The sequence below is a fragment of the Mya arenaria genome, chromosome 12 (genome assembly GCF_026914265.1).
Source record: "Mya arenaria isolate MELC-2E11 chromosome 12, ASM2691426v1".
NCBI lineage: Eukaryota > Metazoa > Mollusca > Bivalvia > Myida > Myidae > Mya > Mya arenaria.
The window spans coordinates 47,916,061-48,195,567 of NC_069133.1; the positions used below are offsets into that span (position 1 = coordinate 47,916,061).

The following is a 279,507-nucleotide window of genomic DNA, read 5'->3' on the forward strand; positions in this document are numbered from 1 at the left end:
ATAATGAAACGAATAATTTACCAACTGCAGTCATTGGAATTAGACTTTATAATGAACACACCCAAATTAATATATATTTATAATATAAATATACGTGCGTGGCACCAAAATCTTTACAAGCCCTACTATATATAATATAAATTATGAACAAGCTAGTTAGCATTTCAGAAGTACTACGTTTGCAGTCTTGTGCTGCAACAACAGCTTTTACCGCGCTTCTTCGTGACAAAATAGTACGTAAAAATACGAGTAAAAAGGACGAAAAAAAGAGGTTTTAATACGTCAATTCGTTATGTTTAATCTCGAAATTCAACTTTCAATGTTTTAGTTAACCTCCGATGAAACTAAGCTCTCTGTATGATAGTTTAAAATGGTTGAAAATTGTAAGGTTTTCGGGCCACTCAACAGCTCAGTAGTGTCTGAATAAACTGAGCCTCAAGATATGATCAGTGAAAACGATCACCTAAAACTCAGCTACATTGTACTTTGAACTAAAAGTAGAAGTGATAGGAGGTTTTAACAAAAAAAGGAGAAAAAAAAGAAGGACAATTAAAATCCAATGAAAACTGTCAGAGTATGAACGCAGGAAAGCCTGCAACTATTGCAGACGACAAACTTATAACAGTGAAAACAACTGTATTATTACAAGAATGTTTGTATAATTTATAAAGATATTAATTGAGAGATTCGTAGATTTCTTAATTCGCCAATGATAATACTTTAAAACCAAGACTGCCTAATTGGTGTATAGTAATATATATAACGTCTATAGCTTAATTGAAAACTCAGAGTATTTAGCAGTTAAACTGAATTACCTAAAATGATCTTCAATTGACAGTATCTCACTTTCAACCTTATGGTTACTTATCAACACCAAAGCTTTTAGCACACAGGAAATGGAGTAATTTAAATAAGTTGACGCTACCTATAGCAAACAACCAGCGTGAGATAAAGTGTCCATTCATAAAGATTTTGCCGCGTCTTTAAGACGCAGATATTTGTGATATCACAATTTAAATACAGGATGAGCTACTCTCTATAGAAAGAAAGTAAATAATGTTAGGTAATAATTGGGGCATATCCGTGAATACGGACAATGTATCAGTGTCCTCTGTGTTTCTGATAATCATTCATAACATTTTAAAACTTCACTGGTATATGACCCTCTCAAGATAATTTATTTTGTCTATTTATGGTAAATAGCATTGGTACAGTTTAAGTTGGTTATATATCATTATGGCAACGCGTTTGCAGGAGCATGTTTTCTTAATTCTAAGTACTGTTGACATTAAAAATCAAAACAATGATACGAACTATTTCTGAGCGCACTGATGTTCTTTGGCTTGTAGTTGGATGGGCTGATGTGCCTACTTAGGACGGGCCCTGGGGGGCATCGTCCAAATTTGAGTATAGCACACAAGGCAGAAATGTTATGCATCTAGGTTACCAGAAAGTAACATAGGTAGGTTCCAGATTTACAAATGCTATGACAACCACATACATATTGTAAATGCAATTAAACATGTCAACATTGATTAGTGTACACTTTCTGAGTTGATACTTTTTTATAAGACGACTGTTCTTGACGAATATACATTTCTGTTAGTACAATATTATCAATTCGGTTTACAGTTTCGGGTCAATATACGCCAAATATTTGAATTTATTCCAGTTTTGTGTTCATATTATTGTAATAAAATATAGCTTCAAAGGTTCATTACAATTTAAATTAATGATCTCGAATTGTCACAGGTTTCAGACCAATTAAAACACTTTATTTCCGTATTGGCACAGGTATTAAACGAATCCAGATGCTCATTTCCCGTATTGGTCTCGTTTCGTGTATTGGTTCAGTTTCCCGTAATGGCTCACTTTCCCGTATTGGTCTTGTTTCCCGTATTGGCTAAGTTTCCCGTAATGGCTCACTTTCCCGTATTGGTCTCGTTACCCGTATTGGCTCAGTTTCTCGTTTCAGTTTGACGTATTGGTTCAGTTTCCCGTAATGGCTCACTTTCCCGTATTGGTCTTGTTTCCCGTATTGGCTAAGTTTCCCGTAATGGCTCACTTTCCCGTATTGGTCTCGTTTCCCGTATTGGCTCAGTTTCTCGTTTCAGTTTGACGTATTGGTTCAGTTTCCCGTAATGGCTCACTTTCCCGTATTGGTCTTGTTTCCCGTATTGGCTAAGTTTCCCGTAATGGCTCACTTTCCCGTATTGGCTCAGTTTCTCGTTTCAGTTTGACGTATTGGTTCAGTTTCCCGGAATGACTCACATTCCCGTATTGGCTCAGTTTCCCGTATAGGCTCAGTTTTCCATATTGGTCTCGTTTACCCAAATATTTGCTTTACAGCTCTGATACAGGCTCGACAGATTTGCAAATTGGTATTCCAATTTAAAAAATGATACAAGTAATTAATAATAATAGTAATAGGTGTATACGATAATATCTTGGCTGTCTCCTGACTTATGACACGTCTAAGATTTTTAGAACATTAAATACTCATTATATATAAGAGCAATAGCTTCCAGATCCAGCTAAAACTCCAGCGCGGCAAAGCGGCACACGCCAAGGTCTTGTTAGTATCTTGTGTCAGACCGCATGTGCTTGTGATTAAAGTTTTAAACTAAAATGTAAGATTAAAATCAACTTTATTATGATGCCCGAGTCTGTTGGACAGGAATCAAACACTAATTCAATTGAACCATAACCAATGCTGTTGTGAACTAAAACCAGAGCTAGCTTTTTATTTGATTTTGACCTGCTTACAACGAAGATTCAGCACACATACTGGAAAGTGTCAAGTATTTTTACAGCCAGGCGTGTGCGTAAAGACTGGTGCGAAACAATCTTGATGAATTCTGGCAAAGCTTAAATAAAATCTTAACAACTGTCTGGTACATTATTAAAAACAAGCCACTGAAAAGTACCAAGTACCCACTGGCACCGGATTTTCAAACTCAATCATTTTTTAAAAAAATCAAAAAAAAATCTTATAATTCCTTACTAAAAATTATAATACCGAATATGTGAAAAAATATTGATTTTTTTTTAAATATGCACTTTGTACTGTATAATATACTAACATGTTGAATTTTTTTAAAAATGATTGAGTTTGAAAATCCAGTGCCAGTGCAAGTACCCATTTTTGTACACATGGTGGTAAGTTTTCGTTACGGAATGAGTGCTGTAAATTTCTGAAATGTATATGATAGTTCTTCTTGGTATGCAAGTGCAACATTAGAAAAGCGTTCATATAATATAAAGCTTTATTAAAAAAATGCCACAGTGAAAAATCTCATAAATCTGACGTTTCCAAATGTAATATACAATCAGGTGACTTGTAAGTGGTTCCATCAATAAATTATTGAAATACTAGAGTTGTCACATGTACGTAGCTCAGGTGTTTACGTGTACGTTCTTAAAGGGACTTGTTCATGTTTTATAGGGCCAGAAGTCGAAAAATAAAATATGCGAAATCTTAACAAACCGCCTTTAACAACAAACAAAACATCAACAGTTAAAATAACTATATTATTGTTCACAATAATTTAAAACATGACAGTAAATGCTTAGCAACGGTATTAAAAGAAGATTGACTTTCGGCATGGATTGACACAATTCGGTGAACAGAGTATCTACCAGCTGCTGCTTGGTGATTGCTCGTAAAAATAAGTTAAATAACAGAATTTCAGCAAAATCCAATTCCAATTCCGAAACTGTTGCCAACATAAACTCTGTGAATGAGTCTCTTTAACCGATAGAAATTAAACTCATAGAACCATTGAGGAACCACATTGAATAATAAGTTATATAGGTGTGGCACGGGGATGACATTTTAACAGCAAGTGTTTCCTTGAACGAACGTTTAAATTATATAGGTGTGGCATGAAGGCGTTTTTTCATAGTAAGTGTTTCCTTTTACGAACGTTTCATTTTAAATGTCAGAAAAACAACAACAACTTAGATTATTCAATAGTGCGAGTGTTTCCTACAAACGAAAAATCATTACCAGGTTTCTGAACAAATGTCACAGTAGTATGTCATTAATGATGTTCCGGTGCACAATTGTCAGTATTTTGTATTATAAAATCTTAAATGTCAACGCCACTTTTTTATATATTTCTAGCTACTTGCGCTCAGAACTGCAAATTTCAACATCACATGAGCCATGAAATATTAAATATCAAATTTCAATTTAAACAATTTGTGTAATACTGAGTCATTCAGTGCAGAACATATTCAGTGCAGGTCTGTAATCCATCTTTGTCATATCCCATAATTCAACTTCCTGTTTGGACAGAGTCTGTTCCAGCTCAGATTATGAAGGTTAAACATGTAAAAAATGGTAAGCATCGATGTTGTTTAATATTTTTTTTGCTATCTTGAAAGTTCAAAACAATGGCAAATTGACTTTTAATATTAATGGGACTTTTATTCAAATATAAACGTATTTATCGATCTGCAGCCATTTGTATACAAATTCAAGTTGTCCAACGGTTATCTATTGGCCATTTTTCACATGTAAATGTTTTGATTGATTAATAAGCATTATTGGATAAAACACATTTTGGCTCACTTTGACCAAATTTAAGAATTAATCTGTTATATAAAATTGGCTGCAGATGCGATTATTTTAGAAGTATAACAAAAATTATACATGCGATTTTATTAAAAAAACACCCTCATTTATCAGACAACAAGTGCATCTATAACACCAACTGGAACTTGTCTTCTCCGAATCATTCTGCACATGATTTTGTACCATCAATGTCTGGAGGGCTGCCAGAGCTCTAAACATGGCAGCTATTACCCTCTGACATCTAAATATTAGGATAATAACTCATAATGGGAAGGGTCTGTGAGATTTAACACATTTTTCGCCAAGTGGTTAAATGTGGCCATTGTTTGTGAATCTGCCTTCAAAAGTAATCCTAAATCTGTGTGATATAAATAAAAGAATATACACGTATATATGATATTTTACAATTCCTTCGTAATACTCCAAAGGAAGAAAGTAATTAAACAATAGTTATTGAAACACATTTTATAAACAGTTCAGGCAAACCCCTTCAGCAAGATAAAAAAAAACACATTAGTTTTCTACATGATGAACGTGTAGACCGAAATGTTTAGTAGAAGTGTTAAAATGATTATTATATAGTTATTATGTAAGGGCAGGTTTCCACAAACGGGCATGTTTTGGTCTTTGTAAAGACATTTTTCCACAAACGCACAGGTTTTAAAAAGAGATTCCCACAAACTGGCAAATTCGTATCCAAAATGACGTCAAAGTACTGAAACCGCCAAAACGTTCCTATCACTTGGCATTCCAGAAATTATTGTACGCCGGCGTCACGGAGTAGTTCCATTATAAGCGTTAGTTGGTTTGTTTTCTATGTTATTACACTGTTGTTTAATTACGAATTTATATGTTAAACAACAATAATTAATGTCTTTAGTTTAAAATTAAGAAGGCGGTCAGCAACGACTTATTATGCAACATTAGACGCATAAATACGAATACCAAACAAAATGTACGTTACATTCTAAGTTAGATGGCAGGTTTTACGGAAATCCTTGTAAGTTAAGAATGACTGAAAAAAACTGTACAGTCTTATACGTACTATGCCTTTTTCTATAATATTCAGGGGCGGATCCATGATTTGACATTAGAGGGGGCGTGACTTAGGGGCGAACCATTTTTGCTTGCGCCCCACCCTTAGAAACGAATTTTATTTGGCGCCAAGTGTTGGCAGGGCAGTTTGGGGTCCTCCCCAAGATAATTTTACAATATCTAGTAAGAAATGGTGCTTTTGGGGCGTATTTTATTACCTTTCTTCTCCTATATTGAAATAAAAAGTAAACTTGGACGATTTATTTTTATTTTATTTATTTTTTTAGGGGGGGGGGGGGGCAATATCAGCAAATGCATTCCTTTGGCCAAACACAAACAATATCAGGCATATATACACCAATGGCCATACAAAAGAACAATTAAACATATTTACGAGAGCGAGAGTATCAGTACGTTTCTTCAAAGCCTTGAATACAATGTTTTAAAGATTTTTAATATTCCGACCTTTATTACTTGACATGATATAAACAAAACAAAATATAGTGTTAAATTTAACAAATACATGTATTTTCATAAAAATAATTGAAACGGAAGTAATTACACCTCATGTTGACTTCAGAGTCATAGGCATTATTACCACGAAACTCTAGTTTCCAGGGGGTTTTAAGTTCAGATCATAAGTTTTCAAACAATTATAAGGTACAAACCTTTATTTTTAGACAATTAAAGTTGAAACCCATCCTTCAAGATGATTTTTAATTGTGCGAACGAACTTGTTTTGAAATATTCGCAACAATGTGGAATTTCAGGTACACGTAACATTTCATTCAACAATTACTGCATAGCAGTAACGCGAGCAACTTTTTCAAATGGTCACTCCCTGCACTGTGAAGTACGCAGATTTTCGACAATCGAAGCTTTTCAAAAGATGATGCCAAGCATTTTAAGCCTGCCATAAATTTATTAAATTTGAAATCCCTGTCAGGTATATGAATCATGTATTCAGTGAGGCAGGATGATTGACGCTCCCCGGATGTAGGCAGGGTGGTGTTTATGTTTGTTGCTTTTTCAGTTCATAAACAAGAAAATCTGGAAACTATATTACTTCCACATGAGCGTCTTTAACTGAAGTTCAATGTGGTGAACCTGTGTTAAGTATTAAATGTAATCAAATTGGTAAGAGCAGTTGATTTAGTCATTCGTTCTACATGAACTTTGGTTTCTTAGGTAACAAGACTATTGTATTTAATTTAATAATGAATTAAAAGAAATCGAAATTAATTACGCCTAAAAAAAATATGTCTGTTTCGGGTAACCCGACCCTACCTATAAAAATGCGCCGACCCTAACTATTTTTTTCCGTTTCTGAGCAAAAAAAAATATTCGTTAGCGAATAGAGAGTTACGAAGGGCGGAAAAAAGCAGATTTTAATCAGAATTATTGTTTATATGATAAAACAAAGTCAGGCAATGACAGTTATGTATGAAAGACTGCCATGTGCAAGAAAACACTCTGAACTTACGACAGATTTAAAATAATAATAATAATAATAAAAAAATCCCTACCCACCCTACCTAGAAATTTTGGGAAGGTTACCCTAAACAAACATTTTTTTGGCCTTATAGCAACAAAATGGCAGCTCATCAATATCACTCATAGAAAACCAAAGAGCATTGGTTATTTTCATGTTCTTTTAATCATACATTCTACATGAACTTAGGTTAGTAGATTATTGTATTTAATTTTAAAAGAAATCGAAATGAATTTATAGTAACAAAATGGCAGCTCATCAATTACCACTCATTGAAAACCTTACAAGAAGATATGGAAAAGTTCAGTTAAACAGAATCCAGGAAACGATGATGTGAAAATTTGTTCAATTGCTATAATATATTTTATGAAATACTTCTGTTGGAAAGGGAACATTTATTATAATAATTGCAACCACTTCATTCCAAGCACCTAAGCGTCAGAAGTTCCGCTACATTTGATTTGAAAATATAGACACAGCTGTTTAGTTTTTTGGCAACTGTTTCGTAGAAATCAACTCGAAGCATTACTTCATCTTGATATACAGAAGTTGTAACCATAGATGGTTTTTCATATAAAACTTGAAACTGTGCCTTTTTATGTTGTGTAACTCAATTATACATGGAGCTCATAATCTTTCGTTCCAGCATTTCTTGGAACGAACCATAACTAAAGCGATCACAGGAGTGACGGATACCCCCACACGTAACCTGGACACAGGAATGGTTCCTTTGTTTTCTTTTTCTTTGAAAATTGACCATAACAGCATAAAACATATGTTGCTTGTAATCGAAGTCGAACTTGATCTTTATTTTAGATTAAAACGTTTGTACCAAAACTATTTGAATGTATCTGTCATGCGTTATCGTGCGGACGCCTTCTTTGCAAATTCTTAGGTGAAAAGCGCACATTATTCCGTAAATTAATAAATCCTACAAGCCTTTCATGAGTTATTGTACCGACACATACTTCGGAGGGAAAATCCGAGTGTAAAATGAGACATAACTCAGTCAGAAATCTGTAATTTGTAAACGAAGACGAACTTTTATTTATGGCTTTAAACATGTGTACGAAACGTTATTAAGTCCGTCGACTCTTTCATGAGCGATCTTCAGGACAGAACAAACTGATCGACCGACCGACCGACATGCGAATGACAAGCGCACTTCTATATAACCCCAAATTTGTTTTGTTATGGTATTATTAGCATAGGTAGAAACTACCTCTATAATGTCGTGATTTGGTTATATAAGAACAAGAGTGTCGCGAAGCGAAAGCGAGCGTTCGTCTGCTTTTCAGTCGGCAATGCTTTAGCCAGTGATATGGGCCCTGCTGAACGTAAACATATTGTCTCTAACACGTGTACCAAGTTTCTTTCGAGCTTATTTTGAAACTTCAGGATTTTATTCGACGACGAGTAACATTCACGTGAAGGCTGTGACAATACCAATAGTTTGTTCTTCTCCGAAAAAAGCATGACAATATCGTAACATTTTTCCCTTTGAGAAAATCAACAAACATGCTAAAACTGGTATCGGATCCGCCCCTCCTGTTTTTTTTTGTTTTACAAATAGAAAAGTACTTTGTTTCACCCACTCACTCCAACTAGGTTTGGCCTTACCGTACCGACCAAGGATAAACTATATATCATTTCCAATAGCCATCATTAAAACCAAATCAACAATTAACTTGAAATATTTTGATAGACATTACGCGAAGAAATGAGCGAACAGTACTCAAACAACTATAATTTTATTTCTATATAAACATATGTAACACCTTAATTTGTCTTAATTTTTTGCTTTAAACAATTTTAAAGTACTTACTTTGATAACAACAAGGAACATGCATGCAAAATGGGGAATATCAAATCACAAGCAAAGTAGTTATTTGACTCTTTTGTAAAAATGTAAGCTCTAATTTGACATAATTATGAGAATGTATATATTACGTACAAAACTCTCAGGAAACCGTAATTATTTAGTTTTTTTTATATATATTTTGTGACAGCACAATTAGCTTCCCTCTTTGCACTATTTTTTCTCCAATTTTTTTTTGCAGAAGTTGACACTTGTTACATATGAATCTGACCACTCCCTGAGCTTCATGACATTTCCTCTGAACTTGATCCGTCGCATGAGGCTGCCCTGTGGGTCAAAAATAATAAATACCTTTTTGTGTAAAACCATCCAATAAATCTAGTGTCGTTAGCAAAGAAAACGTATCTGACATCATTTACCATCATAGAGCCAATAAAACTGACCATAGGTCTTTAATCAAACAGATGCTGCAGATACATTAAAAATTCATAAGAATTCAGTGACCATGACTTATGGCTGGAAAGAATTTGCAAACTAGATGACAAAGACGAATTTACTGTCATAATATTATATCTTGTCTTATTTTTAGTGGGCAGCCATCAAGACCTAGGGTCAAGGAAGGGACAGTGAGGGCCTGTGACGGTGTTTCAACCATTAAATTGAAGAAGTTTAAATCAGCTCTTCACAAGGAGGTACAAAAGGTCTTTAAGTCTAATGACAGCTCTTCAGTGCAGAAGGTCGAAACTGTTGTCCAACATGCTAGTAAAACATGGTTAACTATCTGCTGACCAAGTATATAGTGTTACCCAGCTGAAATGGGAGACCCTTGAAAGGCTATTGGGCTGTGGTCAGTTTCTGGTCAGTATCATGAACACCCCTTGACCTACAAAAGATCCGATACTGGTCCTATGATAACCATCTATAGGTTTGTATTTGTAAATTTGGAAAATATGATTGACCCATGATGGATCATTGAACTCAATAATCTACTGCCACTCTATTATTTTCCTTAATTTTAAATTTAGTAAGGACATTTTTTTCAAAATATCAGCATACAAATAGTTCTCTCAAACCGAAATACACTCGAACACTCTGGTCAGCGGACATTTTAACATTCAGGTCTGCTTAAATATTTCTGAAATGCGATATGTTTAGCCTAAGTTCAAGGGGCTGTTTCCTGTTTGAGGAACCGATTAATGAATACAGCTACATCTCAATTTTATAACTGACAAATTACCATAGAAATATATTGAACAATCAAACTTTCCAAAACCTGATATTTTAATAAAATGTGTCATTTCATTTTTAATAATGACTAAATTAATACCTGTCTTTTAATATAACCTCCCTATTCTATGCAAAAGGACCAGGGTGTTGTCGGTTTTTTATTTTCCAGCCTGACAGGCATCAAATGGCAACGTCTGCAGTGAACACATGACCTCTCACCTGTCTTCATCTCCATGGCAACGCAACGACATTCCTTCTGATCTTCATGATATTTTTTGGAAATTGATTCAAGGGTCCCTGTAAGAAATTTGAACATCTTATTAAATATTTTAGTTGGAACTGAGTGTCGACATCTGTATGCCATGCCAGATTGAGTGTTGAAAAATCAGGAAAGTTCTTTCCTTACATTAAATTATATATTAGAACATGCAGAAACTGCAGGATCTGGTGAATACATATATATTTTAATGACTTGCCTTCACCAGCAAAAAAGTAATTCAAAAGTAAACCATAAAAGAATAGTTGAATGGAATACTGTAGCGATGTTCTAGCTTAATAAAATTGTAGAAATCGATAGAAAGATAAAATGTAGGTAAATTAAACGAATGTTTATTATTTTTTGGTCGTTGTTTTTTGGGTCGGCAGGGGTATTTTTTAATTTAAATGTAGGTATTACCCCCTTGAAACGGTCAGCGAATCGAGGAGAGTTCACCGTCAGTATTTGTTCCAATGCCGAAATAATTTGACATGTATTTTAACAAATTATTAACGCACAGCATTTTTTTGGTATCTTTATGCACGTGTGTGCAACGATGTTAACCAACGTATTTCTTGTAAATTGCATTCAGCTTCGTTCCAGATTGCAGACATTGATTGCAGCAATTTCTCCATTTAATTACATGTTAGATCCAATTGACAAAATTGAATCTCAATAATTTGATCGATGCAAATGACTTCCTGTGACGTGACAATTTCATCACCACGTGATCAACCCTCCACCTTGTGCAGCTCCTAATGACATTGTCATTTTTTGACAGGCCGGTCATTATAATGAAACAGTCATCAAATTTGAGACGGAAAAAATGATCAAATTTCGACTCAACATCCCCTTGATAACAATGGGTTGGTATAATGTCAGTTTCTATGTTTGTAGATTTGATACTATTTCGTTACAATACTTTCACTAATGGTGGGGCTATATGGTACAAATCAATCTATTACATGAAAACTAGGTATAGAATTTTTTGGTATTTAAGTATAACTAAATTCAATTTGTTTATGAAAACAACATCTAATAACTTTAAATCCTTTAAATATAAAACAACTGCAAAAAATATATAATTTAAATATTGTTATATGAATCGCATATAAAGTAAAATATTTTTTATCATGCATGAATTGAAAACTACATCCAACACCAGGTTTTAATGGAGAAAAATAGCCCAAGTTCTGAATGATTTTATTTCCGTTTCCATGGTACCTTTTCAGAATTACACAGAAAGTAGGATAGATAAAAGAAAAAAGAAGAACAATTATTCTAACGAATACAATACCCCTACTATATGGTACACTGATTAAAGTAAAAAACTTAAAAAAACAGAAAGATAAAGATAAGACCAATATCCTGATGGCAAACTAGATTTAAAGTCTCTGATGTTTGTGGAAGAATCGCTTGACAAAGCATACATGTAAACATAACGTAAGATCCCTCCAGACAAATTGTCTATTAGCGGAAAGCATACTTCCTCATTTTGGGGTTGTTTTGTAAACAAACGTCTTTTAAAATCCAATCCCTTTAGACGATCACACAAGTGATGCCTACTGTTCCAGCAAATGTTACATGGTTCCTCTGATACTTGTAAAAAGTTCTTAGAAAATTGCCAGGAATGTAAAACCGCGGAATGTGAAACTTAGTTCAGTTAGTTCAACGTTCAATTATTTCATTAAGGAGCCAAACACATACTACAGCCAAACACATACTAAAGTACTTAATTAAACCCATTGTCCTTTTTGAAAGCTTCATGTTTTTTTTGTTTCTTGTTTAAATTTCTATTTCAACATAGACTGCTTCCCAAATATCTTACAATATTGAACTCACTGTGCGCATCAAAGATCTTCTTGATGCCCTCGAATGGCTCTAACTTATGCATCGCAATGTCTTCTTTAATTTCAGACAGCAATTATTGAATTTCATGGGAGATCTGTGTCCAAATGATAGAAAAACATATTCGTAATTTTAGGATTTTTTTTTAATTTTCAAAACAATTAAAGGAGCACCGTATAGGCTTATGCCAGAATATAGTTTGTTTTAATTTAAATGCATTCATTATCGTATTGAACTCACTTGTCCAAAATGATCAAAATAAAAATGCATATGATTTAGGTATGGTTAAAGATATGGGTGATGGCGCTTTTTTACTATAAACATTGTGGACACCTAGCTTTAATTAATTAAGAACAACAACATTTATAAAAGGGAAATAATATTTTTATCTGTACATAAATCAAATGCATTTTTTGTTTGTTTTGATCATATAAGTTCAATGAGTCAAAACGTGACAATGCATTAAAATTAGAAGAAAAAAACAACTTGTTGCATCAACCTATAATGCGCACACACTAAACCAGAAATCCTTTTTTTATTTCGCATACCTTCATGTGTATGTCTAATTATATATGATGAGTATATTACCCTATAATGGGGCTTTCATATGATAGGACATTTAATCATACATATGGGTCCAAAACTGCATGGCAAAATCTCGACGGTAATCCATCCATGAAATTACAATGTCTCGAAACTGAGACACCACGTGATCAGCGTTATTTCGCTCTTTGTGAAGTCAATATCATAATAATGTATCAAAAACACAGTCAAAAACATGAATAAGAAAAAAAAAAGTCCTTCATTTTGGGTATTTTGGGGTAATTACAGCTCTTTCAGGTATGTGAGACTAATGACAGTATAATCGAGACCGTTATTTCCCTGGTCTCCTATTTGACGCCGTGTATTTTTTTGTTCTTTCACAAGGTAATAGTTTGATGACATAGTTAATAGAAAATTAAGCGACTTGGATAATCGGAGCAATTTATTACCTTTGAAGGAAATTTGAAGTGTTAAAAGAAAAATGGTTTCAGTATTCGTCGATATTTCAAGTTGTCAAAGTCACAAAGTAATAATACATTTCTTATTGTGATGGAAAAACTTGACTTTAAATCTTAACATGATGTTGTATCGTGTAAAATGAAAAACAACAACAACAACAACAACAGCAGCAGCAACATCAACATATTTATGTTTTTAGGTTTGCTTTTAAGAGTTTTACGGGTCAATATGCTCAAAGAAAAAAACGCTCAAGTTACAGGTTTACAAAACAAACTCATGGCAATGTGTATTAATAAACTAAATAAAGAACCTTTTCGAAAAAATGTGAAAATAGCTTAGTGGCACAAAAATAATCAAAACGTCATATTTTTGCTCCACATAATTTGATGTTCGGGTTTGGAAGTTCAGTGCAAGATTTTCATTGATTGACTATTGCAAGTCATTTTCAAACTTCAATCTCAGATCAGCAATACGCGTTTATCCTAAGTCAGAATCAGTAAATCTTATCTTGAAAAGCCCAAATGAGGATAGTGATATGACACTTGGTGGCCGATTTTAAACACCCATGACATCTATTGTGTGTCGGTGGAAAATTTGATCTACTTAGGATATGTTTTCATCGGCTTACCAAGATAGCTATCAACTGCTTTTGGTTTTTCAAAAATATTGCTTTGCCTTTTCTTTATTTACAAAATAGTCACCAAACACAAAGAAAATCATCCTTCAAAGGCTTCATGGGATCTTTTCAGCAATTTTCATTGTTTACCCAAGTTGAATAACGCTATTTTTACAAAACAAAATACCGTCTGCGCGCACCGTCTTATATCAGTGATAGCGCTAGATTTTAAGTACACCTGAGATTATATGGGTCTAAACATTCTGAATAGTTTCAATATCCCTAGTAACACTTTAAAGGGATTTTTAAATTTCAAAAGCCTTTATTACCAAGAGTCGTTAACATCATTTTGAACGCGAATAAAGAAGTGAGACGAAGGATCAGGTTACCCTTAAATTGAATGTAATATGTAAATGCATAATTTGCGCTCGTCCTTCCTTTTGTGGGTAATCATGAAGATTATAGCGTACACTTACCCATGTTGAAAGTTACTATTAGTGAACTGGATTTCGTTTCATTTACTCTATTTCCATGATAATTTATTTTCAAACAGAATTTTCGTCAAGTCTGTTATTGCGAACCTTTCTGCATACAAGTGAGAAACAAACACCAGGCACCACTGTCACAAATTCTTCAAGAAGTCAAATTCCAATCTCAACTCATTTTGCAACATTGCATCAAAAGTTATTCAAACACTTGTGTTTTTACCCTTTTTAAAGCGATTTTTTATTAGAATGAGTTGTTTCATTTTTAAAGTTGAAGTAATTCTAGAGTTAAAATCTTACTTCAGTTTTTAATAAAAAAAACAATGAGTTTTTCTTAATTACATTGTATGTGGTATAATGTTGAGAGAATGCGCTTTAACAAAGATTTTCAAAAACTGTTGGTGTCATGTGATGAAACAAATTGAGATTCAGATTGCGATTTGTTATATCGGGGGCCCGTTCGTCTGTTTTGACTTACCTTTAATTGCTGGCTTGCGCTTTATTTCAAACGCATATTCTCTTTTTTTTGTCATACAAAATATATAGTGCACATTATCCCATATAAAACAAGTAAGCTATCTCAAGGGTCATTATTTCGACGACTAGCGGACTCCTTTACGCCAAAAATTTATAATGCTTCACGCAAGACCAATTATATTTGAGTGAAAGCTCCTTCTTTGTAACTAGAGGCCCCATCCTTACATAAACTCTTTTTTGCTACCTGACCAACATCAGGGCTTATTTTCTAGTCCGTTGCCCAAACACCAACACCTACTAAAAGCTTTTCCATAATGGTTCATGAGATTATGTAGAAAAAAGGCTTATTTTGTGAATCACCATTTAAAACTATTGAAAACACAAAAATTGGCGGCAACTAGGCAAACTCTTAAGAGCTTTACCCATTCACCCCATTCTTCCTACATCAAACTGCAATTATTGTTATTCTCTTCCATGTTATTCAATTTAGCATATTATCTCATATTATTTCAGCTTGTTTGAATTTCAGATTATGTTCAGTCCGGCTCAAATCCCAAACTTTTTAAGGTATTGTGAACTTAAAGGAACTAGAAACTGCAAGAAAAAATAAGGAAATTGTTAAGCATTTGCATAAAATTGATATGGTTGTGTACAATGCATTTAATCTTTTTCCCAGGTGTATCACATCGCATGTACGACACATGCACCTTCGCAGTTTTTTTTTTCGAACTAACTGGGGTTGTATACCAAGTAAAATCCCTCTAAGTTTAAAAAGCTGAAAATGACAGCGAGTTGATAAAAAACGCTTATTGACAGTTAAGTGTAGGAATGATCACATGACTTGCGAGGTGTTCGGACAAAAAACATTCCACTTTTTTAACTGATAAACTATTATGCGCTATTTTTAAACAGTGAACCTTATAGCTGAGATTGGGACCTGATTGTTGCGTTTATTCTTTTAGTTATGTAAAATGATGAATTGTTGACCTCATGCAAACTCCCATTGACAATTCTATGCTTGTTTTTAGGACATACTGTATTTGCCTATTTTTGTATCAGGTGTCTTGTCCCTAACGTTTTTTTCTTAAAAAGCCTGTTTTACTCGGAAGATTTTCTCGCAATTCTTTATCACGTCATTGCATTTGTTCTTCTATACATGTAAACATCATTTGAAGAACTTGAAGGTCTATGTGTTTTGATTAATGTCTTAAATCATTGTGACACAATTCATAAAATTTCTTATCATAACCATCACCGTCTTAATTTCTATCCGTAACCAGGTTACAGTGAATAGTCAACCAAATTATAATCCAAAGTAACAAGGGAAGCAGCTGGAGGGTACGAGCTCTCTACTTAAAAGGTTATCTAAACATTTCATGTGACCATAAATCTGAATAAAAACAAACTCTTGTACTATAAAAACAAAAATATTTCAAAAGATTTACAACATTATACATTATTGCCATGACAAACATTCACTGAACACTTGCGTTAAAGCAATGTAGCGTGAAGTGGTGTAGTGGTAAAGGTGTCCGCCTCCTCAGAACAGGTTGTGGGTTCGATCAACATGAGGGCAACTTTATCTTGGCCTCTCAAAATTGACACCAGTACTGGTTTTAATCCAGGAAACTTACTAGAAAGCAATTATATATATATATATATATATATATATATATATATATATATATATATATATATATATATATATATATATATATATATATATATATATATATATATATGTTATCAACATTTGCAACAATCTGGCAATATAGAGCAAATATAAGTGTGAAGTAAGGCAATGTAGGAGTGAAAGCACGATACAAAATACATAATGCTTCTTTATTTGTCAGAAAAAAAAAACTTTATTTCAATTTAATACTTCAAATGTCATCTCTGTCATTTGTGCAGGCTGTCCCATAGTCAGCGTCTAGTTATGTCAATTTCAAATTACATTTACAATAAGGAAAATGTTCCCATCCGAAGATAGACATATAAATCACCACCTATCTATCTGTAAACCAGGAAATACAACGGTTCGTGAGGACAATCATGTAACGACCCATTTATGGCGTTAATGTTTATACGATTTCAATCTTCAGTCAAATTCACCGTCAAGAAAATGTGTACTTAGAAACATTGCCTACCTATGCAAAAGCACAGCGTTCAAGGGAATAAAACATAGATGGTTAGTAACAAAGTCCCATGATATATCAAGGAAAGAAAACATAGATGGTTAGTAACGGAGTCTCATGAGATATCAAGAGAGGAAAACATAGATGGTTAGTAACGGAGTCTCATGATATATCAAGGAAGGAAAAAATAGATGGTTAGTAACGGAGTCTCGTGATATATCAAGGAAGGAAAACATAGATGGTTAGTAACAGAATCTCATGAGATATCAAGGGAGGAAAACATAGATGGTTAGTAACAGAGTCTCATTAGATATAAAAGAAGGAAAACATAGATGCTTTGTAATGGAGTCTCATGAGATATCAAGGGAGATAAACATAGATGGTTAGTAACAGAATCTCATGAGATATCAAGGGAGGAAAACATAGATGGTTAGTAACAGAATCTCATGAGTTATCAAGAGAGGAAAACATAGATGGTTAGTAACGGAGTCTCATGATATATCAAGGAAGGAAAAAATAGATGGTTAGTAACAGAGTCTCATGAGATATCAAGGGAGGAAAAAATAGATGGTTAGTAACGGAGTCTCATGATATATCAAGGAAGGAAAACATAGATGGTTAGTAACGGAGTCTCATGATATATCAAGGAAGGAAAAAATAGATGGTTAGTAACGGAGTCTCATGAGATATCAAGGAAGGAAAACATAGATGGTTAGTAACAGAGTCTCATTAGATATCAAGGAAGCAAAACATAGATATTTAGTAACAGAGTCTCATGAGATATCAAGGGAGATAAACATAGATGCTTAGTAACGGAGTCTCATGAGATATCAAGGAAGGAAAAAATAGATGGTTAGTAACAGAATCTCATGAGATATCAAGGGAGGAAAACATAGATGGTTAGTAACAGAGTCTCATTAGATATCAAAGAAGGAAAACATAGATGCTTAGTAATGGAGTCTCATGAGATATCAAGGGAGATAAACATAGATGCTTAGTAACAGAGTCTCATGAGATATCAAGGGAGGAAAACATAGATGCTTAGTAACGGAGTCTCATGAGATATCAAGGAAGGAAAAAATAGATGGTTAGTAACAGAATCTCATGAGATATCAAGGGAGGAAAACATAGATGGTTAGTAACAGAGTCTCATTAGATATTAAAGAAGGAAAACATAGATGCTTAGTAATGGAGTCTCATGAGATATCAAGGGAGATAAACATAGATGGTTAGTAACAGAATCTCATGAGATATCAAGAGAGGAAAACATAGATGGTTAGTAACGGAGTCTCATGATATATCAAGGAAGGAAAAAAATAGATGGTTAGTAACAGAGTCTCATGAGATATCAAGGGAGGAAAAAATAGATGGTTAGTAACAGAATCTCATGAGATATCAAGGAAGCAAAACATAGATATTTAGTAACGGAGTCTCATGAGATATCAAGGGAGATAAACATAGATGCTTAGTAACGGAGTCTCATGAGATATCAAGGAAGGAAAAAATAGATGGTTAGTAACAGAATCTCATGAGATATCAAGGGAGGAAAACATAGATGGTTAGTAACAGAGTCTCATTAGATATAAAAGAAGGAAAACATAGATGCTTTGTAATGGAGTCTCATGAGATATCAAGGGAGATAAACATAGATGGTTAGTAACAGAATCTCATGAGATATCAAGGGAGGAAAACATAGATGGTTAGTAACGGAATCTCATGAGTTATCAAGAGAGGAAAACATAGATGGTTAGTAACGAAGTCTCATGATATATCAAGGAAGGAAAAAATAGATGGTTAGTAACAGAGTCTCATGAGATATCAAGGGAGGAAAAAATAGATGGTTAGTAACGGAGTCTCATGATATATCAAGGAAGGAAAACATAGATGGTTAGTAACGGAGTCTCATGATATATCAAGGAAGGAAAAAATAGGTGGTTTGTAACGGAGTCTCATGAGATATCAAGGAAGGAAAACATAGATGGTTAGTAACAGAGTCTCATTAGATATCAAGGAAGCAAAACATAGATATTTAGTAACAGAGTCTCATGAGATATCAAGGGAGATAAACATAGATGCTTAGTAACGGAGTCTCATGAGATATCAAGGAAGGAAAAAATAGATGGTTAGTAACAGAATCTCATGAGATATCAAGGGAGGAAAACATAGATGGTTAGTAACAGAGTCTCATTAGATATCAAAGAAGGAAAACATAGATGCTTAGTAATGGAGTCTCATGAGATATCAAGGGAGATAAACATAGATGCTTAGTAACAGAGTCTCATGAGATATCAAGGGAGGAAACCATAGATGCTTAGTAACGGAGTCTCATGAGATATCAAGGGAGATAAACATAGATGGTTAGTAACAGAATCTCATGAGATATCAAGGGAGATAAACATAGATGCTTAGTAACAGAATCTCATGAGATATCAAGGGAGATAAACATAGATGCTTAGTAACAGAGTCTCATGAGATATCAAAGAAGGAAAACATAGATGCTTAGTAAAAGAGTCTCATGAGTTAGTAACAATTTAAAGAGTCTCAAGAGAGATCAAGGAAAGAAAACAGATGGTAAGTAAGAGAGTAGTTAAATGAAAGAAAACAGATGGTAAGTTAGAGAGTAGTTCAATGAAAGAAAACAGATGGTAAGTTAGAGAGTAGTTCAATGAAAGAAAACAGATGGTAAGCAAGAGAGTTGTTCAATGAAAGAAAACAGATGGTAAGTTAGAGAGTAGTTCAATGAACGAAAACAGATGGTAAGTTAGAGAGTAGTTCAATGAAAGAAAACAATGGGTAAGTTAGTGAGTAGTTCAATGAAAGAAAACAAATGGTATGTTAGAGAGTAGTTAAATGAAAGAAAAACAGATGGTACGTTGGAGAGTAGTTCAATGACAGAAAACAGATGGTAATATAGAGAGTAGTTCAATGAAAGAAAACAGATGGTAAGCAAGAGAGTTGTTCAATGAAAGAATAACAGATGGTTAGTTAGAGAGTAGTTCAATGAAAGAAAACAGATGATAGGTGAGAGAGTAGTTCAATGAAAGAAAATAAATGGTAAGTTAGAGAGTAGTTCAATGAAAGAAAATAAATGGTAAGTTAGAGAGTAGTTCATTGAAAGAAAACATAGAGTGTAAGTTAGAGAGTAGTTTAATGAAAGAAAACAGATGGTAAGTTAGAGAGTAGTTCAAAGAAAGAAAACATAGATGATAAGTTAGAGAGTTAAAGGAAAGAAAATAAAGATGGTCAGTAACTGAGCTCGCAAATGGTTAACAACGGAGGGTTCAAGGTAAGAAACTATAGATGGTCAGTAACTGAGCTCACAAATGGTTAACAACGGAGAGTTCAAGGTAAGAAACTATAGATGGTCAGTAACCGAGCTCACAAATGGCTAGCGACGGAGATTTCAAGGTAAGAAACTATAGATGGTCAGTAACTGAGCTCACAACTGGCTAGCAACGGAGAGTTCAAGGTAAGGAACTATAGATGGTCAGTAACTGACCTCACAAATGGCTAGCAACGGAGAGTTCAAGGTAAGAAACTATAGATGGTCAGTAACTGAGCTCACAAATGGCTAGCAACGGAGAGTTGAAGGTAAGAAACTATAGATGGTCAGTATCTGAGCTCACACATGGCTAGCAACGGACAGTCATAGTAAAAGAAAGAAAAAATCATCTTCTCACTGAAAAAAATGTCTGCTTCAACAAGAATGAAATTTACAATGTCATTTAGAAACCTGTATAAAACCACTTGTTTCTGATATAAGCAACACAAAGCAATTCACGATTCATCGTATGACTAAATAAGCCACTTAAAAAAAGATGAACGATAGTAATGAATTCATTCATAAAACGTTAACAAGTCATGCATAAACAATTTTAGAAGAATAAAATGTCCTGCGGTTAGAACTACTGAACTAAGAAAAATCATGGCGTTTACTATTTTCAAATACTTGTGGTTTTATATTTCTTTCAGTAGATGACATGAAAAATAGGGACACATACTGTTGGACATGCGGATAGATGCCCATTCCGTTTTGTCCACTATGCTACAAATCACCCATTTTAAATTCTTGTGGTCAGTTAAAGGTCAGTTTGACGGTGTTGCCAATGTCCAGATAATACAGGGGGCAGGCATTAACGCGATACTAAGTCATGATTGGATAATTTAAATGTTACCCACCGAGCAGTAAATGAAAACAGCATGTACGTGGGTGGAAATGGACGACGGTTACTGGCCACATGAATGGGGCATACAACTGATAGAAACTTGAGTCTGAAACCCTCGTTTTTAGTTGCGGATTTCAGGGCGGCATTGCATCGAACGCAGACTAGCAACATAGTGAAACATTCTTAATGTTTTCGCGTAGGGTTCGGGAAGAAAAAGGAGTGTTCAGTATTTGAGGGTGAGAGGGTTTACTCTCAAACATTGCTAAAATGATATTTTAAAGTTTTAGCATATCACTGAGTATATGGTATCAGATTATATGTGTGAGTCTTGCTTTTAAGTACGCGGTATTTAACGGGGGTTTAAAGGAATACATGAGAATGTCACATCGTAAGCAGAAACTAAAACAATGGCACTATTCGGTACACAAACTCGGTATGCAGGGTGGTTTTGGGTTACACCCTCGGTACGCAAGGTGTTTTGGGCTACACCCTCGGTACGCAGGGTGGTATTGGTTTACACCCTTGGTACGTATGGCGGTTTTGGGTTACACCCTCGGTACGCAGGGTGCTTTGGGGTTACATCCTCGGTACGCATGGTGGTATTGGGTTACACCCCCGGTGCGCAGGATGATATTGGGCTACACCCTCGGTGCGCAGGATGGAATTGGGTTACACCCTCGGTACGCAGAGTGGTATTTGGTTACACCCTCGGTGCGCAGGATGGAATTGGGTTACACCCTCGGTACGCAGCAGGATGGAATTGGGCTACGCCCTCGGTGTGCAGGATGGAATTGGGTTACACCCTCGGTATGCAGAATGGAATTGGGTTACACTCTCGGTACGCAGGGTGGTTTTCAATGGTAGCAATATAAAAAAAAAACCATCATTTGAGAGATCCTCGAATACTTACTACGTAGCAATGAAAAACAGAATTATTTCTTTTTTGGTACTGACAGTGCAAGTACATATAGAGTAATTGCTGAATACAATAGGAGTCAAGACGATTGATAGCCATCATATTTATGCCTTCATTTGGACAATACATAACCACAGTTAAAATTTTATTTATTTGGTCAAACTGGACATATTAGATATAAAATATAATAACATTTTGTCTCCAACAAGAGGGGACAAAACATCAGGGTAATATATTTCCACCATATATCAGCCGTTTACTGTAGGTACCCGGGTCTGTCATGCATAAATCAGTACAATCTTGGCAGACAGCACATTAAGAATTGGGGGTATTTAATGATACCATCTAGGGGAACATGGTTGGTGTCAGATAGGGCAGCACATTAAATCAAACATTGAAAACATGTCCAGCATAAAAGCAAAAGGAGACTTTATAATAACATACAGCCCCTCACATGGATCCCAGCGATTATCTGGGTTTTGTGTTTGGAACTGATCAAATGTCGGGTTCTATAAACTTAATTAGATTTCTTCCACGTTTCGCGACGTTACAAGTTTTACAGTCATACTATACGTATTAAAATATATTTTGCAAGACGACAACATGTTACTGATAGTTTTCTTGTGGTAACAGTAACACACAAGGCCGAATAAGTGGGTTGGTAGGAATATTACAACAATGGTAAAATGATAAGAGCCGTACCAAGTTAGCGTATCATTTAGACAAATATTTTTTGAGTGAGAATATTTCTATGGGACTGGCAGCGAATATTGCAACTAGAGTCCATGATAATGACAAAACAATTGCCACTTTTTTTATAGCAAGACTGTCATGAAGAAACGAAGCATTCACCTTGAATATATCCGTTAAAGTTGGTACAGGTGTATTGTCAACGGAGAAGCCAGATGGTTTTATAACATAATACTATGAAATAAAAATTCAATTTATTTGCATTTAAAAATCTCGAGTAACCACATAATATTTGCATAATAACATACCACTTAAAACTTCAAGCGACGCACATGATTTTTTATGCATTAACTGTACAAAGAAAGGAGCTCCTTTTTCTGTTAAGTTTCGATTTTATACCTTACAAATGTCTAGGCCTAAGTAAAAAATACATTTGGTTCGGGTAATCCCGACCCGGCTACTTACGAAATAGGCGCCAACGCCACAGTTTTTATGGTCAGTTGGTAAAAAGAACTAAATTTATAACAAAAACAATTGTTATAAGTGTGTTTTAATATGTAGTCTAACGCCGTTAAAATATTAAACAGAAGATTGCCATAACACCATTCTCCAATGATGACAATAACATTCTCAAATAAAGCTCAACAAAAACAAACAAACAAAAAAGCCTTCATTCCCTACCTGTTTTTGAAAAGTATGTAACCCTAACCAAAACATTTTTTGGTCCTATCTAAAAATAACCGGGTATCTGTGACAGCAATGATTTGGTAATAAATGCGAGCAGTGATCCCTCTGACGTGAAGGTTATCAGTTGCATTGCCCTCCAAAGATTATGAAGGGTTACATGGTAGCCCTTTAAAATTTAAATCCAGGACATACTGATAAGGGGCCCGTGATGTGAATGCAATAAATCTTGTATTGTTTGCAGCATTTTTGGGTGACACCTTATCACATGGGTTTGTTTCAATCAATAAAACCATCTTGCGTTCCTTCTACATTGTTCTACATGTCAATCTGGCAAGCGTTTGGTCTAGATAACTTAGTTTTCGTACATGATTAACTTTTATTATGGCATGTTCAAAAATGTAAACATAATCATCAATTTTAATATAACTGAATTTTAAATATAAATAGCTGATTAACATTTATGGCATTTTCAGAAATGTAGACATAATCATCAATTTTGATATAACTGAATTTTAAATATAAATAGCTGATTAACTTTTGTGGCAGTTTAAAAAAATGTAGACATAATCATCAATTTTGATATAACTGAATTTTGAATATAAATAGCTAAAACTGAGATTCACATTTACCTTGTTTGTTGAGCTCTTTGCAGCATAGTGTTTGTTTGAAATTTAATATACGAAAACCATACATCCTTTCTGTTAATTAATGATGAAGTGAAAGGATGTCAACCATTGTGTTATTTTACTTATCATTTAGCTCGTTTATCAGATGGGAACAGAATATGGAAATCTGTCAGTTTTTTTATAGAAATAGGTTGATATTTTAATATCTAAAGATGCAACACTATACCCCAGTATTCAAAATGTAAGATTGAATAACATTAAAAGTGATAAATATAACTTCTGTCAAAGATTTTTACAAAAAGATTATTTCTATAGCAACGACATTGCTTATTCCAAATTTAAATTAACTGACAACCAGATAGACTTAGTTCAGTCAAGGACAACATCGGAATTAAGAAGTTCATGTAATAACATTGCCTTATTTTATGGCGGTGCACAAATCATCTTAATTTTGTTGAATAAAATACAGACAAGCTGCTGTACAAAAAAACCCTGAATCAAAGATGTTATTAAAGCATAATACACGAACATCGATGTCTTTAGAAACTCCATAGTAAAAAAAAAACCTTTTCCATTACAAAAATGCTCGAATTACATCAATTAATATATTCTATAAACACTACACAATACATAAAGACTGTCCAAAAAAAAGAATCAAGCAAAAAAAGAAGGAAATACATTTATGATCGTGGGAACTCACTTACGTTTTTAAAAATATAAAACAAATATAATTATATAATGATTACTTTTTTCGAAGTGCATCATTTATTCTTATTTCAAACTGAGTAAAAAGTACGACCACAGAAGCGGAAACTTTGCCTGATAAATCGATTATCCAACTTAATTACCGAAGTTGAAAGTAATAAGTTCCAAGTGAAAAGAACCGTAACGTATTTTGTTGACTGTTTTCGCAATTTTCTGGAAAGTTTACCCAACTAAGCAAACATCTGACGTCTATATTATTGAAGTCATAGCAGCATATATAACTTAATTAAGAAGAGTATTAATAGACAGCTGACGGATAATCTGTTTAGCAGTCTAAGGAATATAGTAAATTTTCCATATAAAAATGTGTTTTACAGATCACACAAGGTGGCCATGGTTCTATAAAATGAAATTAAGTTATGTAGTTGTTTTATATACCTTTTCCAGAACTGTGAGAACTGTCAAGATTTAGTCTACATAGTGATAGAAGTGTTTTCCATCGACAAAAGTTTGCGTTTGATCTCCTTCGGAGCTCTGTTCAAAATAAGGTCAACAAAACTTTCCATTATATCCGAGTAATTTGACCTCGTTTAGAACCCCATCATTAATACTTTAATATTTTATGTCGATATGGTAGATAAATCATGCATACTCAAAAGATGCACCGTTAAAGACTTAAGTTATTCTTTGGGTGGGGGGGGGGGGAAGCACCCAAACTCTAGTTCACATGTTTAGAGCCTACTTTTATGATTCATATGGTGGGACACGATGTGTACCCCTTAAGTGCACCCCTCAAATTCACCCCTCTTACATCAACTCCTGGAACCGCCCCTTATACATGTTATACGTTTACAGCCAAATAGGCGTCTGTATTAAACACAACTAACATTGTTACATTCAAAAAACAATATGTGCAAAGATTGAAAACAAACCATTTTTTACAGTCTTATAAATACCAAGTACTAGTATAATTATAGTACTATGGACCTATAAACCATGGCTTTTAGGTTCTCGGTGGTATGTACATATCAAAATCCAACATGCACAATCTCAAAAGGATACATTTCATAACTTTTCATGAAAAAACAGCCTGTCGAAAAGGACCGTCCCCAAGGGTGCGTATCGCACACGATCAATGGATAAAACCCAAACACTTGAGAATCGTTCTTGCTGTCTCCTGTGAAGTGGGGGATTTGTCACAAAATAAAACACTCTCTGTGACAAACAGCTCCTCAAATAGCCTCAATTTCGCCGGAATTCACTTTCTTTAAAATTACAGCGTGTTGAAATTATAAATCTTGACGTCTGCATGACAACGTAGGCAGGCCATAGTGGTTGGAGTTTGTTTCAGAACAGATAACAGAAACGTATAAACAATTAATACTTCATAACTTCGTGCAGAAAGTACTACCGTTTGTCGTGAGCCTGCCAAATAGATCCATCTTGTGCTGTTGGACCATGCTTCTGATGTTGTTTGTTTTATCCCTTTCTGTGGTCATACTCACTTCTAGAATCATGGTCATAGTGCCATAACAAAATCTCTAGAGGTATAATAAAGAACAGTATGTACCACTCCACTATTAGATGGTGCTATTGTTCCGTAGAAGAGTTGATGTGTTTGTGTTCCTTCTTTGTGGTCACATGGTCTTAGTCATTGTATGGGATGGGCAAGGTAAAAAAACAACAACACTACACGAGTTTGTCTCTGTACCGACTTTATTTGATTTACAAATTGTTTCAATGCACTTGCAAATATCGTTCTATATATATATCGTTCAATGTCTGGCAGGTGGTCGAGAACGAAACCTTACCAACTGGTAGCACCTCTTGCCAAAAATGTTTATCTCTGATGCAAGTGTCTGACGTAATGATATAAAGGTGCAATATATCTTATTTGTGACATCTTTTTCCTGGATTCCTCGTAAATATCGCCCCCTGACATTGATTCACACCTTTCCACCCCTCGATAACCCTCATTACCATCAGAAAGGTACGTATCACTTATAGGTAACACTATTTCTGATAGTTTTGATTTGACAGCACAATTGTTTAGCACATCAAGCCGCAATCCTCTGACAATACGAATCAAGCACACCCTTCTAGTCTTATTGCGCAATACATGTTTAGACCCACTACTTGATTCACCACCCTGGGACAGTGCCAGATATCGAAAGGTTTGAACTTGATCAGTGGGGGAATGCCAGATGCCTGCAAAAACGGATGTTTAGGCTGTTGTTGCTGGACATTTTACAAGTAGATTTTTTTTATTAACATTGGTCGGAAACACATTGCCAGTGACGAAAAGCGTACAACGAAAAACAAACCTCCATCGGCAACCCAGACCAAAGTAATTTCAAACTAATATTTTACACCCCAACTAATGTGTACCTGGACAACCTTAGAGCGGAAATCATCAAAACATTGTCTGATCAATTAACTTGGATTAACACCAATTACCTCAACACGTTTATAATTAATCATCTAATTCCGTTTTCCTGGATATTTCCTTGGATACAGGAAATTATTGAATATGTGAAGTACTTCCTGAAGAGTCTTTGAGCTTGTCGAGTTTAATTAGTGTGGTCATTTGATTTCAATTGGATAACAAGTGAAACTTTACAGATCTCTAACCAATCTTACTTTTTGTAATTTTATGCATGAACATATAAAGAAACTGCTTTTGTCAATATTTTTTTCCAAATATTGTACCTATTTAAAACTATATGCATTTATTTCCAGGTCACCAGCTCCTTGTCATGTTTTGATGTGTATTTTTGTTATTCATGTCTGAAAATAGCTCATTCAGCTTATGTTTCTTGTTAGAATACCCGACTTCAGTATAAAGATTCTATTATCTTATATCTTGAAACTCAATACCCGTATTTTCATTCTGTTATCATGAATCTTTAGCATATGCAACATAAAAGGCAAAACAGGCAATTAACTGTTCATTAACACATCTTGACTGGTAAAAGCTGGTGCATGTCTCAAGTCCATTTTAGTTGACATTACGTAGTATATATATACTGTGCTGTTTATGGAGTTTTGTGCTGTTGTTCCATGTTTCTTGTTTGTGATTTTTTTTGTTTGTGTTCTATGTCTTTGGCGTTTTTCCTGTGCCATTAAACGGGGTTTATGCTTACATTTTTGGCTACTGATCTTAACTGTTTCTATAGTTTTTATCACACAAGTATTACTGCAAAGAACTTTCAGTGAGAAATATAGGTTTATCAAATGAGGCTCCATGGAAAACACAGACTTGAGATAGCTGATGCGGGTTCAGGTCTGGTCTATTTTAGTTGACAAAAGTGTGAAGAATTCAAAAAAAATAAATCATGGCTAAATCAAACGATGCATCATGAAAAATGCAGACTTTAGAGACTGACATGTCTCACCCTTTGATGGTTTCTTAATACTGTTTACAATCTATCTGTTAGCATTCGCAAATTATATTTACGGTTGGTAAAGTAAAATTAATTTCCAGGCCTTGTGTTTAATTTCCAGACAAACATATTCTATAACATTAGTCACCCAGTCTTAATCCTCGTTTGAATTGAGAATTAAGGATGAACCTGGTAGACAAGAAGCCTCTCTCATTCATGGCGCGAATGATGGATTATCGTGTTCAAAACTGGAGATCGCAAAATTCTAAATAATACATGAGCGCGTCAAATTGTCACTTTTAGTTGAACGTGTGCCGTCAGAAAACATGGTACAATCTTTCTATTGTTTGCTAGTAGCATACATAGCATACTACAGACCGAGGATGTGGGCTGTCTACAGGTACGCCGGTGTAAGGAAGTAATTTGGCCGCCATAGAATTTACGAACCCTGGTCATTATTCTTTACAACAAGAGCTGACGTAATTAATATGCGCTTTGTCTTAGAAAGGAATGAAATAGTGCTGTACTATGTCCCTGGAATACAATAATTCTGTTCTATGTCCCTGTCAAAAGCAATAAAAAAACCCAGAATAAACAAAGTAAACAAGGAACGCCGCAATGCAACGAAACCAGGTTTTCAATGATTGACAGAAGAACTTTCATTGTGAGATTCAGTTTCAACTGTTTATTTTCTCTATTTTTAGTTACAGTGACCTCGACCGTAGGAACCCCGGACGCAATCCAAAGAAGTCTCAATAAACTCTTCCTATATACCAAGTATGGTTCCAATATGTCAACCCCAATTAAACTATTTCAGTACTAACCATTTTAGTAAGTGACCTTGACCATGACTCTCGGGGTTCCAACTCGGGGCCATAAACTCTTTGTACAAATAAAGTTCGATCATTATATGTAGAACCTTACTAAAATTATTCGACACAACAGATGAGTGCGACGCCGCCCGCCCACTCGCTCGCCGGAACAACGACGTACGTCAGTCATTCTAATAATCATTCTAATAACCAGGTTTCTCTTTCTTTGTGAAAACTTGGTTAAACATATAAAAGAAATAAAAAAGGTCAATCAAGGGCCATAATTGGATTTAAGGGTAATATGGATTAATTTATCCTTAGTTTGTGATAAATACTGTGTAAAGTATGAAAGCCATTGAATGTACAGTATTTGAGATCTAAGTTGAAACACAAAGTTACCCAAACATTTAACGAAACTGTTAAAGTCGATCAAGGGCCATATTTTGTGTTTAGGATAATATGGAGTTACGTAACCCAACTCAATGATGGCCGTTATATTAATCATGTGAAGTATGAAGTCAATTGAATGAAGGGTAAAGAAGTAATTCGTAAAAATCAGATCAAAGAGAAAGCAGTGTTTGAAATAAGTATTTATTCAGCAATGTTTTTCTTTTTTTTCCATTAAAGGAAAGTGGTAAAGTCTGAAAAGAAAGAATTTCTTGAATAACACTTCAATATGATCGATCAATACAGTAACAGCATAACATTTTAATAGATGACATCACATTTAAATATACACACAACAACAGTCAATTGGGCGTCTTTGGGCGCTTGTTTTCAGGATAGAATCGAGTCGATTCGGAACGTGTAACTCGCGTATAACGCCCTAACACCGGGAACCGGTAGTAGAGTTGTTCGCTGTAAATCCTACACGTATCGTTGTTTTTGAAAAAATGGCCGAGGAGCTCCGAATGGTATCGTTCTTAACTTTACTTTCCGCCATTTTGTTCTCGTGTAGTTCTCGGTCCTCCCGGTTTGTAGGTAGCGTGGAATTTTGACCCGAGAACAATGTTCTTGGACCTTGTTCGTGTCGTTAGGGCGATTGTATCTAGGATCGGACACAGAAGAACAAGAAGAACGAAGCGCCCAAAGACGGCCAATATTGTGTTAGACCATCTCGTGTTAAAGTCATATATCATGCCAAGAAATACCAGCCAATTTTTCCACTTTTCATTTCTACACGAGAGTCAATTTCAGCTACACATTAACCCCTAATTGACCGAGAATCTGATCATGTGTTTAATCATGTTATCATATCTAGGGAGTTGCTGTAGTTCGGGTCAAGATTTGGAAGAATGTATTTAATTTTGCCCAGAAAAACGTGAAGAAGTATCAAGTGTTAGACATAATTACTGAGTACTTAATTTAGTAAAACTTATTATTTACTTACTCTTAAACAAAAATATGTTTTTTTTAATGAGTAACAATATTTGTTTAGACATATGACAGATGTTAATGAAAATGGTATGCTTAACCAACCGTTTTATTTGGAATGAAAATGTAACCTATATTACAGCATATATATATGAATCTGGCCGTCTCATAGGTCAAATTATATTTAAGGGTATGCTTTACTAAGCGTATGGATATTGATTTTAAAATGTCAGATTTATTGGGTTCGCATTTTTTAACAAAAACACACACTCTTATTATTCATTTTTAAAGCTTTTTTCTTTTTTCACTGTAAAAATTATTGAGTTCGTAAGAATACGTATACACCATGGAAAATACAAACGAAACTTGAAAAAAACCCATCACATTGGCGAAACTGAATCTCCTAATGCTAAATTTACTTCAATTTTGTTCATATCATCATGAACACATTCTGAGGCGTTTAAAATGCATTTTCGTATAACTGATTGCGATTTGTTTTTGCAATGTTTCAATCTAGAAAATTGCTTAGTTTTGTGTTCATCTGGCATTGTCTTCATACCGTGACCGGTGAAAGAACATATTTTGACCCACATAAAATCACGACAATGGTCGCTGTCCTTGCGTGACTCCTTTTCTGTAAAATATTGACACAGCCCCACACCCCAAAAAATAACATGACTCTCAACGGTCGTTACTGTAAATAGGTATTTAACCCCACCGAACAGAACCGACTATGTTGGTCATTTAATTCGTGTGCTCTTAAGTCTTCGTAATACAGGTGGTAATGCTGCAGCTATTGCTGTTGATACTACCACTACTGCTTCTGCTATTGCCACTGTCAACACCACCGCAACAACACCACCGTCACCACCACAACAACCACCCCCACCAACGATGATGATGATAATATCCCTAAAACTACTGCCGCTCCTGCTGAATTGTTGTTGTTGCCACTTCTACATCAACAGCTACTACTATTCCTTCTACTAACTATCATATTACTACTACTGAGGCTACACATCTCGCGTTAATCAACTATATGTTGCTGTGAATGAAGGAACTAAGCTTTTTGTATCAATGCGAAGACCCTTTATTTATCTATTTATAATGAGCGCAAAGTGCAATGAATCCTTGAAGGGACTGTACACCGGATTCGCACAAAAAAAAGTTTTTTCTGTAACGAATCTCAGGACAATTATCTAATGGAATGTGTTACACTTTGATATCATAATTGTAAAAAAAGTACCAAAATGTAAAAAAAAAATTGTGTCGGAGACCGGGTTCGAACCCGTGTCACCAAAATTGCAGTCCAGCGTCGTATCCAATGAGCTACGACGGCTTACTCTATTAATTACATAATTAAGCTATACACGTACTTCGGTAATATCACGTGATAACAGCGACTAGCCAATCACGCATAAGGAATTAATTCTACCTGGTAGACATACCCAGTAATCTTTTTAATGGAAAAATACGAAATAACTGCTAAACTTAAATAAATTGTAAACTATGTGGTACTTCAGTTAGTAAGTAATAATAATAATAATAACAATAATAATAATAATAATAATAATAATAATAATAATAATAATAACTTTATTTAACGAAGTTTCAATGCATTGTACACATCGATGCCAAGTTTATGTAAGTTTTCGACAATTTTCTTTTTCCCCCGCTATTTTATCATACGGAGTACAGCCCCTTTAAGCAGATTTTCGACATCCACAGATAAACGACTCCCCGGTATCATTTTATTAAATATACATGAGTCACAACATTTTGAGCCGGTAGTCGATAAGTTTGACTGGGGTTCATGATTCTATTTGGGTCAAAATACATCCTCACGCTGGCCAAATCCTTTATAGAACAATACCGTAATCAAGTTGTTAAATTAAACGACTTGATTACGGTATTGATCTATAAGAGGCTATTAGGATTTGGCCTGCGTGAGGAAAATATTTAGCTGTTGGAGAACTAAGAAATATAGTTATAGTACATTTGATTTGTTTTCAATCTTTAAACATAATTCAAGAGTGTGGTTTAGATAGTTAAATATTGTTATCAAGGAGATTGTTCATAAACAATATCAAAGATGTAATGCTTAGCTTAGTTAATTAATAATTATACTTTCTATGGTTAAGAAAATCATGTCAATACTTAATAATAAACTATGATTGAAATTTTTGTTTTATTTTTGACAAGTGTCGTAATAAACAAAATGAGATGAAGCGTTAAACCTAAGAAACATGAACAATAGAAATATTTTTCCGAAAAATGACCAAAATCATTGCTCCCCTGAATTTCAAGCTGGTCGTAATGGCCATTAAATGAAATGAAATAGCTGTACAGCAGATAACTGATAAAAATTACATGGAGAACCGAGTCAGCCCTTTAACCCTTTGCACAAAACCACTGAATGGAACATAATGCATATGCTACTAAACTCCAGGTATATGCTGGCATACAGGGGTTTCCTTCTTAATCGAAAATTGGATAGGATTTCTTGGCATGTCAACATTTGGAAAATTCATAAAAGATAAAAGGAATGAGTAAAACAGTTTAGAAGCTGGTAGCCGTACTATTGGTTATTCAGACGGACGAAGTATAACTTCGTTCTTCCAGACGCAAGTCAATGTTCTCTTGCAATACATGTATGCAGATTGTACATGATTTACCTTGTTTATTTCCCGCAAAGAGGCCTGAACACCAAAGACATATAGAAAACATTGTTTCAAAGCAGAGAAGTGTGAACAATGCCCTCACATCTGGGTTGTGTCTTGTTCTAGTATTTCTTACAGAAAAAGTGCTTATATCCTGTGCTCCATCAACAGCATGACAAGAGTAACATATAAACTGTCATCTCCAGAATCCTGAAAATAAATAGAAGCTCTTCAGGTGTAGATGGTTATGTCACATGTCAGAGTTAGGTAGGATCTACCATTTTTATAGGGCAAATTTGACAGGTGTGCATGTCAACAAATGGAGAAACAACAGCACCAGGTTCACTGAAAATGTATCAAATACCATTTATTTGCACCATTTTTTTCCAAACTGATAAAATGCATTTACTTTTAAACATACCTTAATTAACAAACACCAGATATTCAATTAAAAACAGTTTTTTTTTTATTCTATTCAAAGATCATGTTTTTTGTTTTGTTTTTTAAAAAGCGCTGGTCTCCCCCATTGTGTGGTCGTAGGTCATGACTAACCTGCAGAGCAAGTATGAAGTTCTTGGGTCCAAGTGTTCTTTAGTTCTTCAGTTGAAAGAAGTGTGAGGTACTGCATGACTTGTGACCAACAAATTGTTTTTCACCAGAAGGTCACTGTGACCCTGACCTACTGACCTCAAAGGGGTCATCTACTAATCAAGACCAACTAAAAAAGCAGGTATGCAGTTTCTGAGCCCAAACATTCTATAATAATTCAGCAGAAGCCGTTATTTTACCTCAATGTTACATTGATCTTTGACCTTCTGGTCTTTGAATCAGTAGAGGTCACCAACTGGCATACGAAGTATGAAGTTACCGGGCGCAAGCGTTCTTTATTTTTTATGCTGAAACCTTTTTTTAACCTAAAGGTCACTGCGACCTATACCTTGAACTTTGACCTAGTAGGCATCATCAACTTGTCATGACCAATAAATTATTGGCATATCAAGTATGAAGTTCATATATGTGCAAGCATTCTTATTAAGTTATTTAGCAGAAAATGTTTTTGACCTCAAGGTCACCGTGATTTTTACCTGCTGATGTCAATAGGGGTCATACTAGTAATGACCAATAGACATATCACGTATGAAGTTCCTGGGTGCAAGCGTTCTTTAGTTCTTCAGCGAGAAACCATTTTTTTCACCTCAAAGTCACCTTGACCTTTTGACCTCCTTATCTCACAAGCATTAGGGGTCATCAACTACTCATGACTGACTGGCATGCCAAATATGAATTAATATCTTTGGTTTAAGTGTTCTAAAGTTATGGAGCAGAAACTGGGTTTTTTCACCTAAAGGTCACTGCGACTTTGACCAATGACCTACTGACCTCAAAATCAATGTGGTCATCTACTAGACATGATCAACTGGCACACCAAGTATGAAGTTCCTGGATGGAAGCGTTCTTTACCATTTAGCGGAAACCATTTTCAGGGCTTTAGGTCACCGCCAACATATCTTTTCCACCTGAAGGTCACTCCAACCTTGACCTTCATCTACTGATCTCAAAATCATTCGGGGTTATCTACTGGTCATAACCAACTTGTATACTAAGTTTGAAGTTTCTGGGTCTTAATTAGCGTTCTCTAGTTCTTGAGCAGAAACAATGTGTGACGTACAAACTAAATGACTGACAGACAGGGCAAAAACAATATGTCTGCTAAAAAGGGAAGAGACATTTTTAAAATACACCGACATACAGAATGATTGACTTTATAATTATATATACAAAGAAAGGGATATATTTATGTAAGGTATAATATACAACAATATTACCCTGAAAACTATACAAAAATATTACCCTGATATGAATATTACCCCGGGAATTGTACAGCAAAATTATCCCGATAAAAATATGATCTTAAATAAGAATAATATATTCTTGTTCGAATTAAAAAACATAAGGATGGCTTTGAGTTGACTTTGGCTGAAATACAAATAAATGAAAAGATACATCAACTAAATCGTGATAATAACTGAACACTTTCATCTTTATTAATAAAGTTGTAGCCTACTCAAATAGTCATATCAGACACGACTATTTACAACAATTGACAATGAAATTAAATACACACCCAGAAATGGAATTTCCCCGAGGACAAATAATTGAAGCTTCATTGAATATTCTAAGATTTCCTGTACTAATTAAAAGTTTTACCAGTAACTTAATAAATAACCATTAAAATGAGCACAAAGTAGTGTTCAGAGAAAATTAAAAAAAAGTTCCAAGTCAGCAAACACTTAATAAAAACAAGATGAAGGGATGAGCCAGATTAATTAAAGTTTTAATCAAAGTTGATTCTAAACAAATTTAAACCAAACTGTCCAACACGAAATGTAAATTGAAAAAAAAATCAGTCTTCAACATACTGCAGCTGAAATTACAGGGACAATCTCAATCTTTCCAATTAAAAACTGCAGTGGAAATTACAGCGACAAACCCAGTCTTTATCATTAAATTATCCAGTAGAAATTACAGGGACAACCCCAGTCTTTATCATTAAATTATCAGGTGGAAAGTACAGGGACAACCCCAGTCTTTATCATTAAATTATCCAGTGGAAATTACAGGGACAACCCCAGTCTTTATCATTAAATTATCCAGTGGAAATTACAGGGACAACCCCAGTCTTTATCATTAAATTATCCAGTGGAAAGTACAGGGACAACCCCAGTCTTTATCATTAAATTATCCAGTGGAAATTACAGGGACAACCCCAGTCTTTATCATTAAATTATCCAGTGGAAATTACAGGAACAACCTCAGTCTTTATCATTAAATTATCCAGTGGAAAGTACAGGGACAACCCCAGTCTTTATCATTAAATTATCCAGTGGAAATTACAGGGACAACCCCAGTCTTTATCATTAAATTATCCAGTAGAAATTACAGGGACAATCCCAGTCTTTATCATTAAATTATCCAGTGGAAAGTACAGGGACAACCCCAGTCTTTCCAATTCAATAATGCAGTGGGAATTTCAGGGACAATCCCAGTCTTTACCATTCAATACTGCAGTGGAAACTACAAGGATAGTTCCAGTCTTTCCCATTCAATAATGTAGTGGAAACTTCAGGGACAATCCCATGAGCCCAAAAGTTCCTGTGGTCCTGTCAAAAGCTCAAGGATCAAAGACCAAAATTACTTTTAAGAACACAGTTTCAGCGTCCAGGTATCAGGACATTCATTATTCTGCATAAACAAACAAGAGGCCCAAGAGGGCCTATGCTCTACTAGCATGGCCCTTGTGGTCATTTTCAATCCAGAGCATGTACGTTTGAGTAATAGGAACCAAGCTCTTATGGATATCTAAATACTGTACAAGTTTCATCGAGATACAATCAAAACTGAAGACTGTATCGTGTTCACAAGCTAGTGTTTACACAATAGCATTTTTTTATACTATCAAGGGCCATAATCTAGGCATGCATGGGGGGATCTGGCTGGTTTTCAAAAGGAACCGAGCTCTAATGGATATCTAGATACTGTACAAGTTTCATCGTGATACAATCAAAACTGAAGACTGTATCGTGTTCACAAGCAATTGTTTACAGACACACGGACGCACATACTACGTACACATTACCATCGCATAAGCTCTTCTGGCCTTTGGTCAGTAGAGCTAAAAATGTTAAAATGCCCTTGCACACAGACCATTTGTGCAGGATGCTGCCCTTGCACACAGACCATTTGTGCAGGATGCTGCCCTTGCACACAGACCATTTGTGCAGGATGCTGCCCTTGCACACAGTCCATTTGTGCAGGATGCTGCCCTTGCACACAGACCATTTGTGCAGGATGCTGCCCTTGCATACAGACCATTTGTGCAGGATGCTGCCCTTGCACACAGACCATTTGTGCAGGATGCTGCCCTTGCACACAATCCATTTGTGCAGGATGCTGCCCTTGCACACAATCCATTTGTGCAGGATGCTGCCCTTGCACACAGTCCATGTGTGCAGGATGCTGCCCTTGCACACAGACCAGCTGCCCTTGCACACAGTCCATTTGTGCAGGATGCTGCCCTTACACACAGTCCATTTGTGCAGGATGCTGCCCTTGCACACAGACCATTTGTGCAGGATGCTGCCCTTACACACAGTCCATTTGTGCAGGATGCTGCCCTTGCATACAGGATGCTGCCCTTGCACACAGACCATTTGTGCAGGATGCTGCCCTTGCACACAGACCTTTTGTGCAGGATGCTGCCCTTGCATACAGACCATTTGTGCAGGATGCTGCCCTTGCACACAGACCATTTGTGCAGGATGCTGCCCTTGCACACAGACCATTTGTGCAGGATGCTGCCCTTGCATACAGACCATTTGTGCAGGATGCTGCCCTTACACACAGTCCATTTGTGCAGGATGCTGCCCTTGCACACAGACCATTTGTGCAGGATGCTGCCCTTACACACAGTCCATTCGTGCAGGATGCTGCCCTTGCATACAGACCATTTGTGCAGGATGCTGTCCTTGCACACAGTCCATTTGTGCAGGATGCTGCCCTTGCATACAGACCATTTGTGCAGGATGCTGCCCTTGCACACAGACCATTTGTGCAGGATGCTGCCCTTACACACAGACCATTTGTGCAGGATGCTGCCCTTACACACAGTCCATTTGTGCAGGATGCTGCCCTTGCATACAGACCATTTGTGCAGGATGCTGCCATTGAATACAGACCATTTGTGCAGGATGCTGCCCTTACACACAATCCATTTGTGCAGGATGCTGCCCTTACACACAATCCATTTGAGCAGGATGCTGCCCTTACACACAGACCATTTGTGCAAAAAGATGCCCTTAAACATTTGTGCAATATTTTTGATGGCGTTGTTTTTCTCACCTTTTTGTGATTGTGGACAGGGGCCTTGGAATTGTGAATATGAATAACTGGTATGGCGACACTGAAATGTGAAAGAAAGCCATCATTTTAAAATATACATTTATGAATGAAATATTGCTATAAATTGGGATTATATAACACTGCTTACTACCACTTCAATGCTAAAATAATTTATTTTCATTAACATTATACTGAAAAACAGAATAATTTTGAGAAATTGAGACTTTTTCTACCACTCCGGTAAAAAAGAAGATCTAATTGTTTTAAAATGTTGTATGTAGGCCCAACATATGCCCATTTTAAAGCAGAGAAAATCCTTGTTTTTTGCATTGAATACTATTAACCAGTTTTAAGAGCCCCTCCTGAACATGAGAATTGCTTTTCCCATTAATATAATTATACCAAAAAAGATAACTGCATAGACTTAGTATTTTCCAGCCCCTATAGTAGTTTCAACTATGCCAATAGGTTTACAACCTTCAATAACAATAATAATTTACAACATAAAGTAAAGGGTCAAGGGTTCTGATTTGATCTTAAAGCCATATTTGCATTTCATGCCAGTACAAATTGAAAACGGACACTCCAGCCTTTTAGACAATTTTCAAATTTGATTTTATGACAGGGCTGAGGGGTCTCTGTTAGCTTTTGTAACTTTCAGAAAAGTTTAAATATTGACTGACCAATTGCCAGCTATATGTTAAGAAGGGGTCAGGTATAAATCACCCATAAAGGATTAGGGGTTGTTTAATCAAGGGTAGCTGTAAATGCAAATTCAGACAAATAGGATGATATAGTGAAAATGAAGGGGTATTATCAAAGGGTACAAATCTTAACCATCATTTGACATTGGCAGTGATTCCTTTTTGCTGCGCATCCGGAGTGGTGGATAGGTCATACAGGATTTTTTTTTAATACTTAAATGATGGAAGGGATTCAAAACTAACCTTAAACCTAAACCTCACCCTTTACGTTTTTAATCCAAAATCCCTTTAATACTTTATTTTGTTTTCCATATATATTACACTTTTTCGAGGGGACCAATCATTCCTAATCCTAAATATATGCGCTTTTTTGGACAAGGGACATGTACTATTGTTTTAGTACAAAATGCATGCACAACACTAGCTCGGGACTCTCAGATGATTGCTCTGGACCTATGAAAGTGAAATATTTGGAGTTCCAAGGAATGCACTCAATCAGCATTTTAAATTAATCACTGCATAGGCACTGTCCAATATTATTCTGAAACGTCTTGGGCGATATCCCTTCTACAGTTTACTTCAGTCAATATTATCATAAATTAAATATTGATGACATTTTATACTTATTCATTCACATATAATCTTCTTAAGTGTACATTGTACCGCTTGTTAGTGTAAGTAAAACCATTCAGAGGGAAACATTATACGCTCTTTTGTTTTAATCTGTTTCAGGACATCATGTATACTAGCATGACATACAATGTTGCAATCTGCAGCCAATTGCATAAAACCTTAAAAAGGTGATGGTGTGTAAGCTTATTTATACTCACATCTGAATTCAAGGCCCATTCGGCGAGTGCTCTGATAAGATTGTCAGTCACAATTCGGCGAGTGCTCCGATAAGACTGTCAGTCATTTTATGTTTTTGGAGCATTGAGTGCAAAGACAAAATGCAACCCTGGTTAGAGCTACCCTGGTTCTTTAACATACATCAGTGTATAGCTGTGTCACACGGGACCCCTATTTAATGTCTCTCCTGGAAAAGGATTAGTATTTCTTTAATGGTGCGGCGGGAATCAAACCTTTGACCCCTGTATTATCAGTTAAGTGTGTTACCACTATACCACGGATCCGCCTTAAAAAGTTAACCCATAAAAGGTTATTTGTTGGGCAGTTCACAAAGTAAAACACTTTGATTGGTTGACTGAAAAAAATGGGATAAATAATGACCAATCAATAAATAATTTGGGTAACTGTATCCTAACCAAAGAATTAACAATTTTATACAATTGGCTGCTGATGTTGGATACCTAATAAATATTATATGTTGAATGAAAAATGTTTAAACTTGAATTATCATACTTGTTCAACATCAAAATAATGCATCCAATTCGGAACACCTTGGCCATTTTCCATTAAAAAACAACTTTGGATGTATATGGATGGTTTACAATGTCAGAAATCTTAACATTTAACTAAGTTGCAAGAAGATAGTGTAGTTATTTCAATTTAGCAGTTAAACTTAATGACAATACTCTTGGGAGCCTTAATTATTTATACAATTATAGACTTCACTGGCAATCAATTTAAACTTAGTTATACAAAATACACTTTAAAACACTGCAATTAATTAACTATTACTTTATATCTTACCAATTACTTAAACTGATGTACCAGCATCCAAGGTTGGTTTTCAACAAAAAAATGGCCGAGGTGTTGTGAACGATTGCATGCAAATCTTTACCGTAATGCAAAAGTTCAGTGATGTTGAAGATATGCATGGTGGTTTTTTTCTACAATGTATATATTTATTAACTAAAGAAATATGTATAAAAATATGTTTTTCACCATCTCTGGTCGAAACAGTCACCCATGTTTCCACAATGCTAGATTTATCTATGGGTCTTTAGAAACAAATCATATCTTTAAGACCTTTCTATTTACTGCAGTAAATAATGTAATTGGTATCATGTTTTATTCAGTTATGAACGTGAGCCAACATGCTCAATTAATTTAAGTTCTGAGTTCTGCACTTTGTATATGAGATTCTGCAAGTCATCTCGATGAGGTGAACATTTGAAACGAGTTACATGAAAATCCTTGAAAGGGTTTAGAAGATACAGAGTAAACACAAAATCTTTTGTTCTAACACTGAACTTGACCTTGAGCCATCGTGCATGGAATGGGATCTTTCATTGTCTTGTAGTAGTGACCTAGACATGGAGCCATCGTGCATGTAATGTGGGTTCTTTATGTTGTCACGATGTGGTGAACATTTTACCAAAGTTTCATGAAAATCCTTGAAAGGGTTTAGAAGATACAGAGTGGACACAAAAATCTATGGCTCGAACATTTGACCTAGACATGGAGCCATCGTGCATGTGATGTTGGTTCTTTATGTTGTCTCGATGTGGTAAACATTTGACCCAAGTTTCATGAAAATCCTAGGTAGGGTTTAGGAGATACAGAGCGGGCAAGGAAGTGTAATAGACAGATGGACCATTTCTAGTCTAGCAGATCATTTCAAGCCAAATTAAAACTTGCCAATTTAAAATGTTTTAACATGAATTACCTGAAATAAAATAATATAGCTTTCAGGCTCTTCCATCTGATGAAAGAATGAAGTCTAAACATTTAACACCATTACCTCGAAAAGAAACAGAAAATACAAACAAACTAGAATAAAAACAGAAGTAAACTAAACAATTTAACATTGAAAAATATTGAATTAATGCTGGAAGTCTTCACAGTGAACTAAAGCTATGTCTGCAAATCGCCAACAATGTTAAGCCCGCCAATGTTGAAAGCAAAATCATGAAATAGACTCCCTTAAAATACAAATTTGTGAAACAGTTCCAAGAAAGTTTTGTTGAATTAAATATCAAAAAGTTTTCATTAATATAATAATCATATGAAAATATCGGCATTGTTTAATGACTGGGATACTGTCTTCTCATGTAGAACATTAGCGCAAAGTTATTTAACATTATCCCCCAATGCATGGCCATGTTAACGCCAAGACAAGCCATATAAAATATAAATACAAGGAATTTTGACAAATGACAGTCGACCTACAGACTAAGTCAAACGTCTTCCACACATGCTAGAACTTACGTTCTTCTTCTATTAAATAGTTAACATTTGTGAAAAATTATTTCCTAATCCGCAAAAGCACGGCCACATTAAAGCCCAGACACTGAAGCTAAATTACAAGAAATTTTTCATAAATGACCATTGACTTAAGCCTAAGTTATTGGTTTTGCACACATGCCAGAACTCTTTTTATGGATAACATTTGTGCCAGGTTATTTTAAATTTCCCAAAATGCTTGGACAAGTTACAGCCCCAACAACATTGGCCTGCTGAAACAGCAAGCATATAAAACCACCATTGTGACAACTATGTAGAGCGCCCTGCAAGCAAGCTAAACAATACCCTTTTGAAAGACAACACTAGAACATAGAACAATGGATCTTTATATAAATTAAAATACAATTGAGACAACTTTAACCAAGAGCTATAGTAGGTTTAGTTATGAAGTCTATTATACATGTTAAACCTATCCTAGGTCGGATCCTAAGTTTCATGTACACTGATTTGTCCAAGCATAAAGCATCTTAATTAGCATACTGGTATATTAATACTTTCAATTCATTAAAAACTTAAATTTTACAAAACAATTTCTACCAAGTTAAATAACAATAATTTTTAGAGTTGTCAGTCAAGTTGGAAATCTAAACAATGGCAATGATTACCATCTATTATGAAAGATTGAAGACCAAACAATTAGCAATCAATACAAAATTATTTCCATTCATGTTTAGACCCTTTCTATTCTGCATCTTTAATAGTTTCATTATTTTATTGCTATATATATATATTTCTTTATTGTTTAGACAAATATGTATGAGGGAGGCAGGAGTACAAATGTAATTATGCTGAGAAGTTGGCAATAAGATTTTGTTTAAAAAGAGGAAAATGGCGCCAAAAAACGTCTAAAATCATGAAAAGAAAGCTAAAGAAATTCAAAACACATTGAAAATCATTATAAAAAAAATCACTCTCAAAATTGCCATTCAATGTTGAACTATTCAATCATCATAACATCACTAGCTGTCAGGCATGCTGATGTCAATAAAAGAAAGACAACTGTATACATCTACTCACAGATTCTCCACACAATACATCTTGGATCAGCAGTCTGCAGAAATATTTCCATATCAGGAGATGGGAGAGAAATTGGTTTTATGTCAGCCAGCTTCAACGCCATAGCTGCGCCTCTTTTCATTGGATTCTTAGAACAAGCCTGAAATGAAAATGTTTTTTGGGGCAGGATAAGTTCCAATTTCTTTCAACATCAGATCTGATGATATTTTAAGGGACTCGCTCATGTTTTGGGACCAAAAATGAATAAACCGGTAAATGCGTCTGAAAACTTATTTTATAATTATTTTACTCTTTGAAATCGTAATTGCAGAAAAAAAATTCATTTATAGTATAAACAATTTTGTTTTGATTTTTTTGTGGGGTGCAAACCCACACCAGTATAGTAAAAAATATATTAGAAAACCAACGCCTTAACTACTAGGCCCCCCAGAATTGTATCAGATTGATATTTTGACCTTTTGACAATACAAATTGATAACATCATGTGAAAGTGTCAATCGACCAATCATGCATCAAAAAACCTGTTGTTTACGTTAATGAAAATATTGGTCCTTAAAAACAATAATTAAGTAAATATCAATATTTGCTGAAAGGTTCCAGCTTTTGATATTTTAGTTTTAATACTCCTGATGACTAGCCACTCTTTTATTTCGTAATTAAAATAAAGAAAGTACATTTAAAAAAACATGAGGGAGTCCCTTAAACATAATACTGAACACCAAAACAAGGGTTTTGGACTTCAAAAAAAAACTTTAGTGACACACAGTTTTTTTATGTGTAACGTGCGAGACCAAACAAACACCAACAGATCCCTTCGGAGAAAAGCATGCTCAACCCTAAAGGGTTTCACTGGTCTTTATATACACTAAATTGTACATACATTTCATACATACTATGAACGTACTTCTGTCCATAACGAAATGTTATACATTGACCGCACATATGCCACCTACAGAGGACCATTACACTATGAAAGCACATCCGCCAAAAACAGCGGATCGTTACATTACTTTCCCCTCAAAGAAAGCTTGTCCCAAGTCTTGGACTGGGAAACACATGGGTAAGGCAACTCCGGTCCGGCAGTTGTCATTATCCCCCCGCTGCCACCATTTGTAACTTGCGAGACCAAACAAACACAACAGATCCCTTCAGAGAAAAGCATGCTCGACTCTGAAAGGGTCCACTGATCCACATATACACTAAATTCTCTATTCACACAGAGCCCGGGCTTTGCTAATTTGCATATTACCAACCAAGTTAACATACATACTATGAACGTTCTTCCGTCTATAACGGAATGCTACACTATGAACGCACATCTGCCGCCTACAGCAGAGCATTACATATGCACGGAACCTGAGAGTAGGATTTTGTTATTGGTCCCAGATGGAACATTCTCTACCACAGGGATTTTGACCACTCACTCAAATGTATCTAAATCTTGAGGACTGAATGCTCCTGCTATTTTGATAGCAAATGAGCAAGACAATTAATTTCAGTTACCAGTACTGGTTTTCGACTTAATAATCCAAATACATGTGCATAAGAAGTTAAAAGCATTTTGAAGTGTTCACTACTTCAGTTATGTAATATCTTAAATATTAAAGTTTAAACAAATGTAATATTGATTGTCACCATGATGACTTACCAAGTATTCTAGACTGTAAGTATGTGCACTTGCAGAGCCTCATATTATACTATTGAAATGTTTCCTGGCCCCAATAAAGCAAAGTTGTGATCATTTACAGATAATTCATACAAGTGTAAGACATCTACTGTGCCTTGCATGTTGCAAACTTAGATCTACTTGGACGTCACTCAGAAAAATCACTTTCTTATGAAACATGTGGTGCAACCTTGATAACAGCTTCTAGGTTTGTGTACGCTTTCCTATCATCTGTCTGCATCCAGCATTGTTTACACCTTAACATGTAATAAATAACTTTACATGTATCAATATAGCTCTCTTTTTGACAAAACATCAATTATAAGACTGTAGTTAGCCAGGCGCGTGGCTGACTGTACCCAAAAAGTTAATATGCAGTTGCGTTATGAAATTTTGACAGGTCCAAGTATTTGTCATTCCAAAACCTCTAAATTTTAAATAAAAACTGAAGGGGGTTAGAGTGAGATGAGGTTAATATACACCCAAGCAGGCACTAAGCTGCATAATGCGAGTACATGACTGAATCCACATCATTCTGACTAAAATATCAGCCTAAGTTGCAGTACGCATACTTGACTACATGCATTTTAGTACTTTAGTACCTCAGAACGGACTGTTTTCCAGTACTAAAGTAGCTCAGAACGCCCAGAATGGAAAAGATTGCACCATTTTTTTCAAACTTTTCCGAGGGGGCATGCCCCCGTACCCCCCTACATAATTATGAATCCACATGAATAGGGCTTGCTACGCCCCTGCCCCGAAGGCATCGATCTGCGTAATCCCAAATTGACCCTAGCTACGCACCTGTTAACCCTAAAAATATTCTACTGTTATCATGTTCAAGTATAGTTTTAGTTCAATCATTTACAATATTAAAATAGTTAACATTTTTTATTAACTGGCCTTACTTTTGAGTCAAATCACGTACACGTGCAAACATCACATGTGGGACGTAAACTTCCTTGGCTGATCTCAATGAAAGCAATTTATTAATTGATCGGCAACAAAAAATGCATACAAGTGTTAGGCATGTGGTCTGAATTTCCAACTTAATCAGTCCCCAAACAATAAATTCACAAACGTGTGAGATATGCGATGCTGCTTTCCCGCCATCTGTCACTGTGCAGAATCTTCTGCGCATGCGCGTTGAAAGCAATAACAGCTCTTCAGTGGATATTGATCTTTGAAGATCGTTTTGAAAGGACATATCGTAAAGAGTCCAAAGAGAACGATATAAACATGCCAAGTTTATAATATTACAGTATTATTTACAAACAGAGGCCAGGGTTTGAACAATTTAAATTTAAAAACCTATGAAGTATTCTCAATTTTAAACCGGAAGAAGAATTGGAAACAAGGAAAGTCATACTGAAAGTTGTAGAAAAACCATCTTTGTTTGTCAGTATTACGTTTGTGATATTTAAAGGTAGATTCTCTGCAGTTAAGGTTTGTTCATTGGCATTAATGTATGTCCCTTTCTACAGAAATTAATTTATAGTGCAGAATTACGAAAAAACTTCTGTATATTTGTAAAATGTTTACAGGTTTAGAAATTTGAGGTGGGTGGAGAATGTAAACAAAGCCCAAATTCGGTGTTATTTTGGCCCTTTACTCCCGAAAAAAAAATGCAGCTAATCATGAAATGTTTATGATTGAAGTATTATAAATTATTAAAGTGAAAAATATTAATGATAATCTGTATAAACAGGCTAAGAAAATAGGAATGTGGTAAACATACACCAGACCAAATAAACAAATCCAGTTCAAACCAGTTCATAAATTAACTGTGTTTGAATAGTTATTTCTACTGTATTTTTATGCCTCCGAAGGTGGGCATATTAAAATCGCACCGTCCGTCTGTCCATCCGTCCGGCTCTGTAACTTAACCTTGTATGGACAGATTTTAAAATAACTTGCCACATGTGTTCCACATACCAAGACGACGTGTCGCGTGCAAGACTCGTGTCCCTACCTCAAAGGTCAAGGTCACACTTAGTGTTTATTCACAATGGAGTGCTGCATATAAGGACATAGAGTATAGGTTGTCGTGTCCGGGCTGTAACTTTCTCTTGTAGCCACATGTGTACCACATACCAAGACGATGTGTCGCGTGCAAGACTCGTGTCCCTACCTCAAAGGTCAGGGTCACACTTAGTGGTTATTCACAATGGAGTGCTGCATATAAGGACATAGAGTATAGGTTGTCGTGTCCGGGCTGTAACTTTCTCATGTATGGACAGATTTTAAAATAACTTGCCACATGTGTTCCACATACCAAGACGACGTGTCGTGTGCAAGACCCTGGTCCCTGCCTCAAAGGTCAAGGTCACACATAGTGTTTATTCACAATGGAGTGCTGCATATAATGACATAGAGTATAGGTTGTCGTGTCCGGGCTGTAACTTTCCCTTGTATGGACAGATTTTAAAATAACTTGCCACATGTGTTCCACATACCAAGACAACGTTTCGCGTGCAAGACTCGTGTCCCTACCTCAAAAGTCAAGGTCACACTTAGTGTTTATTCACAATGGAGTGCTGCATATAAGGACATAGAGTATAGGTTGTCGTGTCCGGGCTGTAACTTTCTCTTGTAGCCACATGTGTACCACATACCAAGACGATGTGTCGCGTGCAAGACTCGTGTCCCTACCTCAAAGGTCAGGGTCACACTTAGTGGTTATTCACAATGGAGTGCTGCATATAAGGACATAGAGTATAGGTTGTCGTGTCCGGGCTGTAACTTTCTCATGTATGGACAGATTTTAAAATAACTTGCCACATGTGTTCCACATACCAAGACGACGTGTCGTGTGCAAGACCCTGGTCCCTGCCTCAAAGGTCAAGGTCACACATAGTGTTTATTCACAATGGAGTGCTGCATATAATGACATAGAGTATAGGTTGTCGTGTCCGGGCTGTAACTTTCCCTTGTATGGACAGATTTTAAAATAACTTGCCACATGTGTTCCACATACCAAGACAACGTTTCGCGTGCAAGACTCGTGTCCCTACCTCAAAAGTCAAGGTCACACTTAGTGTTTATTCACAATGGAGTGCTGCATATAAGGACATAGAGTATAGGTTGTCGTGTCCGGGCTGTTACTTTCCCTTGTATGGACAGATTTTAAAATCACTTTCTACATGTGTTCCACATACGAAGACGATGTATCGTGCGCAAGACCCATGTCCCTACCTCTAAGGTGAAAGATACACTAAGTGTTTATTCACAAGGGAATTCTGAATATAAGGACATAACAGTGTAGGTTGTCAAGTATGGGTGGTATTTTTTATGTTCAGAGGCAATTTAAAATAACTTGCCATATGTATTTGACACGTAAAGGCAGGATCAACTTTTCATGTACTGACCTTGTTCGTAGGTCAATGTCACATTCGGGGGCATTCGTCACATACTGTGACAGCTCTTGTTTTATTAAGATATTCATTTTGAAATGTTAAACTTATCAAATATACAAAATTAATTGTGTATCTGTTGATAGTTACTATAATTAAATCCCGGACTGCACTACAATGTAATTGCTATGTGCATCTGTCTGGGATTGAACCCTCGACCCATTGCTCTGCTGGTGGACACTCTACCATGTCACTATAAAAGCTAGCTCTCACCATCCTCGTTAGTATAGTGGTTAGTATCTCTGTCTGTAAAGTGGGAGACTGGGGTTTGGATTTCCCTTTGCCAGCCAAATATATATTAACAGGTGGTTCCTTTTTCTTTTAATAGTTTTATTAGTCTTTACAAAGATGCCTGCAAATACATTATATTCAAGAATTTGTATTTTTGTGAGAATATACATCATTATTAAATTAGTACAATAATGCTCAGGAATGTATTTTTACTCCCTTTATCTGTGATATATATAATATATCACAAATAAACAGGATAAATCAATACATGTCATGTCCAAATAATTGTACGATGATGGATTTATTTTACAATTTTTGATATGGCAAATCCTTCACGTACAAATTGTTTTGTACCAAAAGTGGGAAGTTATTCTGATTGGGATTCCGGGTTAAAGCATATAGCGTCTATTCAATATCACAAAAACAAGAAATATTACCAGATATGTTATTTTATATTTGTTTTGTATACAAAAAAAACCTATCCCACAAATTATAATGAGTTTGATGTGTTTGTCTTCATTCCATACTGTCAAAACATAACAATATGATATATATGAAGGGCACCTGCAAGGCTGCGGTTCACTGTTTTACACCAATCAGAACACTTCGGCCATGGCCGAGATGTTATGATTGTATTTACGAGGTCTATCTCGAAGCTTGCCGGAGATGGCCCAGTTATTATGCTTAGCATAATTGTTGTCTGTGTCAGTCAAGTTTTGTTTGATTGGAAAGGTAAATCCTGTGCTGTAATGCATGTAATGCTTATTTTGTGAAAAATATCTTTGCACTTACATGGTATAATATGAATATAAACCTTTATTATCTATTTTAAACATAAAATACTTCTCCAAATACAATTTCAATTTTTAACAAAACCCCCCTGTTTTTGCACAAACCCGTTTAGAGGTTAGGGATTAGAAGAATCCCGTATAACATGTCTATTATTTTAGACTGATGTCATGATGTGCTAACATAATTATAACATAAGATTATCTGCTGCAGTAAATAATAAAAATCTTCAAGATTGACTGAATAAGTAAGCAATCAGGTCTTCTAAAACAGTTATGTGTTTTGTACATTTAGCAGGAACATGTATGTATACACAAAATTGCATCTCTTCGAAGCTTTGTGGGTAATCAGTGATACCAAATTTCCTCGATTCAGCTTTTTTCCCCTTTTCTGCCACAAAACTTTAAAAATTAAACTTAAAAATTTAAATTGTGGCCTTTTGTCTGATCTAGACAAAAACAAATTGTATATATATAGTGTGATGGGGGGTACTCCTAGTTCATACTAGTTTTTTCTTTCTTTACAAATTTCTGTTGGTATAGTATGTGATGAACTGTCTTAAGATGTCAAAAGCTTAAAGTTATTTATTTTTTTCAGGAAGCATTCTCAGTCCTAGAAGAGCAAGAGAAAATTGATCAGCAATGGATGTCAAAATGAGACCAAAGCTAGATTTTGCTGATTTAAGACTAAGTAGGGGTATGTCGACCAGCTACAGAATGTTCAAGAGGGAACCGGATAAGAGGTAACTTACCTTTATTATTGAATGAACCAATCCGATAAGATGAAGAATCAAATCATGAACGAAAATTTAGTGATGGTTCATTATTAGTTTTCCGCAAGCCTGTACACGTACCAGTATCCAAATATATATGGGTAACTATAGTCATGCAAAGTATTTTGGGTCCATTTATCAATGTTTGAATTCATGTAAGAAGTTTGTTAAACTTATTTAATTGACAACAATTATTTAATAAGTAGGGCTAAAAAAAATGAGTCTGTTAACGGTTTTAGTGCCACAAAAATAAAAGGGTAGTTCGGGCAGTATTTTGAGAGAAAAAAAATGGTCTGAATATGATAAAACCTAGATGGCTTTATTAAAACAAAACCTTCAGGCATTATTACCAATTCAGTTCAAACATTATATATTTTATAACGATTGTGAAGAAAGTTCTGATAACTTATACAAAGTCACTCTCATTGGTATGATGTTGTGTGAGAGTGTGGTCTTGTGTTGTGGGGGAAATCAGAGTACCCAGAGAAAACCCACTCATCTGACTTGATGACCACTTACTGAACTCACATGCAACCAGGCTGGGAATCGGACTGCTAAACAGACAACAAATATGAATCTAGAAACTTTCGCTGTACACAATCCAAAAGGAGGAAAAATATGGAAATGAAACAGACATTTTTTTGTTTTGTCACATTACAAACCCAATCATGCTCCCTGGTGGAATATTGTGGAGGAAACCATATAAACCTAGAGAAACTCATTATCTGTCTGGATGATCTCCAGTCATCTTGCATACGCTGAAGCTGAGGCTGAGGATCAAACTATAAAAGGCTTAAAGGAAAAGCAAGTTTGCTGATGACTGCTCAACTGGGCCTGACAACATTTTGTTAGAAATTATCACAATGAGTGTTGAGAATATTGCACAGAGCCCTCATATTCTTGTTAATGACCAGCAGTTGCGAATGTTTTTGGTTCTAACAATAGAAGTAATAACTTCAAAAGAATCAGTCTTTAAGCTAAAAGTTATAAATATATTTTAGTAACAACCCTGATTGAAAAGAAACATGAAATATCATTCAATATAAATTTTACAATCATGTAACCTTGAGTTTTTGACCAATTTCATTTTCAAGGTCAGTTCTCAAGGTCATATCAAGGTAGTCCAAGAATTTGACCAAAGTTTTAAGTAGAACATTGATATACCAAGACCAGGAATTCCAAATTGTAGGAATTTAAGAAAGATCGTGTGATATTATATTCCCCATATTAGTGTCATTGTAAATAATTAAAGAACTAATTTTCACCCATGTTTCCAAGTGCAATGTTGTAAATCAGGTTCTCTCTAGTGGAAACAGTATTGATTGGGAAAGCAGGAAAGTACATGATGTTTAAATGAAATTACATGCCATTCTGTTTTGAAAGGAGTGGACTTTTTTGTTCAGTTAAAATTTCCTTGAAAATAGAGGCATTATTAATTGCTTTGTTAAACCGTAACTGAGTTATATATGCCACACTTTTATACTGATTGTATTTAAATAAACACATTTCCTAGAAACTCTAAATACATTATCATAAGTTTCAAATCTTAAAAGATCATGTTATTGCATTTCATTTTCCATTGGTTGCTGCTTTCCTGAAGGTATAAGCCCTATTAGCGCTTTTATTATTATAACTGCTTTTCCCAACCAGCTGTTCCCACCTAAAAAGACAAAAATAGTTTCCTATCAAGTTTAATTTCAACATGACTTTTTATGGCCTAAATTCATATATGAGAATGTGGGCTTCTCTTAATTTTGTAATAATGGTTTATTGATTGGACGTCACTGCCTGGTGACTTCATGGTCCTTCAGGAGCAATCAGCCCTTTAATATCCATATAGGCAATAATAAATAATGAGCAGAGATTTTTCTCTGTTTTCGATTTGAGATATAACCCATGTGTTGCTGCTGTAGTCAATGAAGTTGACAATGACTCTCAATAAGTACATTGGTACTTGACCTTAATCATGAAGAATTTCACTTATTTGACATGGTGTCTTAATATTTAACTTGGCTTTCTGAAAACATGTTATATTCTACATCAGTCCTACGCTTATTGACTCTGCCCTTCTTAATCATGAAGGTTTTACATCATTGTATGTTAAAGTAATAGTTAGATGACATGAATTAAAATCTTACCTTATTCTTATTTCACCATTTCAATATTTTTCACTGTTTTGAAATTTCAGCCTGCTCTCACTTCCAAATAAAAAGTCAGCATACACAGGCCTGGGTCTCAATTTTAACAACATCATTTCTGAAATGATGTTATATCTACATACAGCCCTCTTTTCTGAAAATCTGCAATTTAATGTCGTTGAATATCCTTTTTAGGCATAATATTATAATTAAAAGAAGAATTGTTGGTTTCAGTGTAAGATTGCAATATATTTCAACTCATGAACACTAAATGTAAATACTTCACTTTTGGCCTACAGTAATGCCACTAGTGATATATAATTATATTTTAATATATATTGACCAAGGTTAGGTAGAACGAAACCAGTCTAAGGCAAACTTGTATGGACAAAGGGAAAACCAAGATTTGTATTTTACAATTTTCTGAGATGGGCGCCGCCATCTTGCATCTCTTTAAATCACAAAGGAATCGCGAGAGCGCTGCTGTGTGAGAGAATGTGTTATACAATGTCCACTTTGCACCCGAAATAACACCTGTCTAAAGGTCGCCGCCCTGTTATCGTTAGTCCATATAACAAATAAAAAACAGGGGTAATAAAGTCACAAAGGAATAACCTTGAATTCCTGAAATCACTGTACAAATAATCAAAAATCTATTTAAGTTTGGCGAGACAATCGCCTACGCCGAAAAATATCTGAGAATGGCCAAGAACAATGTCATCAAATGATTGGTTAAAAATAATAAATAATGCTAAGAAAATACCCTTATGGTTAAAAAGGTTAAAAATGTTTTTCCATAAAATTTCATATATATATATATATATATATACTGTCGAAACTGGTTGGCTCGAATTCGCTTGGCTCGAATTTCTTGTTGGCTCAAATTGGATGTAAAGGTCCCATATGTTTAACCTCAATGTAAGCATATCCGCTTAGCTGGAATTTTTCAAGACTCGAGGTATTCTGGCTGGTCCCTGGGAGTTCGAGTCAACGAGGTTCAACTGTATATAGGTTTTGGTGCTTACTCAGTGAAATATATAACAATCTTACACAAACAAAACGAACAAATATTGTCTATGCTTTAATGATAAATTTAACTTATGTTTTGGTGAAAAAAAATCAAATGTTATCTTAGTGGAAGTTGGAAATACGTCTTGGTGAAAGTTGGAATTCTCCAAGGGCTTAGAGACATGTCAACTGATGCTGAAATTTTGTTGCACTGTAATTCTTTTTTCAAGAAAATCACAAGGGTAGTATCAATCTTCTGGTAAAAATGTCATAGAGGCATTTTAATTGTTACTTTATTCTGTTATTTCCTCCGAATTATGTGAAAGATGGTGGCAAATTTGTTTTCTATTGTGGTATTATATAGGTCAGTGTTACAATTAAGGTTTTAATAAAGTCAAGACAAGATTAATAATATACTTCTAAAAATCTCATTGCACCCACAAAACAATTGAAAATAAATTGAAATGCACATGCTTGTAAACTAATACAGACAAACTGATGGTATATTTTCCAGACATGGTAATCATGTACCGTTAGAGCCGGATATTGATCTTCGTTATATAAGGCTCTGACTGTAATCTTGGCTGAGAAGGGATCACCAGACTCACTCAATAAACCTATTTTGGAAGATTTCTTTAAACTTTGGACTTTTTTTTTTAAAAATCCAGAAGGAAAGAAGGGAGGGTGCAATCCCCCTCAGCAGCCCCCCCCCCCCACACGCCCCCTTTGGTATGCAGTATTCAAGGGTGTTTAAAGGTACTGGAGTAATTGAAACTCTAGGGGCTGTATGCAGAAAATAAAACTCAAGCATTATTTGTTACACAGACTCTCAAACGTGATTAATGTTTTGTGTATGCAGGTTTTGGGTGGCAAATGAAGCAATGTTTAGTCTTAAGGGGTGGGGTGGGGGGTGCACACTCAAAAACATGTCCCTCAGCTGATGCAAATACAATTTTTGGCTATGTTTGCCATAACATATTGCTAAATTATTAAAAGGAATAAATTAAGAATATTGTCTGAATCACCAAGTGTTGGACTCAAGCCTGGTACCCCTAAGACGTCTGGGACAGCAGATGTTTCTATATCTTGATGACTGTCAGCTAAATACATTTTTGTTTCATTGCAAAACAATTGTATTAAGCCAAAAGCTCTTATTAATTAATATGAAACACTTTAAGACAAATATGTAACACTTTTTAATTAATCAAAACTCTGGTATTTAATGTACAACTGTTTTCATTATATGATGTGTCCTTTTACCCATGTAGTACAGATATAAAATTGTCGCCAATTTGAAGAGGCGAAAAGTATTGATCGGAATTACACCGTCAGAATTTTACAGTAGAAAAGGAAGGAAGGAAATCTTATATGATGTTCAAGTGCCTTTAGTTTTCTCTGAATGAAAAGCTCAAATGTTAATACATTAAGCTGATAGATATATTTTTATAACTTGACTTAAATCTGTGTGGTATGCCGACCATATTTGATTATGCCGACCATATTTGAAATGTGTATGATGCACAATGTTGAAGAACATTATTTGATTCCAAACCATTCTATATTCATTGTTGCGAAAAAGCACTCTAACGGTAATATTGGACCATTGGCAGTTATGGCTCTATACGTTTAGTCTGTGATATTGTGAACTGTCGTGCATCAGCTTGGGAAGAAATATATAGGATTTATTTGTTATTGGCGTGAGATGTAATAAAAGAAAATATTGCCATATTTGTGCAAGGGAATTCAATTAACGCACGTCTCAGATTCCATTATTGTCTTTCAAAGGGAAGGTGTCTTATTATGGAAGTATTTATTAGCCATGACAGTAACATCTTACCATCATTTTATGTGACCTTGACATTGGACACCTTAAAGATTATCTTCTAGCATAATTATATACAATTGTAATGTTTAACATTATTTATCCTTGTCTGGAAAAATATTGGATTTCAAGTGACATTTTGGGACAATGAGAATTGCAGACTGACTTAAACAATACTCCGGGAATATGGACTGGCAATGTTGAAGGAGAAATTGGTGGTTATTCCAGTGTGGTATTTGTATAAAAAAAATGACAATCTAAATATTCATGTGTAGGTGTCATCATAAAGTGTGTTATATAACCGAGAAAATTAACAGAACTATTTTAAGAATTACAAGCCACAGACAGTAAATGAGGAGAACCAAAACACGTTGGCGAAGTTTGAGTTGAGGCCCATAAAAAACGGTGGAAATACGTGTGACCTAATTTCATGATTTCGGAAGCTACAAAGACATATTTTTTGAAAAACAAAACATGTCATTTGGGCGTAGGTTTAGTTGCAGTTCCACTAAAAATGAAATTTCTCCAATTTCCAGAGTGTTCGTCAACCGCAGCCTCATGCTGGAGAAGGTCAAGTTCTTTGGATTCGACATGGACTACACCCTAGCAGGTCAGTTTGATTTTTTTCTTATAGTTTATTTTTTCCTTGTTCATTCGGCATGGCCTTGGTGTTGTTTTCAACTGATTAGCAAAAACCATCACACTGACACATGTTACAAATCAAAAAGCAAAAAAATGTTTAGCCTCTTGCTTAACTTTAAAAAAATAATAGCAGTTGGCATGTGAGCAGTTGTTGAGAATGTTTGAGTTAGTCACGAGGCCTGCATGTGACAGTTCAGGTCACATACCACTATTAAATTGAGAAAGACTAAATTCAACCTAAGGAGAGTTGCCATCTATAGCTCATATTAAAAATCAAGTAGCTTCAATTAGCACAACTATATTACAACCCTAATGTTCACTATATCATACTAATTACTTTCTCTTATGTAATGAACATCACTTGTAATCGGTATTTCCTTCAGGACCATCATTGGTGTTGATGCTGACATCCCTTCAAAAAACGAGCTAGCATTCTAACATGCTATATTGCTTAATCCCAGCACATATCATGTTCTAAAACCTGTCACCTGCGGCCTGTGTGCCTGTGTTCCAGCGGATTTATGACATGATGCGTGCAGGTATTAGCCTAATTAGGAATGTTGCAGCAGTTATTAATGGTATTGAGATACATATAAGTAATCGCAAGCCAATTAGTGAGAAGTTGATCAGAGAAGTTGTCATTTTACCTATATTAAGATGATCGATTTGTGCGATTAACTTCAATATTAAAATCATAACTATATGTGTTTGTTTCAAGCATTTTGATTTAAAATTTGGATAAATTAATTCTACTGTTCTTAAAGACGAGTTCATAAAATCTTTGTGCAAATCTTTGCAGCTTCATATTTTGCATTAATTTACCTATAAAAACTTAATGAGTTTTTGATGGACTTGGCTGAAGCATATTCAATTATCTAGCAAGTTTTTTTCCCTCGTTTTATTCCTTGTAAATGCAAATTAAAATTCCAAACAATTCAATAAAAATAAACAGCCCATCAGAATCCTCAATAAAAGTAATTGAAACATGATAAATTGCTCAGGGTCATGGTTAAGTTAATACATCTTCATTCGCATATTTCTATTCATCAACAATACCAGTTCCCCACCCCTTCGATTTAAACTACATCCTAAATTAAAACACCCGCGAACGGACACAAATAAGGGAATGGACGGAAGCCAACGAGGGGTGATGGATTAGGGGGTCAGCGATCCGAGATCTAAGGGAAGCCCCTAGGGTTTTGTACATGTATAGAGACGTATGGGACACCTCCGGCTTGTGAAATGACCAATGTCACCTTGATGTCTGTCCATAGGCCATTACCGTGTTACGCTCAATTTCATACGATGTTTTTCTTGCTCATTTCTAATTATTTTGATACATTTGTGTGAGTGAATTAAAGCCTTTTTCCTGCTCATACCATGATATGTGGGAATCGCCCCTTACAGGCAGACGTCATTATAAATGGTGGGAAATTCTTGTGTCCATGTCCTGAAGCTGAGTTATTGTGCTAAGGTGGACGGTTTACTGTAAATTATGATTGCTTGATGAGTTTATTGCTCCTCTTTCAGCTGTATCCTCACTTCACATCCTTTGTCGTCATTCTTTAGTTCATTTAAAGGTTTCTTTGCTTACACTCAACTTAGATTTAGTGCCTGTCTTTTTTTGAAGAAACAGTTAAGGTTTTTTTGTAGCCTTGATGTGATATCATCATGCAAAAACTTTTGTTGGCCAGGATTGAAAATTGTTAAGATATTAACTTTGAACTGGTATACAAAACTGTAAAGATGTAAACTTTGAACTTGGTATTTAAAACTGCAGTGCTCCAGCTACTGGTCTTAATAGTAGGGGGGAGTGCTCTGCTGCCTAATATGTAATATGCACCCTGTGTACTTTTGTTTCCCAGAGCTGCCTTTGATGATTATGAGTTTTTTTATATTTATTTTGGACATATTGTCAAGTCAATTTTCGGAAATATTTAAGTATGAGAACAATAAATATACATAATAAGTAAAGATAACAGCTTTGGTATTTATAACAAACTTTTATAATTGAAAGTAGTTACAACACATACACAATAAGAATCAAACATTGACCCATGCAAGTGCCCCATTAAGGCTCATTCAGTGCGCATCAAAAGTGACTTTTGGCCTAGCACCCTGAAATTTTCAAACCCTGGCTGCAGCACTGAAAACTGTTGAGGTTTTAGCTTTGAACTTGGTATATATGTTCATGATAGCGCTGCACATTCTATTAGCATGTAACCTTAGCTTAATACTTGGTGAGTTATGTCCCTTGATAAAGTGAGAAAATGGAAAGGCATGGTGGTTCTCTCGTTATTCATCATACTTGAGTCAATGACAAGAGATGCAGAATTGATGTTTGTGTGCAGATTGGATTTGTCTGGAAACCTGATCGATTTCCAATTGCATACCCTATATAACCTAGCTGCCCAAAATCAATATTGTTTTAAAATGTTCATTTATATCCAGTGATCTCTGTCGGCCGACAGTTACCATATTGGCATCACTGTTCTCAAGCATTTTATTCGAGGACACATACATCTACCAATTTAGAACTGTACTATAGATGTCTAGCTTCTCTTTTTGCAAATTAGAAATCAATGTGGAACTGACACAGAGACTTGAAAATTTGATGCAGATCCCAACAGCTGCCCCTGGCTTACTTTAAATAGTTGCCTGTGGCCTCAGCTGGGTAAAATCAGTCTTGACCATTAAAATATAAACAATACAACTTTTTATGTGCTGCTTTTCATGTCATGGGACATAAAACAACTATTAATCACAAATTATCCACGATATCTCCACATCTCAACACGTCATCAAAGCTAAAAATCCACAAGGGTTACAATTTTAATTGAGGAATAATGCTGTTTGGATCTGCATCATGCGATGGAACAACGTACATTGTACTAGCACTGTACAAATTTTCAATTCTGTTAGGATTTTAACTTGATTTAAGTAATATACCAAAAACCTACTGACTACTTATTTTTTTGTTAAATGGAAAGGATTAATAAAGTCATTATTGTCGGCGATGCTGCATCTTGCTCGTATGAGAATTGTAATGTGTCTAGCACCGCAGATCTTTAAATTGAAATACCACTCACTGAAACATACCAACAGCATTGTTTGGTACAAAACATTTTATTTATCATCTTTATGAAAATTATCAGACACAAATCAATAAAAGTGATATGTATGGAAATCCATCTCCTCCCGGCCCCAGTTCAAAACATCTTAAGTCCCAAGATCAGGATTATAACAGGATCAGGCTCAGTAATCTATTTTGGGGTTGGTATAAATTGTATAATATTCTCTTGTTAAAGAGTTTTTGTGGCTTTTAAAGGAAATAATATTTGAGATATTAAAATAAGATAAACTACTTGTTTTTTCATAAAATCATACTTTTTAATATGTAACAGTAAGTAATATTGCTAAACTTAAAGTGAGATACGCTTGAGGAATTGTGACCTGGTCTTTGTCAGAGGTGGTCAAAGTAATCCATTGAGTTATACAACCAGTTATGTGCTATTAGGGTATTTATTGGTGAAATATAATGCCTTTATTGGTCAATTGAATGGTGAAGTGACAACCAGCTTCATGTTTGGACTGGGATTTTCTATCCACCTGGTCACTCCAAGTAGTTTGTCAGAGGTGGTCAAAGTAGTCCATTGAGTTATATAACCATCAGGGATGTGCTTTTATTGACTGATGAAATATAATCTCTTTATTGGACAATTGAACTGTTAAATGACACTTTGAAGGAGCGTTACACTTCCTATAGGCCATATAGGCCAATTGGCCTTCACTTTTTTTCTGAAAAGTCATAAAAGCAAAAATCACTTATACTGGTATATTTAAGATTGTTATTTAAAATGTAAGGAAATTGGTGTATTTGAACCTATATTTCAGGTAGGAAATATACACAAAGATGCACCTCCAAAAATCCACCTAATAATACTTCAAAACCCTCAATCAGCCTACTCATCATTGTAAGCTGGTCTACGCCCCTGCCTCATTTCTAAAGTGTTTTATTCCAACTCTATATATGTCAGCATGATTTAAGGACATTATATGCACCGACATGACACCAGATTGAGTAACGCTACCCTTTCTTGCTATCAATGGATTAACATTGCTTAACAGATGACATCACAGCGTTTAATGAAATTGTCACTACGTGATAAAAAACCTGTGCTATTTCCTATTAACATTACCATAAAGACCCGAAGGGCAGATTATATCATATCTATTCATTATTTTTTAGATAATTTTAAAACCGTTTCAGTGTCTACATGAATATGTTAAGACTGTTAGACTGATTTCACACACATATTAAGGCTATTTACATTGCTTTAAGTTACGCGCTAATGAACGATGACAGCCATTTAAACTATTTACTTAAGTTCAATTTAAAAGCTTCCCAAGCCATAAAGTCTGATTAAAAAAAATTCACATTTTTTTTTCATCTGATAATCTAATAAAAATCTTAAAAAAACAGGATGTGAGGAAAGGCTTATTCAAATTTGCCCTGTTATTTTATTTGTTGACAGTTATGGCTTACGAACAAGATTTTTCTAGCTTTTGCGGGTATTGGGTAATATTGAAATTTGCATCTTTACACAAAAGATTTAAACGCCATGATACATTATTTGAAAGATGAAATAAATTGTGGCTATCGCTATAGAAGATTTTAGTCTTAAATCCTACATAATTTCAATGCCAAGGAAAGATTATGGGATTTGAAAGGATTCTTTTTTTTTGTACTCGACAACCATACGCAAACTGCCACCAAACTTCATATCTATGACATAACTAAGGATTTTCCATGACAGACCATGGTAACAATATCTGTTTGGAATTTGTGCAAAACATTTTTGCGTTCCATTGCATTAAAAATTGAATTGATAAAGAAAGACTTAAAAAAAAGAGTGTTTTTATTCATGGCCGCCTCAAAACAGACAATATGACTGTGTTTCCGTAATAGATTCATGTCCCAAAATTGGAGAAAAAATATGTCAAAAATTAAAACAGACAATGACTGAGTATAATGCTAAAAAAACACAACGCAACAATAATACTTTGTCTGGCAATGTTTATACTGTCAAATATGCTTTTAATTCTGATATTGATTAAAGAAGAAATAAAAACAAATGTCAAAAAATAAGTCAAGGCGATTTATTTTTAGTTTTAAGCGTTTTGGCCTTGTAAAGAATGACTCCCCCCCCCCCATTATAATAAAGAAACCATTACAAATATGCAGAATTGTAAGCTGTATTACAAAATATTGGAAAAAAAAAAATACTAGCAATATTTTGACACTATTTTTAACTGGGAATTTGTTGCCACATTGTCATTAAAGCTGCACTCTCACAGATTGATCCTTTTGACCCCTTTTTGTCTTGGAATGATCCAATTTTTGAGTAAATGTCTGTAAACCTGAGTGACATAAGACTGGTGACAGAAGAGTAGATCACCGTTTTCCTATTTACTTTTGAAAAATTATGTTTTATGGCTAAAATCAATACTTTCTCTTTAAAAAAAATGACATTTTCGGCAGTTTTCCATACAATTGAGATCTGTTCTTCAGTGAGGCCTTCAGATGCCAAAATCAGCTGATTCTGTGACAAAAACATTGAAAATGGCGAAACTGTGACAGTGCAGTTTTAATTGAAAACCCCCATTTATAAAGGCTATTTTTTTTATCTGTACACAAATAATATATGCTATTTTTGTTTTGCTCATAAGGTAAGTCGGCCAAACTCGTATACATGCGCTAAACGGTAAAGTCGGCCAAACTCGTATACTTGCGCTAAACGGTAAAGTCAAATAAGTTAAACATAATAATTCATTAAAATTAAAACCTTTCTTTTTAGACTTGGTACGTTCAGGATTTCCATTTTTCTCTGAGCTTGATTTCAGAAGTGTTAAATGACTTAGATAATAATGTCCTTTACTCCCTGCTTGAATTCCATCCTGATGGATTCCTCTCAGGCCTCAGGGGGCTCGACATTCTCATGTTGAACTATTTTTTTCTCCTTTATAATGAGGATAGAATAGTCTGAATGTTGGATGGGCTAGAATATTGCATTGTTAGCAAATTCTATTACGGGAAGGCTACATTAAAATACAAAACATTTTATTGCTGACATTTTAAAGTAACTAGTTTGAGCTATTAGTGATCAAAGCCTAAGAATTTATTTGTTATTTTTATGAAAAATATCTATTTATAAGTCATAGATGACACAAATTCATCACAAGATACTTGTTCATAGCGAGTAGGTCAAAGGAAAAATATGGAAAGTTTAAGATATTGATGGCACCGAATGAAAAACCATTAGATGCCAAAATGCATTTTGCATAATGTTGAGGGTTCGTACAAAACTGATATTGCTCAAGCAATTTTACACAGAATTGAAACTGTCTTGCACTAAGTCTGAAAATACAGGGATTTCATTCATCCAATGCTTTTACAGCCTTGTATCATTTTGATTTTTTTGCTTTCTGATAGGCTACAGAGAAGTGGTTGTTTTCTCAAAAGAAGCACGGAAATGAGCATATTCAAGACAATTAAAAAAGATTTTGTGACAAAATGTATATTCTGGTTTTTCATTTAGTGCCTCGATATTATGTCAAAAGCATGCTATGTAGACGTATTCGCTATTTATATTAAGATTACATATCAGATTTAGGAGGCAGTATTTTAATGTACTTCTTCAGTAGATTTTAAAGAACAGCGCCAGTCTTGAATTCCTGCTACAACTCTCTCCTCAAAGAAATAACATCTTGTTCTGTATATATTAGTACCTGAGGAAGATTTGAAGAGCCCACAATTAAAAAAATGTTATTAGTGATTGATGTTAACAAATTTAGAACAAAAAACATACATCAGTTTGAGGAAGCTATAACAGACAGGAAATGTAGGAAATGTTTTCAAAACAAAAAAGGTCTTTGAAGTCCTTTTGGCTGCAGGAAATGGAATTGGCAGTGGTTGATCTCTTAAATCCCAGTGCTGTGTCCACTCATTTTCACCAAAACTCACATCAAAGTGAATTATGATAAATTGGTCAGTTTTATCATTTAAACTTGTTCACACCCCATAAAGCTTTTGAAAATAGTATTTGCACATCAATTCAAATGAGTTGTAACAGCCTGGGTCTAAGTAGGGGCACTTCCTCCCTTGTTTTCCGGTGGTCAAGCAAAATGGACCTGTGGCCATAACTTTCATGATAATTTTAATACCTCGTAGGGGTCAGTTTTGAAAAAGGAGTGGCCCTTGACCTTAGATTGTAGTTTGAAAGTGGTCGAGGCAATTTTCACTCCAGTTGAGCCTGTAAATTGTTTCCTGTTTTGACAGTAATGTTCAAGGTTTGTTTTAAGTTGACCAAGGTTTGTTATAGTTGGCTCTCATGCAGAAACATGGGAACCTCTAAAGTGGATGGACCCATGATGGCCTTTTGGGTGTAAGAAAATATTGAAATGCTGGGAGAGCATTTGAAGAATAAAGAGAAAACCATTTAGTTCAACCAGAACTTGAGCCATCTGTACTGTTGAGGTAGTCAAAAAATCATGAGATAATTGTGGTATTTTTCAGTTTCTCAGTTAATACATGTAACAACAGATAATTCTAATGATTTCCTCTCAAAATCCCCAATTTGCATGCATGCAGATCCGATTGTACAATACTGGAAACACTGAAAAAAAATCTATTCCCTAGAAAATTGACAGAAGAAAGATTGATTGCTGTGGTGTCTTATTTTCTTCACAGCCATTATTTCACACATTTTCCTGATTTTCCCTTCATTATGTGTCACATTGTCAGAGAAAATAAGATCTATGGCAGTTTCATATTTGTTTTTATGATATTCTGTTGCTCATTAGCAGGTTATGGTAACCTAACCATTATAAATTGTATATTCTTTATACACATCAATCCGTTTTTCTAATAAATTCACATAATTATATATAGAATATTTCTGTTTTTATTCAATAGCTTGGAGATGGGGCTAATTCGTTTTGATGATGTTTCACTTGTCACATGTCTGTGCCAACTTTCATAAAGAAACACTGAGGAGCTGTAAGTGATCTAATCCTGAGAATCAACTTGTCATTTTTATGAAGGATTGAGGCCTATTAAGCCACAGATGACACAATTTCATTACCAAATTTAAGGCAATTACCAGCCTAACACAGCTACTAAAAGAGCAATTCACCAACCATTATCACCAACCAACACAGCAAGGTAATAGGCCAACTGGGATGGCAAAAAGGGCTAATACAGAGCTAATGGTTGACCATAAATTACAATCATTTTTCACACAGACAAATTGCTGTATAAAATACATCCTGCCAAGCCTGGGAGTATTGTTTATATCCTTAGCCTTTCTCTTGTGGGAGACCGGAAATGGACATCAGTTTTATACACATTTCATTTCTCATGACATTGAGGGGACATTGGATGTCCACAACTGTCACCTGGTCATTAGCTGGTGGCACATTTCAACCCAGCCTGCATTAGGTAATAGAGATATTTTGTGAGGTTTGTTGCAATAATGACCCACCATGCAATGAGAGTTGAAGGCACATGAGTTAGTTTTGCCTTTCTTCTCAGTATTAAGGCTTGCTTCAATATTGTTTTATCTTAAAGTATAAATTCAGAAGGTTAAAACAGTCTTTCATGGAGAAACAGTCTTTCATGGAGTAAACACCATTATGTTTTGTGTTTTATTGTGGTCAATGTTTAGTGGCCCAATTTCCTTAAAAACAGACAAGGGGCTGAATCTGACCCCTGCCAGACTCCATGCTTCCTGTGGCTGAAGGAAAAGGGGTCAAAAGGGGATTGAGAGAGGATACTGTTACTTGGGTTACTTGGATTTTTTTACTTTCAGCTGTCTAAAAAATTAGCTTGTCAGATTTATGTATCATATTAAATGGCTGAAAAAAAACAGTCAAAATTATGAAGTGTTTCAGAAAAATGTCAACACCTGTCAATGTTTCTTTAACTACATGCATGGCATATTTTAGACATGTTCAAACATGTATATTGATGAACTTAGCGTTCGACTTAGGCTTTATTTGCAGTACAAACTTCGTTACTGATTTGATTAATTTCCTATGTTACTTATGTATTGTGATTTACAAGTGATTTATTATTTCAATTTCATCCCAAGATTGAATATAAACTTTATCTTTATATCTTCTATCTTTATATCTTATCTTTTATATAGATACTGATATTATGTTTTCTTTGTATAACAGACATGATGCATGGTAGTGTGAATTCAATATATACCACACCAGCTAGGCTTCTGTACATGCAATTTTCTATGGAGAAACTTTTGTCAATTATCTGGTTGATAGTCTTTTTGGTGTATATTCAAACACTCACATAAGGCTGCTATTCAATAAACTGCCTTCCAGACAGTTTTTCTAAGATAATCATTTTTCTGCAAACATATATGTTCAGTGGAAAAGCAGACTGTCTATTCGAAAAAAATCTATCCTTTAAGGAGTAAGCAAAAGTTATTTTAAGTTGATTTCCCTTGATTCAATATTATTCTCATTTCAGTGTACAAATCTCCCGACTATGAGGCCCTGGGTTTTAAACTTATCAAGGAACAGTTGGTGCAGATTGGCTACCCTGAGGCCCTTCTGGAGTTTGAATATGATCCAACATTTCCAATCAGGTGAGACCCTGCAAGGTTTATCCTTCTTCCATGTATGCTTTATGGTGAGGCCCTGCAATGGTTGTCCTTCACCCCAAGGTGAGACCATGAAAGGCTTGTCCTTCATCCAATGTGAGGCCCTGTAAGGGTTATCCTTCATCCATGTCTGCTTTATGGTGAAGCCCTGCAATGGTTGTACTTCACCCCAAGGTGAGGCCATGAAAGGCTTGTCCTTCATTCAATGTGAGGCCCTGTAAGGGTTATCCTTCATCCATGTCTGCTATTAGGTGAGGCTGTGCAGGTTTTCGCTATTAGGTGAGGCCCTGCAGGGTTTGCTCTTCACCATGTGTCCGCTATTAGGTGAGGCCCCGCAAGGATTGTTCATCACCCATGTCTGCTATTAGGTGAGGCCCCGCAGGGATTGTTCATCACCCATGTCCGCTATTAGGTGAGGCCCCGCAGGGATTATTCATCACCCATGTCCTCTATTAGGTGAGGCCCCGCAGGGATTGTTCATCACCCATGTCCGCTATTAGGTGAGGCCCCGCAGGGATTGTTCAGCACCCATGTCCGCTAATAGGTAAGGCCCCGCAGGGATTGTTCATCACCCATGTCCGCTATTAGGTGAGGCCCCGCAGGGATTGTTCATCACCCATGTCCGCTATTAGGTGAGGCCCTGCTGGGTTTGTTCACCACCCATGTCCGCTATTAGGTGAGGCCCTGCTGGGTTTATTCATCACCCATGTCCGCTATTAGGTGAGGCCCCACAGGGATTGTTCATCACCCATGTCCGCTATTAGGTGAGGCCCCGCAGGGATTGTTCATCACCCATGTCCGCTATTAGGCGAGGCCCCGCAGGGATTGTTCATCACCCATGTCCGCTAATAGGTAAGGCCCCGCAGGGATTGTTCATCACCCATGTCCGCTATTAGGTGAGGCCCCGCAGGGATTGTTCATCACCCATGTCCGCTATTAGGTGAGGCCCCGCAGGGATTGTTCATCACCCATGTCCGCTATTAGGTGAGGCCCTGCTGGGTTTGTTCACCACCCATGTCCGCTATTAGGTGAGGCCCTGCTGGGTTTATTCATCACCCATGTCCGCTATTAGGTGAGGCCCCACAGGGATTGTTCATCACCCATGTCCGCTATTAGGTGAGGCCCCGCAGGGATTGTTCATCACCCATGTCCGCTATTAGGTGAGGCCCTGCTTAGTTTGTTCATCACCCATGTCCGCTATTAGGTGAGGCCCTGCTGGGTTTATTCATCACCCATGTCCGCTATAAGGTGAGGCCCTGCAGGATTTGTTCTTCACCCATGTCCTCTATAAGGTGAGGCTCTGCAGGGCTTGTTCATCACCCATGTCTGCTATTAGGTGAGGCCCTGCAGGGTTTGCTCTTCACCATGTGTCCACTATTAGGTGAGGCCCTGCTGGGTTTGTTCTTCACCCATGTCCTTTATTAGGTGAGGCCCTGCAGGGCTTGTTCATCACCCATGTCCGCTATTAGGTGAGGCCCTGCTGGGTTTATTCATCACCCATGTCCGCTATTAGGTGAGGCCCTGCAGGATTTGTTCTTCACCCATGTCCTCTATAAGCTGAGGCTCTGCAGGGCTTGTTCATCATCCATGTCCGCTATTAGGTGAGGCCCTGCAGGGTTTTCTCTTCACCATGTCCGCTATTAGGTGAGGCCCTGCAGGATTTGTTCTTCACCCATGTCCTCTATAAGGTGAGGCTCTGCAGGGCTTGTTCATCACCCATGTCCGCTATTAGGTGAGGCCCTGCAGGGTTTGCTCTTCACCATGTGTCCACTATTAGGTGAGGCCCTGCTGGGTTTGTTCTTCACCCATGTCCTTTATTAGGTGAGGCCCTGCAGAGCTTGTTCTTCACCCATGTCCTTTATTAGGTGAGGCCCTGCAGGGCTTGTTCATCACCCATGACCACTATTAGGTCGGGCCCTGCTGGGTTTGTTCTTCACCAATGTCTGTAGGTGAGGCTCTGCATTGTTTGTTCTTCACCCAAGTCCTCTTTAAGGTGAGGCCCTGCAGGGTTTGTTCTTCACCCATGTCAGCTATTAGGTGAGGCCCTGCAATGTTTACCCTTCATCACTGTTCGCTATTAGCTGAGACCCTGCAGGGTTTGCCTATCCTCCAAGGTGACGCATTTGAAGGCTTGCCCTTCATCCAAATGTGGGGCCCTGCAAAGCTTGTCCGTCATCCAATGTGAGGCCCTGCTAGGCTTGTCCTTCATCCAATGTGTGCTGTTAGGTGAGGCCTTGGAAGGCTTGTCCTCCATCCAATGTGAGACCCTGGAAGGCTTGTCCTCCATCCAATGTCAGGCCCTGCAAGGCCTGTCTTCTACCTGAAGGTGAGGCCCTGGAAGGCTTGTCCTTCATCCAATGTGACGCCCTGGAACGCTTGTCCTTTATTTATGTCTTTTGTTAGGTGAGGCTCTGCAAGTCTTTCCTTTCACCCTGAGGTGAGGCCCTTCATATCATCATTGAGGGGGAAGAGTTTTATCATTGAAAAGTATACAAAACTTGATGCCTTGCAATAACTTCTGATGAGGACAGGAGAGAAACCCTTCATTTTGGCATCACGTAAATTATATCTAAAAAAACTCAAGTTTTACACATTATACCACCAACCTGAAAACCAAACTTGCAGTAACCAGCAATTAAGAAACTTCCTTTTGCATCTTCAAACTTTGATAAAACATCTAGCCTTCTCACATTCATTTGTTGGCTATTTTTAGCTCTACTGGCCAAAGGCCAGAAGAGCTTATGCGATGGTAATGTGTACGTAGTATGTTCCTCGGTGCGTTCGTGCGTCTGTAAACCAGCCAGATCCGCCCATGCATGCCTAGATTATGGCCCTTGATAGTATAAAAAAAAGCTATTGTGTAAACAATTGGTTGTGAACATGATACAGTCTTCAGTTTTGATTGTATCTCGATGAAACTTGTACAGTATCTAGATATCCATTAGAGCTCGGTCCCTTTCGAAAACCAGCCAGATCCGCCCATGCATGGCTAGATTATGGCCCTTGATAGTATATAAAAATGCTATTGTGTAAACACTAGCTTGTGAACACGATACAGTCTTCAGTTTTGATTGTATCTCGATGAAACTTGTACAGTATCTAGATATCCATTAAAGCTCGGTTTGTTTCGAAAACCAGCCAGATCCGACCATGGATGCCTAGATTATGGCCCTTGATAGTATATAAAAATGCTATTGTGTAAACACTAGCTTGTGAACACGATACAGTCTTCAGTTTTGATGGTATCTCGATGAAACTTGTACAGTATCTAGATATCCATTAGAGCTCGGTTCCTTTCGAAAACCAGCCAGATCCGCCCATGCATGCCTAGATTATGGCCCTTGATAGTATAAAAAATGCTGTTGTGTAAACACTAGCTTGTGAACACGATACAGTCTTTAGTTTTGATTGTATCTCGATGAAACCTTTGTACAGTATCTAGATATCCATTAAAGCTCTGTTCCTTTTGAAAACCAGCCAGATCCGACCATGCATGCCTAGATTATGGCCCTTGATAGTATAAAAAATGCTATTGTGTAAACACTAGCTCGTGAACACGATACAGTCTTTAGTTTTGATTGTATCTCGATGAAACTTGTACAGTATTTAGATGTCCATTAGAACTTGGTTCCTTTTGAAAACCAGCCAGATTTGCCCATGCATGCCTGGATTATGGGTCTTGAAAGTATAAAAAATGCTATTTTAAGCTAAGTCTATTTTAAGCCAAGACTACATGAGCCAAGTGTACATGTAAATTTGCAATTGCTTGTGAAGGTTTGGTCAAATTATGCCCCTGGGATCATGACTGCCCCCCCCCCCGGATATTGTCCCACAAGTGGTTGTTCAAATTATGCCCCTTGGGTCAAAACTGGCACTGCCTTGGGTGTCACAATTTTCCTAGAGTCTTACTTAAGAAACATTTCCAAAATCTTCTTCTTTCAACCCACAAGGCCCATACCTTTGATATTTGTTTTGGAGCATCATATGATGCAATTGAAAACATTTGAAATAATGCCCCTTGGGCAAAAGCTGGCCCCACCCCTTTTGACTTACTTATTAATTTTAAAAGCTACAGTAATGAAATTTTGACCATGTGAACGGTTTTGCAAACAAGCATTAATGTTGTTCTCGGATGTCCTTGACTTTGACCTTTGACCGACTTTTTATTTTTAAGGCTACAGAAATGAAATTCGATGAGTACAGTTTTAAAAGCAAATATTTCTTACCCTCAGAATACCTTTACTTGGCAAATATTAAAATAGTTCATGCAACTAATCTGCTTACAACACTTCCTGTCCTCAGATGTTGAACGCGCAGCATTTTCAGCTAACCCAAACACTAAAAGTGAACTATATATTTGTTGCCTATTACTCAAACGTACATGCTCTGGATTGAAAATGACCACAAGAGCCATGCCAGTAGAGCATAGGCCCTTTTGGGCCTCTTGTTTAATGATTATTGCGCTAACCACAGAATGCATATTTTTGTGTTATGTATTCACGTTTTCTTTTACCTATAAACCATCTTGACCCTTTTACCGTACAAGAATATAAATGAACATTCTTTTTGCAAACCTTCTGTTTATTTGATTTGAGTTATTTTGTATGACCTTCAAAAATTATAAATTTTATTTTAAAGTCAACATACTTGTTAAAGTTATCATCTGATGGGGTGCAAATATTTGCTTGAACGTCACCAGACGCGGCTATGATGAAGCATCTTTGCTGTACTGTTTGACAGACCTGCTGTATTTAGTACCTGCTTGTTAGTGAAACAGTTTGATATTTGCACATGGGACACAACCATAAATTAACTGGGCCTATATTGACTGTGTCCTTAAATTAAGATGCTCCATTTTCATTGTTGAGCAAACAAGACAGATAAAAAATGTAATTTGTATCGCTGAAAACAAGCGGTTCATATGGTAACAGAAATTATTTAAGTCACAAAGGATGATATGAAACTATTGTCAGAAAACTTCAATAAGGCGATTTTCAAAGAAGTTTTTGAGATTTTAATTCTTTTTATCAGAGGGATTGCCATGAAATTTAACAGGATGTGTCAACATTTACATGTTTGAAAAAGTAATGAAATGTTCGCTCTTCTCACTTTAATGGTTTTCAATGTTTGTTTACAGTTTTTCTGATTTAAAACAGGTTTTTTGAAGGATTTTCATTTTGGGGTGGAATTGCTAATATTTGCTCATGAAATTTACGGCTCGGCTCGTTGTTGAGTCCTGCGTCTGCTTAGGAGAGATTTTTTTACAAAGTCACCTTCAAATTAAGAGAAAGAATGTGGATTTCCTGTCATATTTATTTGACAAGTGAATACTAATTGTATAAAAAAATATCATATAAATGTAAGCTATTACTCATAATTTATTTTGACAGATGTCTGCCTACTCCCCCAAGTGACACCAACATAAAATTGTGCCATCAGTTCTAATCAGGCTAGATATTTTACATATAAATTTAAGGCCTGCCAAATAACATCTGGGGTTGGGAGAGGTTTGTTTTCAAATTTATATATCTGAATCAAACAATTGTTGAAAAACATATTTAGTGAAAACTTAGATATTTTTTTGTTGAATTCAGTTTTAAAGCTGCTCTCTAACAGATAGAACGTTTTGACAACTTTTTTTATTTTCTGTCTTGGAACGAGCCAATTTATGCCAAATGCATGGAAACCAGTCACATAAGACTGCTGACAAAAAATTAGATTGCAGATTTTTATATTTAAGTTAACAAAATGATGTTTTATGCATTTTTCTTAAACTGTTAGTAATGCTTTTAGCCATAAAGCATTAATTTTTGAACAGAAATAAGAAAATCTGCATCTGATCTTTTGTCAGCAGTCTTTTATCATTGGTTTGCAGTTATTTACACAAAAATTTGCTCGTTCCTAGACAAAAAGTTGTAAAAACGGTAAATCTGTGAGAGTGCAGCTTTAAGAAAATTAGAAAAACAAGCCATTCAAAGAAGTCCATATAAACAGCTGCTTCAGAGTCTTTGACAATTTTTGTTTTGGCGACCAGAGATTATGTTAAGGGAACATAATGAATGTCTGAATATTAAAAAAGTTCCATTAATGTGCATTATTGTGGCTACCATATTCAAAGTTGATCTGTATGATAGGAGAGGAATATAATTGAGCCATAACTTTTTAAGATATGATCATTTAGCTTCGCAGCTATTACTTACAAGTGGTTTATGCTTCCCAGGCGTAATGCGGCTTTCACTTCCTAACTATCATACTTTTCATCTTTGCCCACCGAGCAGCCGAGCAGAAGCTTCGCCCAGGAAATCATGACAATTCTTATGACAGTTCCATAAAAAAGAATGATCATTAAAAAGAATGGTTGAGGTATTTGGTTTTCAACAAGATATTTATCATAGGATCAGCATGCTAGTATTTTGTTGTGTCATTAATGGCATCATTTTGTTGCTAAAGTAGGCTATGAACCAGTTCTGTTTTTCACAGCAGGCGGGAGTGTTATCCTGAAAGATCTTGTTTTTAAAGGTCACATGCCACTGTTTGGCAGAATAAGGGTCAAATGCCACCATGAGGTTTGCAGAGAATAATTATATAAAATGTTTTGCTTTTAGTGAGCAAGACATAAGTAAAAAAAAATGGAGAAAATGAGTGTGCCTGGTTTGGGGCTTTAACACCTTTTAAGTGGACACTAGCGTGGCGATCTTTAGACTTAATTATACTGGTGGATAGTTATTGATACACTTAAACAACAGTCACTCAGACCATTTTGGCAGATCAAGGCACTCTTACACAATTTAGTTAATAAATCTGGGAGGGTAAATGTGCCCGGTACAGGGCTTGAACCATGACCCCCAAAAGCACTAGTACAGAGCTTATAGTACCAACAGGGCGTCTTAGTTCTTACCTTCACACACTACCCTCCTTCCTTTCCCCCAATTAGCCATCAGGAATTCTTGTGAGTAAAATGCTGCTTACACATGAAAAGTAAACCTGAAAGGCTAAAACCCACAACCTCTGGAACGAGCATGGAGCTCTATTGACTAATAGTGAGCTAACAGCGCATCTGATTCTTACTAGAGCACATTACAAAAAAGAGCACCATAGCATCTTTACTTAAAAGGTTGCTTTCAATAATGCTCTACATTCTGTAAATAAAAGAAAATGTGTATATAGCTAGCTTGTGAGATATAGACCTTCCCCCCTCCGGGAATCCAATAAAACTGCAGAGAAAATTAATTTAAGGAATAAATCGGTAATAATTCTCACAAAGACTATAAAATAACCACGGGAGTTATTGCATAACAGCTGCTTATGTTTCCAGAAAACTTCAGGGAAGATACTTAAATGTTCAATAAATCCTGAGGTATTCACAAAAGTTTCTTCAATTTGTCAGACACACAGCAGCCAATATCTGATTTTGTGCAGCCATTTTACAACTTCACATGGTGCTATTACATGAGTGTTGCTGCTTGCCTGTGTGTGTTCAAACTTAAGGAAACAATGAGTATCCTTCATTGTCTGTTTGCTAATCATGGAGTTTATAACTAATGTTGCAGTTTCGATTAGCAGTAAATTGAGCAATTAATAACACTTATAACAACTATTCATATCACTCGCAACAGTTGCTTGACGGGAAGTAACAATCATGATTTGCTTTAATGAATATAATAATTCTTAATCAGGATGTTAATCCCCGTTGCATTATAGGCATAAACCAGCACATGCTACCAGTTGTTACCTTACGTTAATGGATGTATATTTATATGTATGAATGCATCCTGTGGACTCCAATATTTCAGATCCATGGGTCCTGAGCATAATATTGAGTGTCCTGATGCACATGTTCAATAATAATGGGTCCAATGGTCAAAATTAACACACAAGCCCGCAAGCCCTGCAATCTTAAAGTGTCTTCCTGGTTTGCTCAAATTCTGAAATTCATATAGCAGGGCTTGTTATAACAAGAGGCCCAAAAGGGCCTATGCTCTACTGGCATGGCTTTTGTGGTCATATCAATCCAGAGCATGTATGTATGGGTAAAAGGCAACAGACATATGGTTTATGTTTTGTGTTTGGCTTACCTGAAAACGTAGCACGTTCAACATCTGAGCCCAGAAAGTATTGTAAGCAGATTAGTTCCATGAACTATTTTAATATGTGCCAAGTAAAAGTCATCTGACAAAAAAAAAAATGCTTTCAAAACTGTACTCATAGTAAAAATTTCTGTAGTTTTAAAAGTTAAAAAAAGTTGGTCAAAAGGTCAAAGTCAAGGGCATCCTAGGACAACATTGATCAATTTGAACAAACATTCACAAGCAATTGTGCTGAGATGGATCCAACGAACACACAAAAAGATTTTTAAACCTTTCCAGATTTATGTTTACCAAACCTGTGAACCCTGGGTGTGGCCAGTAATGACACCAGGTGCATAACTTAAACATTCACAACCAATTTTGTTTAGATAAATGCGCAAACTACAGAACTTAAAGCTAAAAAATGGCCTTTGGGCTTTCAACAAGAACAAGGCAGAGTAATTCACAAAATCAGCTGCAGAAGCAAAAAGCAAATTGTCTCTCAAAATCCTAGACTTGCAAATTGTCTCCCTTAACTCTAAGACTTGAATTTACATGTACATGTAAACTTGGCTAAAAATAGAATTCGCTCATGCAGACCTGGCTAAAAATAGAGAGCATTTCTTTAAAACTTTCATGGCCCATAATCTAGGCATTCATGGGCGGATCGGGCTGGTTTTCGAAAGGAACCGAGCTCTAATGGATATCTAGATACTGTACAAGTTTCATTGAGATACAATAAAAACTGAAGACTGTATCGTGTTCACAACCAATTGTTTACACAATAGCATTTTTTTATACTATCAAGGGCCATAATCTAGGCATGCATGGGCGGATCTGGCTGGTTTTCGAAAGGAACCCAGCTCTAATGGATATCTAAATACTATACAAGTTTCATTGAGATACAATCAAAACTGAAGACTGTATCGTGTTCACAAGCAATTGTTTACAGACGCACGAACGCACGACCGCACGGACGCACGGATGCACATACTACGTACACATTACCATTGCATAAGCTCTTCTGGCCTTTGGCCAGTAGAGCTAAAAATTGATGTCAAGCAATAGTATAAGAATTCGGACTTGTTCATCCAAAAGTCTAATTTCGATGATTGCTGGGTCCTCAATCTTTTTAATGAGTATAGGACTTATCAAAATATGCAAAATATATCTGCTGCTTCTTGTCAAAAGATAATGTTGTCTCTATCCTTTGAACTGGAAAGTACTTGTTCTAGCAATTTCACAGCTTATACTTGGAAGTTAAATGTAGATTTTGACTTCAATCCCCAGACTAGCTGCAAATTGAAGCACTGATCCATGAATATGAAAAATCAGCATTGTTATACAAAAAACACCGAGAAAAGCCTTTTATTTCCTCCTCTGAAGAAAAGTAAAAAAACAGGTTTGGGTTTATAGTGTAGTCGAACCGCATTGGCTTGAGCTCTCAGGAACTGGTAATAATACCTCGAACCTCAAAGAATTGGAGCCATTTAGCTGCAATGCTAATACCTTCAATATAAAAGTAATCGGTCCTTTACATCCAGTTCAAGCCGATAAGGAATTCATACCAAGCAAGTTGGGGCAAACAGGGTTCGGATGAAGTTTATTTTAGCTGGATTATGATACATGAGCTTTTCTGGAAATGAGTCTGTTTTAGGGTAGAAAGTAGAACTGCAGTTGTCCATTTTAAGAAGTACCCTTGGTGGCCCTGATCCAATCAACAATCTCTTGGTTGAGAGATGGATTACCATTTCACTGATTTCACTACACCACCACATTCAAACAGTATAGCTTTGATAATATCACTGATGACATTATCCATGCCATAAATCATTTAAAAATTATGTGATGTTTCAGTGCAGTCTCAGTGCTAGTTTTTTTTGCTCCATTCAAAACATTAACATTAATAATGATGCTTTATATGTTTGCAGAGGGCTGTGGTTTGACCAGCTGTACGGAAATCTGCTCAAGGTCGATCCATTTGGCAACATCCTGGTGTGCGTCCATGGCTTCGAGTTCCTCAAAGGGTACGTGACATTGATGTTTTATAATTACTGATTTACATAAAAGTTTGTAATAAGTTATGTCGGGTTACAGTCATAGGTATGCTGTTATTTAAGCAACATCTGTGGCTTTTGATTGTTGGCAATACAGAGTAAGACATAAAACAAAATGCACAATGTTAACTTTCAAAAGAAAACCATGCTGGCATGCTTTGATGAGGCGACTTGAATCCTGGTGGTATTGGTGAAGTTTGTCTTATCCTGTTATTGGAAAATGGAATTTGTTCTACATTTTTGTTCAAAATTCGCAAAGGTCCAAGAAAATAAAACTGATTAAAATGCTTAGTTTCTATCCAGAAACAACTGTTTTGTTCAACTTTTTCTTGAGTGAACTTAAAATTGTTCAGTGCAGGTGAAATAATATATCATGGTCTGAAAAGAAGACAAACGTGATTAATTCTCATTCAAATAATGCATTCTTTGCAGTAAATAGAAAGGGTGCGCAGCCGTTTATCATGTTTTAATATTCATGTCTATTCTGATGTTTTTTTGGCTGATTTCTATCGATGCCTTTCTGATAATGCCAGAAAGACAACAAGAATTTGGAATAATTTTCAAATTGTTCTTGTGAAAATGCCAGTTTTAAAACAATGACATGGAATTTGAAATTCTTGAAATATCAAATTATCCAGATATGCAGATCATTCTAAAACCATGCCTATCATAATACGAAAATGTATTACCGTATGCGCCTGATGCGAAATGATACTTTTTACCTACATACCTTGAGGAAAGATCATTCAGTTAAGCGCTAAGTCTATCATTAATCATCAAAGAATATATTAAGCCAAGTGCTTGCAGTGCATAAGAAAACAGGAATACAATTAAGATGCCAGGCAGTTAGGACCTGCAGCTATTGTTAAAGAGACAGAGACATTTGTCAGATGTTGCCTTAGATTTTCATCCAGACTTTTAACCAGGTTTTCAACGAAAATCAGGTTATTAGAATGGGGATGTTGTTGGGCGGACGGGCGTCAAACATTGGTTTCCACCCAATATCTTAGGCAAGCGTTCATGGATAGTAATGACATTTGGTGTGTAGGTAGGTTATGTGAAGAGCTAGCTTTGGATTGGTTTTGAGGGATTTTGAGGTCAAGGTCAAGGTCACTGTTACTTAAAATTGAAAAATGGTTTCTGCCCAACAATTTTAGTTATAATGGATGGATAGTGATGAAAGTTGGTGTGTACTTTGCTTATATAAAGAGCTACCTTGGGATTGCTTTTGAGGGGGGGGGGTCAAGGTCAAGGTCACGGTAACCAAAAATAGAAAATGTTTTTTACCCAATTACTTTAGGCTGCTGCTTTTTCTTATACTAGAAATCAATTGGCTAAATTTTCTGATTGCCCATATTAAAAACCTGGTTTCTTCGTCGCAGTTCGGTGTTTCTAGTTTATATGTTGTGATGTTGGTGAAATTCACTTTTTGTTGTATTGATCTAAAACCTTATGGTGGTGGTGGAGGGGAGGTAAATGGAGCCTTTTCCCCAATTATAATCCATGTTTTTGCTAAAGCCAAACTTTTATCAAAATGAAACCATTTGGCAAGGGTTATAAGGCACTGGGACAGGGGATGAGAATCAGAAGTGCTATATTTCCATGGGCTAAGGTCTGCATATCATCTCTGCCAGAAGTTGGCACAATGTATAAAGAGCAGAGATTTATTGTTGGAGGATACTTCCAAGTCCGCCCTGACATCTGGCAGAGAGGGTAGTGTGGTTTTCTTTATAATGTTTTGATATTAATTAGTATCATAAAGGATTGATATGCATATAAGTTTTTATGTGTATGTCTGTTTTTCAAAGAAAAAGTGCTGATATTAACTCTTGTCGTGTCAGTGTCATTTTTGTCTGTGTTGCATGTTGTCTGTGCAGCAGCGTTAAAAATCTGTAACATCTTGCAATAAATAAAACTATGTTCAATAACTGAATGAAAGCAAATGTTAACATTTTTTATTATGGCAATGTGTATATTGTATATTGTATAGTAAGGCCAATAGCTCTTGCTTAAAGAATTGTTAGTAAGCTTTGCACCTTGACCGTATGATAAAGATGGGCAAACATTGGAATCTTCTTTCTGTTCATGGTTGCATGGTCAGAAATGCTCTGGTCAAGGTTGTATGGTCAGAACTAATTTCTATCAACACAAAGATGCATGATCTCATTTTAAACATAAAATTAAACTTATGTGTTTAACATCAAAGGCTTTATTCCATTTTAGGAAAACACCAGATGTTCTGAGTATGGTAACCAGATGATAATGGGATTCTTATAATAGAACACTTTATAATAATTGATGTGGATTTAATAATAATTGGGTGGGAATGCTTCAAATTATATTCGATATTTTTATATTTTTTTGTTGATTTTTTTTTTTATGGTTTGAATGGAAGTGTTAATTAGAAATTTTTATACGTTATGTGTTCATTTTGGAATGAAATGTAAAAAAATTACAATTTATGTGTGTTTTTTTTATATGAGATTAATTTCTTTTTGCCAGAAATAAATGCAATACGTTTTGTTCCAAAAATATTTTTTTCAATTTTAACTTTATGACATATTGATCATAATTTTACCATACCCTTGAACCTGAAAAAAAAAGAAAAAAAAGAATTTAAGTTTATATCATATGGAACTTCTTTAAATACTCATCAGTCAGTCATAAAACCCCCATATTTTTTTACATTTTTCTTGAGTTCCACACCTAACAAAAATTCATAAACAATTGCTCACAAATATCTCAACTTCCTGGATAGGCAAAAAATGAGTCAAACAAATCTTCAACATTGCAAAAACTAGAACAAGTTTGTGCTTTTTCCCATCAATCTGTCAAGTTGGGTAGCAGGGAAACACTTATTCCATGCAATAACCATAATGACGACTGTATTAATAATGATGGTGGGTAGTGATACAGTGTTTGTTTCTGCTGGGTTTAGCAATTACCTTGTGCAACCACTTGAGAACTGGTACTACCACTTTTGTCACATGCCTCTTTAGATTATACCTATTTATTTAAGCTTTATTGGAAAGACAGAAACAGTAGCAGTAGGGCTGTAGATCTGGATTAAAATAATATTACTCAGCACAACATTTGGCTTCTTCACAACGATGTCCTAAGGCCAAAATAAATTAATTGCTAAATTTTCATCCAATTTTCTTTTAAATTGGGGTGAGGGGTAATTTTTTATTTTTTTTTCTCATCACGACCGTTGCCCTGTTGAATCGTTACATTTCTCTTTTATACATGTAAATATAACCGTTGGTATTAAAACCTCTTTCCCGGACAGTACCAGACCATAATGCAAATACAGATACTAGTTAAACATTTTTATTGGAGTGAATTAAATTTAAGGGGCTGCAGAAAATAGAGAGAGGCAGGCAGGGATGAAAATCTAGCAAATAATCTATACAGTATTATATCATGTATAGGATGCTAGCATAGATAGGACGCAGGCAAAAAAATAGTTGAAAAAACGGGTAAAAATATAAGATAGGACGCAGCGGAAAAATGTCAAAATCGGAGCCGAAAAATCGAGGTTGGTAAAGTATTTATAACATATATTGAAGTAAAAAAAAACAACAACATGTATATAAGGCATATTTTGATAACTGTCGTGTGTATTTCGATAATTATCGTCGTATTTCGGTAATTTAGTGTACACAACAATGATATAAGTCTTGACATTTTGAGAACATTCACGCATATTATAAGACTTATACAAATGCTGTAATAGTCCCGACATGCCTTCTGACTGACAGTCAACCGTTGCAATAGTTCTGACATGCCTTCTGGATGATAGTCAACTGTTGCAATAGTTCTGACATGCCTTCTGACTGACAGTCAACCGTTGCAATAGTTCTGACATGCCTTCTGACTGACAGTCAACTGTTGCAATAGTTCTGACATGCCTTCTGGATGATAGTCAACCATTGCAACGTTACAAAACTGTGTATTGTCAAAACTGATGATTGTTTTGATAAGGCTTGTCGCTGCGCGGAATAAAGCATGGCAGGCATAATTAATGCGTGTCGGTAATTAGCCTTGCCAGTGGAAGGCAACAGGTAAAGTGCGAACAAAAAACCATACGGTATTTAATACCATCGCAATAGTTCGTTCTATTGATGTTTTTCTAATGACAGACAGCGGGTGTTTTTCACACCTTCACACATTTGAAAAGATTTGATGGTGACAATAATGCGTTATGCACATTCCTTTATTATTTTTTTAAAACAGTAACATACAACAAAATGTTTTGTAAAATATCGAAACATTAAAATCATGAACAACGATTAATTGATATTTACCTCCTTTCCCGCTTTTCTGTTGCCGTTATAACTCAATCCAGTTAAATGCTGACTCACATCGAGTTTTTGTGAGTAGCGTCCCTTTTGTAAAAATGTAAACACTCATGTTTGTTTTCAATTTATTTCTCAATAAATCATTTTAAAGTAAACATTCAATATATTTCTGTGTGTGTTAACTTGCGTGATTTTACCTATGTCAGTTGTTCTCTTCGGTGACGTAGTACAGATACTTACTATTACTGCGTTCTTCCCCGGTCCGATATTTTCGACCTGAAATGGACTTGGAAAAAAACAGATGAAATTCTAATAGCATAGAAAGGACGCAGGCAATTTTGTAAGACAAGAATTGGGGGTAAAAAAGTGCGTCCTATGCATGATATAATACGGTAGTCGCCTAAGATGTCTTTTGCAGTATCACATATCTTGTTTTTTGCATGTAGTCAGCAATCATAGAAAATTAGATGAAATTGTTACTGAACAAAATAATGATGCATCAAAAATACTTCATTGATTTCGTATGGGCATTTGATATTTTTCTTTCAACACAAAAGAAACACATCGTGACTGTATGAGGAATACTTAAACTATTCGAGAACTACTTAACTATCTGAGAACTACTCGTCTACGGGTATATGTTCATATGAGTCATGCTTGTATTTGTTTTCTTGGTAAAAGGACAAGGAGAATAAATATGTGATCCTAATGTTGGGGCTTGAACCCATGACCTCTTGGGTGAGAGGTGGACACATTTCAGTACACCGTATCATGAATGCCTCTTTGAATTCTGCGTCTGGTATTGCTGGTGTCTTTAAAAATTGATGCTTTTGAATATCTTGTACCTGTTGCGATGATAAAAGCTTGTTTTTTTCTGCAATTTGGTCATTTGGAGTATGAAAATAATTAAACATTTCACAAATTACTTGGATTGATTAAATGAACCAGGTCATAATGCCACATACATATTCAAGATAAAAAATACTCTTAGAGTCTAGAAGAAGCATCTAAATGCCATAGCCGGGCTTATCAGTAAAAAATCATGAATGTCATTATTATTTAATGATATTTGCTTATCATTATGTGGTAGTAAAGTATGGAGAAAAAGTGGCATACTGCGTGTGTCACTGCCTGTTTCAAGTGTTGCTCAAAATTGAAAGTTTGACCTAAATAAAATAATGTATGTTGATGTAAAATTATATTAATAAAAAATATTTTTTGCATTCATATAATTGTAGCATGTTTTCATTTACTGTTTGTTATTTCTTTCTAAGATTTTGATGTTTTCATTCAAAACTTTGTAGATTGTTAATTATAGCTTTATGTGTACAAAAGTATTTGTTTATCGTGGGGTTAGGCCGTTCACCCTTAAGTTGGAATATATCTGTAAAAATGGTCAAACTACATTCCTGATCTATTTTATTATTTAATTATTGTAAAGGAATAAAACAGCACTGTTCAAAGTATTGGTCCAATTTTTCAGAACATTGTTAACAACGTTCATAACTGGATCGTTAACTTTCAAATCTTTTATATCAAAGTTTCATAGACACATATGTGATCTGTGATACTTTTCACCAGTATGGCAAGTGATTCAGCTATGCTTGTTTATACTGAAATATATCAGCACATCTCAAAATATATTCACCTTTGAAAGTGAACAACGATTCCATTAACAACATGTTAACTTTAACAAATTTCTGAAAATTGGCCCATTGTATATTGGTAACTGATTTTTACCAGGTTTTGATTAACGAATGAAAGTTGGTGTGTAGGTAGCTTATGTGAAAAGCTAGCTTGGGATTGCTTTTGGTGGGGGAGGGGGTAAGGTCAAGGTCACTGACACTAAAGATGGTTTCTGCCCAACAACTTTAATTAGAATTGATGGAAACTAAACACTTAAGATTCTTAACTAGAGTAATTTTCCGTTACGTCTCTTTTTGATATAAGTAAAGTTAAAGGTTGCTACTTTTACCTAACTCATACAAGATATTCATTGGCTATAATTTCTGATTACCCATATTAAAAATCTATTTTTGTCGCATTGCAGTTGACTCCCAGTTCTCAGTTATTTTCTATATACTTGAAATTATCTATATACTTGTAATTCTGTCCTCATCATACAGCCTCCAGGAAGCCTAGGATCATTAGGTGATATTTTCCCATGAGCTTGTGAAAAATATTCTTTTCTCATCAAGAATGCTGGTGAAACTAATTTTAATAATACTGTGTGACATGAAAAATAGGAAATTGAAAGTTGGACCATGTTAATCCAGGATGAAGTGACCGTGTAATGTTGACTCCTGTCTAAAATGATCTGACCAGTCCATGATTGAAACTGACCACAACAGCATGTGAGAAAACATCTAGCTGACAAGTCTCAAAACTGACCGGCCATTAAATACAGGATACAGACTTTATTTTGTCACACTAAATACCATGTCTAGAAATAAAAAAATAATCAATTTAGACATTTTCTCATGATTTGATTTCCTGTTTGATATTTCTGATGAGATTTTGACATTTTTCATTGAAAACATCATAGGTTGTTAGTTATCTCTTTGTTAGAATATTCATGGTACATTTAATAACTTTCTGGCTAAAATTAAGGAAGTAGTAATTTTAGAAAAGAGGAAATACTTATTTCGCTTGAACACTTTAAATACAAACATCAAAACTGATTTGTAAGTTTCTTTGATTCTATTTAAAATAATATGGGGAATTTTGTATAGTATGGGGTACAGTTTGAATGGGCCCAAGACAGACGCAAGTCTACGAAGTTTCGATGTTCCTGTCACCTCTGATTTCTTTCGAGAATAAAACTGAAGATTTTGCACTCATAAACATATATTTCATACCATTATTGTTTCAAGATGTTCATGTAACGGCTTAGCCAGAATATGAAGTTATGTTTGAGAAAATGCACCTGCTGGAAAACGAAAAAAAAAATGAATTCTTAGAAAATTCAAGAAGCTAATGCATTATGCCGTGTGTTCGAGAGAGAAACTTTTAAAATTTGTTTTATAAAGATAATTATTGCTTCTACATCAAATTGTATTCTGCAGATCTAAATTGCATGATGTTGAAAATAGTTCCACAGTTAATTGCAATTTTGTGTTGTTATTGAAATAAAGTTGAGTCTTATTTAAGCGAGTTATAACACAATATATAATTTATTCAAGCTGATTATGCAGATACATGCCCACATTTTTGCAGGAATGTTATGTGTTTATTTAGCTTTTAAATGATATAATCAACTTAAATGAAAATTGATATAAAATAATGTCTCTTGTTTTATTTCTGGGATAAATGTTGATATTTAAATAATGCCTTGATTTATTGTGGTAGGACTTCTGTTAAATATCATATAAATCACCTGTTGAACATGACTTAAATGTTATTTTAATTCCTAAGGCACCAATAAGTCCAACCACATGAACATTTTATAATTCCGCATCAAAAGCACTAATATTTGTTAAAAGTTCACAGTGTTTTAAGGGTCAGAAGATGTGGGTGGGGCAATTCATACATCGCCTCCCAAGTGACTTTTTGATTGCAATGCTTTAAAGAGATAATGACCATTATCGGTTATTTAGGGCTGTGAAGCATTTTAAATTAAAACAAATAAAATGTTGAGAAGGTCTTTGATGCATCTGATTAAATACATGCTGGCTTCAATTTTGTAGATTGTTGGGTTAAAATGATCCAGTAATTGGACTATTTTGATAACATTATTTTTTTGTCCATAATTTTATTACATCCATGCAAGATTAATTGAAAGAAAGATTTTCAGTGAATTCATTTGTTTCTTTGATGCTTGCTGATAGAGCCAATTAAAATGTTTATGTAATGATTGAAAAGTTTATAGTATTTTTATGAAAGTTAATAGCTTATAGAACCCTGGGGACTGGGGCGGTATTCATGAAATTTATTCAGTCCATTTCCAAGAATTTTCTTTGTCAAATTGAAAGAAAAGAATTTAAGTGTTTTTGAAATCAAAGTATGCATTTATGATAAAATCATTGAAAATGAAGTATTTAAGATATTATAAAGTTATTATATCATAATATTGCTAAGTGAGATACTTAAGTTAAAAAAATGACTTATATTAGGAAACGACTTAAGATGTTTTATTAAAAATACTGCCCCTAGGCTGGTATTCAATATGAGTCTTAAATGGATCTATTAACGTGTAGCTAATTGGATTACTTGTTATATCTAATAACTGACCAATAGAGAATGAAGTAAATGATATATATGATGATAAGATTTACTTAAGTTGAATATTGAATACCACCTGGTGTCCTGTGGCGGATCTGTGGTCTAGTGGGAATACACTTGACTATCAATCCAGGTTCGATTCCCCGTCGCATCACTAAAAATAATAATCGTCTTCCGGGAGGGATGTTAAATGGGGGTCCCGTGCGACAGTGCTATACACTGGTGCATGTTAAAGAACCAGGGAAGCTCTAACCAGGGTTACATTCTTCCTGCGCACTATGCTCCAAAAACCTAAAATGACAAACAATCTAAACGGAGCACTCCAGCCCAAGTGCGAGTATAAATAAGCTTACACACCACCACCACCTGGACTGTCCATTAGAAGAGACCATGAGAAAGTTCCGCATGTGGTGTAAAAATCAACAACCGCTTGGGTGGAAGGGGGACACCTATACCATTAGACCACTCTTATCCTCAAACTGTAAATTTTATTGACTGGTTTAAAGAACTGACTGTTATTACAATAAATATACACTGCCTTAGAATTTCATAAAATCATTTTTGTTGTAACACTTTCATCAGGTATTTGAACCACATGCTGGTCATTAAAATTGAGATATTCAAATCTTCCATAGGTTTAAGGCATTTTAAGTTTATTCTCAAGTATTTCAATATGCCTTTGTGTGGTTGTTGGGGTCAAAAAACATTTGATATGCTGTGTGCTTTTATATTCCATGGAAGAAAAAATTATTGTGGAAGCTTGGAAGGTTGGAACCACTTAATGTCAATATTTGAAACATATGCCATCCCTTGGTGTAAATTGTTATTTTTGTTTTTACTTAATTTACTATCATGGCACACTTTAATTGAAAGTTTTATGTCCTGGATTAAAAATATTTACAGATATATGGGGTAGAGTTTTGAAAAGTTTCAGAGCACTTTGGTGAACATTTGGTTTCAAAACACTTAAAAAATCAGGAAGAATCTGTCAAAAAAAGAGTTTAGCTCAAGTTTAATGGGACATTTTGTGACATTAAATAGTATTTTGTTAGCATTTTCACATATCAAAAAGCAACAATTTTTGCCCAAGTTCCTAAGCAGCTCAGAGGCATATGGTGAATCTGTGTAATAAAACTTATATTTCCTAGGCCAACCCATTTGCCATTAAATAAATCTAGGTAATGGTGTTTTGATTCGCTTATGAACAGGCAGATTAATACTGGCATTAAATTATGGAGAGGTAATCAGCTAAAATTAATATGATGTGTCTGTCATATTATGGTTCATTAGTGCAAGAGCTTTGTGTAAAGACAATGTCTTTTGAGTGATATTAACAAGAACAGAAAGGCAATGCTTATAAATGGCTTCTTTTGAGTGTACAGTCTGCCATTGAGTGTACAGTCTTCCATTTAGTGTACAGTCTTCCATTGAGTGTAGTCTTCCATTGAGTGTACAGTCTTCCATTGAGTATACAGTCTTCTATTGAGTGTAGTCTTCTATTGGGTGTACAGTCTTCCAATGAGTGTACAGTCTTTCCATTGAGTGTACAGTCTTCAACTGAGTGTAGTCTTCCATTGAGTGTACAGTCATCCATTGAGTATACAGTCTTCTATTGAGTGTACAGTCTTCCATTGAGTGTACAGTCTTTCCATTGAGTGTACAGTCTTCAACTGAGTGTAGTCTTCCATTGAGTGTACAGTCATCCATTGAGTTTACAGTCTTCCATTGAGTGTACAGTCTTCCATTGAGTGTACAGTCTTCCATTGAGTGTAGTCTTTCATTGAGTGTACAGTCTTCCATTTAGTGTACAGTCTTCCATTGAGTGTATAGTCTTCTATTGAGTGTAGTCTTCCATTGAGTATACAGTCTTCTATTGAGTGTAGTCTTCTATTGGGTGTACAGTCTTCCAATGAGTGTACAGTCTTTCCATTGAGTGTACAGTCTTCCATTGAGTGTACAGTCTTCCATTGAGTGTACAGTCTTCCATTGAGTGTATAGTCTTCTATTGAGTGTAGTCTTCCATTGGGTGTACAGTCTTCCAATAAGTGTAGTCTTCCATTGAGTGTACAGTCATCCATTGAGTGTACAGTCCTCCATTGAGTGTACAGTCTTCCATTGAGTGTACAGTCTTCCATTGAGTGTACAGTCTTCGATTGGGTGTACAGTCCTCCATTGAGTGTACAGTCTTCCATTGAGTGTATAGTCTTCTATTGAGTGTAGTCTTCCATTGGGTGTACAGTCTTCCAATAAGTGTAGTCTTCCATTGAGTGTACAGTCATCCATTGAGTGTACAGTCTTCCATTGAGTGTACAGTCTTCCATTGAGTGTACAGTCTTCCATTGAGTGTACAGTCTTCCATTGAGTGTACAGTCCTCCATTGAGTGTACAGTCTTCCATTGAGTGTACAGTCTTCCATTGAGTGTACAGTCCTCCATTGAGTGTACAGTCTTCCATTGAGTGTACAGTCTTCCATTGAGTGTACAGTCCTCCATTGAGTGTACAGTCCTCCATTGAGTGTACAGTCTTCCATTGAGTGTACAGTCATCCATTGAGTGTACAGTCTTCCATTGAGTGTACAGTCTTCCATTGAGTGTACAGTCTTCCATTGAGTGTACAGTCTTCGATTGGGTGTTCCCTCTTTGATTGAGTTACAGTCTTTTGAGTGTTTATTTTTCCACAGTCTTCTTGTAAGCTTGTCTGTTTTTTTTTGGAACAAAATTGTCCATGTATAAGCATATCATTAATGTCATTGTTTGCATCAAAGGTATCCATAATCTTAATCAACCAATCAGGATACCATGTTAAAACATTGGTGTCGTTGTTGGCAGCAAAGGTATCCATAATCTTAATCAACCATTCAGGATACCATGTTAAAACATTGGTGTCGTTGTTGGCAGCAAAGTCATTCAAAATCTTAAACTTTGGGTAAAATTAAAAAGCCAATCAAGCTTCCCACATATAAGTTAGTTCATAATTACGTTTCCAATGACAACTTGCTTGTGTGTAGATTTATACCCTTTTTACTCTGTTTTTTTTTATGCCCTTTGGCAAACTCACAATGCAATCCACAGCCTTTAACTTTTTTATTTGAATAAAATTCAAAGGGGTAAATGTGAATTATATTTCTTTAGCTTGTCTACTAGAATTTAAGTTTGTGTAAAGTTTTAGTTCAATAATTGAAACCAAATGCTATTTTGTCCTACTTTCTGCTTGGACAGAAATCGTTAGCAATTATTTCACTTATGGAAAGACCACCCTCATAATTCATACTTTATCGTTTACATTATATATGGCTGACAGACGAACTATACATTTATATAATTGGCAGAAGATTCCCAGACTTGTTTAATTGATTAATTAATTCTGTCTATTTAATCAGGTGAAAAAAGTTTATTTCTTTAACCTGGGGTCTGATTGCAAAAAGGTTGGAAGGTTGATCGGACAAAAACAAACTCCATAAAACCAGATGCTAGTCTGGGACGAATTATTGGAATGATGGTTACCATATTTCGGGATGTGTTTTTTGATTGCAGTCAACAGTTGTCAAACAGTGTACATATTTCAAACGTCTTTCCACCGCCAATTAGCGCAGAAAAAAATATAAATGGGGGTAAGTTACGATCCGGATAACATTGCATTTTTTTCAGCGGGGTATCTATGATAAGCAGGGATTTTCATGTTGTTCAGTTTTTTCGGAGATATTTTCTTGTTCATTATGTGTATTTTGTGGTTAAGATCGTTGTTATGAGCTAACAAATATGATGGTTTTGCTGATAAAAGCAACAGTTATGCTTTATCATAGATTTTAACGGCTCCCGTAATGGCAAATGCCAAAAATATTTAAATTTTTTTTAATAAAACCAAAAGAATATTGGATCATTAAACCATTTTTCATCGGTTTAGTTATTTTATCTTTATGGCTGTTAAAATTATGAAATAGAGTGCATTTACTTAATTTTATTTAAAAAATAGTAAGGGAAATAACTCTGATTAACATTTTTCTGCCACCCAAGACATTCAAGTTTTGTGTCCAAATCTTTTTTTTCTCTGCTGTGGAATAAAATGTTTTAAAGAAGAGTTGTCAAATATTTTGCTAAACTTTGGTAAGCCTGAAGTTTAGTTTGTGGAACGTTACTGAAAAAAAAGTAATGATTCTGGAATAATTGTGAAATTGTAGTACTACCGTTCTGGAGTGCCAATAACATTAACACTTCCCTTGTCACTTTAATTTCTAATTATTCTTGAAATGATAGCTTTCAGAGCTCTCAGATTCCTGGGTAATGCCCTTAAACCCTGGAGGCTTTCCAAGCCATTAATGTTTCCGATTTTTTTCCCTGAGACTTGCCAAATCGGATGTTGGCAGTTTATAAACAAATGTGTGAAATAGTTATAGAGTGCATATGTATTTTACAATGGTCCATCCTGCTTCAGGAGGTCAGAAGAGATTGATTGTTGCTGTTTTTATTGGGAAAAAGATTTCATGAGTTCTTTTAATCTCAAAGAATCACAAAAATTGCCAGAAGGGAAATCAATAAACCTTTTGTAAGCTTTTGTAAGTTCTTAAAAAGGGAATGCTCTTTTTTTACTGTTTTCTTAAGTTGCTTCATGTCAAAAGTCTTGTGTTTCTATCAATCTTTAAAACTCTTTAGAATGTGATTTTTGGTCAAAATGAATGTTTCCCAACTGATAAGAGATATCAACCTTTTTACCAGTTTTCTGAAATGGGCAATGGTTATAAGCCATTTTTAACACCAAATTGTGTTGAAATTTGCATAAGCTTTTGGCTGGTCTTTTGACACCTCTTAGCTGTGCTCTCTTTGTTCTCATCATAATTTGCAGTGCTCTATGTTGATATCTCACTGCAGTTCTCTCAATGTAAAAATCCCCTAGCTGTGTTCTGGCTTTGTTGGTACCCCATTGCATTGCTCTCCATATTTGTAAACCATTACAGTGGTCACCTTGTTGGTATCCCATTGCAGCAGTCTCATTGTTGGCATCCCATTGCAGTGGTCACTTTGTTGGCATCCCATTGCAATGGCCACTTTGTTAGCATCCCATTGCAGTGGCCACTTTGTTGGCATCCCATTGAAGTGGTCACTTTGTTGCCATCCCATTGCAGTGGCCACTTTGTTGGCATCCCATTGAAGTGGTCTCTATATTGGCATCCCATTGGAGTGGTCAATTTGTTGGCATCACATTGCAGTGGCCACTTTGTTGGCATCCCATTACATCCCATTACAGTGGTCCCTTTGTTGGCACCCCATTGCAGTGGTCTATATGTTGGCATCCCATTGCAGAAGTCTCTATGTTGGGATCCCATTGCTGTGGTCTCTATATTGGCATCTCATTGCAGTGGTCACTTTGTTGGCATCCCATTGCAGTGGTCACTTTGTTGGCACCCCATTGCAGTGGTCACTTTGTTGGCATCCCATTGCAGTGGTCACTTTGTTGGCACCCCATTGCAGTGGTCACTTTGTTGGCATCCCATTGCAGTGGCCACTTTGTTGACATCCCATTGCAGTGGTCACTTTGTTGGCATCCCATTGCAGTGGCCACTTGGTTGGCATCCCATTGCAGTTCTCTCTACGTTGGCATTCCATTGCAGTGCTCTCTACATTGGCATCCCATTGCAGTGCTCTTTATGTTGGCATTCCATGGCAGTGCTCTCTATGTTGGCATTCCACTACAGTGCTCTCTATATTGGCATTTCATGGCAGTGCTCTCTATGTTGGCATTCCATTGCAGTGCTCTCTATATTGGCATTCCATTGCAGTGCTCACTATATTGGCACTCCATGGCAGTGTTCTCTAGGTTGACATTCCATTGCAGTACTCTCTACATTTGCATTCCATTGTAGTGCTCTCTATATTGGCATTCCATTGCAGTGCCCTCTACGTTGGCATTACACTGCAGTGCTCTCTATATTGGCATTTCATGGCAGTGCTCTCTATGTTGGCATTCCATTGCAGCGCTCTCTATATTGGCATTCCATTGCAGCGCCCTCTACGTTGGCATTACACTGCAGTGCTCTCTATATTGGCATTCCATTGCATTGCTCTCTATGTTGGGATTCCATTGCAGTGCTCTCTATATTGGCATTCCATTGCAGTACTCTCTACATTTGCATTCCATTGTAGTGCTCTCTATATTGGCATTCCATTGCAGTGCCCTCTACGTTGGCATTACACTGCAGTGCTCTCTATATTGGCATTTCATGGCAGTGCTCTCTATATTGGCATTCCATTGCAGCGCTCTCTATATTGGCATTCCATTGCAGCGCCCTCTACGTTGGCATTACACTGCAGTGCTCTCTATATTGGCATTCCATTGCAGTGCCCTCTACGTTGGCATTACACTGCAGTGCTCTCTATATTGGCATTTCATGGCAGTGCTCTCTATATTGGCATTCCATTGCAGCGCTCTCTATATTGGCATTCCATTGCAGCGCCCTCTACGTTGGCATTACACTGCAGTGCTCTCTATATTGGCATTCCATTGCAGCGCCCTCTACGTTGGCATTACACTGCAGTGCTCTCTATATTGGCATTCCATTGCAGCGCCCTCTACGTTGGCATTACACTGCAGTGCTCTCTATATTGGCATTCCATTGCAGCGCCCTCTACGTTGGCATTACACTGCAGTGCTTTCTATATTGGCATTCCATTGCAGTGCTCTCTATATTGGCATTCCACTGCAGTGCTCTCTATATTAGCATTCCATTGGAGTGCTCTCTACATTGGCATTCCATGGCAGTGCTCTCTACATTGGCATTCCATTGCAGTGCTCTCTATATTGGCATTCCATTGCAGTGCTCTCTATGTTGGCATTACACTGCTGTGCTCTCTATATTGGCAGTCCATTGCATTGCTCTCTATGTTGGCATTCCATTGCAGTGCTCTCTACATTGGCATTCCATGGCAGTGCTCTCTACATTGGCATTCCATGGCAGTGCTATCTATATTGGCATTCCATTGCATTGCTCTCTACATTGGCATTCCATTGCAGTGCTCTCTACATTGGCATTACACTACAGGGCTCTCTATATTGGCATTCAATTGCAGAGCTCTCTATATTGGCATTCCATTGTAGTGCTCTCTTTATTGGCATTCGATTGCAGTGCTCTCTATGTTGGCATTTCACTGCTGTGCTCTCTATATTGGCAGTCCATTGCATTGCTCTCTATGTTGGCATTCCATTGCAGTGCTCTCTACATTGGCATTCCATGGCAGTGCTCTCTACATTGGCATTCCATGGCAGTGCTATCTATATTGGCATTCCATTGCAGTGCTCTCTACATTGGCATTACACTGCAGGGCTCTCTATATTGGCATTCAATTGCAGAGCTCTCTATATTGGCATTCCATTGCAGTGCTCACTATATTGGCATTCCATTGCAGTGCTCTCTCTGTTGGCATTCCATTGCAGTGCTCTCTACGTTGGCATTCCATTGCAGTGCTCTCTATATTGGCATTTCATGGCAGTGCTCTCTATGTTGGCATCTCCTTGTAGTACTCTGTATGTTGGCACCTCCTGTATTAACCAATGTTTGGGCCCCCTTGTAGTACTCTGTATGTTGGTACCTCCTGTATTAACCAATATGTTTGGGCCCCCTTGCAGTGCTCTATATATTGGCACCTCCTGTATTAACCAATATGTTTTGCCCCCCTTGCAGTGCTCTCTATGTTGGCACCTCCTGCATTAACCAATATGTTTGGGCCCCCTTGCAGTGCTCTCTTTGTTGGCACCTCCTGTATTAACCAATATGTTTTGCCCCCCTTGCAGTGCTCTCTATGTTGGCACCTCCTGTATTAACCAATGTTTGGGCCCCCTTGTAGTACTCTGTATGTTGGCACCTCCTGTATTAACCAATATGTTTGGGCCCCCTTGCAGTGCTCTATATATTGGCACCTCCTGTATTAACCAATATGTTTTGCCCCCCTTGCAGTGCTCTCTATGTTGGCACCTCCTGCATTAACCAATATGTTTTGCCCCCCTTGCAGTGCTCTATGTTGGCACCTCCTGTATTAACCAATATGTTTTGCCCCCCTTGCAGTGCTCTCTATGTTGGCACCTCCTGTATTAACCAATATGTTTGGGCCCCCTTACAGTGCTCTCTATGATGGCATTCCATTGCAGTGCTCTCCAAGTTTTGTATATTTTATAAACAAAGAGAATCACCTGCTCAAAATAAAAACGGCTGAAATTGGTAATAGAGACAACATTGTAGCATTTAAGAGAAACTGAGCTGTATTTTTTATATCTGATAAGAAGAGATTTATCTGACAAGAAATCAGGATAATGATCAGGGTAATTACTGCATTTTTTTCAGATCAGAGGCACAGCAGTCTCAAGAAAGTGTTGTACAGTCAGGTATTCATTCAATAAAACTACCATGAAATACTGCTTGTATGATAGTGTTTAATGGCAAGTTTTTTGGTTGCATTTTTTTGCTTGACAAAAAGGCAAATCTTGATCTTTGATGAGTTGATAGTTTTATTGAAGGGGTAAAGAAAGTTAGCAAAGATACAGGAAAGCTAAAAAAACAGCGAAAATAAGCTGCAGTTTAGGGAGGTTGGTTCCAAGTTCAGTCCTGATGTTTGAGTCCTTGCTTATCAGAACCTTGCCAAAACTTGACTGTCAATCAATGTTTTATAAAAGTGACTGACAATGAGTGTTTTATGGAAAATGACTATACAATCAATCAATGTTTTATTGAAAATGACTGCCAATGAGTGTTATATTGAAAGTGACTGTCAATCAATGTTTTATAGAAAGTGACTGTCAATCAATGTTTTAGAGAAAAAGACTGTCAATCAATGTTTTAGAGAAAAGACTGTCAATCAATGTTTTAATGAAAGTGACTGTCAATCAATGTTTTATAGAAAGTGACTGTCAATCAATGTTTTAGAGAAAAAGACTGTCAATCAATGTTTTAATGAAAGTGACTGTCAATCAATGTTTTATAGAAAGTGACTGTCAATCAATGTTTTATTGAATGTGACTGTCAATCAATGTTTTATTGAATGTGACTGTCAATCAATGTTTTAATATAAGTGCTTGACAATCAATGTTTTATGGAAAATGACTATCAATCAATGTTTTATAGAAAGTGCTTGACAATCAATGTTTTATGGAAAGTGACTATCAATCAATGTTTTATAGAAAGTGACTGTCAATCAATGTTTAATGGAAAGTGACTGTCAATCAATGTTTTATAGAAAGTGACTGTCAATCAATGTTTTATAGAAAGTGACTGTCAATCAATGTTTTATGGAAAATGACTATCAATCAATGTTTTATAGAAAGTGACTGACAATCAATGTTTTATAGAAAGTGACTGTCAATCAATGTTTAATGGAAAGTGACTGTCAATCAATGTTTTATAGAAAGTGACTGTCAATCAATGTTTTATAGAAAGTGACTGTCAATCAATGTTTTAAAGAAAGTGACTGTCAATCAATGTTTTATTGAAAGTGACTGTCAATCAATGTTTTATATAAAGTGACTGACAATCAATGTGTTGTAGAAAGTTACTGTCAATCAATGTTTTATGGAAAATGACTGTCAATCAATGTTTTATAGAAAGTGACTGTCAATCAATGTTTAATTGAAAGTGACTGTCAATCAATGTTTTATAGAAAATGACTGTCAATTAATGTTTTATAGAAAGTGACTGTCAATCAATGTTTTAATTAAAGTGCTTGACAATCAATGTTTTATGGAAAATGACTATCAATCAATGTTTTATAGAAAGTGCTTGACAATCAATGTTTTATGGAAAGTGACTATCAATCAATGTTTTATGGAAAGTGACTGACAATCAATGTTTTATTGAAAGTGACTGTCAATCAATGTTTTATAGAAAATGACTATCAATCAATGTTTTATTGAAAGTGACTGTCAATCAATGTTTTATTGAAAGTGACTGACAATCAATGTTTTATAGAAAGTGACTGTCAATCAATGTTTAATAGAAAGTGACTATCAATCAATGTTTTATGGAAAGTGACTATCAATCAATGTTTTATAGAAAGTGACTGTCAATCAATGTTTTATAGAAAGTGACTGTCAATCAATGTTTTATTGAAAGTGACTGTCAATCAATGTTTTATAGAAAGTGACTGACAATCAATGTGTTGTAGAAAGTTACTGTCAATCAATGTTTTATGGAAAATGACTGTCAATCAATGTTTTATAGAAAGTGACTGTCAATCAATGTTTAATTGAAAGTGACTGTCAATCAATGTTTTATAGAAAATGACTGTCAATTAATGTTTTATAGAAAGTGACTGTCAATCAATGTTTTATAGAAAATGACTGTCAATTAATATTTTATAGAAAGTGACTGTCAGTCAATGTTTTATAGAAAGTGACGGACAATCAATGTTTATTTGAAAGTGACTGTCAATCAATGTTTTATAGAAAGTGACTGTCAGTCAATGTTTTATAGAAAGTAACTGTCGGTCAATGTTTTGATATGTTAGACCTTAACAGTATAATGACAGTTTCATAGCTTCGAAGCATGAATCATTTTATTTCTGTTGAATGTGCAACAGTTTTTGTAAAATCTTTAATGAATTGGATTAGGTTTTCTGGTTAGAGCATTAGTCAACACACTCGCTTCTGGACTTCTGGCGTGTTTGTATATGAGTCTGGCAGATCTGTGAATATCTTGCATGTTCATCTTGACAATATGATTGCATGCAAAGAATTGAATAACCCTTGTCTAAGCATATATGATGATATTGCTGTAGAAGCATGCACAGGGTACAAGTTGGTTTTATCCGGGCATTCCCAGGATTCCATGGCAATGCAAGACCACACAACAAAAGGCAAAACAAGTGAACAAACTGACCATGCAGAACTCCAAAGATAGTTTCAACAAAACCTTTATTTGTTTACGAGTGAAACAGTTCCAACAAAAAAATGCATTTGTAGGTACATGATTTTAGGATTACAATGAGATCATTCATTAAGAAAAAAAGTAAAAGTCATCAGCTCTTAGAATTGGCATAATCACAAGGCAATGTTTGTTTGAAGAATGACATCAAAGTGGTTTGTTTTTACTGGATGTGTGGGCAATATATCTGAAGGATTTCTGTTTCCTGCATGTTGGAAGGCAGTGTTCAGAGCCTTGCTTCTATGCTGGAGGAAAGTGCAGTGGTATTGCTGTCCGCATTATAAATGATACCATGTAACAAATGTACTACTTTGCTTGAGAGGTTCTGACTTTAATACCTTGCAGGGACACTGTCACAATTAAGACAAAACAACTTGCCACAAATGTTCCAGTTTTGCAACCCTGGAGAGGGGAGAGTTTCATTCCATACCTGAATACACACAGATTGGCAGTGGCGTAGCTACATATAGACCTTGTAGGCATAGGCCTATAACATTTTTGAAAATTAAAATAACCCAAAAATGCAATAAAAACTAATAGCTACTCAAACACTTTGAACAACTCAAAAGTTTGTTTTATTTTAACCAAAGTTTGGTGTATATTTAAATTACATGCAGGATAATATTGCTTGATTTTATTGTAATCATTGCAAATATAATTAAGTGCATGTAATATGCATATAAAAGTTCCCAATCTCACAGAGAACCATCAGGCCTACAAGCCTAGCTACGCCCCTGATTGGTGCAAGACAAGTCAGTAGGAACATCACAGAATTTAATTATTTTCTTTTCATTAGCTCTTCGACTTTTATGCTGGCAAAATATTCAGTTTATTTTATTTTTTTAATCCAAATAATAAAAATTTGACATCAGGATGATTTCATTTTGCAACAATTAAATCTTTATTGACACAGACCCTAGACTTGATGTTTGGTCTAGAGATGTTTTTGGATGCCTTATTTAACAGGGTTTTCCCTTGGAAATTTCCAGTGTCACGAATGGTTGATAAATTTTAGGGTCTGTGGTAACTTAGGGTATATGGTTTACAATAAACACTTTATCTTTGGGGTCTCAGTGATATATAAATTAAGTTATTAAGTCTTAGTCAAGCAAGGGTACGTGTTTTCTGCATCAGGAATAACCCTGTCACAAACAGAACTAGTAAACTTGCGCTCATAAATCTCTTCGGCATGGGAGTAATTAAAAAATGTTAACCAGAGCTCAAATTTTTTTTTTTATTTAATTTAAGTTTTAGAAGAACAGTACCAATTAGAAGCCCCTCAATTTACTGTATAAAATGGAGGAGAGCAAACAATATTTAAGACTGTAGATATTTAGCCAGGCTAGAGGGCGACTTCTGCCTGATGGAACTTCAACCTAAACTTCATTTCCTGTCTTTCAAAGAAAACAGTAAAATTTAAGTGGTTTTGTAGAGAGGTTTGGAAGATTTTGAGAGCAGTGAGTCTGTTTTGAAGTAAATCACAGACTTTGGCATTATCTCAGAAAATCATGACTTTTCAAGACTTTGAATAAATCTTACGAACAACTGGTTTTAATAGTATTTATGAGATTTCATTGGTATGGATGTAGAGTATTTTGATTGATCAAAACTGTTCTAGTCCTTGATGGTGCCAACTATCTAACAGTAGTATTCAATAGTTGTAAAAGTTTGAGATTATTCAGAAATAATTATTTCCATGCATTCAGAGGACTGAATGATTCTTACATGCAGTCTTAGGTTAAAAGCAAAATTACCGTCTCTGCAGATATATTAACCATGCGCAACCATTAAAGCTGTATTCTCAAAGATTGACTGTTTTGACATTTTTTTAGTTTTTGTTTCAGAATCAGCTATTATTGGTATCAATGCCTTCATTTTAGTCATATGAGATCAAACTCACAATAGAACTCATAATCTCAATTGTTGAATAAACTGCCAAAGTTTATTAAATTGTTAATTAGTAAGGCTTTTAGCTATAAAACATCAATTTTCGAAAGTAAATATGCAATCCCATCTTTCGTCAGCAGTCTTATATCACTGGTTTCCAGATATTTATGAAATATTGGCTCATTTATTATTCCAAGACAAAACATAAAAAAGTTGTCAAAATGGTCAATCTGTGAGAGCTAGTGCAGCTGTAAGATATATTGAATTAACCTTAAACTGGTGTCATTCTACATTTGTGTCTGATTTTCCCTCAAAGAAAACTTTCCAGAAGGACCCAACTTTGAGTTATTGGCTCAGCAAGGTTATCCCATTTATGGGTTTAAGATGAACATTTGAGATGAATTATGTGAACCTTAAAATTGACAACTGGCTGATATTCAATGGTACCATGTTCCATATGATAGTAGTTTAACCCATGATGATAATAAGACAGATCTTGTGACAAGTCATAACCAGCTGTCCATGGACACTCCAACAAAAGGGCACATTTGGACCCTTGGCCCCTAAACAAGCACCCGGTGATTAAATCTACCTGTTTTCGTACATCCCCTTGTATTGGCCCTTTCATGGAGTCACGATTGGTCAACATGGCAGACCCCTTAACGTGTAAGGAGGACAAGCTGCTAGTTGACTGTTGAATGGAGTCAATTAGAATGAAAAGATAATACGGCTTTTATTGCCTTGTTAATCTTGTATTCAGTGAATACTGGTGTAAAATTATCATTTTAGATCCGATAAATTCTGACTTTTGTGTGTTTTTGGCAGTTTGTTCTGCAAATATTCCTTTATTTGGCAGTGAATACTAATTACCTGTTGAATATGTTAAAGAACACGCTTGTGGTCGTTGACCATATTGGAAAGATCTTATCAGCTCATTTCTATTAAAGGGACTAATTATTTACAAATCATAGGTTCAATATATGGTCAGATCAGAAATGGTCCGAATGTATACATATATCTATATGGTTTTCGAGACAAAAGAAATTCATGTTGTAGACTGTATTTTTGTATTGTCATCTATTATTAATAAGGTTAATGAATGCTTGTACTGTGTCTTTTGTTACAACCACAAACCGCAACAGAGAAAGAGAAAGTTTCCAGTGGTCTAAAATAGCACAAGCCCGCATGGACTGCACTGGTAAAATACTTACCGGGCTTGCTCAAATTCTGGATTTTATGTAGCGGGGCTTTTAAACAATGTTGAAGCCATATGTACTAGTGTCAGAATTTGGGCTCATTCAACCAATGTCTAATTTTGATGACTGAGAAACCAGCAGCAAACTTCAAAACAACAACAAAATGTATTTACTTACAGTTTTATATATATGTTACAATAATACTCTGTTTAAGTTCAAATGTATATCTGATTTGTCTGATTTTATGAGAAAGTCGGTGTTGTTTTGGTGCCAACATCAGTGCAGTTGTACTTGATTTGCAAAAAAATGTTTATATGGCGGCTATAAACTTGGAAATCATTGGAGACATACTTGGCTTCATCTATGAATTGTGTTTTTGTTCTTAATTTTATATAAATTTATATTTTGTATATCAAGATGTTTTTAATCTCGTCTAAGGAGAAGGCTTCCTGGATCAGGTTGTGTTTGTGTAACCTAGGGGCAAGGTTTTACTCAATTCAAGACAGGGGTTGGAACAAAGTGGTTGATTAGATTGGTGGCATATTGAAGACATTGATCAAAATACAAGATTTTTATGTACATGTATGCATTAGTGTTATTCTGTTCCTAAGTACATGTGATCATTTTGAAAGCTAACAAAAAGATTCCCAAATGAAACACCATAACATGAGGATACAGTTGTCAGTTGTTTCCAGTGAGGCAATTGAGAAGAAACAAACTCAACATTATAGACATTATACATCTGAAAGAAAAAGGAAACACTCCCCCTGCATTTGATGTATCAAAAATCAAAGAAAAGATGGAGAAGAGAGTTAACACCTAGGTGTGAAAGAAAAACTTTATTGTTCAGAAAAACAGGAGCTTTAGAAAACTATTTTTTACAGCCAGTGGTCAAGACCACCTTGTGCCAATGTCGGAGGCTCAAAGTCTGTTTTAATTAACTTGTTGTATTACATGGGCCATCAGATCAGATTACAGGGCGTGAGTCCGGGATGGTAATTCCCCTGTTTCCGTTTGTCACCTTACAATGGCGTCATCCCCCGATCAAATCCCCACCCGCCTCTCAAATAGCAGTCGCCTCGGACATGAAGGGTCATCTTGTCATTTTGTCGCACAAATCTGATTTAAACGCTATAAAGTTGAATCAATGTTTTTTAGCTGACAGGTTTTAACAATAGTCCGAACATTATAGAAAATTTCAGGGATTAAAGTTCATCTCGCTTTTTTGAGCTCTGATGGCTGCTAAATTGGGTAGCTCATTTTGTAAGGTGGCTGACTTCTATGGTTGAAATTACGCTGTCTACGATTTGATGGGACAGCTTTAACAAGACCTGACATATAGTCTTAATCTTGGCATCCTGAAGAAATAACAGAAAAAGTTAAAACTGTATCCCTGCACCTGGTTGAATATAAAACACTATTGTTTATTAGGCTGAATGAGTTGAATGAGGTTAAAGGTCATTTTTAGAATAAAAAAATGTTTTTAGACAACAAATGTGGAATTTAATAACAGTTTCCTTAAACTTAGGCTGCTGTATTAGCTTAGATATTCTTTGTATTCTTCATTTTCTATTCCTCGATGTAAAGGCTTGTTTTTCAAATTACATCACAACTCCACACCACACAATTTCAATCCAATAGGGTATTATAATGCCCTTCACAATGTTTATTTCCATTTCAGGACTAATATACATGAGATGTACCCAAACAAATTTGTACAGCTGGATGAAAACCGATTCCGAATATTCAACACCCTTTATGAACTGCCAAGTAAGTATGATTTTTTTACGCGTGTCTGACTGTCCAAGAAAAAAAAGTTGGTTATATGATAGTCTTGTTGTCATCAATGACAATTGTTGATATGCAATATCTTAATCCTTGGCCATTGATCAAAATTATTGAAGATATTCCTATGAAACTTGGTACACATGTTGCTGTAGACAATAAGCATATTTTAAGCTAGGCTCATAACTCTGCCTTTAATTATCAAGTTATGCCCCATGTTTGACAATAAATACACCACATTCAAGCGTCAGTGGCGGATCTGTGGTCTTGTGGTGTCACACTTGGCTGTCAGGGGGTGGCAGGTTTGATTCACTGCCACACCACTAAAAAAATGTTGTTCGTCTTCCGGGAGGGACATGAAATGGTGGTCTCGTGTGACAGTGCTATACACTGGTGCACATCAAAGAACCAGCGTTGCGTGCTACGTGAGACAATTCTATATCTTAAATGACTAACAATCTTATCGGAGCACTCATTCAATGGGCAGGGTTCGAGTATTAATAAGCTTACACACCACTGTTAGCTCTGCAACCCTCAACGTTTTGGAATTGTTGAAATTTTGAATTTTTTTTATCAAAATTAGTAAAGTTTGATGTTTTAATTTATCTCATCTTAATTCTATGATTGCATGGCTTCATAACAAAGAGTCAGCGATACCCTGATGTCAATTACTCTCAATCATTAATAATACATTCTTTTACTTCAAGAGTGTTAATGCTATGCATTAGATCCTCTGATGAATGATAATGCAAAAAAGAAGTACACATTTTAGTATGCAAAGGGCAGCAACCACAACTATCACAAGATTTTTAATTCTACCACAGTTGCTTCCCTTGATCAAAACTTCTCCCCTTCATCAATGTTTACTGTTTCCTTCACATAATTAGAAAATGTACCTGTTTAAATTTTAGCCTAAACAGTTTTGAAATGGCATTGATAGATTTATAACGGGAAATTGATAGTTTAAACCCTACAGTAATTATTTTGTGGCTTACTTGTGTGTTCCTTGGTAATTGAGTTTTCAAAGAAACAAAGTTTGAAAAGAAAATTTGAAGCAAAAAATTGAAGTTATGAAATATGGTCTGACTGGCAGGATTGAAATATTTTGAATATTTAAACTGCTCTTTCTACAATCCTTGTCATTAATCATTTTCATGCAAAACTAGCTGATCTTTCAGTATAATTATGCAGTTGCCAAAATAATAATTTTGGTTAACATTAGCCTGTTACTGACATTAGTTTCTTTGCATTACATTATATATTTTTTGCAAGCCCAGGGGTGGTATCCTTAAAATATCTTAAGTCTAAATCCATTTTCCTAACTTAAATATATCAATGATGATATGATATAAAAATTTGAAAATATCCGAAATATGTAATAGACATTGATTTCATTCAATATACTTACTTTTATTTCAGAAACACCTATATTTTCCTTTTAAAGAAAATATGAAAAAGATAGGTAAATGACTTCAGTGAGGAAACGATTTAAGATATTTTTTTTAAGTAACTTCTTAACAGTCATATAAGGACATAATACTATGTGAAATACTTTATTTAATTTGAATATACATTCTTTTATCTTAAAAACATTTATGTATACCGTAAATACTCTTCTTTTTTTTAATATGACCTTGAACATTTTAGGAACTTGACTTAGGTTAAGAAATTACTTTAGAAGTTTTATGAATACGATACCCAGCTGTATAAAATCCAGAAATTGAGCAAGCCTGAAAAGCATTTTACCAATGCACTCAGGGCATGTGGGCTTGTGCCTATTTCAACAACTGTTTAATCTGAATGATTATAAGAATGTGATATTGTATTCATGTTTAAGCTGACTTGATTTGCAAAAAACTCTGGAGAAGCTCATATAACTATTATGACTGTACTCTGAACAAAATTGTTAGATATTGTTTCAATAAATTCCCTTACCAATTCATGGTGGTTTCCATAAACAAAAAGTATCAGAAATAGATGAAAAGTGACTTATAGTTTATAGGAACGGCCTGTTATAATTAATATGCCATAAAACATCTGTTGGAATATAAGCAGTTTAGATTATTGCTAGCTTCTGGCTGAAAGCTGTTTCCGGTAATTGGGTTAATTTTCATAGAACTTTAATGCATAATTAATAATCATACGGATATGAGTTATAATTACGTTTTAATGATATTGTGACCCATTTAAGATGGTTTTTGCGTACTTTGAGTTATTGATGAGGTTAAATTATATGTGCTTTAATTATATCAAATCCAAGTGGCAACAGCTAGATGGGGGAAAATTCCAGGTCTCTTTCATTAAATGCAATACTTGGTAGTAAATCATAATCTATCATATTGTTCAATAAATGGGTTATTGATCTGTTTTTTATTACGTTTTAAAGCATTTCCATATTCATATAATTATTGCAAGTATACAATGTATGTTTTGTAGACATATATTTTTTCAATGTACTTTGGCAAAAGCAGATGTCATTAATACCCGGTAATTAAAGGTATAAAGTATGCCATGTCAGGATAATTTTGGCCTTAAGTTTGAATGCACTCTGTCCCTGAATACTATGTCAATAACTACAAAAATAAATAAATTGAATTTGGGTTTTAAAACATTTATAAATGACGTTTAATATCCATAAATCTTTATTAATTAAAGTATCAAGTTTGCATCACTATTTGTGAAAATACATGGATTTTTTTGTGCATACATAGAGGATAATTGTTTGTTTCAGATTGTAATTTATTTCACAGAGTAAGCACCAAAAGCTGAATTTCACGAGTGGCATAGTCGACAAGTGAAATATTTACTTTTGGTGTTAAGAGAGTGGAATTTATTGCGATATTACACTGAAACAAACAATTTTTATGTTTATTATATGCCAAGAAGGATTTTAAATGAGAGTTTATTTAGTTTTTCAGAAAAGAGCGCCAAATGGTATGCGAACGTAGCGGGATAATGTCATTTCGGAAATGACAATCGTTGAATTTGTGTCCCAGCCATATGCATGCTGACGTTTGATTTGGAATTGAAAGCGGGACAGTGAAGAATATCCAGATGTTAATTCCCTGAAAGCATTTAATAAATTCTACTATTAATTTTGTTTCAGTCATGTACGTGCTGGCTTGTGTGGTGGACCTGTTTAGCCACGATCCAGCCTACACTAGGTAACTACCACACCCATCAAGTCAGATATAAACAACAAATCCACAACAAATAGATAATTTGCATGGCTTTGTAGAAGTAAAGTTGTATTTCTTGTGATTCTGAATTTTTTTAAGCTTGTATGTTTTTCGAAGGTAAAGAAGTCTTGCTTTCATCATAGCATTGGTGTTGTTGTTGTTAGCATATTCATTGGTGCTGTCACCTTACAAAAACCATCGAACATGTATCCAGAGTTGTGCCCCTTTATTATTTGAAAACGTTAACCGTTGCCATAACTCAAAATCTATTCCAACTATATATTCACATGAAACGTAGTACACAAATTACTAGTGGCAATATGATCATGCTTAGCAGGGTCCGTAACTCTGTGGCTTTAACAATTACTGAGTTATGTCCCTTTATCAATAGGTAAAAAAACATACAAAACAACTGATTAGGATTGCCATTGCTTGTTGTGGGGTTGTTTTTTCATGAGTTAATTAGATATAGCAGATATCTTGTCAACAGCTGTATTAAATATCTGATTTTTAAAGTTATTGGTTTTTGTAAAAAGACATAGTCTAGACATAGTATATATTAATAGTTTATTATAATAAATTTCTGTGAAATCAGCCAACAATGGGTATTTTCAGAGAAAGTAGATTTAGAAGGTGAGGACGAATGCTGAGAAAGTTTTCCCCCCATTTCCTTCCATTTAAAGACCTGGCATGATTTTATTTTTTGAAAGCTCCTTGTTTGGAATGCTGACTTTTCACATGCTTGTTTGGTTTCAGTGGTGATTCACCTAAAAGCAGGTAACTGTTATAAAATGTTTGGTGGTTTAATATCAAGTTTATTATTGCTTAACTGAGTCATTTTAAATCATTGGCATATTTTTTGTGTAAGCCAGCAGTCGATTTGGTTGTTTAGTATAGCAAAAATAAATGCTAACTTTGTGTTTGTGGTCATGTCTTTCATTAATATCATTTTCACATGCAGATTCATACCTACATGTACACTACCAACTGCTTAAAGGAATCATACACTTACCATTTAGATTTTCAAGGGCTGTTGTTTTTTTCAAAGACTGGCCTCCAAGAGGCTCCTTTATTACCTTTATTTTTTTCTGAAAAACTTATAAAAGACTTGAATTCACACTCCAAACCCAATTTCTTTGCTAATTTGCATTTTCTTCTTAAGCAGGCCCCCGTTTCTTGAAACATCTTCTTATAAAATAATGAATAAATAAAAAATTGGCTAAAATAAGCTTTTTAAGTTTGTTATACTTAAGAAATTTGTGCAAGATAATGGATACACTCTAATAATATTCTTGAATTTTTAGTTAAAATCTGCAAACAAACTATTGAAGAATGTATATTTCAATTCTTATTTTGAACATATTCAAGAGTATTAATATATGTAAAACCACAAAGATAATTGAATAATTTTCATATTATATACAGTATGTAATATTTTATACACTTATTAACAAAAGTTCAAATTAACAATGTAATGGAATTGCACATTCTAGTTTATCCTCAGCAACCAAGCTACTTAATTCTGTTATACTTCATATATACTGTTGGATAATTGATTGACAAAATTTTGTTTTAATGAATATGTATGATGTAGGGCAGATAACTCTACTTCCAATGATTTTACATGTAACAATTAAATATTTTTCAATCACCCTGTACCCTGTGTAGGAGTAAAGAGATTTGAAGGGTACTGAAGTATAAACTATATCTTGCTTACTGACTTCTACATCTTGCTTGTATCGCTAATTTATCATCTGAGCAACAGTAGGGTTATAATTCATATTGGTCATCTTGTTATATTCCGTTCAGTGTATTTTTCAAAGTTATAAATACTGGAGTTGTGATTATCTGTTACAAATCATTAAGAAACTGCATTCTCCTAGTGATTGTAGAGCACATGTATGATAAGCAATTTATAACATGCCACGAAGCAGAAAGTAAAACAGCTCCGTTTTTGGACATCAGATGAGGCAAGTTCAGAAAGTTATAAGTAACCTGACTGAAACTCTCGACTAGAAAGAACCTGTCATTGTTCTGTATCTATAAACTATTTTAAGAAAATAAGGGAAATTAACTTCATTGATAGATGGCTATGCAGTATTTGTCCTGATGCTTGCTGACATTCGTCATCCATGCTCAATTTTGGAAAACTAAGCAAGGGAAGAAAGTTTAGAGAGAAAGTAAGCTATTAAGCTAGCTTAGAGTAAAACGATAGCTATAATAAGAATATTTAACATGATTATACCTGAGATTGATAAATGATTTGATAATTGACCGCCAATTAATTCAGAAAACATTTACATGCACATTCATGCATAAGCAAACATTGAAAGTTACTGGATCAGCCAATATAAATGAAAGAATTCGCATGAGGCTAGCAATACAGTTGCTCAAATACCGAATTCAGGATGCAATCAAGCAATATGAATATGTAAAAAAAAAACAAGATGTGCAAGTCAGAATGCGAGATACACATTGTAATACAAGTAAGAAAGAAGATGTAATTTTTAATTCAATACCATTCCATCATCGATGCTTGGTTTCACTCTAGAGTTTTTAGTTCAGAATGGATGGTCAAACTTAGCCTGCATTTTTTCTTTATACTTGCTAGATTAAAACCTTTATTAAAACCTTTTTTTTTTCATTACTGGGCCAACTAGGAGGTCTCTTAAGACTTTCTAAAAATGGCGAACTGATTGCCATGGTGGATATATTTTTTTTAACATAGAATAAAAAAAAATTATGATTAATTACAAAGCTTGATTGATATATTATATATTGGGCTATTTCCAAGCTAACATTTAACATTTGCCTTTTATGAGTTTGGAGTGAATTGAGCCATATATACATGTTAAACTTAGCGAGGTTTGAACCTGAAATTGTTTTTCCCTCTGTTAAAAAGTTATACTTTATGGATGGAACTTGTCCTTAATTTCCAATAATGGAAATGTTGTGACTTGATAATCCCTTTCCCCTTTTTGAGACCAATTTAAGCATGAAAATACCAGCATTGTTGTAACGGGTGTTCACAGTCACAATCTAGGTCCTGACTTAGCAAAGAAGAAAACAAACAAATGTTTTTATTAAATGATTTTTACGGAATGTTTAATGTTACTCAAACTTTTAACTGGTAATAATTTTTAAATATTTTCTGCTAGGAAGAATAAAGGTTTGTAGTTTTCGTCAACACAAGACCACACTCTCACGTAACATCACGCCAACAACAGTAATTGAAATAATGTTGCAATAATTTCTTTCATAATCATTGTAGCGGTAATATAAAGAAGTTAAACTAATAACTGCTGGGTTATGCACCCTGTTTCAACTTACCAATGCATCAGCTTCTTGTTCACGTCTTAGAACTGGCAAAAATGTACTAAACCTGTCTAACACTACGTGCAGTCACGTCTCTTCTGATAAGCACAGTCCTTTAACGGTGTGCGCATTTATCCAGTTCTCCGTGTTTTTGCAGGAAGTCAACAGGAATTCAGTCTGGTGACTTGACGATGACATATTCATCTATATACCAGGATGTTATAGTGGCTACTGATATTGTTCATTGCAAAGGGGTTTGTAGAAAATTATATTCAGTAATAATGTGAAGTCATGTCATATTATATGTGTCTGCATGAAATTTTGTTGTTTCCCCTTAATTGGAATTTAAACATTTTTTACATATAGTTTTATAGATTATATCTATATCATTTTAATAATGAGTTTTGTTCAAATTACTCGATTATATGGATGCTCAGAAAATCTTCCATAGATTCTTAGAGGTCTGGAGATTTTTGTCTCCAAGGCTTCCCCCCCCCCACCCACCCCTTCCCCCTAAAATAGTTACAGATATGTTTGAAATGTAATCTTAGGCTCTTAATATGCTTCAAAGCAAGGAGCTTAAAGGGAGTTTTGCCACATTTGATGCGCACACAAACGCTGCCCTGAGTAGACCCTCGTAGGGGGCCAAACTCAGCTCCCTGGAACCCCAGCGTTAAGTGCAGGGATTCTTCCTTTTCAGCCATATTTCACCCCTGATACTAAAATTCAATTCATAAAATGTATGGTATTATGTTCTTATATCTTTCAGGGTTCTTTGAAGAAAGAAACAATGTTAAATAAGGAGAAGTATGTGATCAAAGACAACAGACTACCACATCTTCTGGACAAGTATGTCAATTACCCTGTCTAGCAATATGCAAACTAATTTGTCTATTACTAGTTTATGGAAATGATTGAACAGTTTAATTGAATGTGAATGTCTAGTCTTTCACATGCCATTAAAAGCCAAAAGTGTTAATGTATTCAATGCCAGGAAATGCGATATATATGTTTTACTTTCAGCCTCGTGGCGGCAACAGCTACGCCTTGTGCAGGCAATAATTAAATACTTATTATCCAATCATGGTGACACTTTGTGTTAAGGGGCAATATAATATCCTTGTCAAGTGAATTGTCAGATGAATTTGTGTTGAGAAACACTATAGTCATGGCCTTTTACATTGAAATATAGTTGGTTTATTGCTTGTGCAGACAAGAAATTAGGTCATTTTCTTAATAATGATTGGATGGTATTTAATTCGACAAAATTCTGCAACGTTTACAATTAAAATCTGTATTATATTTGGTTTGACAAATGATGGCCACTCTTGAGAGGCAGACCGATAATTTCATGGAATTTTAGTTTTTAATACAGTAAGCAAGACTTTTCATTTTAATTCATCTGTTTTTAGCTCTACTGGCCAAAGGCCAGAAGAGCTTATGCGATGGTAATGTGTACGTAGTATGTGCGTCTGTGCGTCCATGCGTCTGTAAACAATTTCTTGTAAACTATTTCTTGTTAACGCGATACAGTCTTCAGTTTTGATTGTATCTCGATGAAACTTGTACAGTATTTAGATATCAATTAGAGCTTGGTTCCTTTCGAAAACCATCCGCCTATGCATGCCTAGATTATGCGCCATGAAAGTTTTAAATAAAAGAAATGCTATTTTTAGTTAACTCATGCAGGTCTGCATGAGCGAATTCTATTTTTAGCCAAGTTTACATGTACATGTAAATTCAAGGGAGAGAATTTGCTTTTCGTACTGCAGTTGATTTTGTGATTTACTCTGCCCTGTTCTTGTTGAAAGCCAAAAGGCCATTTTTTTAGCTCTAAGTGTCTGTAGTTTGCACATTCATCTTAACAAAATTGGTTGTGAATGTTTGTTCAAGTTATGCACCTGGGGTCATTACTGGGCGCACCCAGGGTTCACAGGTTTGGTAAAATTAAATTGGGATAGGTTTGAAAATCTTTTTGTGTGTTTTTGCATCCATCTCGGCACAATTGCTTGTGAATGTTTGTTCAAATTTATCAATGTTGTCCTCGGATGCCCTTGACTTTGACCTTTTGACCAATTTTTTTAAAATTTTTAAAACTACAGAAATTTTTACCATGAGTACAGTTTTGAAAGCATTTTTTTTTGTCAGATGACTTTTACTTGGCACATATTAAAATAGTTCATGCAACTAATCTCCTTACAATTCTTTCTGGGCTCAGATGTTGAACGTGCAATGTTTTCAGGGTAACCCAAACACAAAATGTGAACTATATGTCTCTTGCCTTTTACCCATACATACATGCTTTGGATTAAAAATGACCACAAGAGCCATGCCAGTAGAGCATAGGCCCTTTAGGGCCTCTTGTTTGAGTATGCTGTCATTGGCCTCAGGGTCATCGTAGTGCACAAACTGTAACCTTGGCAATAACTCAAAAGACTGTTTGAGATATTCAATTGAAACTTGGTACACATGTTGCCAGCAAGTACAGTGTACAGTTATGTCTATAACTCTGGTTTCATTAATTATTGAGTTATGCCCCTTACTTCTCTGGAATAAAAAGATGAGATTTACCATTTGTCTCTTGCTTTGTTGTTTAGCTGTTATGTTGAGCTACATACTCTGTATAGTGTAATATTAAAACATGAATTAATCACAGCTCTCAAAAACAAGAAAAAGGACAACTCTTATATTTGCTTGTTATTTTATTTCAGAATGCGGAAACACGGCTCAAAAGTATTCCTAGCAACGAACAGCGATTACGTCTACACAAATGTACGGCTAGCAATCTAAGTTTTGCAAGATGATTTTTGAGAAAGAAAGTTAAAGGATTACACAGTCATATTGAAACATATTTTTCTTTTCTTACTTAAAATTAAAGTACATATATTCAATATTAAAAGGTTTGTTATACGAACATATAGACTATAGATTATAACAGTTCAAACAGTATGTTATTACAGACCATATATTGCCTTTTCTTTTTAAAGAGTAAACATACTTTTCTCCTTATCATAAATGCATTGTTTTTATGTTTCAGACAATCATGGAGTACTTGATGGACTTTCCAGTAAAGGTTAGTTTGCATTTTTAACCAGCTTTTTGTATTCTGAAACCTGCTTATTAGAATGACATTTATTGTTGTTCGGGCGGGCAGGCGGGAAGTCAGTAGGCGTCAAACTTACCTATGAATCTGAATAACTTAAGTTAGGGTTGACAAATCTTGACCAAACTTTGTATATACGAAGAGATTATGGAGACCTTTCATGGGAATTTGGGATCCCTAGGGTTAAGGTCAAGTTCACAGTTACTAAAAATAGAAAACGGTTGAAACTGAATATCTTATAATGGGTTGACATAATGGATTATATTTGACTTCACTTGGTAATTTGGAAGAGCTTATGGAGACCTTTCATGGGATTGTCTTTGGGGTCGTCGGGTCAAGGTCACTGTTACTAAAAATAGTAACACATTTGAAACTGTATAACTTTAGTTAGGGCTGACATATATTGTCCTTAGTTGGTATTTAGGAAGGGTGTATGGAGACCTTACATTGGATTGTGTTTGGGGGTCATGGGGTCATGGGCACTGTTATTTTACATAGTAAATGGTTGAAATGGAATAACTTATGTAATTTTGGGTTGACATATCTTGACACAACTTGGTATTTAGAATGTTAATGGAGACCTTTCATGGGATTGTGTTTGGGGCCCCTGATGTCAAGGTCAAGGTCACTGTTACTAAAAATAGAAAAATGGTTGAAACTGTAAAATTTAAGTTAGGGTTCACATATATTGTCCTAAATTGGTATAAAAGAAGGGTTTATGGAGACCTTTCATGATATTTGGTTTTGGGCCCCTAAGGTAAAGGTCAAGTTCACTGTTACTGAAATAGAAATATGGTTGAAACTTAATAACTTTAGCTAGGGTTGATATATCTTGACTAAACTTGGTATTTAGGGAGTGTCTTTAGGAAAACCTTTCATGGAATTGTGTTGGCATTTTTACATATTACTCCAATACCCTTCATTCAATCCATTTCATGTTTCACAGAATTGTTAAAGACCATCACAAAATTAGGTTAGATAACTGTATATCATCCTAAATTCAATTTATTGCCCCTGATTCAAATTATGGCCCTTGATTGACTAAGGAATTCTGTTTAAAATTTGCCATCAAGTTGTGATCTTTACTGATACAATTTTTACCTCATTAATGCATTCATTTTTAAGACCAAGAGGCCTATGGTCAAGCAGGTTGTCCTACGACAGCTCTTGTATCTATCCAGCACTGTGAGCCCTTATTTTTGCTTTTCATAATAAAACATGCTGTTTCTGACATATTAGCCTGTTTCACTATGAAAAGCAAAGATAATGGCACACAGTGCTAGATATCAAAAAATCATTGATGTCATTTCTGGTATGACGTCTTTAAAGGCCAAAATTTGACACGCTTTCTCACATGGGTTTCGATAATTTCATTGTTTCAAACAGTGAGCATAGGTTTTAATCTACTGCGCACTGTTATGTTTTAATCAACCACCAAAAAGCAAGAAGTAAATGTTATATATTGCATACCTTTCTAAAGAAATGATCCCCTTAGTTGTCATTAACTATGTGGTCTGTGATGCAAAAAGAGCTATACAATATACAATATCTTAGAATGCATGTGTAATATTATCTCTTAGAAGTTATCATGTTCTTGTGTATGTTCCAGTCTGGTGCTACAAAGCGTGACTGGGTCTCGTACTTTGACTACGTGGTCTGTGATGCCAAGAAGCCTTTGTTCTTCAGTAACGGGACACTGCTTCGACAGGTGGACAGGGTGAGGGAATTTATGATCAACTTAGTATTATATGTTCTTGAATTCATATACTTTTTGAAGTTTTTGTGATTTTGGTAATTTGATATTTTGATGAATTCCATTGCAAATGTTACAAGGCTGACTTTCTTTAGCAGGGTTTTCCCTATGGCATGGTTGACAAACTGGGGGTCATTGTTGAATTTATGTGGTCCAAATGTTATGGTTGATACATAATAAAAAAATTATTTTGGGGTTTAAAGGGATGTACAGTAATTAGGAAATGGTGTTCCCTAGCCATAAAATAGCAGCAGAGACTTAATTATAAAACCCTGTATTAACTCTGTGTATAGCGTCTTGGTACTTATACCTTTCTATAGTTAAGAAAATGTAATCCGTCAGTGCTAGGGCAGGGCTTATCAACTGTTCAAAGTTTTCCTTTTATGATCATTGATACCTATGATATGAAGTCTCATAAAGATGAACAATATATAAATTAAGGTGCTATATGTTTTTGTTGCAAAACAGTATAGTTCAATATAGATTACTGTTTGTATTTCCATTTCAGGCAACAGGAGCATTGAAGCTGGGCACTCACACTGGGGAAATCAGATCTGGACATATCTACTCAGGAGGTGGGTGGAGTGTTTTGACAGGCTAATAGACTGAATAAATCAGTCTCTTGGATTTGATCAGTTGTTTATTCCTTGGCAACAATTAAATTGCAAAAAAAAAATGGTCAAAAGTGTTGCTACTTTCCTAAGCTCTTGTAAAATTTGTAGATTTTATAAAATATTACACAAGGGTTCAGGATAAGATATCTTAAAGTGATATTTTTATTTTAAATCTAAACATACACATATATAGCACACTAAATTTTGATTGATAAATAATGCATTTATGGAAAATATTAATTATTGATAACATGATTGGAACCATGTATTAAAGAGCTGAAAATGCACAAATATTAAATGACTGGTTGGTTTAAAAGATTACCAGTGATCAACTATCGCCTCATAAGGTAGAAAAAACGTGTTTTCTGCACATTTCTACAAATAATACAAGGTATCCTTAGTAAGGACCATTGTTTTGGATATTTATTCACCCTTTCGGTAAATTAAAACAATTGTATTAATTGTGGTACATCTTCTTTGGGAGTAAGAGTGCATCTCTAAAGGTGTGGCTCAAATAACACAAGTACTTTTCATCTTTTAGCTCTTAAGGGTGAGGTAAAGTCATAGCTTTGGTGTTGGCATTGCTGTCATAGTGGAAACACGTACCTGAGTCAATACGCACAAAGCCAAACCCATTACACTGGCAATAAGATATATTGTGTTATGCCCTTGTTCTTTACTGAAACTAAAAACAGATGGGCATTTACATTCACGCTGTGGTGCTCTTGTTGAAATTATATATAGGGTCTTACATGGGAAGCTTTTTAATGAAACAAGATTATGAAAAACTATCAAGTAGCCTTTGAAGAGCTTAATGTAACCTTCCAAAAAGAACATTTCAATTTTTTACTTTTTCCGTATATTTTTGGAAGCTTAACTACTGCAGCAAAATAATTTCGAGTGTCAAGCTATAATACTATAGTGTAATATAAGAAAATATGTACCAGTAATATGTAATTGTATTGAAACAAGCAACATGATAAAATGCTATTTTCTCACAGGTCTCAGAAATCATGGGCTCCTATGAAATGGAGGTGTGTTATACATCTATATTACTATGGTAAAACATAAGAAAATATTTACCAGTAATATTAAATAGTATTGAAACAAGCAACATGATAAAATGCCATTTTCCCACAGGTCTCAGAAATCATGGGCTCCAATGACCAGGAGGTGTTATACATCTATCAGTATATTACTATGTTAAAATATAAGTAAATATGTACCAGTTATATGTAACGGTATTGAAACAAGCAACATGGTAAAATGCCATTTTCCCACAGGGTCCGTTGAGGTGTTCTCAGAAATCATGGGCTCCTATGACAAGGAGGTGTTATACATCGGAGACCACATTTTCGGCGACATTCTCAAGTCGAAGAAGCTGAAAGGTTGGCGAACATTCCTCGTGGTTCCCGAGCTGGCCCAGGAGTTGTCAGTCTGGACCGAGAAAAAGGATCTGTACTCACAATTGGAGGAGTTGGATTTTCAAATTGGAGAACTTTACAGGTAACTAAATGGTTATGTTACAAAGAACCACACAATTTGAGGCAAACCGGGTTCAATTCCCAGCCTTGGTGCATGTGAGTTTTGTTGGTGGTCACCAAGCTAGACAAGTGATTTTCTTAAAGTACTCTGGTTTCCCCCACCCTACAAGACCACACTCTCACGCAACATCGTGCCAACGAGAGTGACATAGCATAAGTTATGATAACTTTCTTCACAATCGTTGTAAAATAAATAATGTTTAAACTAAAAAAACAAAAAACAAACCTGATATTTATTCCTTAGGAACCTAGACATGTCGTGTGAACAGGGTCCGGATATCAGCCAGATCCAAGCCAATATCAAGGTAATAATTGCAGCAACCAATCATATGTATTTCTTAGTTAAACAAAAGTCACTTGTGATCCTTTATACATTTATGTTCATACACTACAAACCATGTGTTTTTTGCAAAAAAATGTGTTACCCTCCCAGGAGAGATTGCGTCTTGCGGTAAATCAGGGTAGTGCACGTATCATCGTGTTCATCTGCTGCTACCGCTAACGAATTACAAAACATGCATGCGGCATATCACAGCAATGTGGCTTACTGCGATATGCAATTATTTTAACAGGTACTATTGTTACAAATGGAACATAGTAAATTGTACCATGCTCGCAGAATTACTTTCACCCGATTGCGACAGTAAACAATCTCATCCCCTGCGCTTGATAATTAAGTTGCTGGATTGTTGAGTGTTTGTTAAAGCATTTTTGAAAAAAGTTTATTGAGATTAGTAACTCCGTTTGTTTTTCATGCGTCTTTGTTGGAAGAGCAGAGGTTATTCTATGTTTTTGTAAGCATCAAAGAAAATTAATCAAAATTTTATTTAGTTTTCATTTCAAACGTTATCGTTGCGCAAAGTGTTTGTTTGAATGTGATTTTATATGTTTGTTACTTTTAAAAGATTTTTGGAATATCACGATTGAAAGTGTTTGGGGTCAAACATGCATTCATAGTGCATGGCTGAATGCCTTCTTGTCTCGTTTTTGGGCGAAAAATTCCCCTAAACGTCACTAGCTGCTGTATTTGAATACCATTCAGGGTTCTCAATAACTTTTCAGTGAACAGGCCGTTTATAAAAAGTAACAGGCCCAAATTGGGGGGGGGGGGGTAAAAAATTTTTTTATGTGAGCGCGTCATTTCCTGCATTCTGGGGTTATTTGAATGCCATTTAAATCACCCCTTTCAAGTGCAATTTTATAAGTAATATCCCCTAAATATGCAGGATCTATATATATCATAATGCAATTATATTTATTTACCAAATTTCAACAACAAAATATCCATTTGAAAATTGTATTTTCAACACCATATACAATGTATTAACAAAACTACAATGCAATTGTACTGTAAAAATACATAAGGCACATTGAATTAATAAGAACAGTATTCATTACGCTTAACCCTGTTATTAACACATGTCACTGTCCTCATCTGATGAACTGGACGAGTAGTACTCCCCCTCCCCCTCAACAAGTACTGCCTGAAATAATATAAAAATGCAGGAAATGGCACATTTTACATTTCATTAATACCACTTTAACTTGGTACTGACATGACAGTTTTAAAATGTCAGTAAAATTTACATCACTGTCTCTTAAAATAAAAAAGAAAACAATTCACTTTCAATAAAAAATTAGTCAATGATTAGCTTGCTGCAAATGCAACTGAAATCAAAAGTACACTTCTACAGTATCTTTTTTACATTTTTTTGTTTTGTTCAAAACACTTGCAATCAAAATGTTTTCTTATAAATGGGACACACTGTCTAATTTTGACATCATGTAGTTGCAAATTTGTATTAAAATTGAAGTTTAAGCAAAAATTTAAAAAATTACCTTACCCAACCCACTTTATATTTGGTGAGTCTTTAATATTGCTACGATTTTTTCATACAGAATAATGATAATGATAATAGAGTAAACTTGCCTCCTTATCAAATCTTCGTAATAATGCATCTTGTACGGAATAAACAACGATCAAAACTTCAAACAAAATAAACGGTGGAAATCGAACGTGAAACAATAAACAGAACACAAAATTCATAAATGCAACTGTTTTATTTCATTTTTATCTTATACTCACTCGACACAGGGTGAAACAAATCGTGTATTTTTCTTTTCTTCATTTTTACTAGAATGAGACGCTTGCTTCCAAGCGTTTTATCAATTGTCTATCTACACGGACTAGTGAAGTTTATTAAACGGCGCCGTAAAGAAATATGCGGGACCGGGCGAACGCTAATCAAGTCGTCGTATTTAAAAGGCAATAACTTTTTTATTCGTTGACGGATTTTAAAAATTTAAATTGTAAACGATTTGGGAACTTTTAATTTTTGTTACTAGGTGATTTTGAACCGGCCCAAATACCATTTGAACCGGTCATTTTGGCCGGCGGCCGGTTCTTATTGAGAACCCTGCCATTTATAAATATCATATAATGATAGGTACGCTACATTGTACTCAATATATTATTTATTCACATTCACGCAAGTTTAACCAGGGCATTCAAAATTTCATGAGTGCGAATAAAAGGGTGAGGAAACATGTTAGTTTGTAGGGGTTCCCACATGGGTCACCATAGGTCACAACCGATGTAAACAAACCCCCTCACTCTGAATTAGGTGACATCGGAAAACTTTCACATTTGCAAAGCATAATTTTCAGGGATCAAACTATGATTTGAGGATGAACCAAGTGTTTTGTAGATTTCAAGTCAAGTTTGTACGATTTTAGTTAAACTGACTAGAATTATATTTATGTGAAAATGTGAAAAAAAAAAAAAACCTTCAGAACATTGACAGCTACCTTTATTACCTTTATTACCATTAAGTAACACTTCGCAATGCAGCGTATAGCGTTGACTTGAAGCGACGGAATGCGTGGAAAATTATAGAAATTAACCCGATGGGCGATACGCTAATATTGCGGGGTATAGTGAAAAATAGAATTAACGGTAAGAAATATTTGCGGTGATTAGAAAAATCTGCACAAAATATGTGGTTGGTAGTATTAGTCTTTATCATATTTCATTTAATTTTATAGCATTAAGGAAACTTTTCAGAATAATAGGTTAACATCAACTAAAACCTGAAGATCTAAGTATTGAGTGACTCAATTATTGAGGCATTTGATGATCATTGTTCATGTATGATGTGTGTTCAGTTTAGTGATCTCTTTAAGGATGTGCTTAACCAAAATTAAAGCTGCACTCTGACAGATATAGCATTTGACAACTTTTTCATTTTTTGTCTTTAAATGAGCCAATTTTTGTGTAAATATCAGAAAATCAGTGATATAAGACTGCTGACAAAAGATCAGATCTCCGTTTATATATATACGTTCGAAAATTAATGGTTTAAGACTAAAACCGTTACAAACAGTTTTAGAAAATTGCATAAAACATCAATTTTTCATCATAAAAATGAAAACCTGCGATCTGGTTTTTTGTCTTCATGCTTAAATCACAGGTTTCCATGCATATTTTGCAAAATTGGCACATTTAAAGACAAAAATGAAAACGTTGTCAAAACATTCAATCTGTGAAAGTGCAGTTTTAAAGGAAGTCTGCAGAAAGGACCTATTGTTAAAATTGTCTGTGAAAAAACTGGACAACAATGGTTTTACATTTCTTACAGAATGTCACCCACGTGATGGACATGTCGTATGGCATCCTGGGAAGTCTGTTCAGGAGTGGTGAGTGTGTTCAGATAAACCTAACCTGCGTTGAGTTGAGCTTTAACCCACTTTGGATATACCCAACCTGGAGTTTTGCTGTTTTAACCAATTGATGGTTTAGTTTCTACACTTTGAGAAATGAAATTCGGTTGAATATACATAACACTATTGAAGAAAGAGTCTTAACAAAATGAAATATTTGGAAATGAGTAACTAAATGTGTAAAAAAATATTTCTTTTTATATAGATATATACAACTTAGTATCTCATTGAACAAGTAATTAAGTTGTTAAGACTTAATATTGAGTTGTTACAGGTATATGCTTCCATAGTTTTTCACTATCATCAGAAATGTAAATTTGGCTACAACTCTTGTTTTTGTAAATAGTTGTAAAACATTTACAACAATTGCCTTATTAAGCACTAATTTCCCCCAAAGTTGAACGTTGGTAGAATAGTACTTATGACTAATATGTTGATAATTCAAAAGAATCACATATGAAAAAGTTCAAAGCACTTGTTTCTTTCTGCTATTTTTCCTTGTGGCTCAATAGCATGTTTTTTTCTTGTGCATAAAAAGAGTTCCTTGTGTGTACATTCAGGCAGTTCTTTTGTGGACCCCGACATTGATACCTATGGTAAGCCAGGAAAACCCCACGTGTATCGTGCAGCATTGTTCTATTGAAACACAATGACTTGACTTTATATTGGCTTAATATGTTTATTTCAGCTTATATTTCTACAATATATGTCAGAATTTCAGATTAGAATAGCCATTTTTAAGATTATGTATAAAGCTGTAGGTTTACTGATCAAGTTTGTATATAAAATCATTGGTTTACTAAATAAGGCTCAATTAATACTTAAAAAGAGTGAGAATGGTCTAGTTCATAGGTTAATTATCCACCTCTTTCTCATGTGTTTGTGGGTTCGACACAGAGACGGAATCAAGAGTAATTTATATAAACTTTCAGCTTACCTTAAAGGCAAGCTAAAATAGATTAGTATAAACTTTTACTTACTAAACAAAAGCTCTAACTAAACAAAACTTATGATAAATTTATTGTAAAATGTGGATTTTGAAGTTGATCAGAAAGAAATTGGTATTATACATGTACGTTCTTGGGCATCAAGCTTATTTTTTACAGTAGATCGCTAGTCCTGAGAGTGAATGGCTTATATTCAGAGTGGTCCTTACTGGGCAAGCGCCTCATTCTGGAGACTTTAATGTTATTTTGCAATAACAAGCATGAATTTTAGACTAAATTAGTATGGGTTCCTATAACATATTTCCATAAAAAAGGAAAAGCATACTTACCTTAACCAAAGTAGTTGCTAAGCAACACCGTGGGATATTTTAATCAAAGAGTTCTATTCTTTGGAGACTTAATGAATAAATATTTTCAAAATTGCCTGCACCAAACACCACAAAAATGTTTTTGATAGTTAACAAACATGAACACAATCTTACCTGTTCTCCGCTTGACTTGTGGATTCATTCATTAGCAGGGAGGATTCAAATGTCTTTCTCTGACTAAAATCATATGTAGATCAATGCATTTTGGTATATTTTTATTTTTTTAACATGAACTTTGTATGAAAGATTACATTTTATTTACTCCAATTATTTATGGACTGTCCAGAATTAAGCACTTGCCCAGTAGGCTTGATGTATAGGACACCATTTAGTGCACTGTTAAGGCCTATGAAATATGGTGAATGTTGGAATGTTTAGAAGAATGTTTGCATTATTAGTTAAACCTGTTTTGAATTTTATGTTATTTTAAGTGTATTTGTCAAAGCATTAAATGTCTGCCATTTTTATTTTTTGATGCAAGTTATGTTTATGAAAGCTTTATCAATTGTGTTTTAGCTGTTAAAAGTTTCATCTTTATGAAGGAAAAATCAACATGACATAGGTGATCCAAATGGTTAAATCCAATTTTTATCTTAAGTATACTTTTACATTCTTTTAGGATAAAAAAGTGATCATGCTCATTCTCAGAAGATTTCTCTTCGAGATTTCAGATCAGCCCTGAAGGTGCAAAACTTCAATTTAATAATAGGTACACAGCCAAAAGATACTCTAAAAAAATGTAAATTTTCTTTTTATCAATTTCAGGATCACGGCAGACGTTTTTTGCGTCCCAAGTGATGCGCTACGCTGACCTGTATGCAGCATCATTCCTTAACCTCTTACACTACCCGTTTTCCTATGTGTTCAGAGCTCCTGCAATGCTGGTGAGATTGGGTTGAAAATGTCTGGTTTCATAGCATTTGTATTATCAGTAGTGGCTGCAGTGTCATTGTCATCTCATTGTGAAGAAGCTTAAATATTGGTCGAACCTTTAAAATTATTATAGAATCTAGCTAGTGATAAATGTCTTTCAATCATTATCGAATTGGAGAAAGTGTTAATAAGAACTATGTGTTGTTAATACTTGTCAAGTCTCACAATTTTTGCAATGAAATCACGGTCTCACACTGAATATGTTATTTCTCACGCATTTCAATTAAAACAAATTCACAGAAATAAATACTATGGTTTTATGAATAAATCGGAAAAAAGCATTGGTTCGTGTATAAGTTGTGTCTGACCTAATATTAGCCACCGGAAACAGTGTAAGTATATCATATGATAACACATAATAATCCTTGCCCGGTGTCAATGGAAACATAAAGGCGTCAGTGCTTACTTAATGAAATTTTTTTAATTTTTTATTGAAACTGTCCCGAAACCCACAAGAATATTTTCTCACAACTATGGAAGCATGGCAGTCGTTGAAGGATTATATTGTTTAGGCGTTGGCATCATCCATGTCATCTTCGTCACAATTCCATTTGCATTCTCAAACTTAAGAATTTGATGTCTAATCTTTACTAAACGTGGTAACATTGTGTCTTGGCGTTACATCTTGTTCATACAATAACACGTTACTTGACTTTTCTTACCCAGATGCCGCATGAGTCTACTGTTGGCCATGAGGATGTTTTGCCTCCCCACCACGAGATTATTGCCTCTCGCTCGCGTCTCAACAACGAGGATGGAACCCCACTCCTGTCTCCTACTGTCACACCAAAACGCTTTCCCCTGGAACGAGCTGAAACTCTGGGGGATAATGTGCGCAGGTAGGTTGTAAGACAGTTACTGCTATCGGTAGGTTTAAGGCCTACTTTTTTTGTAAAAGTTATCAATCTGCTCTTTAGTTGTATACAATACTTATCCACACCACCCCCTCATGGTTAGTGATTTAAATATAGATAACTTAGGATGTGATACAATCTGCAAAACCCAGGCCATAGGTGAAATTGATAAAAAAAAGCTAGAAATCACTTCTTTCTTTTCAACACTCTCCCAGTGTGACAGTGATTTTATCTTTTACTTAAATAAACAAAAAGGCAGTAAGATTAGATCCAATGTCACATATAAAAAATAAGCATGTTGAAGGAACATGCTTCTGTGACACACCATTTTCAACTGTGGCCTGCTTTCTCGAAAATTGCCCAAATTTTGTTCAAGAACTGCATGTATGTATTTTCACTCTGTTTTGAAATTGTTAATATTTTTTTTCTTCAGGATTTGAAATACTATAGAATGAGACTGACAAGTCGTTTTTGAAAATATGAAATGACCACATCTTAGAAAAAAAAGCTTTATAGAAACATTAGTTACTTTCAATATCCATACCAAGTGTTTACTAGTCTAATGCACACTCTTTACTTTATTTGTCATTATCAAATATTAGTTGTGTTTAACCCTGATTACCTCCCTTTATCTCAGGTTTGCAGACACACCCCGACAGTTCACTCAAATCCAAGACGAAGAAGGGGACAGTGACAATTCTAAGGATAGCGATAAGGAGCTCACACCACCTAATGAGGATGAAGAAGTTGCAGGTGAAGTGAATGGAGAGGTGGTGAATACAGCTTAGAGGCTGCAGGTGCTGTACAGATGCAGGTGTGTTAGCAGATGCCCACAGATTACAGGTGTCATGTGCACAAACACAAAGCTGTCACGTTTATAAGATGAAAGACTGTTGAAGACTTTTGGTATCGGAATTCAAGGCTGCTTACTCATGTATTCAAGGTTATTTGTATTTGGTGAAGGGATGAAAAAAGTTGCCGACTTATTGTCTTTCATACATTTGGTTGTTTTAATAAGTACATGAACATTGACATCGCTTAAAGAGTAAAAAGGTTTGTTAGTTGATTCACATATTTGGATGGTAATTTTGCTGCTTGTTCATACATTTCATTGATGACCAGAGAGTATTTTGTTTCTGCTGATACCATGTACAGCTGTATATAATTCTATTTATAGAAAAAAATATATGTTTCAATGTTGGAATAGTACCATCACATGTAGTAAAGATTTTTGCTTTGTTTATGTTCCAATATATGGTTATTTGATGGAATTGACTTAAAGTTTTGACTTAAGTTTGATCTGACTAAATGATGTGAGTATAGTTGTTTGCTTAGATTGACTTAATTATAGGACTTAAGTTGTTTGCTTTAATTCACTTAAATGTTGGACTAATGTTGTTTGCTTTTATTCACTTAAAGGTGGGACTTCAGTTGTTTGCTTTTATTCACTTAAAGGTGAGACTTAAGTTGTTTGCTTTAATTCACTTAAAGGTGGGACTTAAGTTATTTGGTTTTATTCACTTAAAGGTGGGACTTAAGTTGTTTGCTTTGATTCACTTAATGATAGGACTTAAGTTGTTTGCTTTAATTCACTTAAAGATGGGACTTAAGTTGTTTGCTTTTATTCACTTAAAGATGGGACTTAAGTTGTTCACTTAAATATGGGACTTAAGTTGTTTGCTTTAATTCACTTAAATATGAGACTTAAGTTGTTTGCTTTAATTCACTTAAAGATGGGACTTAAGTTGTTTGCTTAAATTCACTTAAAGATGGGACTTAAGTTGTTCACTTAAATATGGGAATTAAGTTGTTTGCTTTAATTCGCTTAAATATGGGACTTAAGTTGTTTGCTTTAATTCACTTAATGATGGGACTTCAGTTGTTTGCTTAAATTCACTTAAAAGTGGGACTTAAGTTGTTTGCTCAGACAACTAGATAGGTATGCACAAAACACTGTGCGCGTAACTGTTATTGTTGACCACTGCCAAAGAACAAAGAACCGACCATGAACCCTGAGATCACTCATGTATACATGTTTATTCCACAAATATACCTTGATTTTATTGAAGTCAAAAATATATTTACATATTTTTGTCTCTTGTCTCCATGGTAACAAATCTTGTCTCCACGGTAACAAATCTTGTCTCCACGGTAACAAATCTCATCTTAAGTTAAATATCAAATGATAATAACGAATGACTGCTTTTTTAAATCAATAGTATTGTGTAGTTATAATATCTTTTCTGACAAAAATAGTTGTATTTATCAGTTCAAACATAGTATAATTGATTTGCCAGCAGAAACACTGATACTATGTTTTAAAAAAATTACTTTGTTTAAGTTTGGACGTAAAGTCATGATATTAGGATATTTTGTTGTACGTATGTTGATAAGAATGATGACCTTAATGATATTTCACACTGTCTGGAATCACATAAATGCCACACTTGTGTTTGATGGATAAATTGTTCTCGATAGATGTTTTCAAATCTGTAAATTAGTTTCATAGTTTTCAATGATTGGAAACGTATCATCGTCAATAGTCATTGAAATAAGAGTTCTATACATATCACGAGAGAGATAAAGAAAGTAGCATTACTGATAAAGTTATTGTTTGATTAGTGCAATTTTCTTTACATCAGCTTTATCACTTAGGAATTCATTTTTAAAAGATTGACAAGATCGCTGGAAATGCCAGAGTGATTAAAAAAAACTGACATAAAAAAGAATCATAGTTTTTATTTCCTTTTCTCTCATAATTTGAGTGTGTAACCGGGATATTTGCTGACTAATTGTGGATACAAATATGGACATATGTCAACAATAAAACATACGAGACACTTAAGTATTTACAATTGCGTAGCTTCCGCTGACAAGCGGAAAGGCCTGGCCTTGCACACAATTTTGTTTTTTCTTTTTTTCCTGTACAGAAAAGAACAAAAATTACCCACAAATCAGAACCTTTTGTAAATTCTCTCTGTAAATTTTCCCCTGACCCTTGTAGTTTTGTGCCTACACATCAAAAATGGTCCACCTACGGCCATAACCGAATTACTTTACATGTTCACATGTTACATTTATTACATAAAAACATTTTGGGACATTGATGGTGTTTGATATTGAGGGAATTTGTTACTGACTGAAGTTATTTGTTATGTGTATTCATTATATTTTTACAGCATATTTGTTGAAAAATGTTCTTGATTACTTATTATTCATTTTAAACTGAGAACCTGTGGCTTATAGCTAGTTTCATTTCATGCATTTAATTTTTAGAAATTTTGCATGTTTTTCATAGATCTAGTGCAATTCATTTTATTAAGTTGCTAAATCTTATAAACTCTAGGTATTGTTATGGCATCGGTGTTGTTGGCGCAGTGTCTGTGTCATCTTAGTGCAAATACATAAACCTCGGCTATATGTAAAATACCATTCAAACTATTTAAATGAAACTTGGTATACATGTTTCCAGAGACAATACGCACATTTGTATCAAGGCCCATAACTCTGGCTTTATCAATGGTTGAGTTATGCCCCTCTTTAGAGTGAAAAATATCAACAGACTAGTGTTTAACTCCATGATTCTCTTGATTTTTATTCAGGTATTTTTTTTAAAAATTAATCTTGCCTGTTGCTGGTAACTGTCTCTACTCTGAAATGCAAGTACATATATTAATTTATTATGTCATGTCCAGAGGAAACATTATTATAAACCTCAAACAAGCAATATTTTGTATTTCATTTAGATCTTATTACAGTATAATTGTGAATAAATTGTTTTATCCACTTTTTGTTACATACAGGTTATGTTTTGTAGTAGTGATTTTAAATGTGTCCATTAATTCCAATATAAAAATTTCACTATGTTTATCATTCCGGTGAACCTTTTCAGCTAAAATCATAAATAATAGTCATATAGCTGTAATCGACTCACAAAAACCCTTTAATCCAAATCATTTTATAGCATCTTTTGTTGTAATAATTTTTTGTTATGAAATTCAAGCAGTAAGGAGGTGAAAACCCCATAAAAAAATTAAAAAAAAATTATCTTAGTATAACTGCGCACACTTAAAAATGTTTGTAATTGAATGTTAAACAAGCTGTTGATTAATTATTGCCAGATTTAAAATGTCATGAAGCCTATGTTGATTTTACAAAACATGACTTAGGTGCCATTGTTCAGACTGATTTACCTTGATAACACTAACTACTCACTGTACGGTGTGTTCATAAAAAAATGTATGTATTATTTTGTTGTCGAAAGCCTATTTTATCTATTCTATGTTTTATTGAGGACTCTTATGTATTATCTATTCAACCAGATGTCTACAAAAGACACAATCCCGTCATAACTTTTGTTCTTTTATCTGTTTTCTTTTTCATATATGTTTTATATATGTTCAATTTGTTTAGAATATAGGTCGCTGTATTGATAAAAAATTATATGTGTGTTTATAACATTACTGTCAACTTTGAAGGGATTTATACTGGTAGAGTGATTAATAGCATTATTTTTTTTTGATTTTCTGTATTATTTGATAGTTTTTATCAGTTTATTTCTTATTTGGATTGTTTTATCACTATATTTTATCAACAATTGTGTTCCAGCAAAACTGCACATTTGTCTTATTTCATTTCTATATACCCTCATATAATTTGTTGTAATTTTCCCTGTATATTTATGATAAATATTGAATAAATGGTTTTACAAGAGATATAAGAAAATGGAGTTAAAGACAAAACATCTTTTCCCGAAAGTGAAGAGTTTCTTTTCTTTTCATTGTAAATAATAGGCTATTTTACTTTATTTTCTTAATATTTATTTTTTCTTTCTTATGATTTTTAAAAGACAAAAAATTCAGATATAGCGATAGCTTTGGTGTTGACATAGTAAAACCTAAACATAATTTACCTACTTTATTACCTAGGAACATATCTAAGAAACTGTTTGAGATAATCAAACTTGGTACATACGATGCAAGAGACAATGTACAACAAGGCCCATAACTCTGGATTTGATCATTGCTAGCTTATACCAAGTTTTGGTAAGCATTGGTTGTCGCTTCGCAGCCCTATGTTAATGTGCTTCAGTCAGTATAATTGTAAAGTCAGTTCCATTAGCATACATGCCATATTTCTGAGAGGCTTCCCAGGGGATTTCGGTCTGAATTCCAGGGAATTTTGATATTACACCAGGGGATTTTTATGCGGCGAAAATTTGCGCAATATCTGCATTTATAATATAACAATAAAAACAGAAATACACTCAATTTACAATAATTTTTGGACTAAGTCATCATGGTCCTTCATGGAATTTCACACTCATAATATTATTGATGCTTTCCACTGTCAACCATAAGCAAGTTTTTTTTGTTTTTTTAAATTCCAGGGGATATGGATCCCCCGGCGGGGGACCAGGGGATAGGTCGAAATTCTGGGGGATTTTTTCCCCCGCCGGGGGGATATGGTATGTATGCATTAGCCTAACTTTGGATAGATACTTTAATAAGATCATTAAGGGATATGTAATATAAATAGTGTAGTCATATAATTTAGACTTATGTTATTTAAGCACTTTAGTCAGATAATTTCACATTAGGCAATATAAATAGTTTAGTCAGACCATTTAGCGTTACGTTATATAGATTCTTTAGTCAGATTAATCAGTGAGTTGCAATATTCAATACCAAAGAAAGTTCTCCATTTGGCATTATAACATTTGATTTTTTTCATTTTTTGTCATCATTTTAATTTTGTAACACAACTCAACAAAGAGGTTTGGTTCCTTTGTCATGACACATACTTGTCAGAGAATTCCATGTTTGTCTCGGCTTTTGTTAACGTGTACAGTAACACATTTTAGCTGGAGTGTATTAACATTATTGAACATGTATTTTCTCCATTTTGCGGATATGAATGCAGTTGGGCTGGTCAAAGTATGGAGTCGGACTCCACACAATTTAACCAGTCCAACTGTGCTCATACCCCAAAAATGACATCAATCACACAATTTATTCCTTAAATGGTTCGATTTTTTATAATTTGAATATTTTTCATGTCAACTAGGATAACTTGTAGAACAGTTCAACCATTGAAGAGAGTTTGTTATTAAAACACAGGGGCCCATTTCGATAAGATATCTAAGTCATAAAGTTAACGCTGCCTAAGGATGCTAAGGAAAACTGTAAAGTTACAGGCAAAATCTATGGGATAAAAATTATAATGTTCTTTTGATATTTTTTGGGGTTTCGAGGTTTCGCATGGAAATTAACAATCTGAAGCTGTACAATTAACATTCTGAAGCTGTACAATCTTGAGAGAAACTGGGCCCTGGACCCCTGAATCTCTAGAATAATCATTAATACCTCTAATAAAGGATCAAGGTATTATCACTATTTTTTATTTTGATATGAATAGTTAAAGAAGTTCTGTGACTTTAAAGGAAAATGTTGAAAATGAATCATGATACAGCTGTGTTAAAATATGATAGCTCTTCTGAAGCCATCATGCTTCATATATTTTGTGAAATTAGTGTCAACATTTTGCTTGCAAGGTAAACATACAGTATACATACATGAAGGTTTAAATGCTGCTAATATTGGATTTTTTTAATTAGGGACCTCTTTTATGAATGATTGTTTTTCAAATAGGTATTTCCTAGTAGAAACATGATTTATTTTAAATATATTGGTCATATTAGAAACAGCTAATTTGAATTCCCTAATACATGGCTATACTTTAAATTTGGGTTTATATCTTAAAGGTGCACAAATTAGGTTGATGCAAAAAAATGTTTTTCAATTTAAATGCATTATCGTCGTTATCTCAATTGACTTAAATGGTTAAAACAAAACAAAAAGCGTAAGATTTAGGTACCGATAAAAGATATTAGTAAAATAGGTTGATTAAAAACTTTAGACAAAAAAAAAAATCATTTTACAGCAAGAAAATTAATTAAGTACAACTCATTGTTCTTTGACCAATCACCCAAGTATGTTTTTGCTTTAGAATTTGTTTTAAGTACAATTTTTTTTTTTATGAACACATTTTATGAGAAGACATTTTTAAAACAGTAATCACATAAACAATTTTAAATAACTTTTGATGTTATATGGAAAATCCGTTTAGATTGAGATTTTTTGAACACTGTCAAAGATCTGCTTATTTATAAACGTTTTAATTGAATTTGTGAAGTATTAAGATAGTGTTGTGCATGTGTACAAGTGTTTTCATTGTAAAAAGTATCATTGCTATGTGATATCTCTTATTGTGTATCTACATAATGGTGTATTTATTTTTACTGGAATAATGTATTCTTACACTGTAATATACTTTAATAAATTGTAACAATGATTCCCTTGTACTACTTAGTATTCAAAGTCATTCCTTCTCCAACTGATCACAGCCATTCATTTGAGCTCTTATACTGACCATCATTCAGAAACATTTTGACCGTGACGAAAAAAACTGCCAACTTTCCATGTAGTTATTAATTGGTTTTATTAAGTGGGTCATTAGAAGCTCACACTTACGCAAAGACTAGTATAGAGGCATTTCGAGCTCAGCACTAAGAATGTTACGATTTATATTTCTTATTCTAAACAAGAAGTTTTTAAGAACACCAAGAATAAACACTAACTACAAAAAAGGGTTTTTAACGCCCGCTCATATTATACTTTACCTGCGACGAATTCGTCCAGTATGTTGTCCGCTCAATAACAGAAGAAGCCTTGTTCTAATCATCACCAAATTTGGTCAGATTGCCTATGGGAATCTTGGACAAGTTTGATAACCAGCCATATTGCTTTAGTCAGTGAAGGGTTAATGCCCTTTAATTATAGATTTTACCTAAAAATCGGTCTTGTCCGATTAATTATTGTATAATTCTCTGTCCAATCAACACTCAATTTGGCAGAATGTGTATGGGAATGATATTTTGCCAAAATAATAAAATAATTTTTAGACAAGTTTTTTAACCAGCTATATTGCTTCAGTCGCTCAAGGGGAATCGCCCTTTATTATATGAATTACCTAAAATCGGCTTTGTCTAATCAATTACTATATGAAGTTTGAAGTCAGTACCTTAAAAACGTGTGGAATTATGGAGAGAATTAAAGAAAATAATATTTCATAACCAAAGGGCAGCAACTCAAAAATACTTTTCACAAAATAGAGTTTGTTTTGGACAACACTTCTCCAGACACAGTCAATATGAAGATTGAAGCCAATACCTCAAAAACATATGTAAGGTTGTCCGGTTAGCGCAGTGGTTAGCGCACTTGCTTCCCACCAATGCGACCCGGGTTCGATTTTGGCCTGGGCGTATGTGAGTTTGGTCAGTGGTCACCAGGGCTTGGAAAAGTGGGTTTTCTCCAGGTACTTTTGTTTCCCCCACAACACAAGACCACGCTCTCGAGCAATATCTTGCCAACGAGAGTGACTTAGTATAAGCTATCATAGCTTTCTTCACAATCGTTTAAACTAAACATATGAGGTTACTAGTTATGGAAAAAAGTAGACTGCTCCCAATATCCCAGGACGGACAGACATACGGTCGGAACAATGTGTTTACTGTATAGCTCATTCCACCAAATGGCGTGGTAATGAATACTAATTTAGCGCGTGTGACATTTTTGCTAGACATGGGAAAGTCAGAAACATTATTTAAACATATTTTCTACTTTTTATAATATCCGCGAACTTATGTAACGCTTTTGGAACAAATGAGCCCATATTGCAAAATAATCCTGATTTGTCCACAACAACCGAACGGAAATGTCACATGTGAGATTTACTCAGTTTTAAAGACACAAGATACAAAATACTAAATACAAGATACAAAATACAAGATACAAAATACAAGATTCTTTATTAAAGTCGAGTATATGATAACAAGAAACAATAGCTCAATAAGCTATTTTCCGAAAATGAAATATTTGTATACATACACCAAGCATTCATAAAAGAAGCACATATTCCGATGCGGTTTAATATCTCTACACAGTGATTTGAATATTGTAATCCATTCTTGGAAGTTTCATGTAATATAGACTTCAACGAAGAAAATGTTTGTAAAAGGCATTTAGCTATCAGTAGTTTACGTTACGTCGGTCCATAAGTTGCAAGAGGCAATGTGCATATTGCAAAGCCCAGGTAATACTACCTATATAAATATAAAGGTTTGTGGAGAAAGCCAAAGGCTTAAAGGTATCCATTTCCTTCTTTGACTGGTATTGCCATCTATACATTAAACATGAGTCTTATATACACTGACAAAAGTTTGAAAAGAAAACGAGTCACTGAAACAAAATAACACTTAACAATACAAACGTGTTATTGCGTAATCCATGTTTTTAAACAGCCATGGTCCATGTTTATTAACGGCCAGAAAACAACAACAACAACAACAACAATAATAATTTTATATTTAGAAAATAATCAGCAAGATTCACTACCAATACTCAGATAGGAAAATTAAAATGAAATGATGATTTACAGTTTTGCCAGAACTCCAAGTTGGGGCAGTTCTTAAGTACAACATGTTTATGTGCATAGTCTCAAGTCTGAGCTCAAGCGCAAGACGCAAAATTTCATTTTTATTGTAAATTTTCTTCATGGCGAGTGTTGATGTGAAACTTGAATCGTAAATCTCGTAACCATAGTTCTTTGCGAAAAAGTCATGTAAATGAATTTTCTTCAGATTTTAAATATTTCATTTTCGGAGTCTGAGACTGTCTTTAGACTCTTCGTAAACCAAGGTGATATTACATGTACTTAAAGCTAGGTAGTTTAAGTTGATATTTTGTATTTTCAACATATTAAAGTTATAGCGTAAAACAAAGAGCTCTTTATGTTATTAACATCAACATCATTTAACTAGTTATTAAAGAGAGAAAAGAAACCGTGTTGTTTATAAACAACACGTATTTATCCAAGTCTTTAACCCAAGATGGAAACATATTAAATTTACGTTTGGAATCTATACTTGAAATCAATATATAAATATATAGCATGAGTATTTTTCTTCATTCCAATCCATTAAAATCCCAATCACTTAACAAAATAAACACATTTACAACAAAAACAATTACAAAAATACTTGTCTTATGAGGTATTTAGTGTATGCAATTTTCTTCAAGAGTTATCTCCACTTCAGTAGCGAGAGAGATTTTCATCTGATTTTATAAAACTCGTACAGGTATAAACGATGGAAAAGTCGGTAATGCGGTAATAATCTGAAAGATACATAAAGAACTTGAATGAAAAATTTCTAACACGAGCAAAATCAGCCGTTTAAATTTTGCGATTCTTTCGCCTTTGCCAAAACTTGGCGCACACTGCAACCAATAGCAATTAACCAGAATGCAAAGAATATCCAGTCCATGGTCACCATAGCAAAAGCAAAGGTCAAGGTCGGCTTATGGCAGTCGTCAGAGCAGCCCGTCGTAACGTTTCCAGCACAGGGAGTAAATCCGTCCTCGTTTACCTTGCCGTAGGTTGGGTAGATCCATACAGACCCTAAAGAAAGAAACGTTTACAATATTAGTGATACCAAATCCAAGCGTTTGTAACCATGGCAAAAGCTAATGTGAAGGTCAGGTTAGGATAGGCATCAGTTAATTAAGCATGTTGTCAAGCTACATTTTGTTAAGCTATCTTTATACATTGCTATTAGTCTAAATACGCTGGGTTGACTCGTATGACCCTAAATGGGTGATAATAACATTTTGTTCGTACAAGTAATATATTGATGGGACATAAGCCATCACCTAACTTGACCTAGATTACAAAGAGACACACATTCGAACAAAGTGTCATAAAAACATGCAGACAATCTTATCTCGTAAATGATTAGTTGTTGAGCATTTAGACCGGTTGTCCTATTTTTTGACGCTAACATGACCCATAATCGAACTTAATCTTAAGCCATAACGTTACACATGCTAACATTACTCTTAGTCGAACTTGACCTTAAGCGAAAGAGACACACACGCTAACATGACCGAACTTGAACTTAAGCGACAGTCACACATTCTAACATGACCCATAGTCGAACATGGCCGTAAGCGCATAGTGATATACACGCTCACTTGATCCCGAAGTCGAACAGGACCTTAAGTATAACAGATACACTTAATATCACTACCCCAAAGTCAAGCTTAACCGTGAGTGTGTAGAGGCACAAACGCTAACATGAATTGCGCTAGTTACTTACTCTTTATTCCAAAATGACCCATTTATTGAACTTGGCAAGATTTATCATAATTTGACCTAGTTACCTACTTTTTTACCCGACATGCCAATAATCAACTTTGACCAGATTATATTGAAACAAACGCTCCGAGCAAGAGACCATACTGAACGGGTTTATTAACATGGTAACTTTCTTTTTGACCCGACAAGACCCACCCTCGAACACTCTGGTATCTTGAGTGTTAGCAAAGGTATTGAACGTTTGACCAAATTTATAAAGATAATTCTTATCTAAGTTTTATAAATATTAGGAGGAAATGTCACATCAAGCTATTATTAGGATTTTCTGAATATTTCGCCTGGTGACCTACTTTGGAGCGGGTTTGACCCATAAGCAGTCTTGCCTTGAGCATTGTTTAAAGACCGGCACATTGTAGCCAAATTTCATGAAAAATAGGTGGGAGACGTGACTGCTTGCATTTTAATAAACATATTGGTGACGTCTAACGACACGGGCGGCGAAAAACAACCCTGTACTTTAAATAATCTGACCTACACAGAAACAAATTATACATACCACAAATGAGCCATGCAAGATTAAACACCAGCGCAATCGCCCCACAGATGCTTCGCGCCACATGTGCGCAACCTCCGGTCTCCGTCTCCTCCTTCCCCTCTTCTCCATTCGGTTTGCGCACCGCGCCGCTAAAGAAGATGGGGGCGACCCCGCTCACGATCAGCCAGATGGGGATAAGTCTCTCCAACGGACAGTCGTCTATGTGGACCGCTCCTGTAAAATACCAATCGGAAAAAAATGTTATTTCATGAATACATTCAGAACACCTCGGCAATCTCCGCCACCCGCCGAGCCTCGGATGTATGCCGGTGTTTGTAAAAGTAGTTCGCAAAATGAATGGTAGTGATATTAATTGAAGTTTAAACGTGTTTTATTACTAAGGTGCTCCTATTGACATGATTGGACATACGTATTGCATATGATACTTAATGGTCTCATTAGGGTCGAGGTGTGGCTTTATTGTTATTGCTTAATTCATAAAAGTTTGCCTTAATTCACGAATATAAAGGAGCAGGTGAACTTAATTTCGAGGAAAAATAAGTGCCTTTCAAAATGTCCTTTTTTTCTAAAAAAACATATTGAGCACAAAATGCGTATTTTTTTTCAACCGTTTAGACGGTTCCATTTTTGGTTGCTAAGTATGACGTATTTTAGGTCCTGAAAGTCGAAAAAGATGTCTTGATAGAAAAATAGAAGGAATTGCGAACCGACGGTAAAGACACTTTTTTGTCTTTCTAGACGTATGCAACAAAATTGTAGCGAATTAAAAGTTATAATATTGTGGATTCTGTGCAAGGAATATTTGTTCACATAATTAGAGTAGATATTTTAAAATGTACATTTTTTTCCTCGAGTCTGAACGCACCTTGCTGCTCCATTATATTGATCTAATAAATAGTACGATTCGTAAATGTAAATACAGGAACCCCGTGTATGCTAAACAGCAAATGTATCACGACGCTCCGCCGAGTAGTGCTGTTGAAGACAAGATATCTTTTAGGATCAATTCAGAAATCAATATTATCATTTTCCACCGTCAGAGTACCATTAAGACTAGAAGACAGTTATACCTGTTAGTATCCAATACCGAAGGCCATCAGGTCATGTGGTTGCGGACATTTCTACTTTAAGATATCGGATCGGACGTGATGCCAGTTATAACCTAAGGCTTAAAACACGCTTCTAACAAAGTTAATGGAGGAGCACAAACGCATGCTACATGTCAAATACGTGTGCGTAGGTTGTTAGCACAGGGGTTAGTGCTCTCTCTTCTCACCAAGACATCCCGGGTTCGACCCCTGGCCTGGGCATACGTGAGTTTGGTTGGTGGTAACCATGCCGGATACGTGGGTTTTCTCGAGGCATACCGTCTCCCCCACAACAAGACTATACACAAGCGCAACAAAGCGGCAACCAGAGTGATCAGGAGAGGAATAACTCTCCCACAATCGTTGTAAAATAGATATAAAATAATATGTGTCTTCAAATTAAATCGGAATTTAGAGAAAACAAAACAAAACGAAAAAAACTCATTGTTTTGATCACTCATAGATTGGATAATTTAAAATGAATAAACCTCAGTGCCGTTTCTAGTACTGGCTTTAAAGAGGACCAAAACATCCATAAACTATGTAAGAGTCACAAGCGGTAAACTCTCTATCCGCCCATGAGAGTGTATGGCATTCGAAAGCCAACACAGCTTGACATCTAAAGTGCACTTAATGACAAATCTGTGTCAGTAACTTATTCAATGACAATCGGCAAGTGGACAGCAGTCAACACCATCAAGATACGACTTATATATGAACGTTTTTTGTTGTTTTTTTGTTAAGTTTAAACTCTTGTTTTCTCTTACAAGTTTATGTTCCATATAACAGGAATGATCTAAGCTCACTATAAAGAGGATAAATGTTTGTTTGAGTGTTAGATCGTAATTCATTATATGCTTTCATGTGGTTTATCGAGATACACCAGTGAAATAAAATTGATATTTCACTGTTTCAAACAGTGAAATATTGCACTGTTTCAAACAGTGAAAATATCAATTTGATATTTTCCACTGTTTTGAAATTTAAGCCCACTCTCGGTTCCACACAAACGTCAGCGCGCACAGGGGTAGGACACAACGTATGACGTTACGTGTGCATTCAAATTTGAGCGCTTTTTTAAAAAGAGTATTTAATGACTTTGAGGCATAAAATAAAAATTGTTTGTTTCAGTGTAAGATAGCAATATATTTCACCTATTGAACACCAAAAGTAAATATTTCAATCGTGGCTACGCCACTCGCGAAATATAAAATTAATTATATCACTCGGTGAAATATATTATTTGTCATCGTATAATTTGCGTAATATTTTCATTTTGAAGAGGTTTAAGACTTGCAAACAAAGTTACTTTTAAGACAATCACAATGAACTTTTCGGTTTTGTGAAATCAAATTTTAGGCTAAATGAAACTTATGCTTGAACTTGGTCGAGACATTGGGTGTGTATCTGTGTTCCTGTCTTGTATCTAGGTCATATGACTTCATTATTTTTATTTTATTGATTATTTTTTATTGATTTTTTTATATATATCATCATTCGAAATAAATGCATTATCAAATGACTTTTTCAGGGACATTCTTGTTTATTCAGTTTGTACAACACATAAACAAACCGACCAAAGCAATGTTTATACCTACATACTTCATATAAATGTGTTTGTACTTTCTAAGTAAAACATCATTTGGGCTATTTATAATCGTTAGAACTTAACATGTATGGTGTTATACTATGTTTGGGACCCAGAATGCATGACCTTGTTTCAATATTCTACATGATAATTTCCACAACAAGGAAGAACTAAAACACTTATTCAAACGGCGCGTTTCAGATCTCAATGACTTTCAAGTTACAGCGTTCTTTTTAAATAGGGGATTCCAAAACATATTGAAATTACAAGGAAACAGTTGAAGCTTCAAAGCCGTTCAACGACAGACACTTGAAAATAAGTAATGGTAAATCTCTGCTTTAAAACAGAAGCTGATTTCCACTCATTATAACATAAACGACACTGAGGAAAACACACCGACATCAAAAATGACACTATTTGTTTATTTCATTTTTGTCTTTCTGTGTCCAGTTGCTTACGCTGACCAACCAGATGATAAGTTTTCATACGAGTCCAAACTTTTGGAGAAAGTGATCCGTATGGAGATAAAGATGTCGCAGCTGGAACAGGTGCTGGTGCAGACCGGAAACAAGTTCGAGAACCTCTTGATGAACGTCACGGTGACCTTGGAGAACAAAACGGCCGAACTGGACGTCTTGAAAGGTAAGGCGAATTTGTTTCATTATGTAAATCGTTACTCAGACCAGCCAATCCGATTGATTAAAATATAAAAAAAAGAAAATTCTCTTTTTCTTCAGAGCAAAATAAAAACCGTCAACAATTTTGTGCCCGCCAACGCTGAAAATCAGTCAAAATACAATATTTTTACTCAATTATTGATACTGGTGAAATTATAGACACACTTCATGCAATGGATGTAAAGTCATATACATCTGTATAGTAAACGGTTGATGTGATAAGAGAAAGCAAGACACATTTTTATTATGATGGTTTGAAAAAGCAGAACTCGGAAATTCTAATTTGGAGAAAAAATATTTTAAAACAATAAATATACGTGCTATTATATGATGACGGTAAAGTTGGAAGGTAGTTGGTAGTTGGTAGTTGGTAGTTGGGGATTCGAATAATCAACTACTTACCAGTTGCCAATTGGGGATTCGAATATTCAACTACCTGCTAGTTGCCACTTGGGGATTCGACAAACACTGTTTTAATTCACTTTTATTGGTATATTCGCCAGTCGGATATTCGACCATTTCCAGTCGATTATTCGCGAATGTTCAACTGCAAACCAGTCAGTAGTTGGGGATTCAGATTATGTCTTTATGTATGGTTTTAAAAGTCACATATGGGAAAATTAATCGCCAAATGTTTCTTTATGCATGAACACATATGTTTCTTTGCGACAAACACTGTTTTAATTTACTTTAATTCGTATATTCGCCAGTCGGATATTCGACCATTTCCAGTCGATTATTCGCGAATGTTCAACTGCAAACCAGTCAGTAGCTGGGGATTCAGATTATGTCTATATGTATGCTTTTAAAGGTCACATATGGGAAAACTAATCGCCAAATGTTTCTGTATGCATGTACACATATGTATCTTTGCGATACACTATTTTAATTTACTTTTATTCGTATATTCGCCAGTCGGATATTCGACCATTTCCAGTCGATTATTCTGGAATGTTTAACTGCAAACCAGTCAGTGGTTGGTGATTCAGAGTATGTCTATATATATGGTTTTGAATGTCACATATGGGAAAATTAATCGCCAAATGTTTCTTTATGCGTGTTCACATATGTATCTTTGCGACAAACACTGTTTTAATTTACTTTTATTCGTATATTCGCCAGTCGGATATTCGACCATTTTCAGTCGATTATTCGCGAATGTTCAACTGCAAACCAGTCAGTAGTTGGGGATTCAGATTATGTCTATATACATGTATATGGTTTTAAAGGTCACATATGGGAAAATTAATCGCCAAATGTTTCTTTATGCATGTACAAATATGTATCTTTGCGACAAACACTGTTTTAATGTACTTTTATTCGTATATTCGCCAGTCGGATATTCGACCATTTCCAGTCGATTATTCGCGAATATTCAACTGCAAACCAGAAATGTCCGCAGATAGAGGGGACAACAAGTGTTATTTTTTTACCAGATTACTTTTCGAGATGATGATAACTTAATTTGAAGGTTTTAATTGGGATAGAGCATTAGAACATTAAGCCTACGTGCTCTATCGAGTTCGAGATCTCGTGGGCTACGGTAATATATTTTTGAAAACGCCGTTAGCTTATGAATGAAACATTTGTATTTACATTCAGATCATATAGACCTGCCCCTCGTAGCGTTCCATGCCTACTACCCAGTGGATTCAAGCCTGGACACAAACCAAATCCTCATACTAAGCAATGTCACAATGAACGAAGGGGATGGATACGATAACGTCATCGGCACGTTCAGGGCACCTGTCGCGGGACTCTACTACTTCGCTGCGCACGTTTGCAACTACGCAACGCGTGGGTTCTACTATGAAATCGTGAAGGATCACGCAATGATTGCCAAGAGTGTGAAATATAACAACGCGGCTAACGATTGTGGCTCTGTCAATGTCATCACCAAAATGGAAAAGGACGAACGAGTATGGATCAGGTGTACTAGTGGCAACACCTCCCCACAATTGTATTCCAGTACCAGTTTCAGTGCCAGTTATGGCAAAACGTCGTTCCTGGGCATTCTGATGCACAAATAACCATTGCAATGCTGTCACCAGTGCACCAGACAATTGTAACCACGCCCCCAGGTCCAGGATATAGCGGGGACTTCTTTGACTGTCGGTCCAGCCAAGCCCATGGGCGAACTGCTGGTAAAATCCCCGCCAAATGCCCCTCACCCCAGGGACCCTAGTTAAGGCCCATTTTCCACTATTTTTGGCGCGAAGAAAAATCCACCGCATTCATGCGGCACTGCGGGGCCACCTGGAAAGTAGAAACACGGCCCCCCCCCCCGCCTATACCCGGTATACCTTCGGACCTGGGGGGTCGTGGTTACAATTGACTGGTGCATAATGGTTGATTTTTACACATGTTATGTACGTGATTGCATGTTGTTATTTGTAGGTAGCGTTTAATATTTAAACTGCACTGAATACTCCAATCGGACCACCTCGGCCATTATCCAGCATACTCTCGAAGCTTGCCGAAGATGGCCGAGTTGTCACGATTGTGTATACACATTTCCAGTAAAATGTAGTTGAGTATTTTCCACATTTTTAGGGAGAGTCCCGTTGAGGGCGGTTTGACAACCTTTTAGACATTACTTATTGCCATGCAAGACTTATAGCATTATGGATTCCATGTACACTGGATGAATGTGATGCAAGTCCATGTCTCCCATATTGTTATATCCAGTCTTATGAGCGATGCTCTTTGCTTCTAATTGAATGCATACATTTTATGAATTTTGTGCAATTATTTTAAGTTTGTTTTTTAACATATTTGTGCAGTTGTATTTAAATTCAAATCATATGTAATCTCTTTATTCTGAATAAAACTAAGTTGTAATGCTTGTTTTAATGAAGCTATCACACAGAGCTTTCTTTTACGATTGAATATTTCGTTACCGATTTAAAGATACCCGCCTATGATTTGTAAAAATGCACTTTTTGTATGACGAAATAAAGTGTGGCAAAATCATAAGGAGTATAGAAGTTGGAAGGCTTCTGGAAATGTTGCTTTTTGCTCAAATAGTGTCATAGAAGTTTGGCGTTAACAACGAAATTAGTCTCCTAGTTACGGCTTCATTGTTATGTGAATGGTTGATTGACATTATCACGTGATGTTAATGATGTATTGGTGAGAGGTCAAAATATCCACAACTTTGTTAAAGTGCTGGTGACCTTGTGGTCTAAGCGTCTGTTACCTATTTTTTCATTACTTTACCGGAGTGGATTCACACCCCACTTAAATCTAAATACTGTTTATACTTATTGTGATTTTTTGTCTGCAATGTCGATACCATGGAGTAAAATAAGGATACATAAGTGTTTTAGATGAATTACCGGGCTAACCAATTTTTGGTCCAAAAATATGAGCGAGTACCTCTAAAAGTGTTCAAAGGGTCATATTTGTGTCACTTAAGGATTAATTGCATTTTTTCTTGAGTTTATGCTGCATGAATGCAGTAGGGTAGGCGAGCAAAAGTTCCATGAAGTAAGCTAGCGCTTCTTGCTCACTCGCTCACTTGCCCTACTGCGTTCATATAGCATAAACGCAAGAAAAAATGCTATCAATACTTAAATTAATTTTTACGAAAAATATTCCGTGCCATTAAAAATTAGCAGTATCTCCTGCGACTGAATATTTGTTCTTAAAGAAGTGTGACTGACAACATACGTTTGTATAAAAGAATAGCTGAATTTTGTAACGTCGTATATCGTTGTTTAAATGACGTCGTGCTAATCAAATCGAGGCGTAATAAAATTATTAAAGTTAACAACAACGTCATAATCCCTTGCGTGTTATACAATATAAAGTTTTATTTAAACAAAGGACTAGGCGAATGTAAATATGATATTATTTGAATGTAGCGTTACGTAACTCAGCGTGTGACATAACTTCAATGATGATGATGATGATGATGATGATGATGATGATGATGATGATGATGATGATGATGATGATGATTGTGGTTGTGGGGATAATGATGGTGGTGGTGGTTGTGATTGTGGTGATGGTGATGGTGGTGGTTGTGATGATGTTGTTGATTATGATGATGATTAAGATTAGGGCGTAGCATATAACTGTCATTTTGAAAAACAATACGGGAAAAGTAAACAGGCAAATTGGTCAAATTTAAGGTAATGTTTTAAAGTTTAGCCAAAATTGAAAGTTGAAAATAAATAATTACTCCCCTTGGAGTGTTCACATCTACATTGTCTTGGTTACAAATGACTAGTGCATAGAAATTCAATCGATGAAAGAAAGACGTCCATGATGACCCTATATCAGTCATCTGAGTCCTCTTGTTCAAGTGCCGAAAACTAATGTTGTGTTGATTTTTTTGGAAACAATAAGGTATTCAAAAGTTTTCCTTTCGTTGCTCTGGTGACCAGAGATATACGATGATGTCCTAGACGTGAATAAATTTCACAATCGCACAATTACCAGTGGTTCACGACATTGAAATAATTATTAGCTCATCTGAGCACAAAGAGCACTTGTGGAGCTGTGAGGATTGTTGGATTTCTGTTGTTTGTTCGTCGTTAACAATTGATTTTTCTAGAAACGTTTGAAATAACGTTGGAAGTGCGCATTGTCACGGGTACATGCCCGTCAGTCTGACAAAAAGTCGAGAATATATGTTACGTCATACGACGATTCAATTTTCTGATTGTCCCAAATGACGGTGCGTTGTTGTAACATATATTCCCGCCCTTAGTTGGGCCAAACGTCATTTCAAACGTTTTCGCAGAAAGATCAATTGGTTTGGTTCACATTTAAACCGATCTTACTAAATCTTTGTCAGAATTTACGTCTCAAAAAGTCTAGTTCAAAGCTTGGTTAAGTGGACACAAAAAACTAAGTCCGATCTTGATGAAACTTTATCAACCACTAGTGTACTAGTATGTGTTTTAATTGTTTTTTATGCGGCGAAAGTGTGCCTTTTTGCCACATAAGAAAGTCCTGTTTATGCGTTGAAAATCACTGCATAAACGAGGTTGATTTCGTTTATGCGGCGATGTTGTTATGCGGCGTTACAGCGCACACAAAGTTCGTTCTATGAAATACATGACCATGATTATTCTAAAAAAATCATCATTAGATACCGATTTCTCGAAACTACTTAAGTCTGCTGTTACACGATTAAGCTAATCTCAGTATTTTTGTTCTTCTTTATTTTGTGAAATATTTGCCTCGACTATATATTGAAAAAAGCTGTCTGATTATCACGAACAGGTAAGTTTTAATTATCAAAGTCAGGTTTAAGTAAGTGTATTGTACACAACCACTGTGTATAGATCTAAATCTAATTGCCTAATTTTCTTATCAGATCTCCGATCTTTATATCCTGCTGTGCGGTTTTGGAGGTTTTATTATAGAAATGAACCCTAAATGGTTCTGAGCCAATAAGCAAATATACAGGAAATTGGCACCTACTGTGACATCAGTGCAATAAGCAGGAGATGCACAGCAGGGGATAGCGGCACATTGCATTATATTATATCATTCAGCGTGTTCCCATACATTAAAAATGCTATATACCATAAAAAGTAGCTTTTTCAGAGTGTGTTTTAAAACGAACATATCTAGTTACGCACATAGAGAAACTATAATGGCAATATTATTTTCAAGACAGTTATAAGTCCACAGATGCCATTTTTAAGAAGCAAGTTAAGAATAATTTAAAATACTTGTGTACAATTTTAACTTCTTTTATTTCAAAATATATGCTTTAAAATGGTGCTTTTAAGAAACTTTTTCCATACTTTTATAATATAATGTACATTAAGCGTATCATCTTCTACATGTGGAAAACAGAAATACGGAATTTAAGAAAGTAACAGTTTTAACTCAAGTGTAGTAATAAATGGCTTAAACAGCTGTTTCCCAAGGCAGACCACTAGCCATCCAGACGGGGGGGGGGTCACCCAGAACGCCCCCCCCTTTCTTAAATCGTCCAAGTTTACGTTTTATATTTTGGTATAGGATATATTTTCGTAATAAAATACGCCCAAAATGCAACTTTCGTACTCAAAAGTGTTAATCTCCATCCTCTCCCCCACTACCAAAAATTTAAACCAAATAAATATTGGTTCCGACGGAAAGGCGCAAGTCAAAAGGTAACGCCGCTCATTTACGCCGCCTATAAACCCAATTTCTTGATCCGCACCTGGTTTTTACTAATTTAGAAATAAAAGAATTATGCATTAATTTATCCCAATTTAACTACAAAAATCCTATTGATATTTTCTCATGACTTCTTTTAACCTTTTGACCCCCAGTTTGATAAAAAAAAACAATTGCATTTATCGCAAGAACAAACGTGCCATAAAACCGAAAGTTAAATCTTAATTTAGGGCGCAAAACATCACTTTAAAAATTGAATACCACGTGACTTTATTTTTTTTTCAATTGACAGCATAATCATATCAATTTGAAGAAAGTATGGTAATAAGAAAATTATACGGCCATGCTTATTGCATAGTTGGGTTACGTATATTTCCTTAATTATATCATTATTACTGTTATTTGTAATAAATTGTCATTGATTTTTCAAGTGTACCCATTTGTAAGAAATAACGTTATTTTAAATAATCAAAACATTCTCCGAAACCTTTTTTCTGAGCTTTTATGAATCGGGTCCTACTGTTCGGAAACTAAGGTATGAAAACCATAGCCTACGATTTTGGGGACAAGTTATTAAATACCCATTGAGTGTGTCCAAATGTTTGTAATAACAGTATAAGCTAGTTATTTGTATCTTGATGTGTCTTTTTTCTTTAGTCAGTTTATTTCAATTGTTTGTTCATGAAGGTCGTTTTTTTATTAAACCTATTTGATTTACAAAATAATGTTGGCTGATCCATTTTAATCACGTGACTCTCCATGATACAACATCGAAAAATTACAAACTGACGTCGCGTTTCCATGCGTCATCAACAACGTTAGAAAATAAGTTACGTTTCTCCAAAGAAAAAGAAAATTGGTTAAAGGTAACAACTGGTAAAATGACCATATTCGGTGTACGAGGACAAACAATGTGGTAAAATGTAAACAATAAAAAGTAGATCCAGCATTTTCAGCCATTCAGCTTCAAAATCTATATATATATGGAAGGTAGCCAATGTTCTGAAATGCTATAACCATGCTTTGATTACTGGCACGTACTTATTAAACGGAATAAGGCATGTAACAATGAGTAGACATTTCCGAATCGAAATAATTTGCCCTATATGATGAATGGTCGCCATCTTTAGGCCTGACGCTATGCTCACTCCGCCCATTTCAGTGTGTGTATACCACGTGACAAATTGCGTCATAAATGCTACGTCGGAAGGCGAACGAAGACCAAGGGCAGTAATGTCAGGTGCGTCCACGCTTCCCGGTTCATTGTTTTGAGTGATAAACGTTCTCGATTCGGTGAGAATTACCACTGTTTTCTATATGTTTCAACGATAATTTTTAGAAACGACCATGTGCACCGAATGAAGAGCAATTGCTCGTTTACGAAGACGCTTGTTTTAGATCAAAATAATGTCTGTATTAAAATATCTCGTAAAAACAATGCACGTTCTTACTAGGCTTCCCGACTCACTCAATGCATTTTTGCTTCAAAACAACTATTTAATACCGTTCTTTTGCGTACAAACCAAACCCGATGCTTTGTTTTTGACATTAACAGTATTGCTTTTGTTTTCCGAATGCAGAAAGCCAATTTTAGAGTTATATCGGCTCAGTTACGAAAATGCTTGCTGGTTCATTATGTACATTTTTAGAACCTAGGTTCATCCCAAATCTGGAAGATCTATGTCACACTGTATTTATCCGAATTTTTCTTCGAATGAAGACTTTAAACAAAGATAACTTTCCACCGCCTTCGGTCCTTTACCAGTGTTTGATTGAGAGTTTAGTTTCTTAAAACACTTCGACAAAACGTTTCACAATACGGCCTTCTGATGGAAACAGGTTTGTCGAAGTGTTTGTTGAATCTAATCACCTTATCCGGTAACTCCGGTAAAACAACGAAGGCGGGACTCCTTAGGTGGCATAGATTGCCCTTTGTTTCATTTAAAATGGTGTAGTGATTGAAAAGTTATCTTCGATTTAAGTCTTCATTTTCAGCAAAAAGTTGCCTTCCGACGTAGCATATATGACGTAATTTATCACGAGGTATACACACACATTGCCTGTACAAAATTACACTTCGTAGACGTCCTTTAGAACATATACATGAATTTTAAAAAAATCGACGCCTTTTATTCGTTATTTTAATGTGCCATAGATCTTTAAGATATGGGATGAACCTAGGTTCTAAAAATGTACAGAATGAACCAGCAAGCATTTTCGTAAATGATCCGATTTAACTCATCGTAAATGAGCCGATTTAACTCCAAAATTGGCTTTACGCATTCGGAAAACAATAGCAATACTGTTATTGACCAAAACAAAGCTTCGGGTGGGGTTTATTCGCAAGAGAACGGTATTAAATAGTTGTTTTGAAGCAAAAAATGCATAGAGTGAGTCGGAAAGCCTTGTAAGAACGTGCATTGTTTTCACGAAATATTTTAATACAGACATTATTTTGATCTCACACAAGCGTCTTCGTAAACGAGCAATTGCTCTTCATTCGGTGCACATGGTCGTTTCTAAAAATTATCGTTGAAACATATAGAAAACAGTGGTAATTCTCACCGAATCGAGAACGTTTATCACTCAAAACAATGAACCGGGAAGCGTGGACGCACCTGACATTACTGCCCTTGGTCTTCGTTCGCCTTCCGACGTAGCATTTATGACGCAATTTGTCACGTGGTATACACACACTGAAATGGGCGGAGTGAGCATAGCGTCAGGCCTAAAGATGGCGACCATTCATCATATAGGGCAAATTATTTCGATTCGGAAATGTCTACTCATTGTTACATGCCTTATTCCGTTTAATAAGTACGTGCCAGTAATCAAAGCATGGTTATAGCATTTCAGAACATTGGCTACCTTCCATATATATATAGATTTTGAAGCTGAATGGCTGAAAATGCTGGATCTACTTTTTATTGTTTACATTTTACCACATTGTTTGTCCTCGTACACCGAATATGGTCATTTTACCAGTTGTTACCTTTAACCAATTTTCTTTTTCTTTGGAGAAACGTAACTTATTTTCTAACGTTGTTGATGACGCATGGAAACGCGACGTCAGTTTGTAATTTTTCGATGTTGTATCATGGAGAGTCACGTGATTAAAATGGATCAGCCAACATTATTTTGTAAATCAAATAGGTTTAATAAAAAAACGACCTTCATGAACAAACAATTGAAATAAACTGACTAAAGAAAAAAGACACATCAAGATACAAATAACTAGCTTATACTGTTATTACAAACATTTGGACACACTCGATGGGTATTTAATAACTTGTCCCCAAAATCGTAGGCTATGGTTTTCATACCTTAGTTTCCGAACAGTAGGACCCGATTCATAAAAGCTCAGAAAAAAGGTTTCGGAGAATGTTTTGATTATTTAAAATAACGTTATTTCTTACAAATGGGTACACTTGAAAAATCAATGACAATTTATTACAAATAACAGTAATAATGATATAATTAAGGAAATATACGTAACCCAACTATGCAATAAGCATGGCCGTATAATTTTCTTATTACCATACTTTCTTCAAATTGATATGATTATGCTGTCAATTGAAAAAAAAATAAAGTCACGTGGTATTCAATTTTTAAAGTGATGTTTTGCGCCCTAAATTAAGATTTAACTTTCGGTTTTATGGCACGTTTGTTCTTGCGATAAATGCAATTGTTTTTTTTTATCAAACTGGGGGTCAAAAGGTTAAAAGAAGTCATGAGAAAATATCAATAGGATTTTTGTAGTTAAATTGGGATAAATTAATGCATAATTCTTTTATTTCTAAATTAGTAAAAACCAGGTGCGGATCAAGAAATTGGGTTTATAGGCGGCGTAAATGAGCGGCGTTACCTTTTGACTTGCGCCTTTCCGTCGGAACCAATATTTATTTGGTTTAAATTTTTGGTAGTGGGGGAGAGGATGGAGATTAACACTTTTGAGTACGAAAGTTGCATTTTGGGCGTATTTTATTACGAAAATATATCCTATACCAAAATATAAAACGTAAACTTGGACGATTTAAGAAAGGGGGGGGCGTTCTGGGTGACCCCCCCCCCCCGTCTGGATGGCTAGTGGTCTGCCTTGGGAAACAGCTGTTTAAGCCATTTATTACTACACTTGAGTTAAAACTGTTACTTTCTTAAATTCCGTATTTCTGTTTTCCACATGTAGAAGATGATACGCTTAATGTACATTATATTATAAAAGTATGGAAAAAGTTTCTTAAAAGCACCATTTTAAAGCATATATTTTGAAATAAAAGAAGTTAAAATTGTACACAAGTATTTTAAATTATTCTTAACTTGCTTCTTAAAAATGGCATCTGTGGACTTATAACTGTCTTGAAAATAATATTGCCATTATAGTTTCTCTATGTGCGTAACTAGATATGTTCGTTTTAAAACACACTCTGAAAAAGCTACTTTTTATGGTATATAGCATTTTTAATGTATGGGAACACGCTGAATGATATAATATAATGCAATGTGCCGCTATCCCCTGCTGTGCATCTCCTGCTTATTGCACTGATGTCACAGTAGGTGCCAATTTCCTGTATATTTGCTTATTGGCTCAGAACCATTTAGGGTTCATTTCTATAATAAAACCTCCAAAACCGCACAGCAGGATATAAAGATCGGAGATCTGATAAGAAAATTAGGCAATTAGATTTAGATCTATACACAGTGGTTGTGTACAATACACTTACTTAAACCTGACTTTGATAATTAAAACTTACCTGTTCGTGATAATCAGACAGCTTTTTTCAATATATAGTCGAGGCAAATATTTCACAAAATAAAGAAGAACAAAAATACTGAGATTAGCTTAATCGTGTAACAGCAGACTTAAGTAGTTTCGAGAAATCGGTATCTAATGATGATTTTTTTAGAATAATCATGGTCATGTATTTCATAGAACGAACTTTGTGTGCGCTGTAACGCCGCATAACAACATCGCCGCATAAACGAAATCAACCTCGTTTATGCAGTGATTTTCAACGCATAAACAGGACTTTCTTATGTGGCAAAAAGGCACACTTTCGCCGCATAAAAAACAATTAAAACACATACTAGTACACTAGTGGTTGATAAAGTTTCATCAAGATCGGACTTAGTTTTTTGTGTCCACTTAACCAAGCTTTGAACTAGACTTTTTGAGACGTAAATTCTGACAAAGATTTAGTAAGATCGGTTTAAATGTGAACCAAACCAATTGATCTTTCTGCGAAAACGTTTGAAATGACGTTTGGCCCAACTAAGGGCGGGAATATATGTTACAACAACGCACCGTCATTTGGGACAATCAGAAAATTGAATCGTCGTATGACGTAACATATATTCTCGACTTTTTGTCAGACTGACGGGCATGTACCCGTGACAATGCGCACTTCCAACGTTATTTCAAACGTTTCTAGAAAAATCAATTGTTAACGACGAACAAACAACAGAAATCCAACAATCCTCACAGCTCCACAAGTGCTCTTTGTGCTCAGATGAGCTAATAATTATTTCAATGTCGTGAACCACTGGTAATTGTGCGATTGTGAAATTTATTCACGTCTAGGACATCATCGTATATCTCTGGTCACCAGAGCAACGAAAGGAAAACTTTTGAATACCTTATTGTTTCCAAAAAAATCAACACAACATTAGTTTTCGGCACTTGAACAAGAGGACTCAGATGACTGATATAGGGTCATCATGGACGTCTTTCTTTCATCGATTGAATTTCTATGCACTAGTCATTTGTAACCAAGACAATGTAGATGTGAACACTCCAAGGGGAGTAATTATTTATTTTCAACTTTCAATTTTGGCTAAACTTTAAAACATTACCTTAAATTTGACCAATTTGCCTGTTTACTTTTCCCGTATTGTTTTTCAAAATGACAGTTATATGCTACGCCCTAATCTTAATCATCATCATAATCAACAACATCATCACAACCACCACCATCACCATCACCACAATCACAACCACCACCACCATCATTATCCCCACAACCACAATCATCATCATCATCATCATCATCATCATCATCATCATCATCATCATCATCATCATTGAAGTTATGTCACACGCTGAGTTACGTAACGCTACATTCAAATAATATCATATTTACATTCGCCTAGTCCTTTGTTTAAATAAAACTTTATATTGTATAACACGCAAGGGATTATGACGTTGTTGTTAACTTTAATAATTTTATTACGCCTCGATTTGATTAGCACGACGTCATTTAAACAACGATATACGACGTTACAAAATTCAGCTATTCTTTTATACAAACGTATGTTGTCAGTCACACTTCTTTAAGAACAAATATTCAGTCGCAGGAGATACTGCTAATTTTTAATGGCACGGAATATTTTTCGTAAAAATTAATTTAAGTATTGATAGCATTTTTTCTTGCGTTTATGCTATATGAACGCAGTAGGGCAAGTGAGCGAGTGAGCAAGAAGCGCTAGCTTACTTCATGGAACTTTTGCTCGCCTACCCTACTGCATTCATGCAGCATAAACTCAAGAAAAAATGCAATTAATCCTTAAGTGACACAAATATGACCCTTTGAACACTTTTAGAGGTACTCGCTCATATTTTTGGACCAAAAATTGGTTAGCCCGGTAATTCATCTAAAACACTTATGTATCCTTATTTTACTCCATGGTATCGACATTGCAGACAAAAAATCACAATAAGTATAAACAGTATTTAGATTTAAGTGGGGTGTGAATCCACTCCGGTAAAGTAATGAAAAAATAGGTAACAGACGCTTAGACCACAAGGTCACCAGCACTTTAACAAAGTTGTGGATATTTTGACCTCTCACCAATACATCATTAACATCACGTGATAATGTCAATCAACCATTCACATAACAATGAAGCCGTAACTAGGAGACTAATTTCGTTGTTAACGCCAAACTTCTATGACACTATTTGAGCAAAAAGCAACATTTCCAGAAGCCTTCCAACTTCTATACTCCTTATGATTTTGCCACACTTTATTTCGTCATACAAAAAGTGCATTTTTACAAATCATAGGCGGGTATCTTTAAATCGGTAACGAAATATTCAATCGTAAAAGAAAGCTCTGTGTGATAGCTTCATTAAAACAATCATTACAACTTAGTTTTATTCAGAATAAGGAGATAACATATAACTTGAATTTAAATACAACTGCACAAATATGTTAAAAAACAAACTTAAAATAATTGCACAAAATTCATAAAATGTATGCATTCAATTAGAAGCAAAGAGCATCGCTCATAAGACTGGATATAACAATATGGGAGACATGGACTTGCATCACATTCATCCAGTGTACATGGAATCCATAATGCTATAAGTCTTGCATGGCAATAAGTAATGTCTAAAAGGTTGTCAAACCGCCCTCAACGGGACTCTCCCTAAAAATGTGGAAAATACTCAACTACATTTTACTGGAAATGTGTATACACAATCGTGACAACTCGGCCATCTTCGGCAAGCTTCGAGAGTATGCTGGATAATGGCCGAGGTGGTCCGATTGGAGTATTCAGTGCAGTTTAAATATTAAACGCTACATACAAATAACAACATGCAATCACGTACATAACATGTGTAAAAATCAACCATTATGCACCAGTCAATTGTAACCACGACCCCCCAGGTCCGAAGGTATACCGGGTATAGGCGGGGGGGGGGCCGTGTTTCTACTTTCCAGGTGGCCCCGCAGTGCCGCATGAATGCGGTGGATTTTTCTTCGCGCCAAAAATAGTGGAAAATGGGCCTTAACTAGGGTCCCTGGGGTGAGGGGCATTTGGCGGGGATTTTACCAGCAGTTCGCCCATGGGCTTGGCTGGACCGACAGTCAAAGAAGTCCCCGCTATATCCTGGACCTGGGGGCGTGGTTACAATTGTCTGGTGCACTGGTGACAGCATTGCAATGGTTATTTGTGCATCAGAATGCCCAGGAACGACGTTTTGCCATAACTGGCACTGAAACTGGTACTGGAATACAATTGTGGGGAGGTGTTGCCACTAGTACACCTGATCCATACTCGTTCGTCCTTTTCCATTTTGGTGATGACATTGACAGAGCCACAATCGTTAGCCGCGTTGTTATATTTCACACTCTTGGCAATCATTGCGTGATCCTTCACGATTTCATAGTAGAACCCACGCGTTGCGTAGTTGCAAACGTGCGCAGCGAAGTAGTAGAGTCCCGCGACAGGTGCCCTGAACGTGCCGATGACGTTATCGTATCCATCCCCTTCGTTCATTGTGACATTGCTTAGTATGAGGATTTGGTTTGTGTCCAGGCTTGAATCCACTGGGTAGTAGGCATGGAACGCTACGAGGGGCAGGTCTATATGATCTGAATGTAAATACAAATGTTTCATTCATAAGCTAACGGCGTTTTCAAAAATATATTACCGTAGCCCACGAGATCTCGAACTCGATAGAGCACGTAGGCTTAATGTTCTAATGCTCTATCCCAATTAAAACCTTCAAATTAAGTTATCATCATCTCGAAAAGTAATCTGGTAAAAAAATAACACTTGTTGTCCCCTCTATCTGCGGACATTTCTGGTTTGCAGTTGAATATTCGCGAATAATCGACTGGAAATGGTCGAATATCCGACTGGCGAATATACGAATAAAAGTACATTAAAACAGTGTTTGTCGCAAAGATACATATTTGTACATGCATAAAGAAACATTTGGCGATTAATTTTCCCATATGTGACCTTTAAAACCATATACATGTATATAGACATAATCTGAATCCCCAACTACTGACTGGTTTGCAGTTGAACATTCGCGAATAATCGACTGAAAATGGTCGAATATCCGACTGGCGAATATACGAATAAAAGTAAATTAAAACAGTGTTTGTCGCAAAGATACATATGTGAACACGCATAAAGAAACATTTGGCGATTAATTTTCCCATATGTGACATTCAAAACCATATATATAGACATACTCTGAATCACCAACCACTGACTGGTTTGCAGTTAAACATTCCAGAATAATCGACTGGAAATGGTCGAATATCCGACTGGCGAATATACGAATAAAAGTAAATTAAAATAGTGTATCGCAAAGATACATATGTGTACATGCATACAGAAACATTTGGCGATTAGTTTTCCCATATGTGACCTTTAAAAGCATACATATAGACATAATCTGAATCCCCAGCTACTGACTGGTTTGCAGTTGAACATTCGCGAATAATCGACTGGAAATGGTCGAATATCCGACTGGCGAATATACGAATTAAAGTAAATTAAAACAGTGTTTGTCGCAAAGAAACATATGTGTTCATGCATAAAGAAACATTTGGCGATTAATTTTCCCATATGTGACTTTTAAAACCATACATAAAGACATAATCTGAATCCCCAACTACTGACTGGTTTGCAGTTGAACATTCGCGAATAATCGACTGGAAATGGTCGAATATCCGACTGGCGAATATACCAATAAAAGTGAATTAAAACAGTGTTTGTCGAATCCCCAAGTGGCAACTAGCAGGTAGTTGAATATTCGAATCCCCAATTGGCAACTGGTAAGTAGTTGATTATTCGAATCCCCAACTACCAACTACCAACTACCAACTACCTTCCAACTTTACCGTCATCATATAATAGCACGTATATTTATTGTTTTAAAATATTTTTTCTCCAAATTAGAATTTCCGAGTTCTGCTTTTTCAAACCATCATAATAAAAATGTGTCTTGCTTTCTCTTATCACATCAACCGTTTACTATACAGATGTATATGACTTTACATCCATTGCATGAAGTGTGTCTATAATTTCACCAGTATCAATAATTGAGTAAAAATATTGTATTTTGACTGATTTTCAGCGTTGGCGGGCACAAAATTGTTGACGGTTTTTATTTTGCTCTGAAGAAAAAGAGAATTTTCTTTTTTTTATATTTTAATCAATCGGATTGGCTGGTCTGAGTAACGATTTACATAATGAAACAAATTCGCCTTACCTTTCAAGACGTCCAGTTCGGCCGTTTTGTTCTCCAAGGTCACCGTGACGTTCATCAAGAGGTTCTCGAACTTGTTTCCGGTCTGCACCAGCACCTGTTCCAGCTGCGACATCTTTATCTCCATACGGATCACTTTCTCCAAAAGTTTGGACTCGTATGAAAACTTATCATCTGGTTGGTCAGCGTAAGCAACTGGACACAGAAAGACAAAAATGAAATAAACAAATAGTGTCATTTTTGATGTCGGTGTGTTTTCCTCAGTGTCGTTTATGTTATAATGAGTGGAAATCAGCTTCTGTTTTAAAGCAGAGATTTACCATTACTTATTTTCAAGTGTCTGTCGTTGAACGGCTTTGAAGCTTCAACTGTTTCCTTGTAATTTCAATATGTTTTGGAATCCCCTATTTAAAAAGAACGCTGTAACTTGAAAGTCATTGAGATCTGAAACGCGCCGTTTGAATAAGTGTTTTAGTTCTTCCTTGTTGTGGAAATTATCATGTAGAATATTGAAACAAGGTCATGCATTCTGGGTCCCAAACATAGTATAACACCATACATGTTAAGTTCTAACGATTATAAATAGCCCAAATGATGTTTTACTTAGAAAGTACAAACACATTTATATGAAGTATGTAGGTATAAACATTGCTTTGGTCGGTTTGTTTATGTGTTGTACAAACTGAATAAACAAGAATGTCCCTGAAAAAGTCATTTGATAATGCATTTATTTCGAATGATGATATATATAAAAAAATCAATAAAAAATAATCAATAAAATAAAAATAATGAAGTCATATGACCTAGATACAAGACAGGAACACAGATACACACCCAATGTCTCGACCAAGTTCAAGCATAAGTTTCATTTAGCCTAAAATTTGATTTCACAAAACCGAAAAGTTCATTGTGATTGTCTTAAAAGTAACTTTGTTTGCAAGTCTTAAACCTCTTCAAAATGAAAATATTACGCAAATTATACGATGACAAATAATATATTTCACCGAGTGATATAATTAATTTTATATTTCGCGAGTGGCGTAGCCACGATTGAAATATTTACTTTTGGTGTTCAATAGGTGAAATATATTGCTATCTTACACTGAAACAAACAATTTTTATTTTATGCCTCAAAGTCATTAAATACTCTTTTTAAAAAAGCGCTCAAATTTGAATGCACACGTAACGTCATACGTTGTGTCCTACCCCTGTGCGCGCTGACGTTTGTGTGGAACCGAGAGCGGGCTTAAATTTCAAAACAGTGGAAAATATCAAATTGATATTTTCACTGTTTGAAACAGTGCAATATTTCACTGTTTGAAACAGTGAAATATCAATTTTATTTCACTGGTGTATCTCGATAAACCACATGAAAGCATATAATGAATTACGATCTAACACTCAAACAAACATTTATCCTCTTTATAGTGAGCTTAGATCATTCCTGTTATATGGAACATAAACTTGTAAGAGAAAACAAGAGTTTAAACTTAACAAAAAAACAACAAAAAACGTTCATATATAAGTCGTATCTTGATGGTGTTGACTGCTGTCCACTTGCCGATTGTCATTGAATAAGTTACTGACACAGATTTGTCATTAAGTGCACTTTAGATGTCAAGCTGTGTTGGCTTTCGAATGCCATACACTCTCATGGGCGGATAGAGAGTTTACCGCTTGTGACTCTTACATAGTTTATGGATGTTTTGGTCCTCTTTAAAGCCAGTACTAGAAACGGCACTGAGGTTTATTCATTTTAAATTATCCAATCTATGAGTGATCAAAACAATGAGTTTTTTTCGTTTTGTTTTGTTTTCTCTAAATTCCGATTTAATTTGAAGACACATATTATTTTATATCTATTTTACAACGATTGTGGGAGAGTTATTCCTCTCCTGATCACTCTGGTTGCCGCTTTGTTGCGCTTGTGTATAGTCTTGTTGTGGGGGAGACGGTATGCCTCGAGAAAACCCACGTATCCGGCATGGTTACCACCAACCAAACTCACGTATGCCCAGGCCAGGGGTCGAACCCGGGATGTCTTGGTGAGAAGAGAGAGCACTAACCCCTGTGCTAACAACCTACGCACACGTATTTGACATGTAGCATGCGTTTGTGCTCCTCCATTAACTTTGTTAGAAGCGTGTTTTAAGCCTTAGGTTATAACTGGCATCACGTCCGATCCGATATCTTAAAGTAGAAATGTCCGCAACCACATGACCTGATGGCCTTCGGTATTGGATACTAACAGGTATAACTGTCTTCTAGTCTTAATGGTACTCTGACGGTGGAAAATGATAATATTGATTTCTGAATTGATCCTAAAAGATATCTTGTCTTCAACAGCACTACTCGGCGGAGCGTCGTGATACATTTGCTGTTTAGCATACACGGGGTTCCTGTATTTACATTTACGAATCGTACTATTTATTAGATCAATATAATGGAGCAGCAAGGTGCGTTCAGACTCGAGGAAAAAAATGTACATTTTAAAATATCTACTCTAATTATGTGAACAAATATTCCTTGCACAGAATCCACAATATTATAACTTTTAATTCGCTACAATTTTGTTGCATACGTCTAGAAAGACAAAAAAGTGTCTTTACCGTCGGTTCGCAATTCCTTCTATTTTTCTATCAAGACATCTTTTTCGACTTTCAGGACCTAAAATACGTCATACTTAGCAACCAAAAATGGAACCGTCTAAACGGTTGAAAAAAATACGCATTTTGTGCTCAATATGTTTTTTTAGAAAAAAAGGACATTTTGAAAGGCACTTATTTTTCCTCGAAATTAAGTTCACCTGCTCCTTTATATTCGTGAATTAAGGCAAACTTTTATGAATTAAGCAATAACAATAAAGCCACACCTCGACCCTAATGAGACCATTAAGTATCATATGCAATACGTATGTCCAATCATGTCAATAGGAGCACCTTAGTAATAAAACACGTTTAAACTTCAATTAATATCACTACCATTCATTTTGCGAACTACTTTTACAAACACCGGCATACATCCGAGGCTCGGCGGGTGGCGGAGATTGCCGAGGTGTTCTGAATGTATTCATGAAATAACATTTTTTTCCGATTGGTATTTTACAGGAGCGGTCCACATAGACGACTGTCCGTTGGAGAGACTTATCCCCATCTGGCTGATCGTGAGCGGGGTCGCCCCCATCTTCTTTAGCGGCGCGGTGCGCAAACCGAATGGAGAAGAGGGGAAGGAGGAGACGGAGACCGGAGGTTGCGCACATGTGGCGCGAAGCATCTGTGGGGCGATTGCGCTGGTGTTTAATCTTGCATGGCTCATTTGTGGTATGTATAATTTGTTTCTGTGTAGGTCAGATTATTTAAAGTACAGGGTTGTTTTTCGCCGCCCGTGTCGTTAGACGTCACCAATATGTTTATTAAAATGCAAGCAGTCACGTCTCCCACCTATTTTTCATGAAATTTGGCTACAATGTGCCGGTCTTTAAACAATGCTCAAGGCAAGACTGCTTATGGGTCAAACCCGCTCCAAAGTAGGTCACCAGGCGAAATATTCAGAAAATCCTAATAATAGCTTGATGTGACATTTCCTCCTAATATTTATAAAACTTAGATAAGAATTATCTTTATAAATTTGGTCAAACGTTCAATACCTTTGCTAACACTCAAGATACCAGAGTGTTCGAGGGTGGGTCTTGTCGGGTCAAAAAGAAAGTTACCATGTTAATAAACCCGTTCAGTATGGTCTCTTGCTCGGAGCGTTTGTTTCAATATAATCTGGTCAAAGTTGATTATTGGCATGTCGGGTAAAAAAGTAGGTAACTAGGTCAAATTATGATAAATCTTGCCAAGTTCAATAAATGGGTCATTTTGGAATAAAGAGTAAGTAACTAGCGCAATTCATGTTAGCGTTTGTGCCTCTACACACTCACGGTTAAGCTTGACTTTGGGGTAGTGATATTAAGTGTATCTGTTATACTTAAGGTCCTGTTCGACTTCGGGATCAAGTGAGCGTGTATATCACTATGCGCTTACGGCCATGTTCGACTATGGGTCATGTTAGAATGTGTGACTGTCGCTTAAGTTCAAGTTCGGTCATGTTAGCGTGTGTGTCTCTTTCGCTTAAGGTCAAGTTCGACTAAGAGTAATGTTAGCATGTGTAACGTTATGGCTTAAGATTAAGTTCGATTATGGGTCATGTTAGCGTCAAAAAATAGGACAACCGGTCTAAATGCTCAACAACTAATCATTTACGAGATAAGATTGTCTGCATGTTTTTATGACACTTTGTTCGAATGTGTGTCTCTTTGTAATCTAGGTCAAGTTAGGTGATGGCTTATGTCCCATCAATATATTACTTGTACGAACAAAATGTTATTATCACCCATTTAGGGTCATACGAGTCAACCCAGCGTATTTAGACTAATAGCAATGTATAAAGATAGCTTAACAAAATGTAGCTTGACAACATGCTTAATTAACTGATGCCTATCCTAACCTGACCTTCACATTAGCTTTTGCCATGGTTACAAACGCTTGGATTTGGTATCACTAATATTGTAAACGTTTCTTTCTTTAGGGTCTGTATGGATCTACCCAACCTACGGCAAGGTAAACGAGGACGGATTTACTCCCTGTGCTGGAAACGTTACGACGGGCTGCTCTGACGACTGCCATAAGCCGACCTTGACCTTTGCTTTTGCTATGGTGACCATGGACTGGATATTCTTTGCATTCTGGTTAATTGCTATTGGTTGCAGTGTGCGCCAAGTTTTGGCAAAGGCGAAAGAATCGCAAAATTTAAACGGCTGATTTTGCTCGTGTTAGAAATTTTTCATTCAAGTTCTTTATGTATCTTTCAGATTATTACCGCATTACCGACTTTTCCATCGTTTATACCTGTACGAGTTTTATAAAATCAGATGAAAATCTCTCTCGCTACTGAAGTGGAGATAACTCTTGAAGAAAATTGCATACACTAAATACCTCATAAGACAAGTATTTTTGTAATTGTTTTTGTTGTAAATGTGTTTATTTTGTTAAGTGATTGGGATTTTAATGGATTGGAATGAAGAAAAATACTCATGCTATATATTTATATATTGATTTCAAGTATAGATTCCAAACGTAAATTTAATATGTTTCCATCTTGGGTTAAAGACTTGGATAAATACGTGTTGTTTATAAACAACACGGTTTCTTTTCTCTCTTTAATAACTAGTTAAATGATGTTGATGTTAATAACATAAAGAGCTCTTTGTTTTACGCTATAACTTTAATATGTTGAAAATACAAAATATCAACTTAAACTACCTAGCTTTAAGTACATGTAATATCACCTTGGTTTACGAAGAGTCTAAAGACAGTCTCAGACTCCGAAAATGAAATATTTAAAATCTGAAGAAAATTCATTTACATGACTTTTTCGCAAAGAACTATGGTTACGAGATTTACGATTCAAGTTTCACATCAACACTCGCCATGAAGAAAATTTACAATAAAAATGAAATTTTGCGTCTTGCGCTTGAGCTCAGACTTGAGACTATGCACATAAACATGTTGTACTTAAGAACTGCCCCAACTTGGAGTTCTGGCAAAACTGTAAATCATCATTTCATTTTAATTTTCCTATCTGAGTATTGGTAGTGAATCTTGCTGATTATTTTCTAAATATAAAATTATTATTGTTGTTGTTGTTGTTGTTGTTTTCTGGCCGTTAATAAACATGGACCATGGCTGTTTAAAAACATGGATTACGCAATAACACGTTTGTATTGTTAAGTGTTATTTTGTTTCAGTGACTCGTTTTCTTTTCAAACTTTTGTCAGTGTATATAAGACTCATGTTTAATGTATAGATGGCAATACCAGTCAAAGAAGGAAATGGATACCTTTAAGCCTTTGGCTTTCTCCACAAACCTTTATATTTATATAGGTAGTATTACCTGGGCTTTGCAATATGCACATTGCCTCTTGCAACTTATGGACCGACGTAACGTAAACTACTGATAGCTAAATGCCTTTTACAAACATTTTCTTCGTTGAAGTCTATATTACATGAAACTTCCAAGAATGGATTACAATATTCAAATCACTGTGTAGAGATATTAAACCGCATCGGAATATGTGCTTCTTTTATGAATGAGTGATTTTATGAAGAACGCAAGTTATAGTGCTCATTTTTGGCAAATGTTAACTATGGCCGACTAGTCACTGGTAGTGGCAGTGAGATTCACATATGTTCACTCACGATGGTTTAACTTTTCATTGGTTGTGGCAATGATGACCACAAATGTTCACTAAGGATTGTAAAACATTTGATGCAATAAGAACCACACTATTGTCTCGGGGTGGCCAAAGTTGACAAGGGAAGGGGCAATTAGAACCATATCAACTCTTGTTGGCGAAAATAGTCACGGGAAGGGGCAATTAGAACTGATTTAATTGACTCGGGATGGCCAAAAAGTATTTTGTAAAGCAATGAGAACCGCAGTTATACATTTATTTTTTTAAATAGTGAATGGACGATAATAGTCAATTGGTATAGGTTTCCGCATCTAACCCAAAAGGTTTTGGTCTCGATGTATCTTATAACCTCTCAAAAAGAACACAATATTAAACTGCCTCGAAAACGAGTTTATATCAGTTGATAGCTTATTTACAATCGAGCTGTTATAAATAAGTATACTAGGATACTAGTTATATATCTGTCTAGCAAGCAGTGATCTCCCTTAATAATCAGAGATGATCTATTTGTGTGTAAATTATTTCGGAAAATAGTTGTTTTCAAAGATAATTATGAATTCTATTTCAATTGAAAGCAAATTTGAACTTGGTTAACGATGTCACGTGATTTTGCTGAAGTGGTTCGCGTGATCTCATTGATTATTACACGGCAATGAAAGTAACTTCTGCGTGGAGTTTGATCAGCTACACGTATTCTGAATCGTATTTTCAATAAAAACGGAGAATCAATGGTCCTTAACCATTGCAGGGATCGCGTCCGCAACAAAGATCTTAGTCGATTGTAGTCGTAAGTTGAAATTATTCTAGTCGCATAGGTTTATTATTGTTCTCCGTGTTGAAGTGAATTGAACATTTGAATCGAACACGAAGTTGTGGAAAGAAAAGGTCGGTGTATTGTCATTTGTGACGTTAATACATTATTTACGATAACTTCATTTACGGACGACTGACATCTTTTATTAAAACTGCCCCCAGGGTTCCATTCGGCGATTTCCCTGCGTGTATTTTGTAGGGAATTCATAACTGGTGTTGTCCAAGTACAATAATTTAATTTTTAATGTATCACTGTATCGTTTACTTATTTACTAGTTCACTCAAATCAAATATTACAGGAGCCATCCATCTTCATGACTGTCCTCTACAAGACTTGGTGCCCATCTGGCTGATCGTGAGCGGCGTGGCTCCAATCTTCTTTGGCGGCTCGGCGCGTAAACAAGGGGATGACGGTGATGAAAGTCAAAGTCCCGCGCGCAGCGTCTGTGGGGTCATAGGGCTGATCTTCAACCTTGCCTGGCTCATCTGTGGTATGGTGTTGTTTTTAAAAGTCCCACTGACTAAGAATTCAATTAAGAGAGTGATAGAACAACAGGGCTTATTTTTTGAGGTGTCTTGTTTTACTTGTGGTAATACCGGGTGATTGGGCAAAGGCTCTTCTAAAGTTCTAAGATTTTTTTGATTTTTTTAAACTACAGAAGTTAGCTGAGATGTTCAAACCTTGTTTATTTGCATACAAATATAATTCGATGGACAAACAAGAAACCACAACACATAAACACAACACATAATAGACATCCATTTCAACTAACTGCAGTGAAAATTTGTAGCTTTCGTTCGAATCCGTTTCAGCATATTGTATAGTGTAGCAATCTAATGTATACTTTGAAAACAAGTATTTGTTAGCTATCGCATGCACCTTCCATATTAGTGGCGGATCCCTGGTCTAGTGGAAGCTCACTTGACTATCAGTTCAGGGGATTCCCCCTCGCATCACTAAAATACTAATCGTTTTCCGGGAGGGACGTTAAATGGGGATCCCGTGTGACAGTGCTATACACTGGTGCACGTTAAAGAACCAGGGTAGCTCTAACCAGGGTTACATTCTGTCTGTGCACTATGCTCCAACAATCTAAAATGACTAACAATCTCAACGGAGCACTCGCCGAATGGGCAAGGCCCTAGTGCGAGTATAAATAAGCTTACACACCACAACCTTCCATATTCGAGTTATATTATTGATATCTTTTTGTATAGAGAATACTATCTCCGAGGTTACCTAGCCCTCGTTAATGAAATTACAAAAGAATGACTTTCCTGCAAAACAAATATCCGCTTATTTATGATGAACTCAGTGCATTTAGCCAGGACTCATTTTAGCCCACAAAAATCTATATCCATATGTGTCTCTTAAATGTATTTATACTTTGATTTCTAATAATATATTTCTTCTTTTTCAGGATCATTGTGGGTGTACCCCACGTTCGGAACGGTAAACAACGATGACTTCGTGCCCTGTATTGGCAACGTTACGACGGGCTGCTCTCAAGACTGCCATAAGCCGACCTTGACCTTCGCGTTTGCCATGGTCACAATCGACTGGATTTTCTTCGTATTCTGGTTTATTACCACATTGTGCTCTTTCCGTGCAATTTGCTCTCGGTCACGTGGGGGAGCGCAGATAAGTGCTTAGTGTGTGTATTCTTTGAGCCAAACACAATGATTTTGTATATGTATGCAAGTGTTTTCTAGTATTTGTGTAATGCGTCTTCGCTTCATAATATATTCTTGTATCCAAACACAACTGAACGTTGTGACAATTTTTTTTTGTCTTGGAACGAGCCATTTTTTGCGACAATCCATGACAACCAGTTATATAAGACTGCTGGCAAAAACTAGATCGCAGATTTTTATATTTAAGTTCGAAAAATTGATGTTTTATGCATTTTTCTTAAACCGTTAGTTAAACATTAATTTTCGAACGGAAATATGAAAATCTACGATCTGATTTTTGTCAGCAATCTTACATCATTTGGTTGCAGATATTTACGCAAAAATTTTCTCTTTCGAAGACAAAAAATAAAAATGTTGTACAAATGGTACATCTGTGAGAGTGTAGCTTTAAGAAATGGTTAACCTTTTTTAACTTCTGTGTTAAATTTGGATTTCTTTTATTTCAAAAAAACTAACTAATTCTTTAAACTGGCGTTTTAATTTTTAAGACTTTAAGTGACCATATTTTGATTGCAGAATATACACTTAGCATGACACTTTCTACCAGTGAAATAAAACCGTTAAGGAAATTGTTGAATTTAAGGAAAAGGAACTATTTAAACTTAAGATACTTCTGTAATTTGGTTTCTGTACATACATCAAAAACTTCACCAAAACGTTGCTTGTGTCGTTCCTGAAAAGAAGCCATGACTGTGGAGACCATCTGCATGATGTCGTTCAAAGCGGCTGTATTCTCCCTGCATATTGTGACCTGCGAACTCTACCATAAACAAGTGAATTGTATTCCTTGTAAACTTGTTACTTTTGTATATTTATGCGACCGTGTAAGCCTGTTTTTCTTTACTATTAAAATTTCAAACTTGAATACTAGTTACCCTTTTCCACTGTTGATAAACAAGAATTTTCAAACAGGAGCATTTTACCTTGACACAGAGCAGGACATGTTCGGATTTGTTATTACGTTGTAATTCCAATCAATACCTGCTCTGGTGAGATTTACATATCTTTTTTCACTGGCCGTTTTACGGTGGTTATCGCATCATTCAACGGCAATTTTGATGAGATTATGGTTTGTTTGTGGTGTTTGTATTTGTGTATGTGTATAATTTTTTTTTTGTATTTTGTGATGTTAATATGTTTGTGTCAAGAGTGCATTGTCTTTATGCCTAATTCCCCTAAACAGGGTTTGTTTTTTATTATCTACCGCCGGGCTTGTCCCTGTATTTTCCATTGTGTTATTGTTAATCAATTACACGTGTTCAGTTATATGATATTAGAGGTTTCTCAACATGTGTTACTTACACTTTAACGAGAGGTTATTAGTGATCGTGATAGGATTAAATTGTGGAAGAAACACATTCTGGCCCAAGTCTCTCGAAAATTATGAAGTGCTCTTTCAACCGAGTACACTGTTTTAAATTCCATGTTATAATATAATTATGAAAAATGAAATTAGTTTATTCTACTTAACGTCCTTTCTCCGTGTACATTTACATCCTTTAAGATGTTATGAGTCTTATTAGGACCCTAAAAACAGGAAGTTCATTAATGGCTGGTAAATAAATGATTAAATATTAACTTCTCAAGAACTATAACTCTCGCACCTATTCTTGCAAAATTATCTCCCAATTTTCATTTATTTACTTAAAATGAACACTGTCTTAACTCTTAAATATTATTATGAAATTACTAGAAGGAATAAAATAGACATTTCAACATTTTGCTATATAATATTGTTATTTCCCCTTGTATTATCTATTTACTGTTCTCATTTCTAATACTGTCACCCTTACATAACATGTATTCTAACGGTAGACATCCATCCTATCTATCTATCTATCGTCCTTGATTGAATTTGGACACGAAAATGTCTCAGATCCTTGTTGCATTTGCGTATGTATAATGGTTTGCATGAATAAAAAGAATGCGAATACAAGTTAAACTTTGTTAATACATTCATATGAACGATCAATTATTTCCTCCACATATACACTTATATTGATGCCGATAATCATGGGGATAATGGTGGTCGTGGTGATCATGCCACTGTTGAAGATGAAGAAAACGACGACGTCGACGATGACAATGATATTGAAGACAGCGATATTTTACACTTCAATGGTGGATTGAATTTCACATATGATGCACGCTTTACCTAATCGGCTTCAACCGTACTTCTGTGATGAAAATACCAAGTTTCAGCAAATGTTTAGATTTTAAATTTGACAAATGTTGCATAATCTTTTCATATATGCTGCATGGCACAAACAAGTTCACATACTATTATGGTACAGTTTTTTTACATTTGGTGTAGGATTAAAATATTCCACTTATGGCTCAGTTTTTATGACAAATGGTGCAGTGATTAAGATGGAAAGCAAATTTTTCATGTGGTACCTTGAAATGTATAATGATTGTGTGTTAACATCATAACATATGTTGTATCACATTAACATAATAACATATGTTGTATCACATTAACACTCATAACATATGTTGTATCACATTAACACTCATAACATATATAATTGAAATAAGTCACAAAATAATACCAAATGTACACTTTATTGCCTATAAAGTGACTGAGTACTCAGTTTGATACACCAGACTACGATAGTCTAAAATCATTATAAGTATGTTCTCATATGCGTTGTTTATCTCTTTATACGCTACCAAAATGATATGATTTGGCACTTCAGACACAAAAAAATGAGCCAAATACCTATTTCAAACCGTGAAATGCACAATCAGACATCAATATATCACCCTACAAGTAATACTGCCAGTGTTTAAAGTAGCTAAAAAACTGTTAATTTTCACTTTGCAAAACTCATAAGGGAGGTAAAATTACTGTGCCCTTTTTCTTATGAGTTGAAATAATCTCGTAGTGATTTTAGAAATGAATATTTTCGCAATATTTCAATGCGTATTCTTGCAATTTAGATAAACATTTTATCAGTTTTATTTATGGAAGGGTGCATGTATTGAAACCAAAGCAGACTTTTATGTAGCCTTCGAACCATCCGGAACGAAATTAATATGTCTCCGACGCTTAATATGTTATTGAACGCTTGCCAAATATTTATACCATGTGCAAATCATTGCGAAAACGAAACTAGACTACTTCAATGATCAGTATTTTATAATCTCTATATGAACACTTTATTAGTGTGCAGATTCAATAACAGGCGAAGCGCGAGCAGTATTTACGCTACAGATCACACAGTTCACGCTTATAAGTTTGGTTTCAGGATATCTGCGTATATTCTAGTTTCGATTATAAATATTTGTGAATAAGTTTGTTTATTTATTTTTTTTGAAAATATAAACATGGGGAAAGGAAGAAGTGGAGAAGGGCTGGCAATCTGTGGAGCAGCGTGTGAGTTGGCTTATATTATATTTGATAGGTTTGCATTTATTATCGCTACGTCTGAAAAAAATATGGTGCAGATTTATTCGAATAAAATAATTTTGATAATTTAACGGCATAACATGATGCCATCAATGAGAAAATGATAAATGTATAGCGGTTACATAAATGTTTGTAAAATGAATAGTAATATTATAGATACATAGCTAGGCAATATTTGTATGTAAATAAATGATACATAAACATGTATATATTTTGATATATTGTTCACTTATTAATAACGGATGTCATTTTTAGCTTACATTTTATATGAAAGCACAAGAGGACACATCCGTTGTGTTATCTCAAGTTTGAGTGTATTCATACACAAGTTGTCTGTAGTGTTTTGATTGTTTTATGTTTATTTAGAGTGTCCTTGTGTTAGTTAAATCTATTTTTATCTCATGGGATTCCACTTATATCATATGAGCAATGCGTCATATCAAGTCTGGAAAATACAACATTCAATCAGTCTTGTTGTTTTAAAGCTGCACTCTCACAGATTTACCGTTTTTACAGGTTTTTTTTATTTTTTGTCTTCGAAAGAGCAAATATTTGCGTAAATATCTGCACACCAATGATAAGAGATTGCTGAAAAAAAATCAGATCGCAGATTTGCATATTTCCGTTCGAAAATTGTTGTGTATATTGGCAATCTGGGGTTGCGCTCCAAAGATAATAGTGGTGTGTAACCGAAAAAATATTGTTGAGTCGTAAATTTAGGTAATAAAAAAGAACACGTGTATGTAAATTCTATTCTTTCTTCCCCAAAAAATTAAGTAAAAGAATAACAAAATCAATGTTTTATGGTTTAAGAAAAATGCATAAAACATTAATTGTTGAACTTAAATATAAAAATCTGCGATCTAATTTTTGTCAGCAGTCTTATAACACTGGTTTCCATGGATTTTCGCTAAAAATTGCTCGTTCAAAGACAACAAATAAAAAAAGTTGTCAAAACCTTCGATCTGTGAGAGTGCAGCTTTAAATAAATGAAAACCATTCAAACTGTGAAGAAAATGATGCCTGCTCCAAATACAGCAGATTTTAATGAAACCATGACGCAATACACTTAAATGAGCACATACTTGTAGTGTTGTCGTTCGTCATTTAATTTATATCTACGGATTTGTATATTTAAGCCGTAAACACATTAAAAGAGCACACATATTATGTATAAAATCGTGGTTTGAGTAAAGCAGTTAATTGCATATATAACATTGACCAATAAGATTATTTTCCGGTTTTAACAAAATGTTTGTTAAAATTATTACACAAATTAGTCAAATTTAAGACTACAGCGTACGACATCTCTGGGAATATCACAGCAAGTTATTTTGTCAACATTGGCCAATTACTCATTTAGGCGATCAGAAATTTAAGGGTATGAGAGACATTAAAATGACATTAAAGGAGTTTACTCCATTTTTTAACCTTTTAATACACTTTAAAAGAAAAAAAAAGAATTTTAACGGCAATTCATAATGGAAAGGCTTGATCACAAACTTAGTAAACACAGCCAAACAAAAGTTCTTAGTTTCAACTAACATCTCAAAAAAAATGAGGAAGGTAGGCATATTTTTTCATTTTTCATTGTTCTTTTTTTCGAGAACGGTGATATATACCTTACTGACATCAGATTGGTTTATCACTATTGTAGAAAATCTTGAAAAAAAAAAATGGTCAAAATTTAACATGTTCTCTCAAAAAATGCACATATTTTAGGAAATAACGAATGAAATAAGTGAAGGGTCAGGCGGAGAAAATAAGGCAGATCGGCTAAGTGGAAACTTTTTTTTTTTTTTTTACACCTTATACAGAGTGTATGCTTGAAGACTACCCATGCCTTGAACATGGTTCTTGTTCTACAAAGAATAAAGTGTCAAATCCTAGAATTAACTTACTTTTCAGATCTTCAAAGATATCTTCAGGGACTTCAATGTAATAGTCAGGAGGCGTTGGACTTTCTGAAAAAAACATAAAAAGAATTATTGGTATCATTTCTATTTATTTACATTTGTCATAATAAAAAAACTATCATCTAACCAACAAATGCAAGTTTGCTAGAAATTCATTAATTAGCAACAAAAAGGATTTGGTTTTTAAATACAATTCATTTAAATATTGTCACTATGAGTTTTTCTTCCTTCAGTGTTTTTTTTTTGCAATTTTATCTTGATACCAGGGTGTTGTTTTACAAATTCTAAGAGGTGTTAAAACAGTCATTTATAAATGTACAATATTACCCCGACTCACCAGTATTGTTTAAAACTTTGAGAGTAAAGTTTCCCCAAAGGATCCCAAACTCGTTCCAAACTCTGCAGGCATAACTACCCGCATCTTTGGGTTTAATATCTTTAAGATTCAGGGAATATTTGGCTATTTTGAACCTGAAAAAAAACAACAACAGTATTTTCATTATTGAAAAAAAAAATGTTTCACAATTTTTCAATTTTTTTAATTTTTGTTGACGAGACGAAAGCTGAAACTTGAATCATTTTCCTGTTAATTAATAAAATATGTCTTTGACAGGGTCTATATTCCCTTGTGGCCAGAGTCTGCATGTTTACTCAAGTCTTACATTTGAGGCTTAGACTCCAGACAAGCACATACTTTGAAGTCATAAATTATCTTCAATGTAATTATTGTTGACAAAAAATGTGTAAATAACTGTTAAACATTCTACTTTGCAACATCTATTGCCAGTTTTACCATTATCACTCTTCTTGTAAAATCTGTACAATAAAATCATGATTTGCTGTTTTGAATCTTGAATTTCAAACTCAAGACTTGATACATTAGCGAATAAAGACATGTAAGTTTGGTTTGTGGTCACCAAGCAAGCGGGTTTCCCTATGGGTACTCCTGTTTCCCTCACTACTCAGGACCACATTCTCCCGTAATATCATGACAATAAGGGTGATTAATATAATATTGTTACAACTTGTTTCACAATCGTTGCTAACTGAATAAGTTTCAACAAGTAAAATAAAAATAGACCAAGGACATACTGGCCTAATGAAATAAGAAGGCTGTAAATTCCTTTTTGTCTTCTGGCATTGGTTAAAGAAGGTGAAGAAGAGCATGAAGGGCAGTGGTCGCTTGTTGAAAACTATGATCCCAAAAACTGACTTGCTCATACATGTCTTATTTAAATGGTTGGGAAATTACATAGGACGGATAGACAAGTATTGGATGATTACCTTTTGGACGGTCCTAGACGTTCTCCATTTGCATACCACTCGATGAAGGGTTTGGGGGCTCCCTTATACCTGCACAGGAGTTTGGTGGAGTCGTTGACATATACCTGTCGATCACGCAACAATATCGAGGACCATTCAGGAGCAGAACCATCCGAGCCTGAAAATGCATCAAAGAAAAAAAGTATAATCTCTTTTTTCCATCTTCGTTGACTGCGTTTTAGAACTTTCTTTTTATTAAAACTGAAAATCATCAAGGGGGACAACTGCCGTATTTCTCAGGACAGTTCAAGCGGAGGTAATTTGCTATTTTCAAATAATCACCTTATAAACTGTGGCTGCAGCATTTTGTGTTACATCAGTCTGCCATATTTATCACAAAGGAGATAATTGTTTGCAATAACCGAGGCTGATAGACAGATAAACATCATCCTTTTATTGTAGTGTATCTCACTCACGTCCCTCCCTGAGGCTTCGGAAATACAAACAAAAACACTTTTGTATCTCCATCCATAGCTAGGAGTGTTTCTCAATTTGTGTTATTTTTTTCTCCTTTTTTATCTATCTCTTTTAGCAATAATCATATCTGTTTAAATCTTATTCAAGCTGTATTTTGTTTTATGTGAGAAAATAATTATCTCTTTAAGACCATCTCAGTTTAAGACATGTCGATGAATATGTCTGAAAAGCTACCCTATTTCTAACAGGCAAATTATTTATTTTGAGGTGTTAAGAAAGAAAGAAATTATTTATGTAACCCAAATGCGATGAAAAAACTTGAGCTTTAAAATGGATATTATCGTTATTTTATGTCTATTAAACTGTCAGCATAATTGAGAGTGCGATTATTTTAAATACTCATCTTCTTTTGAGAAACATCCGGCAACAAACTGTAAAATTATCATATTTATTGTATTCTCGCGAAGCCCTAGTTATCAAATTTAAGATTTCTGCAGATCAAGATTTTAATGCACAAAAGCATAATTCAGTGCAAACATTTTATAATGATCCAAAATTTATACGAGAATATTATCTCTAAACACAGGAAATGCTATTATGCTGGTTGGCAATCAAACATCGAGGCTATCTTGTGTGCCGTCCTCAATGTGTTGTCACCTCTGACTTCGGCACATTTTAAATGCAAAGTTATTTACTGATCTAAACTTGTGTCAACAGTTTTTAATGCTTCATAAATGTACCTGACGACATAAATTCATATTCTGCATTCCTAAATATGACTTTAACAAGCATAATATCATTATGTAACATGAAAGACATTACCAACACTAATTGATATTAACAATTTATTTCATTAAGGAAACTAGTGTCTGCATTAATTCAATACTAGTTATTTAGCAACTGCATGTGACCATGTCTCTGCCATCCAGCAAAGATAATACAGGACCAAGGTTTTTATTATTTCTTCGGCAGAAATCTTTATATTTAACTCAATAAAACAATTATGTAATTTCAGTGAAAGGAAATGCTTATGTACATGTGTGAGCAGACAAAAGGAATATTTGGGCCTGACAGGTTCAAAGGTTGGATGTTACATGGAAACCTTAGCCGAGAATGTGCAACATGACCTCCAAGCCATTCATATCTAAGATTTCATTATTTCATGAAACACACAAATTAATGACTTCCTCTGCCTTTATTTCTTTACGATGCTGCATGAATACCAGCTTACACCTGGGATAGGTCTTCTTGACTTGATTGGCAAATAAAGGGATTTTTATGGGACTCAACCACAAATGTTGGGTTAGAGGCCTGACTCTTTATTCAGCAAATTTCATTTCCTGTTTTTGTGGAACTAACCCACAACTTTAGGGTAAGGGCCCCCTGACTCTTTATTCAGCAAATTTCATTTCCTGTTTTTGTGGAACTCACCCACAACTTTGGGGTAAGGGCCCCCTGACTCTTTATTCAGCAAATTTCATTTCCTGTTTTTGTGGAACTCACCCACAACTTTGGGTAAGGGCCCCCTGACTCTTTATTCAGCAAATTTCATTTCCTGTTTTTGTGGAACTCACCCACAACTTTGGGGTAAGGGCCCCCTGACTCTTAATTCAGCAAATTTCATTTCCTGTTTTTGTGGAACTCACCCACAACTTTGGAGTAAGGGCCCCCTGACTCTATATTCAGCAAATTTCATTTCCTGTTTTTGTGGAACTCACCCACAACTTTGGGGTAAGGGCCCCCTGACTCTTTATTCAGCAAATTTCATTTCCTGTTTTTGTGGAACTCACCCACAACTTTGGAGTAAGGGCCCCCTAACTCTTTATTCAGCATATTTCATTTCCTACATGTATCCGATCTTCATCTCAAACCAAGTGCAAATCTGGTGTAAATTTTAAAGGCTTTACAAAGTACACCAATTTTCTCAGTAAATCATCCAAAACAGCCCCATAAAACAAAATTTTCAAATTGATAAAATCAAATTTCATACTATTTACTATCAAAGTTTTAACACCAGCCCAACAGCAGTGAATTAGTTTTACAAAGCAATGTAAACCAAGAATGTAAAGAATTCTTTTGAACCATTTTTACATTATTGAAACAAAATGTGAAAGATGTTTTTTCTCTCAGGGAGAATAAACACTCTGCATTCTTTTTATATAAGGGTACTTTATATAAGGGTACTTCCAATGTAATAATTCTACCAAATGAACTTTCAGAAAATCCCCCTAATGGTGTCAGTAAACCGGCTGACATTAAGTAGACACATTTTCGAACAAAATTCATGTGGACCATTTTTCCTCTAAATTCTATTGAAAATGACATCAGAAATATATGTCAGCTTTAATTTGACACTACTTTGAATTCCAACAACGGTGTAGACATATACATGACATATTCAGCGTTTTGAATGCTAATTAACGACCAAATAATTGCTTTGTTATGGAAAATGTAACCATTTAAAGTAAAGTAAAGACACAAACCGCATTTCTCTAGAGATTTATAATAATATCATAATTTTGTTGTCGAGCTGGTATGACTGAAATATTTCATGAGTCACTTTCTGTTCAAAACACTTTTCCAGATATATACATTACATTATTTTTTTGTTGTTCAAATGATCAGCAAATTTAAATACTTCAACATTTAAAATAAGCTATTTATTTTTCAAAAGAGCCATAAAAACTCACTGACACAAAAAAAATAAACCCTACTGATAACCGCTAACCCTAATTTCTGTTTTTTTGCAATAAACATATTTGAAATTTAGACTGGTTTATCTTATCATCATATATTTAGGTGTCAGACTGGATATTAGCTCTGATTATGCTAGCAGTCAACTCTCTGATACTAAATAAACCTAGCACTTCTACAGATGTTCCAGGAAACAAGCAAATATATGTCCTAGCTAACCACTTGCTGACTGTATTCACAAATGATTTTTATCTTTTTGAACAATTTGAGATTACAGATAATGTAGCATAGATCACTGATAAATGTTCTATTATTATAATAACATGTGGTGATTGTTTTATTTTATCAGAAATGAAATATAAGCTTTCAACAGCTAAACTTCATGTTCTGGTTAATAAACTTTGGTAAGCAATTTTCCTTGAGCCCTTTCAAAGCAATCACGATTTCTGGGAAGAAGCCATTACGCTGTAAAAATAAAAGCATCAAAATAACTGCGCAGTTGTGTCACATGAATTTTAAAATAACCAAAGATTACGGCAACAGGTAAAATTTAAATTCAACACCGCGCACCTGTACTTTAATCTGTAACTGGGGTGATCGAAATCTTAAATCCCTTTATTCAAGTGCCCATCTCTATTCACAGGGAGTGCTTTACCCTTTCTTAAAGCAAACAATATCATGTCGGCAGAAATATTGCCACAATATGGTAACTGCTTATAGAAATTCATAATTTTACCACATTATTGTACAGTAACCATGACATTTTTGAGTCACTCGGGTTTATCTTTACACAATCCCTTATACTTTACACAAAGAAGGTTCGTTTCTACCCACGGTGAGCCCTAGGAAAACATCCTTTACCGCTATTGTACCAGTCAAGATAAAATCTCATAGACTGTGCTAAACTTGGAGTTACCTTCAAAACCAATTTTCTACTATAACGCATCAGGTGTGAAAACAACGAAGAAGCTTTTATATGGTTTTAAAACCCCAAATTCAATGACACATGAATAAAACTGGTATAAAGTCTTACAAATTTTAATACTATGGCAACTATTTATCATTAATTCTTTATATCAGTTTAAAGACTCCACGGCTATGATATGAAAGAGAGGTGAAAACCCATTAAATCTCCATTGAATATCAAACCTAAATCAACAGCTTGATGGCTGAACACAGTAGCTTTGTAGCTAGCAAAAAAATGGAGGCTGCACCATCTAACACAATCAAAACTCGCCATGTCGAAGTTGTTTGGACCTTGAGAAATACTACAAGATAACAAAATTTTGATACAAGCCGAAATACAAAAAGTGTATAACTAAACCAGGAAAAAAACCGAGAAAGTTCAACATGACCAAAACATCGAGATAACAAAGTTCAATATAGCGAGTTTTGACTGTTATTTTGATATATATTGACAACAGTATTTCAATTTATTGTTTCAATATAGTTCATTTACATTTAACCAAACAGGTGCTCAGAGAGTCCACTGTTTGGCATCACAGCTACTCCCAGACGTGTTCAGCAAAATGGGGCTTATCATGGATAATGCTTCAATTCCTAAAGTATAATTATATAATCTGATGGAATACCAAAAAACAAACTTACCAGTAAGAACAGTGAGGTAAGCACTGCGGTAGTTCATTCCGACGGAGTTAGCTGCAAGACATGTGTACCAGCCCGCGTCATTCACAGAGACATTTTTTAGCTCAAGGAGTTGTGGGTCATCTACAGTCTTCTCAAACTCAGAATAAAACCAGAATATTAAATTTTACCGAGAGGTTCAAAAACAAATACCTAATTTGAAGTTGTATAACTTCATATTAAACTTTCTGCACTTAATATATTTAAGATATCAGGGATGACACTATCATCAAGAGTTTAAACATTTTTTCCACAATACAACACTACTAACACAATGAGATGTTTGGCGCTCTGAACAGTGAGTTCTTCATACACAAGCAGCCAACAGAGGGGGGAAATAAAACAACTTAACAAATCATATAAAATCAGACAGAAACATAAAAGTCACTGAGAAAAATAAAACACACTAACACAAACTCACAAAATGTTCACAATTCCGGCAGATCACATGACTGGAGTTAGGAAATCCATGCAATGGTCACATGGCAAACCATGTGATCATAGTCAGATGACTAGATTCTATTTTTATCTACCAATCAGTGGTCAAGACTTGCATTCAAACACAGATATCAGGCTGGGATCATTCTCGACACTCTTTAAATACAATACCGTTTTGCCCTGTGATTAGTTCCAGGAGAATAAAAGTCATCATGAGTTTATAAATAACAATCAAGTTACACAGTTATGGTACCAATATGGTTGTTGATCAACAAATTATTTTCACTAAAATTTTAATTTTTAATTATTTTTTTTTTAAAGTAATTTTTTTTTTAAAAATTCACATTTTCAAAATATATCAGCTTATTTTGTAATTTAGAAATTTTAATATTTCAACCAGATACAGAAGTTCGTCTATATGATCATTTAAAAAAAAAAAAAAAGAAGTTTTAAAACATCAGCTCACCTGCAACAACTTGACATGTGGCTGGCCTTTTTCATTCGTCCACGAGTTGTTGACTTGGTAATGTTGTAACCATTGCAACATTGGTTGCGAGTCGGTCAGCCCGATTTGACACGTCCACATGACGTCCTCACCGACCACAGCAGTCTGGTTCTCCAACGCAGCCACAATCGGGGCGATTGGAAGACGCTCTGAATAAAAGGGACCCACATGTCATCACATAATATCTTATGTAAAATCAATACTAAAATGGGTTCAAAATTAATGTGTCCGACTTTAATATTATGTAATGCAAAAAACTGTAATAAAAAGATAAATTAACTATTCATGATAAAAAAAGAAGAAAAAAGTGTATTTTAAAAAGATATATTAACTCCTCTTGATTAATTAAACCAAAAAGTGTCTTGTTCAGTTTAAGAAATATCTATTTATTTCAATCATATACGTTTATCTTAAGTATAGTTTTCTCTGAGGTTTCTATTCTGATGCACAATTTCAATACCTTCCCACTTTATTAAAAATGTTTTCAGGCATATTCATCAAGAACTAATCAAGAAGCATTTCAGACATAAAAAAGAAGCATTTTTCACTACACAGAAAATACCAAACTAAAAGCTTTTCATTTCGACTTTAGCTTGAAGCTCTCTTAAATTCCACTTCGACAACAGTCTACAATTTCGCAAGTATCTCTGCAAATTACGGGATTTCAGTTTTCTCTACTCCGACTGTAAGTGCCAATGCTTAGTAGGATGATCAGAGATAATTGTCTACAATAAAACACTGATAAGTTGCGATATCTTGCCAGGAGAAATACACCACTATCGGAGAACTACATCTCATCCATCAATAGTCTTATTAATAAGGAATATCAAGCTCAAACATTGTCAATTCATAATATTGTTATAAGAAATGTTAATGGATGGAACGCTATTGCCAAAAAATATAGACTCTTGTCAATGATAGTATAATTCCAATTGCAAATGGATTGTATATTACACATGTTGCCAAATAATATGAGATTTCTAGGCACAATCTCAGTTATTGCTATTGACACAGTATTTTTTCCAGTCTTGAGGGAATGGTGGCAGCTTTGATAGGGGAAAATTAGCATCGTTTTGGCAAAGAGTGGAATAGTACTTATAGCAACTTGTTTTCAAACCATTTATTCAAAAAACCTATGGACATATTCATGAATGGCACTTTATTGCTAAATGTTAAGAGGTCAATGCTCCTCCAAAGAGGAGATTTGAACAATGGACTTTTTTTTACCTAGACAGGGGAAAAATATATCTTTTTTTTCAGTAGGGGAATGGGGTCTAATTTCAGCACACAAAAGGGTTGGAAAAAAAACACTGAGACATTTCCGTCATTACATCATTACCAGATTTAGTTGATAAGACAAATATTTCATTACCAAATGTCCTTAAAAGTCTCCTCTGTCATCAAAAATAAACATTATCTTTTATCTATCACAGGTGTGGTTTTTACTCTTTTTATACATGAAATCATATCCAGTTTGATATTAGCTAATGCAAAGTAGAACAAAGGCAAACAAATCTGAATTAAACAAGGGTTTGATCTTTTTTTTGTTTTGTTGAAACTAATGTGCTGAAATCCGCCATGTATGTATTAACATCAGAAGCACTCCTACATACAAGATGTTGCGAGCAAATTCATTACAAGAGAGAATTCTTCTAATTCACTATAAAAGGCCATTTTTCAAATCCACTTTTTCAAATCCATTATGAGTGGCCATTTTTCAAATTCATTATAAGAGGACATTTTTCAAATCCATTACGAGTGGCCATTTTTCAAATGCGTTATGCATAGCCATTTTTTGGAGACCCTATGCCATAAGAGTCACAGCAAGGGATTGGACCAGATACCTCACAGATGAGAGGTGGAAACAGTATACCACTAGGGTTAAAGACATCATGAAACACTTACGAAGGACCTCCACAGTAAAGTTCCAGTTGATTGAGCCAAGTTCGTTAGCTACAATGCAAGTGTAGTTCCCCTTGTCTTCCAGCGCAATGTCTTCAATTGTTAACTTCCAGCCTTCCTTTTTGTACTGAAAATATATGGGCGAATTAATGCATGAAAGTATGAAAATGTATGAGAATGAAAGTTTAAAAATATATGAGAACGAAAGTATGAAAATATATGAGAATGAAAGTATGAATATAGATGAGAATGAAAATATGAAAATGTATGAGAATTTTTTTGCATAACAGTAAAGGTAGTGAATTTTGACAGTTTGTAGTTCATTATGTAAGGGTTCTATAAGCATGATTCCTTTTTTTTCATTTCAACAGGCATTATGTTTGATTGTTTGATTTCAAATAAGTGTAAAAACATGTTCTAGATTTGATTTCCTTTCTTGATTCAGCCAATACGTTTTTTTATTACCGTGGTCACTGACCTTTTGGCCAGCAGTGACCTTGGCACTCTCACGGGGCAAAAAGGCTTTTTGCGCCAAAATTTAAATGGATTAATTTTGCCTCCTAAATTACCCTACGCCACCCAGCGGGGTTTTCAAAATGAAAACGGCAGGGGCAAATGGCTTTCTCATTTTTACAAACAGAAAGTGAGTAAATATTATTTTTTGATGGCAACCAGAAAGAACTCCAAGCCTGGGTCTGCAATTAAGGAGCCTGGCCTAACAATTGCCAGCGAACTTGTGAACGCCTCATTAAGACAACTTAGCAGATTTTCTCCCCATTCAAACAGTGTTCCGACTTAATCAAAGTGATTTTTCATGAGCATGTGTGATGATATACATGTTGGTTCACCCATAAGCTACCCAGATCTCTCTCTTTTAGATACCTCAAAGTTTGTCTTATGAAATAATATTTTCAAAAATAAACCTCATAAACCTCCTAAAATGATATTCTTTCTGATATTTTTTGAAAGAAATCATTGTTACTCAAAATAAGTGCGCAAAAAATTGCGCACCATTCAAAAAAAGGAATTTGCACCTAACTATCTTTGCACTGAAACAAAAACAACGGACTAGTTTTGTGTCATAGCAAGTCAGTTTAGTATTTCTAAAATGCATGTGCAAATCTTTGAATATATGAAATTTTACACTAATTCACCTAGTTGAAGGATTAACGAAAGCTGGCAAGGAATAGTTTTTAGGAGGCGGAATTATATTCCATCCGAAAGGCATTAATAAGTTCGGCCAAGTGGCAATACATAACATATGTTGAAAAAACTTTGGCGCTAGTTGCTTATTGCTTTCTAACAAATATTTCAGCTGTACCGAAAACCCGTAATGTTCCTAAGTCTCTGCCATCCGTCACAAATTAAGCAAAATTCAAAACAGACAAAGTTGAAATCAAAGGCAGCTTCAGTAACTGTATATTTACACACTGTGGTAATAATTTCGGGGAAAAGACAGATAGAGTTCAAGAAAAAAGCATAAACTGACAATTAGCATAATAAACGTTTCAAGACAATGCTTGTTAGACAGTAAAAACCTTTTCTGATCTTTTGCGTTCAAAGACACTCGTCCATCATTCACTTACAGCTTATTTAAATTCATTTGAACATGATCTAATTTAAATTCATGACATTGCTGATATAGATCTGAGACACTTATCCTATTGTTTTCATTTAACAGAATATCAGACTCATAAATAAACATTAGGCTCATAAAAAGATCAAAACTGGATTTAATTATTTGATTAAATAATAAATCTATTCCATGCTAAATCAATTTATTTTGAATTCATTTGATTAATTTCATTGCTGGCATTTTAAAGCAAAACTCAAATGATTCGATTTATAAATGGCGCACAACGTATATCATCACAGAGTAAACACCCCAACCATGACGTTTTTCAGACATCACTTGAGATATAACTCTCTAATTATTTAAGCCAGTACTATAGGCGCAAAAATACAGGTGTGTATTGTTTCTGACAACGTATGTACCAAGTTTCATTTGAAAACCTTAAAACAAGTTTTGAGTTATGGCCAGCATTAAAGTTTATGCAAAATGACTCTGATGACAACACCTAGGCCATGACATAACAATACTCTTGAGGTTTTGTCATTGAATAGCTAGGCCCAGAAAGTTTTCTTTCTTATATACTACCAACCTTGGAATTGCTGTAATTGATTGGCTGGAGCCCAGTTTGGCGCATATTGGGTTTATATGGCACATTTGGTTCCGGAATTCCGTTACTCAGTTTTGTTGTTCGGTACCATGTGATGTTCGCATCAGGATACCCTATTGCGTCGCAGTCCAGCGTCACGGATTTTGTTGCAGATCCGCTTACATAGTCGGAATAATCCTTCTTTCTTGAAAATGCTGGTTTACCTATGAAAACAAATAATAAAATATAGAACTTAAATGTAAGTGAATTGTCTCACATTCATATATAGAGCTCATACATAATTATGGTAAAAGTTTGACTGGTTTTTTTTTTATTAAATTGGCAAATAATGCTGTTCGAGGTTAGCTAAATGGACATGACAAAACTTAATTATTTTCTTTACAAAGCACTGCAAAAAAAATCAGGACATTATAAAATACGAAATAAAATATAATCTCCAAACAAAAACATGCCTGTCAGTCGGTTTAATTCAATAAATTTTGTTGGCGTGACCCAATTGTCTCAATCAAGAAGTGTTTTGTAATCTTAACACAGGCATCAATTATAATTTTATAAACACTGGAGCCAGGGTGATATTTTAACATGCACCATGGACTGTTGAGAGCCTGCTTTTTTCATCTGACATCTCTGGGAATATCACAGCAAGTTATTTTGTCAACATTGGCCAATTACTCATTTAGGCGATCAGAAATTTAAGGGTATGAGAGACATTAAAATGACATTAAAGGAGTTTACTCCATTTTTTAACCTTTTAATACACTTTAAAAGAAAAAAAAAGAATTTTAACGGCAATTCATAATGGAAAGGCTTGATCACAAACTTAGTAAACACAGCCAAACAAAAGTTCTTAGTTTCAACTAACATCTCAAAAAAAATGAGGAAGGTAGGCATATTTTTTCATTTTTCATTGTTCTTTTTTTCGAGAACGGTGATATATACCTTACTGACATCAGATTGGTTTATCACTATTGTAGAAAATCTTGAAAAAAAAAAAATGGTCAAAATTTAACATGTTCTCTCAAAAAATGCACATATTTTAGGAAATAACGAATGAAATAAGTGAAGGGTCAGGCGGAGAAAATAAGGCAGATCGGCTAAGTGGAAACATTTTTTTTTTTTTTTACACCTTATACAGAGTGTATGCTTGAAGACTACCCATGCCTTGAACATGGTTCTTGTTCTACAAAGAATAAAGTGTCAAATCCTAGAATTAACTTACTTTTCAGATCTTCAAAGATATCTTCAGGGACTTCAATGTAATAGTCAGGAGGCGTTGGACTTTCTGAAAAAAACATAAAAAGAATTATTGGTATCATTTCTATTTATTTACATTTGTCATAATAAAAAAACCTATCATCTAACCAACAAATGCAAGTTTGCTAGAAATTCATCACTTAGCAACAAAAAGGATTTGGTTTTTAAATACAATTCATTTAATTATTGTCACTATGAGTTTTTCTTCCTTCAGTGTTTTTTTTTTTGCAATTTTATCTTGATACCAGGGTGTTGTTTTACAAATTCTAAGAGGTGTTAAAACAGTCATTTATAAATGTACAATATTACCCCGACTCACCAGTATTGTTTAAAACTTTGAGAGTAAAGTTTCCCCAAAGGATCCCAAACCGGTTCCAAACTTTGCAGGCATAACTACCCGCGTCTTTGGGTTTAATATCTTTAAGATTCAGGGAATATTTGGCTATTTTGAACCTGAAAAAAACAACAACAGTATTTTCATTATTGAAAAAAAAAAATGTTTCACAATTTTTCAATTTTTTTAATTTTTGTTGACGAGACGAAAGCTGAAACTTGAATCATTTTCCTGTTAATTAATAAAATATGTCTTTGACAGGGTCTATATTCCCTTGTGGCCAGAGTCTGCATGTTTACTCAAGTCTTACATTTGAGGCTTAGACTCCAGACAAGCACATACTTTGAAGTCATAAATTATCTTCAATGTAATTATTGTTGACATAAATTGTGTAAATAACTGTTAAACATTCTACTTTGCAACATCTATTGCCAGTTTTACCATTATCACTCTTCTTGTAAAATCTGTACAATAAAATCATGATTTGCTGTTTTGAATCTTGAATTTCAAACTCAAGACTTGATACATTAGCGAATAAAGACATGTAAGTTTGGTTTGTGGTCACCAAGCAAGCGGGTTTCCCTATGGGTACTCCTGTTTCCCTCACTACTCAGGACCACATTCTCCCGTAATATCATGACAATAAGGGTGATTAATATAATATTGTTACAACTTGTTTCACAATCGTTGCTAACTGAATAAGTTTCAACAAGTAAAAATAGACCAAGGACATACTGGCCTAATGAAATAAGAAGGCTGTAAATTCCTTTTTGTCTTCTGGCATTGGTTAAAGAAGGTGAAGAAGAGCATGAAGGGCAGTGGTCGCTTGTTGAAAACTATGATCCCAAAAACTGACTTGCTCATACATGTCTTATTTAAATGGTTGGGAAATTACATAGGACGGATAGACAAGTATTGGATGATTACCTTTTGGACGGTCCTAGACGTTCTCCATTTGCATACCACTCGATGAAGGGTTTGGGGGCTCCCTTATACCTGCACAGGAGTTTGGTGGAGTCGTTGACATATACCTGTCGATCACGCAACAATATCGAGGACCATTCAGGAGCAGAACCATCCGAGCCTGAAAATGCATCAAAGAAAAAAAGTATAATCTCTTTTTTCCATCTTCGTTGACTGCGTTTTAGAACTTTCTTTTTATTAAAACTGAAAATCATCAAGGGGGACAACTGCCGTATTTCTCAGGACAGTTCAAGAGGAGGTAATTTGCTATTTTCAAATAATCACCTTATAAACTGTGGCTGCAGCATTTTGTGTTACATCAGTCTGCCATATTTATCACAAAGGAGATAATTGTTTGCAATAACCAAGGCTGATAGACAGATAAACATCATCCTTTTATTGTAGTGTATCTCACTCACGTCCCTCCCTGAGGCTTCGGAAATACAAACAAAAACACTTTTGTATCTCCATCCATAGCTAGGAGTGTTTCTCAATTTGTGTTATTTTTTCTCCTTTTTTATCTATCTCTTTTAGCAATAATCATATCTGTTTAAATCTTATTCAAGCTGTATTTTGTTTTATGTGAGAAAATAATTATCTCTTTAAGACCATCTCAGTTTAAGACATGTCGATGAATATGTCTGAAAAGCTACCCTATTTCTAACAGGCAAATTATTTATTTTGAGGTGTTAAGAAAGAAAGAAATTATTTATGTAACCCAAATGCGATGAAAAAACTTGAGCTTTAAAATGGATATTATCGTTATTTTATGTCTATTAAACTGTCAGCATAATTGAGAGTGCGATTATTTTAAATACTCATCTTCTTTTGAGAAACATCCGGCAACAAACTGTAAAATTATCATATTTATTGTATTCTCGCGAAGCCCTAGTTATCAAATTTAAGATTTCTGCAGATCAAGATTTTAATGCACAAAAGCATAATTCAGTGCAAACATTTTATAATGATCCAAAATTTATACGAGAATATTATCTCTAAACACAGGAAATGCTATTATGCTGGTTGGCAATCAAACATCGAGGCTATCTTGTGTGCCATCCTCAATGTGTTGTCACCTCTGACTTCGGCACATTTTAAATGCAAAGTTATTTACTGATCTAAACTTGTGTCAACAGTTTTTAATGCTTCATAAATGTACCTGACGACATAAATTCATATTCTGCATTCCTAAATATGACTTTAACAAGCATAATATCATTATGTAACATGAAAGACATTACCAACACTAATTGATATTAACAATTTATTTCATTAAGGAAACTAGTGTCTGCATTAATTCAATACTAGTTATTTAGCAACTGCATGTGACCATGTCTCTGCCATCCAGCAAAGATAATACAGGACCAAGGTTTTTATTATTTCTTCGGCAGAAATCTTTATATTTAACTCAATAAAACAATTATGTAATTTCAGTGAAAGGAAATGCTTATGTACATGTGTGAGCAGACAAAAGGAATATTTGGGCCTGACAGGTTCAAAGGTTGGATGTTACATGGAAACCTTAGCCGAGAATGTGCAACATGACCTCCAAGCCATTCATATCTAAGATTTCATTATTTCATGAAACACACAAATTAATGACTTCCTCTGCCTTTATTTCTTTACGATGCTGCATGAATACCAGCTTACACCTGGGATAGGTCTTCTTGACTTGATTGGCAAATAAAGGGATTTTTATGGGACTCAACCACAAATGTTGGGTTAGAGGCCTGACTCTTTATTCAGCAAATTTCATTTCCTGTTTTTGTGGAACTAACCCACAACTTTAGGGTAAGGGCCCCCTGACTCTTTATTCAGCAAATTTCATTTCCTGTTTTTGTGGAACTAACCCACAACTTTAGGGTAAGGGCCCCCTGACTCTTTATTCAGCAAATTTCATTTCCTGTTTTTGTGGAACTCACCCACAACTTTGGGGTAAGGGCCCCCTGACTCTTAATTCAGCAAATTTCATTTCCTGTTTTTGTGGAACTCACCCACAACTTTGGGGTAAGGGCCCCCTGACTCTTTATTCAGCAAATTTCATTTCCTGTTTTTGTGGAACTCACCCACAACTTTGGAGTAAGGGCCCCCTAACTCTTTATTCAGCAAATTTCATTTCCTGTTTTTGTGGAACTCACCCACAACTTTGGGGTAAGGGCCCCCTAACTCTTTATTCAGCAAATTTCATTTCCTGTTTTTGTGGAACTCACCCACAACTTTGGGGTAAGGGCCCCCTAACTCTTTATTCAGCAAATTTCATTTCCTGTTTTTGTGGAACTCACCCACAACTTTGGGGTAAGGGCCCCCTGACTCTTTATTCAGCAAATTGCATTTCCTGTTTTTGTGGAACTCACCCACAACTTTGGGGTAAGGGCCCCCTGACTCTTTATTCAGCAAATTTCATTTCCTGTTTTTGTGGAACTCACCCACAACTTTGGGGTAAGGGCCCCCTGACTCTTTATTCAGCAAATTTCATTTCCTGTTTTTGTGGAACTCACCCACAACTTTGGGGTAAGGGCCCCCTGACTCTTTATTCAGCAAATTTCATTTCCTGTTTTTGTGGAACTCACCCACAACTTTGGAGTAAGGGCCCCCTAACTCTTTATTCAGCATATTTCATTTCCTACATGTATCCGATCTTCATCTCAAACCAAGTGCAAATCTGGTGTAAATTTTAAAGGCTTTACAAAGTACACCAATTTTCTCAGTAAATCATCCAAAACAGCCCCATAAAACAAAATTTTCAAATTGATAAAATCAAATTTCATACTATTTACTATCAAAGTTTTAACACCAGCCCAACAGCAGTGAATTAGTTTTACAAAGCAATGTAAACCAAGAATGTAAAGAATTCTTTTGAACCATTTTTACATTATTGAAACAAAATGTGAAAGATGTTTTTTCTCTCAGGGAAAATAAACACTGTGCATTCTTTTTATATAAGGGTACTTTATATAAGGGTACTTCCAATGTAATAATTCTACCAAATGAACTTTCAGAAAATCCCCCTAATGGTGTCAGTAAACCGGCTGACATTAAGTAGACACATTTTCGAACAAAATTCATGTGGACCAATTTTCCTCTAAATTCTATTGAAAATGACATCAGAAATATATGTCAGCTTTAATTTGACACTACTTTGAATTCCAACAACGGTGTAGACATATACATGACATATTCAGCGTTTTGAATGCTAATTAACGACCAAATAATTGCTTTGTTATGGAAAATGTAACCATTTAAAGTAAAGTAAAGACACAAACCGCATTTCTCTAGAGATTTATAATAATATCATAATTTTGTTGTCGAGCTGGTATGACTGAAATATTTCATGAGTCACTTTCTGTTCAAAACACTTTTCCAGATATATACATTACATTATTTTTTTGTTGTTCAAATGATCAGCAAATTTAAATACTTCAACATTTAAAATAAGCTATTTATTTTTCAAAAGAGCCATAAAAACTCACTGACACAAAAAAAATAAACCCTACTGATAACCGCTAACCCTAATTTCTGTTTTTTTGCAATAAACATATTTGAAATTTAGACTGGTTTATCTTATCATCATATATTTAGGTGTCAGACTGGATATTAGCTCTGAGTATGCTAGCAGTCAACTCTCTGATACTAAATAAACCTAGCACTTCTACAGATGTTCCAGGAAACAAGCAAATATATGTCCTAGCTAACCACTTGCTGACTGTATTCACAAATGATTTTTATCTTTTTGAACAATTTGAGATTACAGATAATGTAGCATAGATCACTGATAAATGTTCTATTATTATAATAACATGTGGTGATTGTTTTATTTTATCAGAAATGAAATATAAGCTTTCAACAGCTAAACTTCATGTTCTGGTTAATAAACTTTGGTAAGCAATTTTCCTTGAGCCCTTTCAAAGCAATCACGATTTCTGGGAAGAAGCCATTACGCTGTAAAAATAAAAGCATCAAAATAACTGCGCAGTTGTGTCACATGAATTTTAAAATAACCAAAGATTACGGCAACAGGTAAAATTTAAATTCAACACCGCGCACCTGTACTTTAATCTGTAACTGGGGTGATCGAAATCTTAAATCCCCTTATTCAAGTGCCCATCTCTATTCACAGGGAGTGCTTTACCCTTTCTTAAAGCAAACAATATCATGTCGGCAGAAATATTGCCACAATATGGTAACTGCTTATAGAAATTCATAATTTTACCACATTATTGTACAGTAACCATGACATTTTTGAGTCACTCGGGTTTATCTTTACACAATCCCTTATACTTTACACAAAGAAGGTTCGTTTCTACCCACGGTGAGCCCTAGGAAAACATCCTGTACCGCTATTGTACCAGTCAAGATAAAATCTCATAGACTGTGCTAAACTTGGAGTTACCTTCAAAACCAATTTTCTACTATAACGCATCAGGTGTGAAAACAACGAAGAAGCTTTTATATGGTTTTAAAACCCCAAATTCAATGACACATGAATAAAACTGGTATAAAGTCTTACAAATTTTAATACTATGGCAACTATTTATCATTAATTCTTTATATCAGTTTAAAGACTCCACGGCTATGATATGAAAGAGAGGTGAAAACCCATTAAATCTCCATTGAATATCAAACCTAAATCAACAGCTTGATGGCTGAACACAGTAGCTTTGTAGCTAGCAAAAAAATGGAGGCTGCTCACTCCACAAAATGAAATTTAATTGTGTCGACTTCTTCATCATAATACTTATCTGTGTCACTTTTATGACATTTTACAATCGCTCCAATGAATGTAGCTTATTAAAATTCAAACATTCAGACTGCCTTGGTTGCTTTTTTTGAGCATTGTGAGTAAATTCAGCCCATTAAAATGACGGTTAATTTATTTTCTATCGAAAATATGGCCATCCTAAAATCATGCTTTAAAACGTTCAAATGTTAATTAAAATATTTCATATATATGAGATGTAATAAGTCAGTCTAAACTTCAGTACAAAGACATTGATTTTATCCATATCTTTTTTTCTTCTATTTTAGTAATGACACAAGACTTTATTAAAACTACACATTATATTCAAACAAGGTGATACAAATGAAGAAATTATTCAAAGAATGAAGACGTGACTATAATCTTTATCTTATTCACCGATTTTAAATCATTGGTGAAATAATCATGACGAAAAGATAGAATAGAAGCTGAATCTTCCCGTTAAAAATATTTTCCGGTCATGCCCGAATTGCAAGGAAATTGTCTAAGAGTCTGCTGTGTACTTATGATTAATGAGTTTAAGGGCAAGAAATGAAAGTAACGGCAACGATTTATCACCAGAAAGTATGCTAATGTTTGTATACCTAAATTGCCACTTTTAACAACTTTGTTATGTTCAGAATGCAGCAGAACTAACAAACATATGGGAATCCGAAATACTTCCTGCAAGATCTAGGAAGAACAGAGATTTTTCCTCATACAAAAATCCTGCATTCGAACGACACTACACAGAGTTCCTGCAATAGAATTTATCGTGCCTTCAATTAAATAAATAAATGCCTATTCTTATTAAAGAAATTCTAAAGAATTCCAGTTGAAACCTAAACATTGTGGATTTAACTTAGGACTCCCTTTGTGAATTTTTCGTTAAGATGTTTGTTTTCTTGGCAAAAAACAAATTCAACATTGGCTCAAATCAGTCAATAGACAAAATATCCAGTGACTGAATTCTGGGGCTTTTTCGAATTTCTTATGCCAAGAACTTTTGGTTAAAAATTTGGACTTGTTCGTCCAAAAATAAAATATTCCTGACTGAACATCAGTGAAAATTGACTGACTAGACATCAAATGTCAAATGAATAAAATAACTGATAACATACACTCAGACACATATTCAATTGTTTTCCTGCCACTGTCTTCAATTGTTCCAGAATGAAGACCTCAGACACTTCTTATGCCATCAGTGGCAATAAAAATAAATTAAGCAACAAATACAGCTATTGCCCAGTGCCAATAACTGATAAAGGATAACAGGATAATTACAAGATAATAGGATGAATTACTACTTCTGTGCACCCTACTGACTTATTCCTGCATATAATATTCTTTATATACCTGATGGTATAAACCTGATCTATCATAGCAATTATCAGGCCAGGTTGGAGATTAATGATATTATGTAACCTTGTTACCATTATGTAACCTTGTTATTTTACCATAAGATCTAAAGTACTAGCAGTATTTGATGATGAGCATCTTATATCCAATCTTTCACTAGTCTGAAGTGGATGGTCAAGAGGGATGGAAGTATACCACCCTGAATTTTTACAACTACTTGTCGACTACTTATCTGAGGCAAAGCATGTGAAAATTAAACGAAAACACAAACATTTACACTGTGGTATCGCAGCGGGATGACACAAAGACAGTTTGTATACGGAGTAAATAGTTGAAAACAAATCTCCTCACTTCGTTAAAATCTAGAACCTGACCACCCTCCATGGTGATTCATGATTGCAAATTCAAATTCTATGGTGACTGGCCATTTTAAGGCGAGAAATAGGAAACATTCCTCATTTTTGTCTTTCATAATCTAACAAATCTCCAATGAATGTGGACAATGTCCATAGGCCAAACTTGACATAGAGATGAAACAAAACGGAAGGTATATGTATATATATTTCCTTGTTTTCTTGTCCATTGTATTTTCATCTATACTTTGTTTAATTGTTTGAAAACTTCAAGTCACAAGACATGAAGTTAACTGAATATGAACGACCCTGCAATTATCTTGAATAGAAATACTACCTTACAGTGTGTACCTAAAATAATATATGTTGTTAGAGTAAATGAAGATCTGCCCCATCCCACTGGCAGCATTTTGGCCATCACAGTGATTGTGTTCAAAGTGTATATGATTTGAGAAAGAAGCGACTGCAATTCCCTGTCAAGATTTGAAGAAACAGAGTGAGATGCAAGAGGTCCGGTTGCTAACCTTAAACCCTCCCCCACCCCTCCCCAGACCCCTTTGCTCCTTGAAAAACAACAATAGAAATACATGCTTGTAAGCTTGTAATAGTGGGCTATCTTGTCCTGCAATCACTGCTATCTCTGTTGAGATGCACCTTGCCGCCTTGCGGCTATCTGTGAGCAATTAGTGCTGTTGTTCTTGCCAATTAGAACCCCACTGATAACAACATGTACCCTCTAGCCCTCCCTGCCTGATAAATATCTCCACAAGCATATGGAATCTTTAGCTTTTTGCAAGGTGACCAGTTAATTTACATCAGATCTTTCAATGTCTCTACAGTTTTACCTTACACACTAAGACCCATCTTGTTTCTTTCCTAATCATATCCCATTTTTCTGTAGTCCTGATAGTAATTTTTACTTTTGAGCTTTTATCATATGAAAACTTATAAATCATGCTTACATCAGATTCTGTAAAATCATAATAATTTAACCTTCGTTGAAAAACAGATGTTGTGTTATTGTTTAGAATATTAATTGTACATCTGAATTATCAATATCCAAATCATGAAGTCGTTAATAATTTTGACGTTTTTGCATATTATCTGTATTCAAAAATACATATAAATAAAGTGAGTCATACATTCACATTCATAAATTATACTTTCATTATAGTAAATAAATTGTAAATTCATAAACAACTTGAACAGATGTTACGGTAAATACATATAAACTAAAGAATGGAATGGTATCAATCGATGCTGGTGAAAGACCTTTTTGCCAGATTTTTTTCCATTTTTTGGGGGGCAAACTTGATAGAGAATTTGGACACCAGTTTCTTCCAGACAATAATTGTCATAATGAAGGTTAAATTACACTATAATTTGATCAATTAATCCTGACATTGTGTAAAGACGGCATGCAACATCAGTATTATATCGCACATTGGTGCATCACGTTTCCAAAATGGTTCGAAACTGACACAGCGAAATATTTAAATCTAGTTCATTCATGCAAAGTATAATAGTCAACGTTCGTTTTTGTATTGTGTGTCAAACAAAAAACTTTTATAAGCTAAAATGCAATGAAAAAAACGATGGTGGTCCTTTGTCAAAATAAAATACAACTGTGATTTGTTTTGAATATATAAATTTAAAATTTTGCCTTACAAGTCATACTAACCTTTTCCAAAAGTGAATACAGTTATACATTAAAGTGCTCAAAACGACATTTAATTAGACAAATTCTGTTACATCATTCTAAAAATTAGCGTAAAATATGCATGGAATTTTTTACTACTGTACAACATAAGCATACTCAAAACAAGAATTTACGCAATCAATTACAGATGTTGCTTGTGACATTATTTCAGCTCATATTTATACGGACTAACTCGCGCGAACGTTCCCAATATGGTGCCAAAATGGGACTCGTTGTCTCTTTTATTCCTTTGACATGTTCTTTTATGATGAAATTCATTAGAACAGATTAAGCCTGGTGTTGTATTGACAAGATGACGTCATCTTAAAAACTATCAGAGATATAGTTTCTTTGAAACACATCATATTTCTATTATTTTTACTAAACTGCAAAACAATAATGCATCGAAACACATTAATAAAGTTTTACACAAAAGTATATCGCGTATTCGTACAATAAACAAATGTAGGTACACATTTTATATATTCACTTATATTAATATAAACAATTTGAAAATATTACTTCATGACTGTTTTAACATCATATGTGCTCAAATTTCAAAAACGTTACATGTATCATAAAAGTATTTATTGGTGATTATTTTTGTTGTCAAAAGAAAAGTCAAACTCATATATTTGTCATTAAATTTCAACTGAAAGTTGTTATTTCCATATAAAACTGCATTATTTTGATACAACCTGATTTCCTATCAAAGCATCTTTATATTATATCAACATTATGTGATTTCAGTTTTATTCCCCATCCTCCAAAATGGCCGTCTCAGTTCAGTAATGATGCAAATTGTCCAAATTGGAAAATTTACCCATTTATGATGAGAAGCTAATGCCGCGAGACTTTTGATCATTGAAAGATTAACTATAAATTAGACAGATTTCTACTGTATTAACAACTTTGATATACTAATGAACAAAGAGGCTTTTAGTTTTATCACATCAACATGAATTTATCTGCAAGGTAAAACTCTTACTTAATTTCATCTACTTGGTATGAACTGTTACCCCCCAAAATATATATATGCTAACAAATTATGACAAATGCAGAACATATGACAAAGTTTAAAGTAATACTCTATAATTATTATATACACAAAAATGATCCCTATAAATGGTAAGGGTCATCAGGCCTTTTTCTTAGTATTATGGGAAGAAGAACTTCAATTTGGAAACAATTCACACTAACATCACTGAATTGGGATTTGAAGTTCTAGGATTAACTTGTCAAAACATTGATTTAAGAGAATTTTGCCATTCAAGTAATGGGTCAGATTATCTTATGTTGTTCCCCCCCCCCCCATTGTTATTTTGATCATTACAGGGGAGGTCCTTTTGCTTATGTTGTAATAACTTGTGGCCTGACCCATTTGTCTCCCCCCCCCCCCCGAAACAGGTCACGGGGTATACCAGGTGGACGCGCAGTGCCGAGTGGATGCTGTGGTTTTGTTTTCGCGCCAAATATGGCAGGGAATGGGCCTTACCTAGGATGTCCATGGGGTGCAGGGGTATTTGGAAGGTAGTTTGTCACCGCAAGACAGGAATTTTAAATGGGATTTGGACCAAAAGTCAAAGTCCCCGCTATTCCCTAGACCTTGGGAGGCCGTGGTAACAATTGACTGGTATATTAAGACATAATTTTCTGGTACCTTTTCCCTTTCTCTGATGGACAACAGCATCTATTACAGATTTTTACATACATCTCTTCTTGAAATTCAAACAAAAATATCTCACCAAAATTCACCACAAAGTGTATCAGTAAAATAGGAACAACTAATATAAGTATTCAAAAAAGCTGATTAAGAATGTGAAACCCCTGTTGTATTTTAATTAGCAGGAATTTCTTTATCTGCGCCCTATCAACCTCAGCCAGGAGTCTATCAAAATTTCTCCCATTTTTTTGTTCATTTCAGATAAAACTTTCCCCAATTTATGTACTTTTGAAAGATAGTCAGCCGATGAAACTGATGTACAGCCTTCGCTATAATTATGATGTGATGTAACTTGTATTATAGAGAAATGTTATTCCGGCTAATCAGCATTAGATACACACAAATTTTTTTATTAATTAACTCGATAACATGTTATCTGTTTTGCAATACTAGTAAATGGTTATTAACTATCTGAATAATTAATACCGATATAACATTCACAAAAATAGATAGCAAAAATTCAACAAAACACCATTGTTTTAACTTTGATATCAGCTTAACACAATAATCTACTCTAGTTATACATATTTACACTGAATGCCCTCTAGAAAACACACCATTGGGAACAAGCCTGCAATTCCAGGAAGAAAGACTCATGTTTTATCTTAACAATACACCAGGCCGGGCCTGTAACAGATGGGATTCTTTGACGGGACACAGTTGGACAACATACATTTGGTTTGCAGGATCACAAGAATGATTTATAATTCAAGGCTTTTTTCTTAGAAAATGTTCAGACACCATATTGCATCATATTTTTCTTAACAATCTGTTCAGAAATCATATTCAAGGTCTTAGTGCACAGTGTTACTCCATATATCAACACCTCCAACAAGATTGACGAGACGCCATTGGTCCAGGACTAGTCACGTGGTGACCCAATATTTTTCTGTATTAGGTCTAACTAATCTTTAAAGCATACCAGGATGGCACCTATTTTCCGATTGCGACTCCGTCAATGACACAAAGACCATCTTTGAATAAAAAATCATTGAAAACTGGACACAATTAAAGTTACCTCAAAGATATGGTCCGTAAACAACATACATGTATTAAATATTTATATACTAGTACGCAAAATAACCATTAAATATTTATCATGTTCCTGTGAATTTCTCATTGCAAAGTCTTCAAAATAATACTTTATAGCTAGTTCATCATCATCCTAGTGTTGACTATCCAATTTTCCACAACTTTCCAGCAATTTGTGCTCAAGTGCTTATCAGTAAATTGCTGGGGATGACAGCCACTGGTCAGAAGCAATTAGCTGAAATGATTTATGGCAACGGGCATGCATGTTCAACAGTTTCCAAGGGCAAATGGAAAACCTCTTGGTCAAAGACCCCAAACCCGCCTATGTACCAGGTGAATTTTTTCTCTTCATGTTTTCTGTACCATACATATAACATCCGAATGATTATCTACATACCAAAATTCACTGTCAAGTATCTAAAGTTATAAAAAAAAAATCTATTTGTAATCAGAAAGGTCATTTTCTCAGATGTTTTAACTTATTTCTGAGATGATAGTAAACTTACAACATTAAAGAGGATCTATTCAAAACATTAGTCTGCTTAATTCTGGATCTTCCCTCATACAATTGTTTGCATATATTTTAGACCAGTTTTTCAAGAGTTCAAAATGCAAGCAGTTAACCCCTTCATTTGCAAACTTTGGATTGAAAGCAATCTCCCCAGCAAAACAGACATCTTAAATGAGTTTTTGACCAAGCTTATCTTAAACAAACACCTCCGAATGGTTACCAAAGTGCTAGGGGTTATAATTTTGACATTTTTACCAGCCAAAATAAAAGCAAAGTTTGAGTAAACTTTGGAGTTGACTCCTAAGATAGATGGAAGATAAAACAAGTTAATTTTCTCAACGCTTTTCAAAGTTTCAGACCATAATATGTTCACTATATGCTTGAGCATTAATTTTTTCATTAATTAACCACATCAAAGTTTATGACAACTTTAAAATACCATGCCATAATATTATTCATTTCAATATACCATTCATTAACTTTTATAAGACTGATATTTAACAAATGTCAACTGATTGGTAGACCATTGTTCCTAAATTCAATCGATATTATACATACAAGCGCAGAATTAAATGATTTTGTAAATTTATATTCAGTCTGCACTTCTACATTAAAAATACTAAAACTTGAAAATGAAATATTTCTAACACAAAAACCTTAGTCAGCCATGCATAGGGTGTTTTAAATTCATAAATTTCATGGAATCTCTTTCATATCATTGAATTCATAACCTTTAAATACATGGAGGAAAAACATCATACATTAACTAAGAGATACTATTACTTTCATGGTGAAGGTTATTCTACGAACTTACCAAGAGTCAGTTGCCACGACAACGCAAAGAGAAGTAACTGGGTCAAAAGGCCAAGCCGAGTGTCCGCCTCCATGGTCATGATGAGGTCACCCACGTTAGAACTCTGATTTCGAGGGCGTCACCCACGTCTTACTCATGGACGAGCTTCAGAATATTCCAGTCAAAGTCTTAAAAACATCAGATATGTCTTGATGAGGTTGATGTTTCTGAAATAAAAGCACAATTTCTGTAAAATCCTTTCACATAGTGGGTGGGTGGAAATTGTAGCAAAGAACACAACAGTTTCTATTCAAGAATGCAAACTTAATTGACTGTGCACACACACCTTTGTGGAAGGCACTGAAAACACATAACAAGCAGCCCAAACCCTACAAGATCATAAAATCCCAACTGACCACCAGTAACGTTTTCTCTACCAGTAACGTTTTCTCTTTGAGTAAGGGCTCTCCTAGAAATTAGCTAACAAGGTCAAGAAACAATCCTAGCTAATTCCCTGAACTAATTGGTAGAATTATCCAGTATCACCTCCTCACCACCCAGCCCTTATTTCAACCACATGTGGCTCCAGGGGCTATTCAGTTTCTTGTGTAAGCAGGGCACCATGGGACCCTTTTGTAACAGGAAACGGCTGTAGTATAAAAGAAGGATTTACAATTTCCTGTTTGCTGTACAAGGAATTGGCCCTTTTTAAGCTCCAGGTATTTTCACTTATTAAACTCTTACATCTGCTGGCTATTTAAAAGTTTGTTTATTTAGACACTAAGGAAAGGAGATTAATATTAACAAATGCTTCTGTATTACATCCAACACCAAATGTGTTTAAATCTGCAACACTATTAAGAAATCTTCAGCGCCATAATCCTTCTAATCCTTGCAATCAGCATTTGACAGCTACTGTTATAGAATCCCATTGCAGAAAATCACAGCTTATCAACTGACATAAAATGCTGATAACTAATATTACTTAGTAAATATTCACAATAATGATACAGTTAAGTAACATCTCTTAGTAAATCTTAATCTAATGACACTGTTTACTACATATAACTTAGTAAATTGTGGTCTAATGAAACAAGATTGATTAGAATATCAACTCATATTGTAATATGATATAAACTTTATACCAGCCAAAAAAGCTCACAAACTCTTAAAAATTCTTTGATTTCAAGTCATTGAAATAAGACTTTTCGAAGAACAAGGCAATCTACACTTTTTTTACTCCTAAAATTGCAAAAAGCCCTCAGCTACATGAAATTCAGATTTTGAGCAAGACCAACCACCATCTTACTTCAAGTTTAGGGCATGTGGGCTGGTGTTGAATTTTACTATTGCAATTTGTCTTAATATGTTTACAATTTTGCATGCAAAAACAGCATTTACTGTTATGCATTTTTGTTCGAAAACCACAATACAGACTTTAAAAAGTTTATAGCTAAATAATGCACAGAACTGAATCATAATGATCATGTTTCTCTATTTCATACATTTGTTTCGTTTGCATCAATTGAATTAAACTCCAGCATACAAAATGTAGTTTCAATTCTCAAATTACGGCAAAAAATTACAAACATTAAAGGCCTCGCTTCCCTTAGGATGCGTATAATGTAACGTCTACAGTCTCCATTACCAGTATATCTTTTATTACATTCTGCATTTCAAATATAAGGAGGTTAAATTTTCTTAAGACATGTAGGACGTACAATAATGCAGTGACAAAAAATACAATGTGCACATCGACAAATTTATCCCTGTAATTACCTGAATTGCAATGACAGTTACAACAAAACCGTCTTTGACATTCACTCAAATGCGAATAGGACCTCTTTCATATTTTCCCAAACTGACAAACACTTAGAATCCTTGGAGCCATGGAAATGATCACTGGCGTAATCACCAAATTGATTCATCCATAAACTAAACAATGTAAGCTTGTGTTTCGGCACATATAATGAAAAGTCTGCACATAAATATAAAAATAAACAAGAGACAAATTGTACATGGAGGACTATATTCAAAAAGTATCACAAAATTATGGCATTATAGTTGCTATACATCCAATCTCAGCAAAGAACACAAACAATTATCAAGTGACAATATCATGTATGAAAACAAATTCCTCCTTCCTGCTGCCTTAAAACAATGTCAAATGCATCATTTTTGTAATTGTTTTAATATTTAAGCAAGACACGGCCATAAAATATGTCTTCGAACGAGCCTCGACTGTTTTTTCTTTAAGAAAACACACTGACTAGAACTTTTACTTACACGTTAATATATATGCAAATAGTACTCCAACATGTTACCCACAAGTTAAATCCCTCAATATTTTTTACACTGATTGTATTTTATAGGACGGGGATGTAATGACATTACTTTATTACTGGAATAAGATAGTTTGTAGCAAGTTGACAAAAGCCGACAGCTTGTTGACACGCTTTCTTACATCTGTATGTCGGTTTTACATCAGACATAAAACAACTCTGAGAACAGAAATGATTCATGTGGTTTCTTCTCTTTTTGTTTCTATAAACTATACAGCGTAGGTGAGAAATTGTGTGGAAATAAGGCACATACTTTCTAAAGTCCCTGTCCTTGAATGATCATAAAACATTCATTAATGCATTATTACTAGAAAGAGCTGGTAATATTAAGCCAATTTCACCATTCAATATAAGATGTTTAGGTACATGTAACCTGATTTTTTCTCCCTAAATGTCATTGACCTCTTAGAAAATTATTTTCTAGAAACAACTTGTTTTTACTTATTTGGATATAGTATTAAAGCAAAAATAAAATTTATGTTTCAAAAGATTAAAATGACAAAATGACCATTTGTTGTGGATGTTGAAAGAAAAGTCAATTTTGATATTGTACTCCTCATGAATTTGTCTGGAAGCCACACAAGGGTCTAAAATATAGCAGTACTGTATTGAGGGGTGGAGGCAAGATGGCTCTATCTGATAATTCTTCTATGTTTCTTACAACGTTTTGGCTTTTTTGCCGTGGATACTATGTAGATCCCCCAAGAAATACTGTTGTTCTAAAGAGGAAATTGTCTATAGTTGGAAAGTCTCTGGCTATTGTTTTTGTTGTTAAAATTAAACCAATTTATTTTAAGGGAGCAACAGCAACCGCCAGGCTAAGTTTGTTTTATTTGTAATATGTATATAATTACAATATATTCCTATTAAGTAGATCATTACAACTGTTCCCAAATGAACTTGGCATTGAAAGTGTTGGAGCCTTGAATGATCATAGCTTTTACTACACCGTAAAACATCAAGTAAATTCTGAATCACCGATTTAATGATTGAGTAAATTCTGAATCACTGATTCAGCGATTGAGCTGTATTCTTCTACAAATATCAACATGGAACTTACTACCGGGCGGGCTGATGAACCAGCAAGGGATCCATAGATGTATAGTTGCCATTGTTTTCACATCATATTAACTGGTCAATAAATATAGCCTTATATAACACTTAAAGAAGTTCTTTAAATCCACTGTTAAAATTTACATTTTGGACAGTAAAAATTGACTGTCTTTTCGTTGCAATAAGGCATCATGATCATGCTTTCATTAGCTGATGGACAAATAGACTTTGCAAAGTTTTTTTTCAAACAGTTGTCAGTAAGACTTCACCGCCCAATTAGGGAATTGACTAAGTCTTGTACGCCAATAACCAAAATACAGTAAACAAAATATGATCTGATTGGCTTGATTAAAGCCATGAACTTTAAGTCAGGCTCTTAATAATCTTACTTTCTGGATGGAGAAATTTCTTATAATATAGAAAATAATGCAAAGAAATTACATGCATACAAAGAATGATTCATCTTGGTTCGTGTATTTATTTACAAATTTGGTCTAAATATGGTGAAAATGTGGTTCTCATGATAAATGGCCTAATTTTGGGGGAAACAAGCAACATTCTTTCAACTCTCAACCTGTGCAACTACACAAAATTACCACCATAATTTATTCGCAAAAGGTCATCCCTAACTAGATAATTTAAGCATGACAGCTTTACAACAATAGATAATGTTTCTGAAACTGCCCTTTTATAGCTACAAAATTGCACCATTTTTCAATTTTCAGCAAATCTGAATACTTTTCACACAAATGTTTATCTTTCATGATACTGGAAATAATTATGGGAAATCAATTAGCACTTTTGAACAAAAAGACTGAACACCTCAAATTTATTTCTCCTTAAAGACACATAAAATATATATATATTTCATGTAATTAGTTATATTTCTGTTATCATATAGCCAACTTGCTGTAAGTATAATAATAAATTACAGTGTAAAGGTGTTTCAGATAACAAAACTGTAACTAATAGGATTTGTTTGTCTACATTTTCTTATTTTTATCATCAAAGAAAAGATTTATAGTTTTAGAGTTTTCTTTCCACATTTCTGTGAATGGGGCTTAATATATACAGTATATTTAATGCAAAGAAACACAGCAAAGCCTCTTGAAAACCCTGGGGGTGAAGTGTCCCTGGGGGTTAAGTGTCCCTGGGGGTGAAGTGTTTTAAGAGAATAAGACTGCATTTTAACATAAATTGTTCTAGCTGTGTTTTATAATGATTGTGTTCATTGTTTTATATTCTTTCTTTATGCTATAAAGGGTTTGCTGAAATTCAGCCCCCTTTTCAGTTGAAAAAGAGCCCAACACACTGGCCTCCTGTATCCCCCATGATGCACTAGCGCATGTTCAAAATTGTGGACTGGTGTTGTCAGTAAACCCTTTTCATGGTCCAAGGCAAAACAGGATGGGGAATGTTCGCAAGTGTTAAAACTTCCACGGTATTACAGATTATAGTGCACAAAAAGAAAATAAACCGAATTCCAAAAATTTGCCAAATTCCATAGGGGCTCAATTAACAATTAATACAAATGGTAACGTAACTTAACAACAAAATATAAATCTTGTAGTAAATTTTTGGCAGCCAGGTTTAGTTAACTTGGAACCCTGGGGTCTTGATGGTTTCGAGCTAGTTAGAAAAGATTGTCAGGTTAAGCCGGCTGGGTATATTTGTTATGATACCTCACATTAGAACAGCAGGCATTCTTACACAACTCAAAGCATGCCTTCGTTAAGTGCATTTTTTATAGGAAAACAGAACTGAATACTATTTGTGTCTTGTGTAACATTAACCCCCAGACATGAGCTTTATAATGGTTTATTAAATATATATATATATTTCTTCTATTTTTATGATTTTATCGCCCAGATTGAATGATGCTGGTGGCACAAATAAAACGCCTGGAAAATTCCATAATTATCAATCGCAAAATGGTAATATTATTAAAGAGCAATATTTCTCGACTAGGCAGAAACTAGTTCATTGAATGATGCCAAGACAGCAATGAAAATTCCAAGAAAACATGCTCACCGACTGACCAATTTTATCATGTCGATAGCAATTCTAGGCCAAATCAGTGTTCATAAACCGTTGTAGACAGTTATTTTTGACAGCAAAATTTCCGATCCTAGTCACACTTGAGGGAAATTTGCCCGGAATGAAATACAAGAATCTGTCCTCTCCTACTTGCTATGGGAGATCAAAAAAAGCAGACTTGGCTGTTTCAATGATCCCATCAAAGAAAATGACAACTTCATTATTGCCGAGACTGACCAAGTTTCTAATAAAATTTGTTCCTTGGATCATGGAATGAGAGTTAGTGGATTCATGGCCATAATATTACCACTATGAAAATGTAATCTCCAGTTTTATTTTAACAATTCCATTGTCTAGAGAACATGGCTAGCTTGCATGATCATAGGCATTTCTGCATTAAAAGCTGGTTTGCCTAGAATAAACGTACTTTCAATCTAATTCTATTAAACCTATAAAATTGTATAATTTCTGGTACCTTAAAACAGGGGTCCTAACAGCTGATAATTGTCAATCCTGAAAAACAGCCTGGGGCCTGGGAGGGTTATCTGTTGTGAATATGCAGCAGTTTTAAGGGGCTTAAACCCCATTTTACAATTGTTTCCATTCCATTCCCTGTTGTCGTCTATTACATGGAACGTTCCTTCTGTTTTTGATGCAAATGTCTGACCAAAAACCAGGTTTAAAACTGTTCATACAAGTAGTCTCTGAAGTTAAAAGCTATCAATTCTGATTTTAGGATTAAAACTTTAAAACCCCTGTTTATAACATCACCGAAAATGCTACTCATAAAGCCAGCCCAGGAATCATCTGAAATAATCTTACATTAACTTCTTGATAAGTCCATTATTTTTAACATATTTCAGTCAAAATCTATCAGTCCATCAAAAGTGACAAATTATGTTGTGTTTGAAGTTCTGGAAACTTATAACAACTGCTCTATAATGCTACTCCTAACGCCACGCCAGGAATCATTCCAAATCATCTAATGTAAACTTCTTGATAATTCTATTATTCTCAACTGGCACACGCCAAATACTTCCCTTTCAACACAAGGCAAGCCAGACCAGGGATTCAAATACTAATATTTATGTTTCAGCCCCATATGGCAGCCATTTCAATCCCATTCAGTAAACACCCATCATTCCAAATGTCTGAAAATCATCTTCAGCAATAACCTAGTTTAGGTTCTCTGGAGACAGTTTACAGCCCTTGGGGGTGGCAAGATATTTCATTTTAACAGACATCTAATCTATCTAGGCCTAAATGTATGTATTTAATGCAAAACACATTAATTCAAATCACCTTTACCAAAAAACACATTATAAAGAGACGGCCAAAATAAGGGCGTGGCATAGCAGAGGTATATCGAGGCCCTTTTTTTGTTATCACCTGAGTAACTGTTATAGACTTGAATGCCTAACCTTCGTTATACCTCCTTTTTTCCATATTAATACTTGCAATGTTTTGCTGTAGTTTGCATTCAGTTTTCACTGCATTTTAATAAAAATACCGAAAGGATATTTATCACAATTATTATATGTTCCCTAGTACTCTTTGCAGCGCATAGTTTACAAAGAAATGGGACTGTGTACAACACTGACATATATTTCATGCTTGTAAATTTATATATGACCATGAAACATTTCCTAGTGCCCTTGTTATAGAGAACTCCTTATCAATGACGAAATATGATTTTATATTAATGCATTTTTAATTGTGCTTTGTAAAGAAATCAAGACCATCAATTATCAACATGAGAGCCAAGGTTTTGAATTGTAACGTTTGTCCTTTTTAGCTTTAATTCTTCAGCTCTCTTTATTCCAGCTAACCCTTAACTTCCGAACAATTTAGTCGATCAAAATTGGTAAGTGTTTAGAAATCAGGTGTTGACATTTTGAAGTACCTGATAGGTATATCAATCTACCTATGTTTGCTATTTCTGAAATAATCTGATAATCTTGATCGTTTGTGTATTTATATTGCAATTTAACAAACACTTTGATAGATCAGACAAGAGATTTTCGTAACAAGATAAATTATGATGAATTGATCAATGCCATTTTAAATCTTTTGACACAAGGTAAGTAATTCAGGTGTTATTTTAATTAAATTGAGTGCAATTTGCAGCAAATACTCCATACATAAAAATTGATTTCCTTATATGATCAGATCAGATTGTTTTGTTGAAATTGAATGCTTTTACTGTCCTAATATTGTATGTCCAACAAAATGCAAGATGAACTGCCATTTGAATGTAATTGCCAAATAGATGCAATGGTCAAGGCAAATGACCGACTTCTTGGAAAACAAAGTAACACATTACTTTCAAATATTTATGTGTTGACTGTTTGGCCAAGTGTTGAATTTTTTTATATGATACTAATTAAAAACAGAGCAGTGTGTGATGTACCTTTACTATTTCTTACTTAATAATAAAATATCATTTCATCACATTTAAATGCATTCTTTGTTTCAATAATACCTGAATTACTCCAGCATTATATTATTTAATAGATGTTGCATGTCTGATACCAGGTCTTTAAAACTTCATGCATTTAATGACATCAAATCTAGCTAATGAATAATGAATTCTTGCAAATATCAAGCTGCATTCTTAATTAATTGATGTTTTATAAATAATTAAAGTGCATTTATTTAAATACCACTTTACAGAATTTTTAATTAACATATTCTAAGAAAAATATCACCATTTCTTATTCATAATTGAATACCAAAGGCTATATTACTGTCTGCAATGCAATTTCACATTATTTTATCGTAAAAAAAATACATTGAATATTATGCAAATGATTGAAATCTTATGAGTTTTGATGTTGAAATAATACATGTACTTCTAAGGATTTGAAATAGAAAGGCATGTTATTCTGGAGTAACGTTATTGTCTAGTTAAAAGAATAAAGATATATTACCACTATTTATCAATTAAGAGTCTGTTCAACTCTCAATTCCAACATGCCAAAATAGAAACACTTAGATGACAACTTGACTCCATTCATTTAACAAGTATTAATGCATTTATGGGACCAGTTTCACGACTACACGGGAATGATATGGATCAAAAACAAAGCAAGAATGTCATCTTGATGGAAAATCTCAGCTCTTATCTTCAGCAGTAATTTGAAAACACTAAAATCCCTTCACTTTTCCCATCGCATGCTCAATAGAATCTGTATTAGAAGACTGAGAAGTTCTCCAAGGAACGCTCCCATTTTCTTCCTTCAATTTCTCACCAGAAAGCAAAAAAGCCCAGTTTCTCACCATAAGTAAAGAAAGCCCTTTTTCTTATAAAAGGATGAATCGTATCACAAAAGACTGACAGGCAAAAGTTCAATCAATTCATCGTAACTTTCGGTGTAGAATTATTTGTAAATGTAAAATAATATTCTGAACCTTGAAAACATTAAATGGAAAAGGAAAAAACAACATTAAAGCAAGTCTAGATTAAATACAGTATCATTTTGATTAAAAGGGTTTTTCTTTCATGAAATATTTGTAACAGTTTGAATTAGAAAAAAACCCGCAGATGACACTCATCAATAATGAAAAGCATGTGAAACTTTTTTTTAATTTAAATTCTGAAGTACACAAAATACACGTGCCTCCACAAGCACGTGCAAGGTGCACATGCACTGCTTTTACACACAATTGTGTCAAACTCACCTTTTAAGCGATAAAATCCTTTTATTTTAAACCGATCACAGTTTTTTTCAATTTCCGTTCGTCCACCCGATAAACAACTTGTGAAACAATAACCGTATTAATCCAGACAGAATCAGAATGGTTTAAAATGCAGTCACAAAGTAAATCCAAAGTCTCTAAAATGCACAAATAACAACGGTATAATGGTCTGTATAAAATCCTACGAGTTAATCCGATATATCTTAATCCAAATTGATGAAAAACTCACACCCAAAACACAAAATATGAGTCCTATCTTACCTCGAGGTATTCAGTGCGTGTATCTGATGAGTGAATTACACATTTTGGAAAAAAACAAGTCACGTGAATCGCCTGGCCCGCCCACCGCCGAAATTCGGGTTTACTTATCCAATCAAATTCGCTGATACCTAAACGCTTTCCGCGGGGCGCTTTTTTAGGCCAAGAGAAGATGAACATTTAATTATTTACTTTTATTGTCATCGAACAAAAAGTAAATGATTAAACATATGAACTATTGTATTCGCCTGACTGCATCAAAAACAAAAGTTACAGAAAACATTTAAACTTACTTTCAAGTTGATAGATACTCAAAATGGATATAAATTTTGATGCAATGATCCGGCAACTGCGCAGTCGGGAATTTAATTAATATGCAAGTGTACCCTGTTTTTTCTTGGCCTTTGGTAAACTCGGGAAGTGTTACATGCCATATATGCCTTGCTTAGTTCACAAACACTAACACAACATGTTGTATTTTGTTTTGCTCCTTTCCAGAATATGGGAGGAAGGTCATGGTCACCAAATGACATGTTTCTATTGCATTCAAGACAGAAATCGGTCCGTGTCATGCTATTGCTGACGGAAATGTGAACGTTTTTAATTACGACACACACAGTAACTAGAATTAACTAATGTATATACTTTTTTAATATAACACAGTAAACAGGAATTGATGTCTGAGGTGGGGAGGGTGGGGTGCATTTAAGGGGACGCAATTTTGGACGTGATTCACTCCCCTAAAACCGAAAAATACATGATAAAATTTAATGCGGGCATCGTTCTATTATAAGTCTACTGAACTGGTGCTTTCTGATGTATTTTCTTTCATATTTTAGTCTATATTCACAAATGTTGAATAATTATAACTACTTTATTATAATAAATCCATTTAAAAAAAAAAGTCTAGATTGGTGGTAACTTATGCCTGCGTATAAAAAAAATGCGTTTAGATATCAGGGGAACTATTTTGAAATTTACCCTGAAATTCTGCAATTGTTACCTGTTTTCCGCGCATGGGAGGGCGAACATCTCGAATTGCTTCAGTAATATGGAGTAATGATGCACATGCTGTTTTATAATACTATATAATACACTCTTGAGGAATCTTTTTGTACTATAAAAACTTTATTACTTTTCATAAATCTTCTGTGTTACGCTACTACAGTACTGTAATTACACGTGCAATGTGGGGCCAAATTGATGCTACATTTTCAATCCAAGCTAATCCGTATATCACAGGGGCAGATGCAGGATTGGACGTTAGAGGTGGCGTAACTTAGGGGCGTTACCTTTTTACTTGCGCTGGTCCTTAAAAAAATGGGGAGGGGGGGGGGGTACACAAAAGCAAATTCTAGCAATTTATTTCATTTCAATTCGATTTCAATTTTCTATTTCGGGCCCACCCCCTGCAACCGCTCGTGCTTAGAAACAAACATTTAACATGTAAAGTAAGTGTCTGTAATTGCTGTACATCATCTCAAATTGTTCGGGCCCACCCCCTGCAACCGTTCGTGCTTAGAAACAAACATTTAACATGTAAAGTAAGTGTCTGTAATTGCTGTACATCATCTCAAACTGTTCGGGCCCACCCCCTGCAACCGCTCGCAAACATTTAACCCGGAAAGTAAGTGTCTATAATTGCTGTACATCATCTAAAAAAAAATCTGCAAAAGAACATTAGCAATGAAACCGACTACTGTCGACACTTTAGCAAAGTAGGTGTGTATTTTTTCACAAATGTCATAAGTCTGCTACATATGAAACTATTCTCGACAAACAGGTTGAAACATTGTCGACAAATGCAATCAGCTGACAAGATGGTACCATTTTGTATGTGAAACTATTGTTGACAAATTTAACCGACTTGCTAGCGGAAACTATTATCCATATAAGTAACCAGCAGAGAACAAGGGCGTAGCTAGCCCTCTATTCATGTGGATTCATAATTTGTGCTAGGGGTGTTTGGGTGCATGTCCCCTAGGAACATTTCGAAAACTATAGTGTAATCTGTTGCATTCTGGGCGTTTTTAGGTGCTTTTTGATACTGCAACTTTGGCTGATTTTCCTTTGTCAGAATCATGTTGATTCAGCCGCGTAGTCGAATAGGCAGCTACGCACCTGGACAAGTTGAAACTATTGTTGACAAACCTAACCCAAACTGGGTACGTGCTATTATCAACACATGAAACCATTTAGTAGGTGAAACTATTTCCAACAAATGGAACCAACTGAGAAGGTGAGATTATTATCGACAAATCTAATCGACTTGGCAAGGTAAATTATTGTCGACAGATGTAACCACTTGGTACTTGGACATGTCGACTAATGTTTTAACGTGAAACTATAAGCGACAGATCTTTCCAAATATATTTGTGGAACGTTTGTCAACACAGGTAACCGACTGGTAGATGAAGCTATTGCCAATTAATATAACCAACTTGGTAGGTGAATTTATTCGTTGTCAATTAGCATAAACTGAATAGGTAAAACGAGTGTTGAAAATGTAACCGATTTGGAAGGTGAAACTATTGTCAACAATCAGAACCAACCGAGTAGGTTAAACGAGTGTAACCAACTTGGTAGGTGAAACTATTGTCGACAAAAGAGCAAAACTGAATAGGTGAAACGAGTGTCGACAAATGTAACCGACTTGGTATGTGAGGCTATTGTCGACACACAGAACAAACTTAATCAGGTTAAACGAGTGTAGACAATTGTAACCAACTTCGTAGGTGAAACTTTTGTCGACAAATCGAACAACTTGGTGTCGACAAATGTAACCGACTTGGTAGGTGAGGCTATTGTCGACAAACAGAACACACTGAGTAGGTATAACGATTGTCGACTAATGTTACCGACTTTGTATGTTAAACTATTGTCGACAAATCGAACAAACGGGTGCCGACAAATGTAACCGACTTTGTATGTTAAACTATTGCCGACAAATCGAACAAACGGGTGTCGACAAATGTAACCGACTTGATAGGTGAACTTTTGTCGACAAATCGAACAAACGGGTGTCGACAATTGTAACCGACTTGGTAGGTGAAGCTATTGTCGACAAATCGAACAAACGGGTGTCGACAAAAGTAGAAAACTTGGGAAGTGAGACAATTGTCGACAGATATCGGCAAATTTAGCAAGTATATATAACGGTACTAGCACGCAGTTACAACCCTTAATATAGTATTGTTGCTGTTGTTCAAACAGTTTTGAGCGATGTCATAAACATTGTGATATTTTTTTAATTACTAATATTAAGCATGTACGATCATAAATATAATGAGTTCTTTCTTTATAAATTTATAACCATTGTCTCCTCAGTTGTTTATATTATATATGTGGTGTGATATCCTTATAGAGTATAAACTTATCCTATATATAAATACATACCGTTATTAACCTAACTGTTGTTATCTAAACCAAGAACAATGCCATTCGAGGCATTACAATTACTATAATAGTAAAATCATCATACTATTATTACAAACCACAACAAGAACACTCAAACCTGCTGGTACTATTATAAGTAACGGGGTAAGTAGGTGACCCGATATGGGATATACCGGGCAAATGAAACCATATCGGGTGACAGAGAAGCTCGAACCCGAATATGGTTTCCTGCGCTCCGTATATCCCAGATCGGATCACCTACTAACACCGTAACGTATATATCACGTCGACAACCTGTTTACATATTTAAATGTTTCATTTATTCATCGGAATATTCATTGGAATCCGAAAAAAGACGCCATTTTGGTACGATATAATTTTGGTGACCTAATATGGAAAAAATATGGGGTCAGCGCGAGACCAGTACGGGACCAATAGCGTTGCGTCATTTATGTTGTGGGCGTGGTATAAACACATGCTGTATATGTTATATATTTTAAGGTACATTTTTTCTGCTTGAAAGCGGACTTGAGTAACAACAACATCTACAACACTAACAGCAACAGCAGCAGCAGCAGAAGAAGAAACATATACTGTGCATAAAAAACAATACATATATGATATGTACAATATAGCGCATAAATTATAGAAATCATCTGATGAATCCACATGAGTCTGACAACAAAATAAAACAAAAACATTGGAGCCGATGTTGCAGTATGCGTACTTGACTACATGATCCTAAAACTGTCCATTTTCCAATACTAAATGAAGCACTTCAGAATGCACCAGATTGCACCATTTGTTTTCAAAATTTTCCGAGGGGGCTTGCCCCCGGACCCCCTTGCACAATTATGAATCCACATGAATAGAGGGCTAGCTACGCCCCTGAGCATTACATAGAAATTAAAAATTACGGTGTCATTTCATGAGCTATCATATTAAGATACCAGCAAGGTGTTCTTAAAAAGCATTTGTCACATGTCGAGTGTACATGTACAATTACTAAAACTCATAAATAAAATATATACCGCAATGTACATGTAGTCAATATATTTAAATGATTACAATGAAGATATGCAGAATAAAACCTTGTTTTGACGTTTATATTGTTTTAAAGTTAGGCAAGGTTGACGTTAATGGGTTTTCGAAGTGCTGAACGAGGCGATTAATGCAGAGTCACCACCTACCTGAAAACAGCGCACTTGAAATTCATGATACGTAATAAACCGCTAACCTCTCTTCCGGTTAATTTTTAATTAATTTAAACTGAATTATATCCGAGCTGTAACGACTATTTTCAAAACAAATCCACATACACTGTAGTATGAAAAACCTCATAGTATGAAGAAAGTTCACTATGACTTTACTGAAGTATAAAGTAATTCCAATCCACATATATATTTTTCATTTTCTTTTAGAAGAAAATAACTGATGCTTTTGATACAACGAATAAAAATATGAGGCAATTTTAAAATATAGCATATACCCAGAACGCCGTATACATATCTATTCGAGTACACCAATACTATATTAAAATTCTAATTACATATTGTTTTGATTAATACGTCCATTCTTAAGTATGAACTATAATATGAAGCATCAATAAACGCTTAAGATGGATTAATGCAGTTTTGGAGCAATATAATTAAAATGTATATATTAATATTGAATTTAGTAACTAAACATATATATGCCTCGTGTAATATATCTATACCAACATACAGGCCCGTTATTGTTTTAAAGTATTTCACGTTCATAAAAATGGTATAAATATAATAACAGTAATATACCTTTGATGTTCATGGTCATGTCATCGCAAATGGGATCGCCAGACAAATTCACATTTAATCTTTAGGAATAGCTCTGACAACCAAAAATCCACTAAGCAGATTACAAAACATAGAAACGAAAACAACCGCAACTTTTCATATAGTCATTTACTGGTTTTATTAAGATACTTAAAAGTACACGCATGCGCGCTGGCTAACATTGAGGCATTCGCGCGGCATTTCGCACTGACCACTAAGAAAGTTAATGTGTATAATAAAGGGTCTGCTAAACGATTAGCTGGCGGCGTTCTGCGCCCGGCCTGCTGACTTTATTGTTAAGAAGACCAAAAGTAAACACTTAAGTATTACATTGTGTGGCCCCTGTATAAAAAAGAACCAGAACAAGTACATGGCTATTTGTACATATTTCCAAGTCTTTTTTTCTGTCAAGCAAAATGTCGTGCCTTAAAAACTATTTTATCGACGGTCTTTAAAGTTTTATAGACAATTCTTATGTTTAAACAGCAAATAAAAGCAGTATAAGAATTTTTTAGAAATATATAATACAAATATTTATTTTCTAAACATTTTAATGTATCGATAAAAAGTTCACGATTAATTGTATGTTGTAATAATAATAATAATAAATTTCACATAAAAAAGCAATCCATTTGATTATTATTCATGCATTTGCCAAACACATATTTATATCGATGTATTAAGTTTGACAATACCTTCTAAGATCTCCGAAAACAACGTGAACAAAGTTCGAAACTTGGTGGCATGTATCGGTCTTCCAACTTCAATGCTCCGGGAGAGATTGAACGAACGCACACGATGGTCTTCTTCTTATAGATAACCAATCACCTTTCTAGGAAATTGTTAGAAAAATATCGCCTTAAATGGCATATTATATGATTGCTCTAGAATCGCAAATGATTGCTCTGTAGGAATCACTATTAATGTATTAAAGTGTGGCTGGGATGGACGCCTTGTCATCATGTTGATTTGTCATTCTATTAAATAGTATATAATTTTATAACAGAAAGAAATTTGTCAACTATTTTTTTTTCTAACTTTAAGAACATAAACATTTATTTCAGTAAACTGCTCTGCTATGCATGCGACAGTTGTGGAGCTATGCCAACTGAATCTGTAGCAGTTCACGTGAATTTTGGCAATTTTTGACAATTCAAGGGCAACAACTCCTGAGTTGATTATGCGATCTGGCTGTTAATCAAACTCGGTCACCAACGTTGAAATATCGGTCGCTCACTTGGTAAAGAAATGCTCAAGCAGAGAGCGGACAATGTGAAATTGGTCAACGGTTGAACATTCAAGGGCCGTTACTCTAGAGTTAATAGTGCGATATACCTGTTGATCGAACGTTGTCGATGTAGTATACCAATTGAATAAACATTAAAACTAAGTTTGATAACGTTTTGATTATAACTGATTAAGTAAGAGAGCGGACAAATGCGCAATTTAGAGAGAAAGCATGAACCTGAGTGGGTCGCCGCAGACAACGACGCAGACAATGACGCAGACGACGACGCAGTCAATGACGCAGACGACGACGCAGACAATGACGCAGACGACGACGCTGACGATGGCACTTTTTAGAAAATAATTATTGTCTTTAATTTAAATGCGCTTACAAAACGTTACAAAAAAATAATATAAATTTAAAATAACCAATTCGCCAATATGATATCAGTAGCAGACCCGGTTGTGTGGCGCACCAAGCTCCCCACCCCCCTAAAATCGCCCACTTTTTATTTCAATATAGGCGAAACGAAATACGCACAAAATCCACCAATTCGGACTGGAAGCTGAGGAAGGGGCGCAAGTCAAAAGTTACACCCCCTCTAACATCCAATCCTGATCCGCCCCCGGATATTTGTTGAAGTAATCGTGACAATTTATTATGGTTCTATGCCATTAGCTACAAATAACTCCATTGCACTGACTATTTTAATCACGAAAACACCTGATATTCAATTCACAGTTTCACCTTACCTTTTTTCAAGAGTGTGTCTGAATTTACTTCATAGAAAAATCGTACCCAATGTAACTTTAATAGCTATTCCTAATTCATGCATATAAGGCTGCACTCTCACAGATGGACAGTTTTGACCATTTAAAAAAAAAAAATCTCAGAATCAGCCGATTTTGTCACAAATGCCTTCAATTCAGCCACATAAGACTCACAATAGAACGGCTTTGAATTGTTTGGAAAACTGCCGAATTATTTTTTTCTTAAAGTGTTAGTAGCGCTGTAAGCCATTAAACATCAATTTTCGAACGTAAAAAATCTTCGATCTGCTCTTTTGTCAGCACAGCTTTCCAGGCATTTAAGCAGAAATTGGTTCATTCCAAGACAAAAAAAAATGTCAAAACAGTCAATATCTGAGATTGCAGCTTTAATACTAGATTACATAAAATCCATGTTTTTATAAAAATCTTTATTAAATTTGTGGCGATAATAAAGTGCAAGCAACGTAAAGAACGAATGTTTATTGTTTTTATTTTTTTGTTTTTGTTCATTTGTGTGCATAGAATTATCAAACATCTCAATGCAGAATTATCTAAAACCATTCTAAACCGTCGATTTACGGATGATAATTCAGAGAAAAGTCACAGAGAATTCGTTTAAACGAACAAAACTTAACAACCTGTCGATTTACGATTGTTCATTGCAAGAAAAATCACAGAGCATTCGTTAAAACGAAATAAACTTCATAAACTGTCGATTTACGCATGCTTATACCGAGAAAAGTAACAGAACATTCGTTAAAACGAACTAAACATTACTAACCTGTCGATTCACGAACGATAAATTATCCGAAAAAAAATCACCGAACATTCGATAAAACGAACTAAACTTTATTAAACTGTCGATTTACGAATGCTTATTCCGAGAACAGTCACAGAGCTTTCCTTAAAATGAAAATGAACTTTAATCTACTGGCTATGTTGGGATGGTTTCTCTGTTTATACCTCAATCAGGGTTGTTTCTAATCATTTTCACTCGGTGTTTATAATAATGGGTGTTTGGAATTTTTCTGGTTTTTCGATGTTCTTGCCCAAAACATGTCTAAACGATTCATCAGCATAACTTCCCGTATGTATTATCAAATCATCATCCGAACAACAACCTTTTGAACTAAGTTTGAAATTGTATGAAATTTTATCATGATTATAGCAATTATATACAAAATTTCCTACTAACAAGCCAAATTCGAGCTACTATGTAACTTCAAACATTATTCGTGATATGCAGGCCACCGGCCCATACACAACAATATATACATTATTACGAAAACATACAGTATATGCTAGTTATACATACAATAATACATAAAGTGTTATCCATTATTAAACATCAGTATTTATATATTCTATTACAAGTCATTTTGTATAAATTATTGATAATCTATTCAAACAGTCTATTCAAATATTTTTAAGTAGTCAAATCTCCGTTTAAATGCATAATACAAATACATAGCAAGATTTCGAATGGTTTCTTCATTTCTTGTGGACATTATTTGACAAAACTTAACATGAGAAGGGTTGCATGTAAAAGCAGGTGGAATGTACTCCTCACGAATATCATTATATAGAGGACAAATCAAAACAAAGTGTATTTCATTCTCTACCAAACCTTCACAATAAAAACAATGTCTGAATTCTCTAGAAATATTATAGTATCGTCCTTGTTCAATCATAAGACTATGTGATGAACTTCTAAAAGCTGCAAGGCATTTGCGGAATTTTACAATATCTACACAGGAAATATACGTTTCTAAACCATGATTCATTTTAAAATCCTTGTACAAAGTAAGTTTTGCATTATTAGAGCATTGATTACTCCATAATTGCAAATATTGATCTCTCAAGCGTTGTACATAGCATTTCAAAAATATTCCTGGGTTTTCAACAGATTGTGATTCCCATATATAATCAAAACCATTGCTATACAAATTCGCCTGACAAGTGTTGCCCAGTTAACATGACCACCTGCATCAAAATAAAATAACATGTCATAGCATAGTTTAATGTATCTATTATTACAACAGTTCATCAAACGTATCCAATATTTAATACTTCGTTTTTGTGCATAGATATATATATATAGGAAATCTACCGAGATCACCCAATACAACATTATTGCATGAATTAAGGCTAACATTTAGATAACGTTTACATGCATACCCATGAACATTTTCACAACATTGTGTATTATGAAGTCCCCAAATTTCTGAACCATACTATGAGGCCGATAATACACCTCTTTACATAATTAAAAGAATATTTTGTCGATGTCTCAGCTGAGTTCTACCCGTTTAAAATAGCGCATAATGGTTACCTAGTTTAGAGAATGTATATTTAGCAAGCGAAAGTCACGCGGTAAGTACAGAAACATATACCGACGCTATTTTCAAATTTACTGGTATTTACGTGGTAGACAACCCAGTAAATTTCGAGTTGAACAAACTCGTGTCGTAAGCGATGTGATAATCAGAAAGTAAGACTCAATGCGTTGTACAAAACGATAATCAATTATAGGCAAGTTTTTTTGACAATTTGATTTTTTTTGCCAGTGTATCATCTGGTGTCTAGTCCCTTTAAACCGTTCAGAGTAACTATAAATAAAACTAAACTGATACCATGATGTGAGGTTACAGAATTAAAAAAACGACATTCCAAGCTTTATTTATCCTGATATAAGAGAAACTCTGTCTATTAGGTAAAAAAATATCATAACGAAAGACATGAAAATCCAAAACCATACACTTAAGTTAAAGTTATAAAGTTTTTAAGAACTTATATTCACTTTTCACAGCTGTTGCCGTTTTTTTTCATATAAAATTTCGTTTCACGAAATAGTAGTCAGTTCTTCAGTTCAGTAAATATGTACCATTTACGTTTCGATATTTATCATTTATATTTTTGAGACATGTTTCTTTGTAGTATGCCATGTATCAATGTGACCATATTCATTATTTCCTGATGCAAATCATGTTCTGTCAAGAAACTGCTATTAACATGCTTGCGACAATAAATAATTCTGTATGTCTTTCTGTCTTCGAATCTGCATTTTCGAGGGGGGGGGGGGGCATATTTTATTTTTCATTGTGGCTACCGTGGCTGGCCTTAGCCTTGGTCCAAAACATATCCGAGGTTTCTGTCTTTCAGACTTTACAGAAGGAAATTTAGCCGTCCGTATCTTAGTTTTAACAATGCTAATGATTTGCCAACTTTATTTCGTCATAAAAAGGCATTTTAAAAACATAGGCGAGTCCCTTTCACAAAGTTCTGAAGCAACCGACTTATTTTGTTTGGAAGAAAGAAGCACACAAATCTGTTGTTTGTGAATTTTCCTGGAAACAAAACTTGATAAAATCCTTAACTGTTTTGAGAAAATTACCAAATACAACACCTCTGGTCATGGAAAATGGTAATGAATTAATAAAAATAGTGTTTAGAACGATCAGCTATTAGGTACACATGCTTTTCAACAGGTTAATATCGATGAATACCGGCCCGGGTTCGATTCCCTGCCTGGACGCACGTGAGTTTGGTTTCTGGTCACCAAACCAGACAAGTGGGTTTCCTTCGGATACTCCGCCCCCACCACCCCATTAAAAACAACAAGACAAGATCACACTCACGCGTTACATCGTTTCAACGAGAGTGATTAAAGTGACACTCTTATTCAAAGTCAATACATACACATGTTTTATAAACATAAAGTTTGGGTGATAAACCTTGAGCTATACTTACTAAATAATGCGTTTATGGAAAATATCAATTAATGATAACATGATTGTAACCATGCTTTAATAGCTGAAAGCGCAAAACTTATTAAATGATTGGTGAATGCTAAAATATTTACTGTGACCTTCTATCGTGTCATAAGGAAGAAATACCGTGTTATCTGCACCTTTCTTTTAAATTTTTAAACTTTCTGTATCCTTCATAAGAAAAATTGTTTTCGACCTTTATCCATCCTTTTTTGGTAAATTAAAACAATTGTAACTCTTATTTTAAGTAAGAGTGTATCTTAAAAATGATGTTGTAAAAACTTGTTTCACAATCGTTGTAAAATAAATAAGTTTAAACTTGACTAAAATTAACTTTCAGGTTAATATTCAATTGGTTTGATACAGTGTGTTCGTAGTTTAAATACACCAATATTCGATTAACACCAAAGGACATAATAAAGAAATGCCAGGTCATGTTTTAGAACGTTAGTCATTTATCAATGACAAGACACCTCAGAGGTGTTTCTGTCAATTGCATTTTTTCAGAAAGCTTTCCACCTTGACTGATAGCTTTGTATGAAGCCCCCAAAAGCCTCACATATGTACCGCTTGCTTGAAGGCAGGAGGGGAGCAAATATCGTAGTTGACACCTATCATATTCCTACTTGTTAGCAATTATTTACCGATGAAGTGACCATAAAACTGTTTGTTGTGTTTAACTCGTCCTCACTCTCCCTTGGGGTTATTTCAGTTTATCTGCACGTGTTCATTTCTATACATTCGTTTGTTTTCATTTTACGTCTTTGTGTGGTTTTCTTGTTCATATATAGTTCTTTAAATATGCCAGTAACATACGAATGCTTCACTGCTATGTGTGCGAAATTATATCAATTGAATAGAGTATTTATTAATATACTTATGCACCAGTCAATTGTAACCACGGCCCCCAGGTCTTGGGGTATACCGGGGATAGCCGGGGAAATGGGCCGTGTTTTTACTTTCCAAGTGGCCCCGCAGTGCCGGATGACTGCGGTGGTTTTGTCTTTACGCCAAATTTAGCGGGAAATTGGCCTTATCTAGGGTCCTTTGGGTGCGGGGGCATTTGGCGGGGGTTTTACCAGCAGAATGTCCCCGCAGGACGGAGACTTTGCCCGGGCTTGGCTGGACCGAAAGTCAAAGTCCCCGCTATTCCCCGGACCTTGGGGGCCGTGGTTACAAATGACTGGTGCATTATCAATGTACAGAACCCGTTTCAGAGCCAATATCTATGAATGTGTGGCCAATATGAGAACATAGAGCCAATTTCTATGAACACAGGGTAAATATGAGATGACACCGCCAATATCTGCGAACATAGGGCCAATTTGAGAAACACGGTCGATATATTTGAAAACAAGGCCAAAGCAAGAAAAAGGGCCCATATCTATAAACACAAGGTAAATATTAGAACAACGAGTCAATATGCCAACGTGATATAACAGGACCAATATATATGAAGACAGGGCCACCATGAGATAACAGGGCCAATATATATGAACACAGGACCACCATGAGATAACAGGGCCAATATATATGAGCACAGGGCCACCATGAGATAACAGGGTCAATATATATGAGCACAGGGCCACCATGAGATAACAGGGCCAATATATATGAGCACAGGGCCACCATGAGATAACAGGGCCAATATATATGAGCACAGGGCCACCATGAGATAACAGGGCCAATATATATGAACACAGGGCCACCATGAGATAACAGGGCCAATATATATGAACAGAGAAAACAGAGCCAATATATATGAGCACAGCGCCACCATGAGATAACAGGGCCAGTATATATGAACAGAGAAAACAGAGCCAATATATATGAGCACAGGACCACCACCATGAGATAACAGGGCCAGTATATATGAACAGAGAAAACAGAGCCAATATATATGAGCACAGGGCCACCATGAGATAACAGGGCCAGTATATATGAACACAGGGCCACCATGAGATAACAGAGTCAATATGTATGAGCACAGGACCACCATGAGATAACAGGGCCAATATATATGAACAGAGAAAACAGAGCCAATATATATGAGCACAGGGCCACCATGAGATAACAGGGCCAATATATATGAACAGAGAAAACAGAGCCAATATATATGAGCAAAGGGCCACCATGAGATAACAGGGCCAGTATATATGAACACAGGGCCACCATGAGATAACAGAGTCAATATGTATGAGCACAGGACCACCATGAGATAACAGGGCCAATATATATGAACACAGGGCCACCATGAGATAACAGGGCCAATATATATGAACACAGGTCCACCATGAGATAACAGGGCCAATATATATGAGCACATGACCACCATGAGATAACAGGGCCAATACATATGAACAGAGATAACAAAGCCAATATATATGAGCACAGGGCCACCATGAGATAACAGAGCCAATATATATGAACATAGATAACAGAGCCAATATATATGAGCACAGGGCCACCATTAAATAACAGGGCCAATATATATGAACACAGGGCCACCATGAGATAACAGGGTCAATATATATGAGCACAGGACCACCATGAGATAACAGGGTCAATATATATGAACACAGGGCCACCATGAGATAACAGGGCCAATATATATGAGCACAGGACCACCATGAGATAACAGGGCCAATATATATGAGCACAGGACCACCATGAGATAACAGGGCCAATATATATGAACAGAGATAACAGAGCCAATAAATATGAGCACAGGGCCACCATGAGATAACAGGGCCAATATATATGAACACAGGACCACCATGAGATAACAGGGCCAATATATATGAGCACAGGACCACCATGAGATAACAGGGCCAATATATATGAGCACAGGGCCACCATTAGATAACAGGGCCAATATATATGAACACAGGGCCACCATGAGATAACAGGGCCAATATATATGAGCACAGGACCACCACGAGATAACAGGGCCATTATATATGAACAGAGATAACAAAGCCAATATATATGAGCACAGGGCCACCATGAGATAACAGGGCCAATGTATATGAACATAGATAAAAGGGCCAGTATCTTTGAACACAGGGCCAATATGGAAAAACATGGCCAATATATATGAACACATGGCCCATTCAAGAAAAATGTCAATATCTCTGAACTCAGTGCCAATATGGGGAAACATGGCCAATATATATGAACACATGGCCAATACAAGAAAAAGGCCAATATCTCTGAACTCAGTGCCAATATGGGGAAACATGGCCAATATATATGAACACATGGCCAATACAAGAAAAAGGCCAATATCTCTGAACTCTGTGCCATTATGGGGAAACATGGCCAATATAAATGAACACAGGGCGAAAACGGGAAAGAAGACCCAAATATATGAGCACATGGCCAATATGAGAAAACAGGGCCGATTTGTGTGAGCAATTGCGAGGGAACAGGGTATATACGGGTATACTGAGCCTATTTCTATTGGTGTATAAGCTGGGCCAACATGTTGAATGGTAAGCAGGTATAAGATATACTAATTAAAGCCATGTTTCTAACCCGGATGACAAAGTCAAAGTGGATCAATATGAAACCACACACAATACCGCATACGATGCTGTTTTCTTTGAATCAACGAATAATCCAATTGGTGTTTCACTTTCAACCCACACTGTAATTTGGACTCTTGGTTTTCATAAGGCAGACACTTCCCTCGTTTACGATTCAATCCGGTGTTGAGAATTTTGAACTGACCTGAATTGAGGATTTTGAACTGATCTGAAAAAAAGAACAGATAATAACGGATATGTGGTTAAACAATTAAAAGTAATAGCATAGCCTTTTTTTCAAAATGTTTTAATATATCATATAGAAAGCATTACTTTTTTAATTATCTTTTCTTTTTCAAAATGTTTTAATATGTAATAAAGAAAGCATTGACATTTCCGTTGACACAAATAAACAAGTTACGGTGAACCTATCCCTATTTCAAGTCGTAATAACCATGACTATTACCATGTATCTTTCAATATTTCTTTCATTAAGATTAACGTTATGAGTATTCTTTTGTCAAACAATTCTGAAAAAGCAAACACACAGCATTTTATTATCAGCTTCTTAAGTTACAAGCAATCATAAAAGAATATTATGTTAATTGACAAGAAGGAAAACTGAAGTCACAGGAAACACAGTCGAACATTGCCAACGAAGATTAAAGAGGCGGTTTTTATTATTTTAAGGGGATTCATTTTTCTGCTCTTAAACATGGTAACCAGAATCGTAAAAGTGCAACTGTGTGCATTGCTTCATCTCTGTTTTTGGTATAATCAAATGTTTTCACTGAACATTTATTAACTTGGAAAAAAAAAACAAATGAGAAAAACTTCCTGATTTCATCGCCATTGTAAGGAATTCGTTATATTATCATTCAAATTGACCAATTTTTTGTCAATTTGCTGGAACAAAGAACATTCACATGATTGATGAGATAACCCCGTGTAACGCTTTGTTTCAGAATCAGTTTGTTGGCTTAGTTCTACTCTTTATTCAATTATAGTTTGTTTACGCGAGTGGAATAATAATAATAATGAAACGAATAATTTACCAACTGCAGTCATTGGAATTAGACTTTATAATGAACACACCCAAATTAATATATATTTATAATATAAATATACGTGCGTGGCACCAAAATCTTTACAAGCCCTACTATATATAATATAAATTATGAACAAGCTAGTTAGCATTTCAGAAGTACTACGTTTGCAGTCTTGTGCTGCAACAACAGCTTTTACCGCGCTTCTTCGTGACAAAATAGTACGTAAAAATACGAGTAAAAAGGACGAAAAAAAGAGGTTTTAATACGTCAATTCGTTATGTTTAATCTCGAAATTCAACTTTCAATGTTTTAGTTAACCTCCGATGAAACTAAGCTCTCTGTATGATAGTTTAAAATGGTTGAAAATTGTAAGGTTTTCGGGCCACTCAACAGCTCAGTAGTGTCTGAATAAACTGAGCCTCAAGATATGATCAGTGAAAACGATCACCTAAAACTCAGCTACATTGTACTTTGAACTAAAAGTAGAAGTGATAGGAGGTTTTAACAAAAAAAGGAGAAAAAAAGAAGGACAATTAAAATCCAATGAAAACTGTCAGAGTATGAACGCAGGAAAGCCTGCAACTATTGCAGACGACAAACTTATAACAGTGAAAACAACTGTATTATTACAAGAATGTTTGTATAATTTATAAAGATATTAATTGAGAGATTCGTAGATTTCTTAATTCGCCAATGATAATACTTTAAAACCAAGACTGCCTAATTGGTGTATAGTAATATATATAACGTCTATAGCTTAATTGAAAACTCAGAGTATTTAGCAGTTAAACTGAATTACCTAAAATGATCTTCAATTGACAGTATCTCACTTTCAACCTTATGGTTACTTATCAACACCAAAGCTTTTAGCACACAGGAAATGGAGTAATTTAAATAAGTTGACGCTACCTATAGCAAACAACCAGCGTGAGATAAAGTGTCCGTTCATAAAGATTTTGCCGCGTCTTTAAGACGCAGATATTTGTGATATCACAATTTAAATACAGGATGAGCTACTCTCTATAGAAAGATAGTAAATAATGTTAGGTAATAATTGGGGCATATCCGTGAATACGGACAATGTATCAGTGTCCTCTGTGTTTCTGATAATCATTCATAACATTTTAAAACTTCACTGGTATATGACCCTCTCAAGATAATTTATTTTGTCTATTTATGGTAAATAGCATTGGTACAGTTTAAGTTGGTTATATATCATTATGGCAACGCGTTTGCAGGAGCATGTTTTCTTAATTCTAAGTACTGTTGACATTAAAAATCAAAACAATGATACGAACTATTTCTGAATGCACTGATGTTCTTTGGCTTGTAGTTGGATGGGCTGATGTGCCTACTTAGGACGGGCCCTGGGGGGCATCGTCCAAAATTGAGTATAGCACACAAGGCAGAAATGTTATGCATCTAGGTTACCAGAAAGTAACATAGGTAGGTTCCAGATTTACAAATGCTATGACAACCACATACATATTGTAAATGCAATTAAACATGTCAACATTGATTAGTGTACACTTTCTGAGTTGATACTTTTTTATAAGACGACTGTTCTTGACGAATATACATTTCTGTTAGTACAATATTATCAATTCGGTTTACAGTTTCGGGTCAATACGACAGTCCTACGCCAAATATTTGAATTTATTCCAGTTTTGTGTTCATATTATTGTAATAAAATATAGCTTCAAAGGTTCATTACAATTTAAATTAATGATCTCGAATTGTCACAGGTTTCAGACCAATTAAAAAACTTTATTTCCGTATTGGCACAGGTATTAAACGAATCCAGATGCTCATTTCCCGTATTGGTCTCGTTTCGTGTATTGGTTCAGTTTCCCGTAATGGCTCACTTTCCCGTATTGGTCTTGTTTCCCGTATTGGCTAAGTTTCCCGTAATGGCTCACTTTCCCGTATTGGTCTCGTTTCGTTTATTGGTTCAGTTTCCCGTAATGGCTCACTTTCCCGTATTGGTCTTGTTTCCCGTATTGGCTAAGTTTCCCGTAATGGCTCACTTTCCCGTATTGGTCTCGTTTCCCGTATTGGCTCAGTTTCTCGTTTCAGTTTTGACGTATTGGTTCAGTTTCCCGTAATGGCTCACCTTCCCGTATTGGTCTTGTTTCCCGTATTGGCTAAGTTTCCCGTAATGACTCACTTTCCCGTATTGGCTCAGTTTCTCGTTTCAGTTTGACGTATTGGTTCAGTTTCCCGGAATGACTCAGTTTCCCGTATTGGCTCAGTTTCCCGTATAGGCGCAGTTTTCCATATTGGTCTCGTTCACCCAAATATTTGCTTTACAGCTCTGATACAGGCTCGACAGATTTGCAAATTGGTATTCCAATTTAAAAAAATGATACAAGTAATTCATAATAATAGTAATAGGTGTATACAATAATATCTTGGCTGTCTCCTGACTTATGACACGTCTAAGATTTTTAGAACATTAAATACTCATTATATATAAGAGCAATAGCTTCCAGATCCAGCTAAAACTCCAGCGCGGCAAAGCGGCACACGCCAAGGTCTTGTTAGTATCTTGTGTCAGACCGCATGTGCTTGTGATTAAAGTTTTAAACTAAAATGTGAGATTAAAATCAACTTTATTATGATGCCCGAGTCTGTTGGACAGGAATCAAACACTAATTCAATTGAACCATAACCAATGCTGTTGTGAACTAAAACCAGAGCTAGCTTTTTATTTGATTTTGACCTGCTTACAACGAAGATTCAGCACACATACTGGAAAGTGTCAAGTATTTTTACAGCCAGGCGTGTGCATAAAGACTGGTGCGAAACAATCTTGATGAATTCTGGCAAAGCTTAAATAAAATCTTAACAACTGTCTGGTACATTATTAAAAACAAGCCACTGAAAAGTACCAAGTACCCACTGGCACCGGATTTTCAAACTCAATCATTTTTTAAAAAAATCAAAAAAAAAATCTTATAATTCCTTACTAAAAATTATAATACCGAATATGTGAAAAAATATTGATTTTTTTTAAATATGCACTTTGTACTGTATAACATACTAACATGTTGAATTTTTTTTAAAAATGGTTGAGTTTGAAAATCCAGTGCCAGTGCACAAGTACCCATTTTTGTACACATGGTGGTAAGTTCTCGTTACGGAATGAATGCTGTAAATTTCTGAAATGTATAACAGATAGTTCTTCCTGGTATGCAAGTGCAACATTAGAAAAGCGTTCATATAATATGAAGCTTTATTAAAAAAATGCCACGGTGAAAAATCTCATAAATCTGACGTTTCTAAATGTAATATACAAGCAGGTGACTTGTAAGTGGTTCCATCAATAAATTATTGAAATACTAGAGTTGTCACATGTACGTAGCTCAGGTATTTACGTGTACGTTCTTAAAGGGACTTGTTCATGTTTTATAGGGCCAGAAGTCGAAAAATAAAATATGCAAAATCTTAACAAACCGCCTTTAACAACAAACAAAACATCAACAATTAAAATAACTATATTATTGTTCACAATAAATTAAAACATGACAGTAAATACTTAGTACCGGTATTAAAAAAAGATTGACTTTCGGCATGGATTGCCACAATTCGGTGAACAGAGTATCTACCAGCTGCTGCTTGGTGATTGCTCGTAAAAATAAGTTAAATAACAGAATTTCAGCAAAATCCAATTCCGAAACTGTTGCCAACATAAACTCTGTGAATGAGTCTCTTTAACCGATAGAAATTAAACTCATAAACCATTGAGGAACCACATTGAATAATAAGTTATATAGGTGTGGCACGGGGATGACATTTTAACATCAAGTGTTTCCTTGAACGAACGATTAAGTTATACAGGTGTGGCATGAATGCGTTTTTTTCATAGTAAGTGTTTCCTTTTACGAACGTTTCATTTTAAATGTCAGAAAAAAAACCACAACAACAACAAAGATTATACAAAAGTGCGAGTGTTTCATACAAACGAAACATTATTTGTTTCTGAACAAATGTCACAGTAGTAAGTCATTAATGATGTTACGGTGCACTATTGTCAGACTTTGGTATTATAAAATCTTAAATGTCAACGCCACTTTTCTTTTATATATTTCTAAGTACTTGCGCTCAGAACTGAAGATTTCAACATCACATGAGCCATGAAATATTAAATATCAAATTTCAATGTAAACAATTTGTGTAATACTGAGTCATTCAGTGCAGAACATATTCAGTGCAGGTCTGTAATCCATCTTTGTCATATCCCATAATTCAACTTCCTGTTTGGACAGAGTCTGTTCCAGCTCAGATTATGAAGGTTAAACATGTAAAAAATGGTAAGCATCGATGTTGTTTAATTTTTTTTTTGCTATCTTGAAAGTTCAAAACAATGGCAAATTGACTTTTAATATTAATGGGACTTTTATTCAAATATAAACGTTTTTATCGATCTGCAGCCATTTGTATACAAATTTAAGTTGTCCAACGGTTATCTATTGGCCATTTTTCACATGTAAATGTTTTGATTGATTAATAATCATTATTGGATAAAAACACATTTTGGCTCACTTTGACCAAATTTAAAAATTAATCTGTTATATAAAATTGGCTGCAGATGCGATTATTTTAGAAGTATAACAAAAATTATACATGCGATTTTATTAAAAAAAACACCCTCATTTATCAGACAACAAGTGCATCTATAACACCAACTGGAACTTGTCTTCTCCGAATCATTCTGCACATGACTTTGTGCCATCAATGTCTGGAGGGCTGCCAGAGCTCTAAACATGGCAGCTATTACCCTCTGACATCTAAATATTAGGATAATAACTCATAATGGGAAGGGTCTGTGAGATTTAACACATTTTTCGCCAAGTGGTTAAATGTGGCCATTGTTTGTGAATCTGCCTTCGAAAGGAATCCTAAATCTGTGTTATATAAATAAAAGAATATACATGTATATATGATAGTTTACAATTCCTTCGTAATACTCCAAAGGAAGAAAGCAATTAAACAATAGTTATTGAAACACATTTTATAAACAGTTCAGGCAAACCCCTTCAGCAAGATAAAAAAACACATTAGTTTTCTACATGATGAGCGTATAGACCGAAATGTTTAGTAGAAGTGTTAAAATGATTATTATATAGGTATTATGTAAGGGCAGGTTTCCACAAACGGGCATGTTTTGGTCTTTGTAAAGACATGTTTCCACAAACGCACAGGTTTTAAAAAGAGATTCCCACAAACTGGCAAATTCGTATCCAAAATGACGTCAAAGTACTGAGACCGCCAAAACGTTCCTATCACTTGGCATTCCAGAAATTATTGTACGCCGGCGTCACGGAGTAGTTCCATTATAAGCGTTAGTTGGTTTGTTTTCTATGTTATTACACTGTTGTTTAATTACGAATTTATATGTTAAACAACAATAATTAATGTCTTTAGTTTAAAATGAAGAAGGCGGTCAGCAACGACTTATTATGCAACATTAGACGCATAAATACGAATACCAAACAAAATGTACGTTACATTCTAAGTTAGATGGCAGGTTTTACGGAAAACCTTGTAAGTTAAGAATGACTGAAAAAAACTGTACAGTCTTATACATACTATGCCTATTTCTATAATATTCAGGGGCGGATCCATGATTTGACGTTAGAGGGGGCGTGACTTAGGGGCGAACCATTTTTGCTTGCGCCCCACCCTTAGAAACGAATTTTATTTGGCGCCAAGTGTTGGCAGGGCAGTTTGGGGTCCTCCCCAAGATAATTTTACAATATCTAGTAAGAAATGGTGCTTTTTGGGCGTATTTTATTACCTTTCTTCTCCTATATTGAAATAAAAAGTAAACTTGGACGATTTATTTTTATTTGATTTATTTTTTTAGGGGGGGGGGGGGCAATATCAGCAAATGCATTCCTTTGGCCAAACACAAACAATATCAGGCATATATACACCAATGGCCATACAAAAGAACAATTAAACATATTTACGAGAGCGAGAGTATCAGTACGTTTCTTCAAAGCCTTGAATACAATGTTTTAAAGATTTTTAATATTCCGACCTTTAACAAATACATGTATTTTCATAAAAATAATTGAAACGGAAGTAATTACACGTCATGTTGACTTCAGAGTCATAGGCATTATTACCACGAAACTCTAGTTTCCAGGGGGTTTTAAGTTCAGATCATAAGTTTTCAAACAATTATAAGGTACAAACCTTTATTTTTAGACAATTAAAGTTGAAACCCATCCTTCAAGATGATTTTTAATTGTGCGAACGAACTTGTTTTGAAATATTCGCAACAATGTGGAATTTCAGGTACACGTAACATTTCATTCAACAATTACTGCATAGCAGTAACGCGAGCAACTTTTTCAAATGGTCACTCCCTGCACTGTGAAGTACGCAGATTTTCGACAATCGAAGCTTTTCAAAAGATGATGCCAAGCATTTTAAGCCTGCCATAAATTTATTAAATTTGAAATCCCTGTCAGGTATATGAATCATGTATTCAGTGAGGCAGGATGATTGACGCTCCCCGGATGTAGGCAGGGTCGTGTTTATGTTTGTTGCTTTTTCAGTTCATAAACAAGAAAATCTGGAAACTATATTACTTCCACATGAGCGTCTTTAACTGAAGTTCAATGTGGTGAACCTGTGTTAAGTATTAAATGTAATCAAATTGGTAAGAGCAGTTGATTTAGTCATTCGTTCTACATGAACTTTGGTTTCTTAGGTAACAAGACTATTGTATTTAATTTAATAATGAATTAAAAGAAATCGAAATTAATTACGCCTAAAAAAAATATGTCTGTTTCGGGTAACCCGACCCTACCTATAAAAATGCGCCGACCCTAACTATTTTTTTCCGTTTCTGAGCAAAACAAATATTCGTTAGCGAATAGAGAGTTACGAAGGGCGGAAAAAAGCAGATTTTAATCAGAATTATTGTTTATATGATAAAACAAAGTCAGGCAATGACAGTTATGTATGAAAGACTGCCATGTGCAAGAAAACACTCTGAACTTACGACAGATTTAAAATAATAATAATAATAATAAAAAAATCCCTACCCACCCTACCTAGAAATTTTGGGAAGGTTACCCTAAACAAACATTTTTTTGGCCTTATAGCAACAAAATGGCAGCTCATCAATATCACTCATAGAAAACCAAAGAGCATTGGTTATTTCCATGTTCTTTTAATCATACATTCTACATGAACTTAGGTTAGTAGATTATTGTATTTAATTTTAAAAGAAATCGAAATGAATTTATAGTAACAAAATGGCAGCTCATCAATTACCACTCATTGAAAACCTTACAAGAAGATATGGAAAAGTTCAGTTAAACAGAATCCAGGAAACGATGATGTGAAAATTTGTTCAATTGCTATAATATATTTTATGAAATACTTCTGTTGGAAAGGGAACATTTATTATAATAATTGCAACCACTTCATTCCAAGCACCTAAGCGTCAGAAGTTCCGCTACATTTGATTTGAAAATATAGACACAGCTGTTTAGTTTTTTGGCAACTGTTTCGTAGAAATCAACTCGAAGCATTACTTCATCTTGATATACAGAAGTTGTAACCATAGATGGTTTTTCATATAAAACTTGAAACTGTGCCTTTTTATGTTGTGTAACTCAATTATACATGGAGCTCATAATCTTTCGTTCCAGCATTTCTTGGAACGAACCATAACTAAAGCGATCACAGGAGTGACGAATACCCCCACACGTAACCTGGACACAGGAATGGTTCCTTTGTTTTCTTTTTCTTTGAAAATTGACCATAACAGCATAAAACATATGTTGCTTGTAATCGAAGTCGAACTTGACCTTTATTTTAGATTGAAACGTTTGTACCAAAACTATTTGAATGTATCTGTCATGCGTTATCGTGCGGACGCCTTCTTTGCAAATTCTTAAATGAAAAGCGCACATTATTCCGTAAATTAATAAATCCTACAAGCCTTTCATGAGTTATTGTACCGACACATACTTCGGAGGGAAAATCCGAGTTTAAAATGAGACATAACTCAGTCAGACATCTGTAATTTGTAAACGAAGACGAACTTTTATTTATGGCTTTAAACATGTGTACGAAACGTTATTAAAGTCCGTCGACTCTTTCATGAGCGATCTTCAGGATAGAACAAACTGATCGACCGACCGACCGACATGCGAATGACAAGCGCACTTCTATATAACCCCAAATTTGTTTTGTTATGGTATTATTAGCATAGGTAGAAACTACTTCTATAATGTCGTGATTTGGTTATATAAGAACAAGAGTGTCGCGAAGCGAAAGCGAGCGTTCGTCTGCTTTTCAGTCGGCAATGATTTAGCCAGTGATATGGGCCTTGCTGAACGTAAACATATTTTCTCTAACACGTGTACCAAGTTTCTTTCGAGCTTATTTTGAAACTTCAGGATTTTATTCACGACGAGTAACATTCACGTGAAGGCTGTGACAATACCAATAGTTTGTTCTTCTCCGAAAAAACATGACAATATCGTAACATTTTTCCCTTTGAGAAAATCAACAAACATGCTAAAACTGGTATCGGATCCGCCCCTCCTGTTTTTTTTTTTTAAATAGAAAAAGTACTTTGTTTCACCCACTCACTCCAACTAGGTTTGGCGTTACCGACAACATTCGGAACTCCTCGACCATTTTTTTCAAAAACAACCTCGGATGTATTTGGACGGTTTACATACTCAAAAAGTGGTACGTTTAAGTCCGCTGCAAGTAGATTGCGTAGTAATTTTATTTAGCATTTAAACTTTGTGACTTAACTATTTGGATTCTTAATTATGTTTGCAATAATACAATTCAATGGCAATCAATTTAAACTTAGATCAATAAATACAACTCTAAAACACTACATTTAATTAATGATATAATTCAAAATTTTACGAACTACTTAAACTGATGTACCGGCATACATCTGAGGTTGTTTTCGATAAAATGGCCGAGGAGCTCCGAATGTACCGACAAAGGATAAAAACTAATAATTTCCAATAGCCATCATTAAAACCAAATCAACAATTCTCTTGAAATATTTTGATAGACATTACGCGAAGAAATGCGCGAACAGTACTCAAACAACTATAATTTTATTTCTATGTACACATATGTAACACCTTTATTTGTCTTAAATTTCTGCTTTAAACATTTTTAAAGTACTTACTTTCATAACAACAAGGAAATGCATGCAAAATGGGGAATATCAAATCACAAGCAAAGTAATTATTTGACTCTTTTGTAAAAATGTAAGCTCTAATTTGACATAATTATGAGAATGTATATATATATAACGTACAAAACTCTCAGGAAACCGTAATTATTTAGTTTTTTTATATATATTTTGTGACAGCACAATTAGCTTCCCTCTTTGCACTATTTTTTCTCCAATTTTTTTTTGCAGAAGTTGACACTTGTTACATATGAATCTGACCACTCCCTGAGCTTCATGACATTTCCTCTGAACTTGATCTGTCGCATGAGGCTGCCCTGTGGGTCAAAAATAATAAATACCTTTTTGTGTAAAACCATCCAATAAATCTAGTGTCGTTAGCAAAGAAAACGTATCTGACATCATTTACCATCATAGAGCCAATAAAACTGACCATAGGTCTTTAATCAAACAGATGCTGCAGATACATTAACAATTCATAAGAATTCAGTGACCATGACGTATGGCTGGAAAGAATTTGCAAATTAGATGACAAAGACGAATTTACTGTCATAATATTATATCTTGTCTTATTTTTAGTGGGCAGCCATCAAGACCTAGGGTCAAGGAAGGGACAGTGAGGGCCTGTGACGGTGTTTCAACCATTAAATTGAAGAAGTTTAAATCAGCTCTTCACAAGGAGGTACAAAAAGGTCTTTAAGTCTAATGACAGCTCTTCAGTGCAGAAGGTCGAAAATGTTGTCCAACATGCTAGTAAAACATGGTTAACTATCTGCTGACCAAGTATATAGTGTTACCCAGCTGAAATGGGAGACCCTTGAAAGGCTATTGGGCTGTGGTCAGTTTCTGGTCAGTATCATGAACACCCATTGACCTACAAAAGATCCGATACTGGTCCTATGATAACCATCTATAGGTTTGTATTTGTAAATTTGGAAAATATGATTGAGCCATGATGGATCATTGAACTCAATAATCTACTGCCACTCTATTATTTTCCTTAATTTTTAATTTAGTAAGGACATTTTTTCAAAATATCAGCATACAAATAGTTCTCTCAAACCGAAATACACTCGAACACTCTGGTCAGCGGACATTTTAACATTCAGGTCTGCTTAAATATTTCTGAAATGCGATATTTCTAGCCTCAGTTCAAGGGGCTGTTTCCTGTTTGAGGAACCGATTAATGAATACAGCTACATCTCAATTTTACAACTGACAAATTACCATAGAAATATATTGAACAATCAAACTTTCCAAAACCTGATATTTTAATAAAATGTGTCATTTCATTTTTAATAATGACTAAATTAATACCTGTCTTTTAATATAACCTCCCTATTCTATGCAAAAGGGCCAGGGTGTTGTCGGTTTTTTTATTTTCCAGCCTGACAGGCATCAAATGGCAACGTCTGCAGTGAACACATGACCTCTCACCTGTCTTCATCTCCATGGCAACGCAACGACATTCCTTCTGATCTTCATGATATTTTTTGGAAATTGATTCAAGGGTCCCTGTAAGAAATTTGAACATCTTATTAAATATTTTAGTTGGAACTGAGTGTCGACATCTGTATGCCATGCCAGATTGAGTGTTGAAAAATCAGGAAAGTTCTTTCCTTACATTAAATTATATATTAGAACATGCAGAAACTGCAGGATCTTGTGAATACATATATATTTTAATGAGAAACTCTTGCCTTCACCAGCAAAAAAGTAATTCAAAAGTAAACCATAAAAGAATAGTCGAATGGAATACTGTAGCGATGTTCTAGCTTAATAAAATTGTAGAAATCGATAGAAAAATAAAGTGTATAAAGTGTAGGTAAATTAAACGAATGTTTATTTTTTTTTGGTCGTTGTTTTTTGGATCGGCAGGGTTTTTTTTAATTTAAATGTAGGTATTACCCCCTTGAAACGGTCAGCGAATCGAGGAGAGTTCACCGTCAGTATTTGTTCCAATGCCGAAATAATTTGACATGTATTTTAACAAATCATTAACGCACAGCAATTTTTTGGTATCTTTATGCACGTGTGTGCAACGATGTTAACCAACGTATTTCTTGTATTGCATTCAGCTTCGTTCCAGATTGCAGACATTGATTGCAGCAATTTCTCTATTTAATTACACGTTAGATCCAATTGACAAAATTGAATCTCAATAATTTGATCGACGCAAATGACTTCCTGTGACGTGACAATTTCATCACCACGTGATCAACCCTCCACCTTGTGCAGCTCCTAATGACATTGTCATTTTTTGACAGGCCGGTCATTATAATGAAACAGTCATCAAATTTGAGACGGAAAAAATGATCAAATTTCGACTCAACATCCCCTTGATAACAATAGGTTGGTATAATGGCAGTTTCTATGTTTGTAGATTTGATACTATTTCGTTACAATACTTTCACTAATGGTGGGGCTATATGGTACAAATCAATCTATTACATGAAAACTAGGTATAGAATTTTTTGGTATTTAAGTATAACTAAATTCAATTTGTTTATGTAAACAACATCTAATAACTTTAAATCCTTTAAATATAAAACAACTGCAAAAAATATATAATTTAAATATTGTTATATGAATCGCATATAAAGTAAAATATTTTTTATCATGCATGAATTGAAAACTACATCCAACACCAGGTTTTAATGGAGAAAAATAGCCCAAGTTCTGAATGATTTTATTTCCGTTTCCATGGTACCTTTTCAGAATTACACAGAAAGTAGGATAGATAAAAGGAAAAAGAAGAACAATTATTCTAACGAATACAATACCCCTACTATATGGTACACTGATTAAAGTAAAAAAACTTCAAAAAACGGAAAGATAAAGATAAGACCAATATCCTGATGGCAAACTAGATTTAAAGTCTCTGATGTTTGTGGAAGAATCGCTTGACAAAGCATACATGTAAACATAACGTAAGATCCCTCCAGACAAATTGTCTATTAGCGGAAAGCATACTTCCTCATTTTGGGGTTGTTTTGTAAACAAACGTCTTTTAAAATCCAATCCCTTTAGACGATCACACAAGTGATGCCTACTGTTCCAGCAAATGTTACATGGTTCCTCTGATACTTGTAAAAAGTTCTTAGAAAATTGCCAGGAATGTAAAACCGCGGAATGTGAAACTTAGTTCAGTTAGTTCAACGTTCAATTATTTCATTAAGGAGCCAAACACATACTACAGCCAAACACATACTAAAGTACTTAATTAAACCCATTGTCCTTTTTGAAAGCTTCATGTTTTTTTTGTTTCTTGTTTAAATTTCTATTTCAACATAGACTGCTTCCCAAATATCTTACAATATTGAACTCACTGTGCGCATCAAAGATCTTCTTGATGCCCTCGAATGGCTCTAACTTATGCATCGCAATGTCTTCTTTAATTTCAGACAGCAATTATTGAATTTCATGGGAGATCTGTGTCCAAATGATAGAAAAAAATATTCGTAATTTTAGGAATTTTTTTTTAATTTTCAAAACAATTAAAGGAGCACCGTATAGGCTTATGCCAGAATATAGTTTGTTTTAATTTAAATGCATTCATTATCGTATTGAACTCACTTGTCCAAAATGATCAAAATAAAAATGCATATGATTTAGGTATGGTTAAAGATATGGGTGATGGCGCTTTTTTACTATAAACATTGTGGACACCTAGCTTTAATTAATTAAGAACAACAACATTTATAAAAGGGAAATAATATTTTTATCTGTACATAAATCAAATGCATTTTTTGTTTGTTTTGATCATATAAGTTCAATGAGTCAAAACGTGACAATGCATTAAAATTAGAAGAAAAAAACAACTTGTTGCATCAACCTATAATGCGCACACACTAAACCAGAAATCCTTTTTTTATTTCGCATACCTTCATGTGTATGTCTAATTATATATGATGAGTATATTACCCTATAATGGGGCTTTCATATGATAGGACTTTTAATCATACATATGGGTCCAAAACTGCATGGCAAAATCTCGACGGTAATCCATCCATGAAATTACAATGTCTCGAAACTGAGACACCACGTGATCAGCGTTATTTCGCTCTTTGTGAAGTCAATATCATAATTATGTATCAAAAACACAGTCAAAAACATGAATAAGAAAAAAAAAGTCCTTCATTTTGGGTATTTTGGGGTAATTACAGCTCTTTCAGGTATGTGAGACTAATGACAGTATAATCGAGACCGTTATTTCCCTGGTCTCCTATTTGACGCCGTGTATTTTTTTGTTCTTTCACAAGGTAATAGTTTGATGACATAGTTAATAGAAAATTAAGCGACTTGGATAATCGGAGCAATTTATTACCTTTGAAGGAAATTTGAAGTGTTAAAAGAAAAATGGTTTCAGTATTCGTCGATATTTCAAGTTGTCAAAGTCACAAAGTAATAATACATTTCTTATTGTGATGGAAAAACTTGACTTTAAATCTTAACATGATGTTGTATCGTGTAAAATGAAAAACAACAACAACAACAACAGCAGCAGCAACATCAACATATTTATGTTTTTAGGTTTGCCTTTAAGAGTTTTACGGGTCAATATGCTCAAAGAAAAAAACGCTCAAGTTACAGGTTTACAAAACAAACTCATGGCAATGTGTATTAATAAACTAAATAAAGAACCTTTTCGAAAAAATGTGAAAATAGCTTAGTGGCACAAAAATAATCAAAACGTCATATTTTTGCTCCACATAATTTGATGTTCGGGTTTGGAAGTTCAGTGCAAGATTTTCATTGATTGACTATTGCAAGTCATTTTCAAACTTCAATCTCAGATCAGCAATACGCGTTTATCCTAAGTCAGAATCAGTAAATCTTATCTTGAAAAGCCCAAATGAGGATAGTGATATGACACTTGGTGGCCGATTTTAAACACCCATGACATCTATTGTGTATCGGTGGAAAATTTGATCTACTTAGGATATGTTTTCATCGGCTTACCAAGATAGCTATCAACTGCTTTTGGTTTTTCAAAAATATTGCTTTGCCTTTTCTTTATTTACAAAATAGTCACCAAACACAAAGAAAATCATCCTTCAAAGGCTTCATGGGATCTTTTCAGCAATTTTCATTGTTTACCCAAGTTGAATAACGCTATTTTTACAAAACAAAATACCGTCTGCGCGCACCGTCTTATATCAGTGATAGCGCTAGATTTTAAGTACACCTGAGATTATATGGGTCTAAACATTCTGAATAGTTTCAATATCCCTAGTAACACTTTAAAGGGATTTTTAAATTTCAAAAGCCTTTATTACCAAGAGTCGTTAACATCATTTTGAACGGGAATAAAGAAGTGAGACGTAGGATCAGGTTACCCTTAAATTGAATGTAATATGTAAATGCATAATTTGCGCTCGTCCTTCCTTTTGTGGGTAATCATGAAGATTATAGCGTACACTTACCCATGTTGAAAGTTACTATTAGTGAACTGGATTTCGTTTCATTTACTCTATTTCCATGATAATTTATTTTCAAACAGAATTTTCGTCAAGTCTGTTATTGCGAACCTTTCTGCATACAAGTGAGAAACAAACACCAGGCACCACTGTCACAAATTCTTCAAGAAGTCAAATCCCAATCTCAACTCATTTTGCAACATTGCATCAAAAGTTATTCAAACACTTGTGTTTTTACCCTTTTTTAAAGCGATTTTCTAATAGAATGAGTTGTTTTATTTTTAAAGTTAAAGTAATTCTAGAGTTAAAATCTTACTTCAGTTTTTAATAAAAAACAACGAGTTTTTTCTTAATAACATTGTATGTGGTATAATGATGAGAGAATGCGCTTTAACAAAGATTTTCAAAAACTGTTGGTGTCATGTGATGAAACAAATTGAGATTCAGATTGCGATTTGTTATATCGGGGGCCCGTTCGTCTGTTTTGACTTACCTTTAATTGCTGGCTACGCATATTCTCTTTTTTTGTCATACAAAATATATAGTGCAAATTATCCCATATAAAACAAGTAAGCTATCTCAAGGGTCATTATTTCGACGACTAGCGGTGTCCTTTACGCCAAAAATTTATAATGCTTCACGCAAGACCAATTATATTTGAGTGAAAGCTCCTTCTTTGTAACTAGAGGCCCCATCCTTACATAAACTCTTTTTTGCTACCTAACCAACATCAGGGCTTATTTTCTAGTCCGTTGCCCAAACACCAACACCTACTAAAAGCTTTTCCATAATGGTTCATGAGATTATGTAGAAAAAAGGCTTATTTTGTGAATCACCATTTAAAACTATTGAAAACACAAAAATTGGCGGCAACTAGGCAAACTCTTAAGAGCTTTACCCATTCACCCCATTCTTCCTACATCAAACTGCAATTATTGTTATTCTCTTCCATGTTATTCAATTTAGCATATTATCTCATATTATTTCAGCTTGTTTGAATTTCAGATTATGTTCAGTCCGGCTCAAATCCCAAACTTTTTAAGGTATTGTGAACTTAAAGGAACTAGAAACTGCAAGAAAAAATAAGGAAATTGTTAAACATTTGCATAAAATTGATATGGTTGTGTACAATGCATTTAATCTTTTTCCCAGGTGTATCACATCGCATGTACGACACATGCATCTTTCGCAGTTTTTTTTCGAACTAACTCGGGTTGTATACCAAGTAAAATCCCTCTAAGTTTAAAAAGCTGAAAATGACAGCGAGTTGATAAAAAACGCTTATTGACAGTTAAGTGTAGGAATGATCACATGACTTGCGAGGTGTTCGGACAAAAAACATTCCACTTTTTTAACTGATAAACTATTATGCGCTATTTTTAAACAGTGAACCTTATAGCTGAGATTGGGACCTGATTGTTGCGTTTATTCTTTTAGTTATGTAAAATGATGAATTGTTGACCTCATGCAAACTCCCATTGACAATTCAATGCTTGTTTTTAGGACATACTGTATTTGCCGATTTTTGTATCAGGTGTCTTGTCCCTAACGTTTTTTTCTTAAAAAGCCTGTTTTACTCGGAAGATTTTCTCGCAATTCTTTATCACGTCATTGCATTTGTTCTTCTATACATGTAAACATCATTTGAAGAACTTGAAGGTCTATGTGTTTTGATTAATGTCTTAAATCATTGTGACACAATTTATAAAATTTCTTATCATAACCATCACCGTCTAAATTTCTATCCGTAACCAGGTTACAGTGAATAGTCAACCAAATTATAATCCAAAATAACAAGGAAAGCAGCTGGAGGGTTCGAGCTCTCTACTTAAAAGGTTATCTAAACATTTCATGTGACCATAAATCTGAATAAAAACAAACTCTTGTACTATAAAAACAAAACTATTTCAAAAGATTTACAACATTATACATTATTGCTATGACAAACATTCACTGAACACTTGAGTTAAAACAATGTAGCGTGAAGTGGTGTAGTGGTAAAGACAGGTTGTGGGTTCGATCAACATGAGGGCAACTTTATCTTGGCCTCTCAAAATTGACACCAGGACTGGTTTTAATCCAGGAAACTTACTAGAAAGCGATTCTATATATATATGTTATCAACATTTGCAACAATCGGGCAATATAGAGCAAATATAAGTGTGAAGTAAGGCAATGTAGGAGTGAAAGCACAATACAAAATACATAATGCTTCTTTACTTGTCAGAAAAAAAACTTTATTTCAATTTAATACTTCAAATGTCATCTCTGTCATTTGTGCAGGCTGTTCCATAGTCAGCGTCTAGTTATGTCAATTTCAAATTACATTTACAATAAGGAAAATGTTCCCATCCGAAGATAGACATATAAATCACCACCTATTTATCTGTAAACCAGAAAATACAACGGTTCGTGAGGACAATCATGTAACGACCCATTTATGGCGTTAATGTTTATACGATTTCAATCTTCAGTCAAATTCACCGTCAAGAAAATGTGTACTTAGAAACATTGCCTTCCTATGCAGAAGCACAGCGTTCAAGGGAAGAAAACATAGATGGTTAGTAACAAAGTCTCATGAGATATCAAGGGAGATAAACATAGATGCTTAGTAACGGAGTCTCATGAGATATCAAGGGAGATAAACATAGATGCTTAGTAACGGAGTCTCATGAGATATCAAGGGAGATAAACATAGATGCTTAGTAACGGAGTCTCATGAGATATCAAGGGAGATAAACATAGATGGTTAGTAACGGAATCTCATGAGATATCAAGAGAGGAAAACATAGATGGTTAGTAACAGAGTCTCATGAGATATCAAGGGAGGAAAAAATAGATGGTAAGTAACAGAATCTCATGATACAGCAAGGAAGGAAAACATAGATGGTTAGTAACGGAGTCTCATGATATAGCAAGGAAGGAAAACATAGATGGTTAGTAACAGAGTCTCATTAGATATCAAGGAAGGAAAAATAGATGGTTAGTAACAGAGTCTCATGAGATATCACGGGAGGAAAACATAGATGCTTAGTAAAAGAGTCTCATTAGATATCAAAGAAGGAAAACATAGATGCTTAGTAATGGAGTCTCATTAGATATCAAAGAAGGAAAACATAGATGGTTAGTAACAGAATCTCATGATATATCAAGGAAGGAAAACATAGATGGTTAGTAACAGAATCTCATGATATAGCAAGGAAGGAAAACATAGATGCTTAGTAACGGAGTCTCATTAGATATCAAGGAAGGAAAACATAGATGGTTAGAAACAGAGTCTCATGAGATATCAAGGAAGGAAAACATAGATGGTTAGAAACAGAGTCTCATGAGATATCAAGGAAGGAAAACATAGATGGTTAGTAACAGAGTCTCATGAGATATCAAAGAAGGAAAACATAGATGGTTAGTAACAGAGTCTCATGAGATATCAAGGGAGGAAAACATAGATGGTTAGTAACAGAGTCTCATGAGATATCAAGGGAGGAACACATAGATGGTTAGTAACAGAGTCTCATGAGATATCAAGGGAGGAAAACATAGATGGTTAGTAACAGAGTCTCATGAGATATCAAGGGAGGAAAACATAGATGGTTAGTAACAGAGTCTCATGAGATATCAAGGAAGGAAAACATAGATGGTTAGTAACAGAGTCTCATGAGATATCAAGGAAGGAAAACATAGATGGTTAGTAACAGAGTCTCATGAGATATCAAGGGAGGAAAAAATAGATGGTTAGTAACAGAGTCTCATGAGATATCAAGGGAGGAAAACATAGATGGTTAGTAACAGAGTCTCATGAGATATCAAGGGAGGAAAAAATAGATGGTTAGTAACAGAGTCTCATGAGATATCAAGGGAGGAAAAAATAGATGGTTAGTAACAGAGTCTCATGAGATATCAAGGAAGGAAAAAATAGATGGTTAGTAACGGAGTCTCATGAGATATCAAGGGAGGAAAACATAGATGGTTAGTAACGGAGTCTCATGAGATATCAAGGGAGGAAAACATAGATGGTTAGTAACGGAGTCTCATGAGATATCAAGGAAGGAAAACATAGATGGTTAGTAACGGAATCTCATGAGATATCAAGGAAGGAAAAAATAGATGGTTAGTAACGGAGTTTCATGAGATATCAAGGAAGGAAAAAATAGATGGTTAGTAACGGAGTCTCGTGAGATATCAAGGAAGGAAAAAATAGATGGTTAGTAACAGAGTCTCATGAGATATCAAGGGAGGAAAACATAGATGGTTAGTAACAGAGTCTCATGAGATATCAAGGAAGGAAAACATAGATGGTTAGTAACAGAGTCTCATTAGATATCAAGGAAGCAAAACATAGATATTTAGTAACGGAGTCGTATGAGATATCAAGGGAGATAAACATAGATGGTTAGTAACGGAGTCTCATGAGATATCAAGGAAGGAAAACATAGATGGTTAGTAACAGAGTCTCATTAGATATCAAGGAAGCAAAACATAGATATTTAGTAACGGAATCTCATGAGATATCAAGAGAGGAAAACATAGATGGTTAGTAACGGAGTCTCATGAGATATCAAGGAAGGAAAAAATAGATGGTTAGTAACAGAATCTCATGAGATATCAAGGGAGGAAAACATAGATGGTTAGTAACAGAGTCTCATTAGATATCAAAGAAGGAAAACATAGATGCTTAGTAATGGAGTCTCATGAGATATCAAGGGAGGAAAACATAGATGGTTAGTAACGGAGTCTCATGAGATATCAAGGGAGGAAAACATAGATGCTTAGTAAAAGAGTCTCATGAGTTAGTAACAATTTAAAGAGTCTCAAGAGAGATCAAGGAAAGAAAACAGATGGTAAGTAAGAGAGTAGTTAAATGAAAGAAAAACAGATGGCACCTTGGAGAGTAGTTCAATGAAAGAATAACAGATGGTTAGTTAGAGAGTAGTTAAATGAAAGAAAACAGATGATAGGTGAGAGAGTAGTTCAATGAAAGAAAATAAATGGTAAGTTAGAGAGTAGTTCAATGAAAGAAAATAAATGGTAAGTTAGAGAGTAGTTCAATGAAAGAAAACATAGATTTTAAGTAAGAGAGTAGTTCAATGAAAGAAAACAGATGGTAAGTTAGAGAGTAGTTCAAAGAAAGAAACTATAGATGGTCAGTAACCGAGCTCACAAATGGCTAGCGACAGAGATTTCAAGGTAAGAAACTCTAGATGGTCAGTAACTGAGCTCACAACTGGCTAGCAACGGAGAGTTCAAGGTAAGGAACTATAGATGGTCAGTAACTGACCTCACAAATGGCTAGCAACGGAGAGTTCAAGGTAAGAAACTATAGATGGTCAGTAACTGACCTCACAAATGGCTAGCAACGGAGAGTTCAAGGTAAGAAACTATAGATGGTCAGTATCTGAGCTCACACATGGCTAGCAACGGACAGTCATAGTAAAAGAAAGAAAAAATCATCTTCTCACTGAAAAAAATGTCTGCTTCAACAAGAATGAAATTTACAATGTCATTTAGAAACCTGTATAAAACCACTTGTTTCTGATATAAGCGACACAAAGCAATTCACGATTCATCGTATGACTAAATAAGCCACTTAAAAAAAGATGAACGATAGTAATGAATTCATTCATAAAACGTTAACAAGTCATGCATAAACAATTTTAGAAGAATAAAATGTCCTGCGGTTAGAACTACTGAACTAAGAAAAATCATTGCGTTTACTATTTTCAAATACTTGTGGTTTTATATTTCTTTCAGTAGATGACATGAAAAATAGGGACACATACTGTTGGACATGCGGATAGATGCCCATTCCGTTTTGTCCACTATGCTACAAATCACCCATTTTAAATTCTTGTGGTCAGTTAAAGGTCAGTTTGACGGTGTTGCCAATGTCCAGATAATACAGGGGGCAGGCATTAACGCGATACTAAGTCATGATTGGATAATTTAAATGTTACCCACCGAGCAGTAAATGAAAACAGCATGTACGTGGGTGGAAGTGGACGACGGTTACTGGCCACATGAATGGGGCATACAACTGATAGAAACTTGAGTCTGAAACCCTCGTTTTTAGTTGCGGATTTCAGGGCGGCATTGCATCGAACGCAGACTAGCAACATAGTGAAACATTCTTAATGTTTTCGCGTAGGGTTCGGGAAGAAAAGGAGTGTTCAGTATTTGAGGGTGAGAGGGTTTACTCTCAAACATTGCTAAACTGATATTTTAAAGTTTTAGCATATTACTGAGTATATGGTATCAGGTTATATGTGTGAGTCTTGCTTTTAAGTACGCGGTATTTAACGGGGGTTTAAAGGAATACATGAGAATGTCACATCGTAAGCAGAAACTAAAACAATGGCACTATTCGGTACACAAACTCGGTATGCAGGGTGGTTTTGGGTTACACCCTCGGTACGCAAGGTGTTTTGGGCTACACCCTCGGTACGCAGGGTGGTATTGGTTTACACCCTCGGTACGTATGGCGGTTTTGGGTTACACCCTCGGTACGCAGGGTGGTTTGGGGTGACATCCTCGGTACGCATGGTGGTATTGGGTTACACCCTCGGTGCGCAGGATGGTATTGGGTTACACCCTCGGTGCGCAGGATGGAATTGGGTTACACCCTCGGTACGCAGAGTGGTATTTGGTTACACCCTCGGTGCGCAGGATGGAATTGGGTTACACCCTCGGTACGCAGCAGGATGGAATTGGGCTACGCCCTCGGTGTGCAGGATGGAATTGGGTTACACCCTCGGTATGCAGAATGGAATTGGGTTACACCCTCGGTACGCAGGGTGGTTTTCAATGGTAGCAATATAAAAAAAACATCATTTGAGAGATCCTCGAATACTTACTACGTAGCAATAAAAAACAGAATTATTTCTTTTTTGGTACTGACAGTGCAAGTACATATAGAGTAATTGCTGAATACAATAGGAGTCAAGACGATTGATAGCCATCATATTTATGCCTTCATTTGGACAATACATAACCACAGTTAAAATTTTATTTATTTGGTCAAACTGGACATATTAGATATAAAATATAATAACATTTTGTCTCCAACAAGAGGGGACAAAACATCAGGGTAATATATTTCCACCATATATCAGCCGTTTACTGTAGGTACCCGGGTCTGTCATGCATAAATCAGTACAATCTTAGCAGACAGCACATTAAGAATTGGGGGTATTTAATGATACCATCTAGGGGAACATGGTTGGTGTCAGATAGGGCAGCACATTAAATCAAACATTGAAAACATGTCCAGCATAAAAGCAAAAGGAGACTTTATAATAACATACAGCCCCTCACATGGATCCCAACGATTATCTGGGTTTTGTGTTTGGAACTGATCAAATGTCGGGTTCTATAAACTTAGATTTCTTCCACGTTTCGCGACGGTACAAGTTTTACAGTCATACTATACGTATTAAAATATATTTTGCAAGACGACAACATGTTACCGATAGTTTTCTTGTGGTAACAGTAACACACAAGGCCGAATAAGTGGGTTGGTAGGAATATTACAACAATGGTAAAATGATAAGAGCCGTACCAAGTTAGCGTATCATTTAGACAAATATTTTTTGAGTGAGAATATTTCTATGGGACTGGCAGCGAATATTGCAACTAGAGTCCATGATAATGACAAAACAATTGCCACTTTTTTATAGCAAGACTGTCATGAAGAAACGAAGCATTCACCTTGAATATATCCGTTAAAGTTGGTACAGGTGTATTGTCAACGGAGAAGCCAGATGGTTTTATAACATAATACTATGAAATAAAAATTCAATTTATTTGCATTTAAAAATCTCGAGTAACCACATAATATTTGCATAATAACATACCACTTAAAACTTCAAGCGACGCACATGATTTTTTATGCATTAACTGTACAAAGAAAGGAGCTCCTTTTTCTGTTAAGTTTCGATTTTATACCTTACAAATGTCTAGGCCTAAGTAAAAAATACATTTGGTTCGGGTAATCCCGACCCGGCTACTTACGAAATAGGCGCCGACCCTACAGTTTTTATGGTCAGTTGGTAAAAAGAACTAAATTTATAACAAAAACAATTGTTATAAGTGTGTGTTTTAATATGTAGTCTAACGCCGTTAAAATATTGAACAGAAGATTGCCATAACACCATTCTCCAATGATGACAATAACATTCTCAAATAAAGCTCAACAAAAACAAACAAACAAAAAAGCCTTCATTCCCTACCTGTTTTTGAAAAGTATGTAACCCTAACCAAAACATTTTTTGGTCCTATCTAAAAATAACCGGGTATCTGTGACAGCAATGATTTGGTAATAAATGCGAGCAGTGATCCCTCTGACGTGAAGGTTATCAGTTGCATTGCCCTCCAAAGATTATGAAGGGTTACATGGTAGCCCTTTAAAATTTAAATCCAGGACATACTGATAAGGGGCCCGTGATGTGAATGCAATAAATCTTGTATTGTTTGCAGCATTTTTGGGTGACACCTTATCACATGGGTTTGTTTCAATCAATAAAACCATCTTGCGTTCCTTCTACATTGTTCTACATGTCAATCTGGCAAGCGTTTGGTCTAGATAACTTAGTTTTCGTACATGATTAACTTTTATTATGGCATGTTCAAAAATGTAAACATAATCATCAATTTTAATATAACTGAATTTTAAATATAAATAGCTGATTAACATTTATGGCATTTTCAGAAATGTAGACATAATCATCAATTTTGATATAACTGAATTTTAAATATAAATAGCTGATTAACTTTTGTGGCAGTTTAAAAAAATGTAGACATAATCATCAATTTTGATATAACTGAATTTTAAATATAAATAGCTAAAACTGAGATTCACATTTACCTTGTTTGTTGAGCTCTTTGCAGCATAGTGTTTGTTTGAAATTTAATATACGAAAACCATACATCCTTTCTGTTAATTAATGATGAAGTGAAAGGATGTCAACCATTGTGTTATTTTACTTATCATTTAGCTCGTTTATCAGATGGGAACAGAATATGGAAATCTGTCAGTTTTTTTATAGAAATAGGTTGATATTTTAATATCTAAAGATGCAACACTATACCCCAGTATTCAAAATGAAAGATTGAATAACATTAAAAGTGATAAATATAACTTCTGTCAAAGATTTTTACAAAAAGATTATTTCTATAGCAACGACATTGCTTATTCCAAATTTAAATTAACTGACAACCAGATAGACTTAGTTCAGTCAAGGACAACATCGGAATTAAGAAGTTCATGTAATAACATTGATAACATTGCCTTATTTTATGGCGGTGCACAAATCTTAATTTTGTTGAATAAAATACAGACAAGCTGCTGTACAAAAAAAACCTGAATCAAAGATGTTATTAAAGCATAATACACGAACATCGATGTCTTTAGAAACTCCATAGTAAAAAAAAACCTTTTCCATTACAAAAATGCTCGAATTACATCAATTAATATATTCTATAAACACTACACAATACATAAAGACTGTCCAAAAAAAGAATAAGCAAAAAAGAAGGAAATACATTTATGATCGTGGGAACTCAATTACGTTTTTAAAAATATAAAACAAATATAATTATATAATGATTACTTTTTTCGAAGTGCATCATTTATTCTTATTTCAAACTGAGTAAAAAGTACGACCACAGAAGCGGAAACTTTGCCTGATAAATCGATTATCCAACTTAATTACCGAAGTTGAAAGTAATAAGTTCCAAGTGAAAAGAACCGTAACGTATTTTGTTGACTGTTTTCGCAATTTTCTGGAAAGTTTACCCAACTAAGCAAACATCTGACGTCTATATTATTGAAGTCATAGCAGCATATATAACTTAATTAAGAAGAGCATTAATAGACAGCTGACGGATAATCTGTTTAGCAGTCTAAGGAATATAGTAAATTTTCCATATAAAAATGTGTTTTACAGATCACACAAGGTGGCCATGGTTCTATAAAATGAAATTAAGTTATGTAGTTGTTTTATATACCTTTTCCAGAACATTGAGAACGGTCAAGATTTAGTCTACATAGTGATAGAAGTGTTTTCCATCGACAAAAGTTTGCGTTTGATCTCCTTCGGAGCTCTGTTCAAAATAAGGTCAACAAAACTTTCCATTATATCCGAGTAATTTGACCTCGTTTAGAACCCCATCATTAATACTTTAAAATTTTATGTCGATATGGTAGATAAATCATGCATACTCAAAAGATGCACCGTTAAAGACTTAAGTTATTCTTTGGGTGGGGGGGGGGAAGCACCCAAACTCTAGTTCACATGTTTAGAGCCTACTTTTATGATTCATATGGTGGGACACGATGTGTACCCCTTAAGTGCACCCCTCTTACATCAACTCCTGGAAGCGCCCCTTATACATGTTATACGTTTACAGCCAAATAGGCGTCTGTATTAAACACAACTAACATTGTTACATTCAAAAAACAATATGTGCAAAGATTAAAAACAAACCATTTTTTACAGTCTTATATATACCAAGTACTAGTATAATTATAGTACTATGGACCTATAAACCATGGCTTTTAGGTTCTCGGTGGTATGTACATATCAAAATCCAACATGCACAATCTCAAAAGGATACATTTCATAACTTTTCATGAAAAAACAGCCTGTCGAAAAGGACCGTCCCCAAGGGTGCGTAACGCACACGATCAATGGATAAAACCCAAACACTTGAGAATCGTTCTTGCTGTCTCCTGTGAAGTGGGGGATTTGTCACAAAATAAAACACTCTCTGTGACAAACAGCTCCTCAAATAGCCTCAATTTCGCCGGAATTCACTTTCTTTAAAATTACAGCGTGTTGAAATTATAAATCTTGACGTCTGCATGACAACGTAGGCAGGCCATAGTGGCTGGAGTTTGTTTCAGAACAGATAACAGAAAAGTATAAACAATTAATACTTAAACGTCGTCAAACCTTCATAACTTCGTGCAGAAAGTACTACCGTTTGTCGTGAGCCTGCCAAATAGATCCATCTTGTGCTGTTGGACCATGCTTCTGATGTTGTTTGTTTTATCCCTTTCTGTGGTCATACTCACTTCTAGAATCATGGTCATAGTGCCATAACACAATCTCTAGAGGTATAATAAAGAACAGTATGTACCACTCCACTATTAGATGGTGCTATTGTTCCGTAGAAGAGTTGATGTGTTTGTGTTCCTTCTTTGTGGTCACATGGTCTTAGTCATTGTATGGGATGGGCAAGGTAAAAAAACAACAACACTACACGAGTTTGTCTCTGTACCGACTTTATTTGATTTACAAATTGTTTCAATGCACTTGCAAATATCGTTCAATATATATCGTTCAATGTCTGGCAGGTGGTCGAGAACGAAACCTTACCAACTGGTAGCACCTCTTGCCAAAAATGTTTATCTCTGATGCAAGTGTCTGACGTAATGATATAAAGGTGCAATATATCTTATTTGTGACATTTTTTCCTGGATTCCTCGTAAATATCGCCCCCTGACATTGATTCACACCTTTCCACCCCTCGATAACCCTCATTACCATCAGAAAGGTACGTATCACTTATAGGTAACACTATTTCTGATAGTTTTGATTTGACAGCACAATTGTTTAGCACATCAAGCCGCAATCCTCTGACAATACGAATCAAGCACACCCTTCTAGTCTTATTGCGCAATACATGTTTAGACCCACTACTTGATTCACCACCCTGGGACAGTGCCAGATATCGAAAGGTTTGAACTTGATCAGTGGGGGAATGCCAGATGCCTGCAAAAACGGATGTTTAGGCTGTTGTTGCTGGACATTTTACAAGTAGATTTTTTTTATTAACATTGGTCGGAAACACATTGCCAGTGACGAAAAGCGTACAACGAAAAACAAACCTCCATCGGCAACCCAGACCAAAGTAATTTCAAACTAATATTTTACACCCCAACTAATGTGTACCTGGACAACCTTAGAGCGGAAATCATCAAAACATTGTCTGATCAATTAACTTGGATTAACACCAATTACCTCAACACGTTTATAATTAATCATCTAATTCCGTTTTCCTGGATATTTCCTTGGATACAGGAAATTATTGAATATGTGAAGTACTTCCTGAAGAGTCTTTGAGCTTGTCGAGTTTAATTAGTGTGGTCATTTGATTTCAATTGGATAACAAGTGAAACTTTACAGATCTCTAACCAATCTTACTTTTTGTAATTTTATGCATGAACATATAAAGAAACTGCTTTTGTCAATATTTTTTTTCCAAATATTGTACCTATTTAAAACTATATGCATTTATTTCCAGGTCACCAGCTCCTTGTCATGTTTTGATGTGTATTTTTGTTATTCATGTCTGAAAATAGCTCATTCAGCTTATGTTTCTTGTTAGAATACCCGACTTCAGTATAAAGATTCTATTATCTTATATCTTGAAACTCAATACCCGTATTTTCATTCTGTTATCATGAATCTTTAGCATACGCAACATAAAAGGCAAAACAGGCAATTAACTGTTCATTAACACATCTTGACTGGTAAAAGCTGGTGCATGTCTCAAGTCCATTTTAGTTGACATTACGTAGTATATATATATATATATATATATATATATATATATATATATATATATATATATATATATATATATATATATATATATATATATACATGTGTGTGTGCACTGTGCTGTTTATGGAGTTTTGTGCTGTTGTTCCATGTTTCTTGTTTGTGATTTTTTTTTGTGTGTGTTCTATGTCTTTGGCGTTTTTCCTGTGCCATTAAACGGGGTTTATGCTTACATTTTTGGCTACTGATCTTAACTGTTTCTATAGTTTTTATCACACAAGTATTAGTGCAAAGAACTTTCAGTGAGAAATATAGGTTTATCAAATGAGGCTCCATGGAAAACACAGACTTGAGATAACTGATGCGGGTTCAGGTCTGGTCTATTTTAGTTGACAAAAGTGTGAAGAATTCAAAAAAAAAATCATGGCTAAATCAAACGATGCATCATGAAAAATGCAGACTTTAGAGACTGACATGTCTCACCCTTTGATGGTTTCTTAATACTGTTTACAATCTATCTGTTAGCATTCGCAAATTATATTTACGGTTGGTAAAGTAAAATTAATTTCCAGGCCTTGTGTTTAATTTCCAGACAAACATATTCTATAACATTAGTCACCCAGTCTTAATCCTCGTTTGAATTGAGAATTAAGGATGAACCTGGTAGACAAGAAGCCTCTCTCATTCATGGCGCGAATGATGGATTATCGTGTTCAAAACTGGAGATCGCAAAATTCTAAATAATACATGAGCGCGTCAAATTGTCACTTTTAGTTGAACGTGTGCCGTCAGAAAACATGGTACAATCTTTCTATTGTTTGCTAGTAGCATACATAGCATACTACAGACCGAGGATGTGGGCTGTCTACAGGTACGCCGGTGTAAGGAAGTATTTTGGCCGCCATAGAATTTACGAACCCTGGTCATTATTCTTTACAACAAGAGCTGACGTATTTAATATGCGCTTTGTCTTAGAAAGGAATGAAATAGTGCTGTACTATGTCCCTGGAATACAATAATTCTGTTCTATGTCCCTGTCAAAAGCAATAAAAAACCCAAGAATAAACAAAGTAAACAAGGAACGCCGCAATGCAACGAAACCAGGTTTTCAATGATTGACAGAAGAACTTTCATTGTGAGATTCAGTTTCAACTGTTTATTTTCTCTATTTTTAGTTACAGTGACCTCGACCGTAGGAACCCCGGACGCAATCCAAAGAAGTCTCAATAAACTCTTCCTATATACCAAGTATGGTTCCAATATGTCAACCCCAATTAAACTATTTCAGTACTAACCATTTTAGTAAGTGACCTTGACCATGACTCTCGGGGTTCCAACTCGGGGCCATTAACTCTTTGTACAAATTAAGTTCGATCATTATATGTAGAACCTTACTAAAATTATTCGACACAACAGATGAGTGCGACGCCGCCCGCCCACTCGCTCGCTCGCCGGAACAACGACGTACGTCAGTCATTCTAATAACCAGGTTTCTCTTTCTTCGTGAACATATAAAAGAAATAAAAAAGGTCAATCAAGGGCCATAATTGGATTTAAGGGTAATATGGATTAATTTATCCTTAGTTTGTGATAGATACTGTGTAAAGTATGAAAGCCATTGAATGTACAGTATTTGAGATCTAAGTTGAAACACAAAGTTACCCAAACATTTAACGAAACTGTTAAAGTCGATCAAGGGCCATATTTTGTGTTTAGGATAATATGGAGTTACGTAACCCAACTTAGTGATGGCCGTTATATTAATCATGTGAAGTATGAAGTCAATTTAATGAAGGGTAAAGAAGTAATTCGTAAAAATCAGATCAAAGAGAAAGCAGTGTTTGAAATAAGTATTTATTCAGCAATGTTTTTCTTTCTTTTCCATTAAAGGAAAGTGGTAAAGTCTGAAAAGAAAGAATTTCTTGAATAACACTTCAATATGATCGATCAATACAGTAAAAGCATAACATTTTAATAGATGACATCACATTTAAATATACACACAACAACAGTCAATTGGGCGTCTTTGGGCGCTTGTTTTCAGGATAGAATCGAGTCGATTCGGAACGTGTAACTCGCGTATAACGCCCTAACACCGGGAACCGGTAGTAGAGTTGTTCGCTGTAAATCATGCACGCATCGTTCTTAACTTTACTTTCCGCCATTTTGTTCTCGTGTAGTTCTCGGTCCTCCCGGTTTGTAGGTAGTGCGGAATTTGGACCCGAGAACAATGTTCTTGGGCCTTGTTCGTGTCGTTAGGGCGATTGTATCTAGGATCGGACACAGAAGAACAAGAAGAACGAAGCGCCCAAAGACGCCCAATATTGTGTTAGACCATCTCGTGTTAAAGTCATATACTAGTATCATGCCAAGAAATACCAGCCAATTTTTCCACTTTTCATTTCTACACGAGAGTCAATTTCAGCTACACATTAACCCCTAATTGACCGAGAATCTGACCATGTGTTTAATCATGTTATCATATCTAGGGAGTTGCTGTAGTTCGGGTCAAGATTTGGAAGAATGTATTTAATTTTGCCCAGAAAAACGTAAAGAAGTATCAAGTGCTAGACATAATTACTGAGTACTTAATTTAGTAAAACTTATTATTTACTTACTCTTAAACAAAAATATGTTGTTTTTTAATGAGTAACAATATTTGTTTAGACATATGACAGATGTTAATGAAAATGGTATGCTTAACCAACCGTTTTATTTGGAATGAAAATGTAACCTATATTACAGCATATATGAATCTGGCCGTCTCATATGTCAAATTATATTTAAGGGTATGCTTTACTAAGCGTATGGATATTGATTTTAAAATGTCAGATTTATTGGGTTCGCATTTTTTAACAAAAACACACACTCTTATTATTCATTTTTAAAGCTTTTTTTTTTCTTTTTTCACTGTAAAAATTATTGAGTTCGTAAGTATACGTATACACCATGGAAAATACAAACGAAACTTGAAAAAATACATCACATTGGCGAAACTGAATCTCCTAATGCTAAATTTACTTCAATTTTGTTCATATCATCATGAACACATTCTGAGGCGTTTAAAATGCATTTTCGTATAACTGATTTGTTTTTGCAATGTTTCAATCTAGAAAATTGCTTAGTTGTGTGTTCATCTGGCATTGGCTTTATACCGTGACCGGTGAAAGAACATATTTTGACCCATATAAAATCACGACAATGGTCGCTGTCCTTGCGTGACTCCTTTTCTGTAAAATATTGACACACCCCCACACCCCAAAAAATAACATGACTCTCAACGGTCGTTACTGTAAATAGGTATTTAACCCCACCGAACAGAACCGTCTATGTTGGTCATTTAATTCGTGTGCTCTTAAGTCTTCGTAATACAGGTGGTAATGCTGCAGCTATTGCTGTTGATACTACCACTACTGCTTCTGCTATTGCCACTGTCAACACCACCGCAACAACACCACCGTCACCACCACAACAACCACCCCCACCACCGATGATGATGATGATGATGATGATAATGATGATATCCCTAAAACTACTGCCGCTCCTGCTGAATTGTTGTTGTTGCCACTTCTACATCAACAGCTACTACTATTCCTTCTACTAACTATCATATTACCACTACTGAGGCTACAAATCTCGCGTTAATCAACTATATGTTGCTGTGAATGAAAGAACTAAGCTTTTTGTATCAATGCGAAGACCCTTCATTTATCTATTTATAATGAGCGCAAAGTGCAATGAATCCTTGAAGGGACTGTACACCGGATTCGCACAAAAAAAAGTTTTTTCTGTAACGAATCTCAGGACAATTATCTAATGGAATGTGTTACGCTTTGATATCATAATTGTAAAAGAAGTACCAAAATGTAAAAAAAAATTGTGTCGGAGACCGGGTTCGAACCCGTGTCACCAAAATTGCAGTCCAGCGTCGTATCCAATGAGCTACGACGGCTTACTCTATCAATTACATAATTAAGCTATACACGTACTTCGGTAATATCACGTGATAACAGCGACTAGCCAATCACGCATAAGGAATTAATTCTACCTGGTAGACATACCCAGTAATCTTTTTAATGGAAAAATACGAAATAACTGCTAAACTTAAATAAATTGTAAACTATGTGGTACTTCAGTTAGTAAGTAATAATAATAATAACAATAATAATAATAATAACAACTTTATTTAACGAAGTTTCAATGCATTGTACACATCGATGCCAAGTTTATGTAAGTTTTCGACAATTTTCTTTTCCCCCCGCTATTTTATCATACGGAGTACAGCCCCTTTAAGCAGATTTTCGACATCCACAGATAAACGACTCCCCGGTATCATTTTATTAAATATACACGAGTCATAACATTTTGAGCCGGTAGTCGATAAGTTTGACTGGGGTTCATGATTCTATTTGGGTCAAAATACATCCTCACGCTGGCCAAATCCTTTATAGAACAATACCGTAATCAAGTTGTTAAATTAAACGACTTGATTACTGATCTATAAGAGGCTATTAGGATTTGGCCTGCGTGAGGAAAATACTTAGCTGTTGGAGAACTAAGAAATATAGTTATAGTACATTTGATTTGTTTTCAATCTTTAAACATAATTCAAGAGTGTGGTTTAGATAGTTAAATATTGTTATCAAGGAGATTGTTCATAAACAATATCAAAGATGTAATGCTTAGCTTAGTTAATTAATAATTATACTTTTTATGGTTAAGAAAATCATGTCAATACTTAATAATAAACTATGATTGAAATTTTTGTTTTATTTTTGACAAGTGTCGTAATAAACAAAATGAGATGAAGCGTTAAACCTAAGAAACATGAACATTAGAAATATTTTTCCGAAAAATGACCAAAATCATTGCTCCCCTGAATTTCATGCTGGTCGTAATGGCCATTAAATGAAATGAATTAGCTGTACAGCAGATAACTGATAAAAATTACATGGAGAACCAAGTCAGCCCTTTAACCCTTTGCACAAAACCACTGAATGGAACATAATGCATATGCTACTAAACTCCAGGTATATGCTGGCATACAGGGGTTTCCTTCTTAATCGAAAATTGGATAGGATTTCTTGGCATGTCAACATTTAGAAAATTCATAAAAGATAAAAGGAATGAGTAAAACAGTTTAGAAGCTGGTAGCCGTACTATTGGTTATTCAGACGGACGAAGTATAACTTCGTTCTTCCAGACGCAAGTCAATGTTCTCTTGCAATACATGTATGCAGATTGTACATGATTTACCTTGTTTATTTCCCGCAAAAGGCCTGAACACCAAAGACATATAGAAAACATTGTTTCAAAGCAGAGAAGTGTGAACAATGCCCTCACATCTGGGTTGTGTCTTGTTCTAGTATTTCTTACAGAAAAAGTGCTTATATCCTGTGCTCCATCAACAGCATGACAAGAGTTACATATAAACTGTCATCTCCAGAATCCTGAAAATAAATAGAAGCTCTTCAGGTGTAGATGGTTATGTCACATGTCAGAGTTAGGTAGGATCTACCATTTTTATAGGGCAAATTTGACAGGTGTGCATGTCAACAAATGGAGAAACAACAGCACCAGGTTCACTGAAAATGTATCAAATACCATTTATTTGCACCATTTTTTTTCCAAACTGATAAAATGCATTTACTTTTAAACATACCTTAATTAACAAACACCAGATATTCAATTAAAAACAGTTTTTTTATTCTATTCAAAGATCATGTTTTTTTGTTTTGTTTTTTAAAAAGCGCTGGTCTCCCCCATTTTGTGGTCGTAGGTCATGACTAACCTGCAGAGCAAGTATGAAGTTCTTGGGTCCAAGTGTTCTTTAGTTCTTCAGTTGAAAGAAGTGTGAGGTACTGACTTGTGACAAATTGTTTTTCACCAGAAGGTCACTGTGACCCTGACCTACTGACCTCAAAGGGGTCATCTACTAATCAAGACCAACTAAAAAAGCAGGTATGCAGTTCTGAGCCCAAACATTCTATAATAATTCAGCAGCAGCTGTTATTTTACCTCAATGTTACATTGATCTTTGACCTTCTGGTCTTTGAATCAGTAGAGGTCACCAACTGCCATACGAAGTATGAAGTTCCCGGGCGCAAGCGTTCTTTATTTTTTATGCTGAAACCTTTTTTTAACCTAGAGGTCACTGCGACCTATACCTTGACCTTTGACCTACTGATCACCAAATCAATAGACATCATCAACTTGTCATGACCAATAAATTATTGGCATATCAAGTATGAAGCTCATATATGTGCAAGCATTCTTATTAAGTTATTTAGCAGAAAATGTTTTTGACCTCAAGGTCACCGTGATTTTTACCTGCTGATGTCAATAGGGGTCATACTAGTAATAACCAATAGACATATCACGTATGAAGTTCCTGGGTGCAAGCGTTCTTTAGTTCTTCAGCGAGAAACCATTTTTTTCACCTCAAAGTCACCTTGACCTTTTGACCTCCTTATCTCACAAGCATTAGGGGTCATCAACTACTCATGACTGACTGGCATGCCAAATATGAATTAATATCTTGGGTTTAAGTGTTCTAAAGTTATGAAGCAGAAACTGTTTTTTCACCTAAAGGTCACTGCGACTTTGACCAATGACCTACTGACCTCAAAATCAATGTGGTCATCTACTAGACATGATCAACTGGCACACCAAGTATAAAGTTCCTGGATGGAAGCGTTCTTTACCATTTAGCGGAAACCATTTTCAGGGCTTTAGGTCACCGCCAACATATCTTTTCCACCTGAAGGTCACTCCAACCTTGACCTTCATCTACTGATCTCAAAATCATTCAGGGTTATCTACTGGTCATAACCAACTTGTATACTAAGTTTGAAGTTTCTGGGTCTTAATTAGCGTTCTCTAGTTCTTGAGCAGAAACAATGTGTGACGTACAAACTGAATGACTGACAGACAGGGCAAAAACAATATGTCTGCTAAAAAGGGAAGAGACATTGTTAAAATACACTGACATACAGAATGATTGACTTTATAATTATATATACAAAGAAAGGGACATATTTATGTAAGGTATAATATACAACAATATTACCCTGAAAACTATACAAAAAAATTACCCTGATATGAATATTACCCCGGGAATTATACAGCAAAATTACCCGGGAAAAATATGATCTTAAATAAGAATAATATATTCTTGTTCGAATTAAAAAACATAAGGATGGCTTTGAGTTGACTTTGGCTGAAATACAAATAAATGAAAAGATACATCAACTAAATCGTGATAATAACTGAACACTTTCATCTTTATTAATAAAGTTGTAGCCTACTCAAATAGTCATATCAGACACGACTATTTACAACAATTGACAATGAAATTAAATACACACCCAGAAATGGAATTTCCCTGAGGACAAATAATTGAAGCTTCATTGAATATTCTAAGATTTCCTGTACTAATTAAAAGTTTTACCAGTAACTTAATAAATAACCATTAAAATGAGCACAAAGTAGTGTTCAGAGAAAATTAAAAAAAAGTTCCAAGTCAGCAAACACTTAATAAAAACAAGATGAAGGGATGAGCCAGATTAATTAAAGTTTTAATCAAAGTTGATTCTAAACAAATTTAAACCAAACTGTCCAACACGAAATGTAAATTGAAAAAAAAATCAGTCTTCAACATACTGCAGCTGAATTTACAGGGACAATCTCAATCTTTCCAATTAAATACTGCAGTGGAAATTACAGGAACAACCCCAGTCTTTATCATTAAATTATCCAGTGGAAATTACAGGGACAACCCCAGTCTTTATCATTAAATTATCCAGTGGAAATTACAGGAACAACCCCAGTCTTTATCATTAAATTATCCACTGGAAAGTACAGGGACAACCCCAGTCTTTATCATTAAATTATCCAGTGGAAAGTACAGGGACAACCCCAGTCTTTATCATTAAATTATCCAGTGGAAAGTACAGGAACAAACCCAGTCTTTATCATTAAATTATCCAGTGGAAATTACAGGGACAACCCCAGTCTTAATCATTAAATTATCCAGTGGAAATTACAGGGACAACCCCAGTCTTTCCCATTCAACAATGCAGTGGGAATTTTAGGGACAATCCCAGTCTTTACCATTCAATACTGCAGTGGAAACTACAAGGATAGTTCCAGTCTTTCCCATTCAATAATGTAGTGGAAACTTCAGGGACAATCCCAGGAGCCCAAAAGTTCCTGTGGTCCTGTCAAAAGCTCAAGGATCAAAGACCAAAATTACTTTTAAGAACACAGTTTCAGCGTCCAGGTATCAGGACATTCATTATTCTGCATAAACAAACAAGAGGCCCAAGAGGGCCTATGCTCTACTAGCATGGCTCTTGTGGTCATTTTCAATCCAGAGCATGTACGTTTGAGTAATAGGAACCGAGCTCTTATGGATATCTAGATACTGTACAAGTTTCATGAGATACAATCAAAACTGAAGACTGTATCGTGTTCACAAGCTAGTGTTTACACAATAGCATTTTTTTTATACTATCAAGGGCCATAATCTAGGCATGCATGGGCAGATCTAGCTGGTTTTCAAAAGGAACCGAGCTCTAATGGATATCTAGATACTGTACAAGTTTCATCGTGATACAATCAAAACTGAAGACTGTATCGTGTCCACAAGCAATTGTTTACAGACACACGGACGCACAGACGCACATACTACGTACACATTACCATCGCATAAGCTCTTCTGGCCTTTGGTCAGTAGAGCTAAAAATGTTAAAATGCCCTTGCACACAGACCATTTGTGCAGGATGTTGCCCTTGCACACAGACCATTTGTGCAAGATCCTGCCCTTGCACACAGACCATTTGTGCAGGATGCTGCCCTTGCACACAGTCCATTTGTGCAGGATGCTGCCCTTGCACACGGACCATTTGTGCAGGATGTTGCCCTTGCACACAGACCATTTGTGCAGGATGCTGCCCTTATACACAATTCATTTGTGCAGGATGCTGCCCTTACACACAGACCATTTGTGCAAAAAGATGCCCTTAAACATTTGTGCAATATTTTTGATGGCGTTGTTTTTCTCACCTTTTTGTGATTGTGGACAGGGGCCTTGGAATTGTGAATATGAATAACTGGTATGGCGACACTGAAATGTGAAAGAAAGCCATCATTTTAAAATATACATTTATGAATGAAATATTGCTATAAATTGGGATTATATAACACTGCTTACTACCACTTCAATGCTAAAATAATTTATTTTCATTAACATTATACTGAAAAACAGAATAATTTTGAGAAATTGAGAATTTTTCTACCACTCCGGTAAAAAAGAAGATCTAATTGTTTTAAAATGTTGTATGTAGGCCCAACATCTGCCCATTTTAAGGCAGAGAAAATCCTTGTTTTTTGCATTGAATACTATTAACCAGTTTTAAGAGCCCCTCCTGAACATGAGAATTGCTTTTCCCATTAATATAATTATACCAAAAAAGATAACTGCATAGACTTAATAACAAATTTTGACTAATGTTATTTCTTCCTAGCTCAGTCAAACATAGTGTTATTAGTATTTTCCAGCCCCTATAGTAGTTTCAACTATGCCAATAGGTTTACAACCTTCAATAACAATAATGATTTACAACATAAAGTAAAGGGTCAAGGGTTCTGATTTGATCTTAAAGCCATATTTGCATTTCATGCCAGTACAAATTGAAAACGGACACTCCAGTCTTTTAGACAATTTTCAAATTTGATTTTATGACAGGGCTGAGGGGTCTCTGTTAGCTTTTGTAACTTTCAGAAAAGTTTAAATATTGACTGACCAATTGCCAGCTATATGTTAAGAAGGGGTCAGGTATAAATCGCCCATAAAGGATTAGGGGTTGTTTAATCAAGGGTAGCTGTAAATGCAAATTCAGACAAATAGGATGATATAGTGAAAATGAAGGGGTATTATCAAAGGGAACAAATCTTAACCATCATTTGACATTGGCAGTGATTCCTTTTTGCTGGGCATCCGGAGTGGTGGATAGGTCATACAGGATTTTTTTTTTAATACTTAAATGATGGAAGGGATTAAAAACTAACCTTAAACCTAAACCTCACCCTTTACGTTTTTAATCCAAAATCCCTTTAATACTTTATTTTGTTTTCCATATATATTACACTTTTTCGAGGGGACCAATCATTCCTAATCCTAAATATATGCGCTTTTTTGGACAAGGGACATGTACTATTTTTTTAGTACAAAATGTATGCACAACACTAGCTCGGGACTCTCAGATGATTGCTCTGGACCTATGAAAGTGAAATATTTGGAGTTCCAAGGAATGCACTCAAGCAGCTTTGAAAATTAATCACTGCATAGGCACTGGCCAATATTATTCTGAAACGTCTTGGGCGATATCCCTTCTACAGTTTACTTCAGTCAATATTATCATAAATTAAATATTGATGACATTTTATACTTATTCATTCACATATAATCTTCTTAAGGGTACATTGTACCGCTTATTAGTGTAAGTAAAACCATTCAGAGGGAAACATACGCTCTTTTGTTTTAATCTGTTTCAGGATATCATGTATACTAGCATAACATACAATGTAGCAATCTGCAGCCAATTGCATAAAACCTTAAAAAGGTGATGATGTGTAAGCTTATTCATACTCACACCCGAATTCAAGGCCCATTCTGCAAGTGCTCTGATAAGATTGCCAGTAACAATTCGGCGAGTGCTCCGATAAGACTGTCAGTCATTTTATGTTTTTGGAGCATTGAGTGCAAAGACAGAATGTAACCCTGGTTAGAGCTACCCTGGTTCTTTAACATACATCAAAGTATAGCTGTGTCACACGGGACCCCTATTTAATGTCTCTCCTGGAAGAGGATTAGTATTTCTTTAGTGGTGCGGCGGGGAATCAAACCTTTGACCCCTGTATTATCAGTAAAGTGTGTTACCACTATACCACGGATCCGCCTTAAAAAGTTAACCCATAAAAGGTTATTTGTTGGGCAGTTCACATAGTAAAACACTTTGATTTGTTAACTGAAAAAAAAATGGGATAAATAATGACCAATCAATAAATAATTTGGGTAACTTTATCCTAACCAAAGAATTAACAATTTTATACAATTGGCTGCTGATGTTGGATACCTAATAAATATTATATGTTAAATGAAAAATGTTTAAACTTGAATTATCATACTTGTTCAACATCAAAATAATGCATCCAATTCCTAACACCTTGGCCATTTCCCATTAAAAAACAACTTTGGATGTATATGGATGGTTTACAATGTCAGAAATCTTAAGATTTAACTAAGTTGCAAGAAGATAGTGTAGTTATTTCAATTTAGCAGTTAAACTTAATGACAATACTCTTGGGAGCCTTAATTATGTATACAATTATACACTTCACTGGCAATCAATTTAAACTTAGTTATACAAAATACACTTTAAAACACTGCAATTAATTAACTATTACTTTATATCTTACCAATTACTTCAACTGATGTACCAGCATCCAAGGTTGGTTTTCAACAAAAAAATGGCCGAGGTGTTGTGAACGATTGCATGCAAATCTTTACCGTAATGCAAAAGTTCAGTGATGTTGAAGATATGCATGGTGGGGTTTTTCTACAATTGATGTATATATTTATTAACTAAAGAAAGATGTATAAAAATATGTTTTTCACCATCTCTGGTGGAAACAGTCACCCATGTTTCCACAATGCTAGATTTATCTATGGGTCTATAGAAACAAATCATATCTTTGAGACCTTTCTATTTACTGCAGTAAATAATGTAATTGGTATCATGTTTTATTCAGTTATGAACGTGAGCCAACATGCTCAATTAATTTAAGTTCTGAGTTCTGCACTTTGTATGTACATGAGATTCTGCAAGTCGTCTCGATGAGGTGAACATTTGAAACGAGTTACATGAAAATCCTTGAAAGGGTTTAGAAGATACAGAGTAGACACAAAATCTTTTGTTCTAACACTGAACTTGACCTTGAGCCATCGTGCATGGAATGTGGGATCTTTCATTGTCTTGTTCTTGTGAACATTTGACTCAAGTTTCATGAAAATCCTTTAAGGGTTTTAGAAGATAAAGAGTGGACACAAAAATCTATGGCTCGAACATTTGACCTAGACATGGAGCCATCGTGCATGTAATGTTGGTTCTTTATGTTGTCTCGATGTGGTTAACATTTGACCCAAGTTTCATGAAAATCCTAGGTAGGGTTTAGGAGATACAGAGCGGGCAAGGAAGTGTAATAGACAGATGGACCATTTCTAGTCTAGCAGATCATTTCAAGCCAAATTAAAACTTGCCAATTTAAAATGTTTTAACATGAATTACCTGAAATAAAATAATATAGCTTTGAGGCTCTTCCATCTGATGAAAGAATGAAGTCTAAACATTTAACACCATTACCTCGAAAAGAAACAGAAAATACAAACAAACTAGAATAAAAACAGAAGTAAACTAAACAATTTAACATTGAAAAATATTGAATTAATGCTGGAAGTCTTCACAGTGAACTAAAGCTATGTCTGCAAATCGCCAACAATGTTAAGCCCGCCAATGTTGAAAGCAAAATCATGAGACTACCTTAAAATACAAATTTGTGAAACAGTTCCAAGAAAGTTTTGTTGAATTAAATATCAAAAAGTTTTCATTAATATAATAATCATATGAAAATATCGGCATTGTTTAATGACTGGGATACTGTCTTCTCATGTAGAACATTAGCGCAAAGTTATTTAACATTATCCCCCAATGCATGGCCATGTTAAAGCCAAGACAAGCCATATAAAATATAAATACAAGGAATTTTGACAAATGACAGTCGACCTACAGACTAAGTCAAACGTCTTCCACACATGCTAGAACTTACGTTCTTCTTCTATTAAATGGTTAACATTTGTGAAAAATTATTTCCTAATCCGCAAAAGCATGGCCACATTAAAACCCAGACACTGAAGTATGTATGTATTTCTTTAGACCTTGCGATCAAGGATAACCCGTGAAAGTGCAAGCACTTATTTCCAACGGGGTCCTTTGTTTTTGCTGAAGGGACAGCACGCTGAAGAGACAGTGGTGGGATACAAGGAAGTCCGGGTGCGAGACCCTAGCTCTTTTTCGAAGAGACCCCTTGGTTCTTTTACGTGCTCGGTGTAAAGCACCGATACACGGGGTACAACTTTCCTGGGTTAAACCAGTACTGAGTACACCACTTTTCCAAGCACTACCCTTTAAATGCCAAGCGCCAGGCAAGGGAGCTACTTGTACCAACTTTTAACGTCTTTTGGTATGACGCGGCCAGGGATCGAACCCACGACCTCCCGCTCCGTAGGCGGATGCTTATCCACTAGGCCACGGAGACGGTTAATAAGAACTAAAGCTAAATTACAAGAAATTTTTCATAAATGACCATTGACTTAAGCCTAAGTTATTGGTTTTGCACACATGCCAGAACTCTTTTTATGGATAACATTTGTGCCAGGTTATTTTAAATTTCCCAAAATGCTTGGACAAGTTACAGCCCCAACAACATTGGCCTGCTGAAACAGCAAGCATAAACCACCATTGCGACAACTATGTAGAGCGCCCTGCAAGCAAGCTAAACAATACCCTTTTGAAAGACAACACTAGAACATAGAACAATGGATCTTTATATAAATTAAAATACAATTGAGACAACTTTAACCAAGAGCTATAGTAGGTTTAGTTATGAAGTCTATTATACATGTTAAACCTGTCCTAGGTCGGATCCTAAGTTTCATGTACACTGATTTGTCCGAGCATAAAGCATCTTAATTAGCATACTGGTATATTAATACTTTCAATTCATTAAAAACTTAAATTTTACAAAACAATTTCTACCAAGTTAAATAACAATAATTTTTAGAGTTGTCAGTCAAGTTGGAAATCTAAACAATGGCAATGATTACCATCTATTATGAAAGATTGAAGACCAAACAATTAGCAATCAATACAAAATTATTTCCATTCATGTTTAGACCCTTTCTATTCTGCATCTTTAATAGTTTCATTATTTTATTGCTATATATATATATTTCTTTATTGTTTAGACAAATATGTATGAGGGAGGCAGGAGTACAAATGTAATTATGCTGAGAAGTTGGCAATAAGATTTTGTTTAAAAAGAGGAAAATGGCGCCAAAAAACGTCTAAAATCATGAAAAGAAAGCTAAAGAAATTCAAAACACATTGAAAATCATTATACAAAAATTCACTCTCAAAATTGCCATTCAATGTTGAACTATTCAATCATCATAACATCACTAGCTGTCAGGCATGCTGATGTCAATAAAAGAAAGACAACTGTATACATCTACTCACAGATTCTCCACACAATACATCATGGATCAGCAGTCTGCAGAAATATTTCCATATCAGGAGATGGGAGAGAAATTGGTTTTATGTCAGCCAGCTTCAACGCCATAGCTGCGCCTCTTTTCATTGGATTCTTAGAACAAGCCTGAAATGAAAATGTTTTTTGGGGCAGGATAAGTTCCAATTTCTTTCAACATCAGATCTGATGATATTTTAAGGGACTCGCTCATGTTTTGGGACCAAAAATGAATAAACCGGTAAATGCGTCTGAAAACTTATTTTATAATTATTTTACTCTTTGAAATCGTAATTGCAGAAAAAAAATTCATTTATAGTATAAACAATTTTGTTTTGATTTTTTTGTGGGGTGCAAACCCACACCAGTATAGTAAAAAATATATTAGAAAACCAACGCCTTAACTACTAGGCCCCCCAGAATTGTATCAGATTGATATTTTGACCTTTTGACAATACAAATTGATAACATCATGTGAAAGTGTCAATCGACCAATCATGCATCAAAAAACCTGTTGTTTACGTTAATGAAAATATTGGTCCTTAAAAACAATAATTAAGTAAATATCAATATTTGCTGAAAGGTTCCAGCTTTTGATATTTTAGTTTTAATACTCCTGATGACTAGCCACTCTTTTATTTCGTAATTAAAATAAAGAAAGTACATTTAAAAAAACATGAGGGAGTCCCTTAAACATAATACTGAACACCAAAACAAGGGTTTTGGACTTTAGTGACACACAGTTTTTTTATGTGTAACGTTCGAGACCAAACAAACACCAACAGATCCCTTCGGAGAAAAGCATGCTCAACCCTAAAGGGTTTCACTGGTCTTTATATACACTAAATTGTACATACATTTCATACATACTATGAACGTACTTCTGTCCATAACGAAATGTTATACATTGACCGCACATATGCCACCTACAGAGGACCATTACACTATGAAAGCACATCCGCCAAAAACAGCGGATCGTTACATTACTTTCCCCTCAGAGAAAGCTCGTCCCAAGTCTTGGACTGGGAAACACATGGGTAAGGCAACTCCGGTCCGGCAGTTGTCATTATCCCCCCGCGGCCACCATTTGTAACTTGCGAGACCAAACAAACACAACAGATCCCTTCAGAGAAAAGCATGCTCGACTCTGAAAGGGTCCACTGATCCACATATACACTAAATTCTCTATTCACACAGAGCCCGGGCTTTGCTAATTTGCATATTACCAACCAAGTTAACATACATACTATGAACGTTCTTCCGTCTATAACGGAATGCTACACTATGAACGCACATCTGCCGCCTACAGCAGAGCATTACATATGCACGGAACCTGAGAGTAGGATTTTGTTATTGGTCCCAGATGGAACATTCTCTACCACAGGGATTTTGACCACTCACTCAAATGTATCTAAATCTTGAGGACTGAATGCTCCTGCTATTTTGATAGCAAATGAGCAAGACAATTAATTTCAGTTACCAGTACTGGTTTTCGACTTAATAATCCAAATACATGTGCATAAGAAGTTAAAAGCATTTTAAAGTGTTCACTACTTCAGTTATGTAATATCTTAAATATTAAAGTTTAAACAAATGTAATATTGATTGTCACCATGATGACTTGCCAAGTATTCTAGACTGTAAGTATGTGCACTTGCAGAGCCTCATATTATACTATTGAAATGTTTCCTGGCCCCAATAAAGCAGAGTTGTGATCATTTACAGATAATTCATACAAGTGTAAGACATCTACTGTACTTTGCATGTTGCAAACTTAGATCTACTTGGACGTCACTCAGAAAAATCACTTTCTTATGAAACATGTGGTGCAACCTTGATAACAGCTTCTAGGTTTGTGTACGCTTTCCTATCATCTGTCTGCATCCAGCATTGTTTACACCTTAACATGTAACTAAATAACTTTACATGTATCAATATAGCTCTCTTTTTGACAAAACATCAATTATAAGACTGTAGTTAGCCAGGCGCGTGGCTGACTGTACCCAAAAAGTTAATATGCAGTTGCGTTATGAAATTTTGACAGGTCCAAGTATTTGTCATTCCAAAACCTCTAAATTTTAAATAAAAACTGAAGGGGGTTAGAGTGAGATGAGGTTAATATACACCCAAGCAGGCACTTAGCTGCATAATGCGAGTACATGACTGAATCCACATCATTTCGACCAAAATATCAGCCTAAGTTGCAGTACGCATACTTGACTACATGCATTTTCAGTACTTTAGTACCTCAGAACGGACTGTTTTCCAGTACTAAAGTAGCTCAGAACGCCCAGAATGGGAAAGATTGCACCATTTTTTTCAAACTTTTCCGAGGGGGCATGCCCCCGTACCCCCCTACATAATTATGAATCCACATGAATAGGGCTTGCTACGCCCCTGCCCCGAAGGCATCGATCTGCGTAATCCCAAATTGACCCTAGCTACGCGCCTGTTAACCCTAAAAATATTCTACTGTTATCATGTTCAAGTATAGTTTTAGTTCAATCATTTACAATATTAAAATAGTTAACATTTTTTATTAACTGGCCTTACTTTTGAGTCAAATCACGTACACGTGCAAACATCAAATGTGGGACGTAAACTTCCTTGGCTGATCTCAATGAAAGCAATTTATTAATTGATCGGCAACAAAAAATGCATACAAGTGTTAGGCATGTGGTCTGATTTTCCAACTTAATCAGTCCCCAAACAATAAATTCACAAACGTGTGAGATATGCGATGCTGCTTTCCCGCCATCTGTCACTGTGCAGAATCTTCTGCGCATGCGCGTTGAAAGCAATAACAGCTCTTCAGTGGATATTGATCTTTGAAGATCGTTTTGAAAGGACTTATCGTAAAGAGTCCAAAGAGAACGATATAAACATGCCAAGTTTATAATATTACAGTATTATTTACAAACAGAGGCCAGGGTTTGAACAATTTAAATTTAAAAACCTATGAAGTATTCTCAATTTTAAACCGGAAGAAGAATTGGAAACAAGGAAAGTCAAACTGAAAGTTGTAGAAAAACCATCTTTGTTTGTCAGTATTACGTTTGTGATATTTAAAGGTAGATTCTCTGCAGTTAAGGTTTGTTCATTGGCATTTATGTATGTCCCTTTCTACAGAAATTAATTTATAGTGCAGAATTACGAAAAAACTTCTGTATATTTGTAAAATGTTTACAGGTTTAGAAATTTGAGGTGGGTGGAGAATGTAAACAAAGCCCTAAATTCGGTGTTATTTTGGCCCTTTACTCCCGAAAAAAAATGCAGCTAATCATGAAATGTTTATGATTGAAGTATTATAAATTATTAAAGTGAAAAATATTAATGATAATCTGTATAAACAGGCTAAGAAAATAGGAATGTGGTAAACATACACCAGACCAAATAAACAAATCCAGTTCAAACCAGTTCATAAATTAACTGTGTTTGAATAGTTATTTCTACTGTATTTTTATGCCTCCGAAGGTGGGCATATTAAAATCGCACCGTCCGTCTGTCCATCCGTCCGGCTCTGTAACTTAACCTTGTATGGACAGATTTTAAAATAACTTGCCACATGTGTTCCACATACCAAGACGACGTGTCGCGTGCAAGACTCGTGTCCCTACCTCAAAGGTCAAGGTCACACTTAGTGTTTATTCACAATGGAGTGCTGCATATAAGGACATAGAGTATAGGTTGTCGTGTCCGGGCTGTAACTTTCTCTTGTATGGACAGATTTTAAAATAACTTGCCACATGTGTACCACATACCAAGACGATGTGTCGCGTGCAAGACTCGTGTCCCTACCTCAAAGGTCAGGGTCACACTTAGTGGTTATTCACAATGGAGTGCTGCATATAAGGACATAGAGTATAGGTTGTCGTGTCCGGGCTGTAACTTTCTCATGTATGGACAGATTTTAAAATAACTTGCCACATGTGTTCCACATACCAAGACGACGTGTCGTGTGCAAGACCCTGGTCCCTGCCTCAAAGGTCAAGGTCACACATAGTGTTTATTCACAATGGAGTGCTGCATATAATGACATAGAGTATAGGTTGTCGTGTCCGGGCTGTAACTTTCCCTTGTATGGACAGATTTTAAAATAACTTGCCACATGTGTTCCACATACCAAGACGACGTGTCGCGTGCAAGACTCGTGTCCCTACCTCAAAGGTCAAGGTCACACTTAGTGTTTATTCACAATGGAGTGCTGCATATAAGGACATAGAGTATAGGTTGTCGTGTCCGGGCTGTAACTTTCTCTTGTATGGACAGATTTTAAAATAACTTGCCACATGTGTACCACATACCAAGACGATGTGTCGCGTGCAAGACTCGTGTCCCTACCTCAAAGGTCAGGGTCACACTTAGTGGTTATTCACAATGGAGTGCTGCATATAAGGACATAGAGTATAGGTTGTCGTGTCCGGGCTGTAACTTTCTCATGTATGGACAGATTTTAAAATAACTTGCCACATGTGTTCCACATACCAAGACGACGTGTCGTGTGCAAGACCCTGGTCCCTGCCTCAAAGGTCAAGGTCACACATAGTGTTTATTCACAATGGAGTGCTGCATATAATGACATAGAGTATAGGTTGTCGTGTCCGGGCTGTAACTTTCCCTTGTATGGACAGATTTTAAAATAACTTGCCACACGTGTTCCACATACCAAGACAACGTTTCGCGTGCAAGACTCGTGTCCCTACCTCAAAGGTCAAGGTCACACTTAGTGTTTATTCACAATGGAGTGCTGCATATAAGGACATAGAGTATAGGTTGTCGTGTCCGGGCTGTTACTTTCCCTTGTATGGACAGATTTTAAAATCACTTTCTACATGTGTTCCACATACGAAGATGACGTATCGTGCGCAAGACCCATGTCCCTACCTCTAAGGTGAAAGATACACTAAGTGTTTATTCACAAGGGAATTCTGAATATAAGGACATAACAGTGTAGGTTGTCAAGTATGGGTGGTATTTTTTATGTTCAGAGGCAATTTAAAATAACTTGCCATATGTATTTGACACGTAAAGGCAAGATCAACTTTTCATGTACTGACCTTGTTCGTAGGTCAATGTCACATTCGGGGGCATTCGTCACATACTGTGACAGCTCTTGTTTTATTAAGATATTCATTTTCAAATGTTAAACTTATCAAATATACAAAATTAATTGTGTATCTGTTGATAGTTACTATAATTAAATCCCGGACTGCACTACAATGTAATTGCTATGTGCATCTGTCTGGGATTGAACCCTCGACCCATTGCTCTGCTGGTGGACACTCTACCATGTCACTATAAAAGCTAGCTCTCACCATCCTCGTTAGTATAGTGGTTAGTATCTCTGTCTGTAAAGTGGGAGACTGGGGTTTGGATTTCCCTTTGCCAGCCAAATATATATTAACAGGTGGTTCCTTTTTCTTTTAATAGTTTTATTAGTCTTTACAAAGATGCCTGCAAATACATTATATTCAAGAATTTGTATTTTTGTGAGAATATACATCATTATTAAATTAGTACAATAATGCTCCGGAATGTATTTTTACTCCCTTTATCTGTGATATATATAATATACCACAAATAAACAGGATAAATCAATACATGTCATGTCCAAATAATTGTACGATGATGGATTTATTTTACAATTTTTGATATGGCAAATCCTTCACGTACAAATTGTTTTGTACCAAAAGTGGGAAGTTATTCTGATTGGGATTCCGGGTTAAAGCATATAGCGTCTATTCAATATCACAAAAACAAGAAATATTACCAGATATGTTATTTTATATTTGTTTTGTATACAAAAAAAACCTATCCCACAAATTATAATGAGTTTGATGTGTTTGTCTTCATTCCATACTGTCAAAACATAACAATATGATATATATGAAGGGCACCTGCAAGGCTGCAGTTCACTGTTTTACACCAATCAGAACACTTCGGCCATGGCCGAGATGTTATGATTGTATTTACGAGGTCTATCTCGAAGCTTGCCGGAGATGGCCCAGTTATTATGCTTAGCATAATTGTTGTCTGTGTCAGTCAAGTTTTGTTTGATTGGAAAGGTAAATCCTGTGCTGTAATGCATGTAATGCTTATTTTGTGAAAAATATCTTTGCACTTACATGGTATAATATGAATATAAACCTTTATTATCTATTTTAAACATAAAATACTTCTCCAAATACAATTTCAATTTTTAACAAAACCCCCCTGTTTTTGCACAAACCCGTTTAGAGGTTAGGGATTAGAAGAATCCCGTATAACATGTCTATTATTTTAGACTGATGTCATGATGTGCTAACATAATTATAACATAAGATTATCTGCTGCAGTAAATAATAAAAATCTTCAAGATTGACTGAATAAGTAAGCAATCAGGTCTTCTAAAACAGTTATGTGTTTTGTACATTTAGCAGGAACATGTATGTATACACAAAATTGCATCTCTTCGAAGCTTTGTGGGTAATCAGTGATACCAAATTTCCTCGATTCAGCTTTTTTCCCCTTTTCTGTCACAAAACTTTAAAAATTAAACTTAAAAATTTAAATTGTGGCCTTTTGTCTGATCTAGACAAAAACAAATTGTATATATATAGTGTGATGGGGGGTACTCCTAGTTCATACTAGTTTTTTCTTTCTTTACAAATTTCTGTTGGTATAGTATGTGATGAACTGTCTTAAGATGTCAAAAGCTTAAAGTTATTTTTTTTTTTCAGGAAGCATTCTCAGTCCTAGTAGAGCAAGAGAAAATTGATCAGCAATGGATGTCAAAATGAGACCAAAGCTAGATTTTGCTGATTTAAGACTAAGTAGGGGTATGTCGACCAGCTACAGAATGTTCAAGAGGGAACCGGATAAGAGGTAACTTACCTTTATTATTGAATAAACCAATCCGATAAGATGAAGAATCAAATCATGAAGAATCAAATCATGAACGAAAATTTAGTGATGGTTCATTATTAGTTTTCTGCAAGCCTGTACACGTACCAGTATCCAAATATATATGGGTAACTATAGTCATGCAAAGTATTTTGGGTCCATTTATTAATGTTTGAATTCATGTAAGAAGTTTGTTAAACTTATTTAATTGACAACAATTATTTAATAAGTAGGGCCACAGAAATAAAAGGGTAGTTCGGGCAGTATTTTGAGAGAGAAAAAATGGTCTGAATATGATAAAACCTAGATGGCTTTATTAAAACAAAACCTTCAGGCATTATTACCAATTCAGTTCAAACATTATATATTTTATAACGATTGTGAAGAAAGTTCTGATAACTTATACAAAGTCACTCTCATTGGTATGATGTTGTGTGAGAGTGTGGTCTTGTGTTGTGGGGGAAATCAGAGTACCCAGAGAAAACCCACTCATCTGACTTGATGACCACTTACTGAACTCACATGCAACCAGGCTGGGAATCGGACTGCTAAACAGACAACAAATATGAATCTAGAAACTTTCGCTGTACACAACCCAAAAGGAGAAAAAATATGGAAATGAAACAGACATTTTTTTGTTTTGTCACATTACAAACCCAATCATGCTCCCTGGTGGAATATTGTGGAGGAAACCATATAAACCTAGAGAAACTCATTATCTGTCTGGATGATCTCCAGTCATCTTGCATACGCTGAAGCTGAGGCTGAGGATCAAACTATAAAAGGCTTAAAGGAAAAGCAAGTTTGCTGATGACTGCTCAACTGGGCCTGACAACATTTTGTTAGAAATTATCACAATGAGTGTTGAGAATATTGCACAGAGCCCTCACATTATTGTTAATGACCAGCAGTTGCGAATGTTTTTGGTTCTAACAATAGAAGTAATAACTTCAAAAGAATCAGTCTTTAAGCTAAAAGTTATAAATATATTTTAGTAACAACCCTGATTGAAAAGCAACATGAAATATCATTCAACATAAATTTTACAATCATGTAACCTTGAGTTTTTGTCCAATTTCATTTTCAAGGTCAGTTCTCAAGGTCGTGTCAAGGTAGTCCAAGAATTTGACCAAATTTTTAAGTATAACATTGATATACCAAGACCAGGAATTCCAAATTGTAGGAATTCAAGAAAGATCGTGTGATATTATATTCCCCATATTAGTGTCATTGTAAATAATTAAAGAACTAATTTTCACCCATGTTTCCAAGTGCAATGTTGTAAATCAGGTTCTCTCTAGTGGAAACAGTATTGATTGGGAAAGCAGGAAAGTACATGATGTTTAAATGAAATTACATGCCATTCTGTTTTGAAAGGAGTGGACTTTTTTGTTCAGTTAAAATTTCCTTGAAAATAGAGGCATTATTAATTGCTTTGTTAAACTGTAACTGAGTTATATATGCCACACTTTTATACTGATTGTATTTAAATAAACACATTTCCTAGAAACTCTAAATACATTATCATAAGTTTCAAATCTTAAAAGATCATGTTATTGCATTTCATTTTCCAATGGTTGCTGCTTTCCTGAAGCTATAAGCCCTATTAGCGCTTTTATTATTATAACTGCTTTTCCCAACCAGCTGTTCCCACCTAGGCTAAAAAGACAAAAAAAGTTTCCTATCAAGTTTAATTTCAACATGACTTTTTATGGCCTAAATGCATATATGAGAATGTGGCCTTTCTCTTAATTTTGTAATAATGGTTTATTGATTGGACGTCACTGCCTGGTGACTTCATGGTCCTGCAGGAGCAATCAGCCCTTTAATATCCATATAGGCAATAATGAATAATGAGCAGAGATTTTTCTCTATTTTCGATTTGAGATATAACCCATGTGTTGCTGCTGTAGTCAATGAAGTTGACAATGACTCTCAATAAGTACATTGGTACTTGACCTTAATCATGAAGAATTTCACTTATTTGACATGGTGTCTTAATATTTAACTTGGCTTTCTGAAAACATGTTATATTCTACATCAGTCCTACGCTTATTGACTCTGCCCTTCTTAATCATGAAGGTTTTACATCATTGTATGTTAAAGTAATAGTTAGATGACATGAATTAAAATCTTACCTTATTCTTATTTCACCATTTCAATATTTTTCACTGTTTTGAAATTTCAGCCTGCTCTCACTTCCAAATAAAAAGTCAGCATACACAGGCCTGGGTCTCAATTTTAACAACATCATTTCTGAAATGATGTTATGTCTACATACAGCCCTCTTTTTTGAAAATCTGCAATTTAATGTCATTTAATATCCTTTTTAGGCATAATATTATAATTAAAAGAAGAATTGTTGGTTTCAGTGTAAGATTGCAATATATTTCAACTCATGAACACTAAATGTAAATACTTCACTTTTGGCCTACAGTAATGCCACTCGTGATATATATATTTATATATTGACCAAGGTTAGGTAGAACGAAACCAGTCTAAGGCAAACTTGTATGGACAAAGGGAAAACCAAGATTTGTATTTTACAATTTTCTGAGATGGGCGCCGCCATCTTGCATCTCTTTAAATAACAAAGGAATCGCGAGAGCGCTGCTGTGTGGGAGAATGTGTTATACAATGTCCACTTTGCACCCGAAATAACACCTGTCTAAAGGTCGCCGCCCTGTTATCGTTAGTCCATATAACAAATAAAAAACAGGGGTAATAAAGTCACAAAGGAATAACCTTGAATTCCTGAAATCACTGTACAAATAATAAAAAATCCATTTAAGTTTGGCGAGACAATCGCCCACGCCGAAAAATATCCGAGAATGGCCAAGAACAATGTCATCAAATGATTGGTTAAAAATAATAAATAATGCTAAGAAAATACCCTAATGGTTAAAAATGTTAAAAATGTTTTTCCATACAATTTCATATATATATACGGTCGAAACTGGTTGGCTCGAACTCGCTTGGCTCGAATTTCTTGTTGGCTCGAATTGGATGTAAAGGTCCCATATGTTTAACCTCAATGTAGGCATATCCGCTTAGCTGGAATTTTTCGAGACTCGAGGTATTCTGGCTGGTCCCTGGGAGTTCGAGTCAACGAGGTTCAACTGTATATAGGTTTTGGTGCTTACTCAGTGAAATATATAACAATCTTACACAAACAGAACGAACAAATATTGCCTATGCTTTAATGATAAATTTAACTTATGTTTTGGTGAAAAAAAATCAAATGTTATCTTAGTGGAAGTTGGAAATACGTCTTGGTGAAAGTTGGAATTCTCCAAGGGCTTAGAGACATGTCAACTGATGCTGAAATTTTGTTGCACTGTAATTCTTTTTCAAGAAAATCACAAGGGTAGTATCAATCTTCTGGTAAAAATGTCATAGAGGCATTTTAATTGTTACTTTATTCTGTTATTTCCTCCGAATTATGTGAAAGATGGTGGCAAATTTGTTTTCTATTGTGGTATTAAATAGGTCAGTGTTACAATTAAGGTTTTAATAAAGTCAAGACAAGATTAATAATATACTTCTAAAAATCTCATTGCACCCACAAAACAATTGAAAATAAATTGAAATGCACATTCTTGTAAACTAATACAGACAAACTGATGGTATATTTTCCAGACATGGTAATCATGTACCGTTAGAGCCGGATATTGATCTTCGTTATATAAGGCTCTGACTGTAATCTTGCCTGAGAAGGGATCACCAGACTCACTCAATAAACCTATTTTGGAAGTTTTCTTTAAACTTTGGACTTTTTTTTAAAATCCAGAAGGAAAGAAGGGAGGGTGCAATCCCCCTCAGCAGCCCCCCCCCCCCACACGCCCCCTTTGGTATGCAGTATTCAGGGTGTTTAAAGGCACTGGAGTAATTGAAACTCTAGGGGCTGTATGCAGAAAATAAAACTCAAGCATTATTTGTTACACAGACTCTCAAACGTGATTATGTTTTGTGTATGCAGGTTTTGGGTGGCAAATGAAGCAATGTTTAGTCTTAAGGGGTGGGGTGGGGGGTGCACGCTCAAAACATGTCCCTCAGCTGATGCAAATACAATTTTTGGCTATGTTTGCCATAACATATTGCTAAATTATTAAAAGGAATAAATTAAGAATATTGTCTGAATCACCAAGTGTTGGACTCAAGCCTTAAGTATAACTAAATTCAATTTGTTTATGAAAACAACATCTAATAACTTTAAATCCTTTAAATATAAAACAACTGCAAAAAATATATAATTTAAATATTGTTATATGAATCGCATATAAAGTAAAATATTTTTTATCATGCATGAATTGAAAACTACATCCAACACCAGGTTTTAATGGAGAAAAATAGCCCAAGTTCTGAATGATTTTATTTCCGTTTCCATGGTACCTTTTCAGAATTACACAGAAAGTAGGATAGATAAAAGGAAAAAGAAGAACAATTATTCTAACGAATACAATACCCCTACTATATGGTACACTGATTAAAGTAAAAAAACTTCAAAAAACGGAAAGATAAAGATAAGACCAATATCCTGATGGCAAACTAGATTTAAAGTCTCTGATGTTTGTGGAAGAATCGCTTGACAAAGCATACATGTAAACATAACGTAAGATCCCTCCAGACAAATTGTCTATTAGCGGAAAGCATACTTCCTCATTTTGGGGTTGTTTTGTAAACAAACGTCTTTTAAAATCCAATCCCTTTAGACGATCACACAAGTGATGCCTACTGTTCCAGCAAATGTTACATGGTTCCTCTGATACTTGTAAAAAGTTCTTAGAAAATTGCCAGGAATGTAAAACCGCGGAATGTGAAACTTAGTTCAGTTAGTTCAACGTTCAATTATTTCATTAAGGAGCCAAACACATACTACAGCCAAACACATACTAAAGTACTTAATTAAACCCATTGTCCTTTTTGAAAGCTTCATGTTTTTTTTGTTTCTTGTTTAAATTTCTATTTCAACATAGACTGCTTCCCAAATATCTTACAATATTGAACTCACTGTGCGCATCAAAGATCTTCTTGATGCCCTCGAATGGCTCTAACTTATGCATCGCAATGTCTTCTTTAATTTCAGACAGCAATTATTGAATTTCATGGGAGATCTGTGTCCAAATGATAGAAAAAAATATTCGTAATTTTAGGAATTTTTTTTTAATTTTCAAAACAATTAAAGGAGCACCGTATAGGCTTATGCCAGAATATAGTTTGTTTTAATTTAAATGCATTCATTATCGTATTGAACTCACTTGTCCAAAATGATCAAAATAAAATGCATATGATTTAGGTATGGTTAAAGATATGGGTGATGGCGCTTTTTTACTATAAACATTGTGGACACCTAGCTTTAATTAATTAAGAACAACAACATTTATAAAAGGGAAATAATATTTTTATCTGTACATAAATCAAATGCATTTTTTGTTTGTTTTGATCATATAAGTTCAATGAGTCAAAACGTGACAATGCATTAAAATTAGAAGAAAAAAACAACTTGTTGCATCAACCTATAATGCGCACACACTAAACCAGAAATCCTTTTTTTATTTCGCATACCTTCATGTGTATGTCTAATTATATATGATGAGTATATTACCCTATAATGGGGCTTTCATATGATAGGACTTTTAATCATACATATGGGTCCAAAACTGCATGGCAAAATCTCGACGGTAATCCATCCATGAAATTACAATGTCTCGAAACTGAGACACCACGTGATCAGCGTTATTTCGCTCTTTGTGAAGTCAATATCATAATTATGTATCAAAAACACAGTCAAAAACATGAATAAGAAAAAAAAAGTCCTTCATTTTGGGTATTTTGGGGTAATTACAGCTCTTTCAGGTATGTGAGACTAATGACAGTATAATCGAGACCGTTATTTCCCTGGTCTCCTATTTGACGCCGTGTATTTTTTTGTTCTTTCACAAGGTAATAGTTTGATGACATAGTTAATAGAAAATTAAGCGACTTGGATAATCGGAGCAATTTATTACCTTTGAAGGAAATTTGAAGTGTTAAAAGAAAAATGGTTTCAGTATTCGTCGATATTTCAAGTTGTCAAAGTCACAAAGTAATAATACATTTCTTATTGTGATGGAAAAACTTGACTTTAAATCTTAACATGATGTTGTATCGTGTAAAATGAAAAACAACAACAACAACAACAACAGCAGCAGCAACATCAACATATTTATGTTTTTAGGTTTGCTTTTAAGAGTTTTACGGGTCAATATGCTCAAAGAAAAAAACGCTCAAGTTACAGGTTTACAAAACAAACTCATGGCAATGTGTATTAATAAACTAAATAAAGAACCTTTTCGAAAAAATGTGAAAATAGCTTAGTGGCACAAAAATAATCAAAACGTCATATTTTTGCTCCACATAATTTGATGTTCGGGTTTGGAAGTTCAGTGCAAGATTTTCATTGATTGACTATTGCAAGTCATTTTCAAACTTCAATCTCAGATCAGCAATACGCGTTTATCCTAAGTCAGAATCAGTAAATCTTATCTTGAAAAGCCCAAATGAGGATAGTGATATGACACTTGGTGGCCGATTTTAAACACCCATGACATCTATTGTGTATCGGTGGAAAATTTGATCTACTTAGGATATGTTTTCATCGGCTTACCAAGATAGCTATCAACTGCTTTTGGTTTTTCAAAAATATTGCTTTGCCTTTTCTTTATTTACAAAATAGTCACCAAACACAAAGAAAATCATCCTTCAAAGGCTTCATGGGATCTTTTCAGCAATTTTCATTGTTTACCCAAGTTGAATAACGCTATTTTTACAAAACAAAATACCGTCTGCGCGCACCGTCTTATATCAGTGATAGCGCTAGATTTTAAGTACACCTGAGATTATATGGGTCTAAACATTCTGAATAGTTTCAATATCCCTAGTAACACTTTAAAGGGATTTTTAAATTTCAAAAGCCTTTATTACCAAGAGTCGTTAACATCATTTTGAACGGGAATAAAGAAGTGAGACGTAGGATCAGGTTACCCTTAAATTGAATGTAATATGTAAATGCATAATTTGCGCTCGTCCTTCCTTTTGTGGGTAATCATGAAGATTATAGCGTACACTTACCCATGTTGAAAGTTACTATTAGTGAACTGGATTTCGTTTCATTTACTCTATTTCCATGATAATTTATTTTCAAACAGAATTTTCGTCAAGTCTGTTATTGCGAACCTTTCTGCATACAAGTGAGAAACAAACACCAGGCACCACTGTCACAAATTCTTCAAGAAGTCAAATCCCAATCTCAACTCATTTTGCAACATTGCATCAAAAGTTATTCAAACACTTGTGTTTTTACCCTTTTTTAAAGCGATTTTCTAATAGAATGAGTTGTTTTATTTTTAAAGTTAAAGTAATTCTAGAGTTAAAATCTTACTTCAGTTTTTAATAAAAAACAACGAGTTTTTTCTTAATAACATTGTATGTGGTATAATGATGAGAGAATGCGCTTTAACAAAGATTTTCAAAAACTGTTGGTGTCATGTGATGAAACAAATTGAGATTCAGATTGCGATTTGTTATATCGGGGGCCCGTTCGTCTGTTTTGACTTACCTTTAATTGCTGGCTACGCATATTCTCTTTTTTTGTCATACAAAATATATAGTGCAAATTATCCCATATAAAACAAGTAAGCTATCTCAAGGGTCATTATTTCGACGACTAGCGGTGTCCTTTACGCCAAAAATTTATAATGCTTCACGCAAGACCAATTATATTTGAGTGAAAGCTCCTTCTTTGTAACTAGAGGCCCCATCCTTACATAAACTCTTTTTTGCTACCTAACCAACATCAGGGCTTATTTTCTAGTCCGTTGCCCAAACACCAACACCTACTAAAAGCTTTTCCATAATGGTTCATGAGATTATGTAGAAAAAAGGCTTATTTTGTGAATCACCATTTAAAACTATTGAAAACACAAAAATTGGCGGCAACTAGGCAAACTCTTAAGAGCTTTACCCATTCACCCCATTCTTCCTACATCAAACTGCAATTATTGTTATTCTCTTCCATGTTATTCAATTTAGCATATTATCTCATATTATTTCAGCTTGTTTGAATTTCAGATTATGTTCAGTCCGGCTCAAATCCCAAACTTTTTAAGGTATTGTGAACTTAAAGGAACTAGAAACTGCAAGAAAAAATAAGGAAATTGTTAAACATTTGCATAAAATTGATATGGTTGTGTACAATGCATTTAATCTTTTTCCCAGGTGTATCACATCGCATGTACGACACATGCATCTTTCGCAGTTTTTTTTCGAACTAACTGGGGTTGTATACCAAGTAAAATCCCTCTAAGTTTAAAAAGCTGAAAATGACAGCGAGTTGATAAAAAACGCTTATTGACAGTTAAGTGTAGGAATGATCACATGACTTGCGAGGTGTTCGGACAAAAAACATTCCACTTTTTTAACTGATAAACTATTATGCGCTATTTTTAAACAGTGAACCTTATAGCTGAGATTGGGACCTGATTGTTGCGTTTATTCTTTTAGTTATGTAAAATGATGAATTGTTGACCTCATGCAAACTCCCATTGACAATTCTATGCTTGTTTTTAGGACATACTGTATTTGCCTATTTTTGTATCAGGTGTCTTGTCCCTAACGTTTTTTTCTTAAAAAGCCTGTTTTACTCGGAAAATTTTCTCGCAATTCTTTATCACGTCATTGCATTTGTTCTTCTATACATGTAAACATCATTTGAAGAACTTGAAGGTCTATGTGTTTTGATTAATGTCTTAAATCATTGTGACACAATTTATAAAATTTCTTATCATAACCATCACCGTCTAAATTTCTATCCGTAACCAGGTTACAGTGAATAGTCAACCAAATTATAATCCAAAATAACAAGGAAAGCAGCTGGAGGGTACGAGCTCTCTACTTAAAAGGTTATCTAAACATTTCATGTGACCATAAATCTGAATAAAAACAAACTCTTGTACTATAAAAACAAAAATATTTCAAAAGATTTACAACATTATACATTATTGCCATGACAAACATTCACTGAACACTTGAGTTAAAGCAATGTAGCGTGAAGTGGTGTAGTGGTAAAGGTGTCCGTCTCCTCAGAACAGGTTGTGGGTTCGATCAACATGAGGGCAACTTTATCTTGGCCTCTCAAAATTGACACCAGTACTGGTTTTAATCCAGGAAACTTACTAGAAAGCAATTCTATATATATATGTTATCAACATTTGCAACAATCGGGCAATATAGAGCAAATATAAGTGTGAAGTAAGGCAATGTAGGAGTGAAAGCACGATACAAAATACATAATGCTTCTTTATTTGTCAGAAAAAAAACTTTATTTCAATTTAATACTTCAAATGTCATCTCTGTCATTTGTGCAGGCTGTCCCATAGTCAGCGTCTAGTTATGTCAATTTCAAATTACATTTACAATAAGGAAAATGTTCCCATCCGAAGATAGACATATAAATCACCACCTATTTATCTGTAATCCAGGAAATACAACGGTTCGTGAGGACAATCATGTAACGACCCATTTATGGCGTTAATGTTTATACGATTTCAATCTTCAGTCAAATTCACCGTCAAGAAAATGTGTACTTAGAAACATTGCCTACCTATGCAAAAGCACAGCGTTCAAGGGAATAAAACATAGATGGTTAGTAACAAAGTCCCATGATATATCAAGGAAAGAAAACATAGATGGTTAGTAACGGAGTCTCATGAGATATCAAGAGAGGAAAACATAGATGGTTAGTAACGGAGTCTCATGATATATCAAGGAAGGAAAAAATAGATGGTTAGTAACGGAGTCTCGTGATATATCAAGGAAGGAAAACATAGATGGTTAGTAACGGAGTCTCATGATATATCAAGGAAGCAAAACATAGATATTTAGTAACGGAGTCTCATGAGATATCAAGGGAGATAAACATAGATGGTTAGTAACGGAATCTCATGAGATATCAAGAGAGGAAAACATAGATGGTTAGTAACGGAGTCTCATGATATATCAAGGAAGGAAAAAATAGATGGTTAGTAACGGAGTCTCATGATATATCAAGGAAGGAAAACATAGATGGTTAGTAACAGAGTCTCATGATATATCAAGGAAGCAAAACATAGATATTTAGTAACGGAGTCTCATGAGATATCAAGGGAGATAAACATAGATGCTTAGTAACGGAGTCTCATGAGATATCAAGGAAGGAAAAAATAGATGGTTAGTAACAGAATCTCATGAGATATCAAGGGAGGAAAACATAGATGGTTAGTAACAGAGTCTCATTAGATATAAAAGAAGGAAAACATAGATGCTTTGTAATGGAGTCTCATGAGATATCAAGGGAGATAAACATAGATGGTTAGTAACAGAATCTCATGAGATATCAAGGGAGGAAAACATAGATGGTTAGTAACGGAATCTCATGAGTTATCAAGAGAGGAAAACATAGATGGTTAGTAACGGAGTCTCATGATATATCAAGGAAGGAAAAAATAGATGGTTAGTAACAGAGTCTCATGAGATATCAAGGGAGGAAAAAATAGATGGTTAGTAACGGAGTCTCATGATATATCAAGGAAGGAAAACATAGATGGTTAGTAACGGAGTCTCATGATATATCAAGGAAGGAAAAAATAGATGGTTAGTAACGGAGTCTCATGAGATATCAAGGAAGGAAAACATAGATGGTTAGTAACAGAGTCTCATTAGATATCAAGGAAGCAAAACATAGATATTTAGTAACGGAGTCTCATGAGATATCAAGGGAGATAAACATAGATGCTTAGTAACAGAGTCTCATGAGATATCAAGGGAGGAAAACATAGATGGTTAGTAACAGAATCTCATGAGATATCAAGGGAGATAAACATAGATGGTTAGTAACAGAATCTCATGAGATATCAAGGGAGATAAACATAGATGCTTAGTAACAGAATCTCATGAGATATCAAGGGAGATAAACATAGATGGTTAGTAACAGAGTCTCATTAGATATCAAAGAAGGAAAACATAGATGCTTAGTAAAAGAGTCTCATGAGTTAGTAACAATTTAAAGAGTCTCAAGAGAGATCAAGGAAAGAAAACAGATGGTAAGTAAGAGAGTAGTTAAATGAAAGAAAACAGATGGTAAGTTAGAGAGTAGTTCAATGAAAGAAAACAGATGGTAAGTTAGAGAGTAGTTCAATGAAAGAAAACAGATGGTAAGCAAGAGAGTTGTTCAATGAAAGAAAACAGATGGTAAGTTAGAGAGTAGTTCAATGAACGAAAACAGATGGTAAGTTAGAGAGTAGTTCAATGAAAGAAAACAATGGGTAAGTTAGTGAGTAGTTCAATGAAAGAAAACAAATGGTATGTTAGAGAGTAGTTAAATGAAAGAAAAACAGATGGTACGTTGGAGAGTAGTTCAATGACAGAAAACAGATGGTAATATAGAGAGTAGTTCAATGAAAGAAAACAGATGGTAAGCAAGAGAGTTGTTCAATGAAAGAATAACAGATGGTTAGTTAGAGAGTAGTTCAATAAAAGAAAACAGATGATAGGTGAGAGAGTAGTTCAATGAAAGAAAATAAATGGTAAGTTAGAGAGTAGTTCAATGAAAGAAAATAAATGGTAAGTTAGAGAGTAGTTCATTGAAAGAAAACATAGATTGTAAGCTAGAGAGTAGTTCAATGAAAGAAAACAGATGGTAAGTTAGAGAGTAGTTCAAAGAAAGAAAACATAGATGATATGTTAGAGAGTTAAAGGAAAGAAAATAAAGATGGTCAGTAACTGAGCCCGCAAATGGTTAACAACGGAGGGTTCAAGGTAAGAAACTATAGATGGTCAGTAACTGAGCTCACAAATGGTTAACAACGGAGAGTTCAAGGTAAGAAACTATAGATGGTCAGTAACCGAGCTCACAAATGGCTAGCGACGGAGATTTCAAGGTAAGAAACTATAGATGGTCAGTAACTGAGCTCACAACTGGCTAGTAACGGAGAGTTCAAGGTAAGGAACTATAGATGGTCAGTAACTGACCTCACAAATGGCTAGCAACGGAGAGTTCAAGGTAAGAAACTATAGATGGTCAGTAACTGAGCTCACAAATGGCTAGCAACGGAGAGTTCAAGGTAAGAAACTATAGATGGTCAGTATCTGAGCTCACACATGGCTAGCAACGGACAGTCATAGTAAAAGAAAGAAAAAATCATCTTCTCACTGAAAAAAATGTCTGCTTCAACAAGAATGAAATTTACAATGTCATTTAGAAACCTGTTTAAAACCACTTGTTTCTGATATAAGCAACACAAAGCAATTCACGATTCATCGTATGACTAAATAAGCCACTTAAAAAAAGATGAACGATAGTAATGAATTCATTCATAAAACGTTAACAAGTCATGCATAAACAATTTTAGAAGAATAAAATGTCCTGCGGTTAGAACTACTGAACTAAGAAAAATCATGGCGTTTACTATTTTCAAATACTTGTGGTTTTATATTTCTTTCAGTAGATGACATGAAAAATAGGGACACATACTGTTGGACATGCGGATAGATGCCCATTCCGTTTTGTCCACTATGCTACAAATCACCCATTTTAAATTCTTGTGGTCAGTTAAAGGTCAGTTTGACGGTGTTGCCAATGTCCAGATAATACAGGGGGCAGGCATTAACGCGATACTAAGTCATGATTGGATAATTTAAATGTTACCCACCGAGCAGTAAATGAAAACAGCATGTACGTGGGTGGAAGTGGACGACGGTTACTGGCCACATGAATGGGGCATACAACTGATAGAAACTTGAGTCTGAAACCCTCGTTTTTAGTTGCGGATTTCAGGGCGGCATTGCATCGAACGCAGACTAGCAACATAGTGAAACATTCTTAATGTTTTCGCGTAGGGTTCGGGAAGAAAAAGGAGTGTTCAGTATTTGAGGGTGAGAGGGTTTACTCTCAAACATTGCTAAAATGATATTTTAAAGTTTTAGCATATCACTGAGTATATGGTATCAGATTATATGTGTGAGTCTTGCTTTTAAGTACGCGGTATTTAACGGGGGTTTAAAGGAATACATGAGAATGTCACATCGTAAGCAGAAACTAAAACAATGGCACTATTCGGTACACAAACTCGGTATGCAGGGTGGTTTTGGGTTACACCCTCGGTACGCAAGATGTTTTGGGCTACACCCTCGGTACGCAGGGTGGTATTGGTTTACACCCTTGGTACGTATGGCGGTTTTGGGTTACACCCTCGGTACGCAGGGTGCTTTGGAGTTACATCCTCGGTACGCATGGTGGTATTGGGTTACACCCCCGGTGCGCAGGATGGTATTGGGCTACACCCTCGGTGCGCAGGATGGAATTGGGTTACACCCTCGGTACGCAGAGTGGTATTTGGTTACACCCTCGGTGTGCAGGATGGAATTGGGTTACACCCTCGGTATGCAGAATGGAATTGGGTTACACTCTCGGTACGCAGGGTGGTTTTCAATGGTAGCAATATAAAAAAAAACATCATTTGAGAGATCCTCGAATACTTACTACGTAGCAATGAAAAACAGAATTATTTCTTTTTTGGTACTGACAGTGCAAGTACATATAGAGTAATTGCTGAATACAATAGGAGTCAAGACGATTGATAGCCATCATATTTATGCCTTCATTTGGACAATACATAACCACAGTTAAAATTTTATTTATTTGGTCAAACTGGACATATTAGATATAAAATATAATAACATTTTGTCTCCAACAAGAGGGGACAAAACATCAGGGTAATATATTTCCACCATATATCAGCCGTTTACTGTAGGTACCCGGGTCTGTCATGCATAAATCAGTACAATCTTGGCAGACAGCACATTAAGAATTGGGGGTATTTAATGATACCATCTAGGGGAACATGGTTGGTGTCAGATAGGGCAGCACATTAAATCAAACATTGAAAACATGTCCAGCATAAAAGCAAAAGGAGACTTTATAATAACATACAGCCCCTCACATGGATCCCAACGATTATCTGGGTTTTGTGTTTGGAACTGATCAAATGTCGGGTTCTATAAACTTAGATTTCTTCCACGTTTCGCGACGGTACAAGTTTTACAGTCATACTATACGTATTAAAATATATTTTGCAAGACGACAACATGTTACTGATAGTTTTCTTGTGGTAACAGTAACACACAAGGCCGAATAAGTGGGTTGGTAGGAATATTACAACAATGGTAAAATGATAAGAGCCGTACCAAGTTAGCGTATCATTTAGACAAATATTTTTTTGAGTGAGAATATTTCTATGGGACTGGCAGCGAATATTGCAACTAGAGTCCATGATAATGACAGAACAATTGCCACTTTTTTATAGCAAGACTGTCATGAAGAAACGAAGCATTCACCTTGAATATATCCGTTAAAGTTGGTACAGGTGTATTGTCAACGGAGAAGCCAGATGGTTTTATAACATAATACTATGAAATAAAAATTCAATTTATTTGCATTTAAAAATCTCGAGTAACCACATAATATTTGCATAATAACATACCACTTAAAACTTCAAGCGACGCACATGATTTTTTATGCATTAACTGTACAAAGAAAGGAGCTCCTTTTTCTGTTAAGTTTCGATTTTATACCTTACAAATGTCTAGGCCTAAGTAAAAAATACATTTGGTTCGGGTAATCCCGACCCGGCTACTTACGAAATAGGCGCCGACCCTACAGTTTTTATGGTCAGTTGGTAAAAAGAACTAAATTTATAACAAAAACAATTGTTATAAGTGTGTGTTTTAATATGTAGTTGTTTTAATATGTAGTCTAACGCCGTTAAAATATTAAACAGAAGATTGCCATAACACCATTCTCCAATGATGACAATAACATTCTCAAATAAAGCTCAACAAAAACAAACAAACAAACAAAAAAGCCTTCATTCCCTACCTGTTTTTGAAAAGTATGTAACCCTAACCAAAACATTTTTTTGGTCCTATCTAAAAATAACCGGGTATCTGTGACAGCAATGATTTGGTAATAAATGCGAGCAGTGATCCCTCTGACGTGAAGGTTATCAGTTGCATTGCCCTCCAAAGATTATGAAGGGTTACATGGTAGCCCTTTAAAATTTAAATCCAGGACATACTGATAAGGGGCCCGTGATGTGAATGCAATAAATCTTGTATTGTTTGCAGCATTTTTGGGTGACACCTTATCACATGGGTTTGTTTCAATCAATAAAACCATCTTGCGTTCCTTCTACATGTCAATCTGGCAAGCGT

The 279,507-nt window shown here is 35.1% G+C and overlaps 4 protein-coding genes and 2 long non-coding RNA genes across 15 annotated transcripts; 5 read left to right on the forward strand and 1 right to left on the reverse strand.

Moving 5' to 3' along the window:
• Positions 1 to 4,238: 4,238 nt before the first annotated feature.
• LOC128210377 (uncharacterized) lies at positions 4,239 to 10,734 on the forward strand. Its single transcript, XR_008257151.1, has 3 exons — positions 4,239 to 4,345; positions 9,515 to 9,617; positions 10,322 to 10,734. It is a non-coding gene; the product is annotated as an uncharacterized LOC128210377 (long non-coding RNA).
• A 35,054-nt stretch (positions 10,735 to 45,788) lies between these two features.
• On the forward strand, positions 45,789 to 127,020 carry LOC128210381 (cytosolic purine 5'-nucleotidase-like). 5 transcript variants are annotated; one of them, XM_052914707.1, is made up of 21 exons: positions 45,789 to 45,872; positions 49,457 to 49,601; positions 55,136 to 55,209; positions 64,792 to 64,909; positions 74,922 to 75,017; positions 99,234 to 99,322; positions 102,444 to 102,501; positions 103,273 to 103,293; positions 105,989 to 106,085; positions 106,601 to 106,680; positions 108,543 to 108,603; positions 108,869 to 108,904; positions 110,544 to 110,651; positions 111,196 to 111,262; positions 112,585 to 112,807; positions 113,090 to 113,150; positions 116,484 to 116,541; positions 117,126 to 117,161; positions 118,646 to 118,764; positions 119,480 to 119,652; positions 120,305 to 127,020. In XM_052914707.1, exons 2-21 carry the CDS (start codon positions 49,501 to 49,503, stop codon positions 120,453 to 120,455), a joined length of 1,827 nt encoding a protein of 608 aa, XP_052770667.1. In that variant the 5' UTR covers positions 45,789 to 45,872; positions 49,457 to 49,500; the 3' UTR covers positions 120,456 to 127,020. The 5 variants fall into 5 exon arrangements, with proteins under 5 accessions (XP_052770667.1, XP_052770670.1, XP_052770668.1 ...); XM_052914710.1 differs by lacking the exon at positions 117,126 to 117,161; XM_052914708.1 differs by lacking the exon at positions 103,273 to 103,293 and having other exon boundaries at positions 105,971 to 106,085.
• On the reverse strand, positions 123,291 to 200,407 carry LOC128210378 (contactin-5-like). 6 transcript variants are annotated; one of them, XM_052914698.1, is made up of 14 exons: positions 199,971 to 200,407; positions 190,879 to 191,084; positions 178,617 to 178,773; positions 177,675 to 177,808; positions 177,321 to 177,383; positions 176,084 to 176,304; positions 173,925 to 174,048; positions 171,981 to 172,168; positions 171,041 to 171,176; positions 166,283 to 166,439; positions 165,336 to 165,469; positions 164,984 to 165,046; positions 131,438 to 131,650; positions 128,645 to 130,185 (listed from the first exon to the last, which is right to left on the reverse strand). In XM_052914698.1, exons 2-14 carry the CDS (start codon positions 190,955 to 190,957, stop codon positions 129,953 to 129,955), a joined length of 1,902 nt encoding a protein of 633 aa, XP_052770658.1. In that variant the 5' UTR covers positions 190,958 to 191,084; positions 199,971 to 200,407; the 3' UTR covers positions 128,645 to 129,952. The 6 variants fall into 6 exon arrangements, with proteins under 6 accessions (XP_052770660.1, XP_052770658.1, XP_052770657.1 ...); XM_052914697.1 differs by lacking the exons at positions 128,645 to 130,185; positions 131,438 to 131,650 and adding exons at positions 148,115 to 149,290; positions 150,928 to 151,119 and having other exon boundaries at positions 171,041 to 171,167; positions 199,971 to 200,391; XM_052914695.1 differs by lacking the exons at positions 128,645 to 130,185; positions 131,438 to 131,650 and adding exons at positions 148,115 to 149,290; positions 150,928 to 151,119 and having other exon boundaries at positions 199,971 to 200,391.
• On the forward strand, positions 134,451 to 137,631 carry LOC128210382 (complement C1q and tumor necrosis factor-related protein 9B-like). Its single transcript, XM_052914712.1, has 2 exons — positions 134,451 to 134,755; positions 136,393 to 137,631. The coding sequence occupies exons 1-2, from the start codon at positions 134,521 to 134,523 to the stop codon at positions 136,818 to 136,820; spliced, it is 663 nt and encodes a 220-aa protein (XP_052770672.1). The 5' UTR covers positions 134,451 to 134,520; the 3' UTR covers positions 136,821 to 137,631.
• Positions 157,955 to 159,782, forward strand: LOC128210385 (transmembrane protein 272-like). Its single transcript, XM_052914714.1, has 2 exons — positions 157,955 to 158,466; positions 159,397 to 159,782. The coding sequence occupies exons 1-2, from the start codon at positions 158,220 to 158,222 to the stop codon at positions 159,627 to 159,629; spliced, it is 480 nt and encodes a 159-aa protein (XP_052770674.1). The 5' UTR covers positions 157,955 to 158,219; the 3' UTR covers positions 159,630 to 159,782.
• Positions 200,408 to 220,043: 19,636 nt separating the features above from the next.
• LOC128210387 (uncharacterized) lies at positions 220,044 to 226,770 on the forward strand. The gene is made up of 3 exons (XR_008257153.1): positions 220,044 to 220,110; positions 225,570 to 225,672; positions 226,378 to 226,770. It is a non-coding gene; the product is annotated as an uncharacterized LOC128210387 (long non-coding RNA).
• The last annotated feature ends 52,737 nt before the right edge of the window (positions 226,771 to 279,507 follow it).

Coding starts and splice junctions, on each gene's coding strand:
- LOC128210381 (XM_052914707.1), top strand. CDS start 49,501: ATGGATGTCAAAATGAGACCAAAGCTAGATTTTGCTGATTTAAGACTA. Junction 99,323..102,443: donor CACCCTTTATGAACTGCCAA/GTAAGTATGATT, acceptor ATTTTGTTTCAG/TCATGTACGTGCTGGCTTGT. Junction 110,652..111,195: donor TGCTTCGACAGGTGGACAGG/GTGAGGGAATTT, acceptor TTTCCATTTCAG/GCAACAGGAGCATTGAAGCT.
- LOC128210382 (XM_052914712.1), top strand. CDS start 134,521: ATGACACTATTTGTTTATTTCATTTTTGTCTTTCTGTGTCCAGTTGCT. Junction 134,756..136,392: donor CGAACTGGACGTCTTGAAAG/GTAAGGCGAATT, acceptor ATTTACATTCAG/ATCATATAGACCTGCCCCTC.
- LOC128210385 (XM_052914714.1), top strand. CDS start 158,220: ATGTATCACTGTATCGTTTACTTATTTACTAGTTCACTCAAATCAAAT. Junction 158,467..159,396: donor CCTTGCCTGGCTCATCTGTG/GTATGGTGTTGT, acceptor CTTCTTTTTCAG/GATCATTGTGGGTGTACCCC.
- LOC128210378 (XM_052914695.1), bottom strand. CDS start 190,957: ATGACCATGGAGGCGGACACTCGGCTTGGCCTTTTGACCCAGTTACTT. Junction 177,809..178,616: donor CGTCTAGGACCGTCCAAAAG/GTAATCATCCAA, acceptor TGTTTTTTTCAG/GTTCAAAATAGCCAAATATT. Junction 176,305..177,320: donor TATCTTTGAAGATCTGAAAA/GTAAGTTAATTC, acceptor TTGTTTTCATAG/GTAAACCAGCATTTTCAAGA.